This window comes from Orcinus orca, chromosome 10 (assembly GCF_937001465.1).
Source record: "Orcinus orca chromosome 10, mOrcOrc1.1, whole genome shotgun sequence".
Lineage (NCBI taxonomy): Eukaryota > Metazoa > Chordata > Mammalia > Artiodactyla > Delphinidae > Orcinus > Orcinus orca.
Window position 1 is genome coordinate 105,450,111 of NC_064568.1, and position 288,358 is coordinate 105,738,468.

Consider the following 288,358-nt stretch of genomic DNA (forward strand, 5'->3'; position numbering starts at 1 on the left):
CGTCTGGAGCCTGTGCTCCGCCACGGGAGAGGCCACAGCAGTGAGAGGCCCGCGTACCGCCAAAAAAAAAAAAAAAAAAAAAAAAGGGCTAAGGCATAAAAGGAACGAAAATGGGTCATCTGTAGAGACGTGGATGGATCTAGAGACTATCATACAGAGTGAAGTAAGTCAGAAAGAGAAAAACAAATATTGTATATTAACGCATATATGTGGAACCTAGAAAAAACCTGTTTGCAGGGCAGAAATAGAGACACAGATGTAGAGAACAAACGTATGGACACCAAGGGGGGAAAGCGGCAGGGGTGTGGGGTGGTGTGTGATGAATTGGGAGATTGGGATTGACTTGTATACACTGATGTGTATAAAATGGATGACTAATAAGTACCTGCTTATAAAAAAATTTAAAAAATTCAAAAATAAATAAATAAATACATAAATGGGCTAAGGACTTGAATAGACATGTCTTAAAAGAAAACGTACAAATGGCCAACAGGTATATGAAAAATGCTGCATGTCACTAAACGTCAAGGAAATGCAAAGGAGATACCAGATATCAGAACCACAAGGAGATACTGTCTCTCACACCTTCAAGATGGTTATTATCAAAAAAACAAAAGCCAACAAGCTTTGGCGAGGACGCGGAGAAACTGAAACCCTCGTGCACTGTTGGTGGGAATGCAAAATGGTGCAGCCACTGTGGAATACAGTATGGAGGTTCCTCAATAATTAAGAGTAGAACAATCATATGGTCCAGCAGTCCCACTTCCAGGTATTTATCCAAAAGAGTTGAAATCAGGATCTTAAACAGATATTGGTACCCCATGTTCATTGAAGCACTTCACAATAGCCAAGATGCGGGAGCAACCTAAGTGTCCATCAAGAGATGATGGATAAATAAAAGTGGTCCATACACACAATGAAATACTATTCATTAAAAGGAAGACAATCCTGACACAGGCTACAACACGGATGGACCTTGAGAGCGTCACACTCAATGAGAAAACCAGTCACAAAGACAAATATGCATGATTCCACTTATATGGTGTATCTAATATAGTCAAATTCATAGAATCAAATTACGGGATGGTGGTTTCCAGGACTGGGGAAAGGGAAATGGAGCACAGTTTCAGTTCAGCCAATGAATGAACTGTAGAGAGACGCCTACAGTCAACAACGTTGTGTGCATTCTGAACTCTGCTGAAAGGGCAGATCTCGTGTTAAGTGTTCTTACCACAGTAAAATGTACTTTTAATTGGGTAACGGTGATACCCCAGTGTGTACATTTACCGTGCCTCAGAAGAAGGACTAGGGCCTACATTTTCTGACAAAGACCACCCAGCTCTTCGGCAGAGCCCCCCCTCCTCCCAACCAACATTTCACTGCCAGGTCCTCACGAAGAGAAGTTAGAGTAGCCTTATGGAAGGAGAGTGGTAACAGTTACCTTCATACAGAAGAGTGACCAAAATGTCAGGACAGAGCTACCAAATGTCACAGCAACTATGTAACATATATCAGAAAAAGTGAATTTATTTTTAAAAAGAAAGACTTTACCAACCAAAAGATAAAAATTCCAAACAGACACACACGCACATGCCAAGTAAACAAGAAAATTACGCACAACTGCTTATATAAGGCAAAGTAATCAGGTGACTGACTCAATAAAACAATGTAAAAATCAGGAGATAAGATTGAATGAATAGCACTGTGCTTGGTCCTTAGTAAATAAATAAATATTTGTTGACTAAATGTTTGCATTTCAGATCTGATGAAACATATTAAGAGCTAAAAGAATCCCTTGTATAATGAGAATATATACGAGAAACACCAGTGTGTAAATTAGACATCACTGAAAGCTGAATTACGTACACATAGAGGAAATGCTCAAAGCGATACCAGTGAATGGGTATGACCATCACAAAGTGAGGCCTCACTTTCCCAGAAATGACTCTCTGTGCCATTAGTACTTTTCCATATTTTAATTAAATATACACGTCAAAGAAATTCATGAAGGAATACCATTGAAATAAAAAGTAAGAAAAAATACTGAGTAGATATTGAAAAGAATCAGAAAGAGTCTCTGCAGCTAGATTAAATAGTAGCCTATGTGTAGCTGGAATTAGAAGATAAATCAGAGCGCCTGTTCCAGGGTGTACTGTAGTTATGAGATGAGGAATACAAATTAGAAATTGAGAGGTATATGGAAAAAGAAACTCCTTTCCAGAAGGATTTCCATGGGGACAGAATAGAGAGAAGGGCAGAGAAGCAACACTCAGAGGTAGCGGGTGAGAACGTGAAAGAATGAGGGAAGAAACCCTGTCCAGGACCGCAGAGATGATTTCCTTTAAATCCACGTGCAGACACAACCCAGTGGAGCTGAAGACATCACGGTAAAGAGAAAATTATTAGAGCTTCGGAGAGAAAAGACAGACAACACACAGAGGAGCCACAGTAGGACGGCAGCAGTCGCTTAGCGTCAAAGAGGCCAGAAAACCATGGACGGGAATCCTCAAATCTCCGGCAGGAACTACTATGGGTACAAAGTACCCAAACTCACCTATGAGCTGGGAGAAAGAACCCTCTTTCGGGCTACATGGCAAACACAGAAAACCCTCATTACAAAAAGAAGGGGAAAATACACGAAGCACTGTTTCTGATGTATGAATAAGCTGTGAAGAGAGTAAGGAAACTTCCTGCAGCCAGAAATGAAGTGGGAACGGGAATGGGAAGCACAGCTCTGGAGTCGCTGGCTCCTGGGGGGTCGGGGGGAGGGGATCCACTATTGCGGGTGGTCTTGACCTTGACGGGCTCGGCAGGAGGGAGGTGGGGACTCACGTTAAGAAACCAGCAGAAAGCCTGACTCCCCAGAGGCCGGCCCTGGGGGAGGAGCCCAGGCCCAGCAGGAGGCCAGCAGCTTCCTCAGCTCATCCTGGGCTCCAGGGAGAGACAGGAGCCTCCCTGGGAGTTCAGGCCACAGACCGGCCCTTCCAGGCCTTGGCCTCCTGCAGTCAGAGCTCCAGAGAGAGCAGAAGTGTTAAAAGTTCATCGGAGAACACTCCTAACAAGTTTTGTCAATACATTTGAAATGTATTATACTTTTCCCAGGGGAAAAATGACAAAACTGACTTAGGAAGAAATTAAAACATTGATTTTCTGAGAATAATGAAATAAAATGGATCTGTAATTCAAAGTATTCCACACAGAAAACGTGAGAGCCAGGTGTTTTTATGGGTAGCGTCTGTCGCCCGTCACAGTGAGGACGGCATTACCAGGGTCACAGACAGGAAGGGAACCACCGGAAAACCTTGACGTTGTAAATGTGCTAATGCGGCTACCGAAGGCTGGCAGCTGAAGGCGGGGCTCTGAGCAGCCCTGCTGGGCTAATTGTCTCCTGTTTCAAAGTGGCTCCCGGCTCCCAGCGAACAGGGTCCAGGAAGGAAAGAAAGGGGGACAGGGCAGTAAGTAGCGTGTGTGTATAACGGCACGTGCGTGCATGTAAGAGAAAAAGCGAAGTGCTGGGCGAGAGGCAGAGCCCAAGCCCATTGCTGTAAAAACAGAACTGGACTTTGCACGTGGCCAGGAATGAGGCCGCAAAACTATACACAAACTGTTGCACGCGACCAGCAGCCGCTGCTTCTGCAAGCTGAATTCGGCCAGAAACCGGAAGCTGGGATCGAACAGGACGCGGCACATCTGCCTCGGGCCCAGACGCCAAGCGGGCACGTGTGCTTTGCGTTTTCAGCTGAAGTTTCGGGGCACTGAGTGCCGTGAGCTCGGGATGCGTGGTCATCACTGACCAGCCCATTTCTCAAATGTCTCCTTCTGCCCAATAAAATGAAAACTTTCTCCAATGAATCACAACTTGAGAATGAGAACATGTTTCTCCTCCACGGGTTGTCCGTCTCCTGGCGGGGACGTGTCGGGCCGGCCACCCTCTGTCCCCAGGGCCCGTGATGCCCTGGGCCCTGGAACCACGGAGGCTTCTCGTCTAGAACCCGTTTGGGGAGCTGTGTGCAGACGGGTCCCAATTTGTTCACAGGGTAAAAGCTCAGATATCAGACGGCCTCGTTTAAAACTGGACATCTGGCAACTCTAAAAACAAATTCAGTTGTCTTTCCTCAGAGAAAATTGTGCATATCATATAATTTCTGAAATTGGGTTAAATTACAGCAAATTGTAGCGTGTAGAATTGGTAAATAAATACAACAGACGACACCCCACCGTCTGAGTGCAGCTGGGGGGGGAACATTAGGCATGATTAGATGTGGTTAAAAGTTATCATTGTTTTGCGATTTGCAACATAAACATACTGTGTAAATATCCCGTGAGAAAAGTTACTTCTGTAGCTCTAGTTCACGGATTGATTTTCGTGTTAACTTCAAAAGCGACTACAAATATTTACATAAAATTGTTTGCATAGTTAGATCACCTCTACTTCTCCAAGATACCCCTAGTCCCGACTCTAACGGGTCGGTCGGGGTGCCCGTCCTTCACCTGCTGAGTGCAGATTCTCTGTGACACCAGACGTGTCCCTGCCAGGGACGTCCAGGGGACCCCGAGAAACCTCAGCAGGTGGACCCGACGCCTCCACGACTTGGCTTTTCCTCGTCGCTTTCAACATCGCCTGCGTGGCTGGCTTCATCTGCATCAGAACCCAGGAACTGTGCGTGGGGAAGGGGGGCGTCTGTGTGTGCACGCGTGTGCGCGCGTGTTGAGTGCGTGCGTGTCCACCCGCGTGCACACAGGCCTTCTCCTTCATTCGTCACTCAGAGATGCATTCAGTTCACGCTTAGGCTCCGTCCCCTTCAAAGCGTCTGGAGGGCAGACTAGAAAGCGGACAGGATGTGAGGCTTAATGTCACGAAGACGACCTTACATCGACGTCTAATAAGGCACAGCTCTGACCTTTTGTTTTGCCATCTCTGCATCATTGCAGTGTGGTTCCAAGTCTTCTGACTGTATAAACCATCCTCGACCAGAGGACAGAACGCAAATCAAGCAGTGTTCTCTGTTTCAACCACAGAGCAGCACCGAGCCTGTAACTGCTCAGGAAGCACCTTTTGATTATGAAGAAGAAATGTTAAGTCAATTGTTCCTGACAAAAGTACACGGATGCATTTGTGCTCCTAATCCCAAAGTCAGAAGGCATAGTCAGCAGCAGGGTTACTATCGTATATTACACTAGAATACAAATTATGTGAGTAAGTGGGGGCCACTGCTCAGGGAGCACAGGTTTGTACCTGGACGGTGAGGGTCCTCCCTGGTGACCTTACCTTGGGTCTAAGACGACACAGCCCGGCTCTGAGATGGTGACCCTCTTTCTGCTTCAGGGGGCAGTTCGATGGCCTGAGTGTGACAGACAGCCATGGACAAGGGGAGAGGCCCCCTGTGTGACAAGAAAGGTCACGCTGTGTCACCATGAGAGCCGTCCATTAGCCTAAGCAGGTAGAGGCCGCCTGTTCCCAGAAAAAATAGGACCATATCCTCCACACAGAATGAGTTTCATGAAAGCACTTGTCGTATGGGGTGGGAGATGGACCTCACAGCCTCAGACCACTCTGCCAGTTCTAAGATGCTAAGATTCTCCCCGTAAATGGGAGACGCTCTGCACATTCCGAGAGGTGACATGTTCAACACAGAGAAATAAGCCTCAAGACAGACGGGGCGGACATGGCCACCGCAGTCAGACTGTGAGGACTGGAGATCAGCAAAGACACACATGTAAACACGTCATCACGGAAGGCTGCTTCCGCCAGGCTCCTGCAGCTCTTCTACTTCAATACTTTGGGGGGTTTCAACCTTCTTTTTGCATATTTGGCTGCTGGCGGTGGGCAGTAAGATGAGAAAAGGAAAGGACTGGGGAGCTCGGTAAACCTGCAAAGTGAAAACTGTCAAGGAAAATGTCACCGCTCGGTGGTTTGTGACCACCTAGAGGGGTGCGAGGGAGGGAGACGCAAGAGATATGGAAACATATGTATATGTATAACTGATTCACTTTGTTATAAAGCAGAAACTAACACACCATTGTAAAGCAATTATACTCCAATAAAGATGTTAAAGAAAAAAAAAAGTCATCGCTTTGTCATCTCATCTCCAGGACGCCATGGGGGCTGGACATCTCTGTGAGACAGACCACCGTTTGGGAGAACCAGACGGGTGACTTTTTGTTTTGATGTCTTTAAAGTGTGTTTATCCTGAAGAAGAAAAGAAAACAAATAAGCTAGTATGTTCCAATTACTGGCTGTATAGAGATCCAGTGAAATGAAAGAATTCAAGCGTGAGCACAAAAGATCTTTCTTCATAAAGAAAAGAGTACAGAGTATAAAGTTAATCAACTTGGAATTTTCCTTTCTGTGATTCAAACCACATTTCTCCAGAAATGGTCCTATGTCTGAAAAATACATATCCCCACTTTGCAAAGTTTAAAAATGCTGAGTTAAAAAGTCAGGAGGTATAGTTAGACATATATTTATTAAATATATATGAATCTGACTGCCTGCTCTATCATTTATTACACATAAAATCTCAATTTTGGAAATTCTTACAATTTTAATTAAATATTTTAAATAAAAAACTAATTTTATTAAAACTTTAAAATATAAGTAATGTTTTATTCAGACGTCCAAACCCGAGCAATTTAACAAAAGGTTCAAACATCTGCTTCCAAAGCGGGCTTAGCAAATGTTCGACAATAAAATCGTTTCTCCCCCCTCACTCAAATGTGCAAAGGTTGTACAGAAGTTGCTGGAAATGAACGGAAGGTCTTCTCACTTTCCACTCAGTCACAAGTGAGCAGAGGCAAGAGGAAGTGCTGTGATGGCAGAGTTAAAACCACAGCTGAGGGGTAAAGGCCTCGGTCCGTCCACAGAGGGGAAAGGGGGGCCCCGGAGGGGAGCAGAGGACCACCAGGGAGCTCTGCCCGCAGACCTGCTCTCTCCTGGGGCTCCTGAGAAACTGCCTGGGTTCACCTGAAATGATATAAATTAATCTACATCTGCTTGAAATGAAACTGCTGACAGAAATTTCAGTCACTAGGGCAATTATAATTTATTATCCAGAAACACATTAATACTCGTTAGAAATAAATTTGGAGATTTCTAAAGTGCCGTAAGTTTAAAGCAACAGTTTTGTCGAGATGCAATCCTTACACCACATAACTCTTTCATTTACAGTGTACAATTCAACGGCTGTTAGTATTTCACAGAGTTCTGAACTTACCTCCACGACTTTAAGTGGTGCCTACGCCACGGAAACCCTCCTCCCCTCGGCACCCCCCAGACGTCCCAGCCCCAGGCGACCACCTGCGTTGTCTGTAGACTTGCCCGTTGAGGACATTTCATGTAAATGGTACCAAACCATATGGAGTTTTTAAACTAATGAAAGCCATTTTTTAAAGTCCTAACAAAATTCACGATCAGAAACACTTCTTCAAATCTCTCCTCTTCTCTCTTTCTCAGTAATGCAGGAGACCTTCAAAGCAAGTTCAGCTTCGTTTTTCCGGCCGTGACCCGTGGTTTCAGTCTTACCCTCGGGTTTCTGCCGGCGGCTCTGCTCCCCACCGCCCCCTGCTGGCGCTGCCCCCGCACGTTCCCAAGTCACTCCTCGCCCTTCTAGGTCTTAAAATACTGAACAGAGCACCGGACTATTAACCGGTGTAAAACGTCAGTGTGGTCGCTCCGATGTAAGTATCCTATTCTTCTCCTAGAAATTTGAAAGCTTTGAGTCAGTCCTAAAATTCTTATCAAAACCTCGTCCAAAAATGTCGCCTTCTTAACACTTTTCATTTTTCACAAGGAAAATGCTGAACCTTAAAGAATCTTATTTCAATCCTAACAAAAACATAAACTTGGAAAGCTCTTTCTTTACTGTTTAAATGAATACAACTCATGAGAGATAAAGATTTTACTAAAACCATGTGTGAAGATTACTAATAAAAATGGAAGAAAGAAATATAAAAATTCGAAACATGCATAAATAACAGTACGTTCCCCTAAGGCTTAGAACCGTGTGAAAGTTATTTTTAGTTATTTAACGTATCTATTGCTCTTTGAGTATTTCTCAATTTTTAAGTGGTTTTAAAATGGAAACTTTACTATTTACTGAATATTTTTCCTAACCTTAAGAGTTGGGTTTTTTTTGAAATTTAAATAGACAGTAAAAGAAAATAAAATTTACAAACCACTTTCTATGGTCTTCATAATGTAATAGTCTAGTGCTTCATCTTTGTATACAGTAAAATTATTTCTGATTTGTTACTAAAACTCCATAATCCTAGGACTAGTGCTTCGACATCTATGCTTAGCAGCCTCAGTAGGCACTTAGCCATTTTAAAAACATTATCTCCAACCTCGCAGAAAGTTTAAGAATTTTTCAGAAGTGAAGGTTTGATTTAGCATGTTACTCTGAATTTCTCTCCTGGTTTTAAAACAAAGAAGAAGTAACATCAAAAATTCCTTTGGGGGCAGATGAATGAGTACATTTGTTAGACTTTCAGTTATTTTACCATTACTTGTGTGCCCCAGGTAAGAGTACTCCCCAGGGAGTACTTTATTCTATTTTACGGAGATTTTAAAACATATCCGTGTACCACCTAAGGCAAAGAAATTTTTAATCAGTTTATGTGTAAATAAATAAACTTTTGAGTTGAAGGATGCAAATTGGGTTTACCGTACTTTTTTTTTAAATAAAATGTTTAATGTATAAATAAGATATGGATAATAAATTATGTCCTTTGAAAAATAGAGTTTTTATGTATAGGTAAAGTACAATGAAGAGAGGAATTTTGCATTAAATCTGCATTTAGACAAAAAGCTTTGGTTTCTGAAGGTTGACAAACATGACGAGGCTCAGGAAACCCATCCCAGCGCTTTGAACACAGGGACCTCAGCATCCGTCACCGCAGAGGAGGACGTGTCATTTCAGGGTTACACGTCCTGTGTGTAAAGGAAAAGCTGGAGGTGAAGAACGTGTTCACACTGATTATTGTTATTATTATTATTTATTTTTTTTGCGGTACGCGGGCCTCTCACTGTTGTGGCCTCTCCCGTTGCGGAGCACAGGCTCCGGACGCGCAGGCTCAGCGGCCATGGCTCACGGGCCCAGCCGCTCCGCGGCATGTGGGATCTTCCCGGACCGGGGCACGAACCCGTGTCCCCTGCATCAGCAGGCGGACTCTCAACCACTGCGCCACCAGGGAAGCCCCACACTGATTATTTTTACCATATTTAAAGCATGTTTCTCTACTCACTACTGTTGGTTCCTCTTGAGCATGGCAAAACTCACACATTTTAATATAGAAAATAATGCTGGATGGGTCCCCTTGCCTTCTTTATTATGTATCACTGCCCAAAAGACTGATCCAACCCATCGCCTCTTAAATAAAGCAGCCTTCATTTCTCCTATATTTCAAGCCTACAAAGAATATTAGCTTCCCTCATTTCTTGTGGGTGTTTTAAAACAAACATCTCTGTGCTGTTGGGTCCTTTACTCGGCCCATCCCTCCTACGAAAAGAAAAGAACTAACAATTAGAGGATGCTGTCTTCTCTTGGCCGGTGATACTAGGTGCTTGCTCTAGTCGTGAGGGGCTACCGAGGATGGGGGGCCTGTCTTGCAGGAACTACCTTTCCTTAGAAAACAACCGGTAACGCTTTGCGGTTCCAGCAGGCTTTGATACCCATCGGTGAGTCTGTCTCTGGCCTCAGATACACCGTTGTTTACGCCAGGGAGTAGTCCACATTTCAGTGCAGGGAAACACATGTTCTGCTGAAACCTGACCCTTCCCATCGGCTGCTGAGATGCAGAGGTTGAGGACAAAAGACAAAGATGGCTGGTGACAGAAGCAGCCAAGTTCGGAGCCGTCTCCAAGGACGTTTCTTAAAGCGAGGGAGAAGTTCGAAACCTGGCTGGAGGGTGTGGGTAAAGTGAGTTTCCAGGACACAGGCCAGGGTGGGGACACCTGGCCTCTTGTGGCCCCCGCCAAGCCCCCCAACGTAATTCACTGCGGCAGGAAACCCGGTGCCGCCTCCCAATGACCCTGCCAAGGTCACGGGCACGCACGGCCAGACGTGGCCAGAGGCTCCTGTTTCTGTGCTGGGGTTTCCTGCTTGTAGCTCTCATCTCTTACCAGCCTGGATTTGTTCCTGCTTCTGTGTCTTGGGCAGGAATCCATCACTGGACGCGTCCAAGTGGGGACATTGAAACAGACGGCAGTGACAGGAGCGTCTCCAGCCTGGGGCAGAGGCCCAGGGGAAACGGGGAGATTTCCGAGTGACCACAATCACAGCTCCTTCTATACGATAGACACTTGCATCTGCTTGTGAACCAGTGACGTGTGTGAACATGATGTTCCCTGAAAACCTTCTGTGAATATTTTAAATGTGTCTTATATGTACATGGACACAAAGCCCTAGGTGCCATTATATCTATGAACCTTTTTTTTAACTTCCCAACAACATGTAAAAGTATAACGTCAAAGCTTCACCCTCTTGCTCTTTGCTCTCTGCACCTGAGGACTGGGGCCTGACAAGATCCAGGGCTCCGGGACGGCACTAACCCCTCCCCGCCCCTCAACAGATACATAAACGGGAAGGGAGCAGAAAGGGCTCAGCCTGGAGCGGCTGCTCCCGTTAAACCGACCTTCTCCAGCAGAGCCACGCGCCGTCTCCCAAGAGTGGATGTCAAGGTCACCCGGGCTACCCCGAGCCTGGCCCGCACCGCCCCACAACAGAGCGGCCAAGTCAGGGAACAGGGGTGAAGCCACCATCACAGAAATCACGCGGGAACGTCCAGCGTTAAGGAGGCACCTGACCACAGCGGCTGCTAATTTGTGGAAAAAGCCCAGTTACTGGATTTAAACTTGAAACTTACCACTGCACCCTGGGACACATTCCAGATCAGGGTGCACATCACAAACCCATGCTGATCTAGAACACATAGTGCCTCCTACAAATACAATAAAAAGTTACATGGATACATGTATTTATATACGCATATAAAAAAACAATATAATTAATTCCTTTAACTTTGCTAAAAGTATGAAAACGGTTTATAAATACCATTTTTAAAAGAAAATCATTTTTCCTATGCAGAATATAACTAGGGTCTAGGGTCTTGAAATACTCTACAGAAAACTCTGGTAAAAACACTGAATAACATTTCTATTAAAAAATTTAAGTGTATGAATGAAAAGTAAAATATTTTAGTGACTATTACCCACAGAAGTCTTTCAAATTGCATTTTAATTCCTAGATTCTATGATCTAAGAAAATCTCATTTTCCGTGGTAGAGCTTACAAATGAAATACAAAAAACTGAGGTTAGAAAGAGATTGCATTAGTTACATTTAATGCCATTTAAAAAGCTGAGTCAGAATTGAATGCCAGAGAGCAGCGTTTACTGTACACGTGCTGGGGCTCGTTGATGGTGCTGGAAAACTGCAGTGTGAGGTCGGGGGGTCGGGGGAGCCGGTGATCACGGAGGGGCGGGATCACAAAGGCAGGTTTCCAGTGACCAGTGGACCTGACCCTCCACCACGTGGACTCCTGGACCGGGGGCGAGTCTCATGTGAAGACTTCCTCACAGCCCCATCTCGGCTATGCTGGTCTCGCATCGCAGGGTTTGCCCTTCCTCTCTCCTGGGGGGTGGGGGCAGAGGTGTGTCTGGGGGGCAGGGAGGGCAGTTCTGGGGGCCCTCAGAGCTGGCCAGGGTGGAGGGCGGGCTGTGGCAGAAGGTGGACAGCATCTTGGCTTCTCCTGTTCTTCCCCAGCTTTATGGGGAGGGGGGTGTCTTTATTTGGTAAAAGGCAAAATTTCAGACAGAACTTCAGGCGCACGTTCACATGTACCTACAAAAGCAAAACCCAAAGCCAGATACGCATAATTTTTGGATGGCCATTATTCTGGATTGCTCCTGTGATTTTTTTTTCTTAGCTAAGAGATAAAGAGAGAAACTTGCTGCAGTGCATGAGAATGGGCAGATTTTCATATCATTTATTTTCCTCCAAGGAGATAAGAGGGCACATTGAACAAGCTGGCCACCCCTGTCCTTCCCGAGATGAAGACACCCATCCTCCCCAAGCCGGTCTGGTACCAAGCCTCTGTGCAGAGTTTTGAGGATTCGTCTTATTTTTCCAGAAAGCCTGCCGGTTACACCAGTGTTTGAAGTCCCGCAGGATTTCCGGTCGCCTCACGGGAGGCAGTGACTGACCCCAGCAAAGCCACCGGCCCGGAAGCTGCAGCATCCCCCACGTCCTCTCTGAGAAGCACCATTGGCAACGGTGCCGTTTCCATGGAGACAACTGCAGACCCAGAGGAGAATCTCGTCCCAGCAGCAGGTGCCATCAGTAGGACCCCTGAGCAGAAAATGCAGAATTGGGAGAAAACAGTGCCCTTTTGTGGAGAATCAGGCCCAGATTAGAGTCTAACCTGGGTCTCCTCCTGGCACACACTCATGCATCTTTCCACGAGGCCCACTTTGTGTTAATATTTGCATAACAACAACAACAGCTCCTGCTCTGATTTTCATGGTAATCAAGATGCCCTGGGCCCATTTTACAGATGAGAAGGTACAGAACAAACTGCAGCTCACCCAGCTTGTAACTGTGCCAGTCGTGTCATATTCTGAGCCTGTCTACTGTAACCATGTCACATCACCAGGTGGTAGAATTGGAAGAGGTCCCCAGATTGATCACTGGCATAAACTATTTCCAAATCTATACCACAGAAACCAAACTTACAGAGGGTATAGGGTACGCACAGCTGTGACCCCATCGTGGGTGAGTAGGAGGCATTCTTAAGGAAGGAACTCTCTCCTGAGGCTGTTGTCTGTAAAATGCTTATAATCTGATGAATAACACACACTTGGAGGCTCCCATACGATTAAATGGGCAGGTGAGTACACCTCTCCTCCCACAAGGACCAGGATTTAAGGCTACATTAATGATAAGCAAAGTTGATGAAAAACGCACGAAGACGACGCACAGGATTCTCTCAGAAGATCTACATAAACGACCCCTCCGTGGGCACAGAGACCTTCTAGAATCAGCAAACAGCACTAACTGTTTTTCTAGCATTGGGTATGCAGCCAACGCTATTTCATCCCCAGGAGCATTTTGAAGGCCGTCCACGACCTCTGGGAAGTTTGGACCTGTTAACCATTTAATCATGTGACACTTACTTGGAAAAAGAAGCCCTTTCTGCTGTTTCTTACAGCTTCTCCTTTTAGCACTCAAGCCCCATTAGGTAGTAGGCAGAATAATACATTTCTTCGGTTTCCCCTCCATTCTAAGCCCAGTATAAGAAATATGGTCCAGAAACCTATTGAATGTTAAAATTGCTGGCGCTGGTTCAGATCGATTAGGGAAGAGCTGACTTCACAGGAGGGTGCTGAGAAGGGGAGGATGGAGTCAGCCTCACACTGTCACCTTCACGGTGCGTCCCAAAGAGCTTGCTCTACCCCGGCCACACTGTCCTCACCTGTGAAGTGGGGGAGGTTTAACCCAGGCATAACCCAGGCCCGATTTCCAAACCCCTGACCTCACGAGCAGCATTTCGAGCCCAGGGCTCTGAGCGCCTGGGCCTTTGCGGCTCCTGAACAAACCTGCCCGGGGCGAGTGAGCAGCAAAGCGGCCTGGATCCAAAATACTTGCCCCAAAGTCTAAGCACCTCGGGCTTTTACGTCCTCGAGGCCTCACCCGTCCTTTTGGTTGTTATTGTGTTTTTTCCCAACAGCCTGCAAAGTTTAAGGGCAGGAGGCCTGAGTGAGAGCTTCGGACGGTACCGAATTCTGTGGCGCCGCCAGTGGCTCCGTTTGGAGAAGGAAAAGCCCACGGCAGGGGCTCCCTCTGTCCTCTTCTGCTCCAGCTGTAGCAGGTCAGTAGCAAAGCGACACAGAGACTCTGCTGTTACCTACACACTTTGTTTACCTTGTACACAGATTGGACTGAAGCAAATATTTTAACACACAGCATTTGTTCATCTTGAAAGGTGAGAACCTGAGTTTTTGTCATATTATTTTCAGTATTTGTATGTTTTGTTTTTGCGATAGAAAAGTCAGCAAAAGATAATAAACACAAAATATTAAAACAAGAAATTTAAGATTTCCTGAGAGGTTTTTAACTTAGAAAATTTAAAATCAGATGTGTATTTTATTTTTCTATGCCTAAATTTGTTAATAACTTGAATATTTCCTCCCTGGAAAAAAGAAGAAAGAATTCAGAAATCACAAAGTAGTGTTTGCTACTTATTATTTTGGTTTTCTACGTCAGCTATAATAGATACAAAATGTCCATAGTTCCTCAAATTCTCTATTGCCAATCGCTTCATTGTCAAACCAACTACATCAAGATGAAAATCACATTAAGATAAATACAATTCAGTATATTTATGCTTTTGCATTAATGAGACAATTTCAGGTCACAGGGAAATTGATACTCAGATTTTTAATTATTTGCTATAAACATCATGTTTACTTCACACAAAATGTACAAAATGTACCCTAATTTTGTAAGAAAATATTTTGAAAAAATGTAACTTGTATTGAGAACAATTTTAAAGTTCTGGGAATGCAACCTAATCCATTAACTCTGAAAGGAAAATATCACATCACAACGCTGAAGAAACTGTGTCTCATGGTCAATACGGACATATACTAGGTAACAAACAGAGCGTATTTGCTGGGAAATTGTCTCACACTAGCCACGGCCATCGCAAGGGCAAATAGCGTTACTGTATCTAGTGAATATTAGGAACTAAAAAGCCACGTTATAAAATCACTTTGACTGACGTTTAACAGAACACATGAGAGGCAAACATAGCAATAAAAATTTATTCAGAAAGGCAGCAAAATAAAACTTTGAATGAATTCCTAAACAGGTAGTTAGAGTGTATGTAGACAAAATTGTTTGTTATGAAGAATACAGAAAAAAAAATTTTGGAGGAAATATAATGTCATGCTGCACAGCACTGAAATAGGAAGAGGAAATAAAAACTAACACATTTCAAGACAAACTGGTATTTCAGAATTAGCATTTGTAAATACGTCATGAGCAGAATAAGCGTGAAAAAAGAGCATCAAAATTTCAATCTTCATCCTCAAAGACTAGAAAACTCTCATCTTCAAAAGCAGAGGCCCAGCCTCGAGGAAACCCAGGTGAGCCTCTCATCATCGCCAGCTCTGGCTGTTGGACGCCCAGCCATCACTGCTGTCAGGCGATAAATCACCCTCCACAGAGTGGAAGGCACCGCTAATGCCACGTGTTTAAGGGATTAGACCACTGCCCCTTGATATTCAGCCTTGCATGAAGCCTCAACTCCCACGCTGGTCCCCGGGGCCACTTCCTTCCCCTCCAGGTCACTTCAGAAGCCCAGTCTTGCGCCCACCTGTTCCTCTCCTCCTTCCTGAGTCCTCCAAGTCACACACTGAGTTCCATCTGCAGCTCACAGCTGGCCGTAGCCCGTCCGGAATTACGGCTAAATCAGTGTGTCCTCCAGACACTTGGCACTGAGGAATTCAGCCGGGCTTTTGAAAGCCGACAGGACTGGCTGCCCACACCTCCCTTTGTCTGCGGACGGCCCCACGCCATCCGCATTCATCTGCCCTTTTCATGGACACAAATATAAACTTCACTTGAGATGCCTTCTTCTGGTACAACGTTTCTTCTGGTCATCGACACATCGGCCATTCATGACAGCGTGCTCACACAGCTCTGTCTTCTCTCTCGTGTCAGAAAGTTATGACCCGTTAAAAGAGGAGGCCACCTTTTTTTTTTTTTTCCTTTTGGGAAGCACAATAAATATCAAAAGACTTGGCCATACTTGCTGTCTATAAAAGGCAAAAATTAGCTCTCCTGCGAGCATCCAAATTTATGTAAACTAATCTGTAGCTGGCATATTTACGCTCGAAATAACTCAATTTTCCCGTTAATCTGAACACATGAGAATTGATCCATCTGTATACTGTTACCAGTTGTTGTTACTAAACTCTTCAATTTTCCTTTATCTAATACTCAAGTTTCTCAAATGCTGTGATTGTGGCCCCTGTGGAGATCATTTTGTTTGTTCTTATTATGTTGATAGATCCACTAGCTTCTTGCTTCTCGTTCTGATTTCTAGAATCCTTATTAGTCATTCAGGTTTCAGTGGGCAAAATGCCCCTCAGAATACTTTGTTCCCAATTCATTTTACTAAATCATTAATATGGAGTATCTACCTAATATTGCAGCAATGCCTCTGTTAATTTTGAGCCATGGCTTATGATACCAATTAAATAAAAAACTAGAATGTGAAGGGAATAACTAAAATTCTACCTTAAAAAAAAAAAGTAGCAATTGGTTTGACACTGCAGTCTTGGCCAAGTTACTGAGGTCACCCCACCACCAGGAAGTCCTAGAGGGACCTTGGCCTGCATCACCCTTTGCAAAGGCTCGAGACCCCCCTCTCCCCACCCCTGGGACTCAGAGGGCCCCCAGGCGGACAACTGTCAGGCCTCCAGCACCCTGCCTTGGGGACGAAGGTCCCAGCCTTGGAAGGGACATACAACCTGAGGGCCCTGAAACCAAGGTTGGTTAGTGTCATGGCCTCAGCAGTTGAGGGGAGAAGGGAAACAGTCGTGGGAAGAGAGGATCCACAAAGCCGTGTGTGTGGGGTGACCCAGGGGCCTGGGTTCTCATGGAACAATGTGAGTGGGATGAAGAGCCTGGTGGTCTGAGGCAAACCCGGAGGTAGAATTTGGCCATGGGGGCTGGAGGACCCTGAGTCCCACACCCCTTCACCCCACAGGGTGATATGGGGCCGGAAGAGGAGGGGTTTCAGCTACGGGCTGTTAGGGCTCCGTTCCAAACCCCAAAGCCCCGATCCCTATGGCCGAGGGAGGGGAGACGGCTGAGGAAGACGGTGGTCTCGCCCTGCAGCCCGCGGAGCTCTTGGTCCTCACCGTGGATGCTGGGGATGGTCAAGAAGCGAGAATCCAGAATGTTCCGCTGGGATGGGGGGTGGAGACGGCCTCAGATGGCTGCAGGTGCGGTGCGGAGTCTGCGCTTGCCCTGCCTTCTGCGTTCAAGCCCCATCAAGGGATGGAATCAGCCGGGAGCCACGTGCTGGGACTGACCTGGGGCCAAGAGGTGAAGCTTAGAGCAAAGCCCTTTCTGATCGAGAATGAGGAAAATCGCTGACAGGGCAGGCAGAATGGACTGCACCCCTAGGTCGTGGGTTTCAACACTGAAAATATTTTAGCCAAGACTGTAGGGTCACTGGTAAGAAAAGATGTAGAGAGGATGTGTCCACAGAATAGGAGTTTGGAGGACAATTTCTAAGTTTCCTCACAATGATAATTTTAGAATTCTTCCAGCCTTCTATGAACTTCTATTACTTTTACAGTCTCTTCCTTTCCACACTGGTTTCGGGTAAGTTACCAGGCCTCTCCACCCAGAATTCAGGGGGTGGCTGCCACACTTCATTTTCCTTCTGTGTCCTCAGAACGTTGAGCACAAAATTGGAACCAAGTACTGACCGGCTGATTGATGATTTGGTAGGTTTATGTTGTTAGTGGACTTTCCTAGTATGACATTACTGTACCCTCTTCTTTCCATAAGGCCACAATTTACAGTACTCCGACAATTAGGGCAAAAATGTTAGGAAATGGTGAACCTGGTTTTAGGCTTATGGGAGTTGAATCGTGCTGTTTCTGCTTCTTTTTTCAAAGTAGAAAAGTTTTAAAGACCTTAAAAGAGCTAGGTGGGTGCTGCGTGTTGGCCGTATTGGCTGCACTCGTCAAGGTGTTTCAGGAAAGAACTGGTCTCAGGAAAAGCTGGTACAGAACACAGCAAGCAGATATGAAAGTGGATGGAGAAAGTGCAAAATGTGGGGCCTTAAGGAAAGGAAAAACGAAGCGACTCCAGATCCGAGCAGGAACAGAGGCAACCAGGAGGGGCTTCGAGAGCAAAAGGCGCAAACCCTGCCCATTTGGTAACATGACTAAGAGCACGCGGAGGTGTGGCCTCCACGGTTATTTCCGGGATGAAACTGGCCGGGGGCTGGGCGGGGGGTGGGGAGTGGAGGAAGCCCAGCTAGAATGGGGGGGGAGGGGCCGGGGTCCCGAGGGCAGGAAAGCGGAGAAAGTAAGCAACTTTGAGAATTATTCTTGAAATATCCTCTGGGTGTGGCTAGTGGCGTATGGAAGTGACCAGAAGCACGTAGGTCAGAAACCTACTAAGTTTTTAACAGCCTTACTGAGATATACTTCCCGGACGACAAGAGGCACCCATGTAGTGTATACAGTTCAGTGGCTTTCAGTGCAGTCCCAGAGTGGCGCAGTCCTCACCACAGTTGATTTTGGGCACTTTACTCACTGCAGAAAGAAACCCCGTGCCCGCTGGGGGTTACTCCCACTTCCTCCCCTGCCCCCAGCCCTCTCCCAGGCCATCCCTGATCTATTTAACGTCTCTGTAGATCTGCCCGTTCCGGAAGCTTCACACGTGAGGAATCATATACAACATGGGGTCTTCTGCGTTTGGCTGCAATCACGTGGCACGTTTCCAAGTCTCATCCATGTTGCAACCTTCCTTTCTATGTAGTCTTCCTTTTTAAGGCTGAATAACTTTTTGTACTGCTACACCACATCTTGTTAATCCGTTTATCAGGTCATAGTCATTTGGGTTTTTCCCACTTCTTGCCTTTTGTGTATAATGCTGCTATGAAGATCCATGTACGCAAGGTTTTGTGTACACATGGCTTTTCAGTTTGGGGGGTATATACCTAGGAGTGGAATCGCGGGGTCACGTGGTAACTCAGCTTAGCTTTGAGCAGCTGCCAGACTGTTTTATAAAGTGGCCGCACCGCCTTGCCCTCCCACCAGCACTGTATCAGGTTCCAACATCTCCCGCCCTCTGCAACACCAGCTATTGTTCACCTTTTCATCGTGGCCGTCCAAGTGGCTGTGAAGTGATATCTCATTGTGCTTTTGACTTGCATTTGTTGAGTATGTTGAGTATCTTTTCCTGTAAACCTTCTTTGCATCCCTTCTTTGAAAAAATGTCTATTCAAATCATTTGCCCATTTTTAAAGTGGGTTGCCTTTTTATTGTTGAATTGTAAGAGTTCTTTATATATTATGGACATTAAACCCTTATCATATTGTGATTTACAAATATTTCTTGCATTCTGTGGTTTGTCTCTACACTTTCATGATAATGTCCTTTGAAACACAAAAGTTTTTAACTTTGGTCAAGTCCAATCTATCTGTTTATTTCTTTTGTTGCTAGTGCTTTTGGTGTCATATCTGAGAAAACAATGCCAGCCTATGAGAATATCCCACTCTAAACACCTCTAGCAACTTTTAATAGCCATGAAGGGCTAGGTCTAGCCACATAAGAATTGTTGAGTTGTGTTTTAAAAAATCAGAGATACAACACAAAAATTATTCTGAAATGAGTGAAGTACTGAATCTGCAGATGAAAACAGCATATCTTTGTTCAGAAAAAAAAAAAATAGAGGTCAGTCACTGAGACACATCCTGGTTAGGTTATTGAATTTCTATCAAATTGCAAGGATCATGAACATTTTTTCCCAACATACAAGCAGAAAAAGGAAGTCATCTACCAGGGGGAAAATTCCTTTTAGGCTCCGTTTTCCAACAAGCAATGCCAAAGACCAAGGGAAAAAAGGCCACAAAACTCAGTAGGAAAGGAAGTGTGACTGTGGACTAATGCACGCAGTCAGCTTGTGATTGGAGTTTAAAAACTAGCCTCTGAATGTCACCCACGTCACCAGAAAACCATCCAAGTCTGCGATTATTTCCATGTTAGTCTGTCCTGTTACTGATGTCCAATTGCTCTGCATGTTTCCCAGGACGGACTGCAAATCCCTGGAGGGCAAGCATGTTTCTCTTTTGCTCTTCGTAGACCTGGCTCATAGGAGGCACTCCACCCTGTGTGTAAGTATATGTGCCCCGTGACAGCTCTGCACCAGCCTCTCCCTGTCTGACTCTTGGAGTTGACGTTAGTGCAGGTCAGAACCCCCAGACGGCTCGGTGACACTGATTCCACAGGTCTGGGTGGGACGGCACCTCTGCAGTCCCAGGGGCTACTGCTGCTGGACCGAGGCCACACTTGGAGGGACACTGCTCTACGCGGCAGTCCCAGCTCTGGCTGCACCTGGACATCACCTGGGGAGACTACTACTGGTGCCTGGGGCTCCCCGAGACGTAATGATTCAATCCACTGGGGAGAGGGCTGAGCACTCGCGTGACTCCCTCGGGCACCCCGTGCCTGCCACACATCCTATGTATGGGCACGGGATACAGGTATCTGTCTGGGAATAATGACAGGTGAAGGCAGAGATCTTGGAAGGTTTGTGGGCTACTTTCCTCCCCAGCATCTGTCTCTCATAGTGACAACAATGAGTGACCAAAAGGTTGTTTGAATAAAGGAAGGAGTGAAAGGAAGAGTTGGGACAAGTCACAAAGAGGAATTAAAGTGCAGTCCTTGGTGGGAGCCCCCCTCCCTCGCATCCTCCCATAAAGCCCAGCTTTGCATGGGCGACAGCATCTCCGTCCCCCAGAAGGACCCACCTGCCCCACATTACTTTCATCTGTGTCACCTCATCTCCGAGACATCTCAGAGTTTGGACCCGGGGTTTGGGATGCTCTGTAATGGCCACGGCCCCCCTGGGCCGGAGGGCGGGAATTCGGACCAGAGATCCTGTCCCGGAGGTGGGGGGGGCTTGGAGGTCACATCGGATTTTTTCCTAAATTTGTCATCATTGCAAACAACGCACGTGCCTATTTCTTGAATAACTGAATGGAATTGACAGAAGTCACTCCTGTCCAGCTCAGCAGGGGCCTCCTTGCAGTCTGCTGGTTTCGCCTGAGCCCGTTCTCAGCAGCCTGGGCCCAGCGCCTCTAGCATGCTCTGTCTCCAGGTGGGGCCCACCTCTGCGCCGCCTTCTGCCTTCCCGGTTGCTGCCTTAGGCACCTGTGCCAGTTCAGCTCCACCTCCGAGGGCCGGAAGGTCCCGGGTTCTTTCCTGAAGCTGCTCCTCGCCTGTGATCTTACCCAGAGCTCTCGGGCGGACCTGGGGGAGGGCAGGGGAGGGAGAGAGGATGGGCAGTTCTCCCCATTACGTGGTGTGTGTGTGTGACACACAGCAGAGAATTCACAGCTAACAATCCTCGCTGTTGTAAGGACAACTTCTGAATCACCAACAACTTTATTTATTCAAAATACATGGAAACAAGGAAGACTTCTCTTTCAGAGTCTCCCAGAATTTCCTGACAGATTCGGCTGGAAACGGGACAAGTGCGTCACTCCTCGGAACTTCCACTTCGCTCGGGGGGAGCCTGCTCTGGGGGTGCTCTCTTTTTGGTCTCAACATCTACAGCTAATCAAAAGCCCGACTGGGTTAGGATGAAAGAACCCTGTCCCACTGCATTCCCACATTCTTCCTTCTCCTTTCAGTGTCTTCCAAGATCTACTTTGAACTGGAGTGTTGTATACTGTTCAGGGGCCCTTTGACCTCTTCCCATTAAATCAAAAGGAAACTGGGTCTCAGCCTTCACCCAACAGCCAGCCCACTAACGTCCGTGTCCAGCACCCCTGCCAAGGAGGTGGTCATTTCTAGGAGCTTCCCTGCCAGTCTGTCTACACAGCTGACTGCTAATCCAGTCCAGATTAGTGGGTAATTCTGGAATTAGCCTCTTTGAGGGAAAGTGTGTAAAGGATGGAAGTTTACAGGGAATTTTACCGACCTTGGAAGACAACACAGAAGTTCCCAGCGGGCGGCAGAGGAAAGGAGAGGAACTAGCACGGCCCCCGACCCCTGCACGCCCCACCCTGTGTGTGGGCAGCCCACGTGGCACCTTTTGACTTTTCCAAATATTGGGAGAAAAAGCAGCCACGGTTTTATGTGAGAACAAAAGCCCTGAAGCTCCAATTTCCGGTGGTTAAACAAAAGAGGACACACACCAAGAAAAGCCAGTCCAAATGCGTGTGAAAAGCTGGACAAAAGAGAATCTGCATTTAAACAGAGAAAAAAAAGGAAAAAGAGAAATGATCCATTTTTGGATGTAGCGTAACTGCCTGGTAGGTGTTTTCATAAATTCCTTGGGCGTCCAGGGACGGGATAGTGTTATAAGGTCCACATCCCTCGGAAAGAGAACTGACCTGACCCTGCATCTTCTCCGAGGGATATTCATCACAGGGCACAGTTAGCACACAGATAAAGCTGTTCTCACCACAAACACGGGTGTTGTGGGCCTGAGTTCAGCATTGCTGGGCCTGGAGCCCAGAGACACCCAGATTTCTCGGCAGGCGCACAGCCCCCCGGGAGCAGGGCCTGCGGCAGAGCAGGGCAAGTATTCCGTAAAACTGCCCATCAAAGAAGTCAGTCAGAGTGGAGTCAGGGAAAAGCTGCAAATTGATTCCAGACCCTGCTTCTCTCAGGCCGTCCTGGAGAGAGTGGCTGAATTCATTGAAACCTTCCCGCCAGGGTGACTCCTCCAATCACTGCACCCTGGTCTCCTGGGAACGGGGTGGGGGGCCCGGGACCTCACCTGAGCCCCAGGGGCACCGGCGGGGCAGGTGAGATGCAGGGTGCAACCTGAGGGCCGCAATGGCCAGCCACCTCCTTCGTGTCCTGGAAATCCCTCCCTGGGCACGTTTTATCGCGCATCTGGATATAATCCTCTTCCGGAAATCTTAAATTGACCACGTTTAGTCACATCTGAGGAATCACGCTGAACAAAGAGAGGTGCATGAATACTGGAGAACGACAAAAGCGCCAACTTTGTGTAAGAAAGAACTAGACGCATCTCAGGTTCTCAACTGGCACATGGGACTCAGATACAGAAGAGCTCTAATGGAATAGTCAGTTTATTGATAGCTTGACTGCACTTGAAGAGGAATAAACAACGCATCCAACCACGTGAAGCGACTGAAGACTTGGTTATCACACGTGTCTGTAATTGAGGGGCTCCCGTGACCCACGGGTGTGGACCCTCAGGTGACAGTGGCCTGGAGGAGAGCCTTGTAAGGCCGGCTTGTGCAGATGGCTGACGCGCCAGGTGACGGAATCTACACCAGAACGATCTTCAGGCCTTGAGCGAGGAGCGAAAAACAAACAGATCAATTTATTAGAGATAAAAGTTGAAAAAATATAAAATTCTGATTTCAGAGGCTCACAAATGATTACACAGTTCCAGTGCAGGTAGCAGCCAGCTTGGGAGGAAGGCTTGAGGATGAGTTACAACTGCTTCAAAGAGATAAACAGAGGCAGCCGTGGCTAGAAGCACAGAGTCCCCGTCACGGGTCCCTAGAAGCCCTGGCACACGTGTCAGACAGGCCGTCCCGGGCCCCGCCTGCCACCTGCCCCACGCCTGCCGCTTCCCCTCGTCCTTCCCCGCTGCCCAGACGCTGGACACACCGACAAGCACTGCTTCCCCGTAACGAGGTCTCGCCCGCATTCCAGCTTTAAGAACATGACAACCTACTCATTTCAAGGCCAAGTTCAAATCCCGCCTTCCCTGCCTGGCTCTCCTCTTCTCGCAAGGAGATGATCCTGCTGCCTCTGGCCATGGATCCCGCGGCTCGGGGTCCTGGGGACTCTCAGCTGCGTCGTCAGAGAGGGTCTTGTCTGAGACCCTTTATTACGCTTTATGGCTTCTGAACAGCTCTGTAGGCAGCTGAGGCTATAACTGTATTTTTACGTAGAGTTTGCATTTGTCATATAAGCCTATTCCTATTATGGGGAAGGAGGGAGGGAAGGAGGACCCAGTGGCCAGAATGGGGCCCCCAACTCCGCAACTCCCAGGAGGAGGGGTTTCAGACAGTCGGTCACATGTCACACAGTCCATGATGCTGGCATCAGTTATCAGATTATAACGCTCTGCACCAACGTGACAGTTAATCCCACCCGCCTTGAGAGAGTCAGGCTTGGGCTTGTCGACTGACAGGTCTCAGTCTACACGGATGTGCCCCTTAAAATACCAAGCACCACTGTGGTCGTGGCCCCTCCACCCGCGTGGGAGGTGGGTGTCGGACACGCTGGCAAAGAAAATCTCTGCACCTAGTTTTCCTGGAAACTTTTCACAGGAAAATCTCAATCCACAGGGCAGGAAAACGAGGTGCAGAGAAAAACGTGTCTCTAAACCCAGCAGTAATTTATTAAAAGGTCAGGGGGATATATAAGCATTTTCCCCCTGAGGCATATGTAGACAAAACTAGAGGAAAATGCAAGTATAAAATATATTACATTTCAAGCCAGTAAGCGCTGGTTCAAAAAGATTTAAAGAGGTGCGGCTGCACAAGTGAGCTTGGGAGCGAGTCTGCCCAGCTCTGCCCCCGAAGCCGGGGAGGACTCGGGAAGGGTCAAATCCGCGAGCAGCGTTTAGATTAACAAACCCAGTTTGTTTTGGAAGCAAATTTCTTCCAGAATGTCTTAATGGGTTATTACTATTCTACTGATTTTCTCTAATCCCTACTTTTTGCTGGGACTTCAAATTTGCCAACCGTGGCAGTTTTCGGGTCTGTGGTTGATGACCATGAACCCAGCGGGGGGAGCCCCGCTCGGTCTGGCTCCCTGGGACGGGTTTACACACAAAGACAAACTTATCCGAAGCGGCTCCTGGACACAGGTCTAGCCCGAGCCACCGTCGCTGTGCAGAGAGCGCGGCAGAGCTTCTCCCAGAATCCTTGGACTTGGACATAAATACATCAAAGGTTGGATGAGACCCTGATAAGCTGTGGGAACAAAACTGGGATTTGTTTACGACACCACCCAACCCAGGGATCTGAGGGGTCTCCTGACCCCCGCTGATGGTGAAATGTGCCCCAATCTGCAAACAAGATGGTTTCACTCAGTGAAGGGCATTGGCCTGTGAACACTGCATCAGTTTAAAACAATCTCATCTCACCCCCCTGCGGGCCCCAGGCATGAAGTCCTCGTAAAGGTTTACAGAGCATGTGGAGCTCTATCGCAAAGACAGGTCGTTGATGGAGACTGTCAGGCGCTTCTCCCTATTTCCTACTTCGAATTTATTATTTTCTCCTTTTGAAATATCTTTTGCAGAGTGTAAAGTTTGGGTCAAGCCAAAACCTCAATCTTTATGTTTTATTTCTGAACGTATTATGAGTAGACAGTTGAAAATAAATGTCGAAGCACTTGGTCTCTTTTAACCAAACCAATAACAAAGAATTTAAAATAAACTTTCCGAGACGCTTATCAATTACACGATGTACAAAAATTCCACAAACACATGAAAATCTTACTTTTAAACATGTTATTTACATTATAAAAAAAAACCTTCAATATGTTTTTTCTCAACCTCCAGACAGCTTTTCAGATGAAGTACCTCTAAATTTAAAATTAAAAATGATCCTATTGTTAATCTGAAACAAAATCGCAATAAGTACACTCCAAATATTCTGGAAACATGGGGAAAATAGTATATTTATTGTATTTTTTCAGGCTAACGATCAGACTTCTTGTTTTAAATTGAGTTACTTTACCTAAAAAGGTGTCTGAAGGTTGAGGGGAAACATATTAAGTATATCCTTTGAAAATGTAACTAATAAACTATTGAAATAAGTTTATCCTCTGTTGCCAGACTTTTCAGACAGGCTGCATATTATTTCGGCTCAAATAGCAGAGCATTTTACATACTAATGAAGTACATATGGGTCGCAAAATTACCGCCCAATAAAAGTTAAAGACATGAACGTACGTATTGATCTATAGAAAGAGGCTGATTAGGCAAGGGACAGGTCACAGAGTCTCTCTGAACCCTCAACAGAGAAAAGAAGCTTGAACAAAAGCTGGGGTGTACACTCCCCCACCCACCCAAGGAACAGAGGTTCTAGCAAGCACACATTTCCTGAAGGCCTGGGTTGCTCACATCCATCACACAGGCCCTGACGGCCCACCAAGCCTGTGGTCCATCCATGGGCTGACTTATTCCACACATCTCCTGAGTCTCTACCCTGTGCCAGCATCACGATCCCTGGGAAGCTCTTTTTGGGGTTTAGGCACAAAGTTCCCAAAGGCACAAGACTTGACACAAGGTAGCTCAACTCACAGCACTGAGGCCCCTGCTCTGAATGCTCCAGGGACGTGTGCCCACGTGGGGCACCTGAAGGAGGAGACTCAGCTCCCAGGTCTTCAGAGGGTGCCTTCCGGGCACTGCTCACTGCCTGGGACCGTCCCTAGGATGCAGGCAGAGGATGCTGTTTTGATGCCTCTGGCCAAGAGGCGAGGCCTAAGCACAGCCGCCCGCTCTTCAATTCTAATCTCACATTAGCGTCAGCATCACAAAGCCACTGAGAGTAAAGGCACGTGCGATCTTCATCTCTGATGTGCTGTGTTACACAAATCTGGGCTATTTTATTCGATTAGATTATAAATGGGCAATATTACAATTTGTTAATTGCCAAATGTCAGCTTAATTCGTTTAAGATGATTGCTACTGCAGAGCCTCCCAAGGCACCCCGACCCCAGCCATTTTCTCAGCCAGATGCCCCTCCTTCACAGACGTCCCCACGCACGCACAGACATACGTGGGCCCAGCGGGCTGAGGGTCCTGTCCCACTGGCTCTTCGCCTTCAGCATTTCCCAGGACGTGGTCTTCAGCGTCTTCTCTCCCTCAGGCCATCTCCCGAGACCCTCCGTGAACCTCCTGGACTCTCCTCTCCATCAGTCTCTCAGTCCTGACCCCCCTTCCAATAGTTTAGGGACTCTTGTCACCATAATGTCAGTTTGCAAATATGCAAATTGAGGTCTAAAAGGAGTGACAATCGAAGATTTAAGCATCAGAACCATATGCAAAAGCTCAGCGTAACAGATACACCAGCCGCAGAAGCAGGACTGCTGAGAAGCACGCGTGGCCCTCCTGCCTCCCTCCCTCCCAGGCTTGCTCTGAGTATTCCTGCTGGGCTCACCACCCTAACTTCTGAACACAGGTGTAGCCTGGCTGACGGGTGCTTGTGCTCCATAAGGTTTCCAGGCGCTCAGGGTCCCCCTGCCCTGATTCTCTGCTCTACCCAAAGTGCCACCTTCATCCGCCTGATGCTCCCCCACCAAGCGCACACTCCAGCCACGAGGGAGGAGGGGAGAGGAAGGGGGGAGCTGTCCAGCAGGGGCACGGGGCTTCCACGCCTTCCATTCACCCCCCCTCCCCCCGACACACCTCGGCCAGAACTTAGGCATCTGGCCACACCTGGCGGCCAGAGAGGCTGGGATGACGTCTGCACGTGTCCAGTCAGCTATGGACCCAGCTGAAAACCCTACTGCTCTGGGCGGTGAGAAGGTGGATACTGGGAGACAAGCAGGAGGGTCGCCACACCCAAGCTCTTCTTCACGTGTCTCTGCTCAAATTTCACGCTGAATATCTGCGGTCCTGCAACACGGTCCATGATCGGCCAGCCGGGTGCCCCACAGGGCACCCCTGAGCAGATGCACCTCAGTCAAACTTCCGCCATCAGCTCAGGCTTTCGGGAGCCCCTGAGAACCCCCCACCTCCCTGACTCTCTGCGCCCTCCATCCCCACCCTGTCCGTAAAGGGCCCCCTTGCCACATCCCATGACGCGCTCCCTCCTGTGAACTCCTGCACCTGTCGGGCACCCTTCACCCCATGCTCGGCCCTCAGCACCTGCCGAGCAGCCCCCGGCTCCCGCCCCGCCTGCTCGGGAAAGCTGGACCTCCAGGCCGGTGGTGCTCCCGAAGCAGCCATGGCGGGTGCGCTGCCCCGTCTCCCTCGCTCTGGGTGGACCAGCCTCAGGCTGCATCCCGTTGGAATCCCGGTGGAACTAGCAGGCGCCCACGATGCAGCTGGTCTCATGTGTTCCACGCTTCTGCCCGTGCTTCCTGGGATCACACTAAATACACCCGTGGTCCTCGAATCCTCATGTCAGCATCTGCTTCTGCGGCCCAAACTGAGACAAGCAGGCCCCGCCTTCCCGCTCTCCCTGGAGTCCCGGTGGCTCACCTGCTTCCTGCACACAGTAGGCACTTAACAGAGGCTGGGCTTTGTCAGAACTGACTGTATCTACCTTTTCCTTCTCTGTCCTAAAGCCAGTGTAGTAACTTGTTAGTTCAAGACCCAGGTTGCTAAGGAGCGGCTGCTGCACACTCAGAAGCCTGTGGTCCCGCCAGGTACCCACCTGTCACTGCCCACGGGGATTCAGCCCAGAAGTACGTTCCCCGGGCTTACAGGGCACAAAGCTATTTGTTTGGGCTTCATCAGCACCACTTCACTGAGCAGCACAAAGGGAGGCTCTACAACGAACCAGCTCTGCACTAAGCCTTGCTTACTTTCTGCCGAATGAACATGCTAATTCGCTGTCACAAAATCCACAGCTGACACGAAGATCCGTTGTCCACTATCTTCCAAACGTGAGCGAATAAAATGTGTAGCAGATGGCCCCGCAGGACTGAGATCAGCCAGGTCGGCGGTGCATGGGGCTGCTTCTCCCCCTCCGCCCCGGCTCTCTCGGTGCCCCTCACCCTCTGAGGAGGGGGTCCCAGGAGAGATAACCATTTCCATCCGGCACGGCCGCCCACAAGCTGCTTGGATTTGCACCCATCACTTTTGCTACCTCCCCAGGTCGTTGATAAAGTCTTTGCGGTTGTGTTTGGGCGTATGTGTAGAAATTTTTCAAGCATTTTGAATTCTGTAAAATCCAGAAGAAGCTGCCCAATCTATTCCCTTCTTGTGTTTTAAACCCATGTACATTTAAAGGGATATTCAATACTTTTGTTTTTGAACTGGTTACCCATATCCCATTAAAGCGTTGTCTTTTAAAAGCTATTTGCTATTCAAGGAGCCTTGGGAGCCCATTAAAAATCCTTTTTAAATCCTTTTTCTCTGAAACAGGAAGTTGCATTTTGCCGAGTAAACACTCTGGCCTGAGTGTGGGGTGCCGGCCCCGCGAGCGGCTGCCCACACTTCACGTGTGTGAATCCCCAGAGGAAATCTCGGTCAAGGCAATTAGCATTAGAAAGCAACAAAATGAAAATCAGAAGCTTAAATACCAGCAAAGAACTCGTTCTTCTTCTGGGGCCAAAACCAGTGATGACCAGAGCAGACGTGTTTCTCGGAACCTCGGGAGCTCCTGGGATGGGGGTGCCGCGTTTCCTCCCCGGGCTGCTTTGGCTGCACAAATCAGCGCACGAGTCGGGCGGCGTGTGGCTACGATGGCCATCTGGACGGTCTCACCCTCAACACTCCACTTCACCTTTAACTGGCCCTGCTGGGGAACACGCGCCCCGGGCTAGAGAAAGCAAGGTGAGCCCCCCTTCCTCCTACTGCTTCCTGTTGTGGACGTAAGGAAATGCATGACCACTCTGGGTCAGCTCCCTACAGCTGCCAGAACAAACCGTCACGCACTGGGTAACTTCGAACAGCAGCAGTGTGTTCACTCTCCCCCGTGACTCTGGAAGCTGGACGCTCCACCTCTGCGGTCACCCGGGGTCCTCTCTGACGCCAGACGTTTAGGACTTAGGGTCCACCCTACTCAAGTGTGACCACACCTTACCTTAACCACTGACACCTGCAAAGACCCTATTTCCAAATAGGATCACCTTCTGAGATCCCAGGTGGACATGACTTTTGGAGGGATGCCCTTCGACCCTGGAGAGGCCCCCTGCTGGCGCCAAAATGTACGTTCATCCCACGTGTAAATTACATTCACCCCATCCCAACTTCCCCAAAAGTCTTATCTCAGCATCACCTCTAAGTCCAAAATTTCAAATAAATACCATCTGCTCAAAAAGTCCCAGTCTCACTGTCTAAACCAGATATGGATGAGGCCCTGGGTATGAGCCTTCCTGGGACAAAATGCCTCTCCCTCTGGGGACCCGTGAAACTAGAAAACAAGTTAACTGCTTCCAAAATGCGAAGGTGGGACAGGCAGGGGATAGGCTTCCTAGTCCTAGATGGGGGACAAGGGGGCCACTTGTCTCAAGCAAGTTCAGAACACAGCAGGGCAAATTCCGCCAGGTTTCAAGGCCTGGGAATAATCCCATGGGTCTCCACGCTTTGACCTCCAGGCCCACGGAGGCCCCAGGAAAAGTCCGATCAGCCCTGCTCTCTGGGCGATGCGTTCCCACCCGTGGAGCCCAGAAGCCTGACACGCTTCCCTCATCTCATTCTGTGTCTGTCCACTCCAGTCCAAGCTGGCAGTGTTCCTGCTGGAATGACGTTCTCATAAATCCGGTTGGTCTTCCATGGATATCACAGGTTCCAATGTCGCCAGACACAAGGGTCCTCCGTGGGTTTTTCCTGGACCAACCGATCCCTGTCCCTTACTCCTGCTGCAATGGTTCAGGGACCCACAAGGGTTAAACCTAATCTCTCCACCAAAGCTTGTCCAGCCTCACCCTCAGCCCTTTCTCCAGAGCACACCTTGGCACCTTCGGCCATATGGACAGGTTGAGAATTTTCCAAATCATCAAATGCTTGTTCTTTTTGTTTTCCAGTCCCCTCTGCAGTTTATCTCCTTCCTCACGCATTTTACTGTAAACAGCAAGGAGTAACCGGGCCACTCCCTCCGTCACACCTTGCTTGGAAACCTCCCCAGCTAAATATCCAGGTTCATCACTTTCCACCCAACATAGAACTTAATTCAGCCAAATTCCCTACCATCATATAACAAGGCTCACCTCCAGTGTCCAATAACATTTTTCTCACTTCCTTCTCAAGTCTCACCGGAGGTACCTTTAAGGTTCACATCTCTAGCAACGTTCTGATCATGACAATCTATATTCCCTAAGACAGCAGGAACTTCCACAGTTTTAGATGTTTGTTACAGTAGAACCCCTCTTCCCAGTACCAAAATCTGTATCAGTGAGGGTTCTCTAGAGAAATGGAATCATTCAATAGGAGAGATAGATGGATGACAGATAGATGGGTAGATAGATACATAGATGATAGATAAGATACATAGATTAGATAGATAGATAGATAGATAGATGATAGATACCTAGATTAGTTATAGATAGGTAGGTAGATAGGTAGATAGTAGGTAGATGATAGATAGACAGATAGAAAAGTAGGAGAGAAAGAGATTGACTGCTTTGAAGGAACTCGGCTGGTCCAACATGTGTGCGGCTGTCAGGCAGGAGTCAGCACCATAGTCTTGTGCATAAATTCTCCGGGACACCTCAGTTTTGCTCTTAACAGCCTTTGCCTGATAGCGTGATGCCTACCTACGTTTTCCATTTTACTTTTTAAAGTAAACTGATGGTAGATGTTAACCACATCTACAAAATCTCTTCATGGCATTTAATTAGGTAACTGGGTACGAGCCAAACTGACACATGAAATTAAACATTGCACATTCCCAATGTAATGAGACCCCAAGATTTAAAATCGTTTGTCCATATTTGAGTGGTCGCTATTTCACTTACTTTAAGGTTCAGTTGGGCCTAAGATGAAATTATTATGTGACTTTTAGGGGCAACAGCATCATTTTTTCCAATCAAAGTTCAGAGATAAAGGAAAACCAGCTGACTTGTCTCAGTTCTTACAGCTTAAAGATGTAAATGGATTGAAAATGTGGGAGATAAAGGTATTCCTACCCAACGTGCAAATGTATAACGTTTGTACCGCATCAAAAAAAAGCATGTACATATATCATAGGAAAGCACACTTGATTTTTTTTTTTACTTTTAAAAAGAATCTTTATTTCTCCTGGTTACAAAAATAATACGTGTTCACTCTAGATAATTTGTAAAATGCAAAGAAGTAAAGAAAAGAAGAAAAATCATATAAAATTCCACTTCAGAGGTATCCTCTCAACATTTTAGCGTATTTCCTCAAACATGCTTTGCCATATACACCTACATACATTAACATACACATGTATAATCCAGCAATGTGTGTACACACACACACACACACGCACACACACACACACACGGAGATACATATACACACATATATATACATATGAAATTCAAAACATCATGACACTTTATATTTTCACATTTCTGGTTTATAAGTCCCCTTTTCCTCCCCAGTAATTATCTCTATTAATTTGTGGCCAAATTAGACCCTTCAAAAACGTCCAGTGTGTATCAAAACTTACAGCCTAGAACAGATGTTTAGAGACTATGCAATGATAACCTACTTTCCACCCAAAGTGGCAGGATGTCACAGTCTGACCAGCAGATCTAGACACAACTGCAGCAGGTAGTAACCTGAGTATAATGTGGGCACACTTCCTGCACTTCCGACAGCACAAGTTTGATACCAGGATTAAAACACATGCAGGGAGGCTTCCCTAGTAGCGCAGTGGTTGAGAGTCCGCCTGCCGATGCAGGGGACGCGGGTTCGTGCCCCGGTCCGGGAGGATCCCACATGCCGCGGAGCGGCTGGACCCGTGAGCCATGGCTGCTGAGCCTGCACGTCCGGGGCAACGGGAGAGGCCACAACAGTGAGAGGCCCGCGTACCGCAAAAAAAAAAAAAAAAAAAGAATCTCTTGAGCATCCAAACCAAATGAAGGAGAGACACACATTAGGTGGATCATCTCTAAGAAGAAACGGTCAGGCCGGCCTCAGCTTCTCTCACAGTCACATGTGACATCAGGAGACAGGTGCCAGTACCTGTGATGGCCTCAGTGACGTAAGAGGAGGTCTGAGAATGTAACTGAAGGAGGTCAACTGAGCTCTTACTCACATAAAAAGGCAACAGCAAAAGTTCACAATAGGCAAGAACTCAGCTCCCATGACCCTTTACTAAAGAAATCATTAAAGGATGGACTCTGGCCAAAAACTAGCAGTGAACACTGAATCCATCAAACTGCAGGATTAGGATTAAAGGAAATACGGGCTGAATACAGTAAATTTTATAAATCTTCTCAATGTAGAAATAATACCACAAAAGGTGTGAGAAGAAAAAAAGATGAAGGTGCAGAAAAGAATAAATACGCTGATTTCATCCTTGTCTTTTATGCTGGATAGACAGTTATGCCACTTGAAGCTGATGAGTCAAGTAATAAAGGTATATTTAAAGATATAAAATAACACTAAGAAGAATAAAATAAATAAAACTGCATGATGGAGGGGAACGAAAAAAGATGAGAAAGGAAAGTATATTAATTATAATAATGTTCACAGAAGCAAGTCAAAGGATATTGTCTAAAGAAATGTAAAGTAAATTTATAAAGTTAACCATCAGAACAAAAATTCAAACCATCCAAGTTATCAGAAGAAATAGTGAAAAAGGAATAAAGAAAATACAAACCATATTATGAAAAAAATTTAAATTTAAATAGAAGGTATAATGTTAAATATTGTGGCACATAGGAATTGGTATAAGGGTCAGGTCAGAAAATGCAAATGGGCAAAACATTCTTAATAACAGAAGCAGATTTAAAGGTTGTACCACATTATGCCATTTGTAATCTAAACATTAAAATAAATGATGGTAAAAGTATATTAGGCAAATACAAACCCCCCCCAAAGTTGTTGATTTAATATGATTTAAAAGCAAAAGTTTTTTTTTTTTTTGGTTTTTTTTTTTTTTGGCTGTGTTGGGTCTTTGTTTCTGTGCGCGGGCTTTCTCTAGTTGCCGCGCGCGGGGGCTACTCTTCGTTGCGGTGCGTGGGCTTCTTATTGCGGTGGCTTCTCTTGTTGTGGAGCACAGGCTCTAGGTGCGCAGGTTTCAGTAGTTGCAGCACGCAGGCTCAGTAGTTGTGGCACGTGGGCCGTAGAGCACGCGGGCTTCAGTACTTGCAGTGCGCGGGCCCTAGGGCGCACGCGCTTCAGTAGTTGTGGCTCACAGGCTCTAGAGCGCAGTCTCAGTAGTTGTGGCGCACAGGCTTAGTTGCTCCACGGCATGTGGGATCTCCCTGGACCAGGGATCAAACCGTGTCCCCTGCATTGGCAAGCGGATTCTTAACCACTGTGCCACTACGGAAGTCCCAGAGCAAAAGTATTAAGTCAAGTAAAGAAGGTAAATTTATTAAATTCTATAAACCAAATAATACAGTACCTACATTCATAAATCAAATTATATAATTAATATAAGAAGAAATATACAGAGGTACATTACTTTCAGGAAACTTTATTTCACATTGTGTCAACCCAGGACAGATCAAGTGATCAAAAAAGATCTAATTAATATAATGAGATACATATATATGGATGTACATTGAACTCTGTGCCCTAAAGAAAAAAATATATCTTATTTTCACATAAACATGGAACATTCATAAAATTGACCACATAGTAGGTCATAAAAATCGCTCAATAAATTTAAAAAGTATAACACAGGCTCCATTCTCAGAACAAAAGGAAATAAAACTATACATTAATAATAATACAGGAAACAAAAAATCCGTCACTTGAAAATTTTAGAACTCTCATTTAAACAAAGAATAGCTATAAACTTTTCATGAAACTATAGAAATTACTGTAAGTTTTCATGGAAACACTAAATATCAGACCTTATAAGATACAAGAAAGTACTGCTCAGAGGAAAATATATAGCCCTAAATATATATACCAGAATAAGAAGGATGAAAATCTATAAATTAAGCATCCAATCCAAATATTTAGAAAAAGAACATTATAATAAACTTAAGGAAAGCAAAGAAAAATTAAAATAAAGGCATTAATGAATAAATTATAAAATTTTCAAACGTTTTTATTTCTTGAAAAATAAATAAGTAAACTGACAGTGGTAAACACTTGGCATGGCTCGTTTAACCCTCTTTGACCCCCTTTCTGTTTGGACAGGATACAAAATAAAGAACAACATTTCCCGTACTCCCCTGAACATGGGAATCTGGTGTATGTAGCAGAGTCCACCAATGAGACACATTTGCATGAGATTTAGAAAGTCTCAGAGGGAACCATAGGTGGAGCCTGTAGGGGGAAAATATCAGGAGTTCAATTTTAGACTGGTTGAGTTTCAATTGTCTTTTAAATGTCAACTGGATGCACTGAATAGGCAACTGGATTTACAAATGTGAATTTGGAAGGGTGCTCAGAGACAGAGGTATAAGTTTGGGAGCTGTCAGCACGTAGCTGGTCTTCAAAGTCGAGAGATTAGATGAGATCCCAAGGGAATACATGTGGATAAACAGAGGAAAGAACTGAAGTCTGAGCCCTGTGGTCTCCAACATTCATTCACTCAGTGATAATAGGTGGAACCAGCAAGGGAGATAGAAAAAGAGTGACCAGTGTGATAGAAGAAAAACTGAGTAAGCGCGACTTCTTGGAAACCAAGTGTAAGTGCACATCGTAGAGGAAGGAGGGATCACCAGCTGATGGATCAAAAAGACGAGGACTGGATTTAGCAAGTGCGGAGGCCATAGCTGACAGTGGAAGGAGTAGTTTCAGTTGAACAGAGACTAGTTAACTTTGCTGTCTGCTCATTACCCATAAAATAAGAATAATAATAGCATCTACTTCAAAGGCAGTGTTGTGAAGATTGCATGAGTGAGTATGTGTGGAATGGTGCCTAGTACATAATGGCCAGACAACAGATGTTCTTGCCACATAGCATGATTCCATACATGAGAAGGAAAACCAAGCAATAACTCCAAACTGCCGAGCACATATAAATGTGTGTGCACAGAAAATTATGTGGAGTAATATACATAAACCTACTAACATCACCTCTGAGAATGTAAGTATGACTGGGAATGGAGACCAGGGATGACGAAAGAGTAAAATAAATGTTTTATCATATATGGTTCTTTACTAAGTTCTTTGCACTGAGAATGTGTTCATGTATATTATTTGTATGATATTTTCTAATTAAAAATTTATAGAGGGGAGTAGGCTCAACTTGATAAAGATCATCTATAAAAAAATCCACAGCTAGCATCATACATAATGATGAGAAACTAGATGCTTTGCTCCTAAGATTAGGAACAAGCAAGGATTTGCCCTTTTACCACTCTTGTTGGACATTGTATTAGAAGTCCTAGCTAATGCAATAAAATAAGAAAAGGAAATAAAAAGTTTACAAGTTTAGAAGGAAGAAATAAACTATCTTTTTTTGCAGATAATATCATTGTCTATGTAGACAATCCCAAACTAATAAGCATGTATATTAAGGTTGCAGGATACAAGGTTAATACACAAAATCCAATTGCTTTCTCAGATATCAGCAGTAAATAACTGAAATTTGATATTAAAAACACATCATTTAACACCAAAGAATTAAAACTTAGGTATAAACCTAACAAAATATGTACAAAATCTATATAAGGAAAACAACAAAACTGATTAAAGAAATCCAAGATCTAAATAAGTGGAGAGATAGTATCTTCATGGACAGGAAGACATACAATTAAGATGTCAGTTCTTCCTAACTTGACCCATAGGTTCAACGCAATCCCAATGTAAATCTCGGCAAGTTATTTTATGGATATTGACGATCTGATTCTAAAGTTTATATGGAGAGACAAAAGGCCCAGAACAGTCAACAAAAGACTAAAGAAGAACAAAGTTGGAGAAGTGGCATTACCCGACTTCAAGACTTTCTACAAAGCTACAGTGATCAGGACAGTGTGGCACTAGTGGAAAAGTAAGACGCATAGATCCGTGGAGCAGCATGGCGAGCCCAGAGACAGACCAGCACAGACACAGTGAACTGACCTTTGGCGAAGGGGTGAAGGCGACTCAATAAAGGAAGGGCAGTCTTTCTAAAACGTGGTGCTGGAGAAACTGGGACCCACAGGCAAAACACTGAATCCAGACACAGACCTCACACCCTTCATAATAATTAACTCAAAATGGGTCACAGACCTGATGAAAATGCAAAACTATAAAGCTCCCAGTAGATAACATAGGAGAAAATCTAGGAGACTTTGAGTTTGGGTTTGGTGATAACTTTTTAGGTACAACACCAAAAGCAGGATCATGAAAGAAAAAGTTGGTAAGTGGAACTTCATTAAAACTAATAACTTCTGCTTAAGACAGTCAGGAGATTGAGAAGACAAAGCATAGACTGGGAGAAAATATTTGTAAAACTCATATCTGATAAAGGACTGGTATACAAAATATACAAATTTCTCTTAAAACTCAATAATAAGAAAACAGGGACTTCCTTGGTGGTCCAGTGGTAGAGAATCCACCTTCCAATACAGGGGACGCAGGTTCAATCCCTGGCCAGGGAACTAAGATCCCACTAGCCGCAGGACAGCTAAGCCCGTGCACCATAACTCCTGAGCCCGTGAGCCTCAACTAGAGAGCCCAAGCACCACAAACTACAGAGCCCACGCATCCTGGAGCATGTGCACCGCAACAAAAGATCCCGCATGCCTCTGTGAAGATCCCGCGTGTCACAACTAAAACCTGACACAGCCAAACAAACAAACAAATAAATAAATAAAAGGCTGTGGGTGGCAAGAAAAGAGCTCACATTTTGTCTTGTCGGGGTGAGGTTTCAAAAGGTTGCTTTCTAAATAAACCTCAAAGTAGAAATAGAGATAGAAAATAAAAGATGCACTATTAAAAAAAAAAATAAGAAGAAAACAAACATCAAACTCATAGAAGCAGAGAGTAGAAGGTGGTTACCATGGGCTGGCTCGCAGGGTGGGCAGGGGGCAGACACTGGTCAAAGGGCACGAAGTTACGGTATGTAGAACAAGTCTAGAGACCAAGTGAACGGCATGATGGCTAAATAATACTGCAGAGAATGCTAGAAATATGCTAAGAGAGTAGATGTTAGGTGCACTCATCACACCAAAGCCATGGGCCATGTGAGGAGGTAATATGTTACTAGCTGGGCTATAAGAATCATTTCACTCTGTGTACATGTATCAGTCGTGTTGTGCACCTTAAATATATACAATTTTGTCAAAAACTATGTAAATAAATGACAAAAGTAATAGGACAAAAGGAAACAAACACCCCAATTACAAAATGGGGTCTGAACAGACACCTCACCAAACAAGATGTACAGATAGCAAATAAGCACATGAAAAGATACTCAGCATCACAGGGATTAGGGAATCACACGTTAAAATAACTGAGATTCCTCCACACAACTATGAGAGTGTCACACAATTAGAATAGTAACACAGAGATTTCTATCATTTACCTGTGGAGTAAACATAGATTTGCACTTTGATTACGTTGTTGCCAGCCAGGGGAGTGAATCTTTTGTCTCCTGTGATAGAATCTGAACCAAACTAGAAAACAGACAAACCAACCAGACCACTGACAAGAAGCCAAAGACCCGCGTGAGTACTGATCAGAGGAATAAAATACTTAACACCCCAAACTAACTGTAACTGTCATATTTCCTGTAAATATTATCAGTGCCCCATCCCTCAACCAGCACTACCATAGTGAAAACATTGTACAAGTAGAGCTGTTTCCATCTCTTAGAGATTTTTTCTCTCTTCCCCCTCTCACTGAAAGAATTCAGCTATGGGTCTATTGAAGGCAGTGGTTCTCAACTTTGCGCATTCTCTCACCTGGGAGCTCTAAAAATGTCCAGGCCAATGAAATCAGAATCCTTGGACAATTCTGAGTTTAGTTTAAGAGGTAATTCTCTCTAACTGGGAGATGTGTTTCTCCTATTTCATATTTTTGACAGGTAGCCTTTGGCATAATAATAATAAAGGCTAACAATTGTACTGCTCTTACTGTGTAACAGAAGTTACAGTAAAACGTCAACCCCTTCGTCTGTAACTGTGTCCTCAGCTCCTTCGTGCAGAGCCACTTTCTCTTCTGTTTAAGAAAAGTCCACGCACTTGGTTAGACTTAAACTGGAGACAAAATCAAAGCATCACATTTGTCCACGCTCTACAAGAGGACAAATCTGCATGACTGTTTCTTTTGGTCCCTGTTCACGAAGCCTAAATTATGAAGAACTTAAATGCATGATGCAAATATTTTAAAAATCACCTTTCCTTCTGCCGCAGTGATGGGACACATTTTACAGCTAATCTGCAGGTTTCTGGTCAGATGTTCCTTCCTCCCTGACAAATTTGCCTCCTGGGTGTAAGCAAGCCCCCGGGGGCAACCTCCCCGGAAACCCCACGTGCCAGCCCCTCTCCTCAGCTTCATGGCAGTCCGGCCAGACCCATGTGGCTGACACCGGGTTGTCCACTCAGGACCCGGGCACGTGGATGAAGCCTCAAGCTGCACACCCCCCAAAGGAGGTAAATAAAGTTCCCGTGAAGCAGCTTTGCTCTTTCCCTCAGCTCCCTTCCCTAAGGACGACCTCAGTTCTCGCCGCCTCTTTCCCTAGAAGACCTATGACAATTGCTTCCCCCAAATCCACACATGGTGAGCCTACCCTCGCTTTGCAGAACCCACTCAGAGCCTCCTGGTGACAATCCACCCTTCCCCGAGGGATCTCGCCTCCCAGGACAGGCAGCTGCCACAGCGTACCTCCGGAAAGACAAGACCCAGGTTTGCTCTCTTAGAAGACATTTTCCCACACAGTGTCTAAATTGTACTTTTTTCAAAAGGGTTTTTATAGAAATCATGTAGCTAGCTACCCATTGCCACTCTGAATCTATAGTTCTGAAGATACAAAAATGAACTGAACTTACCTCCGCTCAGAGATGGAGAAGGCAGGGCAGTGGAAGAACAGGTGGCCTGTCCAATTTCTCAAAGCTTATGGCAAACTGTGGAAGGTCACACTAACCCCTTTGACTTACAGCCCAACTTTCTTACCGCTAAAGAGCGCCTCCCAGTAAGGACAAACTTTCTGCTTGAAGTGGGTCCTTCATCTTTATTTTCTCATCCATAAACTGAAGCTACGCCTTATCCTTGAAAATTCAAGTGGCTTCTGTGAGGACGCATAATATGAATGTGAACATACTGTGTGTTTCTTAGAAGAAAGAGACCTAATCAATACAAGGTGTTGCTCTAACCAAGATCAAGTTTTGGCCTCGGTTACATGTCAGTGGCTGATGTCATGCATTTCGAAGCAAAATGTAGCCCGATATTGTCTGGGTAAACCAGGCATGTAAATTAACTCAGCCGTAAAACTTCCTAAAAATTTTAAAAGAGACGGGCTTTGTCAAGTCATTAAACTACAGAACAATATAAGTATTTCAGGATGTTGGTGCTACCCACTGCCATCCTGTCCATTACTGTTGCGGCATTGACAGCCTGGCACAGACCACTGGCTCTTGTGAGAGGTAGATTTGTCCTAATCTGTTCATGAGATCGTTCACACTAACCCCTCTCACAGGGAAAAGAGGGCATGGGAGGTACCAGCTGAGGTGAGGCAGGTGATCCGGCGCCACTTCTGCCCACCCCGCTCCTGGGCGTGGCCTGTCTGGAGGATGCAGCAAATTGAAGGGATCGCCCTTCACCCTTTTTCTGTACGACACGCCTGATTTTACTACCAAAGCCATGAAGGCATCGTAACCCATGGAGGGCACTTAGTAAACTGAACGGCATTGAATCATACCCAGAAATCTGCAATTGCTTTCTGTTTTGTTTTGGTTTTTAATACAGAAACACATTTGAAATGTATTTGTCTGGTAGGGATGAGATTGGCATAAAGGTAAACAGCTGGCAGGCTGTTCATAGCAATTAATTTGTGCCGTGGCTTTTCATTCCCAAACTTCAGAAATTAGACACTGACTGTTCACCAGATGTTGTTAAAAAAAAGATTTTTTTTTTTTTACTAATTAACTACTAAATTACTAAAAGGTACACTCTTGTAAGTCCCCTTTTAGCTGAAAATGTCTGTGTCTTGTTAACTGTTTATTGAATTGAGTAATTATATTGCTTTTGCTGTTAAATGATATTGACATTTTTGAATGAAGGTTTTCAGTCAGGAGAAATGAACATGCCTTCTGGCAGTAACCTAACGTGTGCAGTTGAAACAAACAAACAAAAAGCTCGACTATTTGTGTTATTTCTCCCTTTTCCTTTTCCCCAAGTTCTCTGGGTGTGACTCATATCAGAATATACTTAAAGATGAGGACTTTGTCACTTACCATTGAAACGTTCAAAGTAAATCCCTAGGGAGCTGCTGGAGTTGGGGTTGATTTAGCCCTGAAACAGCTGCTTCTCAAACCGTGGGGCAGCTGCTTGATTCATTTCAAATTATTGTGATAGAAAAAGGAAAAAAGGATTTTTAAAATAGACATAATATAATCATCGTTCATTATAACATTGCCAGAAGCTTAATGTTTTGTAAAACATGTTTATTAGGACTCAAGACACCACAGCAAATGACAAAACTAATTTCCAGATGGAATTGTCAGTTTGCTGCAGACTTTTTTCTCTACGCAGAATCTTCTAGTGTAAAAATCTCTCAATTTTGTCTGTTATATGATTGGCCCTCCACAAAGCAGCTGTAATTAGGCCACAGGAAGAGGATCAGTGGCAAGGTCGGCCCGCTGTGTTCCGACACATTCCTTTCTTCTCTGTCCCGCTTCCCACTGTGTAACAGAGGGTGACCTTAGAACTCCTTATTCATTTAAAGGCACCATTCTGATCTGTGTGGAAGAAAGAAGTTGAATATAGCCCTGAATGTTTCACAAAGAATCTCCAAGGCAGATTTTTTTTCTTTTAGGTCTCCCTGTCAAAAAATAGATTTAGACATCAGAGTAAGTCAAATGTAATCAAATGCGAATGTCTAGCACCAGCTGTGTCCACACAGTAAGGCAGCAGTCGACAAACCGACTCCCTTAATCCAAGCCCAAGTCTGAAGGCATTTATTCGTCTTAAATATCCAGAATGACTATCAGGAAAGTCTCCAGTTGGCCAGTTGCTCAGCATCCTGTTTGCTTTACTTTACTTTAAAGCACATTCCTGCAGAGCCAAGGCATAACAATGTGACCAAAGATCTGGTCCCCACTCTTCTGCTCATCGGCAGGGCTGCTTATATCAGGTGCTAGGATGGCCCGAACCAAACGGGCGATCCCGATCCTTCAGTCCCAGAACAGGTTCTTGAGCGTCTTGAATATGGTAGGCCTGGAAATGTGAGGAGAACTGCTAAAGGCATTTGAGTCCATCACAAGCAGAGGCGCTGAAAACCATAGGGCCTATCTGGTGAAAAGTGAGTGGGCTGAACTATTCAGAGTAGGAGGTTACTTTCAGTCTTGAAAGATGTGTAGGTGGATGGTGGTGGGTGGATGGTGAGAACATTAAAGAGAACAGGCAGGACAGTTAAATTAGCCCAGCAGGTGAAGTAATTTCCAGAGGTCTGGCCAGCCGGAACGTAAGTTCTGGGTGTGGGTGGGGACCGGTTCACACCAGCAGGAGTCAGGTAATCGAGTCCCCAGGCATGCTGAGGGCTTTGAATTTAATCCAAGAGGCATCGGTATTTTTGGTGAGTTTGTGTTTCAGAATGATCACCCCCATGACTTAGAGGGTGGGCTGGAGGGACAGTAATATAGGAAAGAAGACATGAAGTGGGAGGAGAAATTCTAAAAGGTGGAGCAGGCAGGCCTCCTTGTTAGGTGGCACGAGAAAGGTGAGGAAGATGGTTTGGGTCACTGTCTCCATGAAGGTGCTCCTCTTAGATACGAGGGAGAAGTAGGAGTTTGGTTTGAGACAGGGTAGTCTAGAGAGGTGCTTGTTAAACATTGAAGCTGAGGGAATTCCCTGGCAGTCCTGTGGTTAGGACTCTGCACTTTCACTGTGGAGGACCCGGGTTCAATCCCTGGTCGGGAACTAAGATCCTGGAAGCGGCTCACCGCTGCCAAAAACAAAAAACAAACACATTGTATAGGGCTTCCCTGGAGGCACAGTGGTTAAGAATCCACCTGCCAGTGCAGGGGACACGGGTTCGAGCCCTGGTCCGGGAAGATCCCACATGCCGCGGAGCAACTAAGCCTGTGCGCCACAACTACTGAGCCTGTGCTCTAGAGCCCGTGAGCCACAGCTACTGAATCCTGCACACCTAGAGCCCGTGCTCCGCAACAAGAGAAGCCACCGCAATGAGAAGCCCACGCACCGCAACTAGAGAAAGCCGGAGTGCAGCAATGAAGACCCAACGCAGACAAAAATAAATAAATAAAATAAATAAATTTATAAAACAAACAAAAAAATATTGTAGCTGAATCCCCAGTAGATGGGTATGGAATTTGGGAAGGATCACTGGAGCAAATATGTATATATGTGTGTATATGTGTATATATATATATATATATATATATATATATATATATACACACACACATATACACACACATATACACACAATAACTAAAATATATAAATATGTATTATATATAGAATTATTCTTCTGATTTAAAAGTAACAGAAGCTTATTTCAGAAAATTTAGGAAAATCAGCAAAGTGTAAAACATAAGATCTGAAATGGGGCTGGATGTATAGACTCAATAGTCAAACGTCCTGAATGACAATTGCCGTCTAGTTCACACGTGAAGCATACATTTTCAAAGGTTTATCATATAATAAAATGCACTTAAAAGTAAAACTAAACTGTATACAGGATGTAGTTTGACTGTCATGAACAGAAAATGACCTTTAGAAACTGAGCTACCACGAGAAGGAAAAGCTCAGTGTTCACGGCACTAGAATCGAAATAACATTCATATCAAACAAATCCAGTCTTCAGGTCCACGGGAATATCTCTGCAGCTCGCCTGTCTCAGCAGGCCCATTAGAAAACAGTACCCGGAGCCTCATAGCCTTGGGCTCATCCACTGTTAACACAACTACCTGTAAACACCTGCCCCTTTAATTTTCTGTTGCCTATGTATGGAATTCTACGATCTCAAGTAATAATCGCCCCATACATGAGCAAATCCAAACTTCCTTTGAGAAGAAGTTGCCTCTGTCTTTGGTCAACTCTACAGCTAACTTCCGCAACAAGGTGGAACCTCTTTGAGGCAAGAATGAAAGTCAGCGTCTACCATTTCCACAGGCACCTCTCACCTACGTAGAACGTACGCACTCCAGGCTCTTTCCAAACCAGCCCGAATTTTTCTTTTGTGTAGAGGTGTGCCTCACATGAAGTGCACAACTAGATGACTTCTCACATGTACTGTAATAGACCTATGTAATCACCACCAAGATCTCGATAGAGAACCTGTGCACTCAAATGCCCTTCGTTCCCTATTACTGAGGGCTGGGGAGGTAGGATAGGCCAGGAGGTGCTGGAGGGGGGCCAGGGGAACATGGTCTAAGAGACTGTGGGGCCGTGTCTGTGGGGCGACGTGCAGGTGACGTCTGGGGCTTAGAAGGCTGAGAAATGGGGCTGAGTCTCAGCAGCAGGGAGTGAACCGGAGCAGGACCCTCAGGACCCTCTTGGGTGTAAGAGCCCCACCCTCATGTCTCTGTCTCATGAACTCAATGGACTTGCATCAGGCCTCCCCTGAGTCTCAAAAGTCTGGCTCAGAAGTTAATGATGAGGAAAATGTGAATGTGTAGAAACAAAGAAGAGCTGCTGGGCTGGAAACTGGTGACAATTTTAATGACAGATCAGCAGAGTCCTACGACCCTTAGCTCCTCCCTGAAGCGCACAGGTAACAATGTCTGATGCTCACCCCTAACTTGTTTTACAGAAACCAGACTCCCACCAGATGGGAACTGCTGACCATAAGCCCGTAGACCCCAGATGGGTTGGGACGAGAAGGTTGACGATGCTGACTTCTGAAATACCACCCTGTCATCTCAGCACCAGCCAAGCAGAATAAGGTCCACGAGCTGGTCCCACTCCCCGAAACCCGCTCCCTCACCCTGCCTTTAAAAATCCTTTCTCTGACAGCCCTCAGGAAGTTCTGGTCTTTTGAGCACGAGCTGCCCATTCTCCTTGCTGGCAACCCTGCAATTAATGCTGGGCTTGCCTTCTCCACAACCCCGTGTCTGTAGAGCAGCTTTGCCAGGTGAGAAGACCCAAGTTCAGCTCAGTAACAAGAGGTCAGGGAGGAAGACAAGTTGCCTAGCTGTCGGGAGGGTGCCCAGGGCGTCAGTTCTGACAGCGTGAAAGTTGGAGAAGTGAACAACGCACCTATGGAAGGAGAGATGCCAGGACAGTCCCCTGAAATGAAAACAGGAGAGATGTAGATAAAGAAAGAGCCTGGGAAAAGAGAAGGGCCAGCCCCCTTTTGGGAGGGTTTGCGGGGGAAGCACGGAGGGAAAGCCAGGCTTCAGATGAAGAAGTAGGAAAAACGTTGAAAAAATATTCAGGATATAGAGGAGTTCACTAAAAATTAAATGAGGAATTCACAAGAATAGTCCAACTTATATTTAGATAAGGAATTAATTAGTGAAAACAAAAGCCCCATGAGCCGTGTTCCAGAAACCAAGCATTTCCCTGCTTCCACATACTCATGGCGGTTCCTACGCTTTTCTCCTCACCTGGTTTCTACATGCTGATGTGGGGTAAATACTTTGTTAGGTCATTTCTTTGCAAATTACAATTTTAAATCAAGAACTTAGCTTGACTGCCCTACATCTTGTCAAACGAAGTCTAATTGAAGGCAGCATTAAATGCCCTTCTGCCAGAACTTCGAACACAGTGATGGAATTATGTGAATTGACTCACTTTCCCAGGTTTAAGTCTCCTCCCGTGTAAGAAGCATGTTCTCCAACAGCGAAGCTTTGTAAGCTGGTGACACATTTGAAAACTGCTAGAGTTCTAACATGAAGTGAGTACAGGACTTTCCACTAGAGACTTTCCTAGACTCTAATTTGATGCCTCAGGAAAACCAAATGATTAGGTATCTTGCTTTGATGCTGTCACTACGTCAGTCCTAGAAAGAAACGTATTACTTCTGAAATTATTTGACCTTGGTGGCACTGAAATTCTACTTGCTCTTATTCCCCTTGCCACATTCTAGGATTTTTCTTTACAAACCACTGTTTTCCCTTGTTACAGAATGTTCAGCTGATGTCAGTGCCCTGAAGCTTGCTTTTCCTCCATCATGAAATTATTGGAGTCACGTAATCCAAAAAGTGTACATCGAATAAAAAGAAGCCAAAGTTATTGCAAGATCATCTTTCAGAACTAGCTATTATTCTTAAAGTGTAAGTCTAATATAAGACCCGGTCGACTGGATGTCTGCAGAAACCAGTCCTAAGGGAGCAGGCGGTATCACGGAAGTGGGAGGGTCTCGGGGGATGCACGCCTGCCTGCTTGGCAGAGGGCAGGGCCCCTTATCCGTGGACAGAAGCAGGCTCTGAAGCCCGGGGGGCCTTTGGGTCTGCACTCAGTCCTGGTGCCTCGATTCTGGGTCTCAGTGGACTGTACCCTGGGGGAGAGAGAGAAAGCCAGGACCTGCACAGCTGGAAGTTTCGCTGAGAGACTAGAAGAGCGCTGGAGGAGGGGGGTTGCTCTGGTCAGGAGGTTGGGGAGGGGAGAAACACAGGAACAGAGGAGACCCCACTGCATGTGGACACTTGACTCTTACCTTAGTGGTGGGTACCCAGGGACTCACTTTCTTTTTATTCCCCAAATTATACACGCATTCTTTCCATCAGGTTGTTTTAGTTTGATGTGAAAAAACTTTGCTAAAGTCAAATCCATGTCAAAATATCAAGGGCAATTTCAATTTAGAAAATGACCTTTGTTGCCCACAAAAAGCACAGCTAATACGTTAAAATACCTGTGAATATACAGTCACCCCAGAGGACATGCTTTTATAACAGTTTTGCAATAACCCACCTCCTCTGCTTTATCCTGCATTTGGCGAATCAGAGGAATACCAAACCTTGGTTTGTCCAATTAGCTGAAGCTCAACTCTGTCACCAAATCCACTATACTCCTCATTTTGCTGTCAGATTGTAACAGATGACCCTCTGTAATCACCAGGGTTGCTGAGGATGACTTGCAAGTTTTCAAAAATCAAATTCATACACCCCAAACAAAGAATGACCAAAAATAAGGTTTTATTTTAATTTTCCAATATTTGAAAACAGTCCTAAATAGGAAATGCAAAGCATTTTGAGGACTGGCCACTCACCAGAATATGTGTCCAGCTTCCCAAACGACAACCCTGAAGAGGCCAACATTCACTCAAAAGTCAAAAACTTTGTGTTATGTTTTTAAAGAATCAATTTCCTTAATTCATATTATACCCAAATAATGCTTTATTAATGGAGAGATGTTTCTGACAGCCCACAAACCACTTATAGAAAATACCAGCTGTTGAAATATTAAAGTTAATATTTTCTCTGTTAAGTACTTGAAGAAATCAAGAGATGTTGCGATTTGCAATTTTAATTAGATTCACTTGAAATGTGGCCCTAGGCTTCAGACCTGGCATCCTGAGGACAGCTGTAGGCCAAGAGTAAATGCCCCTCTCTCCAGGCACTGCCTTTAGAGGCAGGACTCCAGGCCGGTCACGTCAGCTGCCTGGTTACACCCCACACGCACAGGGCATTCCTGCCTCAGCACCTCTGCACCTGCTGTTCCTTCCGCAGAAGCATCTCCAGCCAGAAGCCCACGTGGCTTCTGTTCAGGTCTCTGGGTCTTTCCTCAAATGTCATCTTTTTCTGTGAGCCCCCTCCCCCAGCATTCCCTGCCCCCATTCCTTCTTTCTCTTCCTTTTCTTCTTCTTAATTTCAGCTTTATGGACTCAGCTGACAAATAAAATTGTAAGACCTTTAAAGCACTCATCATAGTGATTTAATATATATACGTTGTGAACGGATTTGCCCCGTTGAGTTAATTAACATGTCCGTCACCTCACATACTTACACTCATCTTTTTTTCTTTTCTTCTCCTTCTCCTTCTTCTCCTTCTCCTTCTCCTCCTTCTTCTTTTTCTTGGTGAGACTATTTAGGTGCTACTCTCTCAGCAAATTTCAACTATACATTACGGTTTTGTCACCATGTTTTAACATGAGATCCTCAGACCTTCTCATCTTATGGCTGAAGGGCTGTGCCCTTGTACCCACCCCTCCCTAGCAGTCTCTCCTCAGGGCTGTTAACACTTGCTTTACCTATCTAGGTGCTGCTATGTTGGGTGCATGAATATTTACAAATGTTACATCCTCTTGTTGGATTGACCCTTTATTGTCATATAATAACTTTTTTGTCTCTTCTTACAGTCTTTGGCTTAAAGTCCTCACCCCTTTATTCCTCCACAGTCTTTGTCACATCTATCGTCTTACACACTTTTTAAGTGTTTTTATTGTCTGCGTTCCCCGCTAGAGTGTAAGCCCTGTGGGTGCAGGGATTTTTGTCCTTTTGTTCCTGCTGTGTCCCCAGCACCAGGGGGAGGGCTGAGTACTTAGCAGACGGGCAGGAAATATTCCTGAGTGAATGAATGGAAGGCAGCCACCCACATTCACTTGTTTCAAATAACGACGAGAGGAAGACTCCCACCTACGGACCTTCGGGAGAGGCCGGGTCTTCAGTCACCGAGGTCGGCAGAGTCTCCCGGGGCAGAAATCCTCTGGACTCTGAGCCTCACGGCCAAATCAGGATTGCAGAGCAGGGCACACGCACCAGAGATTTTTCTCTCTTTGCCCACTTTTCGAACCCAATGAACATTATAGAAACATCCTTTATTTCCAGTAGGTTTTGCCATAACTCTCCAAACAATGTTCCAACGCCAGCTCCCCCGGCAGGAGCGCCGTGTGGGGAATGAGCCTGCGGTCAGTCAGCCGCTGCCTTTCTCGGGGACTTTCCACGCCGTGTTTTTCTCCTCATTCTTAAACCTTCCGGATCTGCTCATTTCTCCTGGTGAGAGATTTAATTACTGGTATTTTCAGTGGTGCATGTTCACTACAGGAACGATGAAAGCGGCTAGGATCGGGGCTGAGAGGGCTGAGTCCTGCCACGGTGACCACGAGCCCTGAGTGACGGCGACAGACCCACCAGGGCCGGAGCCCCCACCCCGGGCAGCTCATGCTTGCAAAGCAGCTCAAAGCCCGACAGAGTCAGTCCTTTCCTCACACGCTCAATTGTAAAATCCTAGAGCAACGTCAGCGTGAGAACTAAATCGTAATTTGCATGGGTCTCCTCCATGTACTCCTTCTGGAGAAATAGAGCCGTGTGGGGTGTTTCAGGCTGAAAAGCCTTTCCCTGCGCTCTGGCTTCAGTCCACTTTCCATGGCTGGCTCAACAGGAAAATGAGTAGGAATAGGATAATCAGCACACTGGTTTCTAACTGGTTCCATCTATCTATTAATTCAGCACAATTGACCTAATCTGTAGAGTGAAGTCAGGTGGCATTTGTCCACAGTGGAAACAGAAATATGTCACCAAGTAGCCACTGCTCCGTCTTTAAGGCAGACGGAAATTTATTTATTCATCTGCCAGTCTTTTATCGTCACCTGTCCTGGGGAATTCTGAAGGGAGTATAACACGATTTCTCCACCGATTTAATAACGCTGGTCAGTCACTCGAAGTCCAGATGCAAACCTGGCCTTCTACAGAAATCTAGTCATCTACATAGGCAGGTGCAGGTCTTTAACTGGTGGGGATAATTTTATATATGAATCTTATTCATTACTTAGAGTTTACAGAAAATGGAAGAACCTCGTTTTTAGCTAATAATGTGGAATACAGCATACCCAGTGTTGTCCAAACTTTAGGCATTCTCATTCTGCTTTCAGAACTTTTGTCATCTCCAATGTACTTCATTTCTATGACACTCTTTAAATTTCCTGAATAATCTTCTTTACAAACCCACCTTTACCTTCATTCCAAGTAACAGTAGCTACCAAAGCATTGGTTTGGTTCATGCTTTCATCTAACAAATATTTATTGAGCGTGTACCTTGTGACACATTTTTGGGAGCTGGAAATATAGCTGTGATGACGGGGGACCAAGACCCCCTCTCGGGGAGGTTACATTCTGAAGGAGGAGAGAGTCAGTAAACAAGTACTTACAGGGTGTTCCAGAAACACCATGTCAGCTGCGTGAGAAAAAGAAAACTAAAGGAAGGTGAGGGGAAAAGAGAAGTGGAGTGAGTGAGCCTCTGACGGGGGGACATCTCAGCGGAGACCTGAGTGCGAGCCCAGGCGGCCTCCGAGTGGGAGACGAGGGAAGATGCTCCCAGGGGACAGCGGAGGTGGGGTCTGGGACAGAGTCGGGGGCAGAGCCTGGGGACCGGGATCAGGGGCCAGGCGGGGGCCTCACAGGCCCCGGGGAGGAGCTCGGGTTTCCTTTGTGGGTAACTGGGGGGGTTCTGTCATCGTCATCACTGGGGCTCCTGCGGGAAGAACAGACCTTGGGGAGCAGTTCTGGGCACCACTCAGGGTTCCCACGGGGATGGGGGCGGGGAAGCGGGTGGATGAGCCAGCTAGCTTTATTCTTCTCTCTGAGACACACCAAAATGAACACACGACTACTAGGGGAGGTTTGCGGTCCCTCCACGTTCTGTGTGGATGCATGTCGCAGGGTTCCTGGGTCCGGCCGTCGGGAGGCCGCACCACAGGCTGGGAAGGCGGGCTGCCTGGGGTCCGGCCCGCTGCCCGAGTTCCTGCCTGACACATCTTTTGCAGGTTTCTCCTTCTTTGTCTGGATACCAAGGATGCCGAGAGCTGTCTCACGGGGTCCCCGGCGGTATCAGCGAGATGGGTATGGCCCTGCTCAGCGCATTCCTGCCGGATAATAAGCAAGGGCTGCCCCAGTGTCCGTGAGCAACACGGGACCCAGCCCTGCCCTTCCCACGGCAAACGATAACCAGCCCCATGCGGACTGCACGCTCAGTTTTACTTGCTGCTCTTATTACCCTTAAGAAGAGCCACGTTTTGTTTTTAATTGGGCATTTAATAAACAGCAGTAATACTTTCCAAATATAGGGGGTGTTTTCCAAATAATTTCAGGGCTTCAAAGTCCCAGGAGGCTTTTGCTCCTGTGCTCCCGCAGGTGAAATCACAGCTGGGACGACCAGAATTCTCTCCGCCTCCAAGAGTCTGAGTGCGGTGGGTAAAGCTGACCCAAGTGCCCCAGCCGCCCCCGAAGAATGAACAGAAGCACGTGTTCTGAAAGGGACGTAACCCTCGGTTCTCAGAACACACATCGGCTGACACCTGCCGGGCCACCTGGCTTCCCTTATCGCGTTTATTATTATTAACTATTTCAAAAGCACCTTGGAGATTTTCAAGAAAGGGATAGATTGTGATCTCTGCTTTGAGTGTGGTCCTGCCAAGAGACCCAATGACTCTTTAAAGGTCCCTTTACTGACGCGGTATGTCTTAACTGATACTTTCCTTTTAAAAACAACAGTCCTTTTGGGGAGTGTGCAGAAAGGATATTGGGGATTATGTTTGAATAAAAACACTGGAACTTGCTTTCCTGTGCCCCCTTTTTTTTCAGGGAAGAAATCCTCTTGGAATGTGGAAAAGAAATGAGTTTGAGCAACTAAATCCAAACATCCCTACGCTGATCTGCTCCTCCCAGGTCAGCACCAGAGCAGAAGCCCCACGATGTTCCCCTCCCTCCTGGAAGATGGGACCACGACGTGCTTGCCTGCTTGAGACGGGCGGGTGGTCTGCAAGATGATTCTCCTGTGAGAACAAAGGCCTGCACACACACACACACACACACACACACATGCTTAAAAGACCCCTTGAGGAGGCCTTCTGCGAATCTCTGTGCTGTCCCCAATTCTTCCGACTCAAATTGAAGAGCCCTCTGACTTTTCAAACTTTCCCTAAGTAACACCAAGTGCTGGGCTTCGCTGTGCTTTCCTAACTGGATATTTACTTGACCGGCCTAATCAACCCCCATCTGAGAATAACCTCCCAGCTTCATGCTTGATTTTCTTCTAACCGTAAACTGTGGCGGCCTCTCCTCACCAGCCTCCAAAATGAGCGTGATTGGGTGAATCTCAGGACAGCCAAGCCCAGACTCACTGAAACACGGGAACGTGTGACCAAGGTGACCAACAACACTTTTCGGTTCAGCCCAAACTTACCTGAGTGCTCTTGCAAAGTGCTCACGTAGTTTGACAACCTGTCGATCTGCGGAGCCGGGCCACAGGCAACCTCAACTGTGGTAGAAAGATACAGTAGGGAGTTACGAGGGGCAGCACCTTCCAACACTGCCTTCCCCCGAGTCTGTTAGCAATTCTCTTGGGAGTTGGTGGAAAGCCCATTTCTCTACCTGGGGTAAGTGTTTCTTCTTCTGGATTCCGTACTAACTGAATCATCCCACATATTAAAAAATGTAATTCGTGCCCCCACTTATGGAGAATTTTACAGCTAAAATGTAGAAATACCGTAGTCAGAATATTTTATGAAAGACCCAAAACACGTGGTTGTTGATTTGCATGAAATTTCACAGATACCCAGATGATAATATAAAAAGGAAACAAACTCTGTTTGAACCATGTAGCTGTTCTATTAGATTATCCCCTGTCGGTCCCAATTCCTGCTTCTGATCTAACACCTATAAATGGCCATGGAAATTGTGTATAAAACATGCATTTCATATTGCAAAGGTAGAAAGTTCAAGTTGTACGAGAGTCAGAATTTTATTAGAATTTCTTTGACTCATGCCTTTTCCTAGCCTTGAAAATGTGGGCAATTCATTTCGATCACTCTTTGTAACTCGGAGAGTTTGGTGGCAGCCGACAAACTGGTCAGCGAGCTGGGAGACATTGCTGGGCTGTGAAACATGGCGAAGAGGTGAACCAGATGAGTTTGAACTTAATAGTCTTCTAATCCACTTTTACATTAATTTCTTGAACAAACGGGCAAACTGGAGGAATCCCCGGTGGCTCCACTGACCCTGACCCTGGACGAGGGCAGGAAGGCGGTCTGGCTCCTAAGCCCCCAGCTTGCATCACTCCATCACTTGCTTTCCTCTTTCCACAGGTGGGACCTGATCCACTGCTGCAAGCCTCCCAAAGCGAAGGCATCAAGCAGAGAAACTCCTTCCGAGGCGCACTTCTGTGCCAGTCCTTCCAGAACGTGGCCTCTGCTGGAGATTTCTAGCCAGAAAGCTGCGTTGCGCTTGTCCTTGCCAATGCTCCTATGTCTCTTCTAGCTTCTTGCCTGGCACCCCTCTCTCTCCATCTCTCTCTGTCTCTCTGTCTTTGTGTCTCTCTGTCTCTGACTCTCCATCTCCATCTCTCTTGATAGCCGAGGGCCAAAAGATTGGCGTCCAGTTCCCACGACGTACAGCCTGTGTCCGGGAGGAATGTAAGGCAGCGCAAAGACCTCGCCGGGAGCCGCAGGCGGGAAGGGGTTTCTGTCTGCCTGCTCCTTGGTCCTCATGCCTCGGGCTCAATCACGCACGGAGCACCGCCTGAGAACCTCCCCGGCCAGACTCCTGGACACGCTGCTCTTGTTTTTATAAATGCAAGAAATTCCCCATGATTTTAAATCAGGACCACAGTGAGAGAGCTTCTCCCAAGCACGTGTGCCCAGTAGACAGCAGACCCAGGACTCCCACCTCAGCTCCAAACCCTGGCTCCCGCCCCGGTCAGTGTCCCTGGGCTGCATTAGCTCACAGACGGTTACTTCACAGTAATGTCAAGGGCCATTGGAACTATTATTAGCAAAGTCCCTGTAGCAAAATTTTCAGTATCTGTTTTCCAGATAGACTGTGATTCTACCGCTGAACTAGAGCTAGACTCTAGACTTCCTGAAAAACTCCATTTGCCCACTTGCAGCGTCTTCATAAGCTCCCTTTGGTGTGAGAGCACTTAAACCTTCTGTTCTCCTGGGGCCCCTGGGCAGTGGGCAGGTGCACCCTAACCGCGACAGGCAGGTGGGAGTCAAAGACTAGGGACAGGGTGACACCAGATGGTTAAAGCTGTATAACTCTTCCTCCCCCATAAATGTGAACTTCCCATTCTTTCTTTCTTAATTAAAAAAATTATTCTTTATCTAAACAGCAAAACTTAAAGTTTAACCATTATTTATAGATGACGTTTTAAAATCCCTCAAAGAAATGAAAGAGGAAATTCTAACCAATTGCTACCTTTCCCCCATTTTCTACCATATGAATCTACACCTTCAGTTTCAAAGCTCTTTCATCCTGGCAGTCTGTGGCAACTGTTTGGGCTGCCCAGTTCCACCGCTCAGGGCACTGGGCAAACGTTACTGTGGCTTCAGCTCTTGGCTGGGAAGTTCTCAGGTACCTGGGCAGTGACTTACATCCTCAGGAGATCCTGATGAAGGACCCTCCATCCCCAGGTAGAAAGTGGCCATTTTCACTCCTTTTGTTTTGAGTTTCCACCACCTGTTAGTTACTTAGCTTCACTAATAGCCCTTATTTGCATATTATACTGTTTATTGTGCTTTATTTTTGGCAACAACCGGACTCACAAACTGCTTAACTAAGAAAAGTCTGAACAAAATGTGAACGACTCTTAGGACAGGTCCTCACACGAACTGGATCATTTCACATCCACTCACTGGAGCTGCCCCTGCGACTGTCACCGGAACCTGCAGGCTGGGCTCCGGTTAGTAGCACAGCAGAGCCGAGCGTAACTGCAGGACGAAAAATCCCAGTAGATCACAGAGATCCACTTATAAATTATAATTTTCCTCTGTGTGGAAGAAAATATTCCAGACCTGTATCATTCACATACTTAGAAATGAAAACAACTTATTTTTGCCCTACTTTCTCGAATTGCTTGGGGGTGAAAAATGTTAAACGGATAATATCTTTCAACGCTGAATTGATTTCTCAGCTTAATTTAAGCATGGAAATTATGTGCCAGATGGCATAATCAACATGTTCTGTTGAAAGACTGCAATTTTATTCCTACAAGAAAAAATAAAAGAAGCGTTTTTCCACGTGGTCTACTCAGCGGGAAGGAAAGTTTATACATGCTCCCTCCAACAATGCCACCTTTGATGAGGAAAATGACAACAGCTTTGAATGTATTGACTGAGCCCTTTGGAAAGCAGGAATAGTGCTTTGTTTCATTCTGCCATGCGGTTCACATGGGAAGAGAAAGAGTGAAAGGAATAATCATGAATACAGTAAAACTCATCTCAGCGCCACTGGACGTTTAAAGTCTTTCTGAAATGCATTTCATTTTCAATCATGTCATAACTATTTCATTAGATATCCTGAGCCTCATGCTATAAAATCGGAATATGCCCTTGGTTCTCTCCTCCCGGGAGGTTGTTCAGAGATTTGCGTGTCTTGGGAGAGATGGGAACTGCCTGTTTTCACAACCCAATCTGTTTTATGTGACATTCCCACTCCCTGCCTGACGCCCATAAAGCTCTTGGCGGAGGAACTCAGTTATGAGCTAAAGAGAAAAGCGTGATGTTTATGAAGAGGGACGAGCACAGTTCACCGGCGCAAACATCTGAGCGTGAAGAAGAGGTGGGGGCGGAGGAGAGGAGAGCAGACGCAGGCAGGGTGACTGATGCGTGACCTTGTTTCTGTGCGATGAAGATGCCCTTCCTACGACAGATCAGTTATTGCTGGAGAAGACAGGATGTTTCTACTAACTTTGAACAAAAATTTTAAATGATTATTAAAACAGATCCTTGGAATAAGATATGTTCCAATGAAGCAATAACCCCTCAGTCTGCACTTTTTGGGTCTCGTCAGCACTTTTATGGTCATGGGCGCAAGTTCTTTTTTTCATCTCCGGGTTGAGACTCTTCCCTCTTATCTTTAAAACACCCATATTTTGATGCCTCGTCAACTCTAGGCATCCCTGGCCCGAAAATGACAGCCTGCTTGGCAGTATTATGCTAAAACACATTTTTCAATCTTCTCACATAAAAATAACTCTATTGAAGATGCATTTGCTTATCATAGCAGATACATTTCAGAAGAACCACATTATGTTTATTCAGACATCTAAATCTTATTTCTTGAGTGTCAATTTTTTTCCATCATTATTCTCATGATTAAATACACGTCACCACAGTCTCTTACACAGGATGACATGATACAATCAGCTTCTATGAAGTTTACTATGTGTCTAACAGATCACTATTTACACACAGTTCAAAGATGACAAATCACACCAGTTGACACGTTAATCACTCTGCACCTGGGCTGTTGCAAGTTCCGCATGTCTGGGGTCAAGTATGAATTTTCACGTTGTTCCAACCCTATTTCTATCCCGATACCAATGAAAACAATATGAATCAAGGAAAGTTGTTTTTAAATGGTTTGCTTTTTAGTTTACATTCGAGAATAAACAGCCCAAATAAGTGGAACATGGGGTGGGGGGAGAGCAGCTTTTATTTACCAGACAAAGTGACAGAAAAGCCATACTTGAGAAACGTGAGCAACACAAGGAAGAACGAGGTGCAGAGACCACAGAGCCCGTGTCCAGAACAGGGGGAGCGAGTTTCCAGAAGGAGACGGCGGCATCGCTGTCAAAGGCAGCGGCTCATCAGAAGTCACTGATTAGGAGCTTCGGCCACGAGGTGGGTCTGAGGCAAAGTGCAGGGTTTGAGGTGTGAATGTGCAGCAGGAAAAGGGACAGCAGAGAATCTTATGCAGAATTTAGAGCAACCGTTCTCCATTTTTTTTCCCTGTGAAAGGAAAAGTGAATGCCTGCTACATCGTTACGGCTCCTCCCTCAATCTTTAAGTGCTATTGTGGACCGCAAGTTGTTGCGTCAATTTTGCACTCTACTTATTTTGCAGTTGAGTGATGTTGAGTAGTCTGTGTTCTAGTTTTGAATCTTCCGCAGTGCAGAGACCGAGAAAAGATTTGGGTGCAGCGAGAGAGCAGAGGGAGAGACAGGGAAGGAGGGAAGGTGGGCAGGGGTAGCTGAGCGGGCTGCCCCTCTGGGGACGGAGCCAGTTCCAGTGGGATCTGCCGAGGAACCACTGCAGACCCTCCTCTCCAAGACCTGGGGCCGGGGGAGTGTGCACTAGTGCCCCCAGCACACACACCGGGCGTTGCCCCTGGGGCCTTACCCCTCCTGCACTTCCCGGGGTCCGACTGTGTTGGAGGGACCCGGGCAGAGGAGCCAGAGGAGAAGGGGCTCGGTGGGGAGGGAGTTTGGGGCGCCCCCCCAGGGGAGTCAGACAGCCTCCTGGCTCCGCCAAGGGTCCTGCTCGGTCGGGGCGGTGCCATGCTTTCTCATCGCCCGGCCTGGGAGGGACCACTTACACCTGCTGGAGGAGCGTGGCCTTGGATGCTGTGAATCTAGGTGCCTTGAAACGAACAGATAAGCAGGTTGAAAGGACCCCAGGCCGTTAGTAGAGTCTGATATGGGGATGAGGGCCGAGCGGCCTCCACGCAGAGCCCAGGAGCCCGGGCTGCGGCCCAGACAGATACGGGTGATGCGGCCATTCTCCCGTCTCCTGTGCCGGCGGCTCCAATGCCAAACCCGCCCCTCACAGAGATGGATTGGGAGGTCGAGCAAACACTTCTGTGTCAAACAGCACAAGTAGCTAATAGCGCATGCAGTGTTAATAGCACAAGGGACCACCCAACTCCAGACTGACCGTCTGACGGCTCCATGCCCCCTCCCCACGCCTGACACGGGCCCTGACACACAGGTGGCTCTTGTCCTATCAGTGCGGGGCTCCACCCCAAGGTGTCACAGCGATGCCAGCGCTTTCAGGGGGAATGGAGGAACCCACAACGTGTGCATTTCTGCCTCCCCAAGGAGCTCACAATGTCTCAGACCCGCGAGGCTCCTACGGGGTTCCCGAGCCCAGAGCATCCGCATCACCTAGAACAAGTTCTCCCCCGTGACCGTGACGGAGAACGAGACTCTCTCCTGGACCAGCTTTGGCCTCCGAGCCCTCTTCTCAGCTGGGCCCTCATTTCGGCTCCTGTGTTCTCCGCGCTGTCCAGTTCTAGCAAGAAGCCTGTCAGGTGGGCTTAGCCAAAGCCCTACCACCCACATCTGCTCACAGCCGCCATCTGATTGGTCTCCTCACCCCTGGAGCCCCCAGGCTGTCCGATGGCCCTCAGTGGCGATCCCGTGGGGTCAGTTCAGCCAGTGCGCCCCGCCGCCCCGCCGCGAGGTTTCCTCCGAGTAACCCTCCTTTCCCAGCCCCCTGCTCCTTGGCTGTGAACCCGCACTCTCCTTGTGGCGCTCTGAGTGAGGCCCACCTCTCCTCCCAGCTACAGGGCCTATGGAAGTACCCCTTTGAGTGACGTCTTCCTTACCGTCCTTAAGAAGCAGCAGAATCGCTATTTTCTCTAACAACTTCCCTAGACCTAGTGAAGCGGAAACTCTGAGAGTGGGGTGCGGCACCCGGGTTTTATCCAGCCCTCGGTGGGTTCTGGGGTGATGACACACGTTTGAGACCCACTGCTCAGATGGAGACCCTACACAGGGCACTTTCCTGCTGCAAAGACGAGGCCCTGGGTGACCAGGTAGGTGCCGGAGTGCTCGGAGGAGGTGGAATCTTCATTCCCGTGGGTCTCCTGTCTGAGAGAGCTCCAGCTGGAGAGGGGCACCCACCAATGTGCAACAAAATTGAGAAAGGCTGACCCAGGCCCCCTGGAGGAATCGTGATTATTTCAGGCATCAGATGGTAGTCATTTAAGATCTGGATTTAAGTATGGAGACAGTTGTGGCTCTAAAAACCCCACAGGACAGTGGCTAAAATTCTAATTGCCAGGATCAGTTCTGTGGTTCTGGACTGACCTGTGGTTTCACATGGGAAAGACCCACAGCTGTAGAGGAAACCACAAAGGTCTGGAAACGGCGGGCAGAGGTAAACAGAACCACAGTACATTCTGCAAAGGATAATAAGGAACCACAGAAAAGCAGCAAAAGGGGGAAAAGTGCATTCCTTGGCTGAGACCCTATTGAATGTTTAAAGTCAGGGAACAGACGGCTAAGAAGGGAAGGGGACCTCCTAGGCTTGAATTCCACAAAGAAACAGCAGTTCAAGCCTATATTTTTACTTCTTATTAAGGCTGGTTAAGAACATAATACAACAGAGGAGTTATTTCAGAATATGTCATTGTTTCACTTCGTATTTTGGTTGCATTTTAAAATCTCTACAGACGTTAGGAATGTATATGTCTCTGCAAATGTTGAAAAATACAGAAACTTCTATAACAGACATGCTTTTACAAGAGGAATATTTAAATAAGGAGAAAACTTCACTTCTCCAACTTCAGCATTTGACCATTACTATCAAATCAGCCACCTAGGAGACAGGTGAGCGAGTGGTAACTGTTAGGGGGCAGATTTCTTCAGATTTCGCTCCACGTTTGTCCTGGAGGAGCCCTTAGACTCCCTCTGGTGGCAGCTCCTTTGGAGCTGGAGAGAACAGGCATCTCAGAACTCTGCACAGTAGAATTTCATGTGAAATTTCAAATCCAAAGCTGCCCCATTGCTAATGCCCACCTGCCTCCCAAACAAAAGTACCTTTTCCTTAATTCACTAGAAATACCGGGAGAGGGTTTTACTTTGTGGCAAACTCTAGTGCAATATTTGAATAGTCATTAAATTCTTTAAATTATTCCTTAAAATTATAACGTTGATGTTAATACTTATAAGTCATTTATATACGTCCCTATCAGAGACAGTGTTTAACATTCACGATGCAGAAAGACAAAAGCTATTTCTTTAATTATGAATTGTCTGTTCTACAAAAATTAATAAGACAGAAACTTTATATCTTTGCAAAGGTTTAAAACATTTAAAATTGGGAGAAAACTTCAATTCTCCGACGTCAGCTTCTTGGGCGCAAGTACTTATGCTCCAAGTCCCTCGAGGTCCAACCCACTTGGGGCGAGCAGGCCCATCCTGCTCATCGCAAACGTCCTCTCCTGCGCCCCGTCCCCGCCGCTGCCCTGCCCGCGTTCCCCTCTTCCTCCATCCTCACCCTCCCCTGCTGTCTTTAACACATGCTAGTTTAGGGCAGCTTCCATCCCATGATCGGCCGGACCGGCACTGGTCAAACGCACCCACCGTTTTCCTCTGCCCACATCCAGTGGTCCCTCGGGTTTCCTTCCTACTTCCTGAGGGGAACTGGACTCCTCTGGCCTCCCAGCTCATGACCCTCCAGCGGCCGCCCGCTCCAATCAGAAGGAAATACAGCTCCCCGCCATGGCCAACAAGGTACTGCACCATCCAGTCTCGCCAGACCTCCACACCTGTGTCCCCACGCCCACCCTTGTGCCCCTGCACCGTCTGCTCCCCCTGCATGCACGTGGTCCGCTGCATGCCTCTCCTCCTCTGACCACCCCGTCAAAGCAGCCCCCACCTCATCCATCACCTTTCTCAGCGTGCACGGCACCTTCCCCGTCTAGAATCGTCTCGTCGGTTCCTGTGTGTGGTGTCTCCACCACGAGAACGTAAGCACGGCCGAGTCAGGGATCTCCTCTTGTTCAGCCACCACTGGGTTTGCGCGCCAAGTACTCAGGACGCGGCCTACTTAGTGAACAAATCAACGAACGCGTCAGTGGTGCTGTGAGTTGCCCCTTCCTGGGCGTGTTCCGGGCTGTGCTGGTTTCCTCCCCGCTAGACCACTTGTGTTCAGGGCCTGGGCCTGGTGAGCATCCCGCTCCCACGTCCTCCATTCCCCAAGACCAGGAGAGCCTCGAAGGGAGACTCCTCAAAGGGAGACCTCAAAGGGAGACCATTCCTGGCTCTGGTCCCCGAGACAGACGAAGGATGAGTGGATCACGGCAGACACGAGACCAACACGGAGGCGATTTCAATGGTCCAGGAAAGAGATTAAGTGCCTGAACCGAGGCCCCCGCAGGGGCAGGCGAAGAGTGAATAAGCTCGAGAGATGCTGTAGCAGTAGAATCGAGTCTCTAGGTAAGTGGGTTGGGAGTGGTCTCGTCTGCTGGGGCTGCAACAAAATTCCACAGATGGGGCACAGCTTAAACAACCGACGCTTATTTCTCCCAGTTCTGCAGGCTGGAAGCCTGAGACCAGGGTGTCAGCAGGGCTGCTTCCTTCTGAGGCCTCCCTCTCTCCTTGACTTGCTGGTGGCTATGTCCTTACAGTGCGTGTGTCTCTCTTCCTATAAGGACACCAGTCCTAGGGGATTAGGGCCCCACCCTATGACCTCATTTAACCTTAATTACCTCCTTAAAGGCCCGTCTCCAAATACAGTCACATTGGGAATTAAGCTCCAACATGTTAATTTGTGGGGAACAAGATTCAGTCCATAAGGAGGCCTGTGGAGGTTAGGGAGCATCTAGAATGACTTCCAGAATTATGTGAATTGCTTGGCTGTTCTTCGTTGCTATTACTTATGTCTTATTTATTTTCTATATTAAGCATATTATGATCATTTTAAAGGGCAGGAAAACCTTCTGTTGCTTGCAGAGCACAATCTATAGATTGGTTTTAGGACACAGGATCCCTCAACTTCCAAATTCCACCCCAAAATCCCTGAGCCAATTTCTGCATCATTTTGATGAGTGTGTCAGGGGGCTTCATTCGTTTTCAGCACCTGAACCATCACTGCTGCTTCTCAATTCTCCTTGAAAAGATTGGGAAGGAGCTGAGGACACTGTGGTCCCTACAGAAGTGCCCACTGAAGGCTGAGGGTTTGAAGAGTGAAGCTTGCATACCCCAGGTGGGAGGGCATGCAGGACGGAGCCGGGGTGCTGTCCCAGCTGGGCCACCTGCAACTCGTCACCTCCTGCTCTGCACACACGCCACATGGGCTTCCGACCTTGCAGGAGCCCCTCTTGTCCCAGTGCCAGGACTGCCACGCACCACACTCCACGGTCAAGCCTCGAGCCCACTTCACCGACTGCTGAAGGAGAAGCAACACAGCTGAACATGCCTCTGGCTCAAAGCACCATTTCCCTCAGAAAATGTGCGATCTCCCTCCAGCACACGGGGCCCTCCTTCTGGCTCCTTCTCCCTTCCCCAGCCTCTCGATGCCCATGATCTCCTTTAGGACCCCTCCTTTAAAGATCACATCCGTGTCTCTAGCTCTGCCCTTGCCCAGCTCGACCGTCTTCCACGCAACACCTCCGAAGCGGAATTCCCGATGTTTCCCTCCACCTTCTCATCGCAGCCATGGGCACCGAAGCCACTGAGCTGCTGAACTCACTAATAATAATGAGAATAATACTTGCTAACACATGTGTGTCTACTGGAGGCCAAATTCTGTTCTCAGCAGGAAACCTGCTCATTTTTAAGGCTTCCCATTTTCTACACTGAGCATCCTTGGAAAGTTTCTTGGAAGGTTTCTTCTGTACACGGTAGGAGCACAGCCACAGGGCAAGATCAGAGCTCCCCTCCCGCCGCAGCCCTCACCCACCCATGCTGGACCACGGATGCTGCAAGTCTGCACCTGAGCAACCCCGCCCCGCCCCCGGAATGCCGTGCTCCCCTTCCTAGGGAGGGTTAGCTGATGGTAACAACTACCACGCTCTTTTACACCCAGGGAACAGAGAGCTCACAGAAGACACTGCCTCTCGAAACTGCAGCAGGAGACACTATTAAAAACACAACCGCAAGGAAAAGCTTTAGCTGCAGGTCGAGACCCGCAGGCAAGCCCAGGGCAGCCGGGCTTTGCGGCCAGGCCACCCTCCCGGCTGTTCCTCCCCCTCGAGCCATGGAAAGGGACCACATCCGTGAGCCAGTGGGCACCAGGTGGTGGCTGGGGACACATGTGTCCCTGTGTCCCGGCCGCAGTGGCGTCTCCATTGAAGGGCTCGGGCGAGCGGCTCAGCTTCACAGCCGTCAGGACTCCGGGTAAACACGCTTGACTGATTAATGATAACAGCTCTAAAACCCCACAGACGTTTCCAGCACCCAGAAATGTTTATTTTTTATACTAAATTAAATTCATTTTCTCCCTCATTCCCTCTAAGGGAAACGGTGACAAATTTAAATTCAGAGTGGCCTTCTCTCTTGGAGGTGGCCCTGTGCCATGACCTCTAGACAGGCTCTGGTTTGGGTTTGTCTTTCAGTGGGGGCGGGGAGGGGGAGATTGAAGGGCAGGAAAAGAAAAAGCACTGAGTACAGTGCCCTGAGCCAAGCGCCTCGCGCAAGAAGGAACTTGCTAAGGATTTCGTATTTACCAGGCTCACGGTGGGTGCTTACGTATGATGGAAAAAGAGAAGGAGACAAATCCTTAGGAGCATCTGCTTTGTGCCAGACACCACGATGCTGGGAAACAGAAGACGTGGTCTCTGTGCGGCTCCTCAGAAAACTGAAGCTTGGAGGGGTTCCGTTGCCCAGAGCAACACCGGGCAGAACCAGGGCTTCAGCTCAAGTCTCTTGCATTCCAAAGCCCATTTTCCATCTCTGTATGTTTATCCACACAGCCGTCAATGAGGAGAGCAGCAATGGACTCTGATTTCTGCAGTGCCTATTTTGTTTACGTAAATCATTCTGGCCATTTTTATGCTAGTAAATTTGTGACCTCTTGAAAATCTGTATTAGACTACATAGTCTTTGTGCTTCTTTCCATGTTACCCTGGCAATTCCCACCAGCTGCGCACTGGCCAGCAGACAGATGTTCTCAGATGAGCAATCCCTCCAAGGACTAGCTTTCCCTGGATGCTAAGGCTCTACCTCTGGACTCAGGGACGTACACAGATCCTCTAGGAGCTGAGACAGGATGAGAAATTCAGATTGTTGAGAATATCGTTTTAAAACACTGAGCTGAAATAAAGCCATGGTTTGTCAGTCAGTTCCAAAGGACAATCAGACATTGCTTTTTCCAGTTTTGTTTTCTTTTTTAAATTTTAGTCACCAATGAATTTGTAAAGGCGCATGCAGTTACGTATAAAATAAGAAGATGTGTGGCTTAGCTGTGACCTTCAAGGAAAGAAGACACTTGACTTGCTGTTCAGGAAAAGTCATCATAAATGTTGGGAGAATGCTTGACGATGATTCTGATGTTTCTTCTACATGCTAAAGATGGGCCTGGATTTCCCTCACTTCATAAAGTGTAATGTAGAAGTGAGGGAGGCCAACAGCGTGGATTGGGTTGCGCTTCACTAAGGGCCTGTACCAAGAGCTGTACTCGGTTTCAGGGTCGCAGCTCGGCCAGACGCTGCCCTGTACTGATGCCCAGTGGTGGGTGGGACGCAGAAGTGAGAGCAAACAGCCAAGTGCAGGACTTGAGCCAAACTATCAGCGAAAAAAACGCTGGGAGAGATCACGTTTCAGAACCTCCTCTCCCATCAAAACAAAAACGAAACAAGCAAACGCTTGCCCCAATGTAGTAACTACTAACTCTCTGAGTCAAAGATTCGTTCCGGAAGGTGCAACACACTTTATGAAGCTCTCCAGGCCTTCCTCCATGGCTCCACATCACAGAGGACTCATGGGGCCAGTGGCCATTTCCTGCTCTCTGAATGCTGAGCTCCTGCGCATTCCTCAAAGCCCAGCAGAAGAGCCGCCTCCTCCAAAAGGACCTTCTGGATATCCTGAGTACACTCTGTGGCCGGCTCTACTGCTGTCTTAGAAACAGATAATTCTCTAGCCCGCCATGGCGACTGTTTCTGCCTTTTGCCTGTGGGAACACGTGGCCCAGGCAGAGGCCACCTGAAGTTATCAAAGAGAGAAAGCTCTCCTGCGAGACCGTCCTGTCATGGCAGCCCAGCTGATGCTTCGACATTTGGTCAAAGGAGAGCACCCCATGGTGCAGGGGGCCCCTGCTGCTGCTGGGCCCCTGTGGGCCCGTCCACGGAGCCCTGGAGCCGAGCACATGGGTGTCTGCCTTCCACGAGCCCACTTTTTGAGCTTAGTGCAAACAATCAGGATGGTGATGTACAGAAGGGCCCCCGACCACGGTGAAGCTGTGCTGAAGGCGGGGAACCACGCTGCCTTCGTAGCAGCACCACGTCGGCTGAGCTGTGCTTTGCTGTCAAAACAAACAACCCTGAACCCTCAGGAGTGACGACAACAGCACTTCTCTCTCACTCCCGTGACCCCGTCCTGGCTGCGGCTCTGCCCCACCCAGTCTTTCTCCCAGGACCTTGGCTGAAGAAGCAGACATGATGCAGACATTCTCCAGGAGGGAAAGAAGGTGACAGGTCCCAGGACTGCTTTTCAGGCTTCCCCTGTTGCTGCTCCACCATGGAAAGAAGCCCGGGGCCGAGGTGGACCCCAGGGGGACGGGAAGCCTGTAGGAGGGGCAGGGACTGTCCTAAACAGTAATGTCACCCGCCACAACCTGTGAGAAAGATGTGCTATTGAAGCAATCCAGAAAGAACGCTAGACGAGCAGGTTCCTACTGAGTTGTACTGGAAATACAGTCCCTCCAATTGTCTGGTTCTAGGCTTTAACATTTTCACCTATAAAATCAGAGGTTTGGGCCACGTGGTGTCAAGGTCTCTTCCGACTCTGCGTTGAGCCCGAAGCCTTGCCTCACGGTTATCTGTTTTGCTCTCTTATCCAAAGGACAAGCGCCTGTGTCCTTTCTCTCTTTCTCACCAAGTGCGGTGCGTGAGAACACGGGCTGAATAAATAAGTTAAACCTAATGAATAGCTTACGCGTTAGTGGGAATTCAATAGATGATTTCCTGGAAGCAGGTTCATGGCCCCCGTCTCGGTGGAGAAGGAGGAAAAGAAGGAGAAGAAACAAAAACGCAGCACAAGAGGGCCTGGGGGTGGGGGGCAGGCCCTACAACGCAGCCTGGGGATTCCCGGCTCCTGGGACGTCCCCTTGAGGGCAGCTGCGTCACCACGGGACTCAGCCCTGGATCTCCCCATGGCTGAAAACTGCTTAACTTACTAAATCTAAAGGCATATGTATTTTGAAACTATTGCAAATGGAAAGAGGTTTCTTTCTTTTTTTCCCTGTTCCGTGTTTTGTGTAGGGAAAGTAGGTAAAGAGCACACTCCCAAATCATTAGAATTCAATTATAGGAAATGCTGCAGTATTATGCAAAAATGAAATTCCTGATTTTACTGTGAAAAGGAAATGATAGCCTTTCGAACCTAACAAAATAGCTGATTTGCCAAGAAAATGCTCTCAGCTAGAAGGAATCCGCCAGGAAGAAAAATAGTCAGTGCTTGGGTCCCATTTACTCTGTTTTTGTAAGGTGATGAATAATCATTTTTTAAAGCTCTCCTAAATTTAATGACAAATACACAGCATTCTTATTTCAATAATTACAAAGCATGATTTGGGTTTCACATTTTGTCTTCAGCTGGAGTGAGTGATGGGCACTGTCTTCCGCTCAGCTCTGCCGGTCCCGCCCCGAGGTGCAGCTTGGCAAGGTCACCTGCGAGTCTAACTCCTTGTTCTAAGGATTGTAGCCCACAGTAACTCCTCAGTCATTGCACTCCTTGGTTGTAAGCGTAAATCGGATGTGTAGATTCACTTTGCGTCAAGCCTTTGTGTGGTTTGAAATTAAATACAAGTAGACCCACAACACAGATAAAATCCATCCGAATAATAGGGGCTGTTTTGTAAGCTCAACCAACATCATGCAGCTGGAAAACCAACCCTTTTTCCTTAACTAACTCCAACATGATGAGCTGTAAAACTCCACATGCTGTAGTGAAATCTGAGAAGTGAAACAGAAAGCAAGTGAAGGAACAACGCAGGAGTCGGGGTACGAACGCACAAACCTTGAAGGGTCCTTTGTTTTCCAGCTTTCCTTTTGTGGCTTTCAAGTATTACCTTCAAATCAGTGATTTGAGCATTTCAGAGAAACACATTTAAGGAAAGGCACTTCTACAGCATAACTTTTTACCTCCCTCAGAAATCTGTACTCAGGAGACACTGGCCCTTGCTCTGGGGAGGGAAGGCGCCCCGTCTCCCTACCTCATGACACACCCACTGGCTACAAGCCGTACCACCAAGTGGGAGACAACCCACCCTTAAGCCTGACACTTCTAACTCATGAGCATTTTATACTTTTCACCAACTGTCTGGAGTATTTCTGCTTCCAGCGGCTAAAACTCTGTATGTGGGCGATACTGAGAACGTTCGGGAAGCTTAGGCTTTAAATATATAACGTTCGAAGAACTTTCAAGTGCTACTTTACCACTAAACCCCCGAATCACAGAGCCTGGCAGCTCCGCGGGCAGGACGTGATGCCCGCCGCCTGCCTCTGGCGTCACATCCCCCCGTTGGTCTGCAGTTTTCCTTGGAGACGGGCCATCTTCACACTGTGCCTGCATCCCCTTCCAGCCCTCCTGCCACTGCTCTGTGTGCACGACCCTGCCTGGGGCGCCTGGGACGGATCTCCTGCCATTTCCTGCACTCTGCACAAGCACTAATTGAAAATTTGGGTGGCCTTGCTTATTTATTTTCCTGGAATGCAGTGGGTTATATTTTCATGGCATTTTCTCAGCAGTGCAGCATTTCAATTTCAAACTAGGACAATGAGAAGAAAAGCCAGTTCCCATCAGCAAAAGACGACTGCACCCAGTTTGGATTTGCAGGATGGCGTGTATAAATTGTGACTAAACATAAACCATCAGAAATGCCTGTTTTTTTCAGGAAACTAAAGAGACAAGTTGACTTTCTCCCTAAAAAGAAAAAAAACAACAACATGGTGATGGGCTCAGTTACCACAAAAAATGAAAGATAAATAGAAGGTAACATTCAAAACTATTTGGTAAAATTCAGCAATTCACTGTCCATGTCTAAATCTTCATAAGATGCACTGGCTCGAATTTTCTGTTGGATTCATGCATGTCAGAAAGCTTCACAGCAGCACTGGAGTCTTGTACAAATCACATCCTGGTTTGCATGGGCATTTCTCTTTAGCAATATGAAGGCTAACAGTGGAACTTTTAATTTTATCAAGATGTTATCCCATGTTATTCTAATAATCTACCACTGCTGTAAGTTTTGTATTGCTTAATATTTAAAGAGGAATCTATTTCAATGAAGTTGTGTAAAAACACAATTTTGGCAAAAATTGAATTTATACACATGGCTTAGAGAGTTTACACCTTAAAACTGCCTTTCGATTTCATCCTGAATGTGTGCATCTTTCATTTCTGAAATAACAGTATATATAGAGTGAATTTTTAATATCTGATACATTTTGCATGAAATATTTTAAAAGAAAACTTTAGAATGGTTGAAAATATATGCACATGTTAAATAAACTTATTTACCAAAGACAATTACTTTAATAAAACTCCCTGAAAAAGTGCCAGTTGAGGGGCAAATACATTTCCAATTTCGTGTCTTAAATAGGGCTGAGTCTAGGTCATTTTCTTAATCTTGAGAGCTACCTTCCCTTGGTCTGTATGCATTTCTGCCATTGGTGTAATTGACGGGCACACTAACTGTACATCAGTTCACCTCAGAATGGGACATTGATGAGACCTTTTCATGGAGCAAAGTTGCCACGCTATGATCTGAAAGTAAAATGTTCAAAAACGTCTGAACTAGTTTGGGCAGATGATTTGGGAAATAAAGAAATTTCATCTGTTCATTTTAATCAAACAATTAATAATATTAAGTTGCTATTCTGAGTTACTTTTTAAAAATTGGAAATAGTGCTAAATTGCCAAAGAATAAATGACAATGGCACATATCTTCCCATAAAAATAAGTACTAAAGGTATCTGGCTTCTCAGGTGAACAAACTTATTAAAGCTTCACTATAATTCATGAATAGGATTTCTCTTCCACACACGTTTTGTCTTAAAATTAAGGGTGTTAAAGAGGAGAACAAAATCTGTTGGACTATGTAAATATTGCTGAAGTACTGATTTTGAATATACAGATGTGAGCTGAATAACATAATTATAGTTTTTCATGTGCTACTGATTATGTATTTGAAACTCACTCTATAAGAAATGCTGTGCATGTAATAATGGTAACACTTCATGTTTACATAGGTCTTCATAAACTTCAAAAGTATTTTTCAACACATGTAATTGAGGTTCATAATAATTCTTTGAGGCTCACTTGCTTAAAAAGCACATTAAATTTTGTGTTTTAAGAAAAGGTATTAAAGGAAAGTAAGTGTATGTTTATTAAAAACATAGACATAGTCATAGAACCAAGCATGAAAAACACAAAAATTTTACAGTTTAAATAAAGAAGATACTTGGCCTTGGATGGCCGTGTCAAATGTTTGCTCCAGTGCAGCTCTTCTGACCTTCTGAACAGCTTAGAAAACAAGCTAGCAGAACTTCACTAGCTTGGTAAATTCAAATATATTTTATGTAGTATTTTTCCTTTCATTTCACTGACTTTAATAAAACGATAAAAGGAAATATTGCATTATTCACACTCACATCATTTTTTCCAGCAGTGGGCCTCTTCTTATGTCTGTCTTGTTAAGTTAAATTACACCTTAGGAAAATATATGCCACCTGAGATGCAGTCCATTAGGAGACTTGCCGTTTGTAGTTGAGTCAGAACAGATATGGGGAAAGATATACTTGCACAAAGTGTCAAAAATAAAAATTACATATTTCTAATATTTCCCAGTATCATTTCCACTTTGCTGGAATTAACAGTACATTTTAGTATGGCTGATGATTTCTTCCCTAGATGTGAAATAGCAAAATATTTTTTAAAAGAAACGTACGTCACAGAACAAACAAGAACCAAACCACTTCTGGTGACCAGCCCTTCCCTGCGTCTGGCGGAGCTGCCGCTTCCTTAGGTAGGGATGTAGGATGACTCCAGAGTATATTTTACAACTTGTGCGTAGACATAATTCACAGCCGAATTTAGGAATTGCCCAACAGAAATTAATTCCTAAAATGTCGAAACTACTCCTAATAAAACCGCCAAGTCTGGGCTGGAGGATTATTTCCATGACAGGGGTGGGCCGTTACCTGCAGGGGAACAGGCTGCTGCGGGGACTGCACAGAACAGAAAACCGAAAGCCTGAGTACGAACATCTTCTCATCTGTGCTTTCTCTGGAAACTTAACGACCTGGACAGCAAATGAGGTACATGGACAGTGTTGGAGAACAGACTCGTTGGATCTATGTATCGGTTTTCTGCATCTGACATCCAACTGTATACAACTGACAACTTACCTGATTTGGATTAGTTTATCCAAAGCACAGGCAAAATAAACCAGGTCCTGATTTCTTTTTCTTGAGAAAATAAGCTGGTTCTTCTGCACACTTTCTTGTAGTAGAGGCAAAAAGCGGTGCATAACTAAGAGAACAAGGCACCTAACAGACTTCCAGGCCAAGGATCTGCCAGTGTAGACCGTCCACTCCCTTCAAGTCGGGGAGTGGAGCCCAGACCCTCCCAAACACGATTCTCCAGTTACACGGCCTCAGACAATCTCAAGAGCCATTGAAAGCAAAGCACAGTTTACAACCTTCCTGTGATGAGGAGGCCAGCCGCAAAAGAGAAGTGTGTCAATCGGAGAATGTTTTAAACATTAGAATGCTGCTGTCAGCATTCCTTTCACAGAGAATTCTGCCGAAGGCCTCAATTTACAGAAAAGATGAAAGAGCTGCGAGGAAAACAAGTATTTGAACTGTGACTGAGGGACAGGATGAGGCAGGTGGGCTGAAGCGGGTTAGGACAAGCGGAGTCTGAACATCAGAAGCCTGCAGCCCCCGTGGTGGCCCCCCGGTCCTCACACCCGCCGTCCGTGGGACTGCGACCCCCAGGGGCCACCCTCACCCCTGCAGCCCTTCCCAGCGGCTGATACCTCCAAGCTCGGTTTAAGTTTTCATTCGTTTCTTAGAGGGTGTGGGTGCGTGTGCATGTGTGCGTGCACGTATGCGTGGGTGTGCGCGGCGGGCAGTGACCCACGGTGCACACCACCGGCCTAAGCTCAGCAAGCCCCTGGCCTACCTGCCAGGTGAGTCTTTGCCCGCAGACGAGGTGGGGCCCCTGCGCAGGGCACAGCCCTGCCCTTGGGTTGGCTGCCTCCACCCGCCACCTCCCGTGGCTTTTATAAGGTGAAAGCCGAAGCATCAGTAAGTCCGTGCAGTCACTTGCTACTCTTCCTTCCACTTCTCTCAGAGGCATTTGTTCTGTTGGGAAGTGGAAATGGAAGGAGGGAAGGGAGGGGGATGGCAGGAGAGAAGGGGCCCTGGCCTGTGCGCTCGCGTCCCCGTCCCCTCCTACTCAGTTCTCCCCCAGGCACCATGACTTGTCAGCTGAGGGGCCTCGCCTGCCTGCGGCTGCCTCTTCTGGTTTTCTAACCATTTTTCTCTTCACTATGAAAGTGTGATTTTCAGTAATAAAAAGCCACAGGATATAATCAACCCCTGTGAATCTAAGACAAATTATTTATGCAAAAGGGATAAGAAGTTGACACCTGCTGCTACCGTCTCTGGCAGGTCCAAGCGCTTGCTTCAGTCTTCTGGACCAGTGGCCACCACCTCCTGCCCCCCAGGGTGCGGTGCCCCCTGGACTGGCCGTGAGGCTCTCCATATGATTATGTTCACGATGGCCTGAAAAGAGCTCCAAAACTGGATGGAGATGTTTACACCTCAGACTCCCACAGATTTTGTACATGAAAGAAGGTTTTTGTCTCTAAGTGTTTCTCAGCGACTGCAGACTACTATTAATTGTAAATATTGTTAGCAATATTAATTTTATTATAACTATTACAGATATGCTGAAAAGATAAGTCAGCCTAAATTCATATACCAGAGTTGCTAACATTTTTAATTTTTTCACCTTTAAATAAGCTGCTTGCTTAGTCTTCTTAGAAGTGCAGTTCATTAAGTGCTTCTACAATGAGAACTATTCTGATTCCCCCTTTAAAAAATGTAAGGTCTCTCAAGTTTGTAAAAGTTAATTTGCGGTTGCTGTTGATACGCTAAGACAACATGAAATCTCATTGGATGAAGGAGAAAGCTTTGATTCCATAAAAGAGCTACCTGCATCCTCTAATTATATTTTATAAGCAAGGTCAGTATTCTAAGTTAGTTATTTAGGTTCATTAAACGTCATGAAATATATAACATTTATGGTAATTTAAAAATGTTTAACATGCAGTTATTAGATTCCTAATAAGGATGGGCACATACTTTCAAAGTGCATTTGATTTGTTATTGTCCTTTTACAAAGAAAAAGGTGGTGATAATGTGTATTTAATTGTATTCTCGTATGAAGCTTACAAATGGCCTATATTTCTGTATCTCCGAGATCACAATAATGTGAATGTGTGTGCATATAATGTGAATTATAACATATAGACTTCTTCCTACACGACTAAGTTCACATTAAAAAATTCAAAGATTAATAGTGTACAGGTCGCTCACTTTTAAAGCAGTGTTTATCTGGGCTAGCATTGTAACAAGATTAGTTGTGTCAATAGCCTTGTACCTGGGATTATTTCCACCCCTAACTCTGCTTACATAATTGTGTTAACTCAAACCTAACCAATACCCCAGTCCTTTACATGGTTCTGCTCAAAACTTGCTGGTTTAAATATGTTAGAGTGGGGCTTCCCTGGTGGTGCAGTGGTTGAGAGTCCGCCTGCCGATGCAGGGGACACGGGTTCGTGCCCCGGTCCGGGAAGATCTCACATGCCGCGGAGCGGCTGGGCCCGTGAGCCACGGCCGCTGAGCCTGTGCATCCGGAGCCTGTGCTCCGCAATGGGAGAGGCCACGACAATGAGAGGCCCGCGTACTGCAAAAATAAATAAATATGTTAGAGTATGCTTGAAAAACAAGCAGGAAAGACAGATTCTTCAGAATTCTAGCTCTTATTTTCTTATTTGTTAAAATCTTCCCCCCAAAGATTCTCTCAGACAATGAATTTGCTTCAGTCCTAATTGTAAATATTTATGAAACAAGACCTGCATGCAAAAAATAAAAAGACAAAACAGGATGTTTTATTTATCATCATCACCTTCCACAGTCCAAAATATGTTGTTCTTATTTTACTTTTGGAAAATAAATATTGCGAACAAATAATTAGAATGTCTTTAATGGCAGATAAGCTTAATTTATAGAAACAGAGAGAGGACGTGTAGGGAAAGAGCAATGCCCAGACTATGAGGCACTGTGTCTATACTTGTTGATCTGCAAAGCAAGCTCGGATTGCTGCAAAATGCATGTACAGAGGACCTCTCTGAATTAGTGGCTAGATGATTAGTTTTGTGCAGAAAACAAACCTTTTTTTGAAAGTGCCTGTTAGAATTCAACTGCCTCTAGCACCAGTTAAACAGATATCTTAGACGTTAAAAAATTACTACCAGCTCTATTGAGGTAGACTTGAATACAAAAATTGCACACATTTAATGTATACAACTTAGTGAGTCTGGAAGTTACACATCTTGAAAGGAAAGAATTACGGTGTGCAAACCAAGAAAGGAAAGCACTGTGAAAATCCTGTACGTATAGGAGACCAACTAAGAATGCAAAAAGCTTGCCTCTCTGTTTGATGTGGGAAGCCGCCTGGCCTTGTTCAGGAAGAACATTCTCAATTCTCTGAGAATTAATTTAACTCTTATTTCTCTTAAAGCATGCCAAAACCCATGGGTCGGAGGCGGCCAGGGCTGTACAGCAATGCATTGCTTCTCCTTTATTTGGACGATGCTCTACTTTACACTACAGTTTCTGGTCTGAAATTATATTTACTAGAAAAATTGCTGCCACATTTAGAGTCAGTGGTTAGCAGCATGTTTATGCAAAAACTATTAAACTGGATGGTGTTTAATTTTTTTCCTGGCTATTAACCCATGTTGTGTCTTGTCACACCATGGCTGGTCGCTCTTCCATTAGACAGTGGAAGAGAACTGGCGCTTCAGAGCAAGCCAGCACTGTAACCAAGGAAAATATGGTCTGTAAATTCTGGTTCAAAACTGATTTTCATAAAGAATGAAAACCTCCTTCTAAATGTGTTCTGACAAATACAAGCTTACAAAGAGAAGGCCAGTTCACAGCAGTGACAATGACATTTAAACACATCTGAAACACAAATGGCACAAAAGGGCTAACAGCAGTCACTGAAGTTTTCTTCCACAATTTGAAATCAGCAAGCAGAGCATATAAATTTCTGGGATAAAATTATAATTACAGCATTAGAGAGATAGTCTCCACTAGTTCTCAAACAAAGCTTTGTTAGGGAGCCTCAAAAGTCTACAGTTCGAAAAGCTGTTGTTTATTGGAAAGAAAGCATGCGCACAGGCGAAAATCCGTCATTCATATCTGTGCATTCGAGGGTCTCTGTTAGCGGGATGGATATGCCGCATGATAAATGTATGTAAAGCATAATGATGCAAATCAACACAGCCTCACACATCTGGGCTCTGAAAAATGTGGCCAAGCTTGGAAGGAATTACTTTATGGAAAAGTAGGAATTCAATAAAAACACAACGTTGAAAATCAACCCACATGTTTACATTGTATTGTTTTCCTCTTCATTGCTTTACTTCACAGCTAACCTCCTACAGTTTGACTTTCCACTCCAGCTCCACTCCAGTGCCACCGCCAGGGACAAAGAGGCAAAGATACTAGTTCACGGGGGCTGGGGGCTGTGGAGGTGTGGACGCGATTCAGGACAGGGGGCAAAAGTTACAGAAACAGAAAAGGATCAACAATCTGCTTCAAGTTCAGAGAAGGCAACCAAGAAGTTCTGTTTTAAAATGGATTGCATTATAGGTGACAAATTCAAAGAACAAAAAGATCCCTTTAATTGAATACCAAGAAAAATTAGTGTGACCTGCTACCACTGGCATATAGTTATTCCGAAAATCCCCACTAACAGCCCCACCTGTCTTGCCCTATGCACAGAGGAAGGCCCAAATTCACTGCAGAACAGTCGCTTGCTGGAAAACAGAGCCATGAGTTCAGGGCTTACAGGGGCTTTACGGTGGCTCCTACCCACCACCTTATTTCAAAAATGAGATCACCGGACCTCTCAAGGGGTCAAAGAATGCACCTGATCAGGGTCCATATAAGGTTGGCCCAGAATGTGGGTTTCTGGACTCTCAGTGTAATCTCTCTCTATACCTACCCACCTACCCATCCATCATCCACCATCCATCCATCTGCTTACCTATCACCCACCTATCTATCTATGTGTATTTCAACCAACAGCAGTATAGCCAACTCCTGATTTTTCAGGGACCATTGATATTTGTCTATTTTTAGTATGTCACTGCTCAACTCCACCAGGAGCACAAAAGTAAGTTCTTACTCAAATCAATTGGCTATACTTTGTTATCACTTCTTTTTTTTTCAAATTCAGGTACTTATTTAATTCAGGTACTTATTCAGGACCTGCATAGGTTTAAAAAAAAAACCACATACAGTAAACAAATCATAAATGAAAAACTGGATGAACTGTCACAAAGTGAACACACCTGTATTATCACACAGGTTAAAACGTAAATTCAATTATTGCCAGCACCCCAAAGTCTCCTTTTTGTCCAGTCCCAGTCTCATCTCCACCCCTACATTACTGTTTGCCCGTATAATTGAAATCATACAGTATTTATTCTTTTGTGTCTGTCTTCTTTTGTGCAGTATTATCTGTGAGTAGATTTTCATTGCTCTGCTGTACTTCATGACATAAATATGCCACTATTTATGTGTTTATTTTCACACACACCGATGTGAATGTCCTCTTACACATCTTTTGTGCCAATATAGACACAGTTCTCTTTGGTAGATGGCTGGGGACAGAACTGTATGTTATCACTTTTGTTATAAGGGTCCAGTCAGAAAGGAAAAAGGTTCAGACTGTTGTCTAAAGTGTGGGCTGGATATTTTCTTTGGCTTTTAATTTTCTGTGTACTCCTTGTCCCTCTGTACCACGGAAAGTGTATAGGGAGCTCTGCCTTCCTGGGGGATGGCCCGGGATACTGGGCGGTGGGAGAGTACCAGCAGCTGCTGGCAGCGGAGCTCACAGGGGGCGGGGGGCAGGACCAACCTCCGGGATGCACAGGCCTGAGAGCTGGGACACGGGTGTGGTGAGCAGGTCCTGCACACTGACGCTTGCTGTTGCTGTCGGGAACACATTCACTACCCCAAGCTGGGTATAGCTTAGTTCACAATGTAGGCGAAATCTACTGAAAACAGAGGGTGAGAAAACTGCCTTCAGGGAGTTTAAAATCTTTTATCAGCTTGGTGGGAAACCAAGGAGTTAGTCGAGCAATGAAAGGACTCATAAGTATCGTGTCACATTAGAATAAAAAAGAATGAGATTTGAGGCCAGGCAGATTACACGTATTCAAGGCATTCCTAAAACTCCTGGGGAGCGGGAAGCCTTCATAAAGAAGTGCCCAGAGGACTGAAATCCTACGCAACAGACGGGAGGCCGACAACATGTCTCCCTGCCTGAGCAGAGCCGGAGCTGGCGACATCTGCCTTTACAGCAGGGCACAGAGAGCAGCAGGCCAAGGCAGCCGGCTGCGCCAAGCCCCGTGCGTTAGGACAAGCATCGCGTCAGTGGAGTAAACTGGGAACATGGTACCATTTCCTACGGCTACTGATAAATGCAAAGCACATAGGACCTTAAAGTGGAAAGTCGGAAAAGACAAAACACACACACTCAAAAACCCAAGACAAACAAAAAAGCTCCCAACCCCCTAATGCTGCCTAGCAATTTAAAACAAATTAATGCTACCTTTCATTCAGCGATAAGTCCTTCATTTAGAACATAAAGAGGTCTAAATTCCTAGTCACAGAACCTCAGCAGCAGCAGGGCCTAGCAGGGCAGGGAGGCCTCACTCCAACCCTGTTCCCTCTCTCCAGGTGCCACACCTCTCATGTCTCTGGCAGCCAGTGACTGTCCTCAATCTGTCCTCTTCCAGACCACCTACAGACAGCCGGGAGAGACCCCGGAATAAACACAGCTGCGTCTTTGTGCTGGTGGCAGCAACGGGGTAACGCTGTGGAAACACGGCATCCTTGCGCAGACCCAGCTTTATTTACAGGGTGCTTAACAAAATATGCAAAGAGAAGGTAAGCAGAAAAACACAAGGGCTCTGCTTTGCTGTAGAATTGGAGACATTTATTCTGAGGCCTTTGCAGATACAGCGCTTTGAAGCTGACAAGAAACACAGCTGCTGAAGTCCACACAAAGGCATCTGCTAGGAGTACAGGGTAGCCAGATTCCTCAACCAACAGGCCCAATCTGCGAATTGCTAAAACAACGTCATAACTGTCACAACCTTGGAGGATTTCAAATTGTCCTTGTGATCTTAAATCATAAAAGACTCCAGCAAAGAATGACAAAGCTGGGTGGTATTCGATGAAACCTCTCAGCAATTCATACATTGTCAAGATGGACACAGTAAACTGGGCTCACGTTTGCCTCTAAGTGACCATAAAGCACGTTCTGAAATTGACTGCTAGAAACAGCCGTCTCCCCCAACTCTGCCACTATCATGATGTATCGTTATGATTGTTAACTTTTCGTTTTCCACTCAACACTGACTTAGGTTGTGGTTAGTGCTATTACTGAGTGGCTGGCCTGATGTATTGAATACCTGCTGTGCAAGGCCCTGTGGTATCTACAATGGAGACAGGAATTTGCCATCAAGGGGCTTTGTTAAGCTGTGCGTTAACACATCAAACCATCCTCAGTCTTTGGTAAAAAGGATCACTAGATATGGCAAAATATAGTTGTTTCGAGGATTAGAATCTGTACTAACTATGGTCCATTCCAGACTGATATACCATGTAGCATGAAACACTTCAGGTGTTCACTTAATGTAAAAAACATCTACAGAATGGGGAGCTGTGCCATCACAGTGTTTGCTAAGACTGAAACCAAAGGAATTCCATGTTTCAAAGTGATTTTTTCCTCTCTAGAACAAACGAAATCTGATGCAGAATTGCAAACACAAGCTCTACAGTGATATTTCATTGCCTCAGCAGCTACTACAGCAATTTTGGGTTTAATGATTTAATTTCCGGCCAGCTTCTGCACGTATTGCACTAACATTTGCCAGCTGGCTTCAGAATGTGGACCAGAAGTTTAAGAAAAAAGAAACACTACCAGTAATTTTTATATTAGCAAAAGACTCTCTTTCTTCTTCTAGTGTTTCTGTCTCAGGGATACAGTATTATTTATCATTTTTTTGATCCAGGAAAGACCTGTGAGTCCTCAAGAGTCATTCATACCAGCTTAATGGCAGGATCGCCTGACTTGGGAAACGATGCATCGCCGAGAGCAAAGGAGAGACGAGAAACAGGTTCAGTTTCACTGTGAGGCAGGGTACCACTGCCGACCTGTGCTTCAGGCCACTGACTCGTGCTTCCTGTGTTTAAAGTGAATGATCCTGGGAAAGCTGAGTTACTGCACACGGAAGCACTCCTTCCGAGGTAAAGGGGAGAAAAACGAAGTCACGCCAAGTCCCACAACTGCGAACGTTTGTCCAAAATGTTACCTTCTTTTTCTCAGGATGTATTTCTCTAATATAGGTGTGCAATTCAACACGTAAAGGTATTCAAATTATAATAAAAATAGGCTACTTATTTTTCTGTGATAACGCCTGTCTTGGCTGGACTCCCCCGGAAGCTGACCCTGCGATATGGTTTCCAGGCTCGAATTTAACTTGGGAGGTGATACCAGGAAACATCAGGAGGGGATGGGGAAGCCAGGTGGGAAAGGGGAGGAAGCAAGTGGAGGTGTGGGTGAAGGTGGTCCTGAGGGTACTGGGGCCCAGCCTCGAGGGCAGCTCTGGGCACGCTGCATACCGTGCCTCCCAGCTGCCCCGGGAGCTCCACACCAACTCCTCGCCCGTCTTTGGCTGAAGCCTGCTTCCGGGCCAGGAAACTCTCCAGTGCTTCCAGCCTACCACGTGTCCAGGAAGAAAGACCCAAGGCACAGCGGCAGGTGCCAGAGAGCAGAGGGGCAGCAGAGGGGGTATGGGTGGGCTCTGGTGGGCACTGCTACACCCTGTTGTGTTCACCTGGTCCTGTCACTGGTGCCTCACGGAGTTACACCCGCACCAGGAGTGCTGATAGGCTGAGCTGTGGGCTCCTGCTGCAGTTAGTCCTGGGGCCACAGAGGTTCTCAGCATCTTCCTCCTTTATCACTCGTTCCGGATGTCCCTCACTCTCCAGCAGCACTTCTGCTGGCCTAGGTTGCCTGCTTGATGATGTTGCTTGTTTCGTCCCTGTGGGGTCTGAGCCCCTGGTTGCCATACCCCTGTCAGGCCAGGGGTGCTGCGTTATCCATTTGCTGCTATCACCAGGCACGGAAAAGATGCTCAGCGAGTGCCCTGAGTCCAGAAGTAATCCTCCCTGCCCCTATTTCCTACTGATCATAAAGGTCATTTTTTTTTTTTTTGTCCCCTGTATGAGGAGCCCAGGGGAGGAGAGGTCTTTAGATTGAGTGGAACCTTGTGTCCCCTGGAGGAGCATCCTTCCCTGCCGCAGGAGCCAGGGCTCTACTGGGGACGCAGCACCGTACGCTGGTATGAGGTTCACAATACACCTTGCATCCCATAGCACAGCATCCCACCCCCGCAAAACGTTATCCCCGGCCAGAGCTACAGTTGTGCCCCTGAGGCCGTTCTAATGTTCTACGAGGGTGGCACCTTCTGGGTGTGTGAAGTAGGGCAGACCCAGTGCATCTTGCGGTACTGGCCCCTCTGTCATACCTCTTTCACTCTCAAACGGGTCCCTGTCCCAGGTGATATCACGGGAAGCCCCCTGATGATAAATCAGACACAGTGAGCAACTGCACAGTGATGACTGCCAGAGCCCTGCAGGCAGGGAGGACTAACCCGAACCCGGATCTGCATCTGGGTCTGAGAAAATCCGCTTGCCACCCAGTGGCTGCCTGGCCTCCGGGAGGGAAGGCCCCGTTCCCCGGCTGGACCTCGGCCTCCGCGTCCGGAAGGGCGGACGCAGCGCGCAGTTCCATAGCCGTCACCACGGATACACACTCCCAGGCCCCGGAGCAAACAGGCCGGCCCGTCGGCTGGAGTAACCCGCACAGGCGAGCGGAGAGGAGGGGCGGGGAAGCAGAAGCGCAGCCAGCCCTCACCCCTGGTACACACAACGCGCGACTCCTTCCGCACTAAACCGAGGGGCCGGAAGAGCGCGTTCTCTTCCGTCCCGCAGCGCTCGGGGCTGCGCGTCACTTCCGGCCGGCCCGCGGCGGCCGCTCCCTGTCAGGCAGCCGGTTCCTCCTGGCCGGGCCCGGGTGGGCCGCCTTTCTATGTCGGAGGCCGGCTCCCGGCAGCGCCCGCCCACCGAACCCGAGCACTGTCCACGCTCAGGGGTCCCGGCCGCGAGCACCATGGCATTCCGGCCTGCGCGTCGCCTGCCGCCCAGACGCGGAGGTTCAGCCTGAGGCTCCTGAGGAACCGGGGTCGCGGACGGGTACTCCGCTCCCATCCGTCTCCCAACTCCCGCCCCCACCCCGCCCCTGGGGCTCGGCCGTCGGGCGCTCGACGCTCGACTGCGCGGCGGATCGACGCCCTCGGCGCTCCGGTGGCGGAAGTGAGGGCGTTGGCGGCGGGGCGGCAGCGGCCAGGGAGCCCTTGGTCGAGCGCGGGGCCCTGTCCGTGCGGGCCTGCAGGTAGGTGTGCGGGGGGTGAGGCCTTGGCTGAGGCCGGCCGGGGCCGCCGTCAGCCCCGCGCCGCCCTGCAGCCGCGACCGTGCGGAGGGGCCCTGCGCGGGTCCCGGAGCCCCGCCCCCTCCCCGCCGTCCGGGGCGCCTGCTGGGGACTCGGAGCCCCGCCCCGGCTCCCGGCGTGCGCCTTCGGAGCGCCGAGCCGCGGGGGCGGGTGGCCGCTGGCCTCCACTGCTCCCTGGAGCGCCTGCTTACCTGTCCCAGCGTAGGGTTGCGGGGTTCACTGGCGGGGAGCGAAGTCAAGAGGCCGGTGTTGCTTGTTCTCCTCGGTCGCGTCACTGGAGAGCTGCGCCGAGCGTTTACCAGCGCCCGTCGCCTTGCCTCCGGATCGATTGCGTTATCCCCACTTTGACGGCCGGCTAGACGGAGCTCATCGTGGCGGCGCGCGTAGCCGTCAGTCTCAGCGCGGGCTGCCTGGCGGCCGCGCCCGCACGCCGGCGCTCCCCCAGTGAAGCCGGGGCGTGCTCAGGCGGGCGGGAAACCGCGCGCAGGCGCTTCCCCTCCGACAGCGAGTCTGAGAAACGTGTGCCTTTCTTTTCATTTTTTTTCTTTCTTTTAATGAATCTGAGTAAACTTGCAAGGAAAGCTTTAACAAAGTGTTTTAGAACGCTTAAGTAAGTCACCTGGATGCGCTGTATTGAAAAGCTCCTTCTCGCTGAGGGTGTGCGCACCGCTCCTCGAATGCCTGACGATGCTCTGCTTACGTTCTGGGCAGGCTTGGTGTAACGACAGGAACTGACAGCCGGAAGCTTCCCGGGGAGCCTGTGTGTCCGACGTGGTGGATCCACAGGGGTGATGGAAAGAGGGCGATGCGTGCTTGGTACTTAGATGCTCTCTTCTGTCTGGTTCAGTAGAAGTCTAGTAGTTTTAAACAGAGGGCCCCCCAGCGCAACTTGGAACAATTCTTGGAAGTTTCAGAAAATGATTTTTTCTTCTTGTCAGGCATTTAATTTCCCGAGCTGAATATCGTGTTGAAAGTTACCTCTCTAAAAGACGGTTTACCAGCATGCTAAGTCGAATTTTCATTCATCCCACAAATACTGGAGAGCCCGTGCTGTGTGACTCTAATGGGAAGGGGGACTAGTACTTAAAATTTTTGCACAGGCAGCCTTTTAATAAAGCACTGCGGCCAGTTTCCAGTGCTGGGCCCGGCAACCTGAGGCCATGTAGGAAATGCTGGTTGTACAGTTAGCCTCTGCATTACTGTTCACCCGTTCTCCACCTTACTCCTGTCGTCTCGCCAGGGTTCCTAGTTCAGCGCCTGCCACAGAGGAGAGCTTACATGTTTTCCGAGTGCGTGGGTTTTAGGCCCGTGTTGGGTAGAGAGGATTGTAAATTGACTGGGGTGGGAAGTAACGTCCGTCACTCTGCTGAGCAGAATGCTAGGGCCTTGATTGTTCTCAGACGCTGGGGAAGGTGTTCCTGGATCCCCGGGAGTGCCTGGTGAGACCGCAAGGTGGAAGTGTTAGTTACACTCTCATGATTCTGTGCATGTTTATGCCGATTGGAAAGAATTGTTGATACAAACACAAGCTTACAGTAATTGTAGAGAAATGATGCATCTCTGTGGACACACCTGTAGGTATCCTTAGACCTCAGTTTGAAAATTATGGAGTCGAAGCACCATTTACTGGTCCGTGTGCTACCACCACCTGCTCTGTAGCATGGGCTGAGCTACTTAGCAGCCTTTTTGGGCTTCCGTTTCCTTGTACCTGAGGATATATAAAACTAGATTATCTCAGAGTTCTTCCTGCTTTGAAATTTTCCAACTCAGTGAATCCTATAACCACTTAGCGCTTGTCCTGTCCTGTGGTATCTTAGGGGTTGTAGCTATTGTTGGTATTTACACGTCTGTCAACAGACTAAGCTCTTGCCAGACAGGGATTAGCCTTAGTCATTTTTGTATCCCAATTTTAGCATATGCCTGACACATGTTAGAAATAAAATTAGTCTGTATTCAGAAAGGGGATATTTTTGCCCTCTCCATTAAATAGCCAAGAACTAAGCTGCAGTATTCAGTGTAAGTACAGCAGGAATTCAGAGGGGGGAAGGATCTTTTGGGGTTGGAGCAATTGGGAAGGCTTCATGGAGATCAGAACTTGATGGGGGAGGATTTGGCCCTTCCGAGAGAAGGCATGTGAACGTCTGGGTGGCTTATGAGAGACAGAGGCCCATAGGCTGGGAAGTGAGTGCATTTTGGATTATGGAGTTCCTTGAACTTCAGGCAGAGGAGTTTGGAACTGACTTACGAGGCTTTTTTTTCCTGGAAAATTGTATTAGGTTTGCTCAAAAGCTTCATTAACATCCTTTAATACTGTTGGTAGCAGTTAAGACTGGGGTGGACTATACAGTTTGCTTAATTTTCGGTTTGGGTTTGAGTAATTCCTTCTACTTACTAGTTGCCACTTACAGTCAGTCTTGGTGCCAGGATGGAAAGAGCAGTGGACACTGGGACTTAGGAAACCTGGATCTTAGTTAGGATGTGAGCTGTGCAAGGCGGGTCCTCGCCACGACCTGTGGTGCTGTCTGGCACCAGTTCGCTTTCAGAAGTCCTTGTGCAGCGCTGACTGAGCTCTGCCTCTGCTACTTGCTAGCTGTGCCACTTTCGACAGGCTCGACCTTTAGTTTCATCTGTAAGCTTTGGTGCATTTTTTACGGCCATATCCGCTTGTAAAGTGCGGGGTATATGATTTTAACTTTTGTTGTATTATAATTTTACTGAAAGACAAAACAAGGTAAAAAGCAAGGAATATTTGGTTTTAGTTTAATTTTAATGAAAGCCCCATGTGATTGACATATCTGGGTGTCAGGAATCAGAATTCATGCCAGATGGTTCAAATAATGAGATTTAAATAAAGAAACTACTTGCAGAGGTGTGGGCAGAGTGAGGGAACAAACGGGATAGTGAGGCCCAAAGGGCTACTAAACAGCTGGAGGGGGCAAAGGAGAAAGCAGAGCTGCCCCAGCTGGAGCCTCGGCGGAGGGGTGGCTGCTGCCAGAGGTGTGGTGCTGGGGGCTGGGGGAGCAGGACAGAGGTGCCCCAACCTGAGACTGGTTCACCTCTGAAATCCGAGCTCAGACCACCCACTCTTTGCTGGCAGTCTCTTGTCCTTTTGACCCTCACTCAGTTACCTCCCTCTGCTCCTTTACCCGATATTCCGTCGCCCTTCTACCAGGATGCTCAGTTGTGTCCTCCCTCATCTTTCTGTGGCATCTGGCCGACAGATTATCAGTCCTGGACCATCTCAACTCTTTGCCTTGTTTAAATGCTTGAGCTGAGGTCCTGAGCCGTCTAAGTCTGCACCCCTATAAATCTGTGGTCGCCGCTTGCAAGTGGCCATCAAAGGGTGTTTTAGAGTTTTCTTTGTTAGCCACTTGCTGCTTCTCTGCAGAATCTATTTTAAGCATTTTCTACTCTTGTCAAACCTCTCATCCTTACACATAATCAGTCTCTACTAAGCAGACAATCTTGCCACCTGAGAACTATGAGAGCTCTCAGAGGAGAACCCTGGGCTCTCTTCCAGAACTTTTCCTCCTCCCAGTTACATTGAAAGTGGTTGCCTTTACCCCAGGACGGATCCCTGTACCCCTGCACTCCTGCCTTTGGGAGCACTTCACTCAGTGTTCCTCTCTTGCTAAAGGCTCCTTCCAGTCAGCCTTTAAACGTGCTTAGACAGACAGCAGCAAAGCAAAATAGAAAAACAACAATAAAAAGGTAGCGTCCTCCTTTGATTTCACATTCACCTGTTAAAGTTTCTCTCTCCTTCCCTTCCAGCCAGATTTCTTAAATAGTTGTTCATACGCTGCATCAGTCACCCCACTGCTGTCTGGTTAGGTGCCCACCACTCTGCTGAAGGCCAAGGTCACCTGGGACCCCCTTGTCACTAGGTCTTGTTCCTGTCATTTCCCTAGTGTAGTGCCAGAGACCCAACCAATGCTTAATAGATACTTGTTTTGACTGAACAATCTGAGGGTACTCCCTCGTTTCAGATCCCGGTTTATCTGCATCTTTTTTGTTTTTCTCTTTCTTTTTTATTAAAGATTTTTTTGATGTGGACCATTTTTAAAGTCTTTATCGAATTTGTTACAGATATTGCTCCTGTTTTTGTATTTTGTTTTGGCGCGAGGCATGTGGGATCTTAGCTCCCCCACCAGGGATAGAACCCGCACCCCCTGCATTGGAAGGCGAAGTCTTAACCACTGGATCGCCAGGGAAGTCCCCTCTTTGTTTTTCTTAGGGATGGGAATCTGACACTGTCATCTTTTGAGGTGCTGGGTAACTAGTCTCTCTATATATCTCAAATCTTCTGGGTCCACTAAACAAATAGAAATCTGTTTTATTTGATAATGACCTTTTCAGTATTGTCCAGGTGACCTGTCTTTCCAGGGGGACCTGGACATTTTTTTCCCTAAAAAATTACATTTCCTAAAATATCAAGAAGTTATGTTGTGTCCACCCCATGTGGATCTAGTAAAGAGGAAGTGGTAGGGACATGGGGACAGCTGGCAATAGACTTGACGAACGAATAATGCCGTGCTTTGACATGAAGCACTCTCCTTCTTCCTTCCAATAAGTAGTGTATCTTCTTGGACGTTTTTGCTCTTACGTTTCTTTTTTGAAGGGTGGTGGTAGAGGGGATGGATTTGCACTGTTCTGTTTCATTTTTGATATGTCATCAGTGTCCAGTGGCATGAGTTAGAGGACCAGTCACCTTTGGACCCACAGCTTTTTGCTTTGAAATGTAGTGAAGGTAATTGTCCCCTAGGAGGAGACTTAGCCTGCTGAGGCAGAGAGTTTATAGTTTCTGGGAAATAAAGGAGTGTTTTAATAAACTCTTCTAATTAAGATGGAATCCAGTGCTTGTTTTAAGGGAATAGCTGGGTAATCAAGTATTTATGTGACAGATGAGGTGTGTGGGAGCTCTGGAGGGTGGAATTGTCAGGCTTTCCCTATGGACTGTCTGGCTTCCAGCATTCCCGGCTAGTCGCCTTGTGTACCTTCTCTCCCTTTAATACCGTACCTCCAAACATTATTATTATTATTATTATTTTTGGCACGCGGGCCTCCCACTGCTGTGGCCTCTCCCGTTGTGGAGCACAGGCTCCGGACGCACAGGCTCAGCGGCCATGGCTTACGGGCCCAGCCACTCCGCGGCATGTGGGATCTCCCCGGACCCGGGCACGAACCTGTGTCCCCTGCATCGGCAGGTGGACTCTCAACCACTGCGCCAGCAGCCCTATCAGTTATATTTTTTAAATCATTGGATTTTTTCTCCCCAAATGAGTTGAAACTTATACATTCATTAAAAAACCCAGTATACCTCAGTTATACTTTCTTTATGGGAGTAATAAGGGAAAGAGGTATAAGGAGAGCTGGGAAAGCAAGGATGCTTTATCTCTTGTCTGTCCAGGTCTTCTGCTGACATCCCTTCTGAGACCTCAGGAGCCTTCTTAGTACAGTTGGTACCCCACGGATTCTTTCAGATTTGTGCATGACTCTGTTTTTGTTAACCATGGTTTTGAGACGGAGCAGGAGGGAGATGATTAACTTAGGACACTGGACAGGAGTTCAGGACCTTGTGTCTGAGACTTGTCCCACCCTGAGCTTGAGATGGTGGAGGGTGTGGCAGTGTGATAGAACTTGACCTTGCTCAGGAACAGAGTTTACAGAGGACAGAAGGAGGTAAATCACCATTCTCAGAGACTTTTCCCCAGGTCTCTGGGAGATCCCTCTGGGGCCACCTGCCCCTGCCGTGCCTTGCCATGGGGGGCAGGTCTATCCTAGGATAGGTTGAAGTGGCTCCAGGAAGATGTGAATTCTGCAGTTTGGGTCTGTTGGTGGGTGGCCCAAGAGTCTAGTTGGGTATGATTTTATTTTTCAGACTCATTAGGCAGCTCTGCAACCAGATTTTTCTGGGGGTCCTTTGGATCCAGGGCGGCTCTGGGCAGGATAGGTCTACCGAGTGCTTCTCAGACACTCCTGTGCACAGAATGGCTTAGATGTGTATTAGTGGGTCGGGCTGGGCTGCTGAGAGTCCCCCTTCCTGATTTGCTCCCTGGTGATGCTCATTTGAGTAGCATGGGGGTGGAGGCGGGGGGGGGGGGGGGCGGGGGGGGTGGCGGCGGAGGGAGTTTGGGAGTTTATTATTACTATGATTTGGTGGTTTGCGGGGGAAACTCACTTTTCTACGGCCTGACCTCAGAAAATAGTGCTTCAGCATCAGGAGGCTTTCCTTGGCCTATTTGCTGAAGGTTCTCCAAGTCTTCAGTGAGTCAGAACTTCTGTTTTTCCAACTTCTGGCCTAATCCCTTCAGCTGAGCTGGGCCTCTGGGTACCTGACAGTGAAAGAACACCTGATCACTCGTTTTGTTCAGATTTCTTGTCTGCTATTCCAATCAAAATTCTTCCTTACTAAATAGTAAAAAATTTTGGTTTAATCCTTTTAAAGCTACTTTGGTGGTTACGTTTTCTGTTTTTTCCCCCCAAATGCTGCTACTTGTTATTTTTTTCTATGTACATTTAGCCTGAAATTATGTAAAAAATAATTTACTGTGTTTTTTTGTATCAATAAGTCTTTTGGAAAATTAAAGATTGTGCCACAGTGAAATATGGGAAAATTATAAAATTAAAATTTTCTGACCTCTGTTGCAGAAACACTTGATATTCATGTTATGGGCTTCATTAGAGGAAAAGAGGCAGGCGGGTTAAAACCAACGTAATATAAATCTAAAAGAAAATGCATTATTTAAGTATATATTATAGATTATAAGAAAATACGTTTGTCTTTATTTTAATGAAATGCTTTTATAATGGTAATTTTCTCTTTTGACCTGTGATGGATAGGAGGTTAATTGATGTTAAATGGATGCTTTGTTAATCCTTCATCAGCTACTAAATTGGTTGGGGGAGTACAGGTCAAGGCCACACAAGGCCGGGACTGGCTTGTTTTCTCAGGGAAACCACTCTTCGCTGTCCTGACTCTCTCCCTTTCTGGCTCTCCATCCCCTCCTCCCTCCCCATCCCCTCCTCCCTCCCCATCCCCTCCTCCCTCCCCATCCCCTCCTCCCTCCCCATCCCCTCCTCCCTCCCCATCCCCTCCTCCCTCCCCATCCCCTCCTCCCTCCCCATCCCCTCCTCCCTCCCCATCCCCTCCTCCCTCCCCCCCACTCCCCCCCCTCCCATCTCTCTCCTCTCCCCTCCCCTCTCCTTCCCTCCCTGCTTCCCCCTCTGCTCCGGGCCCCGAGTGACAGCTGTTGGACGTTGCGTGCGAGTTGAGCCGGCGCTGTGTGGTCCGAGTGTGTGGTCTCCCTCAGCCGAGAGGCTGCTAACAGGGTGGATGGGAGAGAGCACGACTGTTTACTTTACTTTCTTTCGGATGCCGGGATTGTGCCCAGAGTTTCTCCTAAGCACGAGCAGCTTCGATCCCTCCCAGCTGGGCTGCAGCCTCCGCCTGCGCTGTCTCCCTGTTTGATCCCTGAGGCTCATGGCACTGCTGAGTGCTGGGGTGATTTTGCTTTCGCTGTGCCAAGATATGTGGCCTTGGAGAAGTTTCTTTTGAGATAGAGCTAGGGAAGTAAAGCAGAAATTTCAAGATAAGTGACAAAGTTGATGCATTTTTAGAAATTGGGAAAGCTATTATACAAAATTTGGGTCAAATTAATCCAGCTCTGCTTATGTAAAGGAATCTGGGAGTTAAGTGACATCCTGTCATGTATAACAATTTTAATAAAAGTAACCAATTTAAGCTGACAGTTGATTCCTTGACCTTTTGTGAAAATCTACATTGATTTTGGCATGCCTGTTTACTGTAGTTATTATATTGTCAGCAGTCATATTGGCTTATTTCATGGTAAAGATTTGACAAGTCGAGACTATTAAAAAAAGAGACAACAGGCCCCAAATGGAAGCACTTGTGCTAAAACCCATGTCACCAAACTGAGACTTTAATACCTAATTTAATTGCAGTTTCAGTCTTTCCCAGGAAGATAGTCTTAACCAGTCAGTCTGAAATTGCCTGGTCAGGACAGTGAGGTAATCCCTGCTGTTCCCCGGAGGAAGGTGACCTTGCCTGAAACAGCTCTATGCTGGTAACTTCTTTATCCAGCCCCTTCTGCCTGCAGAAGTCTTACACTGGGTACAGCTCTGAGGAGGACCGCCTTTCTATTTGCTAGATGGGGTATTGCCCAATTCATGAATTGCTGAATAAAGCCAATTGGATCTTTAAATTTACTCAGTTAATTTTTTAAAAATGAGACAAATGAAACTTTGTTTTCATGCAATAATATATATTTAGGATAATATCTTTTTTTCCTAATTCTTTTTTTTTTTCTTTTTTGCTGTACTCGGGCCTCTCACTGTTGTGGCCTCTCCCGTTGCGGAGCACAGGCTCCGGACGCGCAGGCTCAGCAGCCATGGCTCACGGGCCCAGCCACTCCGCGGCATGTGGGATCTCCCCGGACCAGGGCACGAACCTGTGTCCCCTGCATCGGCAGGTGGACTCTCAACCATTGCACCACCAGGGAAGCCCCTTTTTTTCCTAATTCTTTCATTATAATTAGCTTAGTTTCTTGATTTTATTCCTCTCTCATTCCTGAACATTCTCATAGAGATGGTTAAATATCTTGTGACTTAAAGTGAGCACATGTGGACTGTTGATGTCATTGGGATTTTCCATTGTTTACTTCTTCCTCTCCCTGTCTTCCCAACAGTCTTGCTGAAATGGAGTTGGTGTTGCTGATGCCTGTTCAGGACTGGAAAGGCTAGGCCACTGACGCTTTCCAGAGGGGCTAATATAGGTGGCTTATTGTTGTTTGCTTTTCCCGCTGATTTTAACCCTGGGTTTCAGTAAATGAGCTGGGAGGGTAAAGCCTTCCTCCTCTCCCTTGCTCCCTTTCAGTCCTGGCCTTGGCCTTCCTTAATCTCATTTGATCTTGTATCAGAAGATTTTAGAACTTAGTAGTGTCAAATGCTTTAAAAAAAAAAAAATACTGCCATCCTGTATTTCCTCTTGTGTCCATTTTTGGGAGGTTCTGTGTTTGTGGTGATAATGATAATCTAATGCTCCTAGGAATTCTGAAGCAAAATTAGTATAGTCACAAAATCGTGTACACATCACCACAATCGAATTCTTTAACATTTTCATCACTCCACTATCAATCCTTTCCCGTTCCCCTCCTCTAGCCACCACTAATCTACTTACTGTCTCTTCGGGTTTACTTGTTCTGAATTTTCATATAAATGGAATCATAAAATATGTAACCTTGTGTGTTGATTATGGCAAAATGTGTGTAGTGTTAGTAATTTCATTATGTCTTTTACGTAACAAATGAAAATTATGTAGAGAGAGAAAACACTGATAAATAGATGCTACAGTCAAGTAATCATTAAAAATAAAATTGAACTTATGTTTTGGAAACAAATATTTAACAGGAGCTGTGAAATGTTCTAGGCTTATCTTTGATAGAAGTGCTACTTGTGTACCGCCTGTCACCCAGCCCTCTGCCGCAGCAGCCCTGCAGGGTCCTGAGTTGCACAGTGTCATTGCTAACCGGTTGTTTGAACTCTCAGTGGATAAATCCTGATTGGACTGAGTCCCGCCATTTCTTGCTTCGAATTTACTGGGCTGAGTCCTCCAGGAATGAGCCCTGAGCAGGGAAGCAGGAAAAGGGGCCACTGGAGTGGAAACTGCCCTCAAGAGCAGCGAGTCCTTTGCAGGGCAGAGGAAAGCATCTGTAGAGCCACAATACCGTGGCAGCGTTTTTAAAAATAGCATCTCCAAATGCTTCTCTGTTGGAGACAAATTCGTCTTTAAGTCTAAGGGAAAAATTACTGTCTTTGTTTGGACTTTACATTATTTAGACCTGAAGAGTTGGAATCTCTTGTGGGGGTTTTTTGGAATTCTTTTTATATTCTCAGTACTGCTCCTTTTTTTATGTGTGGAGTTTTTAAACTGAAAAATCAAACTTAAATCAGTTTTGGCTTGGTTTTTGTAGAAATAAAAGATGGTGAAAAATAAATATTTTTCTAATCAGAGATTTATGAGGGGTAAAACTCATTTTGGTTTAAACATTTTAAGTACTTTTGGGGAAAAGGGGACTCAGTATTAAAGATCTGACCGTACACATTAGATTTCTGATCTTCAGGTAATTCTTTGTGGAAGTGGTAATAGAATAGGAAACTTTTCACCTCTTGGGCATTACAATTGGAGACCACCCCTCCCAGAGGCAGCCCAAGAAGAGGAGTTCTTCTGAGCGGGTCTTGGTAGTTAATTTGGATTCACCTCTGATTCCTTCCTGTGGTGTGAACTATAACCTGCCTGTAAAGTGAGCGCCACTGGGCTGGGTGGCCAGAGGAGCTGTCATAGGGTGATGGAGTAAACTTTTAGGATACAGTTAGAGGACTCAGTTTCTATAGTAGTTTTTGGTGATTGCTATTGTGGCACAGATTTATTGGTTTAAAAAAACAATGGGAGGGCTTCCCTGGTGGCGCAGTGGTTGAGAGTCCACCTGCCGATGCAGGGGACGTGGGTTTGTGCCCTGGTCCTGGAAGATCCCACATGCCGCGGAGCGGCTGGGCCCGTGAGCCGTGGCTGCTGAGCCTGCGCGTCCGGAGCCTGTGCTCTGCAACGGGAGAGGCCACAACAGTGAGAGGCCTGCGTACCACAAAAAACAAACAAACAAAAAAAAAACAATGGGATACAGCACAGAATCAAGGAATGGCATCTGTCCTGCAGTGGGACAAATCAGGTCGACATCCCTCTCAAAGGCCACCTCTTGGTGGTGTCTTATAGCTGGAATCCCACATGGCCTGAGGTTTGCTGCTGTCCTTGAAGAGCCTCAAGAAGAGAGCGCCAGTGAGCCCATGCGTTCCCTGGTCTCTTTTCCCAGCCACTATCTGCCAAGTGTCCACGTTGTTCTGGCCCTGGGCTGGGTGCTGGGAGTACAGAAAAGAATACGATGCAGTCGTAACCAAACCCATTGAGGACTGTTCTTTATCAGGGACCTTGGTACAATAATTCTTTTTTTCTCCTTTTTTTTTTTTTTTAAATGTAGGGGATGCTATTGTTATCCCTTTCCTATGCAAATGGATTTGCAGGAGTAGTGAGCAGGTCCAGAACTACCAAGAGGAAACTGTGGTCACTGTTCCTAAGGAAGTGGTAGACTGCCTGGGTCCCCATCCATGAGGGCTGCTCTGTACTGTGCTCCAGAATTGGCCTTTCTGCACAGCCCAAGGCTGACTGCACCTCAGAAGTTTACATATGTGCTCATTGCCACAGGGAAAGCCATATAAAAATGTATTAAAAGCATGATTTCTCTGACCTTCTACCCTCTCCCAAGAATGTTGACCTCTGCAATCTGTCCTCAGCCTTTGTCCATATTCATCAAATAGATGTACAAAGGTAGCATTGGTTTTGGTTTTTTTCCCTCCCTCCTTCCCTTTCTTAGGAACATTGGTTGGATCCCCATTCTACCACATCCACTGTAACAAATACTTTTTTTTTAATATTTATTTATTTTTATATGGTTGCACCGGGTCTTAGTTGTGGCAGGCGGGCTCCTTAGTTGCAGCATGTGGACTCCTTAGTTGCGGCAGGTGGGCTCCTTAATTGCGGCTCGTGGGCTCCTTAGTTGCGGCACGTGGGCTCCATAGCTGTGGCATGTGCACTCTTAGTTGTGGCATGCATGTGGGATCTAGTTTCCTGACCAGGGATTGAACCCGGGCCCCCTGCATTGGGAGTACAGAGTCTCATCCACTGCACCACCAGGGGAGGCCCTGTCACAAATAATTTTTGAGACAATATAGAACAGTTGGACTTGGGCTGAGTACAAAGTCCTTTATAGAGACACAAACTGAAATATTTATGGATGACATGGTATGATATCTGGGATTTGCTTTAAAATACTCCCTCAAAAACAACATAAAAGTGTGTTGAGGAGGAGATGTAGTTGAAAAAGAGACAAAATGGGAACATGGAGGTTCATTATGCTGGTCTCTCTTCTTTTATGTGTGTTTAAAATTTCCATAATAAAAAGTAAAAAAAAAAAGAAAAGAAAAACCACATGGAGAATCAGAATAACATGGCTCTGAGGACTGGTTTTGAATCCCAACTCTGCCACTCACTAGCTGTGACTTTGGACAAGCTGTTTAATCTCTGATAATCTTACCATTATTAATAAAACTACTTAGTATTTTAGAAAACTAAACTTTTTCTATACATTCTAAAATCATAATATATATAAAAATTATATAGTAACACAGTTGTAAATATATAGATTATATAATTAGTATTTTTTTTTTTTTTTTTTTTGCAATACGTGGGCCTCTTACTGTTGTGGCCTCCCCCGTTGCGGAGCACAGGCTCCGGACGCGCAGGCTCAGCGGCCATGGCTCACGGGCCCAGCCGCTCCGCGGCATGTGGGATCTTCCTGGACCGGGGCACGAACTCGTGTCCCCTTCGTCGGCAGGCAGACTTTCAACCACTGCGCCACCAGGGAAGCCCATAATTATTAATTTTTAAAGAAAGAAATTAGATTTTTTTATTGGCAAAAATTGAAAATGCTCATATAAATTACTAGCCCAGAGCTTGAATTTCCATTGGATCCATCGCAGGAAACAAGAGTCTGTCATTTCTTGCCAGGTTTGGGGGCCCTTTCTAGGCCTTGAGGGTGTTTTTGAGGAAGCTGATACTCTTCAAGCACAGCTGGCTGAGGTGGTCGACCTGTTTCCCTGCATCTGGACCTGCAGGCTGTCCTTGGCTCTGGGGGCAGGAGGGACAGTAGTGTTGGCCTGGCGTTGCTGCTGGAGGATGGCAGCCCCCCAGTGTGGCCCAGATTGTAGGCCTCCAAGGTCAGAACCAGGCTTACCTGTTTACTAGAAGCTTTCTGTGCTAGGCTTGTGTCAGTTGGGTAGGTTTTTCTCTCGCTTCACAATAGAGTCTTGTCCAGGAAATGTCACTTGATATGCAGGCTGTAGCTCTTCTAAACATCTGGTCAGGAAACTGTCCCATGGAAGCTTTATATATTGTGTTACATATGTATTTGTGTGTGTATGTGTGTGTTATATGTACATATTTATACATAAATTATATAAATATGCATAATATGTATACATATACAAATGTATATATAAAAAATGATTTAAATTTATAGAAAAAGTTCCTGGCAGTAAGTATTCTAAAATGGCAAATAGTTAGCTAAATATATATATGTGTGTATATATATGCCCCCACATGTCATTATTTTTAACCAATTTGTTTAAGTGTTCTCTTGGTCTTGCATACTTTTCAGAACATTTTTTTAGAGGATCATCCTGCCAGTTAAGCCGTGGCATCACTTTGAGACCAATCATTTAGAGCTTGAAGAAAAAGGAGTTGAATGGTTTTACGTGTAGACATTACGAGCTTCTTAAAGGCAAAAATTACTGCAGCTTTTCACGCTAGAAATAAAAAAGCCACTGAAGCATCCTGTAGGTTTTAATTTCTAATAAAGTAACTATTAATTGCTGTCACTTATATAAACAAAAAGCCCTTTGGGGTCCCCCCTCTCCTTTTTCTTTTTTTTTTTTTTTTTGCGGTACGCGGGCCTCTCACTGTTGTGGCCTCTCCCGCTGCGGAGCACAGGCTCCGGACGCGCAGGCTCAGCGGCCATGGCTCACGGGCCCAGCCGCTGCGCGGCATGTAGGATCTTCCCGGACCGGGGCACGAACCCGAGTCCCCTGCATCGGCAGGTGGACCCCCAACCACTGCGCCACCAGGGAAGCTGCCCCCTCTCTTTTTTTTTTAAAAAAGTAAAGGGTTCTTGTGACCAAAAAGTGAGAAAATCACTGCGGATTATCTCCAGCCACCATTGGCTCATTGCTTGCTTAAGGATCCACCGTTAGGGAGCTCCAGGCTCCTGTGTGAGAGTCTTGGCTCTTTTACCTAGGGAGCTGATGCTTGGTGAGAGGGACTTGGACCACAGGTGGCTTCTTTCCTTTTTGTGATTTTTTTCTCTTTATTTTCTCTATAAAATTTCTTTTTTCTTTTTTCTTATTCAGTGTACAGTTTAGGGGGCAAGGTGGAGGACAGGGTGGGGGCATGATCATGGGGTGTCAGGGGGGACTCTGGGGGACAGGGTGGGTGAGTCTCCATTTGCCCCCTCTCTGTGCAAATGATGTGAAGCAGTAATGACTGAGAATTTCCTAATGTTAATACTAGACAACAAACGGCAGATCCAGGAAGCTCGGAGAATTTCAAGTAGGATCAGTACTAGAAAATCTGCCTCTAATCGTATTATATTCAAACTGCAGAAAATCAAAAAGAGGAAATCTTGAAGTAAGCTAGAGGAAAAAAGCCTTACCCTTGGGGGGGACCAAGAGTAAGAATTATATTGGATTAGAACAAATGAACTAAGTGTTCAGTCCAGACAGATAGAAAAAGAAAAGCAAAATAAAATGCAAGGAAGAGGAATTAATACATGTTGAAGCTGTCAGTAATGAATTAGTAACAGTGCTCCTGAAAAAGAAGGTAGAATTTATAGCTTACATCAAGGACTGTTATTATAAAAGGTCATTAAAACAAAATATTGACCAGTCTAACCATGAAAAAGATATTTACAGATACTCAAGACAATGAAAAAGTAATAAAATGATAGCTGTGGAAGAAAATAGTATGATATTAAACTTGAAAATCAGAGCAAAATACCTGACTTTCTGAAAAATACAATAAAATTGTCTGAAGATTTATAAAATACATACCCATAATCATTAAGCAAATTCCCAAATAATCATACCCAGCGTGGTACTAGAATGAGATGGTTTTATAGGCCAGTAATAGGAAACCTACAAGGAAAAATATTCCTGTACTATTTATAAGATGACAAGTATCGAAAACTTCAGATTCTTTCTATAAGGTAGCAATAGCACTCTGGATACAGTAAATGCTTAATAATATTTGTAAACTGCTGAGTGCTTCCTGCTACTACAGCAAACAGGCAATGGAGTAAAAGAGAAGATAATTTCTGACTAATTGTAAATAAGATTAAAGACGTAGAACTCCTAAATAAAGTATTAGCAAATCAAATCCAGGAATACCTAAAGGACTAGTAAAATGGAACCAAGTAATGTTTATTCCTAGAATGCCCACTAATTCATTAATAGGAAAATTATTTCAATTCACTGTATTAATAAGTAAAAAAAATTATCTTGAAAGATGCTGAAAAATATTTGATAAAATTAAAACTTCATTTCTGATTTAAAAAATAGACTTTCAGTAAATAAGGATAAAGACATTTTCTGTAAGATAACTACATAATATCAATAGCAGACATCTTAGTGGTGAAATGCTAGAGCATGTATTCTCAACAGGAGCAATAACTGAAAATTAGCTCTTGAGGGGACAGGAACATCTTAACCTTTATGTATAAAGTGCAGATAGACATACAGTACCTAATACAGGTTTTACATTATGATACTGAAACTTCTTGGGAGTGACTGAGAAAAAGACCTAAACAGAAATGCTTCTCCTGGGGTAGGAAGGCAAACAGGTGGAGAAGCGTTGCTCTAGAGGCTTGCCTGCTACGGTCACACCTGTGCTTGCGAATACCACAGTTCGCACTGGTTGGGATGTTACAGCAAATGCAATAAGGCAACTGAAATAAGTGACACAAATATTGAAGAGTAAGAGCCAAGGCTGTTACAGTATTTGAAGGTGATGAAATTTTCTGCAGAGAAAACATAGAAGGTCTTTTGGGAAATTATTTCAGTTGAGAGAGGCTCAATAAGTTGTTTTCAGATAAATTACATGAACGCTCCCTGTGAACAGAGCTGAATGCTTTATTGACAGTCATAAAAAGTGAGTAAGTGGGAAGATTCAATGTTGTAGCTATTTTAAATGCCCTGAAATTATCCAGAAATTCTGTGTAATTTATACATTTGTTCATTTAACGAATATGCGTTAAGCATCAGTTGTATGACATACTGTTCTAAATTCTGGGTGTACAGCAGTGTGTGGACAGACAAAAACCCCTTCCCTACTGGAACTTATACTCTAGTCAGTAGAGATAGACAAAAAAGTATAAATAGAGTATGTCAGGGTGGTGATAATTCCCATCAGAATTCTAGTAGGATTAGTTTTAGAATCAAATAAAGTATTTTAGAGTTCATCTGGACCAATATCTCTGAGAGATGGCTAAGATAACTTGTTAAAGATTAATTGTCCTGGGCTTCCCTGGTGGCGCAGTGGTTGAGAGTCCGCCTGCTGATGCAGGGGACACGGGTTCGTGCCCCGGTCCGGGAAGATCCCACATGCCGCGGAGCAGCTGGGCCCGTGAGCCATGGCAGCTGAGCCTGCGCGTCCGGAGCCTGTGCTCCGCAACGGGAGAGGCCGCGGCGGTGAGAGGCCCGTATACCGCAAAAAAAAAAAAAAAAAAAAAAAAAAGATTAATTGTCCTATCAGATAATTGATTATAATATAAAATTGAGTTATGCCATAGGTGCAAAATAAATCAGTGGGGTGAAATATAGAGGGTCCAGAAACAGACTCAAAATGAGAATTTTTGTCAGAGATAAAAGTGGCATTTCAGATCAGTGGAGAGAACAGTGGGTCATTCGGTGAGATGGTATTGTGGTCGACCAGCTATTCTCAGTACTCCAAAATAGATTCCAAAGGAGTTAAATTCCAAAATAGATTCCAGAGGAGGTAAATAATCATAAAGATTAAACCAGCATTAAAGTACCAGGAACATGACTTTGAATGCGTGACTCTAGAGTGGCGAAGAAAAGGTCAATGGGTTTGATGTTAAAAGACTCAAGATTTCCCGAGGCCCAAGAGCACCGTAACCAATGTGAAAAGACAGTGATAACTGGGAAGATTTGGACAGTGGACACAGGGTGAACATTCCCATTAGAGATCTTACAGTTAAGGAAATTAAGCCTAATAAAAAGATGCAAAGGTGATGAAAATGGAATTTACACACAGTGCAAGTTGAAACCATTTATTTTGTTTTGCCTGTCAGATCACTGCAGATTAAAGAGGTTCTGACACCCACTGTTGCTTGTGGGAGATGTGCTGATAGCACTGCAGGCCAGTTTAGTTTTTACGTTAGGCTCTTAAATGTACATCCTTTGGCCAGTGATCCCTCTTTGAATGTAATGAAAGGAAATAATTGGGTAAATGTGCAACAATCTTTTGCAGTCAAGTGTCCATTGTCGTGGTCCAATAGGAAAAAATTGGAAGCCATCTCAGTGCCGCTTTAATTATACATCCATACAGTGGAATACTAAGGAGCCTGAAACTGGTGTAGATTTGTATTTACAAACACAGTAAGGTGTCCCTTGTGTCATTTACGTGTTAGATGACACTGCAGAGCACATGGCACCTGTGACACCTGTAGACGAGGCTGCAGAGCACACAGCTAGGTGCCCTGGTACACGGAGGACCTGTGGCCTCAGCGCCACGGGCATCCTGACTGAGGCGGCTGTGTGTGGACGCCTGCTCTGAAAGGTGAAGGTGGCTCCTTGCCCTGAGGGATGGTTTTTAATCCCTTCGTGTAGTTGGACTGTTCACGGGTTTCTGCGATGGACGTGCCTGTCCTTTTCTCAATCCAGGCGGGAACCCTGAAGCCCCTCTCAAGGGAGGAGGAGGAGCAGGGAAGGTGAGGATTGAGGCTGAGGGGTCCAAGTTGTCTCAGAGCTGGTGGTGCCCTGCTGCTGGGCACGAACAAGGCCCAGGAGGTGCTGGGGCTAGTGCCAGCTCACTGGTAGGCAGAGCCAGGTTCCTGAGTGTCTTCTGCAGGGTCCTGGGGGGTCCTTGAGCTGATGTCCCCTCAGCAGTGGGTGGGACCAGTTACTGACATGGCTATCTGCAGGGTCCAGGGTATTCCAAAGTTGGTGTTGGCCTGCAGTGGGCAGGGCTGGCGCCCAGGGGGTTCTGGGGCTGGTGCTGGCCTGCTAGTGGGTGGGCTGGGTCCTGACATGGCAGGCTGGTGGTCCTGGAGCTTGTGTTCCCTAGTGGCTGGAGTTGGGGCCCATGGGGTCCCAGGGCTGGTGCCCGTCCACTGGTGGGTCAGGCTGGGTCCTGGACTCTGGTGAACAGGGCTGGGTCCTGGGATGGCTGGGGGGTCAGGGGGTATTAAGGCAGCAGGCCTGCTGGTGGGCGGGATTGTGTCCCTGCTCAGCTAGTTGCTTGGCCTGAGGCCACTCCATACTGGTGCCCATAGGCTGGTGGGCAGTGCCAGGTCCACACTAATGAGCTAGAGGACGGGTTCCAAAATGGCCCTTGCCAGCACCAGTGTCCTCCTGACAGAACGAGCTCCCCAACGTGGCTGCCGCCCGTGTCTGTGGTCCCAGGGTCTATGGCCCCAGGGTCTGTGGCCCCAGGGTCTGTGGTCCCAGGGTCTGTGGTCCCAGGGTCTGTGGTCCCAGGGTGAGCTCCAGCTGCCTCCTCTCTCTCTGGGAGTTTCTCCAAGATCAGTAGGCAGGTCTGATCCAGGGTTCTTGTGAGATGCTGTGTGCGCCCTTTGAGAGTGGAGTCTATTTCCCACAGCCCTCTGGCACTCCCAAAAGTAACCCCCATGATCATAAAGCCAAACGACCTGGGGGCTATGGCGTCTTCCTGGTGTAGCACCGCCAGTCTGGGAGCCCGACCTGGGGCTTGAACCACACTCTCCTTGGGGAGAACCTCTGAAGTTGTGATTACCCTCCTGTTTGTGGGTCGCCCACCTGGGGACCCCATTCTGTGGGTCTTAACTGCACCACATCTGCACTCCTCCTACCTGTCTTGTGTGGTTCCTTCTTTATGTTTTTGGTTACAGAAGATCTTTTCTGTAGGCTTCCGGTTTTCTCATCAATAGTTTCTCTGTATGTAGTTGCAGTTTCTTGAGACCTTTGGAGGTGAGGTCAGGGTCTTCCTACTCTGCCATCTTGGCCTGGTTTTGTTTTTCATAAAGCTTACGGGCTTTTCAAAACGGACACAGACCCTGAGCTAATTGGGTTGAAAGTCTGGACCCTTACTGTCTTATACAGGTGTACCTTTTGTTGAGCCTCTTCCTTTGTAAAACTTTCATGAAAAATCATTGGTGAAGAGAGTTGGATAGTTGATTCTTATGTTCACTGTCAGTTTTTTCTTGCTTTTTAAGGTGCCAACAAGAAAAAGCTTTTCTAACTCAACTCTGTTTTTTTTGGGGGGGGGGGGAAGGATTGTAACAAAATAAAAATAATTTTGAATCCTGAAACAATTTGGTCAGTATTTTATTATAAAATGCTCCTGTGTAAAATGGGAACTTCTCTTTTTAAAAAAAGAAATATAAACATTTTCTGAGGGATTTTTCTTAATTTAGAGAGCTCAATATGATACCTGAAACATAGAAGATGTTTAGCATTTCGTGTGTTACATAGTCCTTGTCAAGCTGTGTGTGTTTCGTCAAAGTATGTTAGTATATACTCATGGGTTTAGATTTATCATCTACAAAGTTTGAATTGGTTATTCGTGAGGCTTGATAATAAGGCTTCTTATTCACACAAGGATTCGAAGAATAGTCAAGTTGATGTGGACCAAGATAACTTTTATATAAACCAAGTTTCCTTTTTTTTTTGCGGTATGCAGGCCTCTCTCACTGTTGTGTCCTCTCCCGTTTCGGAGCACAGGCTCCGGATGCGCAGGCTCAGCAGCCATGGCTCACGGGCCTAGCCGCTCCACGGCATGTGAGATCTTCCCGGACCGGGGCACGAACCGTGTCCCCTGCATCGGCAGGCAGACTCTCAACCACTGCGCAACCAGGGAAGCCCCAAGTTTCCATTTTTTTCCCGTAGTATTCCAGTATTCCATTTAGAAAATAATTCTTACTGCTTCATTATTTTGAGAAGAGGAAGAAGGGGTTTTTAAAGGGCTACTACAGTGAGTTAAAGTCTCATGAAGAAGGGACGTTCATATTCTTTCACGTTGAATTTTCGTTCTTTAATGGCTCATGCAATAAGATAAACCACTAACTTGGCAGCCTTTATTTTTGCCGACTCAGTAAATTCCCATGACTGTATTTCCATCAGTAATGAATAATTTCCTACTAGATTTGGTGATAAAAATACTTTGTTAATTTATTTTGTTTTGCTGATTTCTGAATTCCATTCATGGTGTTGTGGAAAGAACACAGAAACAAAAGACCTAGGCAAGTCTCTTTCGGTTTTGAATAGATTGTGATTCAGTAGTACTCTAAGGGTTATAATACGGACAGTTAAACAGTTGTTTTCAGAAGTATTTCAAAAATAGTGTCTTAAAATTAATAATACATAACCATTTCAGAGTTATAGTTTAAGCTTTGTGAAGCTGTTTACTTTCTGACTTCTGAGTTATACAAAAGTGCTTGGTGAATATTTTCAAAGCTGTTTGTGAAGATTTTTACAAAAATCTGCTTTTAACATTTTAAAATCCTTGACCTCATGGGCATTTTTGTAGACTTTAAATGCAAGATAAAAATGCAAAACAATTTATTACGATTGTATTTTTCTCCATATACAAACCCTACTTATGACATAATGCCTTGTGATGTAAGGTTAGTAGATAGTCAATAAATTTTTATTGTTTAAAAAAAAGAAAATAAATGCAAAACAAATCTTTAACACAGAAACTTGTAAGATATGCAGATTTTTTTTTTAGTTGTGCCGTCACACAGAAATGACTTACCAGGCTTGTTTCTAGTATCTTTTCCATATTTTTCTTTGGTTTATTTAATGAGAATTTCTAAGCCATAGTAAAAGTCTCTCTTTTTACCTAAATGTTGCATTCCCTCTCCCCTCCTTCCTTCCCTCAGTCTGTCTGTTCATCTCTCTCTTTCTCTGTTTCTCCTTTAATAAAATGGGGGAAATGAAAAAAAACCTGTGGTTTGTTTTTTAAAATAAATAATTGTGTATTTTAATCTGGTAACTATAATGGTTTACTTTTAATAATTTATTTTTAAAAAGTATCTGTAAAAGCTTTGTAGCCTAGTCTTTGCAATATAACTTTCGAAAATGAAAGGGATAATTAGGCTATCTAATACCCTAATATTCAAATATAAGATTTTAAAAATTCAGATTCTTCTAATGATATATCAAAAATATTTTATAATAAATACAAGAATTTTTAAATGAATAACAACATGCTTTTATCATAATTTAGTTTAATTGTGAAAAGCTAGGGAGGCCAGTTTCTATAGTCTTAACATTGGTAACTGAATTTAAAAGCTTTGTCCTATAAGACTCTCATAGAATCGAGAACTAAAAAGCGGTCTTAGGAATAATCTCATCCAGCCACCTTATATACAGATGAGAAAACTGTTTCAGAGCACATAAGAGTAACCAAGGGCTTTTAGTTGTTAATGCCAGAGCCCAGCTTAGAACCTAGATCTCCAGACTATTCACAAATGTTAAGTTTTTGAGGTTGTTCTATCAAGGCTTCATTCAGCGACTTACAGCTTGGATATACTTCTGTTTATTAAAATATATCTAGATTACCATGTGAAACTGTTACTTATCTAAAAAGATAAAATTCAAATGAAATTCTGAAACCTTTTTGAAGGGAATTGTTGTCCTTGAGTGAAGATGTCCTTTGTTCGTATAGATAGGAAGGAATGTATTTGCCACAAAATGATAATTCCATGGTAAAGCAAAACCTCACATTAAAAAAATCAACGCATCAAGTTGAGAAATTATTTCAGCTTCTTCCAGTTCTTTCTTTTAGAGAAACACTGCTGAGAAGCAAGAAAACACTTACGCTTTTATTTTCATTGTGTCTACAGAATATAAATCATTGACAAAATGTCGTATTAAAGTGCTTCCTTACTGAGGTGCTAAGCAAGTGAAGCTCCAGCCAAAACATTAGCCTTGCTTATTAGTACCTCAGTGAAACAAAACAAAATATCTCACCTGGTCCTATTTCCACGAGTACAGACGCTCTAGGAGGTAGCACAAAATCAGGTCAAGAGTGGGCACGTTGGAGTCAGGCAGTGCATCCAGCTCCGCCCCTCACGTGCTGTCTGAGCTAGAACAAGTCTGTTTACTTCTCTGAGCCTCGGCTTCCTCTTGGAGGCAGGAGAGCTGATAAGACTTACCTTGTCTGGCTGCTTAAAGGAAGATGCGAAATGTGGTACCTGGACGTCAGGCAATGGGATATGACTGAGTCATTCAACTGGTATTATTGTGTCCTTTAAAATTTAACATTAGATATTGCAGTGGTAGATATGTGTCATTATACCTTTGTGAAAACCTACAGAATGTACAACACCAAGAATGAACCCTAATGTAAACCATGGACTTTGGGTGACACTGATGTGTAATGTAGGTTCATGAATTGTGGTAGATATACCAGTGTGTATACCAGTGGTAGATATACCACTGGAGTAGGGTGTCCATCATAAGGGAGGTTGTGTGTGTGTGGTGTGGGGGAGGGTTGTGCAGTGGGAATCTGGGGACTCTGTACTCTTGGCTTAATTTTGCTGTGAACCTAAGGCTGCTTTAAAAATAAAGCTTATTAATTTAAAAAATAACATGAATAAATGTTAGTTGGGTCACCTGTCCATCACACATTGGGTAGAGAGCCCAGCATCCCTCCAGATATCTGGCAAGTTTTGGAGAATTCTCTTAGACTTGGGCTCTTCTAGCTTTAACTTCAGGTTCTGCTGCATTGCCAACCTCAGCTCTGCCTTCTCCAGCTACCTGCTCTGTTCCTTATTAAAAGGCACTGGCCTGTATACGTGCAGTGTGAGCAGGAGAATGTATTAAAAGTTTGGGAGTATGAGTGGGAGAGGGAAAAAAAGCACAGCCAATCAAAAGTGTTAGTGCTCCCATTCTAAAAGTCTCTGGGTTGTACCTGCCATTGGGACAGTTCATTGGTCCCTTCACATAAAGCTTTATTCTCTTGTCATGATTTACTGACCCTTGCACCTACCACTCTCTTCTCCCTCTCTCTCTCTCTTTTTTTCAGTCTACCTAGAGAAACTGAAAAAACTTACTTTCTTAATGCAGATCCATTTTCTTTCCTTGGTTCTGTTAAGAATTATTATTTTTTTAAGGGTAAAATCACGACTGTATAAATAAATTTTAAAAGTAACACATTGAAAAGAAAAAGTGCTTCCTTAAATCCAGAAATGTTTCAGTGTAGTTTTTATTGTCCCACTAAATATAATTTGCTATAAACTAGACCTGCAATTCATATGATAACGGTGATATATTTTTATTCCGTTAACTAAAAAAGGAAAAAAAAATCACTCTTACGTGTATGTTTATTCACTGTAACTATATCAACACCATACCAACATCAAAAGAAATCAGACAAGTGTCTATTACCTGGTTAATTCCTAAAAGGGTCCTCTTAGTCCCGTTTATTCCCATTCAGGTCCAGGTAGTTGAAATGTTCTTGACATATTAACATGAGTCTGGAGACATGTCAGAATTATGATTACTTTTTAAATTTTTTTTTATTTTTTAGGTTAAAGTATAATTGTCTTACAGTATTATTTTTAGGTGTACAACATATTGATTCGATATTTATAGATTGTACTCCATGTAAAGTTATTATAAAATACTCCTATATTTTCTGTTCTGTACATTACATCCTTGTGACTTATTTCTCTTATACCTAGTAGTTTGTACCTCTTAATCCCCATCCCCTGTTTGACCCATCCCCTCCCCCGCTCCCTGCTGGTAACCACTGGTTTGTTCTCTGTATCTGTGAATCTGTTTCTGTTTTATTTGTTCATTTGCTTTGTTAGCTCCCACATATAAGTGAAAACATACAGTATTTGTCTTTCTTTGTTTGACTGTTTTCACTAAGCATAATACCCTTCGGGTCTATCCATATTGTTGCAAATGGCAAAATTTTATTCTTTTTAATGGCTGAGTGGTATTCCATTGTATATATGTACCACATCTTGTTTATCTGTTCATCTTTTGATGTACACTTGGGTTGCTTCCATATCTTGGCTATTGTAAATACAGTTCCATGAACATTGGGGTGCATGTATCTTTTTGAATTACCGTTTTTGTTTCCTTCAGATATATACCCAGGGGTGGAATTGCTAGATCATATGGTAGTTCTATTTTTAAATTTTTTGAGGAACCTCTATACTGTTTTCCATAGTGTCTGCACCAATTTACATTCCCACCAACCGTGCATGAGGGTTCCCTTTTCTCCACATCCTTGCCAACACTTACTTCTTGTCTTTCTGAGGATCGACATTTTGACAGGTGTGAGGTGATGTCCATTGTGGTTTTGATTTGCATTTCTCCAGTGATTAGTGATGTTGAGCATCTTTTCATGTGCCTGTTGGCCATCTGCATGTTTTCTTTGGGAAGATGCCTATTCAGGTCTTCTGCCCAGTTTTTATTCAGGTTGTTTGTTTGATATTGAGTTGTACGAATATATTTTGGATATTAATCCCTTAGTAGACATATTATTTGCAAATGTCTTTTCCTATTCAGTAGATTATCTTTTCGTTTTGATGATGGTTTCCTTTGCTGTGCAAGAGCTTCTCAGTTTGATGTAGTCCATTTGTTTATTTTTGCTTTTGTTTCCCTTGCCTGAGAAGACAGATCCAAAAAAATATTGCTAAGACCAATGTGAAAGAGTGCACTTCCTATGTTTTCATACATTTATTTAGGTCTTTAATCCATTTTGAGTTTTTGTTTATGGTGTGAGAAAATGTTGTAATTTCATTCATTTGCACGTAGCTGTCCAGTTTTCCCAATACCATTTATTGAAGAGGCTGTCTTTCCCCCATCTTATAGTCTTGCCTCCTTTATCATAAATAACCGTGGGTATATTTCTGCCTCTCTATTCTGTTCCATTGATATGTGTGTCTGTTTTTATGCCAGTACCATGCTATTTTGATTACTGTAGCTTTGTAGTATAGTTTCAAGTCAGGGAGCATGATTCCTCCATCTCTGGTCTTCTTTCTCAAGATTGTTTTGGCTGTTCGGGGTCTTTTGTGGTTCCATACAAATTTTAGGATTGTTCTAGTTCTGTGAAAAATGTCATGGATAATTTGATAGGAATGGCATTAAAGCTGTAGATTGCTGTGGGTAGTACAGACGTTTTAACAATATGAATTCTTTCTGAACATATCCATGAACACGGGATATCTTTCCATTTCTTTGTATCATGTTCAGTTTCCTTCATGAATGCTTTATAGTGTTCAGAGTATTGGTCTTTCACCTCCTTGGTTAAGTTTCTTCCTAGGTATTTTATTCTTTCGGATGTGGTTTTTTTTTTTTTTTTTTTTTTTTTTTTTTTTTTTTTTTGGCGGTACGCGGGCCTCCCACTGCTGTGGCCTCTCCCACTGCGGAGCACAGGTTCCGGACGTGCAGGCTCAGCAGCCATGGCTCACGGGCCCAGCCGCTCCACGGCATGTGGGATCCTCCCAGACCAGGGCACGAACCCGTGTCCCCTGCATCAGCAGGCAGACTCTCAAACACTGCGCCACCAGGGAAGCCCTCTCGGATGTGGTTTTTAAATGGGACTATTTTCTTTCTTTCTCTTATAGTTCATTATTAGTGTTTAGCAACACAACAGATTTCTGTATGATTCCTTTTTAGCAAATCTATAACCCTGTTTGGTACCTAACAGGTTTTAAGCATGGAGTATGTTCTTAGGCTAAGAGCCAGTGTGTAACAATTTGCAGCTCATCTAAGTGTACCTATGTATATATGTAAAATTCCCAATACAGTACTCTGCTGCTGTCAGCCTTTATTATTTGTCCATTTGTATAATTTAATCCTTTATTATTAGTGTGCTTGGGTGAGGATATTGCCTTTAAAAATGGCTTATTCTGTGTCTGCAACAATTTTCCTTACATGAGTAAGTAATAGCTACTTTACCTCCTGTCTCTGTCATTCCACTTTCAAAAGATAAAATTAGCTTGTGGTGTGTAATTTTAGGGTAGGTTCTTTCACTTTTTATTCCTTACCTCTTTCATTATCTTATATGGCTGTATAATGTAAACGCTGGATATTGTTTTAATTAAAAAATGAGGCTTATGACAGGAAAGTCAGACTTTTGTTAACCTCTGTTCAGTGTATTTATATAAGAAAGATCTTATGACAGAATTTCAAAGACTGTTGCGTTATTGCATTTGGAAAATGCTTGTGAGGAAAATGTATAGGCACTTAATGACAACTCTAGATGAAAGTTTCCCTTTAAAATATCCTTGTTGATTCGGCATGAGTTGTGAAACTGAACATGTTCAGAAACTAAATTCTCTTTTCTTAAGGCTTAGACTTTTTCCTGAGAGTGATGATAATGTATTTCATTTATTTGTGATTTTAAATATAAGAACGTTACCTATAATGCAGAATGTTTCTAAGTGGAGGTGGGTTGAAAAGAGACATCTCTTTCCAGAATTCATTCCACAGATAATTATTGAGTGCATATTTTGTGGGTAGGTACTGTTGTGTGTGTTGTGGACATTGTAGTGTAAAAAGTACATATTCTTATATTTGTAAGTTACATGGCTCACTGATCTTCCTGAGATAAGGGTTTGTCCATGCTTGGGGATGTGTAGGTGATGCTTCATGGTAAGGAAATGCCATTTAATTTTTGTATATGAACCAACATAATGAACACTGGATTTTCAGCTGCCTTTGATGTGTATATCTGGAACAGAGCTGTACTTTTCAATCATAAATAAGAAAATAGATCATAGTTTTTGATTCATGACTCTCCATAGTGGCCCAGACATTACCTGTTATTACGAGACCTACTTTGTTTTACGTGGACAAACTTTGAGGATAACATAGGTAAGATTTATGATCCTCTGTAAACACCTTCAAAATGGATTTGGGAAATTGGGAGTAGGTTGAAAGTGTCTTGTCCTAATTGTGTGTGTGTGTGTGTGTGTGTGCGTGCATGCCCTTTTATTTTTTTTGAGACCAGAGGTATTCTAATTTCAACTCTATTTCGCAGCAGGATGAGCCAGTGCCCCCAGTCATGTAAGAAACAACTAAGGTTCTTAGAATGTGACTATCATACACAGATGACCTAGTAAGATGCAGGATGCTCTAAAGGAAAGAGTGGTATCAGACTCCTGTGAGTCAGGAAACCAAGGGTCTGGTCTGTTTTACAACGAATTGGGTGTGTGACCTTGAAAATGGTCTAACCCTAACTCTGGGTAGTATTGCCATCTTAACAATATTAAGTCTTCCTGTCCACATCTTTCAATTTATTTAGGTCTTTAATTTCTTTCAACATTTTAAAATAATATTCAAAGTACAAGTTTTGCACTTTTGTAAAATTCATTCCTGAGTATTTTATTCTTTTTGATGCTATTGTATACAAGTATCTTTTAAACTTTTTTTTGTTTTTTCATGTGTATACCTAATACCTCTCCCCATCCCTATTCTCTACCCCTTGTACCTCTTCATCCTATTTTAATTCCAGTATTCCACTGATACCATGAACATTCAGAAAACATTTATTCAACTTCTGTCAGCAGTCATCTGGCATGTTTATTTTGTGTCAGGTACTGTATGACAGGTATTAGAAAAGTAGAGTTGATTGAATATTATGTGTTTTCAATGAGGAGATACAGACTTGGTATCTAAGATGTAACACTTATGTAACAGAAGTGTTATAGAAGGAGGAGGGATCAGGGAGACTTTTTAGAGAAGGTAACATTTAAGCTTGACTTTGAAATATTGGTAAGGATTTAACAAACTTGGAAAGTCTTTCTATTTAGTCGAAATAAGGTAAATGAAATCCAGAAGGCATAAAAAGTACCTGGTGGTTCTTAAGAGGTGAGTGGGCTTGTGTGGTTAGTGTCAGATGGGTGAGGGAAATGACTGAGGATGACCTAGGAGTGTAGAAGAGTCTGATGGTGACAGGTTTTAATAAGATGCTAAGGATGTCATGGGGACTGGAGACCACTGAGCAGTGGGGGAGATGTTTTTTTTGAATCAGGAATGATGATTAGATCTGTAGTTTGGAGAACTGACTCCAGTGTTTGCTGAGGGGGGATTGCAGCGAAGGGATAACAGGGGCAGAGTGACCAGTTAGGAGCTGGCTGGCTTCAGTATCCAGGGAGAGAAGCAGTGGACCTTGGACTCTGCCAGGGGATTCTGTTTGATTCAGGGGGTGTGATGGGGAGGGAGGGGAGTTCAAGATAATTTTGGGTTGCCTCATTTGGCTTATTAGGTGAATGGTAACCTCCTGTGGTTCTTCGCTTTTTGCTGCTGTTGTTTTGCTGTTTTAATTGTTAAAGGAGTTTACATAGGCATGATTGAACTCAGTCTCCAGCCCCCTCCCCTTTCTCAGAGGAAGCCAAGCTGATGGCACCTGGCTCAGAACCCCAGCCCTCTAATCACAGGGTTGCTGTCTCTGGTTTGGCAGTCCTGGTACTGGGCTGCCATGAGCACTACGTACGAGCAGTACGAGGGTTCATGAAGAGCCAAGACACTCCTTGGATTTTGAGTCTCTCTCTCCCAGAAACCAGGGACAAAGGTCTGTCACCTCTGTATTATCCAGCACAGCCCAGACTTGTTTAGCTCACTCTGCCAGCACCCACTTCCATGTTTCCAGATTCTGTGGCTAATCTGCCAGTATATGGATAGTCACTTCTGGATAAAATTTAAAACTCCCTCCCCCTCTTCCCAGATACACATCTGCCTATTTGCAGCCTTATTACCACTTCTGTTAAACCAACGGTCAGTTCTTACATTAACAGGACAATATAAATCTCTTTTCTTTTGCCTCTTTTGAAAGTTTCAAGAGCTGTTATTCTTGGATTGATTCCTTTTCATGGCATCCTGTTCTTTTAGGCATAAAAGTTTTCTCCTTCTGCAGATATTTATTTGGGGGTCAAAGTTTACAGTACTTTTGAAGTGTGTGTGTGTGTGTGTGTTTCCTGTTATCCACTGTGTTAATTTGCTGGGGCTGCCATAACAAAGTACCATAGGCTGAAACAACAGACATGTGTTTTCTCATGATCTGGGGGCTAGAAGTCCAAGATCAAGGTGTTGGCAGGGCTGGTTTCTCCCGAGGCCTCCCTACTTGGCTTGGAGATGCCACCTTCTCCCTGTGTCCTCACGTGGTTGTCCCTCTGTGTGTGTCTGTGTCCTCATCTCCTCTTCGTATAAGGACACTGGTCCTGTGGGATCAGCGCCCATCCTAGTGACCTCATTTTACCTTAACCACCTCTTTAAAGTCGCGATCTCTAAATACAGTCACATTCTGAGGTCCTGGATTAGTACTTCAATGTAATTTGCAGGGAAGCACTGTAGCCTGTAGCCTTATCTCTGTTTCCTCTGGATCTTTTAATTTTTTTAAAATTTATTTGTTTTTTTATTTTTGGCTGTGTTGGGTCTTCGTTGCTGTGTGCAGGGCTTTCTCTAGTTGTGAGCGGGGGCTACTCTTCGTTGTGGTGTGTGGGCTCCTCATTGTCGTGGCTTCTCTTGTTGCAGAGCACAGGCTCTAGGCGCGCGGGCTTCAGTAGTTGTGGCGCGTGGGCTCAGTAGCTGTGGCTCGCGGGCTCTAGAGCTCAGACTCAGTAGTTGTGGCGCGCGGGCTTAGTTGCTCCACGGCATGTGGGATCTTCCCGGGCCAGGGCTTGAACCCGTGTCCCTTGCATTGGCAGGCAGATTCTTAACCACTGCGCCACCAGGGAAGCCCTGGATCTTTTTTTTTAATCTGACTATCATCTCTCGCTCACGTATTTTCCTTGACCACCTTACAGTCTTTGTCCTTGTGCCTTTTAGGATGAGGCTGTGACAGCTGCTTGTTTAGTCTATGCATGGGCAGAGTTGGTCTGTATATGCTTTTCCTTGGGTGATGTGGCTGCAAGTAGTCCTTTCTGGGAGGACCCTTCCATGTTAGAGTCTTCGGTTCTGTCTTTCCAGGGCTCCTTAGTTTCTCCAGAGTGATTCTTGTTACCCGGACAGAGCGGAGTTGGGTGAGAGGGTTGGCGCCCTCCTCTCTGTGCCTGGTGTCTGTCCCTCAGTCCTGGTCCCTTCTGTTTGGTTTCGTGAGAGATTGAACTGATCTGGCTAACGGTGGGGTGAAGGCAGGGGCCACTGTCTAACTTCGCTCTGTGAAAAGACAGACAACCAGCAGCTGTTTTTCTCTGAACCCACCCTTCCCTTGTCTTCTGGAGCATCTGAAGCCTCGAGCACTTGAGGAGTTCTGTGGGTTTATTAGTGAGGTTTTCTCATTTCCTGGTTGCCTGCTGTGCACTAGGTGCTCTGCCCTGCTGGGATTATGTACCTGATCTTTGTTGTAGCCTTATGGAAGGTTCTGTTACTGGCCGCAGTGTCCGTATATGAAAACAGAGGTTTGGAGCGGAATTAGAGCGCCAGGACTAGAGCTCAGGGCATCTGAACTCAGAAGCTGCACTTCTGCCGGCTCCGCACTGGGACAGTTAGCAAGTCTCTGCTTCTGTCTCAGTGTCGAAGATGTCAGTGTATTGATTTGAGCACATTTAAAAGAGTTGCTACACTAAGTCTAACACAAAAATAAAATGAAATTCAGTATACCTCTGAGAATGGAGATGTTCTTTAATTTTATGAATCTGATTAGTTCAGAATGTGCTCCTTCAGGAGCTTCCAGCATATACTTTGGGTGCAGCAGGTGGTGGCATGGAGCTCAGGGGGACCTTAGGTTCTGTCTGTCCTTGCATCAGAAGTTTATGTTCTTGATGTCTCCCTCCCAGTACTAGCTAGTGTCCTTAGTCACCTTCATGTGCAGGAATTGTTGGCAGACAGGCTAACTGACAGCTAAAAAACCTGGCGCTGTATGTTTGCAGAATACTGCTGTGTTTTGGTACTGAATGTCTAGTTCTGGTGTTTCTAGTTGCTGCTCATCTCAGTTGGCACTAACCCTTTTTTCCTTTCTCTTCTACAGATTACTTCTGTAGCTTGACCTCTACTTTCCTCAACAAGCAGAATGTCTCGAACACGACAACCCCCGCTTGTGACAGGCATCTCTCCAAATGAAGGAATCCCATGGACAAAGGTCACGATTAGGGGAGAAAACCTGGGGACTGGGCCAGCTGACCTCATAGGTAAGGGCAGGGACGATGCTGTGTGTTCATGGTGAATGCATTTTTATGTTGGGCAACTGAGGCAAGATATACTATTTTGAAATAGTGAAGGTGATAGAAAAACACCCCTGAGGTCTGTACAGGATGATCTGAATAGAAATGAAAGAATTATTTGGTTTTCTGATTTTTCTGTTAAAATCATTATTTTGTCAGATCTTGCCTGTATTGTCTTTCGCCTGGTCATTGAGAAAGCCCCCCACAGCCGAGGTTTGCCTCCTTTCCTCGGGGTCGGCCTCTCCTGCCAAGACTGCCAAAACAGCCGCCCAGCTCTTCTGGCCTCCCCTCATACAGCTGTCTGTTCTTCTCAGGTGCCGGGTGAGCTAGGCCTCTTCTGTTCCTTATTGCTCTCGGAACCAAATCTAAACTCCCTCCACCCAGAGGAGCCTGTGCGCTCTGCCGGGCCGCACCGTGGGACCTGTGGGCATTTGTCTACACCCGATGCCCATTGGGGCGGGAGCACTGAGCCTCCAAACTTAACAGCCACAGGCTCTCTGCAAACTCATGCCCGCCCACGGTTTGCATTAGGCTCCCCTAATGTTTACATATTTAGAGCAAGCTACGTTTTAGTTTTTAGGATCAGTTTATGCTGTTTATCTTTATAAGCCCAAGGACGCGAGCAATAGAACACTGCATCCACTTGGCACTGCACGAGTTTTTTTGATTTTGGTTTGCAGTGTGCCCCCTTCTTCTGGGGGAGACCCTTTCCTGCTGGTTATTTCATTATTCTGGTCTGTCAGTGGTTCTCACCTGGCTTGTCTTCATCTTCTCTAGAACTTAAAAAAATGCTCTTGCCTTAGCTGCTAAGTCTCAGTCTCTAAAGATGGAGCCTTATCATTGCTTTTTTTAAAACACAGATGAGTGTAAAGCACTGCCAGGATAGAGAGCAAACCATAAATATCAGTGTGTGGTCAGTTTGGGTTATTTTCATGTGAACTCTGCATGAGGGTGTGCAGATACATTCAGAATAAGAGAGCGGGGAGGCAACTCAATATGTGCTGCTGAATGAGTATTCTGATTTCCCACATGTTAATTTATTTGGATTCAGACATTCATTTGACTCATTTCTTAATTCATGAAGGACCCCTTGGTAAATACTAGAGATTATGAGTTAGAGCTTGTTTTTCTTGCATTATAGCTGCTGGTTGACACATTGTTTTTTGGCCATCCAGAAATCCCTTGGAAAAGAGAAGGTTGATTAGAGCTGGGCACCATGTTTAATTACTGAGTCTTGCCCTCCCCAGCTCGTTCTTTTCACTAGTGTTACTTAACTGTGTCTCATTTTATACTGTTTTCTCTAGCCACAGTTTTTGATTCTTCAGTAAATAAAACTTAAGTTTATTATCCTTATGAAGGTAGTCTGTCTTATCCTATGTCTTGGTTCTTGACAAAGCTCATTCCAGGTTGTTCTTTATCCAAAGTGGAAAAATCCCTAGAATTCATGGAAATAGACCATCTAGATGGAGGTTCAGTTTAACTGGCAGTCACTGAGCCCTCACACGTGACTGCTGCCCGTCTGTGTGGATGCTGATCTCTCTTTAGCTTCAGGCAGCGCGATTCCTGTTTGACTGAGTGCGCACGACTTTTATAAACCTGCTAGTTCAGCTTTCAGCCTGCCCATGTATTGCCAAGAAACCACTTTTTAAAAAAGCAAACTTAACCTACTAAATAATTTAAGCATTTTTATAACTCCGGTGACATCTACACTAGCCAAGTAAAATACTACAAAAACACTTTATTTGGAATTCTACAAGTTACTTAAAAAAAAAAAAAAGATGTTATATTTCATGAAGCAGATTTCTTGGCAAAACATGTTTAAGAAATAGATCGTATGATCTTATTTAATTTCCATGCATTTAAAATGATCTGTTTAAATCTGTGTTTTAAATTATATGGTGATTATTAACTTTTTTAGTTAAAATGCAGAACAGATATTAAATCTGAGGAACCTCGATAGCAGCTACAACGAGATGAATAAACTGTTATTCCGGGTGCTTTTTCCCAAAGTTCCATCATCATGGATATCATACATGTTTGCTCATCTGAACATGTTTTTAAGACTTTATGTCTGTATATCTGAAATCTCCCATTTCTCAGTTTTAATCGTAAGATAGCTCCCCAGCAGGGGACTTATATTAGGAACTTTAATACATTAAGTCCTGACATTGGGTTGCGTTATTTCCTTTCTAAAGTTAGTATTTAAATCACAAAAATGTTTTTGATATTGTAAAATTTAAAAATATCAAGTTATGTATTGACCTGGAGTGATATTGAAATATATACCATCTATAACTAAACAGTTCATAAATTAAAACATTTCCCATTTATATAAAAAAATACATAGACTGATTTATGTGTACATAAAAATTATTAGAGCACTGTATGTATTGAAGTGTTTCACAGGCTTACCTTGGAGATGGAGAGGAGTTTCAGGGGGTGCTTTCAACCTCTTAAAAGGCTTAAATTTTTCATAATAAAAGTTGAGTATCAAGAAAACTAACAAACACTCCCATTTTGAAAAATAATTTTGAATTATGAATGCATTTAAAAATGTGTAAATGTCATTACACATTTAAAAAGCCAATGGAAAACTTAGTCCTAAAGGAACTTTAAAGTGCTGTCATTAGAAAAACTCAATTCCTTACATGAATAAATAGTAATGTCTTAGGGAAACCTCTGAAATTAATTATTTCAATAAACATCTTTAAAATGGAGTTGTTTTTATTCCTTTATGGTTAGTATAACATTCTTACTAAATAGTGCTTTAAGTTGTAACAAAAGATGACTTGAATCCCTCCCTACATTTTTTCAACCGAATTTGGCATAAGTTGAGGTGTTCCTGGTATCTGATTGAAAAAAACAAAACAAAAAGCTTGCATTTGCTAAACTTGACTGCCGAGCAGTATCAAAAGTTAAATGGTGAGAAAAGAAAGTGCGAGTGTCTGGGTGTTTGCTGAATACACTTCGGTCTATTTTCTCCATGAATGTTTATTACATTGGTCTCTGTTTAGCAGAAATGCACGTGGTGGGATGGTGGTTCTCTGCCTGGGGCCACGTCTTCCCTGTCTGCATCGCAGTTTACGTGGGTCTGGGCAGAGATGCCAGGCGTGGGCTGAGATTTTGGGAGCAGAGTGTAGTACAGCGACAGGACCATGAGGGAAACATTTAGGCAGCGTGGACTGCTGTTGCAGGAGTGATGTACAGACATGAAAAATGCACTAGTAATCCAGTAATGCCTGAGAACATTTACTGATTTAACAGACTTCAGGCTGTGCTTAACATAAACTACAAACTTTAGTTCATTCTGTAGTATCATGTATAATTGAACACTAGGAAAAGTATGTGTGGATTATTTTCAGGAAGATGATAAATATTTTTTTTAGGGAATGATGTACACATTTATTAATACGCTTTAGAGCTTTATAGCACGAACTTGGACTTCTAAAAATAACAATAATTTCCTTTCTAATACGTATGAAAGCAATCTAAGATTCTCATAGTTAAGTAATCTGGAGTGCCTAGACATTATTATGGTTATTATTTTCTAATTCCAATGATGTTTGAAGACACTTAAATATAATCTAAAAGAAGTATTAAATATTAGAGAAAAAATAGGCAAATTCAGTAGAGACAGTCGTTTATTTGCAAATGATATTGGGTATATTCAAGAATAGAAATAACTAACTGATGAACCAGGAAATGCTATTTCTAGTTCTGTTTTTCAGTTCAGGAAAAAGGCCTGGCGATACTGACAGAAGAATTGTCTTTTCATGAAATAGCTGTTCTTTGGACTTTGTTATGTGCATGCATGTTTTTACTTTCAGGTCTGACAATTTGTGGGCATAATTGCCTTCTGACAGCAGAGTGGATGTCTGCGAGTAAAATTGTATGTCGCGTGGGACAGGCCAAGAACGACAAAGGAGACATTATTGTCACAACCAAGTCAGGTGGCAAAGGAACCTCCACAGTCTCCTTCAAGCTGCTCAGACCTGAGAAAATAGGTATCATCTCCCATGACTTTACTCTAAAGAAGAAAATAAAAGTGGGTTTTGTTTTTAAAACTGACAACTGGTAAATTAGTATAAAATTTACTTACTCTCATATGTCATTAACTTAGATTCAGTTTATGTTTATTTTTTCAGGAATGGGATATTGGTTAAAGTCTGCATTACTTTTGAAAAGGCAGTTAGCTGAGCTGACGGTAAACCCTAAGGATGCTAACTAATCATTAGAACTGCTGTTCTGTCCTGTATAAAAGCTGTTCATGTAACACGTCCGAAATGCCGATTTTAGTTTCTTGATCTTGAGTACAATAATTGCATTTCCTGCTGTGATACAGATAAGATTTGAGGTGAAATACATACCTGGTTTGGCCAAATTAGCCAGTAATGCCTAAATAATGTTCCGTGTTCCTTCACTTTCTGCGTCCTTTGAGGCCCCGACAAGATGTTGCCCACCTAGGTGTGCCTCTGGCCTCCAAACTAGAAATCACACTCTTCTTGTGCCCTAGAGCCCCTCCTGTGTTCCCTTTGTGCCCTTAACCCGTGCTTCCTCACCTTGGGGCACAGAGCTTGGTCTGAGAAGCTGGGACTCTGATCACACGAGCAGCCAGCTGTGGGTGGAGTGGAGTCACAGAATCACCTACCTCAGAGGATTGAATGAGTTAGAACATTGGAGAAAGTGCTTAGCATAGGTCCTCACACAAACTAAGGGCTCCATAAATTAGTGTTTTTAATTATTCGTCTCCTAGCTCTTTATGTATATGGCATCTCCTCTGCTAAAGTAAGAATACTGTTAGATTCATCTTTGTGGTCCTGTAATGACTTGCACATGGTCAGTACTTAATAAATATTTGTGTAATATAGGACTATCACAGGCATAATTAAACCCAGGCCTTCTCTCATATAGAAAAGCAAAGAGTTTTGCAAATTTTGTTTTCTGTCTTAGAGCATAAAGCCTTTCTTCAGCATTATATCCTTAAATTCCTTGATTCTTTTTAATAAAAATTTGAGGAACTTAAGGGAAAACCAAAAATGGAATTTACATTTATGTACATGTGTGTATGTAAACGTATGTACATATATATACATACAATATTTTTGTTTTTGTTTACTCACTTTTATTTAATGTCTTTGAAAACCGAACTGTGAAATTAAAGCAGGAACTTGTTTCCAGTTTTCTGGAGGAACTTAAAAACATTTTGACAGAATCTAGCATCATCTTGTATCATGTTTGTACAGCAGGTGAAGAAAACTTATTTGAAAGTATTGATTTTATGCTAAAACGCTCTGCCCAGGACTTAGCACAGCACAGGCTCAGGAAAGGCCTATAGACCTGAACCTGGGAGTGTCTGGGCCTGAGCTTACCCTCTGACAGAGCTTCCTTGTGTCATCCTGGTAGACCTGTGGGTGCCCATAGAGTTAGAAGGCTCACGAGGAGCCCTCTGGTCCCCCGGCCCTGCGCTCTACTCTGCTCCCTCGCACACTGCCCAGCCTCTGTTTCAGCCCAGTCCGAGCCACAGGAAAGAGGGTACTGTTTTCAGAGATTATATTTTGTTTTTCCTGAATATCCTAGTCATTTCCATCACACAAGCCGTGCATTCCGTGGAAGGTGTTTGATTTCTTTATATTGATATAAGGATTGTTGGGTGTTCTGTTGATGTACCAAATTAATTGTACTGCTTATTATTTGTAAAATACATTTGTTTTAGAGAACTTTTTCTCAGAGGCTTAACTTGTCTTCTGTATTGAATAATGTACAGTGCAATCAAGAGGTGTTATTTTTGCCTTTCTATAGATTTTTAGTGGTTTTAATTAAGCTACCAGCCATTACAAAAAAAAAATATCTGGAGCTTTTGTGCCTTCAAATCTTTAAAAAATTACTGTAGCATGCATTCTGTATTAGGTGTTTCAACAGTAAAGCAGTATGGTAAGACTTAGTGCCTGGGGAGTGTGTATCTTATTAAGGCTGTGCTCCTCATTTGGTAGGTATTTTGGATCAGTCTGCTGTGTGGGTTGATGAGATGAATTACTATGACATGCGCACTGACAGGAATAAAGGGATTCCTCCCTTGTCCCTGCGTCCTGCTAATCCACTCGGCATCGAGATTGAAAAGTGAGTACCGCCTTGCCTCCGTTGTCTTTATTTCTAGCTGCTGAAAAGTTCTGTGCACTCAGTGAAGAGAGTCGGGCTCCAGGAACATCCAGGGAAGCACAGTTGAAGACACTCTGTTGTTGGGAGTCGGGCATCATCTCTAGGAGCTTGGTCAGCTTTGCTAGAGCGAACCTTCCAACTGGTTAGAACTGTTGGCGAAAGCTACTTACCTCTTCAGTTTTTGAGTTTACATTTTGTGAAGAGGAAAAGTATCTTGAAATTTTGAATAACTAATACTTTTAATGATATGAGAATTAACGGGCTGTCTGGAGTTGGTGAGTTTAAATATTTAGATGGTACTTGAGATTAAAACAGAATTTTCCATGTGCTTGGTTTTTCAGGATATATTTGGCAGTAGGTAGAAGCAAGGTAGTCTTGTCATTTTGTTTACCACCCCTACCTGTAATTCATACTTAACTCAGACTTACTTTACCAGAATTGTGGCAGGTAAACCTTACAAGATGTCTTGGACCAAATCTAGAATTCCCTGTTCTCATTCCCTAGTACAGTGTTTTCGTAGATTTTATAATCAGTGCCTTTATCCTTGCAGCTTCCTTAGTCAGTTCACCTAACACGTTAGTTGTTTCTGACTTGTCTCTCGGCCTTAGTGACTCTGCTGGTGAAGTTACTACTGAGCGTTTCTCCATAAGCATTTCTGCAGGCGACAGATTAGTTCTGCTAATGCTTTAGCCATAGTTTATTTTAGGTTTTTCTAGGAATGGAGAAAGTTGTCCACTGAGCTTTATATATTTAACCTTCAAGCCTACACTTGAAGACCATTAGTAAATCAAAAGTAAGCTTCTTTTTCACCTGCTGGGGTTTGCCCTGGCTGAGAGGGAGGGAGCACGTGTTTGTCTTGGGAAGTTGTCTTGTGTTGAAAAAGGCCTGGGGTTTGGCAGCTTTTAGTGAGCGAGGACTGTCCTGGGTCACAGCTGGGAAGCTCTTTGGCCAGCGTGGGTCATTCTGGAGCTGTTTTAAGGGTTTCAGTACCCGATAAATTAAGAGTTTAAGGATCAAGAAGGTCCAGGAAAGAAAAGTAATTGCTGGGTCTTTATTTGAGCATAGTTTCCTGCATGAATGGACTTTGTGGTTGAGAGTAAACCTCTCAGTGGCCTGCTTCAGTGGCCTGGATTCGGCTTCTTTCCAAGGCCCACCACAAAGGAAGTGTGGAGCAGAAGCGTTCTTTGGATTGTTCTTTTGTAAGGAAGATAACAGTTTTGCACCCTTGTACCGGGATTATAGGAATATGGTGTGACTTTTGTCTGAGCCTTAGATGGAACTATCAAAGTTAGGATTAAATTGGTTATTTACTATCATAAAATGGATTTCCTTAATTTTTAGTTTAGCATGTAACTCACCCCTCGTTTGATCTCTTTACCTTTTCATGTCCTCTTACTTTTTGATTGTCTTGATTGTTCCTGTTACTGCCGCTGCTCACACAGGGGTTCAGCTTGAACTCTCTCTTACAGCTCTTTTTCTTAATACATTTCGGGATAATCCCGAGGTAACGTTGGTAACCAGCCAGAAGCACTAAAAGTGCCTGGCTCTTTAGAAGTTGTTTTTCTTCTTCTCTGAGGCAGTCTAGTTGGGTCTGAGCCCCTCTCTCAGTTTAACTCTTGGCCCTCCCGTTACTTGCAGGGTGACTTGGAGTCTGCTCAGCTTCCTCAAGGTGCAGACTGGGCGGCCTGGGTCACGCGGCGTGTGCGTTTCAGCTGTGGGGACGCTTACTCGCAGTGGGCGCTGGTTGGATGTTCGTCGTCGTCACCGTGATCCCCTGCTCTTCTTACATGTGCGCTACTCAGTGCTGTGCCCCCAGGGAAAGAATCTTCTTATGACTTAAGATTTCAGGGTGATGAATTGTATTCAGATCTTAAAATAGTATTATGTACATTCAAGAAGTGCTTAAATGGTGATAAAATTTACAGTAATATTTCTTTGAAGTTGTTACTTGAAAGTTTCAGAAATAATCTGCTTAGCCATGGAATAACTAAAGGATAGTTTTTGAAAAGGTAAAAGCTTGACTCGCATACAAATACAAAATGCGCACGTGTCCAAGCTTTTATTTAATTCATTAATTAATGGGAAAACCAGTGAAATGTTAAAACCAGTTCAGGGGGAATTCCAGAGGACAGACATAATGGGCAGTGAGGAATGCTGAAAGGTGCAACACCGGCCACTTCTCCTCAGTAACCAGTTGCATCTTCACCTGACACGTATTTCTGTGCCAGGCATCCCTGGTCACCATCAACCCTCCACTTCTGCTTCTGTAACAGAGCTGCAGAGCAGCGACAAGGCATGGATGGGGGAAGATCAGGGGACCCTGGGCAGGCCCTCCAGACAGTGAAAGGATGGCCAGGAATCTTTTTGCCCATTTAAAGTCTTTCGCAAGTTTTCTGGTCAAAAGGAAGAGTGGATAGACGGCTTCCTTGGTGGCGCAATGGTTAAGAATCCGCCTGCCAATGCAGGAGACACGGGTTCGAGCCCTGGTCCGGGAAGATCCCCCATGCCACAGAGCAACTAAGCCCGTGCGCCACGACTACTGAGCCTGCGTGCTAGAGCCCGTGAGCCACAACAAGAGAAGCCACCGCGATGAGAAGCACGCGCACCGCAATGAACAGTAGCCCCCACTCGCCGCAACTAGAGAAAAGCCTGTGCGCAGCAATGAAGACCCAGTGCAGCCAAAAATAAAATAAATAAATTTAAAAAACAACAACAGCGTTCACTTAAAAAAAAAAAAAAAAGAGTGCATAGAGATACTAGGAAGCAAGAAAATGGAAGGTGAAGGTAGGAAAAGGTATAGAAACCAAGAAGAAGAGTATATAGTTTGGCCAGAAAAATGCTTTTCCAGGTTCCTTTTCACCTTTTAAAGATACTGTCAGGAAAACTGCATTTGTTTTATTGAAGTCTGACTTCAGATAGAGAAGCCTTATTTTAGAAAAAGAGAGTAGGAAAGGAAAAGCAGATGTTAAAATATTGGTGTGGGTTTTATTTCCCTGACTCTCTTAATATCTTTTAGATAAAAGCTTTGGTCCCTGTAGAGAATGGTGTTAACATTGAGGTTAGAATCCCTGAGAGCATTTCCTTTTACTATGTCTTTTATTTCTGTTTCTTAATGTCATTTGGGGTTTCTTTTATAATTAAAAGACGGGAGAGGACCTATTTTAAATTTTTAAAAAAATGTCATCAGAGAAGGAATAACAGGATTTAATTACTTGCTTGTTGAAATATACTAATTGAGAAGGTTTGAAGAATTATGACTGCTTGTTATAAAGTACCATGGTCCTGATGAATTACCAGACTAAAGTAGTGAGGTCGCCTTTGGAAGAGGAATCAGCTCCTGGTAATTACAATGCTGAGTGTTCATGGCAATTCTCAGCCCACAGTCAAATGCACAAGGTGGAGCCAGGAGGAGCCTTGCAGTGTCGTGGCCACTTCATGTGACCATGAGTAGCAAGCACGAGTAGCCGAATACAGTGTTGTTCTTTGGTGTGAGGCAGAGTTTAATAAATGTTTCATTGGTGTGCTCGGTGTGCGCGCTGCCGTCTTTCAGCGCACAGGCTTAACACCTGGCGTTTATGGGCCTCCTTCGGCTGCTGAAGTTCTGCATATCCCTAGAGTTTTAACTGATGTTCTGCACACATGGTGCCTTGATACTTATAAAAATGTTACTAATTGCTCAGAAAAAAATAACTTCACTTTGAACTGAGACTAGGATTTGCTTGTAAAAAGTCTGTATTTCTGATTTACTATACTGTCACAAATACGCATTCTTTGCACTGCTTAAAATTATGATGGAGACAAACTTAACTGAAAAAGAAGGTAAAAACAGGTTCATATTAATAAGTAAAAGCCTTCACTCTGTTTTATTTCTTAAAAGTACTCTTTGCCTACTAGGAGAATATCTATAAGTAATGTTTTTGGAGACAGTACATACATGGGAGTTAGGGCCTTAAAATGGAGCTTTGCCCCTCCTGTTTTTATGGGATCTGCAACCTTTTTGTGAAATTACTACCTGGGAAGAGCTGTCTAGAGTAGTCAGTTGATGCACCACTAGTATCTTTATTTCCACAGAGGCTTCATGAACAATGCAGGTCTGACTTGCTCCTCATCAGTTTACTTTCCAGTACAAAGAAAAGGTGGCCAGTTTTCCTGCTCCATTTAGAAGACAAGGAAAGGTGACAAAATAATTCTTAGTATGAGTGTGGAAGGGAAAAAAGCCTTGGGTAAATTTTCAGAAATGTTATGAAAACAGATTTGTGGGCTGTGATGTAGTGCCTAGGTCCATAAACTGGACCAAAAAAGGAAAAAAAACACACAACGTAAAACAAGCTCATAATATTTAAGGTGCAGAGTAACACTGGTGCTGGAGTGAAAGCTATGAGAATTGAGTGTGACACACACTTGGAAGAGCCCCCTTTCCTCCTATCTTTCTACCTGCAGGTCAGGAGAGCGTGTTCCCCTTGGTGTGAGCACAGTGATGCAGCCGTACCCAGGCTCCTCTGCGCGGGTAGTTAGACTTTCTCTCAGAAGGGTTTTTGTTGTTTTGCTGGCTCGCGGGTCATCACTGCCAGTCGTTCTCGTACTTGAAAGTGAATGCTGCTGTGTTGAGAGCATTCCTGTTTTGCATCTGACCACTGGGTCAGTCAGGTCCGTGTACCTGGGGCTTCATGGCTAATCCTTTTTGGAAGGTGTAATCTGAGCTCACACTGCCATCTAATGGGGAGCTTGCGCTGTAGGGGCATGAAGCTTGTCAGCTACTGAAACTGTTGGTTCCTTAATGAAAACACTTCCCATGTTTACATGGTAGACTCTGTGTTGCTTTCATCCTCCAGTTAGTGGGTTTAGTTTGAATCACTCAGAATATACCTTGCTGTTACTGACTTGCTAAGCCATCACTTCACTTGGAGGGTCAGAGCCTAAGATCCAGTTATTGTGGACAGAGGTTTAAGTTTTAACTCTCCAGACTTCGTGCTCCATTGACACAGTGTTTCTGCCCTTCCTCATGCTGTTACCAAGACCATTAGCAATTTTCTGCATTCTGAATCACTGTCTCCCTCAGTTTCTATCTTTCTGGATTTGTAGTTGTGGGGTTTTTTTCATGCCTGAGATTCTCTGGTTCTTTAATTGGCAATAGAAGTGTGGGGTCCTGCTCTTGACTGTTTACATGCAACCTCTCCGGGGCTGTTGCCTGACTGTAAAATGGGAATACATAACTCATGTTGTTACGAGAATCAAACAAAATGGTTCTTACGAAGAGTCTGTTAAATATAGAGAACCAAGTGGAGAGAATAAAAGTAACAGCAAGTAACATTTTTGAGCATTTATCACATGTCAGAAACTGCTAAGCCTTCCACACTGCATTACCTACTTTAATCCTCAAAATATTCCTAAGAGGAAGATACTATGATCCCATTATCCTCATGAATAAATGGAACCTTAGAGAGGTTAAATATCTTCCTCAAGGTTATTCCAACAACGCTAGCCAACTTGTAACTACTGCCGTGGGCCGTCTCTGCTTTTGTGGGTACACTCCCCACAGAGCATCATTGCTTCCCGTGTTGTCGTTCGTTGTCTCTTTTTTCTGGATCTTCTGTTTCACATTCATTTTGAGGTGTTTGCAAAGAAGATCTTATTTTGGGATAGACTCTTGACTCAGGATGCCTTCAGCTGTGAGTAGCAGAAACAAAAATTCATTCTGGTTTAAGCAAAAAAGATATTTATTTTCTCATAATATACAAAGTCCAGAGATGGTGGACTCCACGATTGGCTGAGTCTGTGGCTCAGAAGTGTCACTGAGATGTAAGGAGCCTGGGTTTGCTGTTCTGCTGCTCTTTGAGTGGCACTGATCTCCTTCATAACTGTAGAGTGGCGTTAGAGGTTTCTAGTGTCGCGACGACAGTAATACACAGGAAATAATAGTGTTAAAATAAAGATCCAGTATTGCAGAAACTGTAATAACACACAGGAGATAACGAAGCTCGGTAAAGTCTGAGGGCAGAAAGACACCGTCTTTTCTTAGTTCTCCTTAGAAGTGTGGAGGCCTTTCCCAGAAATGCTCCAGCAGCTCTTTCCTCAGACATTGTGGTCAAAATCCAATCACTCGCTCAATAGCAAGGGGAGCACGATAAGCACAACTGCTGAGGATTATTCGTGTTCGTACTCAGTGAGGCGTGGACACCCCACTCTCTCTGCAGGTGGTTCTGTCCGCGAAAGGGGAGGGGACGTCGGGTCTTGGGCTGACGGCGGGCCACTTGTGTGGTTTGGATCGAACTGTCTGACTCCGTGACAGAGTGTTGTCATCTTTAGTGTAACTTGTCTTATTCTTGTACGGCTGATTCCTAATCACTCTTTTTCTAATTTAAATGTATAGTAAGATTGGTAAGAGTTGAATGTCTTCAGGAAGAAATCACTCTAAAATAAACTCATTCTTAGGGGTGATTATGAGGGTTTGAGAACTAGGACTTAGTGTTCTGACCAAGAGAGATCCAGTACCTTTCAAAGTCTTGACCCGTTCAGGTGCGTGAAGGAGCTGTGTGTACAAGAAGTGCAGTGGGTGGGGTGGATTAATGCTTCAGATCTCAGTGGACAGCTCTCACGTGGCCCCTTCCAAATGTCGCCACTCACACTAATGCCAGCACTCAGGGTCAGCCCCTGCCCCCCGGCTGCGCTTGAAGGGACGCACAGGGGTGCAGAGCCCATGGAGTCCTGCGGAGGACGGTGTGGGGAGGGGCTCCCGGGGCAGCAGAGTCCTCTCGTAGAGCCCACACTAGACTTCAGGCCTTTATCCTGTGATGAAGCAGACCCTGTACATGTGTAAAAACAACAACATAGGGCATTACAGGTGAGGTGTTACTAAGGTTTAGGGATCAGATCAGTTTTAAGTGTGGGAAGTTCTAGATGGTTGGGATTTGTTATCTTTCAATACCACCAGTTTAAGCATCCTAACAGTATAGGATATAACCTTTTGTTTTTTAACTTTTTTTTATAGCTTTATTGAGAAATAATTGACAAATTTGTAAGATGTTTAAAGTGTACGTCTTAGTGATTTGATTTACGTGTACATTGTAAAAGGAGTCCCACCATCTAGGTAACTAACACATTCATCACCTCACATATTTACTTTCTTGGTGGGAACATATAAGTTCTATTCTCTCTATGGTGTTATCACCTATAGTCACATATTACACATTAGATCCTCAGACCATATTCATCTCGTGAGTGAAAGTTTCTACCTCTCCCTATTCCCCCATCTCCAGGCAACCGCTCTCCTACTCTATTTCTATAGTTTGACTTTTTAAAAAATATTTCACATATTTTGCACATCTGATAAGGGGCTTATATTTGCACATCTGACAAGTGGTTAATATCCAAAATATATAAAGAAGCCTACAACTCAATAGCAAAAAAAAAAAAAAAAAAAGCCAATCTGATTAAAAAATGGGCAGAGGATCCGGACGTTTTTCCGAAGAAGACACACGAATGCCAACACGCACATGAAGAGGTGCTGAGCATCACTAACCATCAGGGAAATGCAAAGCAAAGCCACAGTGAGATCCCCTCGCACCTGGCAGAATGGCTCACAACAAATAACAAGTGTTGGAAGAGGTGTGGAGGAAAGGGAACCCTCCTGCGCTATTGGTGGGAACGTAAATTGGTGCAGCCACTGTGCAGAACAGCAGGGAGGGCCTCAAAAAGTTAAATATAGAGCTACCATATGACCCAGCAGTCCCACTTCTGGGTATTTATCCAAAGAAAATGAAAACAGGATCTCAAAGTTATCTGCACCCCGTGTTCACTTGCAGCATTAATTACAGTTGCCAAGATATGGGAACAACCTTTATTCACAATAGCCAAGATATGGAAACAATGTAAGTGTGCATCCACGGACAGGGGGTTAAAGGAGTTGTACGTGTGGGTGCCCAGGCTCGCATTGTTACTCAGGAACACAGGAACGTTACTCAGCCGTGAGAAGGAGGACAGTCCTGTCATCTGCAACAACGTGGGTGGACCTTGATCTCAGTATGCCAGACAGGAAGACAAAGTTTTTTTCTTTTTTTAAAACTAAACCCATTGAGTAGTACTTGCTGTCAGACCTGTGGGAACTGCGTGGCCTTAGCCATCTCACTGTGGCATACAGCTTCTGTATTTTTTAGTTTCGTGTCTGCGTTTGGTGCCTCTTTGCTTTATTTGCTGTCACTGTCTCAGAGCCTTTTTTGTCCTGTCATACTTAACTCCAGCTACTCTTCTCACGTTGTGCTTTGATGATGGGTAGGAACCACCCAACGAGAGTAAAGCTGCAGGGCCCGAGCGAGGGAGAGAAGCTCAGTTTGGCTCCCAGAGGCCCTTTCTGCTGCTCTTTTGTCAGTTGTATCTTCAGTGTCTTGAGTGTGGACCTGACCCTTGTTAGGTGAGAATTTCATGGAGTTGAATAATTTATAAAGACTGTTAATAGCAGGGATTTAGTTGGTATCAGGTGATTCTGTGGTACTTTTGATTCTGTTAAGACTATTTAACTTCAGGACTACATGGAGCGCCACGTTGACGAAAAAGCAGTAGGTGGACCGCCATGCCCTTCTTCGCACTGATGAGGCCCCACTGGTGCACCAGGCTGTCCTTTCCAGCTTAGACAGCTCCTGGGCAGATACCTCCCGGTGGTGAAGGTAGAACTGTGGCTCGTGACCCTTGCCTTTCAGAGCGAGCGGAAGGCTCCTGGGTGCCTCCCTGGGGCTCAGCTAAGTCTCCACTCAGCCATATATTCCCCCAGAGTTCCAACGTGGAGGCATGAAGTATAAATAAATAAAATGATAAAAACTTCCAAAGGTGACAGGATTTTATTACTAAGTAAGGTATCAAACCAGCATGAAGAATCTAAACCAAAATAAACTTCAAAAAATGCAGTTCTCCAACTCCCTCTCAAAGACTCTGGTGACAGTGACCAGCGTGCCTATGGAGCACACACTCAGAGGCACACCTGCTCACACACATCCCCCAAGAAGATTGAGGCTACAGTTATTCTTCACTCTTGAAGCCAGTGAGGAAAGATTAAGGTTGACTTGGTCTCCAAGTTACTAAGACTCAGGTGATGCCAGCTTGGTATCCACGGCTCCCTTAGTCTCATCTCACCTTGTCTGTTACTCCCATGTTAAACCTTTTCTTCCCCTAATTAAGGAAAACTCCGTGGTGAGAGAGGTTAAGTGTAACAGGAGGGAACATGGGACCTCCTGGCCGAGGTGCCAGCCTCCGTGTCCAGATGCAGGGTTTCCAGGGGAGATCGTGGAGAGCTGTGTTTTGGACTTGTGTCCCTTGCCCTCTGGGGGAGAATGGGGACAAAGGAGCCAGTAGAGAAGAGGAGGGTGGGCGAGAGCTGCTGGAGGGTGTGACGGGCTTCCCGGCCACCCGGTCAGGGCCCCCGAGCCCAGGTGAGCACCTCCCTCTCCCTGGAGAGAGTGGGCTCCAGGCCTTTGCCAGTTGTGCCCAAGGGGACTGGTCACCTGCAAGGTGAAGGGCTCCAGCGGGCAGTGCTCGTGGGTGGAGGTGGGATGTTGCCCTTGGACAAGGCTGCCTAACTTCTTAAATGAGGCTGTGTCTGTGATAATGTGGCATTGGGACTCTCAGAGAAGTCATCAGACCTGCACACCTTTTCTTCCAGGCTGGGGATAATTTCTCCCACTGAATAAATTTTAGAGACAAAATAATTGTGTGTCCCGTATGGGGGTGGGGAACAATTTCAGTCAGAGGGGAACGAGGTAAAAACGACCAGGATGTTTGCAGGAAACTGTGATCCCTTTGAAGTTGCTGGAGCTTCAGCTTCGAGGATTAGGGTAGCAGAAATGAGTCCTGAGAGAGAAGCAGGTTTGGGAAGTGGAGGGACTTGACCGCAGAGCTTGGACTTCATTCTGCAGGCGGAGCGTGGGCACTGTAAGGGCTGCTCGCTCACAAGCCCTCAGTGGGCCGGGTCCTGCCCAGTTCTGTTTGCTCTCAGACACAACTTGCTCACCTCCAGTGTGGAGCCTGACACCTGTGGTAGGTACTTAATTCGTGTTTGAATGAATAGATAAATGGACTGATCGAGAAGTTGACCTTAAAAATGTGGGCAAGAAAGTGAGCTACAGATAAGGGAGTGTCAGGTAGTGTAAGCTTTTCTTGATCTAGACGTGGGCATAGAAACATGGATACTATATAGATCTGATTTTATCAGTAGGGGTCATCAGGCATCAGTGTGTCTTAAAACAGCTTTCATATAGGTCTTGAACAAAAACCATTGTAACAAGTTGATTTACTGTTTTTAATTTCAGTGTACCCAAATTTTGATTTTTATCTACTGAGTAGGAAATGATTTCATGTTTGGATAGATTTCATGAAGTATCAACTCAGCCTCTTTAAATCTTATATTCGGGCTTCTCTGGTGGCGCAGTGGTTGAGAGTCCGCCTGCCGATGCAGGGGACACGGGTTCGTGCCCCGGTCCGGGAAGATCCCACATGCCGCAGAGCGGCTGGGCCCGTGAGCCATGGCAGCTGAGCCTGCGCTCCACAACGGGAGAGGCCACAACAGTGAGAGGCCCGCGTACCGCAAAAAAAAAAAAAAAGAAAAAAAAAATCTTATATTCTTTTTTTGATGTAATTTCTGTATTTTAACTAATTTCCTATCTTACATATACAGTCAAAGTTTATATGTTAAGTTAGCTGAGGTGTAGGAAGTATATTTTTTTACACATGCAAACGTAGGCTCCATGATGTATCGTGTATCATTGTAATGGTTTGTATTCACGTTTATTACTGTTGGTTACATCTTTGTAGTAATAGCACTCAAAATATATCTTAAACCTTTTCCTCCCTCAGAGGTAAATTTCCCCAGAAGGACTTAGAAATGCTGTTCCCTGGAATGAGTGCTGATTTTACAAGTGAGAACTTTTCGGCTGCCTGGTACCTCATAGAGAACCACTCCAACACCAGGTTAGTGGGTGCTGGGCTGTGTTGTGTGGTTTCACGGGGTGCAGCTCATCAGACTTCAGGTAACGCGGGTTTCCCTCTGGCTTTGCTGCTTAGCAGCCCTTTGACCTTGGGTGAGCTTGTGAACATCTCAGAGTATCTGTTTCCTTATTTATAAAATGGGATCATTAATCAAGAGGACCCCTATTTCCTACTATCATGTTCTTTCTATATGTTTCGTTATTTATGCCACCCATTAAAACTTTGGAGTCTCAGCTGTGTCCTGTGTCTGAATGTGATCCCCCTCCCTACTCAAGTAACAGAATTCTCGAGTGCTGCTTTAAAACGAGGAACACACCTCCTTCCCTGACCAGAGAGCAAAGGAAGATGAGTTATTTATCATTTTGCAAAGACTTGGCTTAAAATTAGCCAAAAAATAAACAAGGGTCATATATCCAATTAAAGTCCTCCTTTGTATCTGCTACGTATAGTTTACCCACCCTCTGTACAAGAGCAGATCTGTAACTTTTTCGCAAGACTGGCTTAAAACAGTTATATTTAGTAAAAATGTTGTAATAAATCAGTGGCTTAGTGTTTAAAATTTGTATTCTTGAAAAGCCAACTTGTTAAAATATACCTTAGGCGAAATCCTTCCCTCACCTATTGGGATGAAAACCATTATAGAAAACAGGAAAAGTTGGTATATACCTAGAGTAAATTTGGCCTGATAAATTTTTAGAGCAAATGCCTGTCACTTTCTTTGTGGAAGATGGTTCTGAGTTCACATTATAGATGTGCTTTTCTGTCACCATGTCAGGATTGATCTCTGTTCTCTGTGTAGGGCCATCTTGGCATTCAAGAATATAGTTAACATTTTATATAGCCAGATTTTCTTAGCTCAGGTGGAAATAAAACTTCTAAAATACAGAGATCTGACTGTTTTTTCTCTGCCTGAGATATAAAGATGAAATAGTGTGATCTGTTTAGTTATTTAAATTTTGAGTTGACCCCCAGGTTTTCTGTAATTTCACTGTTAATGGCGGGGCCTGGTCATGATGGGCTGAAGAGGACAGCGTGCGCAGCTTGTGTCCAGAGCATAGCAGTGGACGTCCAGGGGGTCCTTCTTAGTCCTGTCACCCAGCACTGCATGGTCCAGGTCTCCACATCTGGGAGACGCTCTTCAAAACTCCTTACCTGGCAAATCCTGTGTGTGATTTGGGTCGATTATAAGAATGTCTCCATGTGTATTTACTTCCCAGGGTTCTGACATATGAGGGCTACAGATCTCCTTGTATAGCTGCTGTAACTTTGGTGTTCATAACATGTAAAGGTTTAGATCTAGGTAAGCATTTGAAAGCTTGGTTTCATCTGATTACATACTGTATCAGTCTGTATCCTTCCAGGGTAGGCTTCAGTATTTCACACTTGATGCATCATCTTCTTGTGGCTTCTTCATTTCACTTCAGTTTTGAACAGCTCAAAATGGCCGTCACCCACCTGAAGAGACAGGCTAACAAGAAGAGTGAGGGCAGCCTGGCGTGCGTGAAAGGGGGACTCAGTACTTTCTTTGAGGCACAGGACGCCCTCTCAGGTAAGGTGACCCCCAGCCATCTGCTGGGGCTTCCCCGCAGACACCAGGCCCTGCACGTACGGAGTGTTTGCAGGCTGTGATGCTGAGGCTGTGTCCCTGGGAGCGGAGCTCTGCAGTGGCCACCAGTCAGTCTTTGCGGCCGGGCTGGAATCTCTTTGAAGGCTTGGTACCTTAAGTATTTGTCCCTGAGGCTTTGCTCACCCATCAGACACGTGTGAAGTAGGAGACCACTTTGCCTCCCCGCAGTGTCTGGTGTCCAGGGACGATAAGGAGTTAAATCCCAAGGGTAGAATTCTAGAATTTTAAAAATCCTTGTACAGCCATCAGTATCTTGCACATGGGACTAATTCTGTAGATGTGACCCATTGTGTGTTTGGTCTGGGAAGAACTGGTGATAACGTGTCCTTTCTTTGTAGCCATCGCCCCACCAGCCCCGCACGGTAGCTAACTCCCTCACCCACATACTCATCCTTACATGTGAAGGAAATGGTATTTAATAGAAATGGTATGGCTTTAGACATTTCAAGGGAAGATGTTGGATAGGTTATTTTATTTTTTTCTTTTTAACTACCTTTAATTAATAAAAATCAAATTATTGTTTATCTAGTAAAAAGTAAGATATATTAAAAAAAAAAGTTAGCCCAATTCTTTTTAAAAACAAAGACACCTATAACTGAGTACCTGTATAGCTAAATACCTATAACCCAAACTGTAGACTAAGAGGCCACACCTTCCTCAATTCAGAAAGACTTAGTTTTTTAAATTAATTTGTATTGTTAAAGTTCGGACGTCCTATTAGCTTTTTTAAAACGCTTCTCCTCCTGGGCCAGACACGCTTGGTTGCCTTTTGACAAGTTAAATGTGCATCTGGTACAGCTCTCTGCACGTAGAAGTTAGGTCTTTGAAGGAGTGAGTTGTGAATGCCTGGGAGGGAGCTGAGAAGTCAGGTAAACTTTGATAAAGTCTCTGTGCCCTGCGTTTTTTGATGGTGTGCTGTGCTGCTTTCTTTGTGCTTATTGATATTCTAAGTTGTCAGTGGTGCTATGTCAGCAGCAGAAACTTGAGCATAAATGAACTGAGTTTAGTGTTCTCGAGTTGAACGAAGTTATCGATATGCCTGGTAGCTGTGCACATGATAATTTGCCATATGTGATTAGCAATTCTCATAACTATTGTAATTACAATATTTCCTTAGCAAAAACATGCTTGACTTTTCTCTCCATCCTTTTTTTTCTTTTTTTTTTTTGCGGTACGTGGGCCTCTCACTGTTGTGGCCTCTCCCATTGCGGAGCACAGGTTCCGGACGCGCAGGCTCAGCGGCCATGGCTCACGGGCCCAGCCGCTCCGCGGCATGTGGGATCTTCCCGGACTGGGGCACGAACCCGAGTCCCCTGCATCGGCAGGCGGACTCTCAACCACTAGTGCCACCAGGGAAGCCCTCCACCCTTTTTTTTTAACATATGTATTTGTAAACACATGTATACTTGTATTCATTTATTTATGGTTTTACTTATGTAAATGGCTTCACTCCTGGCAGATTTCAAGAGATTTTATTTGGTGCATTAAATTTAGTCTCACTTATTAGACATTTGTCCTAGAAGTATACTGGTAATTTAAAGTTTAGCAAAGATGATAATGCTGACCAACTACCAATAAGCGAGTGACTCTGTGGCATATAGAAAATGATTTTAATGGTAAATTAGAAAATTTTAAACATACATATATCTAGCTTTTCTATTTTTTGATGTAAATGTACATTACAAAAAATATTAAACAGACAAATAATCAAGAATGACTTACAACTCTACTGTAGGGATAATCACAGTAACATTTTGATGTATTTCCTTTTGGTCTTTTTTCCCCTCAGCTTATATGAGTGCCTATTAAAAAATTGGAATTATATTGTGTATATAGTTGTGTGTGCTAGAAATCTTTTATACGTTAGGTGGCTCCTCTGAGTAATTATTTTACTGTACTTTAGCATTTGATTTGTTTTATTAGTAGCTCTTTAAAAATTTTTTCAACTGTAGTCTTAATTGAAATTGAACTGTAGTTTTAAAAAATGCTTTTTCGGTCAGGTTTTGGTGCTACTGTTATACAGAATCATGTGGATCTGTACGAGTATATGTTCGTACTGTGAAGTGGGTTATGTAGATTAGGAATTATTTGAAATTTGAGAGCATTGATACATTGAAAGAGCTAATAAACTGTCTGCTCAGGTAATTAGCTTTACTTTCCTATTATGAAAAATTTCAAGCATGCTAAGAGTAGAGAGAATAGTACCATCACTTCCGTATATACCTATCACCTAGATTTAACAGGTCATATTTTTCCATACTTGCCTCATCGCAGGTTTTGAGGTTGGCTGGTTTGTGTTTTGCTGATCTCAGGCAGCACGACCTTTCTCTCCTGTGCACTTCAGTGTGAGTCCCCTGATAAGGATGTTACGTACTCGACCACAGCCGCGTGACCACAGCTCAGAAAGTTCCAGTAATCCTTCAGTATCATTCAAGGCCCCAAATTCAAATTTCCCCAGTTACACTTACTTGGTTTGTCCAAACCAAGATCCACATAAGACCCAGACAGTTCATTTGTTTGTTTGTTTGTTTGTTTTCAGTCTCTTAAGGCTCTTTTAAACTAGAACAGTCCTTTCACCTTCGCTACCCGTCTTCGTTTTTCTCATGCTATTGATTTGTTGAAGACATGAGGCTGTTTGTCCTGTAGGATATCCCATATTCTGGATTTGACTCATTACTTCCTCATGGTGCCATTAGCTTATTTTACTCTCCATTGTATTGCTGGGACTTACCTGATTGGATACCAGTTAGGATTCAGTTTTGACCCTTGTGGCTACATGTGGTAGTGTGTGCTTCCGATCTTATCCCATCAGGAGACGTTAGTGTCTATTCTTCCTGGAGAGAGACCCTGGGGTGTATATATAGACACTGGCAGTGTGTATATAGATACACTTTGGAAATCTCTGCTTTTTGTGTTTTGTGGATTTTGGTTTGGCTTTCTCCTGAAGTTCTCTATTTCATTAAGATTTTCATGCCTTTTAGAATTACATTATAATTGAAAAGTCATTAAAAATTCATTGTAATAGGCCCTTGTCGCCAGTTTCATTCACGCGTGTGTCCTACTTCTTTGTTTACGTTGATTCTTCAGTTATGCCTTTTCTGTGTTTTTAAAATTTGAAATTTTCCTCTTTGATCTAGTAGTTTGTAGTGGATTTTTGTTTTTTAAAGTTAGTTTCTAGTCTAACTATATTATGAAAAGAAAATGTGTTTCTTGATAGATACCAGTTTTCTGCAACTGCCTGTTCTCTTCAGGGCACACTGATTGGTGTATTATTATCAGTGCCTGATTAATTACTTATGTTATTTAAGTCTAGGTTATTTATAATAAACATGCCAGACAAATCTCCCTCTTTAATTTTGATTCTGTCAGTTTTTCTTTGTATGTAAAACATGTTTCCTTTGTAACTTTTGATGCTTGGATTCTCTTGATACTATATTACACTGTAAGGTAATAATAATAGCTGCAAAATTGGGGCACTTCCCAGGACTACCGCAGGTTTGGTGATCAGCGGGGAGAACTCAACAGTTGTGTACTCACAGTTGTGGTTTATTATAGCGAAGGGAGACAACTTAGCTCAGCCTGGGGAAGGGCACCTGGGGTGGGGCCAGGCAGTCCCACCCACAGGGAGCCCTGGTTGTCCTCTCGGGTGGAGTCGTGTGGCACCGACCCTCCTGATAGTGATGTGAGATGGTGGCGTGGAGTGTTGCACCCAAGCCTGGGTCTGGAGTTTTTATCGGGACTCTGTCACATAGACACGAGCTGACTCCCAACAGCTGACCTCCATCTCCAGTCCCTCTGCAGATCGAGCCAATGCCAAGTGACCAAAGCCCTTACCATAAACCACGTTGTCAGACTGTGCGGTGCAGCCCCATCACAGAAGATGCTTGAAGAGCTTAGAGGTGACCTTCCAGCAGCCGAGGGCAAAGGCCAACCCCCTCTTTGGGCAAGATTAAATTCTTTACTGTACAGGATTAACATTCCATACCCTTCTTTTTGTATGCATTTGCTTGATGATATTATGCATTAAGTTCCTTTTAACCTTGAGAAATTTTGATTTTGTTTCTCTCTTATAAGCAAGAAATGGTAGGATTTATATTCTTTTATGCCGTTCTGAGAGGTTCTGCCTTTTCATAGAAGAATTTAAGCCATGTACATTTATCATAAGTGAAACTTCTGTCCTTTTGTTCTATAATTTTTTTTTTCATTTTTACCTCTGCTATATGGACCATATTGTTTGCAGATTTGGAAGAAATGGTCTTACATTTTGTTACAGGTTGTCTCTGACTCCTGATGTGCATGACAACAGTTTGTCACATCTGCATTCCTCATGTGCTTTCCTTTTTTCTGGTCTTAATTTAATCTGAAGTCATAGACCTAGCTGCTTTTTTTTTTGCCTTTTCTATTTTATGATTCTGTTTCTAGATTTATTCTTGTCTTTTGCATTTAATTTCATATTTACCACAGTTACTTAAAATTTACCATTTATACACATACATTGCATTGGCTTTACTGTTTGTTGCCAGTTGTGTATGTGTCATCTTTCCTCTTCGGATTTTTTGTTTTGTAACTCTTGTGCGTTATCTGTTGAATTCCTGCATGCAGAAGTGTCTCTTGCTTTCATACATGAACAACCTCTTGGCCATAAGAGAATGACTTTTAAAACATTGATTCAGGGTCTTTTAGTGTCACAGAGAGGAAATCCTGAGCCAGAGTAATTCTTTATTACTTGTAGGTGACTTGTTTATTTTTCTCTCTGCCTAAATGCTTAAGATATATTTGTTTAGCCTTAAATTATTTTAAAAAAAAACCCAAAACACCTTTTCAGGGTATATTGGAATGTAGGTCTTGTTTTTATTCATTTTACCCAACACTTGATGAGCTTTTAGAGCCTATAGACTCACACCTGCAGGCTCTTGACACTTTTCTTTCGCTCGGTCAGCTGTCACTCCCTGGGGTGTCTCTGAGAGGCTTCTTCCCCTGCTGCTTCCCTGCACGGTGCCCAGGGGAGGAGCCCTCTGCTAATTTCCCTCCCTCTCCTGCGTGCTGGGTGCTGGGAAATGGTGTTCTTAAACAGTCCTTTCCTTAAAGGGGTGTTGGAGGTGAGAACAGTAGGGGAGACTCTGTAGTCTTGAAGACTTGGGAAAAAGTCTGCAGGTGTGTCATGTCTGGGCCACCCTGTGTTACAGAGTTAGCTGGATAAATACCTTTCTTTGCCCTTTTGATATCAGCCGTGTTCTTCTCTTGACTGTAGTGGACTTCTTTCGTACACAGTCCAAGGATTCTTTTCAGTGCATCCCAGTCAGTGTACAGTTGGCAGCAATTACCTTCTCGTATGGCTTTTATTTACCTTTAAGGTTTTATGCTGTTTTCTTTATTCCTTTGTGTACCATGAGTATTTTAATTAGAATTTGGCAAGAAGTGTGTCTGGCATAACTAATCTGCCAATGTTAACCTCGGTGTGTTCATTATTATAGTTTTTTCTTTACCATATCCTGCAAAAATATTCCCAGTAGCGTACTTCCCTTTCCCGTGGCTGTCACCCTGCTGTTCCCTTCCAGGCCTCAAAGCCTTGAAGCCCAGGTTCTCCCCCGTTGCGGTGGTGCCTGTGGGGCCTCCTTACAGGAAAGGCCGGCTGTTCCTCAGTCCCTCTGACCCTCACCTGGCCAATCATTTGTTTTAGTGGCAGGTCCAGCCCCATCAGCTGCTCCTTGTGAGAACAGCTGTGGGCCTGGCCTTCTTTACCATATACGCTAGGTGAGGGGTCGCCGAGGGAGGAGGCCCAGGCAGAGTGGCAGCGCGTACTGCTCAGAACACGCGTGGCCCTCCCTCTGTCCGTGCGTTGCTGCTGCTCCAGGAGCGGGTGCCACTCTGTTGAGGGGTGCAGATAACCTTGGCATGCGCTTATCCAGGACCCACTTTTCTAAGTGGGCTCCTTTGTACCTGCTAGTCTTCGAAGGAGTAGTGGGAATTATGTTGTTATTGTTTTCAGTATAACTGAGGAAGGAAAGAATTCATAGAGTACCCAACCAATTTAGATGTAATTTATGTATGATTTAGCCACTCTGATAAAAATTTGGTAGAGTAAGAAGTAGAGAACTAAATGTTTGAAAAGTTCTATATAAATCTGAGTTATTAATACACCTCAACCTAACCCTGCCTACTGTCCTATCTTAGTATTATCCTCAGAGGTCGGCAACTCGACCAAGTTGGGCCACACCTGTCTTTGTACACGTCAGGAGCTGAACATGCCTGTTTTTCAAGAAAACAAGGGAGAAGAGTGTGTGCTAGAGGCCCCCTGAGGCCCCCAAAGCCCTCAATATTTGCAGTGTGCTTCTTACAAAAGTAGTTTGCCAGTCTCTGGTGTAGCCTGAAATGCCTGCCGCACCCAGGCCAGCCACAGCATTCAGTGGTTAGAGCCTGCAGCTAGCTTGTGGATGGCCGTGTGCCTGACACTCCTGAGGGACTCCACCTGCACTCATGCCTTTCCTTAGTGCTCACCTAATAATGGCGTTATATAAATGCTTACATAAATATTATGAATTCTTAAATTGAAATTAGAAAATTCGATGTCTACATTCTTCTGTCAGAGTTCAATAAAACAAATCATTTCTTTGAATCAGCAGGCAATCTTTCAGTCACTGATTTTTCTTTGAGTAGAACTTGCACATACACTTTTTTGTTTCCCAAATATAGATTTATGGTGTTCAGCTGCTTCACATATTTAAGTTTTAATACATGAGAAACTGTAACAAGCCTGTGACTGTGGACTGAGTTTTTTTTTTTTTTTCTTGAGGTTTTCCTGCTTATCAAGGTCACAATTTTTTTAAATTAATTACTTTATTTTTGGCTGCGTTGGGTCTTTGTTGCGGAGTGCGGGCTTTCTCGTTGTGGTGAGCGGGAGCTACTCTTCTTTGCGGTGCACGGGCATTTCATCGCGGTGGCTTCTCTTGTTGCGGAGCACAGGCTCTAGGCACACGGACTTCAGTAGTTGTGGCGTGAGGGCTCAGTAGTTGTGGCTCGCGGGCTCTAGAGCGCAGGCTCAGTAGTTGTGGCGCAAGGGCTTAGTTGCTCCGTGGCATGTGGGATCTTCCCGGACCAGGGCTCGAACCCGTGTCCCCTGCATTGGCAGGTGGATTCTTAACCACTGCGCCACCAGGGAAGCCCCCAAGTTGCTTATTGAGTTATACTATTTAAAAATGTTTTCAGAGAAAATAAAAGGTCAAGTGACCCAGACCTTGGGTTATTTGCATTAGTTTTCTGGAAAATAGGATTGCCTTTATCAGATCCTAGTGTCTCTGGGTCCTCATGCTGGCTGACAGCCTGACGGGTCTGCTGTGTGGAGATGGGCCCAGGAAGCCGCTTTGTGGCAGAACAGGGCTGTGAGCCATGCAGCAGCCTGGACCTGTGGAGTGGCGAGGGGCCTGTCAGTAGCAGAGAATGTGGCTGGGGACTCATTTAGCGCAGACTCTGACTTAGAAGCAGCATTCGAGCAGAAGCTCTCAGGTGTAACCTCTTAACTGCCACCGATAGACCGGGAGCGGTGACCACCTAATAACATGCCACGTGGCCACTGGCTCCCTTCCAGCCAGGACTGTCAGAAACACAGCAGCCTTTGCTCAGGAGCAGTGCGAACAGATGTGCTTGTTTGAAACATAGGCGTCCTTCTAGTTTCGCTTTTTAATATTTGGGCTTTTTTATCTCCATTCCTTAAAGATAGGAAAGTTCTTTTCCATTTAACTTAATCAGTTCAAGGTATGTGGAAATGTTTTATGTCATCACATAATCCAAATTTAAAATATTAGATGAATAACTCTTTTCATTCCTGAATCAACCAAGACAATTAAAAATGCAGTAGTTGGTTTTCCCCCCAAATATATATATTTTTCTTCCTATGAATGTGTTTTTTTCAACAGAGAAGTAATATATTTTTAGAGTTTCATGCAAAATTTGAGGTTGTTTTACAAAAAAGTATAAAAAAGGACAAGATTAAGAGTAGAAACTAATTAAAAGAAGTCTTCGATGTTCAAAGCTCATTTGACCCAGAATTCCCTAACCAGTGAGTCAAGGGAAACCAACTAAATTGTAATTGATTAAAGAAACACACATCAGGTTTTTTTTTTTTTTTTTTTTCCCATCAGTTTTGCTTAGACAGACTTTTTTCCCCTGTAAATCTGCCACTCCTGACTGGTGGATTGAGGCAGAACCTGTCAGTTCCTTCTAAGGAGGAGTTTGAATGTTAGAGAAGAGCTCATGTCCTGGAGTGCTGCTGCCCTGGAGTCCTGCCGGGATGCTGGGGAGTGAGCTGTCCTGCAGCGGAGTGTGTGCTGGAGCATGTCCGAGAAAGGCATAGAATCCTGGCTGTCTCAGCAGCTGTTATTTTGGAAAGAAGTCTTGTATTTGCAACTGAATGCAGTTCCCCACTGACATAGTAGTTCTGTTGTTCCCAGTTTACAGATGTGGAAACAAAGGCTGAGGGGGTTTGGGTCACCTGTCCATGCAGTGTGGGCAGGATGTGGTGAAGCTTCTTGTCCTGGGATCATACCGCTTGAGCTCAAATTTGGGGTTTGGCTTTGTGACCTTGGTCAACTTATTTAATTTTACTGAGCTGTGGTTTTCCCATCTATGAAATAGAAATAACATTAGAAGCTCATCATTGGCTTCTTACCAGATGTGCGTCGTGCGTTAGAAACTTATCATGGTGCTCTGCTTATGGTCATGTCTTGATAATATTTGCCTTGCTATTTTTATTACTTTTACTGTGTCACAGTTTTGCATTTGCAATTGTATTTGGAGATTTGTTTTGAAATTTTTCTTAATGAGTCACCTGAGCAAGCCTGATCTGCTGTTTAAAGCCTCCTCTTCAGTAGGTAAAAGTTTTTAAATATAAATTAACGCTTTCCTAATACTCTTTATCAGAGTCATTCAGATGTGCGTCAGTGTTAGCAAACAACTCCAGTGTAATTCGTACATCCACAAATTGACGTATTGGTAGATGTTACTAGATATTTCTTGAGAACCTCCAGGGAAATAATTACAGACTAAATAGAATATGTATAATATGTATTTTGCCATGTTAAATCCCAAGGCTGAAATTAAATATTTTGAGGTTGATAGATATCAAATAGTAGTATTTCTATTTTGTAGTTGGTGAAACTGAGAAATAGAATGACTTTCTTATGGCCAGATATCAAAGATATTAGTTATTTAAGCCTCACTTTTCGTTTTTAATTCAACCGTCTTTACCACTCAGCCTTGGTGATCAGATGATTAAGTATGTGTATTATGTACTATTTTAATAGCATTAAACTACCATGACTTAATACTGGTGTCTGCTGGTTACTTTGCAGAGTTTGTGCAGAGTTTTTGTGTTTGTGCTTCTTTCTAGCACTGAAAATATGACCATTTTTTATGCTGTTTAAAAATGTCATTTTGATGTAATGTTTTCCCACCCATTAAAATAGCCTATATTTTAACTAGATCCTTTTTTCTAGCCATCCATCAGAAACTAGAAGCGGATGGAACAGAAAAAGTTGAAGGATCCATGACGCAGAAACTGGAGAATGTTCTGAACAGTAAGTTTTGTCCTACTACCCAAAACTATTTATGGACTTCATAACACGCTTTGATACAGTTCTTGGACCTGGTTTCACAGAACAAGGCAGTAAGTTGTATTTTAGTATTTATTTCTAAATAGTAGTGATTTAATGAACATAAAGGGAAATAAAAACATTGAAAATGAATGTTCTCTTTCTGTTTGCATTTTATTTATGAGAACTCATCATTTGAAAGCAAGCCAGTGTACTTCTTAAAAAGTAAAATTTGTTACCATAAAGGAGGCCAGAATATAAATAGCATCATCAAAGATAGAAAAATGCTGCAGCAGTAACCAAGATTGTCATTGACCAAAACCTGAAAAAGCATCTTCAAGTACGTGCCATCGTCAATGCAGATAACATCAGCTACTAGAGTGACAGATACCGAGCTGCTGTCTATTTATTTGTGCCTTACCTTTTTCCAAAACAACTTTAAGGCAGCTGCATACTTGAGTGTTTCCAACTCTGAGACATTTTGTAGGAATTGTAGGCCAAGAGAAACTGATACATGCAATTTGAGGCCCTGTCCACCTCCCCTTCTTTTTTCTGACATCTGTACTTGCAGCTACTTATCCTACTGATTTAGAAGAAACTCATCAGATAAATCAATCCCTATGATAATATTAGTGGCTTAAAAGTAAATTATTCTCTTCCACGTATGTAGTAAAAACATTTGACAAGGAGCAGTAACGCCCAGGGGACTCTCCTAGTCTTCAAGTATAAGCATATATAGCATATGATTTCTCCAGGAAGTAGAGTAGGCTCGAGAATAACGGAAACATTTAAGAACCCCGGCATCGGCTCTTTAGTGATTCTATAAATGCAGGACTGTGATAGCAAGTCAGTTTTGCACGTCTAGCTTAATTTAGTCCCATCAGCAAAAGTTTCTGAGCTTTTTTGTAAATATCTATTTGTCATTGACCAAAACCTGAAAAAGGTTTTGGTCAATGACAAATATCTAAACCTGGGGATAGCTCTAATAATAAAAGTGTTTCCTAGAAAGAAGCTTTAATTTGATACAGGCTTTCCTTGGTAGTAGAATTTGAGTACTTGGATTTCATCCCAAAATTTATGAGTTTAACAGCACTTTAAATTTTTTGGTCTCTGGTTGTTGGTATTATTATCATCATCATCACCATTTTGCCTTGGGATTTTACCTCGTTCCTCGTTCTCATCTGAGAACCAAGTCACCAGCTTTGTTCAAATGGCTATATTCTGAATTCAGCCCAAGTAAGCATTTACTAAAGCTATTTCTATATTAACATAGACATTTTAAGGTCTTGGATGGATATTTTCTGTTTAGGGATGTTATTTTCCCTGGAGAAGTTGCCATCAAACCATGATATCTGTTTAAAAAAAAGATTATGTCAGTAACTTTTAAAAGGTGGCTTGTGAGAACAATCTGGCTTAGTAAGTATCTCATTGTATCAGTAGAAGAAAATGGATATTTGCTCAGGTTTGGAAAAAATCATGATCCGTTTCATGGGTGAGCCCTGGCATAGTACGTTAATGTAATTTTTTTCTTTTCAGTAGTTTAGGTAATTCTCCTTTGGGACTTGTGGTATAAAATTTGTAAGGGAAATGGTTTTACTTCTGTTCCTTTATAAGCACAAACTTTTTCTAGAAATGTGTCCTTTTACCTTTCTACTGAAATTTGCTCTTTTTTGGGTAAAGTTGGCTTAACGTGAGTGTCACTTCTTTGAGACTCAGGACTTTTCTGGGATAAAAATTTCCTGTAGATTATATTCCTTTGTAACAATCCGTTTTTCCTAGAAACATTTTTATGTCAACTGGATGTTGATGTTTGCTATCTTAGGGTAAGTCGTGTTAGTTTAGGTCAGCTTGGCGAACATTTGTAAGACTGGTTGTGTCAAGTGCCGTGCTGGGTCCAGCGTCGAGCTTGGAGCTGGGAGGGATGTGGCTGCCGCCCAACAAGCAGGTCCCCTGCCCCGACGGCGTGCCCAGGTCACCGATTCACCGATCTTCAGGAGCTGTACCGCTGGGGAACTGAAACAGAAATTTTGCAGGAGTGCAAATGTAGTCTGGTTTGCTTAAATTATATATTTTTTCTTTTTTTTGAATTTCTATTTCTCCATTTATTTATTTATTAGCATCTTTATTGGAGTATAATTGCTTTACAGTGGTGTGTTAGTTTCTGCTGTGTAACAAAGTGAATCAGCTATACGTACACATATATCCCCATGTCTCCTCCCTCTAGCATCTCCCTCCCACCCTCCCTATCCCACCCCTCTAGGTGGTCACAGAGCACCGAGCTGATCTCCCTGTGCTATGCGGCTGCTTCCCACTAGCATTTGGTCGTGTATATATGTCCATGCCACTCTCTCACTTCGTCCCAGCTTCCCCTTCCCCCTCCCTGTGTCCTCAAGTCCATTCTCTACATCTGCTTAGATTATATTAATGCTTTAATCTTGTGTATAATTACATACTAACTTATGTGCATTTTCCCTGAGTTATTTTAAATGAAAGTTTTTTAAATTTGGGCAACCTTTTCCACTTTGTTTCTAAAGGGTGATGTTGACTAAGAAATTCAGTCCCTTTTGTTCAGAATTTATCAATGTTGAAGGCTTTCATTGAAATTCTTTTTTGTTTTCACTGATACATGTTTCTCATATTTGCCTTGGTATTTAATAATTCCTTCTTGATTTCAAGCCAGTGATGAAGTGATGACTGTTAATTTCTATCAGATCCACATATCTCACTCTGTGTTGTTACCTGTTCCAAGAGCATAGAACAGCGCCGTCCTTCTGCCATGATGGAAATGTAGCTCTTGAGCACTTAAAATGGAACTAGTATTGCTGAGGAATTTAATTTTTATTCAATCTTAATAATTTGGCTTTTAAGTCGAAGTAGCCCCGTGTGGCTGGTGCGGCTGGGCTAGGCAGGCAGGTGCGGGGAGGGACCCTGTGGTCTAGGTGTGTGTCGCCAGAGCTGGGACAGCTAGACCTCTGTGCCCCTCACTGGTGTCAGGGCTTGCTCCCACAGTCCACAGATGCTCAGCCCCTGCGGTAACCCCGGGAGGCTTGTGCTGTAACCCGCATTTTATTGACGAAAAACTGAGGCTCAGAAGGATTGAACGCGTTACCTAAAGTCACATCAGCAGTAAGTGGCAGAGCTGGGATCTGTGTCTGTGCATCTGGCTCTGAGCCTGCGCTTTAAACTACAGACTGCCTTGCTGGTTTGGGATGCATGGGTTTCAGTGACCAGTATTCTTGCCACGTTGCATCAAGCACACACCTGGTTGCTAGCTCTGCGGTCCACTGAACGTTCGGCAGTAACATGCCCAGCTGCTCTTCCTGCAGAGTCGGGGGGACCCACTGCAGACGCTTGCCAGGTCCTGCTCAGACAGCAGAGTGTGCCTGTGGGCAGCCTCCTCGTCTCCCAGAGAGAAGCTTGCAGACATTTCGCAGACATGGAGACTCAGAAGGGGAAGTTGGCCCACAGAGATGAAAGTGCATCAGAAAAGGGAAAGTGATGACAGTGTGAGTGGAATTCAAATCCAGCACGACTTGGGTTGTAGAAGTGGCTGTGGTGGGGTGTGGACACTGGGAGGCCCGAGGAGCTCAGTGAGGGTGGACTTCCCCACCGAAGCCAGGAAGGTGTGACGAGGAGGTAAGGCTGTCCCAGAGGGAGTGAGGCCGACGGAGCGCTCAGAGCTGACCAGTGAAGCTGGAAGTACAGCAGACAGACGTGGAAACGAGCGTCATTGTTTGTCAGAGCGCAGAAAAGATGCTTGATACGTGCTGTAAACTTTATGACAAGAAGAGGCGGGCTATCTTGATGATAAATTTTACAAAGAAATTAAACATTGAATTTTCAGTTTCTAATGTTTTTTATTATAGTGTGCTAAATAAAAATTAGTTTTACTGTTTTTTCATTTTCTTATTGATCTATAACCAACAGTAAGCAAGTTTTTAATGTTTCAGCAAAAATTTTCTAAGTCACAGAACAAGCGTCGTTTTCGCATTGATTATTAGGATTGCTTGCTCTGCTCGGTTCAGCTGCCCGATCACTGACGTGGTCCTGCACATGGGCCCTGTGCTGTCCCTCCCTCAGGGGACAGAGTCCTGGGCACTGGTTCTGAGGCTGGTTTCTGGCACTTGCCCTGTAAGCGTTTATTGAGCGCTCTTATTCCTCTTCAGGGACAGGAGGATGAAACTTTGTGCTTTGCTTCCGAGAGTTTATAATCCAGTGAAAAAGTAGGACCAGATAGGTAGGGGATTAAATTGTGGTGTGACAGTGCTCTGCTGGTAGGGGTCCCGGAGCCCCGATGGAGAGAGGACGGGGGAGGACTGCGAGCCTCAGGAGAGGAGGGGGACAGGCCAGGCAGGCTGACATTGGCCGGTGGGCACTAAGTGGGCCCAGGTGCATCCTGGGCGGGGCAGGCCGCGCGAGGAGGAAGGCGCTGACCTCAGGGGAGATGGCTGTGGGCCATGAAGCAGGACCGAGTACCCTGGGGTGCAGACGTGAGGGCTGAGGCTGCCGGGTAGAGGGGTCTGCTCATGACAAGCTCTCTGTGCGGCGTTGTGGAGTTTGTCTTTATCTTGAGAATACTGGTGAGCCGTGGGAGGATTTTACATAAGGAATTCACATGGTGAACTTTTAAAAAAACATTCTGTCATCTGTCCAGAGAATGCACTGGAGGGAGCTGGATAGAGACCAGAAGAGAAACCAGTAGAAGTGTGCACTGGTGACGTGACAGCGGTTTGTAGGACCCCAGCGTCAGGCCTGGCTGGGAACAAGCACTAGGTGACTCAGGTAGTGACCTTGTTCATGTAATGTCGCTCTGTAATGTCAGATAGCTGCCTGTCTGGCCGTTTTCTGGAGTCTGTTAAGAGAAACGAGACATACAGTAGGTTGTTCAGTCTCTTTGTGTCCTGGTTTTGCTATGAATTTAAGTATACGTTGAAAAGTTACCTTAAATTTCATTCAGCTTCATTGTTCCTGGGGTAAATTGTGTCGTGAGTGTGTAGGGGGAAGCCTCCTCCCATCCCCCCCCCCCCAGCTCCCATCAAGCAGAGACGCAGGTTGTACATCACCCGTACTGTCCTCTGTGCTGGGTGCCAGTGCCATGAAAAGGGGCCAGAGAGAGCTTCGTGTTTACTTTAATAAACATGCTTGAAATGACCAGGCGCCATCAGAAGTACATGACTAGCTTTTGTGGATGACGGGTTCCTGGCACAGTTACAGTGTTTTTCCATCTTTGAGGGCAGGTATGAGTTTGATTGGTCAGTGGGCAGTACTGCAGTGACTTGTCTTCCCATCTTATTCTCCAGCTCTGCTGAGATATAGTTGACACAGGACATTGTGCAAGTTTAAGGTACGGAGTGTGATGGTTAGATACCTGTCTGTGATGCCGCGTGTTCACCCCACCCCCACCCCCGCCAGCGCTGTCACCACACGTAATTCCATTTGTTTGTGATGAGAATGTTTGAGATTTCCTCTTGAAGCCACTTTCAGGCTACAGTACAGCATTGTTAGCTCTGTTTCCGATGCTGTGCATCACATCCTCAGAGCGCATCCATCTCCCCGAGGCCCCAGCCCGGCCTGCTTACAAGAGCTCGGCTTTTCAGGCTCCACGTGTAAGTGGAGCCACTCAGGGTCTGTCTTCCTGTGACTGCACGTGGCGTGGAGCCCTCCGGGTCCATCCGCATCTCCCTGTCTCATGCTGAGGAAAATATCACTGCCCTGCCAGCCCAGCTGAGGCCAGTGTCATTGCTGTCAGTGCAGGGGGGGCATCCATCCCCCAGACCATGATGCAGTGTCCCTGCGGGGGGAAGGGGAGAGCCTTCAGCCTGCACGTGCCCAGGGCTGCTCGTGGGCTGGCACAGGTGGCCTTCAGGGCGGCCCTGCCTCCGCTCGTGGGGCCAGCGCGCCCTTCTCCTCTCAGCTGCCCTCAGGTGTGGCTGGTGAGCTGCTGCTGCTTTTTTATCCGCTTGCACAAATCTCGGTTTCCCTGCTTTCGTTTCGTTTCTTACTGTCTATAATCATCCAGTTATCAGAGCTATGAACTCCCAGAATTTTATTGTGAATGCAGTAAAGTTTGCAACAGAATAATTTATGGACAGAAATTATCTATAAATTAAAATCATAATTTCATGACTTAAAATTTGTACGTAAATTAGAATTCTCTATATGTATACATTTTTGTGTAACTAAATTAAATTTTAATTTTATAGTTTATAATTTCTGCCTATAAGTTTTTCTGTATTAAATATTTATATTTTATTTAATTTTAAGCAAATTTTCTACCTGTGCTTGTTATAACTTTTAGGGGAGTTTGAAATTATTAGTTTGTATTTTTTTATTGTCTTTAAAATAAGATGAAAAAAAATCTAGTTTTGATATCTTGTACTCCTTCATTGTAGAGAAAGTGCTTGGGGATTTAACATCCGCAGCGCACACATAAGTAATCAACCTTTAAAAATATTCAGTCCCCATTCACGTATCTAATTCATTCATGAAGCCTCAATTCGTGAAGTTTATTTCTAAATGATAAACAAATGCTTAATATTAATTTTCTTCCAAGAAAAATACTTTTAACCTTAATCACATTTCCAGTATTCATTTAGTCATCATTATATGGTTTGGTGGCAAGAAAGGAATATTTTTTTTTCCTCAGAGTAGAAATTTAGTATTCTACATTAAATAGCAGGTGGTGAAAATAGCTGTCCTGACAAAACAAAGTTTTTATACCAGGCCTTTAAAATTTCAACAGAATTTAAACATTATTTAGATAAAACAATTATGTTACAAAGATGACTTTTAACACACTCAGGCCACCCACAGTGTGGACCAGAGAATGCGGCATGCCAGCCACCCAGCGAGACTGAGGTCGTTTTTTTTCATCTTTGCTTAAAGTATAGTCACTAGACCAGATAATGTAGAAACTTTTTATGAGCAGTGGTCAAACAGCCAAAAAAAGTTTATCCTTTTTCTTCCCTTTCCTTGTGACTAATTAAAAATAATTCACAAGTTGAAAAAGCTTAACTGTTTTTGTACACGGTAAATTTTGTTTTAGATAAAGAAACTCTTTCATACAGTGATTCATAGAGTTTGAGGTCTTTAAGGTAAAAAAAATACATATATATAGAATGTCCAGTCTGTGTATCATTTTAAGAAATATTAAGCTGATTTAAGAAATATTCATTAATAGTGGTGTGTTAAAGTTTGACACTTTAAATTGCTTATATCATTTTTTGTGCCTGCTACATAATTAGATAATTTTATGTAGAAGTAGGATTAGGTCTAAAATATTTCTTTTGAACAACTTTTCTGAAAAATTTTTTCCGTTTTTTTTTTATTACTATGGATCTGTAAATATTGAATCCAGAGAATTTAACTAGTGTACTTGTGTGTGCACGCGTGTATGTGTGTGGGTTTTAACCTGTTGTCTGAATTAATGAAATAACCTAAGGTTCCATAATGCTGTAAAACTTAAAAGAAGCTAAAATAAACGTAGATTGACATTAGACAATTTATTTGGGCCCGGTAAGTGTGGTTATTCTTAATTGGATACCATTAACTGGTATGCACATATGAAAAGACTTCAGAGGCAAAAAGGAAATTGTATTTTAGCAAATCGTAAAAAAAAAACTCCAATATAGCTGACTTTTAGAGAAGTTTACTGAGTTTTAATATTAAGTGCAATAGCAGTCTAACATTTTATTTCTTTTGTCCAGTGACACATTTTCTGATTAAAATTAGTTTTTATCTAAGTTTCTTTTTGTCCTTTTAAAATAGGAGCAAGTAACACTGCAGACACATTATTTCAAGAAGTCTTGGGTCGTAAGGACAAGGCGGATTCCACTAGAAATGCGCTCAATGTGCTGCAGCGATTTAAGTTTCTCTTCAACCTTCCTCTAAGTATTGAAAGGAATATCCAGAAGGTAGAGTGCATATTTGTGTACCTATGGTCGTAGATGTCATAAATTTTAAAGAGTTGTTAAGATGTTTTTTATCTTAACCAAATGTCTTCATTAAACTTTACTGACAGTCTCCAAAATGTTTCTTTATTTTAAAGGGTGATTATGATGTGGTTATTAATGATTATGAAAAGGCCAAGTCACTTTTTGGGAAAACGGAGGTGCAAGTTTTCAAGAAATGTAAGATTTGTTTATTACTTTTAGATTTTCTACTTTGCTTTTACAGGAAGAATGTGGAATGTAGTCTGCAAAGAATGTTACATTCGTTTTAGTTTTTGTTTATATGGTGCCCTTTCTCAGGTGTAAGACAGTTACTTCAGAAGTAACAGGATGGCTTTTCTTACTAAGATGGAGTGAAAACTGTAGGATAGGTTAGTCTTGGACATTCTTTGCTGCTTGTTAATCATGTTGCTATTTAAAGTCTTTTCTACTGGAAAGAATCAATTATAGATATTTTACAGAAACATAAATCTACATTTTAATCTTCCCTCTTCAGAAAGACCAATATATTTATGAATTCTAACCCTACTTTAAAGTAAACTAAACAACTTTTGAAATTATCTCTAAGGCTAGAGTTACAGAAAATAAGAAAAGCCTAAAATGCCTTATGGTCATGCCTTATTAACTAGGAGAAATATCACAGGGCTTGATTAAATTTGTAAATAATTTTATTTTTATTGTGATAAATTTACATGCAGTGATATGCACAGGCTTACATGTTGCAGCTCAGTGAGTTTGACAAATACCCACGCCCATGGAACCCACACCCTGGAGAGAGCGTTTTCATCACTCCGGAAATTTCCCTCTTGCCTCTTCTCAGTCGCCCCTCTACCCCAAGGCAGCCACTGTTCTGCTTTCCGTAATTGGATTTTAAATTTTCATTCTGTAAGTCGTGTAATTCTTTCCTTTTTAAACAGATTATGCTGAAGTAGAAACACGGATTGAAGCTTTGAGAGAATTACTTCTGGATAAGTTGCTTGAGACACCATCGACCTTACATGACCAAAAACGTTATATAAGGTAAACCTTCTGCAAGAATTTTGACAAATCACATGTGTCTGGAGAGTGCTGCATACATCATGTAACTCTTAAAGCTGATTTGGGGGAAATTGGGAGACTGATGAAACGGTAAAAGGGAAGACAAGTAGCAGAAATTTAGGGATACCTAGTGTAGGACACCAAAATTCTTCTGTGTACTCAAAAATTTGGGAGCACTCACTCTTTAAAGGCAAGGAAATCCTGCCGGTTTGGAGAAAGGAAAAGTAGCCTCATTGCACCTCTCCTCCCGTCCACAGCACCTTCCCCAGCCTGGGGTTGCGGGGCCCTCCCCGTGGGCCCCCGCAGGTGGGGACTCCCTGACTGGCTTCGAGGGTGGCACTGTCCCACAGGCGGGAGGGTGTCTGGTGCCCCGAGAGTGGCCAGGGCTCAGCAGCAGAGAAAATTCTGAAAGCTTTCAGTCTTGAAAAGGAAGTGGGAGGGCTTACGTGAAAAAGACAGCAGTAACAGCAAAAGCCATGGACACCACAGCATAGAGGGAACCATGTTGCCCGAGAGGGAGGGGCTTCAGCAGGCGCAGGGGCGCTGGAACTGCTGACTGCCCCCCCCAAACAAGCCTGCGCAGCTGTGTCTGAGCCTCACAGCCGCCATGCGGTGTCTGCATCACACCTGGCGCGCAGGTGAGGACCTGGGACTCAGAGCGGTCGCTGCTCAGCATGCACCGCCACAGGCCTCCCTGTCTGTCTGGCTTCACAGCCTGTGTTTGCTTTTCTCTAAGTGCCCCCAGAGGAAAGAATGCATTTGGGAGATTTTTCTGGCCTGTAGAATCATAGAACTCTAATGCTGCGAATAAACTGCACGTTAGTTATCCAACCGCCTTTTTTTTTTTTTTTTTTTTTTAAACATGTAAAGTAACAGAGTTCCAGGAAGGTTAATCTCTCATGTAGGAAACATAGCTGGTTAGCATCTTGTCTGTGTTCTGCTGTGTTGCTTCACTAATTGGGCTTTGTGTCTATTTACCTGTTTACACTTACTCTTTTTCATTTGCTGATAGTCATACGTTAAACCTTATTGAGTGCAGGATTTCTTTGTGTAGCGAATTACCATTTATGTAGATTACTCATGTACAGTTCCTGTGACTGGTTAACCTACTGGATACCGTTGAAAAGATGGTGGGTGTTAAAAAAGATTCTTTAAAATGGCCTATTTAATGTTTTATTCCCTGTCATTTTAAAGGGAAAAGAACAAGAATGTCACTGAGAATGTCAAGTCATTTACTTATTTTTTAATCATTATTTTATTTTTGATACTTTGCGAAGATACTGAGCAATTTTATCATCCTTCTTAAATTACGGGTTTCATTATTAATGAATAGGAAAAACAACATCACAACCAGGCCAAATATCTGTTGGACTTTGGAATCTATGGTGCGCAGTCCTTTGAGCACCAAGTGGGGGTGAGACTCTCAACTTTATCATCAGCAAAACTCCATCTCTTAGCTCTCACGTAACCAGGTTGCGCAGGGAATGAGCGAGTCAGATTACCCCTGTGTTGTTGTGCTGTTGTTCACTGCTGTATCTACCTAAAGACATCCTGATTCTTTTCACTCTCCTTACTCTGGTGAGGCTAGTAGCTCAAGTAAGAAGCAAAGTACCACATACTTCTTCTATGCCAGTGTGATTCTGTCCTTGGTAATTGTTAAAAATCATGTTCGAGTATGGCTAACTACTTTAATTCTTAAATTTAAAAATTTTGAGCCTATGCTCATCATAATTAACATTCCTTACCTTCTGCCCTTTAAAAATGTTTTTTAAAAAGTGTTCTCGGATAACACGTATTTAAAAGAAATAGCAATAACCTGTATCATATGCTAAGCCAAGATCTTTGAAATGAAACTACAAACTAAAAGAAAAGAAGACGCTCATTGCATTAAGTCATTTAACCAAGGAAGAGCCTAGCACAAGTTGTGCTTTTGAACTGAGACACTGCAGAGTTTCTGAGACAAGAAATTTATCTTTCTTTATAAAACTCTTTTATGTAATACCCATTAGCAAGATGATAGAAAGAGGATTATTATTAAATTTTGGGAGGACCTAGTCAGCATACTAAAAAGACATAATCTGAGAAGATGCTGAGCAGAAAGGCATGTTGATCTTGCTGTACTGCTCGAGAGCGAGCCCTGTGACGGCCCCTCTGTGTGCTGCTGGTGGTGTGTGCACACAGAGGGAGGGAAGCCGCCCTCCGACAGGGACGGTGCCATATTTACTGCTGCTGCCGATCTGAGGTTGCTGTTGAGTGCCAGCGTCAGGAGGTGCAGCAGGACCTGTCTGAGGGCACCTCCGGCAGACAGTCCCGCCCTGGCAGGAAGGGTGGAAGCTCACGTTTTGGGGAAAGAAATGACACAATGTACTATTTGTCATATTTACATTCCAGAGGATAGAAGAGGAAAGCCTGTGTGAGGGGAAGACTCAGATTAGGTTTTGAAGGCTTTGCTGAACGTCACCTGTTAGATCCTCCTGGGGATGCTGGTAATTGATTTGCCAGACTCTCAGCACAGCCAGCCTCCTGGCCCCTATAAATAAAGGGTCATGGCTCGGGTAGGAGAGGAGCCCGCACGGGACACCCCGCTGTCCTCGGAAACCGTTCTTCCCCGTTAGCCCGTGGAGGTCAGGGGAGGTGGGTCGTTCCCGAATGTGATGTCAGGTTTCTTCTCCGTGTTTTATTTGCCACTAACTTGTTTCTCCTCTAATTAGCTGCTAAGTAAGGAAATACTCAGTATTGCAGAAGCTGGGGAGAAGCCCACGTGTGTCCCTGCGTGTTTAGAGGTCACAGCTTGTCACCATTAATTAAAATTTATTCTTGAACAAAACTTTTAACCCCAAGACAACAGACAGCTTAGGGTTTACGAGTTATTTTAAGACAATAAGTCCAGCTTTTGAGACTGATTTAATTGGATTTAACTTGTTACATTTATATATTTCATGAGGGCCAAGTTTTTAATGATATTTGGCAGAAATTTTTCAAGTTGTCTATCTGGGTTTGGAATTTTTACAGAGAAAGAAGACTTTAAATATTTTAAGAACTATTTAAAAACTAAGAAAAATGCCCATCTATACTGTATTTTCTAGAGAAATATCTTCTCATGAATTAGAGTTTAGACTTAGAAGTCAGTGCTTGCTGTCACCAAATCTCTTTGTGTAATAAAGTGTTTCCCTGTTTGGATCCTGCAGAAAAAAGGGTCACACTGCCACCTCGTGGCCGTATTTCAGACCAGAAAGGAATGAAGAAATATTCACGCTGAGGCCTCTGCTGGCTCTCACGTGTTTTCTGTGTGACTGAGAACTAAGTAGAAACAGTCTGTGAACAAAATGTAACCATAAAGATACGCTCTTACTGGGCGTTATAGGGGCATTGCAAGTTGTCTTTGTCTCCTTGGTTGTATTTTTATAAAGTCCTAACTTCTTAAAGTGTAGGTTTATTGTTTGTTAATTGCCTGAAAAGAAATCTGAATATATTTCATTTAGAACTGAATATTAAAGACTAGTATTGACGAATGCTTTACTAATTGACAAAGTTTTAGGTTTTCTTAAAAGTGATGACTTTAAGATATGCTAGCTTTCCTCTTGTCCTCATTATGGCTGTGCAGCAGAAGCTGACTGGGTCAGCCTTGGCCTTGCTGTTTCAGGTACCTGTCTGACCTCCACGCGCCAGGCGACCCTGCGTGGCAGTGCATCGGAGCCCAGCACCGATGGATCCTCCAGCTCATGCACAGCTGCCAGGAGGGCTGCGTGCGGGACCTCAAAGGCAAGACCCTTTCTCCCTGCCTGAGTCCTCCCCCTCGTCACTCGACACACTCTGGGGACGCTCTAGATTGAGGGATGAGTCGTTCCCTTTGTAACTATACCTGCCCCCCACCCCGGTTAGCGTCCTCCCTGGGCGAGTAAGAGAGCAGGGGAGGGAGAAAGCCCTCTCAGCATGCCTGTCTCATGGCTGACTGGCAGTGTTGACAGAGGTTCGGCTTACAGAACAGTTACCTCTTGTGGAAGTGACATGATGTTGTAGAAATGATACTAGTCTTGATCAACAGGAACAGTACACTCACTATTCCATCAAGTGCATGTTGAGCCCTGCTGCGCACCAGGCACCATGCCAAGTCCAGGTGCACGGACGCAGTCCCAGCCCTCATGGAGCTCAACTAACCAAGTACCAGGTTGTGACTGGTAGATGGCAGGTTTGGGGACGTGTCTTAGACAGGACTCTGTGTTAGCAGAGAACCTAGAGGATGAGGAATGCCTGCCGGGCCACCTCCAGCACAGGCCCTGAGGAGAGTGGAGGAAGAGTCACAGCTGGTTCACAGCCAGCACAGTGGCAGGACTTGAGGCCGGGTGAGGAGGCCCCTGGCCTCCTTCGTCCAGGGGTTTGAAGCCTGGGAAAGACCCGATGAGATGGGGACAGTGGAGCCGGTTAGGAGGCTGCTGTGGTGATTCAGGCATCTCGCCGGCACGGGGGCTGTGGGTGTGGAGGAGGAGGGGATTCAAGAGCTGTGCGGAACCTGCGATCGCCAGGACCTGGTGAGGGAAGGAGGGGTAGGAGGGGCTCGGTGATGCCCAGAGGTCTGGCCTTGGCAGCTGGTTGGGATGGGGCGCCGTGGGGCTGGGGCGAGGAGGAGAAGATGGTCTTCCCTTCTCTTTGGACCGGTTGGTGTGCGGCTGTCTGACGAACAAGTGGACGCGTCCAATAGGTAACTGAATTTAAAGAGCGAGAGGTTTGGGTGTGGTCTGCACGTAGATGGTCCCTGGGAGTTGACATATTCACCCAAGAAGGAGAAAAAGGAAGAAAATGTAGGAATGTAGGACAGAGTCCTAGGGAGTGCTCTTTACAGCACTGGTGGAGGAGAAACCTGCAGGGTGGCCAGGGAGCCGGGAGGGAAAGGAGGGTCAGCAAGGGTTTTAAGGTGAAGAGTCCGATAAAGGGGTGTCCTTTAGATTTTGTGCTGAGGCTGTTGATGACCTTGGCAAATGCAGTTTCAGTGGCCTGAGACACCAAATAGATTGTATAAATAAGGCGCAGCGATTCTTACAAGGTTTCCGGACGAGAAAGTGAAGTAACATGAGAGCAGTCCTGGCACAGAAGGAGGTGCCACAGAGAGGCCATGATTATTTATTTATAGTTTAGTTTTGTCGTGAATTAGGTGGCTTGGAGTTGAGTATTTTCCAGCTATGAGTCTGTTCTTTTCTATTGTTGATGTTTAGGAAAACCCAAATATCTCTTCACTGATGCCATGTCTAAATTTCTGGTATGTCATTAATTATTTTATAGTTTTAGCAAGTGAAAATGACATCAAACAACATATGCACAGTCTGAGGTCATTGGGGGATATTGAGAGGTCCTCAGGTTCTTGTGTACTGAGTCTGCTCTGTTGGGCAGGACTCTCAACGTGGCTGCCCGTCACAACCCCCTGGGTTTTTTTAAAGATTGTCACTTCCCAGCGTCCTCCCCATTCCTGACCTGATTAGACTCTCTAGCAGTGGAGTCCACGCAGCAGTATTTTTTAAAGCTCCCAGGAGACTGTGGTGCAGCCGGGGCTGGTAATCAGTGTGGTGGATGTGCTCTCGGGACCGAAGAGCCGTGATGAGCAAGACCCAGAGGTCTCTGGCCTCTTGGAGCTTGTAGTCTAGTGAGAGAGACCTATGTCTTTAAACAATTCACATGTTGTTTATTACATAAGTGTACTTGTGAAAGGTATTGCAAAGTGGGGAGTGCAGAACTCTGCCTCAGTCTCGTTAGCGGGAGGCCCAAGGAAGTTTCCTAGAGGAGGTGTTGTTGCCACTGAACCTAAATGAGGGATGTGAGTTTTCCAGGGAATGAGCCACGGGGAAGTAGTCCAGAGACCCAGTAGGTGCTCAGTAAGTACCACCCTTCCCCTCTCCAGTGAAGAGGCTGTAAATACAGTGATACAAACAGGATCACGGTCTGACAAACGTTTTCCCTACTCAGGCTTATAAGAAACAATCCAACTGTATGATTTAGTTCTGAAAATACTTGAATTTCTGGAAAGCATGTGTCATTTATGAAGACAGCATATAGACCATTTGAAATTGGAGAAGTGCCAGGAAAATTCATATGCCTTATTGTCGCACCCATACCTGAAGGATCTGATAACCGATATTCCATCACTAAAGGTCTGAATCTTTCTTGAAGATCAATAGAGACACACCCTTACCTAATGGATTCCTGCCCTGCCATCTTGTTGTTATGTATTGCTATATGTATTTATCCAAAACTGCTGAAAATCAGCATTTCTGGAAGAAAAAAAAAAAGACACGAGCTTCCGTGTAACTGGAGACCTGCCTTTTTATTCACTCTGACCAAGCCTGTTGTAGACGTTGCCGCTCGCATATGAAGTGCTTGGAGGAATGTGCATTACGTGGATCCTTTTGTTAGTGATGAGGTTTACCTAAAGTTATTTTCATAAGTTGGTCTTTAAAATTAGGAAGTGAAACATAACAGTTTACGACTCTTTGAACTTACTCCACAGATTTCGTGACAATACAATGTAAATTTCCTAAATTCATTAGCCAGATGTTTATAGGTTAGGATTTAATCGTCCTTGACATTCAGAGGAACATCCTGAGCCGTGCCCACCTGTTGTCAGCAAACACGACTAATATGAACAGTATAGACAGTCCCAACAGATAACTGTCTTTCAGTTGGAAAGTTGGTGTGTTCTTTTGAGCTCACCATCAGGAGTTCTTATTATTTTATTTTGGAGAATTCCAAACATACTTAAGAGCACCAAAGGTGATACCACAACCTCCCGTGTACCTGCCCAGTTTCGACAGTTATCCCCTCACAGCCAGTCTCGTTTTATCTACACCGCCTCCCTCACCCTGAATTATTTTGGAAGCAGGTCACATCATTTCATCCATAATTATTTCAGTATGTAATTTTCAAAGGTAAAGATGCTTTGTGAAAACTGTAACTAAAATACTATTATCATTACCTGAAATGTGGTTTCTTAATATCAAGTATTCAGTTAATTGTCAAATTCAAAAGCAGTTTAATACCTCCAGTATCTTTTTAAGTACACGGATACTATGTACTTAATGTGGCTTTTTAATCGATAGCCAGTGCAAAGGCAGATGATACGAGAACTGACACAGATGGAGACAGAACTTGTGTTTCCTAGAAGAATTAGCCGTGGTGACATAGTGTCCACTTTGGCCACTTGGCACCTAGATGCCTTCCTGGTTGTTGTCATCAGAGTGTGCATATGTCACTGGACACGTCAGCTCTTTACTGTGCACCTGCCTACCCGTGTACAGGTAATGTCATTATATAGCATAGGCATGTGCATGTGTGGGTGTGTTTATGTAAGATATTGGCCTTAATTATACGTTTGCTGGGAATAAGTACAATTTTTCTTTCATGTAATCTACACCGGATTGTTCCCGATAGACTCCTAATTGATATTTATGAGCGTCCTAGTTAGGTGTAATAGAAGTGCAGTCAGTATGAGGGCAAGTCTCCTAAATATCATTTGGACTTTCTGTTGGCCATCCTCTCGTAATCACAACATTTGGGGTCTGGAAGAAACCTGGGAAGTTGTCTGGTTTGGTACATGACTTGGATCTGTTTTGCACGTGAGGAAGCTGCCTCAGAGAAGCCAGGTGACAGACAGCTCAGCTTCTCCGTGTCCTGCACGGTGGTTCCACAGACCTCTCTGTGTTCTGTGGTTGAAGATAGTATTTCATCAAGTGTGTTTCTGAACATGGTGAACGGATGGCACGATGGCAGTGCCTTTTTGTGAAGCTGCATTGCTTTCATTCAGGTCTTCTCCAGAACCTATTTTCAGAATGAAAGCTTGCTGCATTCTAAATCTAAAGAATGCATTGTAAGTTCTTCTATTTGTAACACCTGTACTTGGACTTTTAACACCAGAGAAATGCTTGTAACTGATGGATAACCCAGTCTTGTGAGGTGAGATACAATTTTAAAAAGACAGACTGTAAATATTTTAGACAGGAAAAGACTTCTTTGTGTCTTTGTAAGTAAAGCTGGTTTTTATGCATGAATTTAAGAAACCTAATTAACATACAAGTTTTTTTTTTTTAAGTCTTTACATGATGCTTTGGGTTAAAATGTTAATTGTATTTAGTCTTGTGGTCTTCAAGAAAAGTTCATGAGCCAAGATGGTGATAGATTTTCAGAGACAGCAGTCCTACATAAAAAAGCCACATTTGTCCAGGTTACATTCTTCTGTATGTGAAGCATTCATTGCTCAGCAGAGGTAGGTCATAGGGTTGATATTTTTATAAACACTGCATTAGAGCCTTCTCTGGATTCCAATTTTTATAATAATAACGCATACGAACCTGGTAGATGGTGCCCCTAGATGTCGCACACCAGGACACAGACAGGAGATGGGCATTACGCCTCAACACACCCTGCCAGGTATCCAGGAATTCCTCACTCCGCTTCTGCGGCCGCCTCTGTAGCCCAAATGTGATCTTTCCGTTTTTCTAAGGGGAGACAAATAGGAGGAAAAAAACAAGAATAAAGATCAACATTAAAAAAAAAAATTCATCTTGAAAGCATAAACACCTATGGAAGGGCCTGTTTTCTTCCATCTTGAGCTAGTCAACTCTACAGCTTCTCTTCCAAAACTTTTACTGCCTTATAAGAAGTGTCATTTGTCTCTTAAAATTTCTGTGAAATAGGGCCAAAATTAGACTAAATCTTCAGGTTTCCTGTCAGGAAAAGCCTTTGGTTTAACCCCCTACGGACATTCTCAAACAGGATTTTGAAAGGTAGCCTTCAAAGGTGTGTTTTTTCCTTTGTTCTGAAAATGAGTTTAACTCTAAACTCATTTAAAATACGTGCTGACTACATGTGGTGACTCCAGGGAGAAGCATCTAGAGCAGTTATCTCTGCTTTCTGCTGTCTGCACCGCTAGGGCTTCCCAGAGGACATATTAGAGCAGAGGCAAGTGACGCGTTTAGAATGGAAGCCATAGATTCTTTCAGACAGTCACACAGCAGATGGGAACACATTTCCATGTGGCTCAGGTTCTCTTTGAAAACTTAGAGATACGTCACACCTGAAAGGTTTATTCTGAACCATCACAGTACGGATCTATTATAGAGGAAAAATGTTAAGAATAGAGGCTAATGATCTACTCTTTTAATTATTTCAAACAGAGCAGATTATTAATGACTTGCTGAAATAAAAAGACTATATTTTCAATTCAAGCTCATCAAATACATGCATAAAGTACATTTTAAATTTTTGTACAGTTTCATGAATTTAGTATAACTAAACTATATTTTTTCTTGATATTTAAAAAATAAAGATGTGACCTTTATGTAGATAATCACTGGGGTTAAAAAAATATAATTCTAGTATTTCCACAATTTGGCATCAGGTAGCTCCTGGGCACCAGATTAGGTTGCAAGCCTCCATTAAGAAATTGGCAGCAGATTTGTCAGATCTTCTACGTAACTACAAAAATGTTTCTATGTTTAAAAAGACAGTAAACGTTTATACATAGATTTCTAATAAAATTTCTAATTTTTTATTTTAAAGTTGTTATCATGAGGTTGTACATTAGGAAGTTTCTTTTATGAAGTTTCATTTTTGGAGATTTAAAAAGTAGTTTCTCTCCTGAATGTTTATTATACCAACGTGAACCCAGAATGATAGACGTTGATTTAAAAAGAAGAAAAGGCACAGCTCCTGCAAGTACAGGTAGGCGACACTGGTTTGGTCTCCACCTTCCCGTCCCTGTGACTGAGTCCTCCCGATGTGAATTGTGCTTTACCTGCTCACTGTTGCTTCAGTTGGCTTTAGAAGAGGCAGTGCTTCTAAATACTTGTAGTGGGATTTTATTCACTTACTTTGAGATTCGTAAGCCATAAAGGATTACAGAAGAAGGTAGATTCAGGAGAGAGGAATAGAAGAAAAGTACCAGTTTATGACTGTAATAGCAAAAATCTTCTCTCCAGCAAAGTGGTGGTCTGGTTTTCCTTTCCCTTTTGTCCTTTTTCTCAGAAAGAGAAGAAACCTAGGTGATACTCAGTGTGCCATGAATTAGATTCACAGTGCATCCTGTTAGAAATTGTTGCTGTTGTTTGTAAACAGTATAAGTTTACATAAGCAGTTTTAATTACCTGACAGCTTAGCAGGATTTTACGTGATTGTAAATTTGTTTTTTAATCTAATTTGAAAAGACAAATTTAGCTTCCAAATTAAAATGAGGACTAGCAGTTAATACTAGTAACTTAAACAGTTTTTTAGAAGTCAGTAAACTAGCACTTGAGCATTTGATTTACTGTTCAAATAGTACAGCGTTCATTCGCAGGTCCTGTCAGTGCTTCCCCAGCTGTTGGGTATGGTCGGAGGAGTGAGACTTGCCTCGTTTTGTGCTCGGTTCTGGTCACCTGGTGGCAGCGTCTGTCTGTGTCAGGTCAGACAGGGCAGCAGGGCTTCCGTCAGGAGGACCTCTCCGCGTGACGTCCCAGCGCTGGGTCTTTTCTGCTTGGCTCACTGTCTGTCTGGGGGGAGACACACCTCCAGCCTTCAGAGAAAACGGTTTTGACAGTAAATGCCCCGCACACCTTGAATTGCTAGCATTGCCTGGTAATTTTAGAATATTCAGGGGTACAGATATTTTATGTCTCCTGTTGTCATTTTTGTAATAATTCTATTGCTTATACAGTCTAAGTAGGTGCTCTCTACTTAAATCTGTATATAACTGCAGAAAAGGGTCGTACTTAAATAAAAGCATAAATAATTTGGTTTTGGTTATTCACCTAACCAGCTTGTTACAATGTATGGTTCTTGCTTATATAGCCAATGTTAGCTGAGAAGTGCTTCTTCAAGGTTCACACCTGTAGTCTTGCTTTTAAAATACGTCTCTTCCTTTCAGCTTTTTTCCGAATGATGTTGGAATACAGTTCAGAATTTGGCCCGCAGCCCTAAGAAGTGGAGTGAGGTTATGCGGCCTGTTAAATACGCCTTCCTTGGTTTAATTTGGATTAAACGATCCCCTTTAAATTGAAGAAGTACCCCGTAGGAACTTCAAATGTATGTATAGAAGCATCAGATCAAAAAGAACATTCTTATCTGTGGACACAGTCTCATTCCTGGAGGTTGGTAGCTGCCTTGCTGCACCCACCCCATCCCAGTCACCGACCTTTGTGTGTGCTGTGCTTGACAGGAGTCCAGCAGGCCTGGGTCTGCAGAGGCTCCTGGCCCCGAGCACGGTCAACAAGCGGCAGGGGGTGGTCCGGCTGCTGCTCAGGACAGGGGCCTGCTGTGCGCAGGAAAGTGTGTTTGGAGGTGTTTCGGGCTGAGGAAGTGGGCCACCTGGAGAGTTGGCTATAGACCAGGGCTCCCCGTACCCCGTGGGCTGGGAGAAAGCTGGGCGGGAGGCCGGGGGCCGAGTACACATGGCTGATGTATCACCTGGCCCACATCTGCAGGCCTCCCCCTCCACAGAAAAGCCTCTCCTGCCCTTTGTGTCTCAGGGAGTCTGGTAAACACATACTGACCACTGCATTTAAAGAAGGGAGAGCGCACCCAGATAGCTGGAGTTGAAAGGATTTGGCTGATGTGTGATATGGAATCCTTGGTATAACAAGCATTTCTTACAAATCTTCCTAAAGCCATTATCAGTTTTTTGTCGTACTCAGAGTTTTAAGGTAAACTCTTAAGTTTTTGAGCTTTGCAGAAAATCTTGCCATATCTCTGAAGTTCGCATAAAGCTGAAGACTTTTTATCTGGTAAAAATCTCATAGTTGGAAAAAAATAGCAAATCTTTCAACTCGTTCATAGCAAATTGTGAAAGATAAATAGTTTTTCTTTTAGAAAAGTAATACACTTTAAACTTGATTTCTGTACTGCCACTTTTACTCTTGGTGAAGCAGCTAGGATTGTTAGTGTTCTGAAGACAGTTACTTCTGCAACTTCTGAAGACAGATTTTCTGTTTTTCTCTTATTAAAAGTAAATTTCTGTTTTGTTTATATAGTATTCCAAAGGTGATTTTTCTAATTTTATATTTATTTGTAATCTGTTAAATTTCTCCTGCATACTCACAATTAGAAAAATAGTTCCCTTTGAGAATGCTGGTAGCATGTTTTAGAAGCTTTATTTAAACCGGAGAAACAGAATGTTGACTCAAGTGTGTCAACGAAAATAAATGATCTGTAATGGGAAAAGAATTTTATTTGATAGAAAAGAGTTTTATTTGAGCCAAACTGAGGACTGTAGCCCAGAAGACAGCCTCTCAGATAACTCTGAGGAACTGTTCCAGAGAAGCATGGTTTTCAGCACAGTTTTATATCTTGTCAGAACAAAGAACATCAAACATGTCAGGGATACAGACCAGCATGTACACAGCGAGTCAGTGTGGCCTTGGCACCTGGGAAGGGAATCTCACCATTCAAGAAGGACCAGCATTGGTGGCCCAGGGAGACAGGCATTTCGTCTTTACTTTTAGCGTGGACAGTCTTTACTTCTGGCCACTGTGCCCTCTTCTGTAATAATTAAAGCAGACGCACAATGTGTGTTTGATGGAACAGCCACAAACAGGCTGTTCCAGTTAGTATAAAATTCAGGTTGACGCGTGTATAAGCCAGAATGTCTTCCCCAGACCGCAACACGTGAACGTTTCTTCTATCAAGGGTCAGTAATTAAGAAGCTTAGTCATTTTTTTTTAATTTTAAGTGTTTAAAAGAGTTTTTCTTCCAAGATGCTTCCTCCAAGCATATGTAGATAAGATATATATGTTTTCTTTGATGTATTGGTAAAAACCCAAATATTAGTTCATGGAATTTAGAAGATACAGCTATACCCTAGGATTATTTAGTTCTAGAATTTTTTTAGTATCCTTTTTTTTTTTTTTTTCCCCCTACAAACACCATATAGAATTTTAGGACTGGAAATACTGTACTGATGGAAGTGTTGCTGTGTGAAGTTTTGTCAGGAGAGCAATCTTTCCCCATAGTTATTCCTCAGATAACTTGGACAGATTGCGGCCAAGTAATCTTGATCTTATCAGCACACTGTCATTTGAGGGTATTTATTGGTTACTCTGCTTGGTGCCTCTAAAATAGCCAAGCTGTAAGGTCCACAATAACAAGTATGAAATCCTAGTGACGTTTTCCCTGTTACTGTTTTTGTCGCCTTTAATATTTTCTTGATGAAATTTCCTTTTACGACTTAACGCTCACGTGTGCTCTCTGTGTAGAGGCAGAGACTGTTTATACATTTAAACAGCACTGCTACTCATCACCCTCAGTTGTCTCAAACTATTCCAGGGAGCGGAATAAGCGGTGGTTCAAAGTTTCAAATTCAGATTTTGTATCATAGAATCAGAATTTTAGAGCTGAAAAAGACACTAAGGCTTGTGTAGTTCAAGCCCTGATTTTTACAGGTGAAGAAGCATATGCCGCCTGTGACTCCTTCTGCCACAGAGCGGGGGCCCCTGGGATAGGGAGCAGTTGTCAGCGTGAGCACAGATGAGGGAAAGCTGGGCTGTGATCCTATTTGAGAAAAACTTTCGTCAGGGATAAAATCTTAGGAACAGTTCATTTCTAGAGAAAATCTACTCTCAAGAAAACAAATGACCTCCCATAACTCATTAATGCAGTTTTAGGTTTGAAAAAGACAAAGTCAAACACAGTTTTACAAAAACTTTAGGCTCTGTCACCTGCAGAACAGCTTAGTGCAAACTGAGCTGCTAATGAAAAACCCAAGTCCTGTGTATATATGTATTGAACACCATCCTTAGGTGGATATCAGGGCAGATAATTTAGTGTTTTCGGGGAAAATATACGAAGTAACATAATTTTCATTTGTGTATGGTCTGCACATAAATAAGAGCATGATATTATGAAACTTCCTAGTTACTCTCATTTATAACAGTATATTTTATATAACATTTCTCTTAAACATATCAAGAGGTACTGCTATCGTATTGTGAGGTAAAACAGTCAAGAGCAAATGAACGGATTTCTTATATTTTAAAACCTTTTGCTGATTTTATGTTACAGAAACTTTTTTTCATCTTTTTCTTTCTTTTATAATAATGTTTGTTTATCATCAGAAGCACTTCATATTTGTAATAATTTTGTGGGGTATAAATATCGTCATGTAATTTAAGTTTAAAAGGAGTGTCAGAATCCTCAAGTTTTTTTTTTTTTGACACTTGATAGTAAATAATTTCTGACAACTGAGATTTTAAATGTTTTCATTAATTTTCTCCTCAAAGGACAATCCTCCTAATTCCCCATAAGATTACTCATTGCAAGACTTTTTCTGACCAGAGAAAGGAGCAGTCTGTTAGAGGAGAGCGAGTTCTGGGCTCAGGCCCGGGCTCCCACTGCACGGCTGGTCCCCGGGCTGTGCAGGGCACCACCTGCCGGACCCTTGGCCCAGCACGCCCACGGACGCATCTGTCCCCAGGGTCTGGGGGCCGTCCTCTCCCTGCTACTGTGCTGTCCTTGCTGCTATTCGACAGACACTTCCAAATAAGAAGTTAGTTCTTGGTAAGCTTTCTTTTCCTGATATCGTAGAAAATGATGATACGGTTTCTAATAGAAGGAACGCATGTTCTTAATAGTTTCTGCCATTAAAGGGAAAAATAAATCAGTCTTTTAACAGTTTCAAAATTCAAGTTTATTTAAATTAAACTATACAGGACTTAATATCATGCATTTAAATTAATGTTACGGGGAAAAACTTTTTCTGAGGATCTACTTGATGATCATTGTATATTTTTGTAGGAATGGTATACAGTGTGTATTTAGGAACGAGGAGGTTTTCCTTCTAATCAAAACTTTGTAGTCCTGAACCTTCAAGGGTAGTAACTTCCAACGTCTTGAATTAAAGCATTCTCTTCTTGCATCTCTCAGTATGCATGTTTACACAATTACACATTTTATACAAACATTTAATGTGGTGCCAAGTTTGGGCTTTTTTACATTTCCTTTTTTATATAAATTTATCTATTTGTGTTTGGCTGCGTTGGGTCTTTGTCGCTGCGCGCGGGCTTTCTCTGGTTGTGGCGAGTGGGGGCTCCTCTTCATTGCGGTGCGCGGGCTTCTCTTGTGGAGCACTGGGTCTAGGTGCATGGGCTTCAGTAGTTGTGGCATGCGGGCTCAGTAGCTGTGGCCACAGGCTTAGTTGCTCCGTGGCATGTGGGATCCTCCCAGACCAGGGCTGGAACTCGTGTCCCCTGCATTGGCAGGCAGATTCCCAACCACTGTGCTACCAGGGAAGTCCCTACATTTCCTTTTAAAATATGTCAGAAAATTGATATTTTGATATTAATTTCTTGAATTCTACAATTAATAGCAGTGGTGACTCTGTAAACTTCAGAGGAAAATGTCATAAATCTTCAAAGCTTCCACACAAATCCCTCTTTGAGATGGGGAAAAAATCAATTATAAAAAATATTATTTCTTCATCTATGTGTTTTCTTAACTCTCATTTTTCTTGCTATTTTAAAATATTGAATTCTACAAGTCTTATCCTAGATTTAATGTGTTCCGAAGTAGAAGTCCATGTAAATAAAGCATTTAGCATAGTAGGTGAAACATCGTGGGTATTTAATAAAATGCCGTTCCACTGAAACTATCTGTTCAAATGACTTGGTTTCTATTTCTGTAAAACCTGCCTGGTAGAATCTGTGAGGAGGCGGGGAGATAGCTCATACTGTATCATGCTGAGTGGCTCATGATGGGAGGAGCCATGAAAGCAGACTCTTTGCTTATATTGTATTCACTTATGTCTTGATTTTCTGCCTCCACTGCCAGGATGTAAACACCTTGAGGACAGGCCTTTACCTGTTAACCCACTGCCATATCCCAGGGGCCTGCAATTCCTGGCACGTGGGAGGGCTCAGTAAAGACTTGTTTGATGCTACTGAATAACTGACACTATCACTGGCATAAAATCATTATTTTATAAATGGGTTTCATCTTTTGCCCTTGGAAACAAATCTATAAGCTTTTCATATTCTGTTAAGTTATAAAACAAAGGAAGAGCATTCTTATTGAATAATTTAGTATCAGTCACTCAGTGTATATTGAAGGAATTATATGCAGAAGATCCAGCTGTGGACAGAGACTTAATATTGATCCTTATCCCCGAGAAGTTCTGACTGGAACTGTTAATGAACAGCAGAAGGCAGAATGTTGAGTCAATGAGACGGTGTTCATTCGGAGGGCAGGGAAAGTAGACAGCACTTTGAGCTGGAACAGCAGGAGGCGACTTGTGTTTATTAACAGGATGGGGAGGATGATGAAAAGGGTAGGAAGTGAGGCAGGAAAATGAAAGATGCATTTTCATAGTGTCCTCTGCACCGTAAGCACCCTGTAAATGTTTATTGAATTCAGCTTGTTTTGGAGGTCTTTGAATGCTCGGCCGCAGAGCTCAGAGTGCTGGTTATAGCACCTCTGCAGGCTGACAAGGTGAATTCTACCCATAATGCCAGCCTCTCACTAACAGGATTAGCAACACGGGATTCCATTCCTGGTGACTCTGGAGAACCATCTTAGAAAAAGTGTTTCCTGGTTCTTAGATAATTTGGGTTGGAATTCTGAGGGTTTTCTGGAAGACTTCTGAGAAGAGAATCAAGATAGCAGTATTTTGGTGGTATTAATCCAGGACAATAAAGAGAATGTCTTGACATTCTCTAGTGAAGTGTTAGGCTTCTAGAATATTAACAGTGTGGGGTGAAAGGGTCCCAACTAGGTGGCTGGCAGTGGGAATAGAAATAAGAAATCACATCCCACATTGCAAAGAAAGAAGTTGTGGTATTTGGAGATTTAAATTTTAAGGGGGAAGTCAAAGATTTATGCTGTTAAGTCTGCTCCACTAAACCCTGTACCTTCCTTTCCAAGTGCCAAGTTGCTTTTCAAAAAAGAATTTTTCATCCTGATTTTTATGTTTATGGAACCCCCTCCCCTCCGTTTTGCTGAACATTCATTCTGAAATGATATGTAAGTTACATGTCTGTATTAAGCCAGAGTAATAGATTTAATCCTCCAAATCTGTATGGTGGGAGTGACTTTTAAAAGCTATTTAGAGAAAATATTTCTGGTTTTACTTTAGTAGATGTCTTCTTTAAAAAAAAGAATGGAACGGTTGAACAAGAAATCTCTCAGAGAAGAGGTCCATTAAATCACTTAGTAAGCTCTGTGAGTCCATGGAAACGCTGCCTCTCTCTTCCAGGGCCACCGGGCCTTCACAGCGCCACGCTGGACCTGGACGGCGATGTGCGTGCCTCCATGCCGGGTCATCTAGGCCAGACGGCGTCTCTGAAGAGGGGTAGCAGCTTTCAGCCTGGTCGAGATGACGGTGAGTGTCTCCCTCCCACCTGTATCTTTTAAATTTGTACTCGTGTAATAGCCAGCGTTTTTCTCTTGGAAAATTCCGTAATTACCTGTGTTACTGCTGCTGAGTATTACCAGCCATCATCCCTTCTACTTAAGCAACTACACAGTAATTAAATTTAGATAATTAAAATGAATTTTACATTGTACATTAAAGAAATGCCATTTGATTTTTTAGTAAGTCATTTCATTGGGCACAGGTCAGTGTTATTCAACACATTTCTGTGGTTGAATTTTTAAAAATATGCCACAGAAAAAATTATCTGAGAACGTCTTTAGGATGAAGGTTGCAACAAAAGTGAATCTCTGTAGTCAGTACAGAAAAATAGTAGACACCTTTTTAATGAATTTTAAAATTTGGTTTGAAAAGAGTTGTTTGTTTATTACCCATAAATTAGTTGCTAATCATTTTTTCTACGCTAAGGCATCTCAAGTTGTAACTGTGTTACATTTCTTCCTGAGGTTGACATTTATCTTTTGATTGTTTACCTATATGAGATACAAAACATGTTGGTTATAATGCCTTTGTGTACCAATTAGATGCTGTTAGTCACTGGTTACTTACAACCTCAATAATAGATATAAGAAATGCAAATAAGGTAATAGAAATACCTTACTTCTTATTAAGTTCAAATACCTCTAAAGATTATTTCAAAGTATTTCATATTATTCTTCTGAGTACTGGAGTAGAGATTTTTTTTCTAAAGTTCTATTAATAATATGAATGAATGTCCATCATAAGCACTAAAATCAAATGATACATTTGCACTAAATGAAGGGATTCCATAACTGTCAGTGTGGCTTCTTCTTGTCCTGTTCCATTCTCCACCCAGCCCACCAAACTCTAGAATAAACACTGGAAAGAGCAGAACTGTTTGATTCTGTACATTGTGGTACCGTGTAGCCCTCTAAGCAGATATAGCCAGGGCCTGACCCTGAAGTGCAGCCCACCTGAGTTTCAAAAAAATACTTCCTTTCTTTAATGAGTAGGATGACACATGATCTGTGAAAACCCTTTCCACACCCCTTCCTTGCCCTTATGTGATTCACTACCACCCGTGGACATGCTGACAGGCTTAAAACAGTTAGAAATTATACTTGAGGCTGACTGTAATGAATTACATCATCTTGAACAGTTCAAATTTATCCTGCCTGGGGTTTGTCAAGCTTCTTGCATCAATTTTATCTAATTCTGGAAATTTCCATCAAATTTGCAAAATTTTTGGCTATCATTTTGTCAGATATCTTTCTGCTCTGCTTCCTTTTCTGGAATCCCAACTGCATGTATGTTAAGCCAATGGATTATCCCGTAGATCACTGAGGATCTGTTCCCCACCCCCAGTTTCTCCACTCTGTGCTCCACTGTAGAGTTAATTGTTATGCCTTCTCTGATCTTTTATCTTCAGCATCTAAGCTGAAGTTTCATGTAAAAGTTTCATGTACTTTTTCATCTCTAGAAGTTCCATTTGGTTCTTTTAAATATCTTCCCTTTCTTTCCTCATTATTTCACGTTTTCCTTTACTTGAACATTGTCCTTACAGGTTAATTCTCTCTCTGTCATTTGTGGCTCTATTACTCTTGACTAGTTTTCTCCCTGGTTTCTGGTTCTGATTCTCCTTCCCCTTTTAGCCTGGTTAATCATGTTTCATTGTTTCTCAGACACTGGGAATGTTCAGTGTTGAGTGTCGGGGTTTTGTTCTCTTCCTTTAAAGAGTGTGAGACTTTGTTTTACCGGTTACTTGCAAATAAGTTTGATTCATCCAAGGCCTGTGGTTAGTTGCTGGAGCAGTAGCCTACCTTCCAGGGAGACTTGAGGCCACTCCTGAATGGCCTGGGGTCACTCAGGAGGACTGCTCCCCTCCCGTATGATTCCTGGGAACCCTTGGCCTTACTACTCCCTGGCTGCTCTTTGCCTGGCTGTGAAGTTCACTGGACATGAGCATGACTTAGGAAGACTCTTATGTGGATTCTGGGAGCTTTTTTCCCATGTAGTTCCTCCCTCCTTTCCAGAACTCTTCCATGTATCATCCACTCACCCCCGCTGCCCTGAACTCCATCTTTCCAACTCCGAAAGCCCACTGAGCTTTGCTTCAGTTCCTCCTCCCTTGACCTCTCTTGTCTAGAAATGGCAGGCAGAAATCCAGAGCAGCTGTGGGCTCCCCACCTGTTCACTTCCCCTTCCCTTAGGGATCACAGTCTTGTGCTGCCTATGAAATGCTTGTTTAGATATTCCCCCACCCCCACCCCCGCCCCACAGTTTTCTAGTTGTTCACCACCAGAGGTTAAATCCAGCCCTTGTTACTCCAGCATGGCTAGAAGTGAAAGCAAAGTAAGTCAGCTTTAATTTCTCCAGAGTTATTACTTGAAATTGGAACATTATGAGGGATTGCTTGCAGTAAACAATAGCTGTGAATAAAGTTGAGGAAGCTCATTCTTGATCTTGTGATCAAAAAAAGCGTACGTTATGACTTCTATTGAGACAAATTAGATACTCCTGCCATATTCCCTTAGTTCTTTTCATCAGTCTTAGGAGATAACTCTTAAAGTTATTCTTTCGGTGATAGAGCATGTGGGAATTTATCAATAAGAAAAGAAAATCCAAAATCATTTTTTAGTTATAATGATCAGAATTTGGATGTAGTAGGCTTAGAAGGAACAAGGAGAAAGGGCTCTCAGTACACACATACACACGTGGGTGTAAAGAATCTGCTGGTGATAAAAAGATCAAAAACACATGACCCTCAGAATTGTTCCCTGTCACCGGGCAGGAGGCTGCAGGAGCCCGTGTGTTTTCCGAGAGCCCTGGTGCCTGAGTGCCAGCCCCTCGGTAACACGGCCCTGCAGCCAGTGTGCACCTCTGGCGGGGACGCTCCATCCCAAGGGGAATTCAGACGAAATCATTTTATCAGTTTATCTGCTATAGAAAGATTCAGCCAATGGAATCCAGAATCTTTTTGGAAGCCTTTTGGAATTGGTTTGTTTTTATTTATACTTGTCCAGATACTTTTCCCATCATAAAATCGTTTCACATAGAATACTTGTTAATTTTTTTTCTTTTTTTATATACATTTATTTATTTGTTTTTGTCCGCCTTGGGTCTTCATTGCTGCACGCCGGCTTTCTCTAGTTGTGGCGAGCGGGGGCTACTCTTCGTTGCGGTGCACGGGCTTCTCATTGCAGTGGCTTCTCTTGTTGCAGAGCATGGGTTCTAGGCTCACGGGCTTCAGTAGCTGTGGCTCGCGGGCTCAGCAGTTGTGGCTTACAGGCTCTAGAGCACAGGGTCAGTAGCTGTGGTGCATGGGCTTAGTTGCTCCGCGGCATGTGGGATCTTCCCAGACCAGGGCTCAAACCTGTGTCCCCTGCACTGGCAGGCAGATTCTTAACCACTGCGCCACCAGGGAAGCCCAGAATACTTACTAATTAGTGGATTCAACAAGAGAGAAGCTGAGTTTACTTCCTATTTGTTTATTTTGTGGTTTTTAAAAAGATTTCTTTTTAAGTGGTGAGAAGGCAGTGTTCCCTCTTTCCCTTGGGGTGGAGGCATCCTCTGTGCCGACTGCTCTTGGGAGCAGACGGTGTGTGTGCAGGACGTGTGCGCACACAGAGCCACCTGGGTGTCGCAACTTCAGACCAAGGGGGACTCGTCAGCTTGGGTCACTTTCACGTGTTCCCCGCAGACGTGGCCGAGGATCTGTGAGCTCGGGAGCCCGATGAGCTCTCCCAGCAGGGGATGCAAACCGGAGATCAGTTCGGCTGCAGGAGCATGGATCTTTTGAAACTAATTTTCAAAAAATTAGTCTTTCGAAATTAATTTTGGGGACTATCCTGTGTAAGAGTCTGCTTGCACCCTTATGAGGTGGGTCTTCTAAAGCTTCAGGTTTTAGATCTTGTCCTGTCTCCTGCCTTGTCCTTGGCCTGTGATACTGGAGCTGTGGCCACGCCAGGTCTGCTACTGCCACCGTTGGAAAGCAGCTCGTGTCAGTCCATGTTGAGTTGGTCTGTAGGTGATAAAGGGTGGGGGGATTGGGAAATAGTTGGTGCTCGCAGACCTAATACTTTCACCTTTATTCCCTCGAACTTACTCTTCCCACAAGAAATCTGTCAGACCTTGTTTCCCACTTTCTACAATAACTGCGTTAAATGATGTGTTATCCAAGAGGCTTCAGTGTTTTTACTTTCTGTTAAATGTATTTGTTATGGGAGGAGTTTTTAATTACATGACTGTGCTTGAATATGTCCCTTTATGATAATTTGATTCCTTACTGAGTTTCCACCACTGAGTTACAACCTGAAGACAGCAGGATTGGAAAGCCGAAGCCCCTCCTCTGTGAAGGTCTCCTGTCCTGCCTCCGCTCCCCACTTGCCCCGCCAGGCCCCTCTGCTCACTGTGCCGCCACAGGCGTTGGTAGTTGGTGGGAAAAGGAAATACTGGTCTATCAGCAGATAAAAGCTCTGCAGCCCAAGTGGGACAGCACGGGGCACGTTTTTAGGTGGGGGAGCAGCAGTATGTTCAAACGCATTTTTAGTCTTGATTCAAAAGGATATTAATAGTATTTTATTCTTTTCCTCTTTAGCGTGGAGATACCAAACTCCCCACCGGGTGGCATTTGTTGAAAAATTGACCAAGCTTGTTTTAAGTCAGCTGCCCAACTTCTGGAAACTCTGGATTTCATATGTTAACGGAAGCCTTTTCAGTGAGGTATGTGTACAGATTTGACTATGGTTGTAGCTAAGTCGTGGATTTCTAGTCTTAAAAATTTTAGATTTTGAAGTGACTTTTTTAAAGCCGCAGAAGCCCAAAGCCTCTAAGTATTGTCAGATGTTTTAAGGTCAGTAGAAAATGCTGGACAGCCCTCACACTTCATAGCTGTGTGGCCGTGAACACGTTACTCAGCTCTTCCGGGAGTCACTGTCCTTGATTGTAAGGAGAACAGTGAGCGTCTCTCTCAGAAGGCAGGGGTGAGTGCTCAGGGAAACAGTGGCTTAAAGAATAAAAGAATCTGAATTGAGTATAATGCCAGCCAGCCATGTGGTGGATGAAACTGTCGTGCAATTGATGGTGAACAGGTGATACAACAGGGATCAAATGTTTGCATCTTGCACGTGGGTCTCAAGTGAGAGGGAACTTCCTAGTTGGAAAGAACTTAAAGATCCTGTTTTCTGGCCCCTATGTGATCAGCCTGGAGAAGTTGTTTAAGGCTTTACACTCTCACAAGTTGCACGTGTACTTAGTGTCCTAATCATGTATAATTGGAGCACAGAAATTACGAGCGTAAAGTAACGACTCTTGACTTTTGTGCGTAGCACACAGATTCGGACTCGTCACTCAGTTGTCTCACGTCAAGTGCCCATGATAGGCCTCCAGGTCCCAGAATATAGACTCTGAGGCCCTTTGCCTGGAGCTGTGGTGGCTCAGGAGAAGACAGCTCTGGTTTCGTATCTCCGAGGAGACTCTTCACAGCCCTGGGGAAGCTGGGAGAGGCGGGGTCTTCCTGGGGCTAGTGCACTTGCCAGCACAAAACCGCTTTTGCTCTTTTACACCAAGGACACCTCTGCAGTTTGACAGAAGGTGGTGGGTGTCTTGGTTCTCCAGGATCCATCCAGTCTCCTTTGACCATGGATACATGCTCATGCTGCTATTAAAGAAGTTTGCCACTATCTCTTTTCCTTTTAACGTGGTAGATCCCTAGATGTTTGTTTAAATGAAAGGTTAGTTATCTAAGCCATAAAATTTACTTAGTACATGAAAAACAGAAAAACAATAGTGCATGCAAAACAACAGACTCCTTCATGCAGAAAAACCTACCTCTTAAGCATGAGTTATCCCTCTTTTTTTCTTACATTAATTTCAGCAGTGTATCAGTTACTGACACATTCAAATATTATAGCAATAAATAACATACCTCACAACTCTTTCATGTCCATTTTGTATTACCTGGTTATTTTACAAAAGCTCTGTTAAAAAGTTCACTGTGCAGAGAAAGTCAGTCTTCCATAAGATATGTGTAGAGTTTGGCTGGCCTTCATTGCTGCCTGAAGAAGAGAGTGCCTTTAGGTGTCCTGAAAAGAGTTTTCTCAGCGTTGTGCTTTCAGACGTGCCCGATCAGCCCGCATTTTTGTTCATGGCAGCTGGATGAGAGTGGCGGCCTCTGTGGTGGGGAAGGTTTGGGTTTCTTGCCTTTTGCTGCAGTGGGGGACAGCCACCCGCTCCTGCCGTGTTGTACCCTCCTCCTCTTACCTGCTCCCTCTAAAGCAGAGCTCTTGTGAGACTGGAAAGGGGAGGTGCTTCCATGCCAGTGCCTGGACAGCTGTGTTCACAGCGTCTCTTGCAGAGCGCCAGGGTTAGAGTAGAACACCCAGTGTGTGTCGCTTACTAGCTGTGACCTTGGGCAGATACCGTTACTTCTCAGCCTACTTCCAGGGGGATGGTTTGGGAATTAGATGAGTTAATATTAAGTGAAGTGCTTATAACCGTGTCGGGGAGATAAAAAAGAATTTGCTCTTATTATTTGGAGTAAATATTTATTCCAGTATTTGAAGTGTCATTGGCCTGGCACACAGTAGGTGTTTCACGAACAAAGCTTAGTAGTGGTGAGAAGTGTGGGGCTGATGTAGAACAGAGACGTGCTGAACGTTGCCAAGGCGGGTTCTCACGTGTGAAGGAGCAGAACCCAAGAAACGTCTGGAAACCTAGTTCTGTTTCCAGCCGAGTGTCTTCCTTCCAACTGGAGCGGTGTCTGGAGGTGGCCCCCACGCATGGACAGTAGTTGCCTCATCTTGCATCTTTCTAGGGTTTTTTGATCTGAGATGATTTAGTGAAAAGGGACGGTATTCTCCTTCTCACAGGTTATATACCTAGTTGTCTAAACGTCTAGATGAAGTGTTCGGTTGCAGATGAGGAATAAATGAGCTCAGGAGTCACAGCACTGGAAAATCATTGTGATCAGTTGTGCTGAGTTGGGTGTGCCTGTGGAATTTCCAACAGTTTATACTCATAAACTTTTCTTAAAAGTTTATGGTAATAATTATTAAGTGTAATTCACTGTACAGATTTGGGCATGTTTTTAAACTAAGTGACTCTCTATTGAAAAGCCAGAAAGACACCAGAGGACAGTGGAAGGAATGGAGGAGTTAGGAAAGGGTGCCAATCATGTCATGAGTGAGATCCAGAGACTTAATTAAATTAATATTGGGAAGAGTTCCAGGGTTTCAATCTCATACAAGAAAGCTCTCTTAATATTTAAACACAATTTACTTGGAATTTCTTATTTTTTCTTGTTGTAAAACTGTTTTGTTTTATTTCGAGTTCATCTGTTAAAAGATTTAGATGGAGTTTCCAACAGTTTAACAAATAGTTCTTCAGACCAGTCAAGGCCATGTGAGGTAACATATGTGAATCAAAACAGTGCGATCTAGCCGTTGGTCTTACCACAAAGTAGTTTTGGTCTGTGTGTGCAGGAAAGAGTTAAGGTTTTTAGCTAGCAAAATGGTTAATAGTAGGTTAAGATTTTACCTTTAGATATATTTTAAATGTAGTGTATTTTGAGGTGAAAACTTTTAAAGTATCCAAATAATTTTTAAACTTTAGGAATCAGCATTTTAAAAAATTGCATAACTCATAGTATGTAAATCACAGTGTCCTTTCTGTTCCAAAATTAAATTTTCTTTTAAAAGTAGGGCAAAGTGTACATAATTCAGCATGTTGGAGATGTTCAACTCTTCATCAGATTAAAACAATAAGTAACGATTTTTTTAACAATTGCAAGAGGTATGCCTTACAGGTAGTTCCCCTACCCTCTCCACTTCTTTTGTGTTTGGAGACAGGCCCTCGATGTTTAAATAGTTATTCTGTCCAGTAGGTGTCATCATGCGTGCATTAGCACCTGTTTGGTGGGCAGAATTGTTCTGGCAAAGTTTAACCTAAATTTTGGTATGATGTTTTTCAAACAATTGATTTTCACTCTTTTGATTCAAAAATATTTCACAGAACAAAGAAAGGACTGTGAAATAATCTTCCCCTTGAACAAGCCCATTGTATAAAAAATTCAGCGTTAGGTGCTACGGCAGATAAAACCAGAAAAGACCCCATCTGACGGGACACTTGCAGGTTTGTGTGGGCTTGACCCTTCCCGGGGACAGATGACACCTTCTTCCAGAGGCCCTTCCCATCCGTCCTCCACAGCACAGTGAGCCAGGGCTCAGAAGAACAACCAATAGGGTGTTGGCTCTGTTTCCAACCGTGTATATAAAGAGAATGAGCTTTACTCTAAGGAGTTGGCTCGTGTGACTGTGGAGGGTAGCAAGCCCCAAAGTCCGCAGTCAGCACGCTGGAGACCCTGCAGTTCCCAGCTGGAGGCCAGCAAGCTCCAGACCCAGAAGCACCACCGTTTCACCTTGTTCTGCCCAGGCCTTCTGCGGACACCAAGTAGGCAACCTGAAATTCAAATTTGGACCTCAGAGGAAAGATTTGGGCTGGAGATGTAAATTTGGAACGGTGATCTTGAGATTTATAATAAGAAATACATATTTGATCTTGCTCACCCTTGATATTGTGACTTCCTAAGTGAGGAGTGGTAAAAGATGCCTTTTGTTGTGATAATGAGTGTCTCCCACCTGAGGATGGGGGCTAGTTGTCTGGAGGACCAACCCTGTGTTTAGAGGGTAGGAGCTTTCAGTCCCACCCCCAGACCTCTGGGAGAAGGGCTGGAGGCTGAGTTCAGTGACCAGTGGCCAGTGATCTAATCAATTGTGTCTACTTAATGAAGCCTTCATAAAACCCCCAAAGGACACGTGGAGGTTGGGGAGAGTGTCCCACCTGCAGAGGGCAGGGGACTCCACCCCTTTCCCCACACCTTGCCCTGTGTCTCTTGTCTTTGTAGCTGGTCAAACTCCGACATGAGCCCCTCTGGTCATGCCTCACTGCAGCTCTAAAACGCTTCAGTTACTTCTCATTTGTCCTAAAAAGAATCAATTTCTGTAAATCCTGATATACAAAGGATTTTGATGGTTGTTGGCCAATGAACTTAGAAATTTGCTTATTGAATTATTATTGTGAATTTGGGGTTTAGTTTTTTTAAAAACTAAACTTAAATTCTTTTAAAAGCGCATCTCTACAAAGAAAAAAATGATAAAAGCTGCACGATAAGTGTAAATTAGCTCCGGAAGAGGTGTGTGTGTCTGTGTGTGCTGGCCTCTTCTGTCAGGGTGTCTGATACTTTGTTGAAGACGTCAGCAATCCTTATCCTTGTCTTACTCCTTCCCATCAATGGTGTTGATCCTGTAGACCAACTCTCCACACTGTTTCTCTAGCTTATACCTTAAATAGAAATAGCATACCTTGAAGTATTTTAAAATTACCTTGGCATCAATGTCATAATTATTTATAATGCAGTTGTTCCTAAGTAAAAAGTTCTCTAACCAAATACACCAGTATTTTACCTTTAAAGGGTAACTTTTACATTATGTTGGTGAAGTATCTGAATTTTCTTTTACATTGTACCATTTTGTGATTACTTCTTCCTTTGGAAAGTTCCCTAAGTTTGCTCTGCTAGGACATTCTGTATAATAATATTTAGTTGTTAGAAAATTTGGTAATAAAAAGTTAACTGAAATCCAGTGGAACAGATTTCTCATTTAATCAGCGTAAAGTGGTCTTCTACACATTAAGGAGAAAGAAATCAGAGGAAAACATGGCTATCAGTAAACAGATAACAACCAATTCTAGAATACATTCCCTCCTAAATTAGACTGTGAGGCCCCTGGAAGAAGAGCAGTGATGTGGAATTTTTTAAAGTAAAATGCCAGCGCTAATGCTCATGTTCACGAGAACTGTCGGGAGGAGTGGAGCGGGGTGTCCAAAGGCGTCCGGACACTTGTCCAGAGCTTCTGCTCCTCTCGTTTCTGCACCCACTGCCCGGGAAGTGGTGCTGGAGCGGCATTGTGGACTGAATGCCCGTAGGCTTAACTGTAGAAAACTGTGGATGAAAACAGCATGTGAAATTCACCTACAGAAAGTTTCAGTTTAATACTTAGGTTTATTTATGAGAATTGTACTTAAAGGTTTTAGGAAGATGAATAGCTTCTTGTTGGAATAAGAAGGGTTTTCTAATTGGTCATCCTTTAATCAGAAACTTAGATTACTTCTTATACATTCCTTTTAATCAAGTTATAACTATATTTCATGCTTTCTTTATATACAACTGCTAAAGCATTTCTTTTTTTTATAAATTATTTCTAAAGACAACTAATTTTTTTTTTTTTTTAATTTTTAAGACTGCTGAGAAGTCAGGCCACATTGAAAGATCAAAGAATGTAAGGCAAAGACAAAATGATTTTAAGGTGAGTTAAGGATAGGTATGTAGACTTTTTCTTGGGGTAGGGTTTTCTCAAGCAAAGTGACTAGAGACCTTGATGTACATTGAAGACATTTGTCTTGTGCAGGCCGACTCTTCCAGTTGATTTAATCAAGTTGATACCTTTTAATGTAGTTTTGTTTGTTCATCATTGTCTAGAAAATGATCCAGGAAGTAATGCACTGTCTCGTGAAGCTGCTCCGGGGGGCCCTGCTCCCGCTCAGCGTCACGGAGGGCGGAGGGCGGCAGTGCAGAGGCTGGGAAGTGAAGGCCGAGCTCTCTGGGCAGGGGCTCGCTCACGCCATCCAGACTCTGAGGTAAATGTGGGCGCGTTCTCCGGAAAAGGAGGAAACACCACACACTCAGTGTGGGATATGATTTTTAATACACTCAACACAGAATTTTACTGTCTCCTTTTGTGTCCGCTGTTTCCCGTGTGTCACCTGATAACTAAGCTCTTAAACCTTGCTGGTGCTTTTGTCTGATGAGAATGTCACCTTTTTCATTGTTTAGTTCAGTGTCACTGTGATATCCCTGTGAATGGGCTTACTTTCCCCATCTTTTCAACATAACGCTGTAGCTTATAAGCACCATTGTGAATCGTTGTGGGATGGCCAAAATGATGTCTGGAATTGCTTCCAGATCCTGCTCTGCTGACATTTGTTTTGCTGTGTTTGTTCTACAGGCTTACTTATGAATCCTTGACTGCCCTTGAGATTCCTAATGACCTGTTACAGACGATCCAGGACCTCGTCTTGGACCTTCGAGTGCGTTGTGTGGTGGTCACACTGCAGCACACAGCGGAAGGTATGTTGAGAAAAACTGATGACATTGGCTAGACAACAGTTATTTGCACATGCCACCTCTTTCCAGCTTCCAAATCCTTAAAAACATTAAAGATGCTCTGATAGAAATCTGAGTATTTCAGACTGTCTTTAGCTGCTCAATATAACTTTTTTCCTTTTTTGAAACTATTCAAATCTATTTACTTTGAGATGCCAGACCATATATAAATTAAGATGGGTATACTTGAAAAATATTTAAGGATATAAGAACATCCTTATGGAAAATGCTAAGTGGAAAAAGTCGAATATAAAATGTGTATAAAAGTATGATCCCAATTTTGAAAATATATATATGTATATTTAAAATTTTTAATTTAGAAATGTCAGCATAAAATCAGAAGAAAGACTGTTAACAGTTTCTCTTTGCCGCAGAAGTTATAGGTGTTCATTTTCTTTATACTTTTATAGAGTTTTCAGGATTTCTGCATATAGTCATAAACAATGAAGGTTATCTTTACAAAGCAGCCTTTTGGGTTATTAAACATTTTCAAAAACAATCAAGAATATTGTTGTGAAAGGCACAAGCCGTTGGTATCTGTCCCAAGGACTTTGCTGTAGGAAGGCTGTGTCTGCACAGCACCGGCCCCTGGCCCGGGTCGGGGCTGAGCCCTCAGGTGTGCACTGGTCGTGTTCTTCCCTCCGTGGGAATCACGTTGTCATCATCGGGAGCATACAGGACTGAGAGAGAGTCCACTTTGGTCATCAGAAATCTTAGGGGGAAATGCCGTGTGTCTTGTATTGTACCTGTTTAATATTATCAGGAGTGCTGAGTAACTACTAAGTTGTTGTCTGAAGCTGTCACTGAACCTAGCCCAGCATTCTCCAGATTGGGCTACACAGTAGACAATTTTATTTACATTAATGTTGTATTAGAAAAATCCAGTGAGTGATACACATTTAAATCCTTGAGTCTACCAGAATTATATTCTCTCCCTACTTTCACTGATTTTTTACAAACTTATATAAAACAATTAAAAACCATAACCTTTATGCATTTTTATCTCTCTGAAGTTCAGTGAGATAATTATAATAAGACGCGCTCGTGTACTTGTGTTCCCTCTAGAAGTAAAGAGATTGGCTGAAAAGGAAGACTGGGTTGTCGACAGTGAAGGCCTGACGTCCCTAGTAAGTTTAAATTCTTTTTGGTGATTAATCATTAGTGTCTGTTATATTCAAAATAATTGATTTATTTTGATAATGAGCATATGCTCTCTATTGCAACTCTAAAACGTTTCTGGAAATGCAGAAGCAAACTTATTAAAGTTTTCCTTCTCAGAGTCATTTTTGCTTAACACTAACCACAGGTATTTAAAACTGAGTAAAAACAGTGGATCCCCCTTTAGAGTGATCTTTCTTCATCCTGTGACTCTTAACTATTTTTTGTCGTGTTACATTTTTTAATGTAATTCTAAGTTACCCAGCAATTTGAATTTTTCAGAAAAGCACGATAGGAAACCAGTGCTGTTGCTGGGCCCTAAGGCAAAACAGGCAACAGTGAACTTCTCCAGACGCATGCAGGGGGTCAGGTGGGCAGTTAAAACCATGGTCTGTTCGCTCTGGAATAATCATCTTTTCAGATGGGGCTTTGAGATTTTCAGAATCCCCTTGAAAATAGTATTAGTGTTAGAGTTTGTGAGTTCTTGTGTTTTTGAGTCTGTCCCATGGATCCCACAGCAACCTGTATGTGGGTGTCAGGCAAGGTTAAAACATTCAGTGGCTTAAAGAAGAGGGCATTTCCTTTTTCTCCCCCACTAAAGAGGTTGGGACTGGTGTGGCAGCTTTGTCATGTAGTACGGGCAGTGTCCAGGGCTCCTCCGACTCCTGCTTTGTGACCCTTAGTGTGGCTCCTCTCTCAGGATGGCCTCATGACACGGGATGGCCACTGCAGTTCCAGCCACCACAGCCTTATTCCTGTCAGCAGGGAAGTCCAGCATTTTCCCAGGAGCCACAACTGACAACTCTGCTTACATCTAATTGGCCATAATTTATCCACGTGCCTACTACCCCTGTCTGCAACGGAGGCTGGAAAAAATGTAGTTTTTCAGCAGAGCACAATCCTGGCCCCAACAGTTTCTGCCTTACCTTAGTAGACAGGTACAGTGGAATAAAACGGTCTGACTTGCTCACATTTACAAAGTAGTGGGGCTCAGGTTGTTGAGGAGCAACCACCCCCTGTAACATTTCTTCATGTCCTTGAATTTGTGTGCTTGTCCACAGCCTTCCTCTGACAATTGGGGATTTTTTTTGAATTTTATTTATTTTTTTATACAGCAGGTTCTTATTAGTTATCCATTTTATACGTATTAGTGTATATATGTCAGTCCCAATCTCAGTTGGGGAATTTTTGACAAGTTGAAATTCTTCTTTTCCTCCAAAGTTCAAAGTTCTTTCTTAAGTTAATACAAAGCTGTACAAGTGTGTGTTTGGAACAGCAGTGCTTACTTCCAAATTTTTGTAAATTAAATCATGCTTGAAATTAGGGGAATTTATTTTTAATAAGTCTTATAATTATATATGTATATTTTAAAATCTTATTATTATTTTTGGCTGCATTGGGTCTTCAGTGCTGCACATGGGCTTTCTCTAGTTGTGGCGAGCAGGGGCTGCTCTTCATTGCGGTGGGAATACTTCTCATTGTGGTGGCTTCTCTTGCTGCAGAGCACGGGCTCTAGGGGCGCGGGCTTCAGTAGTCGCAGCACACGGGCTCAGTAGTTGTGGCTCGCAGGCTCTAGAGCGCAGGCTCAGTAGTTGTGGCACACGGGCTTAGTTGCTCTGCGGCATGTGGGATCTTCCTGGACCAGGGCTCGAACCCATGTCCTCTGCATTGGCAGTCGGATTCTTAACCACTGCACCACCAGGGAGGTCCCTGTAATTATATTTTAAAGGATTTAATTTTAATAAAAATTTGTTTTATTTGGTTTATTTTTCAGAAGTATTTATGTTTAAATACAAACTATCCTATAACTAAATATTGGGTTGGCCATAAGGTTCGTTCGGTTTTTTCCGTAAGATGCTCTAGTAGCACTTAGTTGTGTTTAACTTCATTTGAAACAATTTTGTTAGATTGTATGTGACACCTGTCATATCAGCATGCATTTAAAAAAAAGACTTATCTAAATTGGTGAATTTTTGTGTAACTATTTTAATATTGAAGATGGAAGAAGAAGAGCAACATTTTCAGCGTATTATGCTTTATTATTTCAAGAAAGATAAAAACACAACCAAAATGCAGAAAAAGATTTGTGCAGCATATGGAGAAGGTGCTGTGACTGATAGAACATGTCTAAAGTGGTTTGCGAAGTTACGTGCTGGAGATTTCTCACTGGACAGTGCTCCACAGTTGGGTAGACCAGTTGAAGTTGACAGTGATCAAATGGAGACATTAATTGAGAACAATCAGTGTTATACCACGCAGGAGATAGCCGACATATCTCAAAATATCCAAATCAAAATATCCAAATCAAGTGTTGGAAAATCATTTGCACCAGCTTGGTTATGTGGATTGCTTTGATGTCTGGGTTCCACATAAGTTAAGCGAGAAAAACGTTCTTGACCGTATTTCCGCATGCGAGTCTCTACTTAAACGTAATGAAAACGTTCAGTTTTTAAAACAAATTGTGATGGGCGATGAAAAGTGGATACTGTACAATAATGTGGAGCGGAAGAAATCATGGGGCAAGTGAAATGAAGCACCACCTACCACACCAAAGGCCGGTCTTCATCCAAAGAAGGTAATGTGTGTGTGGTGGGATTGGAAGGGAGTCCTCTATTATGAGCTCCTTCCAGAAAACCAAACGATTAATTCCAACAAGTACTGCTCCCGGTTAGACCAACTGGAAGCAGCACTCCATGAAAAGCATCCAGAATTAGTCAGCAGAAAACGCATAATCTTCTATCAGGATGATGCAAGACCACGTGTTTCTTTGATGACCAGGCAAAAACCGTTACAGCTCGGCTGGGAAGTTCTGATTCATCTGCCATATTCACCAGACATTGCACCTTCAGATTTTCATTTATCGGTCTTTACATAATTCTCTTAATGGAAAAGAATTCAATTCCCTGGAAGACTGTGAAAGGCACCTGGAACAGTTCTTTGCTCAAAAAGATAAAAAGTTTTGGGAAGATGGAATTATGAAGTTGCCTGAAAATGGCAGAAGGTAGTGGAACAAAAGGGCGAATACATTGTTAAGTAAAGTTCTTGGTGAAAATGAAAAATGTGTCTTTTATTTTTACTTAAAAATCAAAGGCACTTTTTGGCCCACCCAGTATTTAGAGGAAGGAGGTGTAGAGCAGACGGTACCACCCAGCACAGCAGCCACTTGGCACAGCTTCAGACTCCAAAGAAAGAAGATCTCAACTGTCTGTATTGACTACATGTTGAAATAATTTTTGATATATTACACGTTATAAACTAAAATTTAGGTTTTTCTTCTACTTTTCTTATTGTGGTTCCTGGAAAATCTAAGATGACGTACATGACGTGTGTTTGTGGCTCACACTGCACTTGTGTTGGGCGGCACTGGTGTGGAGGGAAGGCCCTGTGCTGCTTCAGTGTCTGGTCTGGTTACGTCCTCAGTTCTGTCTCAGTAGCCATGCCATCTTCAGAAGCCACTTAACCTCTCTGCCTCTAGTTAAAGAAGCAGAATGCTTGTTCACAGTGGTGTTGGTTACGATTAAATGAGATGCTGTAGAAAAAAGCTGTAGTACAAAGCTTTATACACATACAGAGAATTTTAATTTATTAAACTAATACTTGTAATACTGGGACCACTATGATAAAAATACCTAAGTGTACGTAAAGCCTTACTATTATCAAAGCTCTATCCTATGCCCCTGTCATCCCTAATTATCACAGCAGGCCTGGATGGCAGGCCAGAGACATCGCTGGACCAGCACTGCTGAATTACTGCCCCAAATGAAACAAGCCAGGCAGAGCAGACAGCACAGCCCTGACCCTGGGTTCTTAGTACCAGCTTCAGGTCATCTTGTGCAAAGAAAAAGATGTGTGTTCAATTTGAGAAAACGGAGCATCTGTTTTCAAGGATTTATGTTCATTTAAAAAAAAAAAAAGGACAAAATATGAACAACTTAGTCATAAAATAGGTATTGGCTTCAGGTTAGTGTTTTTTGTACACGCAGTCTAGTGTGCGTGTGTGATGGCTGCAAATCTGGGTCCCCAGTGTGTGCGTGTGAGATAACAGCCACATCTAAGGTTGTTTGTTTGTTTGTAGTAGATAAGCCCCCATGAAAGTCCTTCGAAGTGGTTACTGTAGAGGCTTGTTTCTAATAAATTTAAAGTTTGTAACATGGTAAGATACTGTATCCATAGTGTAGCTGGTCTCGTGTTTGGTGACACACAAGCCAGAGATCTAAAGCCACTTATTGGTGATTTGGTGCCAGCCAGTGTGTCTTATTGGACGTTGTTGAAGAAATGTGCTAATAATCCCATAGGCCTCTGGGAGCTGAGCCTGCTGTCAGCTGTGGGCACAGACTTCCCGTGAGAGGGAAGGTACATCCAGGCTTAGAGCAATGTCCAGGGTCCAGCTTTGAGTGTTTACCTAACATCTGAAATTCTCAGGTTTTGAACAGAGAGTCAGTTGTCTCAAAGGCTATTACATACACTACTTTACATTTTCTTAGCATTTACATAGTACTGATCCCATTTGTTTGAAATAAGGATGTTTTTCTTTCCCTGTGAGTCCTTATCAAGTTAAAGAAATGCACATGAGCTTTGCCCCCATGACTGTGCTTTCAGCTGAGTGTCTGAAACAGCTCGTTGGAGAGCATCCTGTTTTCTACTCTTGTTGAAAATGTTTTCTGCCTTTTTTCAGTTTGGATAATTCTGAGAATTTTCTCCTTTCAGAATAACTGGAATGATATGTGATGTTTATAATCAGCAGCTTGGGTGATTCACTGACAAAATGCAGAGATAGTGCCTGTTCTTTCTTTTCAGAAAAAAGAAATCGCAGCTGTGTAGACTCATGTGCTCCCTTTCCCACTGGCAGTGCTCTCCGGGCTCTCTGTTCACATTCTAAGGCAAGACAGTTAGGAAACAGCACAGGAACACTGAACTGCCTGCCATTGGATTTGGGGTTGAATTCCCAGTGTTATTATTGTAACATCTTAGATTTTCCTACCTTCTGGGGCAGGTAGGTGGGTTCGTAAGGCCGGTGTCTACCAGGACTTTACTTTCTGTAGGCGGTATTTTCTGTCACATCCATCCCTGCCCCTGCCCCCGCCCCCGCCCCCGACCTTCTTTCTCTGCACTTAAAGACTTTTGCATGTTCTTTATGGTGCCCTCTGGTGGCTCCAAAGTGCAGTATTAAAATGACATTAAGTTGAGGTGCTATTAGTTTTCCTTAAGCCTGGATTCCTTTTTGTGAGAGAGTAAACTTGTCTTTCTTTGGTTTGTATACAGGTGTGTCTTTTTTTCTGTTCGATTTTTCCCTGAGTTCTTTTAGTAATTGAAGCAGATTTTGCCCAGAGCTGGTTCAGCTGAACTGAGCCTTGCCCTGCCCCGTGCAGGCTCTACCAGGCTCTGGCCCGTGGTGGTGACTCGGCACGTCCAGGCCCCTCCTGTCTCTGTCCGGGGGCGGCCCCTCTTGCCCTTGGTCTCAGCTTGGATGTTGTCACTGGCTCAGGGGCTTCTCCTGCTTAGGGCAGAACCCCTCCATCAGTTTTCCTCTGAGTGCCCGCTTGTTCTCTTCATGGCCCTTACTCTACTTTGCAGTCCACTTATTTTATTTCTGTACCTTTTTTTTGTAGAAGTGACAGTTTTGTCGACTCCATCCCAGAATGTACACGTAACGAGAACACGTGTCACCGTCCTCTGGAGTGGGCCTGGCACGAGGAGGTGTAGTTAGGGCTCATTCAGACTCATCCTGAAGCCCATTTGTTGGACATATTTTCAGGTTTCATTTCTGACTTGATGGGCATAGAAGGTGACCGTAGAGATGGTTGGAATGAAAGGTCGGCCTTCCTCTGGGTCATCATACTAACGTCCCCTGGGAGATGAGGAAGGCCCGGGAGATGGAGCTCGTCCCAGAGTATGTTACGTCTGCGCTTCATCCCGGCATCTGCCTCTCAGGAGAGTAGAATTTTGAAGAAAAATTCTCATTCTACCCAACTTCTATTCTAATTGAATTAGATGTGCTTCCAACTGTCAGGGTTCATGGTCTTTAAATATCAAGTGCAGAACATGCCAGGTCTAGGTCCGGGTGGCGGGGAGGCTGTGTGTGTCTCCATCCCTTTCCTCACGTCTGGAAATCTGGGCATCAGGGCCGAGTTTGCTTCTGCTCGGGGTCTGCATGCCCAGGTCCTGTTGCTTTTGTCTTCTGCAGCCATGCCACTTTGAGCGCTGCGTGGTGCACTCCCTGCAGTCGCTGCGAGAAGTCCTGGAGTGCAAGCCCGGAGAAGCCAGCGTGAGTGTCTGAGAGCAGCCGTCTGCGGTGGGGGCCGGGCAGCCGGGGACTCCCCTTGCAGGTTTGGGTCATTGCGATGCCAGAGCTGCTGCCCTGTCACTCAGGCCACAGTCACTCGGCCCGAGGCCAGCTCTCCATTCCTGTCCCCTTTCAGAGTCAGGTGACCCACGCTGGACACACTTTCCCACGTGTTAACTTCTTATATCGAACTTCATAAACAAAAAGTTTTCTTAGCCAAGTACAACAATTCTCATTCTTCCTTACAGGTCTTTCAGCAACCGAAAACCCAGGAAGAGGTTTGCCAACTAAGCATCAACATCATGCAGGTACTTTGTAAAAGCACTGATGCCCTGAAGCCTGAAATAATGCGAATTATTAGTCTTCCCTCCTACTCATAATCAGTGTATAGCAGATATTAAATATGTATTCTTTTTTCCTTCTTGTCTGAGAACATAATAGTTTATGGTAAATAAGTTCAAGGTAAGATTAGTTCCACCTTGCTTAGCAGTACCCCAATAACTCATTTTTATTATGCTCCCCTTTTTTGTGTTCTCACAGTACTTTGTGTGTATATATCTGTTAGAGCACAGATTAAATGACATGACAGTTGTTTACATTGTACCTAGAGCACCAAGTTCTTTGGGACCAGTGCCTTGTGGGCACATAAACCCAGTTGAACGCATGAGTGAATGAGTGAGAGGAAGGAAATAAAATACATTCAAGAACTTAACAATGGGATCAGAACATAGGTGCTTTAAATTTTTTTATCACTTAGCATTATACGTTGGGATGTGTGTTCCCAGTGCTTACATACTTTTATGTGTGTGTGAATATATACTCTATATATGGGACATATGGTCTATCCACTTACAGAAGGTATATATGCATACATACCACTTAATAGAGATACACTGTATTTCTGGTTATTTATGTAAAATTATCTTTAATGTCCAAATAGATTAATATCTAAGCGTTCATACCACTGAAACGTCTTATTTTTGACTTAGGTTTTTATATGCTGTCTGGAACAGTTGAGCACCAAGCCTGATGCCGATGTAGATACTGCACAGTAAGTAGAGCTGAGAGTAGCCTCACCGATGCATTTACCAGGATTGAAAATACAGGCTTCTGTTCTGTATTTGGTCTTATACCCTGGGACTTCCAATAAGAGAGAGCAAGTAGTCATATGAATTATATTTTTATATATTTGGCCTGTATTCTTTCCACAATTTCTTCATCTTCTGAACTTGTCTCACCTTTACTAGGGGCACATTGAACAAACTGAGCACACAATTAGCTTACTGATTATCCAGAGGAACAGGGTTTATAAATAATAAAATAGGGAGTTAAAATGCGTGACTCCTCGTTGATAGCTGTTGTGGTTCTGGTGCAGGGGGTTACCCTGGCACTCCTGTTAAAGGGACACTGTCTGGGCCATTCTAGGTTAGTTGAACTCCAGAGGACACATCTCTATTCCTGATATTTCCAAATCCATGTGATAATTTTTTATAATGCTGCTCTCTGGGATTTTTTTTAAACCTACTTTTTCTGACTGTTTGGCATGTGTAACTTCTGTGTACCTAAGGTTTATGCTCTCTGACACAGATGATACTGAAATAAATGCCTCTTAAATCTATAACTGACAACTGGAATTTTTTCCATGTTTGTCTATTTCCATGTTTACATGGTTTTTGCCTCTCAGTATATAAGACACTTCTCTCTCTGAGACCTAATAAAGATTTAGTTATTCTAGTTTTTCTTTGATTTTTATATGTTTATTAGCACATTAATTTACCAGGAATTTGTATTGTTAATCAGTTTACTGATGTTTTGAATTAAATAAGTCTTGTCTTCTTGTTTTGTTACAATTTCTGTGCCTTACATCATTGAATTCTAATATGTAGTGAAGGTATTTCTGAACTTTATCTTCGGTTCTATTCGTTCACAAATGTTTCCTATCAGTGTTTGTTGTTTTAATTATCAGTAGTTTTGTTTTTTTGTTTTTGTTTTTTTTTGAGAGGGCTTCTCACTGCTCTGGCCTCTCCTGTTGCGGAGCAGGGCTCTGGACAGCGGCCATGGCTCACGGGCCTAGCAGCTCCGCGGCATGTGGGATCTTCCCGGACCGGGGCACGGACCCGCGTCCCCTGCATTGGCAGGTGGACTCTCAACCACTGCACCACCAGGGAAGCCCAGTAGTTTTTTTTTTAAATGTTTTTCAGATTGTTATCCTTTTATTGCTTCTTTATTTTAAACTTATTTTATATTTTTATCTATTTAGTCTTCCATATGAATTCTAAAATCAGTTGGTTAGATTTAAAGAAAAGGAATCCTGCTAAGGTGTTACTTGTGATTCTGCTGTATCTGTAATTAATCAGTGGATCTTTGGTGTTTCCTCCCCTGCAGCTTTCTGTGTCTGGTCACTTGTTAGGAAATTAACTAATTTCCTAACTCAGCTCACCTCAAGTCATTTACTATGAACGTGAGCTTGAAAAAATCCCCTCTAGATTCTGATGGGCAAAAACATTTCAGTTATGAGAGTCTATACCTAGAAATTAAATTATTGGGAAGACCCCAAAAGCACATTTTATGTGGCCCATGTTAATAGATAGTCCACAGTGTCTACTTTGAGCTGTTAGGTGTTAAATATTAAAAAACAGAAAGTTATATGATTTTTGACGAAGAGGTTTTAAAGTCAAGTTTACATAGGTTTCATTGCATTTTTTATTGAGGTATAATTGACATATAACATTATGTTACCATTTTTAATTTTAGTGCTTTAACTTGTTCTCTTACTTTTCTATTCAGTCTCTCCGTTGATGTTTCTTCTCCTGATTTGTTTGGAAGTATCCATGAAGACTTTAGTTTGACTTCTGTAAGTAAGATCATAGATAATGAAGATGATAAATAGAAAGTAAAATGTCATTTGTTATAAAACATGTCATTATGACTGTTTCACAACTCAGTCTAAATTATTAATACTTTGTTACCACATTACTGCTGTAGCATGCTACTCTTACTTTGGAGCTGTGTTTTATTTTGTGAAAGTTTTAGTAAAAATATAATTTTGTAAATATTCCACACTTAAAAATCTTTTAGCTGAAGTTGCAGCTTAAGTAGCTCCGTCTCCTCTCTGCATTGTGTGGAGATCCTGAGTGTGGTACCCTGGTGCTTGAAAGCTGGAGAGCAGGCAAAGGACAGGCACCGTTTCTCCCCATTTTCCCTCTTTAAACAGAGAAGCTCTGCTTTTCTCTATTTTTTTTTTTTTGTTGTTGTTGTTGTTAAGTTCCCTAATAGCATTTTATTTGAACAAAATTCCATGGCAAAACCAAAACCAAATCACCTTTTCTATAAACACACATATATTTTAAACATATGCATGTGTTTAGCAATGATTCACACATATACTTTATCCTGTATGTGAATTTAGCTGTTGAAATTCAAACTCCAGCTATCCTAAAAAACAAACAGACAAAAAAAACAACCCTTTCTGGTTTGTCATTAGCTTGAATGATGTGTGTGTATGTGTATGTACCTGTCAAGAAAGAAAACATGTGAACTAAATTTCCTGCCATATATAATTTCTACAGTTATTATAAGTTTGAATTCCTAAATAAGGATTTGTTATATTAGGAAAAATAGGGTTTAATCAAAGTAATTTTTTTTAAAAGCTATTGTAGGCTTAATTACTTGGGTGACTAGGTAGATAACAGTACTGTTCATGAAGAGAATTCAGGAAGGAAATGGTTTCTAAAGAAAGATTAAAAATTCAGTTTGGGACCAGATGTGTTGAATGAGAGATGTTCAGGTGGGATGTCTAGTGGGTGATTGGACCCCAGGAGAGAGATCTAGGTACAGATTTGTGAGTCAGCAGTGTAAGGCCTGGGAGTGGATGAGAATACTAGGGAAAACAGTAGGAGGAGAGGAGGGCCAAATATATAAAAATAATATTGAGGGTGCCAGTATTTAAGGGAAGGCCTGAGGCAGAGAGCCTGGAAGTTCCCTGAGAAGGAAGAATCAGAGAAGGAAATCCAGGGACAGGTGGGAGAGCGCGTTTAAGCAAAGGAATATTTAACGGTATCACAGACTGACAGAGCATCAGGCCAGGTCAGACAGAAGCCAGGCCTCGTGGGAGGGCGTGTGGATGGCCGAGGGGCAGCTGCCTGCGCTGGGTCAGGGATGAGTGGCAGCTGAGGAGGGCGATGTGGTGAGTTCAAACTGTTCTCCCGCTGTGAATGGGAGAGGACATGCGAGGAAGGATCCTTCTCAGTGGAGAAAGGCCTTGCTGCCTGTCTGGCCAACCACGTTTCTTCTGGGTCTTTTGGGACAAGCCTAATTTCTACGTGACTATCTTTCCAGTGTTTGGAGCAGCTGCCGTGTGCTCACATGTTCCCTTCTTGAGCAAACACGGCTTGCTCTGAGCCCAGGACTTCCCCCAGAGCCATGCCTTCGCCTCCTCTCCTCTGTCACCCAGAGCCCTGCATGCTTCGCACTTGCTTCTGCTGGTCACTGGACCTTCTCTGTCCCATTTCACTCTCCTGAAATTGTTCCAGATTTGGAACCAAATTCAGTTCCTGTGTTTTTCCCCATTGGATGATACCGTGTTAGATTTGGTCCAGGTAATTGAGATCTTCTTAGGGTCTTGTCCTGTTATCCAGCAGAGAGGCACCTTGTGGGAAGAAAGAGGGCTAGGTTTCTGGTTCGCTTGCTGGTCTGCTGCTTACTGACAGAAGAACCTCGGGCATGCCACGGAGGGTGGCCTGATGGCCGCATCACAGAGATGCTGTGGGGTAGCCAGAACAGTACACAAGGCCGTGCAGTCCTCAGTCTGCAGGTGCTGCCATGGATAGGTTGAGTTGTTATTTTCAAACATGTGTATTCATCTGAGTTGTTTGTCAGCTTTTGATGAGTCATTCAATTTTAAGAATTTGATTATTTGTCAGGTTTTCTTCCCACTTTTGTTTCCTGTGATTGGTTATATTTGAGGAAAAAATACACTTACTAAGAGTAAGAATTCAAATCACTCAAATAGTTTTTCCATTCTGGGGGAAGAACCATTCAGATTACAAGGGTAAAAATCAACCAGAGTTAATTAATGAAGAGGGCAGAGAAGGTGTGGCAGGCTGGGGTGGGCAGCTGGGAGGCGGTGCCTGGAGGGTAGTTAAGGATTGATCCTGGGGCTGAGAGACCAGTTGAGATATTTGGGATGCCACTGCTCAGAGTGGCTGATGAAGCGTCACGGTGACTTTATGTCACACGCTTTACAAGGGCCACATAACAGTGATAGTTAGCTGTGGGCAGGGGTCTGGGCCTCCCCCAGCCTCACGTGTCACCTCCTGGTGCCCACCTCACGCGGTTTGAACACAGAACGTGGACGAGGAGTAGACGCACAGCACATTTGTTTTAGGCTTTTTTTTGCCGCCACTTCCTGTCCATAGAGTCATTCGGGCCACTGACAAACTTTCATTGCTTTGAAAGCACTGTAATAATTCCTGGGCCTTTTAATTATATATGTTGATGACCACAAAAGGCAGCAAATCGGCCACACTCTGCCAGAACTAAACAGTAAAATTTTAAATAAAGACATGGAAAGTTTTACACATTTTGGGGGAGCTGAATGGAATTCTTGGGTGATCCAGGCTCAGTGAGCCTAGCCCTGTGGTCTGTGCACCTGCCAGGGCCTGGTTATTCCCATCTGCCTTCCTGACATTAACCTAAGCTACCCTGATTAGTACACAGCAGTGATCAAAGTATGGGTGAGAGCTTCTCCTAGGAAGGAGTTCTGCCTTAGTTTTTAGTCAAGGATCTAAACCAAGGCCCTAAGTTAGTCACAGTGGTTCCAGAGAAGCCCTCACGCCTGAGGGAGCAGGGACAGTGCTCAGACAGCCCCAAGAACAGTGACGGTGCCATTCCTAGAACTGTATTTAGAAAGCCAGTTCTTCTGAACTCTGAGAGGATGATTGATTCATCAGCCTGGGGGGTCTGGTAATTTTGATAAGAAGTCACCTTAAATAGCGGGAAGCCTGGGGAGTGTAGACTGGCGCCCTGCATGGCTGACCGGGGGAGAGTCCCCGTAAGAGGGAGACTCTTCTACATAAGAAATTCTGTGAAGGCCTGGTGTTTGAAGGAGCCCATCTATGGATGGCATTACAATTCTCTTCCAAGTTATAAGAAATTTAGAAATTATTTTCTGAGAGTTTCTCCATTTTTTGGTAGTTATTTTTAAATATCCATTTTTATAGCTTTTTTGGGGTGCAAAACGTATGAAGTGGAATAACCAATAAAGTAGAATCCCTTTCCTAAGAAAGCAGCTATCCTGTTTTACTAGTTTACTGTGTTGCATCAATCTGTTTTTCCATACAGCTGATAAATTTCAAAAGGAATTTGAGTCAAACATTGTTTGGCTCTATAGTGTGTTATGTCATAGTGAGCAATTAGTAGAATTATAGAAGTGTATTGTGTTTCTCCCTGTTACTGGAAAGAAGGAACCAAGAAAACAAAGCACTGAATATTGATATTAAACACCAAGAGATTTTAATTAAATTTAACAAGTGATAAATGTTATCTGTTAGACTTTCAATTTGTTACTATAAATATTTTTCTAAAAATTTGTATTGGTTTTAGGAACAGAGACTGTTAATAGTCCTGAGTAATTGCTGCTACCTAGAACGTCACACCTTCCGAAATATCGCAGAACATTTTGAAAAGCACAACTTCCAGGGAATAGAAAAAATAACACAGGTAAATGGATCGCGTTAAATGGACAAGTGGTGGTGTCATCCGCTTCGTTCCCAGCTGTTTCCTCAGCCCCCCACCCCCGCTCCTCCCCGCGCCCGGGCCCTCCTCCTCACAGCTCACTGGAGTCACTGAGGTAATGCTCTCCTCTTTCTCTAGAGCAAAGCCCTCTCAAGGTTAGAGCTTTTCAAAACTGAGGGAGGAGAAGGAAAGAAAGGCTTCAAAGCCAGATCTTTAGGAGTCATCTCTGATTTGGCTTCTTTTAGGTTAAAGCTTTTACTTCCAGCCGACAGCAAACCCTGAGCTTGGAGAGCCACCTCTTCTTCCTCCCTCCCGCTCCAGGGGGCCACAGCATTGCTTCTGCTTGCCTGCCAGAGGACACGCACACACGCGTGCGTGCACACACACTCCTGCACGCGGGCACAGCTCTAGGTTGCTTTGTCTTACCTGAAAAGTACATACCCTCCACTCTTCAGTCCTGCCTGTAGAAAGGTGGACAAAAATGAGCCCTGTATAAATCAATGGAGTAGTTTTTTTTAGTGTTACACTTTGTTGATTCTACTTTTCAAGTAAGCAGAAAAGGAAAAAATGAAGTAATCATGTTATTATTAAAGGCTGCTTGGTTCCTGGACAAAAGTTTATCAGATTTCTAAGTAAAACTAAGCTAGAACCACTTTTCTAATGTCAGTACAGTTTTCTCAGTGCAAAGAATAAGAAAGATAGTGATCTTGTTAATCTTATAACCAAAAAGTGCTCTTGATGGATTGCATACTTTTTACAAATGATGGTTCCAGTTCATGAACTAGATTGGGATTTTTTTTTCAAAGATTGAAAATGTCAGAGTGGGTGGCTGTGTCTTGTTTTCTTGCCTTTTCGTAAAGATTAATCATCCTGATGAGAAATGTTGTGACTTAAGACTTTAGGGCCAAATGTCGAGTTTATTTCCAGAAATTTTTGTGTTGAGAACTGCAAGGTGCTCTCTTGCAGTAGAAAGTTAGTATTTGTAGAAAGTGGGCATTTTATTTTTATGCAGTAACAGTAATGACACTAACATTATTATTGAAGAAATCTTTTATCATTTTAGAAATATATGAAGTGATTAGGAACTGCATATAACAAGCAGGGAGATTTTTAGGTTTTTACAAAGTTATGAGTGGGAATTATCTGTTAGGTTCAGTTTGTATCATTAGGAAGAAGAATGAAATTGACATGCAGATGGGCTTTGATGTCCTTCCCAGCCTTTGTCCAGATTGTTCTGAGACAAGGTGATATGCAGGATCGGGGGTGGGCTATTTTGGGCACTCAGAATTTGGAATTGAATATTTTGAAATCATTCAGTTGAGTATTAAAGGAATAGACAGTAAACTAGATTTATAGTGTTTGTGCCGATTCTGTTTTTTATGAGTGAATTCATTAATTTCATGATGACAATCAAGTAAAATATATTTCTTGAATTAAGGTATAAAAGTTGCCAACTGCCACTTTTTTTCACGGTTCCTTTCTCAAATGACAGATAGCTCGGGAGGCCCAGATCCTAGAACAATCCCAGGGCACGTGGGTCCCATGAACATTGGTTATCTGTTCTCTGGTTCTGCTCTGCTCTCAGAGGGAAGTGCTCACCGAGGGCTTCTGCCTGGTGTGCTTCTACCAGATGGGCCCCACCTCTCTCAGGTCTCCTTCAGGCTGCAGGTGGGGACTTTGCCAAGGGTCCTCCAGGCATAGTTCCTTCTGCTTTCTTGCTCCGCCAGGAGCTCTACCAGGAGCGGCACAGAAATGGCCAGCCTCTTCAGTCCCCTTTGTCTCAGTCTCCATCTTCAAGAGTAGAATTAATTTTTACATAGGAACAGTACGTGCATAATCACGCTTGTTAGGCGTTTATTAAAATTTAACCATCACTCATCCTTTAAAGCTAGAATGATTTTTATACACAGTTTTATTTGATGAAAATAGCTCTGTGAAGTAATCAAGGAAAGTATTATTAACTCCATTTTTTTCATGCAGAAAAATGCTCGGAGAGGTTAATGCCTTGACCTGTAAACAGCAGAGCAAAGCAGGACTCAAAATTAAGTTTTCTCGTGCTAAATCCAGAATGCTTTCTGGCCAAGCACCATACATATATTAAGATAAAGAACAAAGTTGTTTCCATGGAAGCACACCAAAGGAATAGGACATGAAGCCGGTTGACTAATGTATATCATTTCGGACTTGATGAAACAACATTAAATAATAAACATTAAATTTATCAGATCAGAGTATCAACTCCTCTTTCCCTACAAGTTACGTCCTTTAAAATAGGCCCCATTGTAGGCCTTCAGTGGATGTGCTGTTTGGAGCCCGTACAGCAGGTGCCAGCCCTTGAGTACTCTGTGTGTTTCCACGTGCAGGGCCAGTGCCTTTGAGTTTTCCTCAAGTCTTGGAAGTGTTTTTCCAGTCACGCATTTTTTTTCTTTATTATAAAAGTAAGACCTAATTATCATTTTTTAAAAAGAGAAATACTGAAAATCTGAAAAAATTTTTAAATCATCTATAATGCGCCAAAGATGAACACTGTCTTATTTTAGTATATATAATAATTTAGTGTCTTATATATACCGTATACCTATGTGTATATATGTTATAAAAAAAATATGAAACATTTTTCCCAATTCTGTTTACCTTGAATGTATCTTTTTCTATCGGCTCTTCTGTTGTGAGCACTTTTCCATTTTTATTAACTATTTTTGTAAAGATGAGTTTTATGGCTTTATATTTGTTAGTGCAGATGTACCATTTTCTAATTTTTATTATTTTAACTTTTTTCCTGCTGGTTATTTTCACTGTTGTTACTGAGAGGGGAAGATAGTCTTTGGTCACATTTCTTACTTCCTCACAGTGGATTCTTACAACTGGGAGTACAACTCCAAAGACTCCTGGTGGGGTTTGCCAGATTGCTTTCCAGAAGCCGGTCTCACCACATTTGGCCATCATCGCTGATTATAGTTTCTAATTTGATAGGTAAACATACTCTTTCATGGTATTTTCATCTGCATGCCTTTCTCTGCTTGGTAGGTTAACACTTTTTCATATGCTCATTGACTGTTTACAGAGTTTTGCGTTCTAAGTGTGCACCCCAGGTTAACCACAAATCCTTAACTCTTTGAGACCTTTGAGAAAGGAAAACCAGAGCTATATGCTTAATAAACCTTAGCTTGTAATTTTATTGCGGTAGCTGTAATTACATAATTCCAAGGAATTTTTTTTTTACATATATTTTAACCTGTGCCAGTCTTTTAAAAGGAATTATCTAATTTAGAGTTTGGATAATTGCAGATTTTTGACCGACTCAGGAATGTAGTCATAATGGCCATTAAAGTCTGGCATGAAATGCTTGATTGAGGTTTTATTTGAAGCCCCTAAATCTCTTTCAGGTATTCCAACATGGAGGTGGAGAAAGGACAGGTGTTTTGTTTTTGTTTTTTTTAAATATGTCCAGGGAAGGTCCTTTACAGCAATCAGTTTTAAAGGTTTTTGAGTCACTTGAACCATGGGTACCATATTTTACATATTTGATTATTTTTAGCTTAACTGTATATAATTCTCTTTTTTTGCTGCTGTTTTTATTTATTCTAGTTAAAACTTTGTTTTTTAATACAACTTTTAAAAGTCAAACTCCATTTACAGTTATTACAAAATATTGGCTCTGTTCCCCATGTTGGACAGTATATACTTGAGGCTATCTTACACCCAGTAGTTTGTACCTCCCCTCTACCACTGGTAACCACTAGTTTGTTCTCTATATCTGTGAGTCTGTTTCTTTTTGGCTTCAGTCACTAGTTTGTTGTCTTTTTTTAGATTCCACATATAAGTGAGATCATCCGGTATTTGTCTGACTTATTTCACTAAGCATAATGCCCTCCAGGTCCATCTGTGTTGCTGCAAATGGCAGAATTTCATTCTTCTTATGGCTGAGTAGTATTCCATTGTATACAGAGACCACATCTTTCTCCATTCATCTTTCAGTGGGCACTTGGATGCTTTCAAGTCTTGGCCGTTATACGTAGTGCTGCTGTTTTTTCACATAGATGTTGTTTCAGAGATGAGAGAGAAGCTCAAAGTCTGTTTGGAAAGTTGGGGATGTGCAGGGCATAAGTGAGTAAAACCATTGATTCACCACTTGGGCGCAGGATGTGGGTTCCGAAGTCAAAACCTTGAACCCTGGCAGATAAAATTCAACCACTGGAGTTGTCTTTTACCCCACCCCTCTTCCCATTTCCGTCCTCATGCGGGCACTCCGGGCCCTCCTCAGTCTCTTCTCGTCTACTCCCTCCGTCCCTTTGTCAGTGGTGCCCGTGATCTTTAACCTGCAGGCCGTTTCTAGGCTTCGGATCTGTTTCCTACGAGACGTCTTCGCTGGAAGTTCCCCTGGTATATCAGGTCATTGTGTCCAAACCAAAATGGCCCTCCGCCTTCATGCCAGCCCCTTTCTGTGCGTCCTTGTCTCAGGCGGCCAGCTGGGCCCTGGGGGTGTTCTGGCCTCCATCTCTCGGGACGGCTGATGAGCGTCCTCTGAACCTGTCTCCACCTGGTTGGCTCTTCCTGCTCAGGCACGGCCCTTCATCAGCCGACCACTGTGCTTTCGCAGGAGCCTTGCTCCCTGACGCTCTGTGCCCTAAGTCCCTTCACTCTGCACCATCCTGCAACTGCCGTCTCAGATGCAGGTGTCTCGTCCCACAGAGAGCCTCCTGTGGCATGGCCCTGTCCTGTTCCCCCAAAGCGCGCACGGGCGAGGTCCTCTGCTCTTCTTGTGGTGCTTCCTTCAGATGCTGGAGTCGCATTTGACACCTCACATTGTGACCACTTTAATGTTGGTTTGCTTCTTTTCTCGACTAAGTTCTTTTCAAATATTTCTATATGAAATGTTTTATCCCTACAGAGGAATAGCTCTTGTGTAGATGTGAATTAGAAGAAATTGCAGCTGAAGAAATGCAGTGTCGTGATCAGGACCCTCGGTGCACATTTGCATCACCTCCCTCCCCTTGTAGAGTCACTTGTGCATTTTGTGGTTCCTGATTAACACGTTGTTTACTGTTACCTGTTTCTGAGTTTTAAATAGCATCAGTGGGATCACAGGCGTGCATTTTTCTGTGACGACTCTTTCTACTCAGTACTGTTTTTGAGGTTTATCCATGTTGCTGCATGTAGGTTATGCTAATTTGTAAAATAAGTTAGAGTGTCTCCTTTTTTCTTCTTCTGAGAGTTTATATAGAGTTGGAATTACAGTATTCGTTATCTGAATACTTAGAAGAATTCTGGTAAAACTTTCTGGGGCTGTATTTTCTTTGTGAGACAGTTTTTAATGACTGGTTCATTTTCTTTAATGGTTAAAGAACCATTCAGGCTTTCCGTTTCTTCTTGTTAATTTGGGTCATCTGTGTTTTTCTTGGACTTTGTCCATTTTGCCTAAATTTTCAAATGTATTGGCATAAAATCGTTTTATAATAGTTCCATATTCTTGCAATCTCAACTGCATCTACAGTTATGACCCCCTTTTATACTTAATGTTGCATGCTTAATATTTTAGTCTTTTTTTCGATCAGCTTTGCCAGAATCTTTTCAAGAGCCAACCTCTGTCTTCACTGATCTCTCTTCGCATCCTTGTTTTCTGAGGCAGTAACTTGGGTGCTGAGCTTACTTGTTTTGTCTACACAGCTCACTGATTCCAAACCTTTCTCCTTTTTCATATGAACATTTAAGGCTATGAATTTCCCTCTCTCTAGTGGCGTGCCGCATGCTAACACATGGTGTTCTGATTGTTCAGTTTATATGTTCCAATTTTAATTGTGTGTTTTCCTTTGACACATCAGTATGTAGAGGTGTGATTTTAAATTTCCAAATTGAGGGAGCAGCTAGTTTCCATATTGGGAGTTAGTTTTTTCTTTGTTAGAGATTTCTGACTTAAGTGTTCTGATGTCAGAATATCATATTTTTAACTTTGTTGAAACTTGCTTTGCAGATGATACATGGTGAGTTTTCTTAAATATTCTACCTTGCTTGAAAAGACTGTCCTTCAGTTTTGAATACCAGGTTCCGTTTGCGTCTGTTAGACCCAAGGTGTGAATTGTTCATATCTGTTCCTTTTGTTTGTTTGTGTGGTCTTTAATCTGTCCATTACTGAGAAAGATGTAGTACAGTCTCTCTTTGGCTACTTTTTAGATATTTTCTTCACCTCTAGCATTCTGTAGTTCAACTATGATGTGTCTCTTGGTATGACTTTTTTTTTTTTTTTGCCTTTTTGCCTTTTTGCCTTGACTCTGATTGATACTTTTAAGCAGTCCTGGAAAATTCTCAGCCATCACCTCATCAAAAATTCTCCCCTTGGGCTTCCCTGGTGGCGCAGTGGTTGAGAGTCTGCCTGCCGATGCAGGGGACATGGGTTCGTGCCCCGGTCTGGGAACATCCCACATGGCGTGGAGTGGCTGGGCTGAGCCTGCGCGTCTGGAGCCTGTGCTGCTCCGCAATGGGAGAGGCCACAACAATCAGAGGCCCGCGTACCGCAAAAAAAAAAAAAAAAATTCTCCCCTGTTCACTCTTTTCTCCCTTCAAGAATTCCTGTTGGATCATATCAGACCTTATATTCTCCATGTCTCTTACCTTCTTCTTTCATGTTTTTTCCCTCATCTTTAAATACTCTGTAATGGTTAGGAATATTTCTTCAGATCTCTCTCCTCATCCACTGCTGCTTCTGTTATGTCTAATCTTGCTGAAATTTGCTGTCTGTTGACATTTTATTAAAGTTGTTTTTCATTCCCAGAAACTCTTTTTGGTTTTTGTTACTAAGTCAGGGAAAACAATTAACTTACTCTGGAATAGTACACTTTGAAACATTATACCAGTGTAGGAGATGGTGGCGGTAAAGTGCTTTCCAGTGGCCCTCAGATGGTTCTGCGTAGGTGGCCAAGTCAGCTGCAGGCTATAGTCAAGTAAATGGAGAGGGATTTTTGCAGTCAGGTGAAGCCTGATTAATGGGATGTGAGCTGGTTAACTTGATTATAAAAAATTCACAGAAAACCAACAGTTGGGGAATATATAGATCATAATCAGTCACAGGTTAGAACCACGGCAGAAGGAAGATGAGGAGAAGTGGCTCCCGGCAGCAAGTCCTAGGTGGTCCTTCTGTGTCAGAGTGACAGGATGTCCTGCTTTATCACAGTTTGCTCTTTTGATTTAATAGTGCCACCTCTACTAGGGATTAAAGGTTTATTTTTTAAAATTAACTATTTACTTGGCATTTATTTTGTCCACATTTGACAAGTTACGGTTCAGTAACATGAAGGAATGTCAGTTCACTGTCCAGCCATCTGTTTGTAAAGAATTAAAAATATATTAATTTGACTGAAAGTAGTAATCCAGATTCACTTGCATAGAGATTCTGATTATAGTTTGACGAGTTTATTTCTGTAGAGCTGGCTCAGTTAAATGCACTCTTTCTGTCATCTTTGAAATGAAAATAACAGGGCTTTTTTCCTACTGTGTTTTTCTTTCTCAGAAACTTATTTGTTTTAGAAGTATTCCTTCCAAAAAGTTTTTAAAATAGTAAACCAGAAAATTTAAGTTGGAAACATTAAATCACAACAATGAGATGATTTTACGTTTCGTTAACTATTTGAGTGGGCTACAGACCCTTGTGTAGACACCGGGGAAGCAGGGCATCTGCCATCTGCGTTTTGTTCCTGGACGTGCCCCCCGTGACCACGTGTGACATCAGAGCACCTTGACCTGCACGTTGCTGCCGAAGAGAGAGCTGGTAGATCATCACAAGCCTCTAAAATGCTGCCTCCTAACACGCTCTGTATTTCTCCATGTTATTACTGGTTGTTGAACTACAGTTGGCCTTGAACTACGTATGCACTGGGGTTAGGGTGCTGACCCTCCACCCAGTCGTGTAACTTAGAGTCAGCCCTCCGTATCCACCCTCCCCGTCTGTGGGTTCGTACAGTACGGTAGTATTTACTACCGAAAAAAATCCACATATCCGTGGACCTGCACAGCTCAAACCTGTGTGAGAAAACCTATTTCTAATTACATAACTGTTGAATTAGCACCCTTTTTTCCCCTTTTCCATTAGAGACGGCTGGCCTGGAAGCCGTCAGGCCCCACCTTCCCTGAGAAGCTTTTCAGCCCCTTAGCAGTGCCCTGGTCACTCTTGCTCTCTCTGCTTCCTTATCAGCCACATTCCGTGAACATTGTCTTTCGTATGTTTTCTTGTCTGTCTGCCCTACTGGACTGTGGTTTCCTTCCTAACAGAGTTTTTTTTCACGTAACTTTCATCCATCACTCTCAGGTGGTGGGTTCGTGATAGACCCCATCCTTGCATAATAGGGTCAGGTGAACTCAGCTGACATCTGTGCTTCTCAGATGGTATGAACAGGGCATTTGAAAAATGATAATCATAGCTGCTAGCATTTATTATGTATTTTAGATGTGCTACACAAGGCTCATAAATTATCATTTCTAATCGTCACAAAAAAATTTATGAGGTGAGTATCGTTGATTCTCATTGTTTCATTTGTCTGGTACCTATCTGTGCGTACATTTATTTTCAACCTTTTTTCTTAAATTGAGATATACCTTATATACAGTAAAACATATAAATCTTTAGTGTATTAGATTGGTGACTTTTTGCATAGTACCCACCACCCAGATCAAAATATAAAATGTTCTCCTTGTGCCAAGTCCCATGCAGTGGGACAGCTGCATGGGCACCCCTCTCACCGCTGTCTGACTTCTGTCTGCACAGGTTAGTTTCTCCTTTTCTTGAACTTCACGTGAAGTGGAGCCGTACAGTTTGTAGCCTCCCGTGTCTGGCTGCTTTTGCTCAGACCTAATCATTTCTGAGATTCAGCCACATTGTGTGTCTGTTACTAATCTCTTTCTTTTATTGCAGAGTTTAGGTAACATATTTTGCTTACTCATTCTTGGTAATGGGCTTTGGGTTGTTTCCAGTTTCAGGTCTTTATGAATAAAGTTGCTGTGGGCACTGCTGTAAAAGCCTTTCTGTGGACATTTGTACTCTCTTATTTTACATATATACCTAGAAGTGGAATTGCTGGTCATGGAATAAGTTGATAGAACCTCTGACTATTCCCAAGTGGGGATATCCTTTACACTCAGCCAGCAACGTGTGAGTGTCCAGGTGCCCCACTTGCTCACTACCACTTCACATTCTGTTTTATTTTAGCCCGTCTCCTGGCTTTTGTTGGCATTCCCTGATAAACAGTGATGTTAAGCATCTTTCTTACGCATTTAGCTGTTCATATTCAGGTACCGTCTTTAGAAGTGCCTGTTCATTTCACTTGTTCATTTGTTAATTGGGTTGTTTACCTTTCTATTAGTGATGTTAGAAATCTGTGTATATCTTTGTCAGATATATATTCTTTGAGTAGAAATTTTAAATTTTGATGAGGTTTATCTACTTTTGAAAATGTTTAGTGTCTTTCATATCCTGTCAAAATCTTTACCTGCTCCAATGTCCTGAATTTCTTTTTCCCAGAGGCTTTGTAGTTTTAACTGTTATCTTCAGGGAGATGATCTGTCTCTTACTGAGTATTACATTGTGTTCATTATTACTATAATTATACGTATACTATGATAGCTTTATAGTATGCATTGAAAGGACAGTTGTGCTCTTTTTTCCTGGTATCTTTTCATGCTGTATTGTATGGTCTACAACCTCTAGTACAGTCTAGTGCCAGCCCCGACCCTGCACTCCCCAGATTCTCACTCCTCCCATGTTGAGGGCTCAGCCCACCCCCTCTGCAAGTCCTTGGCCCCTGGGTGGTGGTGAGACCAGGCAGGGACGCACGGGGCTGACACTGACCTGCTCTTCCAGCAAGAACTAGTTCATGTGGGCTGACCTTCTTGTGAAGATGGCCCCTGGTCTATACAGAGGACTAATTCTTACCTTGTTACACAGCTGCACTAGAGTGGTCTTTATTACTGAAAGTAAAATAAAAATCTTGCCTTTTTGTAAGAAGTTGGTAAAAACTGTTAAAATCTACTGAAGTATTTATTTACATTGTTTTACTTTTTTCTTCACCCTCAAGCAGACAGCTCATAATTACTCTTCTTTGTGTTTATAGGTTAGCATGGCCTCACTGAAAGAGTTGGACCAAAGACTCTTTGAAAACTACATTGAATTGAAGGCAGACCCCATCGTTGGCTCCTTAGAACCTGGAATTTACGCAGGCTACTTCGACTGGAAGGACTGCCTGCCCCCGACAGGTGGGTGGTTTGAAGTTACTGAAGTCTCCAGATGCATCCAGAGGGGCAAATACGGATTTCCTTTTCTCAATACAGGCTGAAGATGCTTTTCTGTTTATTCCCTTTTTTTTTTCATGTTTACTGAGGGGTTGATTTAAATTTTTATTAGCTTACCCACTTTTTGGTAGCCTGGGGTTATTAGTACTTAAAATGGTTAAAGATATTCTTAAATTCCAGAGAATAATTAATTACACCTCATAATGTGTGATCATCTCAGTAACGTACACTTGCTTCCTATGATATTTCTTTACTTCATAGAAATAATAGACTGTGAGTGACAGTTTTATGCAATGACCTTGCAACCTTCATCAAAAAATTTACTTAAGACGTTTGGTCACTTCTATGGAAGACCCAGTTACTGATGCCAAAAAGGTGAAAGATACAAGGAAAACGTATGGGAGTAAGATTATTATAATAATTTAACAAAGAACATGAAACTGGAGAAAGATGACTGACAGTTCCAGTATTATCGTTTTGACATCAAATGAAAGTCGCTTAAATCACTTCATAATACATATTTTAGAACTAACTATTGCTTGTTGAATGAAATAAACTTTTTGATTGATCAAATAGTTGTTTCTTTGTATGAAGTACTGTAGACTACATAAAGCCAAGCAACCTACTAACATCGTTATGTCGATGTAGCGTGATGTGGAAATGGTTCTGTTCATATTAGACATCGGTTCTTCGAGGTGAGTGTGGCTGTACCAGTGACCTGCTTGCAGGTTGTTACCTTCGTTCTTTCAACTAACTGTTGTGATCACCTGTCATTTTTGTTGTGTGATGCTTTTACTAGATGGTGATAACATTGTTTACTCTTTAATACCTTTGGTTTTTATTGTTATTTTTCATATTAGGGGTAACGATACAGTGATGCCAAAATTCTAAGCTAAGAGCCAGAATCATTAAATCAGTAATATTTTATGTGACTGCAGGTATTTAATTCCTGAAATCACCATCATTATAGACATACGAGCCTTCTGCTTACAGCTGACCATAATTGATCTTTTTCCTGTAATGCCAGGACTCTTGTGTACCCATGTTTTTCTGTGTCCAAACTGGATTACAGTTCACATCCCAAATATATCCTTTTACAGTTTAAGTCAGAGCCTGTCAGTAACTTGCTTAAAATTTTTGCAGCATCTTCCTGCTCACTCGCGGTAAAATCCACAGAGCGGGCAGCACTGAGTCCGGCACCCGCCCCCTGCGGCCCCTCCAGCTGCTTCCAGCACACTGGGCCTCTTGTGGCCCAGACTTCCCACATCCTCCCCCAGGTCCTTCCCTTTGCTTAGACGGTAATCCTCCCTCATGTGTACTTTTGTCCTCAGGCCTCTACTTAAATATCAGGACACCAGCCATCCACCCTGCAGAGGTGACACGGCCAGTGGAGAGTAGGCATGGCGTTTTAGATTAAACCTGTGGGAATTACGTGTATTTTATGTGTAAGATAATTATCTACAAGGGAGAAGGCTGTACATGTGGTTCCAGCACCTGCCTTTATGTTGGTTGAGCTTCTTAAAGCCAAATCCGTGAGGTTGTGGGTCGTGGTCAGTTATCCAAGGTGGGTGATGAAATGCACCTTCTGTGTAAGCCGGGTTCCTGACTCCACGTGAACAGACCTCTGGAACTTTTGAACTCAACAGCCTCTGGAACTTTTGATCTACCATCCTTTTCAAAACTCTTGGGCTAGATGACTGGGAGTTTCAGTATCTTTGGACTTTAGGAAGGTAACAGTGCACATACCACATATTATGTTATATCCCCGGTAGAGATCCCTGCAGAGAAATAGGTGAATATTAGATTAGGAGTGATAACAAGATCCTTATCGGTTCAGGTGAGACATGCCACCACAAAAGTTCATCACGAATTTGCAAGTTCACAAACAGAGGCTCTTGCCTCCCGGGTTCTATGTCTCCCTTGTCTAGACTCCAGCATGGCGTGTGGTGCCTGCTCGTGAAGATTTGTTCAGTGACTGGGGTCCCCTTGCAGCTCCCACGGAGCCATGCCCGTGTCCTCGCTGCCCCCCCCCCCCAACCACCTCACTCCCGCCGGGTCCGCGCCTGCTCCGCTCGGGGGTTGTTTTCGGGTCCTTTTAATCTCTCTTGTAACTCTTCAGTACACGAACGTAATAGATGTATTTCTGTATCTGTTTTTTATTTCCCTGTTTTGGAGAAATTTTTAAACAAAGATGTGAGGAGATTCCTTTCACATTCCCAGACTTCTCATCATTTAAGTTTTTTATAGAGCAGTGACTGAAAGGTTCAGAATTCCAAGGGTCAGATCGCAGAATGTTTTTCAATAAAATCTCTCCATTTTCTCCTCAAGGGAACAATACCCAGTAATCAGCTGTGCTCTGTGCTTGGCCCCTAGCCTCTGCAGACCAGCCTGGCTATTGCTTCCCCTTGGGGGCCTCTCTCCTTCCCCTGAGACATGTATGAATTACCTCACATGGGCCCTGCTGCACCAAGCTCTTGTGCAGTTAACCAATCCCCAGTTCACAAATGAAGGATACAGCAGGCCCTGCACACGTGCACACACGTGTGCACACACTTACACATACGTATGTACATATGCACACACATGCACATCCTAAATGTGTTAACTCCTTGCAAACAGTTTCAGTCATTTGCGTGCCTATAACACCTGTGCCTCGCCTATGATTATCACTTAATACTTACTACCATCTTCTAAATTTCAACTATCCTAAGACACAAATTACTTATGACCTCCTGAGGGTCGGGGAGGGGTGGCTAGGACATCAGGCACTGAACCCTAAGCTCTGGTCCCCCTAACTGTACTCACAGCCCCGTCACACTCCTCTTTACAGCCCAGCTTCAGAAAGTCGGCTGGGTGGTTCCTCAGAGATTCCATGTGAGGCCCCGTGTCCTCTCGTGTCCTCCCGACATCTCCGGCACCCCTGCGACTCCACCTCTGTGCCATGGCTGGGTCCGTGGACACGCTCGCTCTTGTGCTCCGTGACCGGAGTGCTCCCGGGCTGCTCCCTCTCCCTGGGAGAGATGGCCCTCCTGCGGGCCCTGCGGTCCCACTGCTGGTGGCCGGCCCTCAGTCTCCTTCCCCTGCCTAGCCTTGCACCCTGGCGTCCCCGGGACGCTGGCTTCCTCTGGGCTTGCTAGTCTTTCCTCGGACTCTGCCCTTCCCACGCCTCCTCCGGGAGCTTCCCTGCCCCCCCCCCCCCCCCCGCTCCCCGGCCTGCCCTTGAGTCCTGCACGTGGGCGGTCACTGTGCCCCCGGCTCCTGTGCTGCGAGCTGAGGGTGGGAGTTCACAGGTTACAGCCTCAGTGACGTGTGGGTCATGCCTCAGTATATCTTCTGAGTACTTGCTCTGTGGTTCACAGTGATTTTTCTCAGTTGTTTTTCCGATAGGAAAGTAAATCGTGATGTTCTCGTTTCCATTAAGCTTCTTGTTCACTTTTTAATAAATACAACACGGTGGGTGTTCATATTTGTTTAACCGAAGTGAGCATGTTAGCACTTGCTTCCTGTGGAAGCTTTGTGCATCCCTAAATCTTGAGCAATTGCATTTGAATTAAAACGTGCATGTCAGGGATACCTGACATGTGAGCAGTTCTGTGCAGCATCGCTGTGCTCTTCAGGGACAGTTGAGGTGTGTCTGGCTCAATCCCTGTGAGGACGAGGGTGTGGGAAGGGCAGTGCCAGGCTCTTAGGGTCTTGGGTCCCACTGCCTCCAGATGGGTGACTGACTCAGACTGTCCAGATCCTGCCTTGAAGGGACCTGGGGTCCTTTCTCTGCCACTTCCCATCTTCCCAGCCCTCAGCGTGAGTGATGATGGATAGAAAATGATGTCATCATTATCGGGGCCACTTTTTATACAAAATTAAGCTTCTGCTGGCCTTGTGGCATTGAGGCCTGTGGCTCTGTCTTTCAGATAAACTTCCAGAGCAGACGCACACACCACTGCTTTGTCAGCCATTCATTTACCATTTCTCTGGTTCCAAAGCCTCTTAGAAATTGTTGGTTTTAGTTTCACTTTTATAAACTGTATTTAGTTCTGTTCTTGGTGTAGCTTTGACTTCGTGATCCCCAACTGAACTTCAGTCTCGCATAGTCATATAGTGATTTTTAGTTTCTTTAAAGATGACTGAAGTTTTGAGACCTCGTGTAAGGTGAACAGCCAAAATAGTTTGACTTCAGTCTTCCAAAATAATTTCAATTAACAACTTTAGTATTATCTTTAGAATTTTCATCTCCAAAATTTCATCCAAAACTGAATTTTACAAATCACGTAGGTAACCGATTGTTTATTGCAGTAGTTAGCAATAAATTTAGTTTCTGATACTGTTTGTGGTGATTTTTAAAAAAAATTCAGGTGATTAATTTCACGATTCAAGAAGAGATATTCGTTAAAGCTTTTTTTTTATTATTTTTTTTTTTAGCGGTACGCGGGCCTCTCACCGCTGTGGCCTCTCCCGTTGCGGAGCACAGGCTCCGGACGCGCAGGCTCAGCGGCCATGGCTCACGGGCCCAGCTGCTCCGTGGCATGTGGGATCTTCCCAGACCGGGGCACGAACCCGTGTCCCCTGCATCGGCAGGCGGACTCTCAACCACTGCGCCACCAGGGAAGCCCCATAGCTGTGCTTTTTTAACCTGACAGTTGGATATTTAAATTCTCACCTCTTTATTTGTATATGTGTCAGGAAAGATTATTCTGGTTACTTCTGAGTCACTTAACTGACTGTGTCGTTATTCTTATCTGCAGTTATTAAGAGCTCTGAGTATTTGCATTTGATAGGTTTTAGCTAAATTGAGAATGGTCTTAGTCTTCATTTATGAATACACATGGAAGTTCATATCTTTAAAACATATTGAATAAGAAAAATAATCTTTCTTAAAATTTTCTCTTAAATATTGGTGTTCTGTCTAAAAGGCATTCAAGTTTACATATATTCCTAAAGATACTTAATAAATGAATTTAAAATTAACCATTTTTATAAAGGTAAAGTACTTAACCGATTTTTAACTCAAAAGGCCTTTTTATTAATTGTAGTCATTGACATTATCAGGAGGAGGGAAGACATTTATGTCATCGGTGATGTGAGTGAGTGGAGTGCCGGGTGTTAGCGTGGTCAGCCGACTACTTGTGTGGGATGCATGGAACCCGGAGCAGAACGATTTCAACATCAATCATATGTCAGATCCAGTATTTGGAATACTGAGACTACTCAAAATCTGTAAGAAAATATTCCTCTCATGGACAGATAATTTCCTTTCATTCACAAATTCAGCCAGTATTATCAAGTCTGTTAACATCCGAGGCACTCTACACATTTCCCAAGTTGTTCCTGCTTCCAAGGTTAGAAGGTGGTAGAGAAGCTGAGGGTGGTGCTGCGTGTGAGGTGAGATGGTGGCTCTGACCCGGGGGAGTTGGGATGCACCCGTGCCCCCCTCAAGTCATGTGGCCTGCTCCCAGTGGCACCAAGGAGAGCAGGGCGGGACTCAGGAGGGACCAGCGCTGCTCCCCGCCCTGTGGGGGAGCCCTGGCACCAGCACCCCCAGGGCAGCTCCCGAGACCACGTCGTAACCTTGGCGTCTGTACCTGTGGTGCGTGGTTCTGTGTTTGTTATGGGGTGGTTGGCGGTATGTGTGAGGGCAGCTGTTTTGGTGAAAAAGATCACACAGCATGAGGTGGCAAAAAAACTAAAATAGATCCGTTGTTCTCTTGTGATTTTTATATCCATTTATTTTTTTAAATTATATCATCTTGGAGCCCTTGAGGTATTTTTTTTATCCTTTAAAGTTAAAATCCAGTGCATTATTGGGGGAGGAGGGAATGTGAAAAATAGCTTCTGTGCTGTTCATTGACTGTCTAATCATCTCATTTTTTTTAAGTTATCATCGTTTCTGCAGTTACCTAAAGAAAATATATTTCCACTGCCATGCGAAGAGTATCTTGATTGGTTATTGTATGTTTTCTTCCCCCAACACTTTTCTCCTAATACTCTTGTGATTTTAATTGGATCCTTGTATTTCAGCGAGCTAGTTGCACTTACCTCTAACTAATCGCACTTAGTTAGCATGAAGAACTCTGAGGTAGTGGCCAGGCTGCCTGCCGTTTATCTCGTCAAATCAGCACCTCCATTTAAACATTCATCTCAATAGTTGTTAAACTGTAACCACACGTAGGGAAAATCTTTTTCTGAAAGTTCTCGGGGAGTTTACTAAATGCTGGAACAGTGCTGTTGCGATCCTGCTTTCTGGATCCTCCTGATAGATGAGTCGTCGTGTCCAGTATCAGGGAGGAGGGGAAAGAAGGGACTCTGGCCCCATCGCTACCTCCGCCTGCACAGAGGGAAAGAAAGAAAAACACCGTCTGAATCTTGGGGCCTGGGGAATCCCGATGAATAACAGTCTTCTTCTCTGTCCACATTTCGAACCGACTGAAGAATAAGACGCAAGAGTCAGTAGGTGAGAAGGCCGGTGCCGGTGGGTCAGAGTGAGAGCCCAGACCCCTCGCCCAGCCCCTCCGAGAAGCAGCCCCTCTGCCTGCTCCCCACCTCCCGCAGGCAGGGGTAGCGAAGAAACAGGGGACAAACCCCCATGTGCTGCTGACCCTGCTAGAGGTGGACAAAGGCTGTCCCTCCCTCTGGGAAGCCCCACTCAAACCAGAAGGGCGGGGAGACGCCGTTCTCCTTTAAAGCACCAGACGTGAACTTCCAGCAAGAGGTGGCTGGCTCTGGTTGTGCGGACAAGAGATAGGAGCTGATTTCAGCAAACAAAAAACTTGTTTTGTCCCATTAATAAACAAGGAAGCAGAATTACTTCAGAATCTAAATATTAATTCCTATTGCAAATAAAATACCGCGGCCAGCAGTGCAAGGGTCAGTTACAGAGACGGTCTGTAGAAAAGGAGGGGACTCAAAGACGTCTTTCCCTCCGCAGCCCACAGCCTGCCTCTGGTTTCGGGGGTGGGGGGCAGCCCTCAGGCCCTCGCTCCCTCCCACGCTCCCCTTCAGCCCCACCCCACTGTCTCCAGGCCCCCAGGCCACCCCCCCTCCATGCCTGCAGCCCTTGGTGGTACCCAGCACAGGGAGATCCTTCCCTGACAGACTTGGTCCATCAGTTGGCTGGTGAATGAGAAACACCTCGGCAGAAATTACTCAAGCAAGTAAAATACTAATTTACAGTTTAGTTTTTACGCTGGTAGGTGCGTTGAATTGTCTCTTAATTCAGCTAATGTTAAAGAAGAGAACGTAGGTTGATGACATAAGAAAACGGTTACCAAAAACAACACGTGGACTACCCGCTCAGAAATAATTAGAATATTACAAAATTTTATATCTATGTGTGAAATGAAAAAATCCTCACACCAAAGGTCTCCGAATGTCATGTCACCTTTCCGGAATTACTCTGAAGACTGCGGCTTGCAGAATTCTGAGGGCGCCTTTACGAGCGTCACATTCTTGGTGCTGTTTGTTGGACACTCTAGAAATCTCTTCTCTTCTCGAATGTGGAACACAGGTGGTAACGCCCAGTGACACGGCTGTCCTCTCGTGCCTGTCTTCCACAGGTTTCCTGCGCCCTGGTCATGGGGTACTTTGGCACACTATCGCATCTGCTTCTGATCGAAACAGATGCCAGTCGCGTGAACTCCACCTTTGAAGAGAGACATCCAAGTCAGTAGTCTTTCCCGGTACTGAACTTCTCAGAAGGAGTAGTTTTATCAATTCCTTGGACTGTTTTTCTTAATTTCATTTAAAACATACTGTCAGGTAGATATTAATAAACTTACATTTCATCTATTTATGAGAGAAAGGCAATGTTACATTTTTCAAAGGAGGATGGTCCTAGTCAGTCATCTTTTTTTAAACACACTTTCATCATTTAACTTCACTTTTTTTCCCAGCCATTTTCTCCTTTTTTATAAGCAGTTTCATGCATCAGTGTCAGTGCTGTGAAACCGTTTATACAATGCTTCGGACATTTGGTTACAGTTTGTCTGCCAAGCATTTTTCAGTAAAGCTAAATGTTGGCTCTGATGGTGTTCAGTGTGAAACGTATTAACCTTGAGAGGACCTGTGGCCCTACATACTTTCTTCATTGCATGTTTTATCTGTTGAAGTATTTATTTTATTGTGTCTGGAACTGATAGCTGTTTGGCACCAGGGTAAACTAACGTGCTGTTTTGCAAAGGCCATTGTTTAAACTTATTTTGGACATTCCTAGACATTTATCACAATAGAGCAGGGAAGCGCAGCTCCTGACCTCGTGGCAGCTTCAGCAGGGCCAGTCTTCTGCCCCCTCCTCCAGATGAAGGATCATTTCATCTACACACAGATCAGATAAGGACTGATTTCTTTAAAAACATAACCTCAGTACCATTATCAGATCTGGAAACAAATAATAATTCATTAATTTTAGCAAATATCCAGTCAGTGTCCAGAATTCTCAGAAGAGCTTTATTTTAGATCGTTTGCTCAGATCAGGATTCTGTCAAGGTCTATGTGTTGCTTTTACTTGCTGTGTCTCTGAAGTTTTTTTCTTTTTTCTTTCTCTAGGGCCCCCTGTTCAGCTTATTTGTTGACTAAATCAGGTGGTTCTTATATTCTCACTTTCTGAATTTTTCTTATTGTTTCCTCATGGTGTCATTTCACATGTTCCTCTGTCCCTTGTGTTTCCTATGAACTTGTGGTTAATAAAGAAGCCTTATCAGTTTCAGGTTCAATTTTGTTTTAATTTGTTTTCTGCCACCAGCAGGTCCATCACGTTTGATTGTCTCCATGTTTGTGATATTAAGATTGAAAACTGGATTCAAGTGTTACCAGCTTGCTCCACCCTTTAAAATTTTGTCATAAACTTGTCATCTAATGGTTTTAGCACCATGGGTAATTGTTGCCATGATCTGTTGTTTCCTTAGAGATTGCAAACTAATGATTGGTAGCTGGAGCACGAAATTAAAAAGTAAAAAATTTCATCAACTATTTAGTTACTCTGAAGTACAGTTCATGTAGGAAAGGCAGGATAAATGTTTGATTTTTCCCTTTATTTAGAGTTTTCAGAGTAAGTTGGTTCCCTTTTGTTTCTTTTATTAAAGGTGATGAACAAGGTGTTTTTTAATTATCTTCGTTAATTCATACCTTGAGCATATTACATGAGTTTCAGTTCATTGTCATAGTCAGTGTTTTTTAGTAATCAAGCTGTCCCCTCTCTGGCTGGGAATGCCCCCCCCCCCATGGGCCCTGGGTCTTCCCTGCTTTCTGTGGTCCAGTTGTCCCACCCAGTGTGTGCCTTCTCCTCCCAGATGTGGGACCAGCCATTGGATGGGAATGAAATGATATGAAATACGGAAAAACTTCCTCTCTCTTAACTTTCTTCTGCTCTTTCCACACTATGTCTCTGTCCTTCCTAGGGGTCCCCTGGCTTTTTTGTCATCCCTCTCACTCTTGTTAAGTCGCACCCAAAAGTCCGTTGCTTGTCCATGATTAGACAAGCACCACATTACCTGGTGGTCCTGTGTCCTGGTGGCCCTGTGTCCCAGTGGTGCCGCCGCTTCCCTTCAGGTCGCACCAGCTGGCCTGTTGCTTAACATCACATTCCTGCCCATCGGCTCGTGGCGGGCTGTGTCCCCTCTGGCTAGTGAGGCCTTAGGAAGGCTGCGTGGATGTTCTGTAATTACGAGTTATGTCCTACGGACAGTGTTAGGGATTTTTTTTCCTCACTTCACCTGATTTTGTCTAATTATGACCTAGGAGTCTTCTTCTAAAACTCGTTTACACACTTCACAGCTGTGTGTGCTGCGGGAAACAGCACAGTAATGGATACTCATGTGTATCCTGCCATTTTGGCGTTGCCTTCTTCATCGCAGCTATTTTATTCCCTGTGACCTTGGCTACCTTTGAGGTTAATGCTCACTCTGAACTTACAAGTATTTGTCTTCAGACAGTTCTGTGTGAGGAGTTTGAAAGGGCGCTGGAGGGTCTGCCTTTGTTCTGGTCTCCGACTCTGGGCACGACCTGAGAGCCAGTGGAGGCCCGGTGCCCTGGCACAGTGAGCTGACAGCTGTGCCCGGCCCCTCCATTTGGCCACAGCCCAGCCAGCAAGCACACCGGCCCCCCACTGGGGACACTGACAGCTCGACCGACAGGGCATTGGGCCATCATTTTCGTGAGTTTAGCCTAGATGTTGTAGCTACGTTAGTCTCCACCCTGATTCCTCCTCAGAACCAAAGCCATGGTTCATATTCCCCTAGTTCTAGTAAAGAAGATGGCTGCAGAACACTGATTAACTTGAATGCCTCTGCTCTCGGCGTTAGCTGCGGGTTTTAGTGGTGTACTGTAGTGGTCTCAGTGTGTGGATAGATGGGGTGCATTGGTAGCACAGTGAGCAGACAACTCCAAATTGTTGCTTTAACCTGAAAATGGTGGCAAGTGTTCACTTTCCCAGTTACTTAAAACATTATTTATCACAATAGAAAGCTGAGGTTCATATGATTCCAAATGTTGTATTTCGACTTCTTAACAAAAAAGTGCTTTGGTATATTAGTCAGTGGTTAATAGAATCTAAGGGATTCCTCCGCCAGACAGACCCTCACGGCCTGGCCCAGGCCCTGTGTGCCGGGGAGCGTCACGGCCTGACCGTACCGCGCACCCAGAACCTGCCAGGCTTGCTCTCGTCCAAGAGAGGAGGATGCACACCTTTTGGGCTCCGTGAGAAAACTAAACCATAGAGCAGCCTCGGGACGCTTCACTTCCTCTAGCCTGTCCAGCCGGGGCTAGAAATGCTGTCCCTGTCTGTGTCTCTCCCAACACCAGGCAAAAACGTCCGTAACCATCTTCCCTTAATAACAAGCAGCAAAGGCCAACCACCCCTAACCACTTGGAGTACAGCTTAACAACAGCCACTTTGGTGGCTGTTTATTCTGCACATTCCGGTGGGAAACTTGTGAGTGTGTGTTTTTAAAACAATAATGTCTCAAATGTTTCTTGGGAGTCCACAGTAGAAAGGAGACCCACAGGCCTGGAGGGGCTCAGAGACCTGCTTCCCTCCCCTAAAGCCGAGGACGCTTGGTTGACAAAACTGGGACCTGTCTCTCTGTCTCGTTTATCAGTGAGGGGATTAATCGGGCAAACCCCCCATCTCTCCACCGTGTAAACAGGCCAGTGGTGGGACGGTTTGAGGCTAGGTGTTAGGTGACGGGAGGAAGACGTCAGCAGAGCAGTTCCGGTCCCTAGGAGCAAATGAAAGGTGATGCGAATAAAATCTTCACGTTGTGCAGGAAGTTTACTTGGGATGTGAGTTTTCTTTTGGATCAGTTTACTTCAATTTTCTGTTAATATCTCATACTAATAATCAAACTGTTTGAGTGACAACCAAGGTAGATTCATGAACATGATGTATTTGAAAACGCGTTTTTCATTTTTGCAGTTGCTGTCATTTCTGATTGCAGATGGTGTGACAGCCTCTGATTGCGGTAGTAAGGACTTCAGGATGACAGTGGAACGCGTGTCGGTCTGAGCAGGTCTGTGTACTGAAGGAGTGTGATGATAGGCCTTATGAAATCACAAAGACACCTTGAGAGGCTTTAGACGTGATGGGAGGCAAAGGAGTGAGCACGCCTGTGCTGCACGGTCCGGTTGTATTAATGAAAGGAAAAATTGGTGTATATTCTTGGACTTTTCTCTCTTTTTTTCCTTTGTGCTGTGGCTTTTTCATCTTATGCTAAGGAAAATAGGCGTGGAAACCCTTTCTTTAAACTAGAGCACGTGCTGCTTTGGGATACGTGGGCCACCGTCCAGCAAGACGGCACGTAAACTGCTGTGGACGACGGGGTGTGTGGTGGCGCTCAGGGCCCTGCTCTGCTCTCCGCGGGAGAAGACTGGCGGGAAGACTGGTGGAGCCGCGGGGGCAACCAAGCCCCTTGGCAGGGACCCAGCCCCACCCCAGGGCGCCGTGGTGGGTGTTTCTGCAGACAGCAGCCTCCACTGCAGCTCTGCCTGAGGTAGCCGAAGGCTGGAAGTGGCTCCAGAGCCCGCCCGCCCGCCAGCCAGTGGGGTGGGTGCGTGAGCGTGATATCCTCGTCCAGTCAAGGTCTGTGTGGCAGGGAGACCCTCCCACACAAAACCAGGCCGTAACCTTGAGGGGAGCCGCAAACTGTGCTCCTCCTGTGGGAGTTCATCCCTCTGCCTGTGTGAAAGCCAGCACCTTGCCCAGGGGAGGTGGAGGTCAGGTAGTGGCGAGCTGCCGGGTATGGGCGCGACAGGGGCGGGGCGCAGGAGGGCCTGCTGCATCTCCCTCGGGATGCTGGTTACCTGTGTGTGCGGGGCACGCGCAGCATCACGTCGTACACAGGAGTTACATGCTTCCCTACGTGTGAGTTCTACTTACTTTGAAAAGAGGAGAAAACTCCTGTTTGCAGACTTAAAAACCTCGACAGCAAAACGTCATGATTAGCAAGTATGGCCACTTGACACCTCTTCCAAACTCACATCTTTGTGCGGCGCTTTGTACTTTCTCAGCTCTGAAAGCCAGCTCAGACTCAGACCTTTAACTCGTTGATTTCAATTCAGAAATGCTTTTTGTGTGGTTAAATGTAAAGCTTAAAAAAATTGACTGTGATGCACTGTTCATCAGAGTCCCCTTTTCCTCACCAGGAGGGGTGGTCCTGCACTGCCCGCGGAGGACAGGCATGCCCTGTGGAGGCCGGGGCCCGAGGGCCGCATGGTTTCTGCTGTCTCTGCCCTGTGCTGAGGGGGGCCTCTGAGAGCTGAGACGCCTGAGTGACCCACCTCCCCACAACCCCATTGGCCTAAGACAATATTTTCCCTATTGGGCAGATTTTTTAAACTTGGAGAGTAAGAAAAGTCTGTGGCTTGTTCAGAGCAGTACAACTGTGTCTTCAGCCCAGTTCTGTCTCCAGAGTCTTTGTCTTCTGAGTGGAGAGGTGCGGGGGGTGAGGAAATGGGTCAGACCAGAGGGGCAACAGTACCGTGTAACTTTGTATGTCCTACCGTTTGTAAATAGTTAGATTAGAAAGCGCTTTCCGCCTTCCTCTGTCTGAGGTGCGTCTTCCTCTCTCCCGCGCACGGCCCACCCACCCCAGCCTCCCAGGCTCCCCGGCTGCAGAGACGGGCAGAGGCTGGCAAGAGGCCGGGGCATGTCAGGCCTGCCTTTCCCTGGACCAGCAGTGGCTGATTCGGGATCATCTCAAAGCATGGCAGACTTGTGAGATTTATAGTCATGAATGATAAAGACACTGGGAAGAATAAAGGGTTGCATTCATTTTAGGATAAGGAATCTGCACAAACCTGTTACGGGGCCCTGAGCAACGAATTCAGTAGAGTGGTAACAGCAGCTTTGGCGGTGAAGATGGAAGAGCAGCTAAGTAATTGTCAGTAAAATTTTCAAGAGAAAAAATTATGTGGATCTGAGATGTTGGAGTGAAGATTTTGCTCTGGGATCAGAGAAGCAACATCCTGTCAACGAAGGGAGCCCCCTGTGGCTTTGCAGGTATCCCTGCGGGAGTCTGGGAGCCGGGCTCGCCCAGGGGTGGAAGCTGACGTCTCCTGATGTCTCCGGCCTCCCGCAGGTGCAGGCCAGGCCTGTGGGTCCCTCCCTCACAATTAGGCTTCTCCAAATGCTGACTTAAAACACCCATTATTGTGTAAATGAAGACTAAAATCCAAGTTAACTCTTGGCTTTCATGTTTTTTTCTGCCTTCCACTTTATTCCAACTCCACTGTTTTTGACTCCAAGGTCTTTTCTTTGGTTCAATGGCAGAAACTTACCCTAATTGGATTTCACTTCTCACACTGTGGGTGGAGCCCTGTACTGAGACCAGGACTCGGTGCTCGGCTCCACCGTCAGAGGCAGGGCCGCTCGGGCCGAGCCACCTGCGGTGGCCACGCGTGTGTCCATCCACGGCCACGGGCTAAGTAGTGGGTCCGCAGTCCTGAACCAAGCCGTCGGGCTCCAGAGCCACGTTCTTCGGCCTGGCTTCTCTCATAAGCATTTATTAAGTTTGATTCCACTGAAGTCATTCTTGGGGGAAAAAAAGTACTCCTAGAGATTTTGAAATTTGAAGCTATCAGTACCACAGACCTTTATGAAGTATTATATACAACTGTAACACCTCACAGTGTGAAACACATTTGCATACGTAGAATGAGTTCTTTCTTGTCACTTTCACTTTTCTAACTGAAGTTGCCTTCTAATGAAAACAATTTTTCTCTGCCAAAAGAAGAAATTGAAACAAAGGAATTTTGATTTATGCTAAATCAAATTTTTATACCTTTAAGTCTAAAATTCAGTGTATCAGTGTTGAAACTGATATTTCATGCTAAATGTATAAAGTGTTCTGTAATATTTTAGGTTAGTATAATTCATAGACTACATAATTCATGTAGTTTTACACATCAGACTTTAACTTTGAAGTGGGAGAGGTTGTGATTCCCTTACCCATATTGGACTCTTCAAAGCTCCTTGTCTCTGAAATTTATGAAGGCTAAACTCTTACGAATATAAATCCTTTCTTACAAATGGAAAAAATAAGCTATGAAATAATTTTACTGTTATTTTCACTGCTGGTGATATTTTGTTTTATCTTCATAGGGAAAAGTTTTCTTATTCATATTTAAAAGCTAGGAGATATATTAATTAAAGCAAAAAAAAAGGATTCTGAGAAAGAAAACAGAAAACTGTACAGGCCATGTCATTCATTCATATACTACACGTGAAAGGTGTCCTTTCCACCCCAGGTATTCATTTAAAAATCCTCTACATTTCAGAAGACATTTATCAGTTTAGAAAAGGTCATTAATTTAAGAAAGCACGAACTAAAACATAAAGACTTGGACCTAAAAGCCCGTTCTCTGTTCCAACAAAAGCTGATTTTGTTGCAGAATGTTCAGGCCTTTTTAATCTGTCCAACAGTATTGATACCGTTCTGGTTGCCTTTTTTTTTAATAGGCAGTAATTTCAATAATGTATTTTCACACTGTAATTGAATAGATAATTTACTTGAAAAAAACAATACCCCAAAGTTCTTTCATGTAGTGTTTCAGTTTGACCAAAAAAAAAGTACACTGTGGGATATTTATAGTATTTTTCAATCTATTTTTATCTGTAGACTAGGACTGGTAGCTGATTTAGGGCATAAGGGTTAAAAACAGGAAGTGTGGTTTATAAACTAGGTAGCATCTCCAGAGTTTCCAGAGTTAGATTGCTTTCGTTACTGACTGTCGTGTTTCGAAACAACATGAGGCAGGGCACCTAGAGACCAGTCTGTGTTTGGAGGATGTGACAGGAAATGCTTCAGAGGAAAGCTTGTGTTCCTGGTACAGGTCAGGGGGGTACCGGTGTTTTCTGTACATGCGCCGTCTTTCTGTCCAGCTCTTTCTCAGATACTCTTTATACAGTCAGATTGAGTATAAGTCTTGTGCAACACAGTAAATTTCCTTTGACCTTTGCATTTCGCTTGAATTTTTCTTCTAGTGTTTTAATGGAAAGTTTTGTCATCATCATAGTTGAGGAGCATGTATTATGGTTATTGTTAATTATAGTAATTAGAGAATCCAAGTTAAAGTAAAAAGGCATGAAGAAACAGGAGTTTAATCTTGAATAGCCTTTTCAATGACAGGTTGACAGAACCAGTCAAAACCCAAAACCTTTGACTCAGCAGTTCCACTTCTACGAGGTGTCTTAAGTCAGTTATTCTACGAGAATACAAGGTCTGATATGGTTGTGTCGTTATTTATGACGGTCAATACTGAAAGGCAACAGGACTGTCGAGTAGTAGGAGAGTAAGTTATGAATAAATAAAGTGAAAAATAAAACAAATAAGTCAGATAAATAAGAAGATAAATACCTTATGGCAGATCTGTGCTGTACAATACCAGGCAGCCACTGAAAACTGTAAGGTCAGTGTGTGCACACTGGCATGGAAGAGTGTGTGTGGTACATCATGGAAGGAAGCAAGTAAGTTTCAAGAAAAGAGTGTGTACTGTAATGTCATTTTTTAGGGAAAAAATTTATATTCGTTGGAAAACATCTGGAAGAATACACACCAAACTAGGGAGAAGGATAAAGGGAAAGCTCATTGGACTTGTATTTGTTATTAGGAAACTTACACTTCTGTATCTTAATTCCTTACGAGCAATTAATTTTTTCAAATTAAATTAAGAATGTAGGCTTGATCAATTCAAAATTGTTCACTGTTCTGTTCTTTAATGTGGCCGTTCTCTAGAGAGGTCTGCCTAGTGGTTTGCCAAACTTATAAGAAGACTCAAATCTGCCTGTGTAACACTTTTTAATTGAATGAGCATTTTCCCATACTTCAAGGAAAACCTGAAGTTTCAGTGAATTAACTGGTTTTCCAGCCAGGGTTTAAATCCACGTCATTCCGTGCCCCCGTGTGCATCACCTGTTACAGGCTGTAGCTGGGACTGGCCATAGGAGCGCTGCTTCCTTTCCACCTGTCGGGGAGCATTTCTCCACAAACAGTGCTGAGGGTTCTCATCAGACAGAAGCCCTCTGTTCTATTGCTGCCAGACAGTTTTGTTTCAGCCACTTGCCTTCTTGGGGGCTATTTCAGAGATGAGGTGAGGCTGTCTCCTGTGGAAGGTGGCCATGTTTTCCAATCTGGGTGTGTCCCCGGTGGTGTGTAAGCCCTGTGAGGAGGGGGCCTTTGTGTTTTGTGGGTTTGTTCTTGAGGTCACTCCGTGTCCCCAGCACATGGAATAGAGTCTGGCATGTAATATTAATAGGCACTCAATAAAAACTTTACTAGTTATTCCAAAATTAAGTGTCCTCCCTATTTGATTAAAACAAGTAACTGACAAATAGAGTTTTATGAAAAACAAGACCATTGCTGGCAAAGATGTTCTGAGGTCCAGGCCCCCTTACGAGAAGCCCACCCTGCGAGGGGCCCAGAGGCTCTTGCCCAGAAGGTCTGGGCTCTGCCTTCTCCGTGGAGAATTCCCACCTGGGCCACTGGGTGAACTGCTCAGTGACGGCCTGGACTGAGGCTGCGTGGTTAGGGGCACTTTTTGGTCAAATATCATAACACATTCTAATTTCACGTTCAGAGCGTCAAGGAGATAATATTGTAAATACTTAGAAGCTGCTCTCATTCTGTGTCTAAATAACATGGGAAGCTGTGCGGGAGGAACCTTTCTAAAAACACTTAACTACTGCATCACAGTAAAGTAGCTCTTGTCCGTTTGCTTTATTCTTCCTGTGCACATGCTCACGTTGCCAGCTAGTCCCGTCAAGTCAGCATTTATGACCCGTTGCTGTTGAAGCCGAAGCTGAAGCCAGCACATTTGCCGAGTGTTCATACGTTCTAATAAGCCAAGCGTCTTCCTAGGTATCTGGCACAGTGAGCGTTTAGTAAGTGTTGAGTGTTGTATTATTTGGAGCAAGCTTTTGCTTTAGGACGCAGCTAGAAAAATCGTATTTTAAAAACAAATGTATTTAGCCTCAGCAATATTCTGTCCTGCTATACCTTCTTTATTTAAGTTGTATTTTTCAAATGGATCCTGAAAAATTGTTTCAGAAAGAAACAATTTTTTGTTTTCTTCAAGGTGAGACCAGATGCATTGTCCAGATTCTGCACGGTGTGTTTCAGAAAGAGAAATCAGTGTATATTTTCTAGTGGTCATGGCTTCTAGCTGACTTTTTGTTTATGTCTTAAGAAATGGTACCTGAAATAGGCAGGCTTCTCTGGAGTCCTGACCCCAGGGTGCGTGCGTGCTCTTCAGTGGGGAGGGAGGGTCTCGCCTGTTCGGCTCATGGGGGTGCACCCCACTGGCCGTGCCCAGCAGATGTTTGAAGGAGAAGGGAATAAACACACATCACATTTTCATCACAGCTTTGTTAGCAAAGCAGATGTTGTCATCTCTGCCTTGTGCAAAGTAGGCAGTTGTCTAGAGGGTGAACTGACTTTTATTTACGGCCGCACCATTTGTATGCAGGTGAGCCAGAACTTAGACCCCGAGTCTTCTGACTTTACACTGAGTGTCCCTTCTGTCACCTTGATGAACTTGAAAGTCGTCATTAGCCATTAATGTTGTAATAGTAAAAGCATACAGATAAATGCAGTAGAGAGAGAGCATGTATCACTGAAGTTCACTAAGGATGGTCCCTTCGTCAGTGTCGTGGAGCCTTTGAAAACTGTAACCAAAATCCTCTCCTGATCCCACTCCGGGCGTCTGACCACAGCCCCTGCGGACGCATCCCCAGCTTCCCCGGCTGCCCCCTGAGGCCTCAGCCACGCGGATGACAAAATGTGCCTGCAGCTCCTCTTGGAGCTTCCCCCAGGCCGGGGGTGCCCTCTGGTGCCTCCACTGTGCCAGGCCTCTTGTGCTGCAGGTTTGAAAGAGCCTACATCCTCCTACAGTTGGATTTGGAGCAACATTTCAAAGCAGGAAACTCAACAGGCAGTTAAACCCAAGGAGCAAATCTGCATTCAGGCTTTAGAAACACACCTGAAAGCGTCAGTGTGGTCCCTGTGAGGTTCAGAGCAGGGCCTGGGGAGCAGGGCCACGAGCAGGGTGACCTGGCCTTGTGTCTCTCCTTAGAGGGAGGAATTGCGATTCCAACCTCAGAAGACCTCAGTGGTCTCATCTGTTGCACGCTTGTGGCCTTCAGACCTCAGTCCCTGGACACGAGGCGTCTAGGCCCCAGCCCAGGGCCCCTGATGGCCTCCACCTCCCCACCCCCGCACACCACCCCTCACCTTTCAGGAACGTCACAGAACAGGGACAGCAAGGAAATGGTTCACAGGTTAGCGTCCGTCGGAGAACAGCGATCGTTTCTACAGCACACAACCCTTCCATGTGGGCACCTGGCATTACTTCTCCCTGCCCCTTGGACACAAATATGAGCACCCAGCACCTTGGGGTGAAACTCGGGAACTAGCACTTTGGGGATTTACGCACATTCTGCCTGGAGGACCCAGTGCCCAAGCACCTCCGACGTGTGCCTGGCATGTAGTCGAACCAGCAGATTCACGCTGGGTGAATGAATCCATTCCCTTAGCGCTAACCAGTTTCAGCACAACGATTAGCTGTTTGGAGGGAGGCTGTCAATGATTGATTTTTGTGTTTTTAAGTTTTTCTTGTTACCACACCAGCACGTGTGTTGCTCCAGAGTTTGCGATCATGTCTCGCGAGCTCCCTGGGGCCGCCTGCTCTTTCAGACCTGCTGCTGCCCCCTGCCCACTCCTCATGGGACTGTGGGCCCCCTGCCCCCCCTCCTGATGTGACGTGTGATGGTCCAGGAGCAGCTGTATGTCCTCTCATCCCAGGACCACAGCTTTTCCCTTCTCTGTTTCCGTTACCCCCCTTTTTTTTCCCTAATATTTATTTATTTGCACCGAGTCTTAGTTGCGGCAGGCGGGCTCCTTAGTTGTGGCTTGCAGGTTCCTTAGTTGTGGCATGCATGTGGGATCTAGTTCCCTGACCAGGGATCGAACGCGGGACCCCTGCATTGGGAGCACAGAGTCTTAACCACTGCACCACCAGGGAAGTCCCTCCAGTGTTACTCCTTGAAAGAGTTATTTGGGAGGAGGGTAATTATTTCATTCTTTCTATTCATCAAAGGAAAGTCTCCAGGAAAGATAAAGTGTTCTTACTTGTGCAAGGCTGAGGCGCTATGCTCCTCCCAGCGTGTTACCCTGTAGCCACATAAAACGGGAAGCTCGATTGCTTTTTCAAATTTTCTTTCAACGCAAACATGGTCCTGACTCTTAGAAGCGCCTGCACTCTTATTCTTACCTCCACAGCTGTGTGTTTGGAGTTGGATTAGTGAGTTAGATTTACCTCTTCCTTGGGGGGCTTAATGGCTGCGCCTAGACCCGTGCTCTTGCCAGGAGCCGCCTTCTCTGGGGCAGCGTGGGCATCGGGCCCAGGGCGAGCGGTCGCCCACACATGACCTCAGCTTGCTTCGTCCTAAGTCCGATTTTCTGCTTCTCAGGCAGCTCTCTGGCCCCACTCGTCTCTGTTCCCTTGAAGAACCTGAGGAGCTCACAGCTGCCCTCATGTTCCAGGCACGTGGCTGGGCCCAACTCCTGGTGCTGGTCCCAGCAGCACTGACAGGACCCCGGTTTCATGGAGACAGAGGCCGTGGGAGCCCCTCCTCTGGCTTAGACCCTCACTGGCCCAGTGTCGGGCCGAACTTCTAGTAACCGCGTTTTCTCTCTGTACATGCGTGAGCCAGCCCTCCACACTGTTGCAGTTTAAAGACTCGAGACCTGAGTCCAGTGGTCACGGAGTTGACCCGAGCACAGCGGCTGAGGCCTGTGGGCCCCGTGCTCGTGGCCTGCCTCACGCCCAGCCTGGGGCCCTGGGGGACAGCCCTCCTCTTGCGGGCAGAAAGCTTTCCTGGTCGTCAGCACAAGTCACGTGTTCCGCCTTCGCTGATATGAAGACTTGTTACTCTGCAGCTGTCCTTTTCTCTCAGGAAGAATCGACCTGTTTCTGGATTGTATTTAATTATTCTTCAACCAGTTTTCTCAGTTACTCCGTCAGCAAAATAGAATTAAAAACGCCTGCACCTCCATATCCCCAAGAAATATTTATGAGGTTGGCTCCTCAGAAGAAAAGCCGTGTGCCTCCTTACACACCAGGATACATGGCAGAACCAGAAGCTGGCTGTGTATTGAGAATCTGCAAATGCCACGTCAACAAGGTGATTGCAGTTCAACTTCCATGAATAATCAGTAGCTTGGACGACATTATGGGAGAAGATCCTCCTCAACATCATCATGATTTTGCAATACAGTAGAATTTTCTGTTTTGTAGAGAAGGAATTGTCAGTTTGTGCAATTAATTCTAGAAGGAATCCTGAGATATTAATTCCACTCCAAGTGAAAGCCATTGTTTTAGAGTTACAATAAAGCAGCATTTTGTTTTTATATTTTTTTTCTTGCAAAATAGCGAAGGAGCTCTTAAGGAGCCATGTGAATGCCAGGACCCCCTCACTGCAGCCCCACACGGGTGCGTTCTCACACTCTTGTCGATAGAAGGCGAAGCTGGGTCCCTGTCTTCCTGCCACAGGTCACTGCTTGTAGAGAGGAGGCTGGACTGAACCCATGCCCGCTGCCTGCAGACTGCGCTCTGCCCTCTCGTGTGTGCCTGCCCTGGAGGGCAGCCATGCCATCCTGAAGTCATGGGTTTGTCCAGTCTCTAACTTGCTTTACAGAATCAGGTTGGAGTGTGTCTTTTTCAGAAGTTTCACCCAGAACTAATTCTTTTAAGATCAAAATAGTCATTCTGCATAATAATTCGACTTTTATTTGGAAGTAAGATGCTATAGTAGATGTTTAGCATATGTTTCATAAACTTTGGTAAATATCCTCCTTCTGTCCTCTGGGTTTTGTCTGGCGGGGGTGGTTGTGTGTGTGTGTGTGTGTGTGTGTGTGTGTGTGTGTGTGTACATATGAAGAATGTGTGTATGAAGAAACTGAAGGGCAGTTTTAAATTTCACTTTTGACAGGCGGATCAGCAATTACAGAGAACAGAACAATGACAGAAATGGAAAAACAATGAAAGAAAACTCCTAATTAATTTAACCTTTTTTTAAAATAACTTGACCGAACGTAGCCCTCGGGCCATTTGGCTCTCAGGCGCCCTGGGCCAGTGCTGCCCCTCTGTCTCTCCTGGAAGGTGCGGGGCAGGGGCAGCCACAGCAGCACCCACACTGGTGTCTCCACTAAATGCCTTTCCCTCCCCCATCTGATTTCAGGTGTCAGAAACTACTTAAAAGAAGCATTGGTGAATATAATTGCTGTGCATGCAGAGGTAAGCCGTCCTTAGCTATTCCTAAGGGACGTGGGTAACTGGAGGAAAGAAGAGGCCAGTTCAATGGGTTTTATGGAGGTCTTTTTCCCTTCAGAATGTATTTTTGGTGTAAATAAAATACAACTCTGGTTTCAGCGCACGCACATGTGTGTTTTAACTGTGAGAGAGTCTTTTTCTGAAATTGGGTATGTTCTTTTCTCATAATTAAAACTAAACTCATGAATATTTGAAAGGTAAAGAGAAGAGAAATTGAAAGGATGTCTTTCCCTAACTTGGAAAATTCCTTGCCCCGTTTTTAACCAGTGTACAAATGAGCGCTGACATCTTACTCTCGCAGCTGTGGGGCGTGTTGGGAAGAAGTTAGGTGGTGGCCTCCCCTCAGCATCTCACAGAGGTGCCCCTGGACGTTGGTGCTGCTGGTCACACCCAGCCTGCCCTCCCGTGGCACTTTGTGCTTAGTGTCCCGCCGTTGTCCCTGCTGTGACTGCCTTCGTAATTCCGCAGTCGTGGACTTCCAGGTTGGCTGTGGCCAGTGAACTGTTGTCCACCAGATGAAATGGGCCCAGCAAAGAAGTTCTCAGTAGAAGATTTCAGGCGCAGTTGACCGCTGCTCGAGAACCTTCTGAGTATCTGCGTCTGGTGCAGGTGCATCGGGGGGTGTCAGGTTTACGTCACCCTCCACATGCACACGTGCTGCCTGGGTTACCAAGGTGAACTGGAGAAATGTGGATCATTAAGGCTGAAACAGAAGAGCGAGCAAAGGACACAGATTGCAGCCTCCACCTGGCTCTGAGTCTGAAGCAGCCAGAGCAGAAAGCGGAGTGGGGTGTCTTGTAATTTTCATTTCCTAGTGAGGCAGAGCATACATGTTTCTCCATAAAGTAAAGTTTTTATGTGATCTGACTCAGGCAGGAATTTGCCATGTACATCTTTTTATGAAGAGTGATATACTTTCAACCCTGATTTTATCAAAGACATATAAAAGCGCTTTTTTGTTAGGTTAGCTTCCGATAAAGTTAGAGTGTAACATTAAATCATCAGGCAGTGGAGACATTTCAGTCGTAGGTGGGCAGGTGGTAATCAGAGGAGCTGCAGAATATGTGGGCATTTTAGTGATGATGGTGATTCCCACTGAGGCAACTTTGATTAACGTCCACTGTCGGTCGATAACCATGACGTTGTTTGTATTAGGCTTTTCAAGGCCCTCTTTAATATATCCCAGTGGCTGAAAACAGAATTTTGTACTTAACATTTACTATTCCCACATGATCTTAACTTGCCCCAAATTTTCTTCAGTACTCAGGTTATGTTTGGGTTGACCCAAAGGTTTAATACTAGTGATTGAATCTGAAAAAAGGAAAAGCTAAAAAGAAAATACGATTTAGTCTAACTTAGAAATCAGGATAGTAATATGTTTCTCCAAATGTCCAAACTGTTAGTTTGCAAATATCAAAATTCAAAGCTTGAAAACAATGTTTTTGTCAAATGAAAGGAAATATATATTTAATTCAGCAAAGAGTAAAATCGGGAACTCTGTTGGCCAATACAGAATAACGTATCCAGTATGAAGTAGCATTTGTTTTGACCCAAGGAGAGTCTGACCCAGTATGTTTTTATTTCTGTAATTTCCTCTTTAGAAATCGTATTTCTTCTTGTGAAAAGGGTAGAGGAGGAAGAAATCTTTAAAACTATTTCAGTTTGTCCCCATCAACAATACCTTTCAAAACTACATTTGCCAATATTTTTTAAGAGGAATGTTTTTTGTAACGAATCAGTGAATACAGCTTGTGTGCAAGCCCGTGTCTGCCTTTCCTTCGTCAATTCTGATTCTGCAGAAATACAGCTTAGGAGACCTGGGGGGTGTTTTGCTACGTGCATCCCTTTGTTTTTAACAAGTTCTGGTCAAGGCAAGTCCTCATAATGCATCATTTCTTCTTATTTTCAACGTTCTATCAGGTGTTCACTATTTCCAAAGACCTGGTGCCTCGGGTGCTGTCTAGGGTGGTGGAAGCAGTTTCTGAAGAGCTGAGTAGGCTGATGCAGTGCGTCTCATCCTTCAGCAAAAACGGAGCATTGCAGGTACAACAGCCGCTCAGTTCTGTGTTTAACTTAGTTGTTTGAAAACACAGAGATGTGTTTTCAGTCATCAGCCTCAGGAGGTCCAGACAGGCTTCGTATTTTTCTGTGGATCTGCTGGTTGGAGAGCTACATGGTCTCCTGTGTGAGCCATATCCATGACGTCGAAAGGTCCAGAGTTCCTGTCCCTTTAGAGTACAGTGACTCTTGTGAAACTATCTGAATGCAGATTCCTTCTGAAGTTCTGTGAGTTTTTCTGTTTTACAGTTGTCTTCACCACGTTCAATTTAACAGGAAATTTTTAGAAACTTCTTGTAAATAGTCTTTCCAGAGCATTCAAATGCAGTTTGCATAGAAACAACAAATAACTGTTTTTCTACTCATATTCCATTGGTTTATGTTGTATTTACTTAAACTACGTAATTACAATAGCAAACGTAACTTCTGTAAGTCAGATGAGCCTTGGTTTGCCTGTAGCCAGATCAGTAGGAACCAGGGTGTGCAGGCCTGTGGGGGTGTGAGCCCCCCTGTACGCCCTCATGCCCAAGGGCATTGTGAGGGTATCTTCTTAAAGTACCAGAAGTTTTGCATCTAGTAATGCCTGAGGACCTCCTATCAGGCCAAGCCCCTGCAGATAACAACTCTAATCCTGAATAATATATAAAAATAAAAAATGTAAAAACAAAAACCTGAAGACTCTAGAGAGTGAACATGAGTGGCTGATTCTGGAAGAAATGGCACTTGGGTGAATTCCTCACTTTTTATGGATTTTGGCCTGAATGCAGGCCCAGGGGAAACTAAAACTACATAAAACCTGTTGTCTTTTCAGTTTAGAAGAATAGGCTTCAGGGCAGCCACAACTACAGGAAAGCAAGGGAGGTATCCCAGGGAGCAGAAAGCAGGAGCCGTAAGTTCTGTGTATACACTGCCTGGGTCTCTGGTTGGCCCCTAAACCACACGCCTGGTCAAACTCCACTGCAGCCCACATAAGGCAAGAACCGAAGTAAGAACTGAAAAGCTGCCCCAGAGCCGAGGGTTTTCAGTCTGAGTCCAGATACATTTATTGCTTGTTAAAATAAACAAAAATCAGCTCTTCAGAAGCATATTCTAGAACCCAGAGTCTTCTCAAGATAACATTCACAATGTCCAGGATACAATCCAAATTTAGTTGAAATGCACAAGCAGAACAAAACAGGAAAACATGACCCATTCTCAATAGAAAAGACAATCAGCTGAGACCAGCCCTGAGATGACCCAGTTGTTAGAAATCAGACAAGGATTTTAAAGCAGCTGTGTTCAGTGATGTAAAGGAGACTATGCTCCTAATGAATGAACAGACAGGGAATCTCAGCAGAAAAATGGGAGCCCTAAAATAGGAACTAAGTAGAAATTCTGGAGTAGAAAAGTATAATACATTAATATTTTAAAATATACTTGATGGTAATAACAGCAGGATGGAGAGGACAAAAGAAAAACAATCAGTGAATGTATAGACCAAACATCAGTTATCCAATATGAAGAAGAGAGAGAAGAAGAATTGAGAAAAAGTAAACAGAGCTCTAGGGACCCTGGGACATGTGATTCCACGTCCAATCAGCAGGTGAAGGATGGTCCACATCGTTAGTTATTTGAGACGTGAAAACTGACACAACAGTGAGTTCCCATCCAGCAGGAAGAAGAAAATTAAAGACTGAAAGCACCCAGTTTTGGCAAGACTGTAGAGAAGCGAGTTCTCACGCGTTGGCAGGAGTGTGAAATAGTACCGCTGCTTCGGGAAAAGTTCTTGCAGTTTCTTTGAAAACTAAGTATACACTTATCCATCCAAACACTGGAAACAGCCCAGGTGTCCATCAGTAGGGTAAACAAACAAATGGTGGATCCATAAAACAATTACCGTTCAGCGTCAGGGAAGCCGCGTGAAGGGGGCCTTGTACTGGATGGATATCATTTTCGTGGAGAAAACCCCAGGACGATGCTGTCCCCTGGGTGGTTGACACCAGTTGGGGAGCTGAGGGGGCTCTGCAGGCGGTGGTCCTACACCTCGGGATGGTTCCCGCACACAGTGTGTGCAGCAGCCCGAACTCACCAGATGTGCACTCGAAGATTTGTCCATTGTGCAGTGTGTAAGTTTTAACTCAAAGAATCAAAAAAGTTGCAACAGCCTACTCCAGGCAGTGACGCCTGTGGCAGATGCGTGTGCTGTGGAGAACATTGGCGGCGGAGTCTGTGCTGCACAGGTGCTCGCCGTAAAGTTCTCCCAGAGTCTCTGCACTTGAAAAAGTTCACACAGAAACGCAGGGTGAAAGGGATTGAGCATGTGTATTGACCTGGCAAGCTGGCGAGGGGAAAATCCATCACAGAAACTTCATAATATTTCCATGATCATGGCTGTTCTAATAGTTGTGCAGGAGGAGATCAGTAACAGGACTTGTGTATGTGAAGATGAATTGAAAGGAAGTTGCAGTAGCTGCTTTGGGCCTAGGCGGTCCTGGAATTACAACAAAAAGCTCCCCTCCCTGCAGATTTTTTCTGCAGCCCATTTAGCTGATGACTGAGTTCCTCTCGCAGGAGGGTCAGCAGGAAGGGGCAGAAAGAGACATCGGAACCGGCTGGCAGCCCGGCCTCCTGAGCTCTGTGCCTCCTGGAGACTGGCGTCAGTTGTGTTGTGAAACGTTGGCCACTGCCGTTCGGGATGCCTGTGTGTGACCTCCTCCTGATCAGATGGCTCTGCGAGGCCCGCGTGAAGGGTTGGCCTGGCCATCAGCCTCAGACCTTCCCGAGAGCCGCCGGCAGGGGCGTTTTCTGGCAAACGGTCCATGTATTTTGTATAAATAATCACAGCTTTTACAATTGGCATAATTCATAGGTTAATTCCTTATCACTTTGTTTGAATAAAATTTCTAGCAGATACTAGTTTTACAGTGATTTAATCCTTCTCCTAAAATATTCAGCCGAAAGTTCTACCTTGTTTTTTCTCTTTGATGTTTTCCTTGTAGGTTCGTTTTTATATACACTAGAATGCAAACAAGAGAGACAAATTGTCATATCTACGCTTTGTCATTACAAACTGTTTCAGGCTTCTAAACCCCTGAAAAATGAAACCAAACAATTGCTTTCCAAACTGAACATTTCACTGAATGTACTGTGTCTTATGTAAGTCAGCTTTTATCTTGATTGGTTAATTTAAAAACTAGCCATGTCTTTCATTGTTGTTTGTGTTTTGTGCACGCCTAGAGGTGAGGGCTGTGTCTTTAAAACAGTCTCCTGGGCAGCACGCACACTGCGGTACCTGAGGTGAAGGAGGGTGTCCTCGCTGGGGGCCCTAGGGCTCCGAGGGCAGCAAGCTGTGTGCAGAGCACACCCTCTCCACCCTTGCCAAGAGGTAGAAGCGTTAGGTTAGCTTGTTTTTTCTTAAAAGTCTTACGCAGATGAAATTCATATGCCGTACAGTGCGTCTGCAAGATAAAAAGAATACAGTTCAGTGGATTTTCTTCTGCTGTGTTCACAGAGTTGTGCAGTCCGTCACCACAATCCACTGTGGAACGCTGCATCACCCCAGAGAGAAACCCCAGCCCCGTTAGCGGTCACCGTCCACGTCCCTCCCAGCCCCCACCCCAGCCACTGACAAGCACCTGTCTGCTTTCTTTCTCTGGTTTGCCTCTTCTGAAAATTTCATAAAAGTGGGATCATAGAATATGGCTTTTTGTGACGGGCTTCTTTCACTGAGCGTAATGCTTGCAAGGTTCGTCCCTATTGCAGCCTGTGTCATGCCTTGTTGTGGCTGAATAGCGTCCCATTGTATAGATATGCCACATTTTATTTGTTCACTCATCATTTGATGGACATTTGGGTTTGCACTTTTTGGCTGATACAAAGAAAGGTTCTGTGAACGATTGTGTACAAGTTTTCTGTGGACACATGTTCTCATTTCTCTTGGGGATACCCCCGGGACTGGAATCGCTAGGTTATGTGGCTACTCTGTGTTTAGTCTTTTGATGAGCTGCCAGACTGTTTTCCAAGTAGCTATACCATGTGCTTTCCTACCAGCAGTGTATGAGGTTTCCAAATTCTCCACATCCTCGTCGGCACGTGTGACTGTCTGGTTGGTCGTAGCCATCCCCGTGTGTGTGAAACAGTATCTCATTCTGTGGGGTCGTCACTTTTGTGATGGTGTCCTTTGTAGCACAGAATGTTTTGATTTTGATGAAGCCCAAATTATCTAATTTTTCTTTTGTCACTTGTACTTCTATTGTCATTCCTAAGAAGGCAGGCCTGGCCTAATGTCACAGAGGTTTACTCCTGTTTTCTTCTAAGGGTTTTATAGTTTTTTCACTTACATTTAGGTCTGTGATCCATTCTGAGTCAGTTTTTAAGGAAGGGACCCACCTTCTGTCCTTTTGAGTGTGGACGTCCAGTTATCCAGCTGTCCCTAGCACCATGTGTTGGAGAGACCACCTCTCCCACCAAATGGTCTCGGCACCTTGTTGAAAGTCAGCTGATCGTAAATGTAAGGGTTTGTTTCTGGGCACGCAGCCATGTTCCTGTTGATCTACATGTCTGTCCGTGTGCCAGTGCCACACTGTTTGGATTATGGTAGCTTTGCAGTAAGTTTTGAAATGAGAAGGTCTGAGTTTCTCCAACTGTGCTATTCCATTTCCATATTGTTGTGTCTAGGATCAACTTGTCAAGTTTTGTTTTTAAAAAGAAAAAAGAAAGAGAAAAGCCAGCTGTGACTTTCATAGCGCTGCACTGAGTCTGCAGAGCTTAGCTCTGAGGTTAGCATCGTGGAGCCTGGAAGGGCAGGGCAGGAGGCAGTGTGGCAGCCCGCGTCCTTCCACCTCCTGTCAGTCTCAGGACAGGACAGTCCTGGTCTCCCCAGGGAGACCAGGGGAGGCACTGGTTGGAGGGTGACATCTGGTGGCTGGACGGCCCTGGCACAGTCCCTACCTTTCAGAGCAGGACACCTGCCTCCACACAGTCAGACTTGACTCTCAGACAGTTTTCAGTGAAAGGGAACTTTGTTGTGGCCGGTTTCTTTGGGCTGATTTAGAAGGTCTGCTCACTCGTAACGAGCTGCCACTGTGGCCACGGGGGTCTGCCCTGCATGGAGCAGGCTGGGGGCCGACCCTCGCGTTGTTTCTGTTTGACAGACAACATAGTTCCCATGGTCACCTGTCCCTTTCTCACCTCCAGGCAAGGCTTGAAATCTGCACCCTGAGGGACACCGTGGCTGCTCACCTGACGCCAGAGAGCAGGTGAGATGCTCCGTGGCCGTGCTGTGAGTGCTCCGAAAGCCCCTGTAGTAAAGCTCGTCGTACAGGCGTGAGGTCCCAGGTGAAGGTGACTGATCACAGCGAGCGCTTGTGACTGTGGTCTCATAGTTCATGTGCGATCAGTTGTTTTGTTAAAAGCACAAACCTACAGTGAGCCAAGGATTCCAGAGACTGCTCCTTTGTAGCACAGAAGGAAAAAAGGTTTAATGTAATTTCATGTTTCTCATTCACTGAGGTAAGTCTTAGTCTCATAAGCGGTGTAGCAGAGCATTGCATACTTCTTTTGAAAAGGAGAAAATAAGAATTGAGTCAGTCTATTCATCACAGACTCTGAAGGACAGTTCAAGCATCATGAGTATCAGCATAAGAGGAAGACCTTGTGGTTTCTCTGCAGAATTTTGTAGTGGAAATTTGGTGATAATTCTTAGCTGTTTTGAATGAAAGTCAGGATTTCCTATCATTGAAACAACAGTAGGTGAACTGAAACAGCACTACCTACAGAAGATTGTTTACCCCATTGGCAGTATTGCCTGGGAAGTGTTGGGTCCACAGGGGAACTGCTTAAACACAATGTGCGATGTACTTACCGTTCGTTTCCAGCTTTAGACGGTGTGCTCGTGCCGTCATCCTGACTGTCATTGCTACAGCTGAAAACTTTTCCATTTTTTCCTAACACATGAGGTTATTAGCCTCTTACTTCTGTTCTGGCGGCTGACCGGGAGCCTTTCTGGTTCGTTCCCACCACTGCTGCTCTGCGCAAGTGCTGAGTGATAGACACCAGAAAGCACCCGCCCAGGACCCATGGGTGAGGTGCTCTGCATGAGGACAGACCTGTGTGTTCTTTCCCACTGACTTGACCTTTCGTAGCCCAGCTTCCTCATCTGTGACAGGAAGATAATAATACTTTCTAGGCAAAGTTTTGGGGGAATTAAATGAGAAACTATGTCAAACCACCCAGTAAACTCTTGGTGGGGTCACCTTCATCCTCTTCTTCTTGGTCGTGATGTAAAAATAGAGAGCAGTGGCCTCACATTGCTCTTCATCGAATGAGAAGAGGTTTACAGGAAATCAGGTGACAGTGGAGGCGGCGGTAGAGACTTCTCTCCACGTCAGGGAAGAGGACTGAGTGCCCACAAGTTGTGACCTGTCCCCATCCCCCCATACCTGACCCACCAGGAACAGCTGGGCACCCTGCCAATTTCTGGGGCCCTGTTGGTACTTTGCTGTCTCTCTGTGTGTTGCTCTGATACCTGCCCCTAGTTTGAGAAACATTGCTCAGAAGTTTATTTCCTGGTCCACTGATGCAGACGTTTTTACAAAAAGAAAAAAATCAAAGGCCACTTTGAAGTCAAAATAATTACATTTATTTCTTTACTTTAGTCAATAGTCATAAAACAAAAAGAGATGAGAACTGTTCCTTAGTGAACAATACAAGTTATTACCAAATAATCTCCCCTGAAATGCTTTTCATTTGATTTAGTAACTTTTCTGGTACTTTCTACTTTAAAAAGTTAAACATACCAAATTGGTGGTTTTTAAATCCACTCCCTTTTCCGTATTTCATGAAATGAAATGATGTTGAATTACACATACACACACACACACACACACACACACACACACACGCCCCTCTCCATTATCGTACAAATTTTAAATATGATAACAGCTAAATCCTCTTAAGACATGTTGTTATTATAAGAGGTTGGCTGGAAATCAGGCCCTGCACAGGTCAATTCTAGAAGTACCCCCTTTGTATACTGTTGCACAAGATCATCCCTGTTTCTACTTAGCCCTCTTCCTCCCTTACCAGCTGTTTCATCTGTGTACTTCAGCTTTGTTTTGAAAGTAAAGACCTCCTTAAAGTTAATGACTCCACACGAAGCTCTCACCTACCACGGTGAGTAGCACCCTTGTGTAAAAATCAGCTTCTCCTTTGCTTTTCAAGTTGTGTTTTATTTGCTGGTTGAATTCTTCTGGCCCAGCTCCTACAAACCCTCACTTTCACTTTCACTTTTCCCCCTGCTTCTACTGGGCTGTATGTTTCTCTGTATGTAAGATGCGCTTTTTCTGATGTTCCTCTTCCTGGTGGGGCCGGCGTGTCCCTGCCTGGGATGCTGTCTGTGTTCCAGATCCAGTTTCAAGCAGGCTCTGGAAGCCCTACCGCAGCTCTCGAGCGGAGCGGACAGAAAGTAAGTCTGGGTGCTGGTCTCAGGGACCTAAACTCCTCCTCTTCAGGTGGAGACTTGGCCTTGAGGAAGGTGGTACTCGGTGGCCCTCAGGTATGCGTTGTTAGCTTGTCTCCCACGCGGCAGAAGGAGGTAAAACCTGGGTTTCATGACGATTCAGAAATTGGTTCTTTTACTGTTTTAAGTGACCGTACCAGTCCCTTAAACGTCCATAAGAAAGTTTATTTTGACTCACTCAGTAAACTATATTCTTATCTGAAATTTTTAAGAAAATACTTCGAGAACCGTAAAAGAGAGGACAGCATAGTAAAATGCAGGACTCAATGATTTTTCCTTCCAGTAGGTCAGCAGTGTACATTTTGTGCTCTATAATATGAAGTGTTAAGACTAAATTTGTAGACATGACATAATAAAGTTATATACGTTTCGCTAATATTGTATTAATGGTCTCAGCCTGACCTCAAACTTTGCTACTCACGTAACAGGAAATTCTGACCCGAGACAAAGTCTAGGCCAGGCAAAGGTCACGAGTGCCCGGGCTCCCCTCACCTGAGACAGCGGAAACACCGCCGGCCTGGGCCCCTTCCCCAGCCCGGCCGAGGTCCGCCCACCCTTGCAACTGGCTGACAAGGCAGACAGTTACGGAGCCCTGACTGCGTGACACCCTCGGTGTGGCCTGGGGCAGCACAGAGGATGTTGTGGACACTCAGAGGGCAGAGGGAGCCTGTAGGGTGTGGACGGGGCTGGGAGGACGGGCGGCAGAGACCTTCCTAGTCTCCTGCTCCTCTCGCTGACTGCGTGGTTCAAATGCTGTCCATTCCTCTAGCATGAACATCATGAAAGATTGAAGCAGCCACGTATCGTTAACATGTGCAGCTAGTGCTCGCTAGGCTCAAAAGACCAGTGCTTTTGAGGGAGTCAGGAGCAGCAGACACCACAGTGAAGGCCAGGACGGGGGCTGTTTCAGATCTGCGGGGAGCGCCGTGAAACCAGGAAGTAGTCTCTTGACCCCAGTAAGCTCGTTTCTTGGCTGCTTCCTCTGAGCCAGATGAGCTGTAAGGTCCCTTGTGGCCCCAGAATGATGCGGCTCTGTCTGGCCAGCACAGGGACCAGGCAGGTTATTGCTGGGGTTGGGACTGACCCTGGGTGTTCCTGTGCTGCATTCACCCCTTCAGTCCCCTTCTCCAGTGTTTGCAAAAGGCAGAAATGCAAAATAAGAGCAACAGAAAAGAGACCAGTAGTTGCCACGGGGTGGGGTGAGGGCAAAGGTGACGACAGGCGGGCAGCACAGGAGGATTTGGAGGTGACGGGACTGCTCTGTCCCGACGGCGGGGGTCTTGAGGCTGCTGCGGTGCGTTTAGCAACGGGCACAGAGCTGATGCCAAAAAGAGTACATTTCAGTGTATGTGAAGTGTTTAAAATTAGAGGCTCAAATACCCAAACATCAGTCTGTTTGGGGGAGCATCTAACTAATCTAGGGGAAGGGGACAGAGGGCGATTTTATGTGTAAGGTGAAGACGTCTGCACGTGTATGTCCTTGCAGCTAGCTTCTTTGGTCGGCTTATTTCTGTCATTGAGTCCAGAATCCACAGATGAGTGACTTTCCTGGCCCAGGGAGGCACCGTGGGGCAGGGCGTGTGGGGGACCGGACCGGACCGGGCGAGCGTGTCTGGGTCCCGCCCGCCACCCGCCCGTGGCTGTCAGCGCCTCTCCCCACAGGCTGCTGGAGTTGCTGCTGAGCCGGGTCAGGAGCGGCGTGCACCTGCAGCTCGCCTGCTTCCAGGCCGCCCCTCCACCTGCCGTGAAGACGCAGGTGCCTTCCAGATGACGCGCTCCCCCGAACACCCACAGGTATATCTGGGCGGAAAGCTCCGGTTAGGCTTGCGATCTCTCTCTCTTTCCATTCCCTTGAATTGGTAGCTTAGGAAGATGTTGGTATGTGTTATATTTCAACCAAAATGACCTGATATAAAACGTCCAAGCAGCATTTGCTTTGTCGCTTTTATTACGTTAGGCCCCATATGACTTTCAAATGCCTTTTTAAAACACAGCGTTTTCTCTCGTAGCTGCATGCTGCATGGTGAAGGCTGCGGAAGACGGGGCGGCTCAGGCCTACACCGAAGCATCTTCCGGGGCCTCCTGCAGCTTCCAGGGCACCTGGGGCGGCGACGAGAGATTCATCGGGAAGTTACATGCGAGCATCTGGAGCTTCAGCTGTCCTAAATTGTGCAGCTGTGCTTAAAACCTTTATTTCATACAGATGGCTCCCGATTCAAGTAGACTTTTAGAAAAACGTGTGGTCTGAATAAAAAGGTGTGACATTTGGGCTGTGCTTTCTGTGGCCCTCCATCCGTGAGTTAACTGCTGCCGGTTTCTATGTTCACAGCGCTCGTGACATTGAGCCTCTTTTGTGTGACTCGCCCTGAACCTGACGTGAGCCTTGCGGCATCATGCCTCCTGCCCCAGGACCCCCTTGCACGCGTGGGGAACGGTGGGCCCAGGCGCCTCGTCCGCACTGTCCCTCTGGCACCTTCCGCGCCACTTCTGGCCCCTCGAGTGGCCTGCTTGGTGGCCGCGGGGGGTCTGCTCTGGTGGCATCTGTGTCACCAGGCGTGGGAGCTGCCGCTTACACCGTTACCAGAGCAGGTCAGGCTGCCGCGACCTCCTTCAGAGTCAGCTTCCCTGACCTGACTTTGTCACACCGTTTGCTTCAGAAAACTGAGTCAGGGTTTTAGATTTTTCCAGGGATGTCACAGAATCCCCTTTTCAACACTGGCATTAAGGTCTGTATTAATACGGGGAGCTCTGCGGTCCATCATGGCCATGTGCAGTGTCCATCGTTTGAAGTGAGTCCCTGTTGTGTTTGTGCATTTGTTGCTGTTGGGGGATGGGGCGTGGCAACTAGAAGGGAACGTTTCACCTTGTACAGATGTGCTGGATAAGCTTATTAAGAAATATACGGACTGTCGTCTGTCCTAAGCATGTTAACCATTGTATCTGCCACGGCTGAGAACTAAATTACAAAACTGCAATCCTGAGTGTTTGTGTTATTTTAAATATCTGATGCAGAGCCTTCAGCCAATAAAGAGTGTGTCTTTAATACGAGATGTAAGTTAGTTGACGTTTTTTCCCTAAGCATCTTCATTTCAGCATTTTCATTAGCTGTGTAACTTTTTATATGTCTAGTTATAACCCTCACAATAAATACTGGGTTGGCCAAAAAGTTTGTTCGGAACTTTTGGGCCAACCCAGTGCTTAAATCCCGGTTTACCTTGTGTTTGTCTGATCGTTGTTGGAAAGCATTACCAGGGGTCCCGCTGATTCGCCTCTTGTTGGGGGCCCCGCCCTGTCAGGCCCATAGGAGCCAAGACGAGGACTTCATGGCTCAGGGAAGCACAATAACACTTAAGCAGAAGAGGACCAGGGAAGCACTTCTGTGGCTCGGAATGGAGCGTCGGAGCATGAGAACCTCAAACCCAAAGGAGGGGGTTCACGGAGGACTTGCTGGAAGAACAGCTGCTTGGGCTACAGAAGACGGTTTAGTGGTTAAGAGGAGATTGCTGGCTGTGGTGAAGTTAGAAGAAAGCCGAGAGGCGAAAACAGGCGCCGAGAAGACACGAGGCGCCCAGAGGCCCTTGGGTCCAGCACAGCCACGTCGGCCTGGCCTTCAGCACCAGGAAGGTACTGGCAGTGGTCTGGGCTTGCCGAGACTCCCCGTGTCTGTGTCCCGTGAAAGTGCATGTTCCAGAAATGATTCCCTCGTCACAGACAAGCATCCTGCGGTGGGCGCGGCACCCAAGTCACTGTCCTGTCCCCGTCCTTCATCCAGTTTTCTTGAAGGAGGAGAACTAAAGAGCTTGCACTTGCAACTCTGATTTGGTTCAAGACGGTGCTGGGTCTCTGTCCTGATCACGTGCTGTCAGGCGTGCAGCTGGGGTTGTGTGAGAGCCACAGTGTGTTTGAACCAGCTTTTACATCAAGATGAGGGTTCTAAAGTAAGAGTCAACTAGGTTTTATTTAATACATGGTTAAAGTAATTGTCATAAAACTACCTACCAGTACTGTCGTGAGGTGAATACGCTCTGCAATCTAAAACATGGATTGAATGTCCGATATGCATAATACAGAACATCAATTTCAATGACTAGCTTTGCTTTAAATGCAGGTTGCATATTTGTTGTATATGAGATTCATCGTGCTCTTTGTGCACTGATGTCACCTCAGTTTCTGTTCACCCACACTTTTCATTCAGTTTCGGTGTATGTATCACTGGAAAGGCTTTTTGTGCCTGGCCAGGTGATAAATACATAACAAAAATGTTTTCCAAACAGGAGCTGGGTCTGCAGGTGTGCCTGTTGGTGAAAGCCAGGAGCGCCCCTCGACCAGCTGGCCCTGGAGCTGGCCGCACTGTCCTCCTCATTGTGGAACCATGACTGTCCCGGCTTGTGACTGTGGCCACTGTTGACCATTGTGCTGGTTTTCGTTGTTTCTGTCACGTTTTTCTCGAATTTCCCTTCCCGCCCTCCCTGCCTACAGACCTCCAGCTGGGCACCAGCAGCCCCTGAGAGCAGAGACCACTGCTGACTCTGATTGCCCGGGAGGCCCAGGGACTTGAGTGGGGCTGAGCCACAGCGGTCACGGAGCGACGGGATCATGGGAAGAACAGAGGCCGTCGGCAGGCGGGGCGGGGGTCCAGGGGATGAGTGCGGAGAGGTGGTGGCTGCGCTTGGCAGCTTCCTGGTTTCCTGAGTGACCAGAGAGCAACAGGGAAGGAGTCGGAGGAACTGGAGACTTGGCACCGACTGCCCACTGGCCACTGGGTCAGCCTGCAGGCCCCTCCTGGGCTCCAGGTGTCCGGTCAGTTCCGTCGGGTCGCCGCCTTTGCTGCTGCCCTTGCTGCGTTTTCTACGTAGTCTTCCCTCACCCCAGAGCCCCTCCACCCCAGCTCCACGGAGGGCCTTGCAGACGGGCTCAGGTTCGCCTGGAGTAAGTAAGGTCGCCCAGCCTGTGCCCAGCCTGTGCCCTCAGGTCCCTGCCTCGGCCGCTGCTGGAGCAGCCACCGCTCCATCCCTCCTTGGTCTGGCAGCTCCCTGAGAAGGGTGGGCGGAGGAGAGTGTCTGAGACCGTGATAGCCGCGTGAGGATTCTGGCTTGGAGGCCTCCTTCCCAGCTCTCGAGCCTTTGCACCGTCGACCTCAGTGCCTGGCTCCGTCGCTCTCTGCTTGAAGGATTGTCTCCTTTTCCCAGTTCTCAGTTCCTGACGTTGCTCTGGGTTGTGATGCCTTTTGGTTCCTAGTGCTGAATCGAATGTCTTTAGATTCTGGGAAGTTGTCTTGAATCGTTTCTTTGAATCTCCTCTGCCCCTGGTGTGTGTGGTTTTGTTGTTTTTTTCTCTTTGTTTTTAGTATTAGGATCTCCTATCCTGGACCTTTTTAAAATTTTAAAAATCTTTTCCCTCTTGTTTTCTCTTTGCCTTTATCCTACTTCCTGGGAAACTTTGACATTTACTGTCCAGCCTTCCTGTTGGGTTTTCCATTTCTGCTATGTTGTTTTTAATGTATGAGTTTTTTGTCCCCTGAATATTCTTTTTTGTAGAGTCCTGTTTATTTCTTATTTCTCTGGGAATAATAATACACTTCTAGAAGTTTTTTTCTTTTTTCTTTTTTCATAGTCTCCAGTTTGCTGTATTCTTCTGTCTTATGCATTAGAATAAACATCATAAGCTTTCTTCAGCTCTATAGCAAGCTTGGATATCTACTTATATTTAGCAGTAGAGCACTATAAAGCTGGATTGGATCGTGAGCTCCCTGCGGTGGAAGGGGCTTATCAACTGTGGGCTTCAACCAGGGTGGTCTGGATGGGCCTTTTCATTGGGGAATCCCCTAAATTGATACATTTAGGTCACTTCTCTGGGGCTGATCAGATTTCCCAGAGGGGGTTCTTCTGATCTCATGCCAAGTGGGTATGAGGTGCCTTCAGCGTCTGGAAGCAAGAGCAGGAAGAAGGCTGGGAGGTCACGTTTTCAGGGCAGCACCCCTGCTCTCACCTGGACCTGGTATCGCACAAGCTCCTGCATTTACCATCGCGGAGAAGGAAGCCCTGGCTCTGCTGAGGGGGACAGGTGAGGAGCCCTGGGAACATCTGCCTCTTTTTTATCAGCCTTTGAGCCGACCATTCAGTTTTAGCCCAACTTTATCCCCACTTTCAGGAGCTGCCACACCACAAGTTCTTGAGCCTTTGGGGCTCAGTTTTGCCATGTAGACTAGGCTGCATCCTTGCTTTTTATGCTGCCAGTTTAGGGTCTGACTTTTAGGTCAGCTACATCAGTTTCCACTCACTCATATCCTCGGCAGCTTTTAAACTCCTGTGGCTGTTTCGTCTCCTGTTCTCCTTTTTCTTTGCAGATATACATATATATTTATTTAATTGTATTACTAACTATCTCTGTATAACTACATCTGTACTGTTGTGTGCAGTAGATGGACTGTGTGCATGTACTGGGCATGCATGCTGTATGTACACACATACACACACACACACACACACACACACAAATGCACTGTCATTTTCGTAGGGTTTTGGTTAGAGCTAAGGTTAATGTGCGGTTTTAGTCTGCCATCTGTAACTGAAAGTTCAGGTTAACTTTTTGTTTCTTTGTTTTGTTTGATCATAACACCAAACTCCTTACATGTGCATGGTCTTCAGGTTTGTTGCTCACAAGACATGATCATTTACTGCAACTTTCAAAAATTGAAAGGCATATTAGGGGAGAGGAGCCATGGCCTCCTGTTCTGATGACACCACTCCCCACCCCCAGGGGTGACAGTACCAAATCAGCCTTAGTGTGCAGAAAACATCTTTTATCCCATAATTAGAAATAAGTCTCACAATACAACAACGACAAAGTCTTACCAGAAAGTCAAACTTGAACACCTAGATCTATCTACTTAATCCACAGGAAGCACAGGGGCTAGAAGAGCATATCCATGGACAGCCAGCAGAGTCACTGCAGGCAGGCCGCGGGGACGTTACGGGCTCAGTTTCAGACACTGCAGTAAAAGGGAGAGTCATACAGATTGTTTGGTTTCCCAGTGCATATAACAGTTGTGTTTATACCATTACTGTAAGTGTGCAATAGCATTATACCTAAAAAAAAAAGTACATGCCTTAATTAAAAAATACTTTATTGCTAAAAATCACTAGCCATCATCTGAGCCTTCAGCGAGTCATAATCTTTTTGCTGGTGGAGGGTCTTGCCTTGCTTGGTGGTGGCTGCAGGCTGATCAGGGTGGCGGTCTCTGAAGGCTGGGGTGGCCGCGGCCATTTCTTAAAATAAGACAATGAAGTTTGCCACATGGACTGACTCTTCCTTTCACGGACGATTTCTCTGTAGCCTGCAATGTTGTTTGATAGCATTTTACCCACAGTAGAACTTCTTTCGAAATTGGAGTCCTCTCAAAATCTGCCACTGTTTTAGCAGCTAACTTTAGGCAGTATTCTAAATCCTTTCTTAGAGTTTCAACAATCTTCACAGCATCTTTACCAGGAGTAAATTCTATCTCAAGAAACCACTTTCTTTGCTCATCCATAAGAAGCAACTCCTCATCTGTTCGAATTTTATCCTGAAATTACAGCAGTTCAGTCACATCTTAGACCCCACTTCTAATTCTGGTTCTCTTGCTGTTTCCACCACATCTGCAGTTCCTTCCTCCACTGAAGTCTTGAGCCCCTCAAGGTCATCCATGAGGGTTGGAATCCACTTCTTCCAAACTCCTGTTCATGTTGACATTTTGACCTCTTCCCATGAATCACAGATCCTTAATGGCATCTAGATTGCTGAATCCGTCCCAGAAGCTTTTCAGTTTCCTTTGCCCTGATCTATGAGAGGAATCACTATCTACTGCAGCTGTAGCCTTGCGAAATGTATTTCTTAAATGGTAAGACTTGAAAGTCAGGATGGCTCCTTGATCCAGGGGCTACAGGATGGATGTGTTAGCAGACATGAAAACAGCATGAACCTCATTGTACATCATAGCTCTTGGGTGATCAGGTACCTTGTCAGTGAGCAGTAATATTTGGAAAGGAATCTTACTTTCTGAGCGGTAGGTCTCAACGGTGGGCTTAAAATAGTCAGTAAACCATGCGGTAAACAGATGTGCTGTCATCCAGGCTTTGTTGTTCCATTTATAGAGCACAGGCAGAGTAGATTTAACATAGTTCTTAAGGGCGCTAGGATTTTCAGATGGTAAATGAGCATTGGTTTCACTTAAAAGTCACCAGCTGCAAGAGCCCCTAACGAGAGTCAGCCCGTCCTTTGAAGCTTTGAAGCCAGGCATTGACTTCTCTTAAGGTTTGAAAGTCCTGGATGGCATCTTCTTCCAGTAGAAGGCTGTTTCTTCTGCGTTGAAGACTGTTGTTCAGTGGAGCTTCATGAATTATATCAGCTCGATCTTCTGGACAACTTGCTGCAGCTTCTCCATCAGCACTTCCTGCTTCACCTGGCACTTTTCTGTTATGGAGACGGCTTCTCTCCTTCAACCTCGGAACCAGCCTCTGCTGGCTTCACGCTTTTCTCCTGCAGCTTCCTCACCTTTCTCGGCCTTCATAGAATTGAGGAGAGTTGGGGCCTTGCTCTGGATTAGACTTGGCTTAAGGGAATGTTGTGGCCGGTTTGATCTTCTATCCAGACACTAAAACTTTCTCCATATCAGTAGTAAGGCTGTCTCACTTTCTTACCATTCATGTGTTCACTGGAGGAGCACTTTTCATTTCCTTTAAGAACTTTTCCTTTGCCTTCACAACTTGGCTAACTGGCACAGGGGCCTTATCTCACCTTTCGACATGCCTTCCTCACTAAGCTTAATAATTTAAAGTGAGAGACATACATCATTCTCTTCTCTTTGGATATATTTGAAATTTTCCGTAGTAAAAATTTTTAAGGAGGACGGACATAGAAAGATAGCCACTGAATAACCCAGCTCATTTATACTAAAGTGTCATCAACTGAACAAGTACAGGTAATTGATATCGAACCCTTTCATGACCGGAAAGAGATGACTGGAGAGTGAGTGGGCATCAGACACCTGCAGGGGCCGAGAGGCACCGTGAGGACCACTGTGTGCCTGCACGTCCTGCTGAACAGGAAGGTGCGGGCTGAGCTCTGCTAAGGCAGGTTTTCATGGGTCGCGTCATGAGGAATCAGAGCTGCAGTCTTGTCTTAGCATAAGTAGGGCGGTGGTGGCTGCTGCTTAGGGCGACAGGCATAGGTTCCAGCATATCGTTGTGGGTATACTTTCAAAGTAAGTCTCAGAAAAAGGATGATCTCTATAAAAGGAGGTGATTTTACGTAGAAAAATGAAAGTATTTCCCTTTCATTATGCACACTAGGAGTATTAGTATTTTAGGGGATAATGATTATAGTCAGAGTAAAGCTTAATGTTTCAAAAGGTACTGAGTTCTAATTCTTCTCCTTGCTGGATAAAATCCTATCAGATGACACTCTTGCAGATAACAACCATAAACTACAGCCATAATTCATAAAGCAACAACCTGAAGGCACTAAGGAGTGAACAGAGCAGGCAGAATCCACACTCATACTATCAGAGGTACATGGAGTGATTTCCCATTTTTGTGGCTTTTAGCTGGGAACCAGGTGTAGTTGGCACACCCGGTGTGAAGAGGGTGACAAGGGGCGCCGGTGGGAAAACTGATGTGTTTCTGCTCTTAGAAGATTGTATCCAGAAAAGTGCAGCTACTGGAGAGAGAGGGAGAATTTTAGAAAAGAAGGAACCAGAGAAGAGACCCCCAAATTCTGTTTGTCTAACTCTCTGGCCGACACCCCTGAACAGCAGCTGAATGAAGCAGAACAGTTCAGCTAAAGATGAAGACGCAGCCTGAGATGAAAGCTACCGGTCAAGAAACATGCAAAGACTGAGTTTGCAATTCAAGTCAAATCAACTGCATTTGGTTGCTGATCCAGATTATTAGCAGCTTATCTCCTAATGTCTAGAATTAACACCCAAAATCACCTGACACATGAAGAACACGGAAAATGGAGGACATTTTCAAGAGAACAGGAAAATCAACTGAGACCAACCTCAGTAGACCAATGGGTATCATCTAAAATGTAGAATAGAGAGGAGAATGTTTAGGATAAAGTGTTAGATGTAACCAGATAGTGTGACGTATGTTTAATCAGAGTTCTAGAAGGAGAACAAGTAAGAGGCAAAAAAGATAAAGAGCAACTCCAGTAGCGGCAGTAGAAAAACAAGCTGTCACAGGTGGGGCAGGTTTTGAATTCATTCTGACCTCACATCAGAAACTACGGACCCAGGAGAGAGTGAAATAGCCACGTCTGAAGTGACAGAAGGAAGAAACTGTCAACCAGACTTCTATGTCGAGTGAAAATATTCTTCCAGAATGAAAGCAAAATAAAGACATTTTCAGATAAAACTAAGAACGTGTTGCCAGCAGACCTGCACCATAAGAAATGATGAAGTTCTTCAAACTGAGAGGAGGTGACATCTGATGGAGCCTCACGTCTTCAGAAATTGACAGAGAGCATCTGAGATGGTACATACACCTCAGTATTTGTACAGACACCTATGTGCATGATATAAATACATCTCAGAGCTGAGGAAATACAAAACTTTCTTTGCTTCTTTCTTCTCTAAAGATTTTTATGATATATGTGACATACTCGTAATATGTCTGATGTGGGTTTATAGCACCTACAGGTGTAACGTGAGAGAAGGGGGTATGGACATGTGATTGTAAGATTTCTACATGTTACATGAAATAATAATTGACTGCAAATGGACTGTGCAAAGGGGATAAATTATTATCCCACAACAATCAATAAGACAGTTACATAGAGAAGTATAGCTTAAAAAGCAATAGGAAAATTGTAACGGAAAAATTCAGTTACAATTTGAAGTATTTCATATTCAAATAATATTTAAAAGGCATGAAAGGAAGAACAGAAAACAGAACAGTAGAAAACAAACAACAGGATGGTTTACCCAAACAAAACCATAGCAACAGTTTCATCAAACATTAATGCACTAAACATTTCAATTAAAAGGCAGAGGATGTCAGAATGGATTGTAAACAGCATAAACCAACTATGCTATATACAAGAGATGCACTTTATATTTAAAGGCACAGTTAGGTTGAAAGTAACTGGATGGAAAAAATACACCATGCACACAGTTAAGCATAAGGAAGGCTGGCGTGGCTATATTAATATGAGATAAAGTAGGTGTTTCAAGACGAAAAGTGTCAGATGAAGAATTTTTCATAATTATAAAATGGTCAGAAAGATATAATTCTACATGTGTCTGGCCTAATAATAGAGCATTAAAATACATGAAGCAGAGATTGACAGAATTAAAGGGAGAAATGTGCGATTCCGTTATTCTCCTATTTGGAGAGTTTTAAACTCCTAGGCAATTGACACAACTAGACAAAAAAATCAGGAAAGACATAGGTTCTGAGTAATACTACTAGCTACCTTGATCTGAGCGACATTTATGGAACACTACACGGCAGCTGTAGGGTACACACTATTTCTTAAGTTCCATGGAACATTTGCCGGGATAGACTGACCATGGGGCTGTAAGACAAATCTAAAAATAATAGCATATAATCATACAGAGAATTAAATTGGAAGTCAACAAAATATTTAGAAAAGCTAAATATTTGGAAGTTAAACTAACACACTTCTAAATAACCTGAGTCGAGGAGGAAATCACCAGAGAATTTAGAAAATATTTTGAACTGAATGGAAAGTAAATAAATGGAATGAAACATTAAACATGAAAATTTGGGGGATGCAGCTAAAGGAACGCTTAGGGGAGAGTTACGGACTTCACATGCTTGTGTTAGATAAGAAAACAGATGTCAACTGACGACCTAAGCTCCCGTGGTAAGAAGGGAAAAGGAAGCCCCACGTGGTGGGATGAAGGACAGTAAGGGAGGGTTCTGAGCTGGCCGCTCCATGCAGCCTCCGGCTTCAGCTCTGCAGATGCTGGGAAAGCTCTTCACCCTTCGATGCATCTGTTTACTCATCTGTGTAGCAAGTGTTCGGGCTCAGATGACACACACACTGCTCTAGATTTCTAGGTGCTTCCGAGGCTGAAAAGGAACAGAAGTGGGATGTTAACCATAGGTATGTACTGGCAGTTGCTCAGTAAAGATGCTGAATAAACGAAGCCTCAAAACGCGATCACGTCTCCAAGCGTGAGATTGACTGGTTTGTGTTCTCTCAGCGCTCAGGAATGTATTCCAGGGACGTAGATGGGACACAAACATTGGCTCTGCCTCGTGCACAAGACCGTTGACTTATCTGCTGGTAACTTTGTGCTCGCAGTCACTGCAAACCAGGGGTAGGAGGTCCAAGTTGATTTCTGTTTGACTTGCTCCTGAGGCCCTTGGAAAATCATTGTCTTTGTTCTTTGGGTCTATTTCCCCTTATGAGTTGTCTGCATTATTTTTAAGATTTAATCAGACACTCGGCAAAGTGAAATGTTTTCTGCCTCAAAATAAATTCTGGTAAGACAGGCACAAGGAGCATCTCTAATATGCCCCCAGCTCTCTTTAAATAAGGTTCTTTCTTAAAGTTACTGGATTCCTAAAATAACAATTTAGAATATGGCTCTGATGTCCAGGAGGAAGCACATCACTGAAATCTCAGACTTTAATAGATCGCCATCCTTCTGAGTAGTACTGGACCGTCTCAAGTTAAGTTCTCCAGACCGGCTCCCAAGAGGCCGCCCCGTCAGACACCCCAGGCAGCTACGCGGGGCAGTTCTGGACATGTGGGGTTCAGCGGGCTGCCTGGGCCTGCGCTCCTCCAGATGCCAGTTCGGGGGTGTGGCCAGAACAGGACGTGATGAGCAGAGTATCTGGAGGAGAACGCACACTGGAGTGAAACACCTCCAGTTTGCCAACTGGCAGCATTAACATATTTTTTGGCAAAAATGCCAGAGAAGCAATGCTCATAACTTGAATTTAATCACAAGGAAACACGAAACAAGCACAAGTAAGGGACATTACACAAAATCCCAAACTAATCGTCTCCAGAGGGTCGAGTCACAGAAGACGACCAGGCACTGTCCCAGGTTAGAGACCTGACAGTTACCTGTGATGCATGGTCCTGGATGGGATCCTGAACCGGGAAAAGGACATCAGCGGACACTTGGTGACGTTTGAATAAGATCTGCAGATGCGTTAATAATTAATCCTATCAGTGTGAATTTCCTGGTTTGGGTCATTGTGCAGTGATTAATATTTGGAGAAGTTGGGTGAAGAGAAGGAATACGCAAATTCTTTATACTATTTTTGAAACTTTTTTGTAAGTCTTAAATTATTTTAAAATGAAAAATTGTGTTTTAATTTTTTAAAAAGAAAAATACAGAAAACTTTCAAATCAGTGTATATTGGTGAGGAATTACAAAAACAGTAGAAACAATTAATTTGGGGGGAGGTGAAGCACAAAAAAGAGAAAATGGAAAATGTGAACACGAAGGTAAGTATATTTTTAAATGAATTGACACAATGTCACAAACTAATGTTTTCAGATAAAATAGAACCTCAGATTAGAACAACAATAATTGCGTCTGTATGGTATTTCTGGGTCCTAAAGGATAAAGATTCATAAAGGTTGAAAGCAAAAGAATGCCAGGCCAAAAAAAAATGCCATGAAAATACTGATGAAAAAGAAAGCTAGTAGTGCTAATTTGTTATCAAATGACACTCTAAGGCAAAATGTGCTCAGGAATAAAAATAACTACTACATAGTGATAAAAGTAATAGTTTGCCAGGAAGATAAAATAGTTCTAAATTTAGGTCCACTTAATAATATAACCTCAAGGTATATAATTTTTAAATTGCTGAAATCCAAAATCAGATTGGTAGATTTTTAACACATTTTTTCCAGTATTAATGGATTAAGTAGGCAAAATAATTATCAAATTTAAAGAAAATTTGAAAAGCACAATTAGAAGACAATCTGGCAGAAATGTATAGAAGCTTACATTCATTAATTAGAGGATTGACCACATAGTAGCCACAGGGCCTCAAGAAATAGAGAGCCAGCGCCAAGCTCCCTAACCACAACAAAAGTTTATTACAGAAATCGGTAATGAGAAGATAACTTTTAAAACCCCATACATGTGTGAGAATTCTAGAACAGATTTCTGAAGAACATATTGGTCAAAGAAGAAGCCATCACAAAATTAGAAAAAAATCGAGAGCTGAATACTAATGAAAAATTTTACACCGAAGTGTGAGATGCAGCTGAAGAAAAACTTTAGGAGGAAGACATACCGAACATGAGCTAAGCGTCAAACTCAGAAGGTAAAAGGAAGAAGTTAATGATCCCAAAGAAAACAGAAACAGATACAACGGGGACGGCCAGGTCCAAAGGCAGGACAGAGACAGGCCAGGTGGACGGCGTGAGAAGCAGAGAGCCTGGAAAGAAGGAGGAAACAGGAAACATAAACCGCTTTTTAAAACGAGGCGATTCTGTGATCAAACTGAGCCCCTGGCCCTGGATTTGATGGTCAATGGGGAGGGCGGACATCCAAGCCAGCAAGATCCTAACGGCCCCTCCGACCGGTCCTGTCACTTCACACAGAACCTCCATCCTCGTCAGAAGAGAGACCGTTGTGAGGAGAAGGCGGCTGGGGGGTCTTTGAGGCCCATCACCTCAGCGTCACAGCGCCAGGGCACAGCAGGAAACCCTCCACGGTGGGGAGGGGGGGAGTGCATGGTGTGTTACCTGCACTGACCGTGTGAATGACACTTGCAGGCTCCTCATCAGAACCTCTGAAAACTGCCTGTGTGTCTCCGGACATATGGAGACACAGGTGAGGTGTGCTTCCCACACTGGCTTCTCCAGCTCCCTCCCGCTGGTTAAAAGGATGTGGGCACCAACGCCCAGCCACTCGCCTACCTTCTGACGTCAGTATGCGCAGCGTCCACGGGCCGGGGGCCCAGGCACTGGGTGACCCTGGTCACACGGTCTGAGCATCTGCCCTCCCAGACTCGGCGCCCTGACCTCGGGCACCTTGATCGCTTGGAGCACTTACCCTTTGTCAGTCTTGTTCTGAGTTCACACATAAGCATTTATTCTCTTCTTCCCCAACTCCCTGACATTTCTGTTTGGGTTTGAAGAAATCATATGTACTACTCAGGACCCCCAGGGCTGTGAGCAAGAAAGCCACGGAGGGATGGGATCATGTCAGACAGGAAGACGGGCAGGTCCAGGACAGGACTCCTGGGTCATGGGTTGGGGCAAGTGCAGGACACAGGGGACCCAGCAGGCGCAGGGGCTCCGGGGCCAAGGCGACAGGAAGGGATTGCACCGAAGTCTACTTTTTAGAAAACGTGTTCAAACTTAGTCATTTAGCTGCTCCGTGTCCTAGAATTTCTGGGGTCCCTGACCCGACCCGAGCGTTGCTCTGAGCACCTGTGCTGTTTCCACACACTTATCCCCAGAACGGACTCCCCTCTACTTTGCCTTCCTCCCTGCAGGGATCTTGTTTCATTAAATCCACGTCCATGGACCCAAAAGGCTCCAGCCAGGCTTCCGGTGTAAATTCCCGGATTCTGAGCCTCTCCTCCAACCTCAACCTGGTCGGGTGGGGCCCGGCCAGCCTTTGAGACGGCTTCTCACCTGGATACACGATTCTGCCTGCGAGGCTGGGGCGTCCCCAGGAGCAGGGGGCCAAAGCCCCGGAATCAGCCTCACCAGCCGGGCCCCTCCCCCCGTGTCCACCTCCGCGTTTTACAACAGGGGCTGGGGGAGGGGCTTGGCCAAGAGAAGACCCTGGTTTTCCCTTCCCCGCTTTCAAGGAGACCCTAGAGAAGAGCGGCGTCTGCGGAAGAGGGGGTGCGGGGGGCAGCCGGCTGAGCGGGGGTGAAGATCGCCCTTCAGCCCAGACCGTCTAACGGCCTCTGGTGTGTGGTTCCCTCCAGCTGAGCCCGAGGCGAGGGCTGAGGCCCCGCTCATCCACCCTGGCGGACCTCATTCCTTCATTTCGGGGAGCCTCTGTGTCACTTCACTTGTGAGAAGATCCCAACGCAACTTCATTCAGAAAATGAAAAGTTTCTTTACAAAAATAGATGATACGTTTGCTCCTTCACGTACAGGTGAGACTCAAGTGCTTCGGGATATCTTTAAAACATCAAGATGCAGCACGGTCGTTAGCGGGAAGGTTCCCCTGGAAGTCAGGGGCTTCGGGAACCAGGAATCAAGGGTCCGCATCTGGGCCCAGAGCCCGGAGCATCCCTGCCCTGGGCCTGGGTGGCAGCGGGTCCCGCACCCGCTCGGTCCCGCACCTCAGATGCCAAGACGCCCAGAAGACCCGGTCACATCAGCTCTGTTCTCGTCGATGTGAGTTTTCCCACCTGAGCCGGGAAATACGGAGAAGAACAGAAATGGGCTTGGAAACTTGGAGCAGCTGCTTCCCTGGGCTGTGACCCCGCAGGAGCCCCGGCCTCCAGCTGCCCTTCCTGCCACCAGAGGTGAGCCTGCCCCTTCAGTCATTTTTGCACCTCTGGGCAGCCCGTCTCTCCCCAGCCACTGGTGGGGAGGCGCCGTCCAGGGTGGAAGCTACCGGCTTCTTCCCCGAGGGCCACATCAAGGGGGCTTGTTCTCGCTCCATCCCTGAGGCTTGTTCTCTTGGGATGGGTGTGCGCAAGCTCCTCCGGCTGCCAGACCTGCATAGAAAGCCGCGTTTCTACAGGCCTGGGGCCTCGTTCTGGTCACTGATGACACGTGTGTAAGATCCTGACATCAGGGGAACCGGGCGCCGGCTGTGGACTCCCCGAACCGTCTTTGCCATCTTCCTGAAGCCTAAAATTATTTCAGAAGAAGTAGTTCGGGGGCAATTTGAGGACCATGTTCTCAACATGCCAGGAGTTCGAGTCCCCCACCCCCGCCCCCCACCACCACCTAAAGGGGCTCAGAGGGTGCCCGGAGAGCGAAGGACGGGGGTGGGGAAGGTGGTGGAGTGCTGAGAGCTTCAGGAACAGGACGGCACCTGCCCGGTTCACCGCCCCGCTACCCAGCCCCACTGTGGCTCCGGAGGTGGAGGGCACCGGGAGGCCTGGCGGGAGCTGCGGTGAGGGCGACCTTGCCCTTGACCTGAGCCACGTTCCTCCAGCCTCGCTGCTGAGTCTGTTCTGCACCCTCCTCCTTCCAGGCTCCCACGAGGTGGGCTTGCTGCGGCCCGCACCCCCAGGAGCCCACAGCCCTGTCTCCCCGAGGCCTCCATGGTAGCAGTTACCCTGGTGTGTGCGGCGTGTGGGCCCCGCTGGACGCCCAGCTGGTGCCCAGGCCGACCACCAGTCCTGTCCTGCCCCCTCCTGTCCACGTCCCGGATGCTGCCTCAGCCGTCACCTCTGCCCCAGGCCACGCGCTCAGCCTTCTCTGTGCCAGGCATCCCTGCCTTCTCTGTATTGGTCCTCAGGCACGGCTTCCCCTCACCCTCTAAGCTTTAACTAAAAATGACCGTCTTCCTCCCTCCCAGCCTCAGGTCTACCCGTAGCTGTGCCCCAAGCCCGACCTCGCCTGCTCCCGGGGGCTTCCCAAGACGGCTGCCCGCACCTGGGTCTCTGTCCAATGGCGCTTGTCTCTGCATCCCAGGCCCCGGCCCAGCCCACTGAATGCCGTCTCCGGGCGTCCCCCACGCTGTTCTGCCTGTGAAACCCTGTTCGGAGTCATGCGTGTAGAGATTCTCTTTCTAAGGAGCGGACTTAGCCCTGAGAGCACAGCCGGGAACAGCGCCCTTCTGCTTCTGCACTCGGAAACACCGTCACAGGTGTGTCTGTCCCAGTGTCTAGGCTGCCCCACTGCCCAGACGTGTGAGCGGCTCTCGCCGCACGAGGGAGACGGCAGCGCCCCGCGATGTGGTCCAGGCCCGCTCCCCCGCCCTCACCCCACACGTGAGCTGTGTCGCAGCGTCCGCGCCCAGGGCCCCCCACCCCCTGCCCCAGGCCCAGCGAGCTCCTGCTTCCCTCCCAGGCGCCTGTTCCTCACACTCTTGGTCCCTCCAGCCGGGTATCCTTTCTCTGCGCTCCCCAATTCTCTGTGGAAGTTCACCTACCATGTTGCAATAGTTTTCTGTCTTTGCTAGACCTCGAGGTCCCAGAAAGCAAGAATTCTACTGTTTTCGTCTCTGACTCTAGTTTCTGTTACTCTCGTATCTGGCACATTGGCACTAAGTCTTTAAATTAATATACTGATGAATGATGTTTGTCTTCAAGTATGTGAAGGGCTATCACGTACAAGATGTATTGAACTTATTTTTAGCCTAAACGGGTAGGTTTAATGAGCGGAAACTAGAGGAGGACCAATCCTGCCAAAGACAGTGGGTAAACATCTTTAGTACTGAAGCCAATTGCCTATCCAGCATTTCTTACCAAATCAAAGTCTCCCTCCAGAATGAGGGGCAAAATTAAAATATAGGCGTTTCCAGATAAACGGCAGCTGAGGCGATTCTTCCAGCAAACAGAAGCCGAGAGAACGCACAGCAGACCTACATTACAAGAAATGCTAGAGGAAATTCTTCAATCAAAAGGAAGATGCCAGGTGGAAATTATCTACACACACACACACACACACACACACACACACACACACTTTTGAGAATATACATCAAAGACATTTTTCTTATTTTTGATTGCTTTAAAAGACTGTCTAAACCAAAAGTAGGAAAAGGTAATACGGGGTTTTGTAACATGTAGAAGAAGATTTATGACGGGAGCACCAGATGGGAAGGAGGAAACGGTAACGTACCTTCTTACACTGAGGGATGGCCGTGTGTTGTGACCCAGAATCCACGTCTGGGTGGGAGGGACGCAGCAGGCACTCAGCCCCTGAGTCTCGGCCTCTGCTGCGTCCTGGCCACGGCCTGGCCCTGTGGCTCCCCTCAGCTTCGCCCGAGCCCCTGGCCCATCTGGGACCTTGGTGACCTTGTCCGAGCCAAGGACCTCAGGTCTCTGCGCTCCAGCCAAACCCTTGGCATCATTCTTGGCTGTTCTTTTCTCTCTTGCACCCACATCTGCTCTACTGGTAAATACCGTTAAGTCTACCTTTAAAATATGTCCACAACCTGCCCCCACTGGCACCCTCCCTTCCACCCTGTCCACCCTCGCCTGGACCCTGCGGGGGCCTCCTGGCCACTCTGTACAGTAGGGAGCCTGTCGGTTTGCTCAGTGGTTGTGGGTTCAGTCACCGAGATTTGGGGCCTCCCTCATTTTCCTCATCTGTAAAGTGAGGGGGCTCGCTGACCTCCAAGCTTCCTTTTTTAATAAAAACAGTCTCTAGGAAGATGGCACGGGTCTGCTAGGGCCGCCGCCAATAACTAAGTTCCATAGTCGGGGAGGCTTAAACACACAGGAAGGTTGTTTCCACTCAGTCCTGGAGGCTGGACGGCCGGGACCAAGGTGTTGGCCGGGTGATCCCTCCCGAGGCCTCTCTCCTGGGCCTGTGGATGCCACCTCCTCCCCATGACTGCGGGTGGTGTCATCCTGTGTGTGTCCTGTTGTCTGTGTCCTCATCGCCTCTTTGAGGACACCAGTCCTGTGGGATTAGGGCCTCACCCTAGTGACCCCATCTTACCTAAACACCTCCTTACAGGCCCCGTCTCCAAACACAGCACCTCCTGAGGTAGTGCAGCGTACGAATTTTGGGGGGACAAGTTCATCCCCTGACGGGTGATATCGGTGCAGCCTGGGGTGCAGCCGTGTGACCGCCGGACCACCAGAGGTGGCCGAGGAGAGGGGCGATTTTGAAAACAACATTTCAACGATGAGAAGGTGGTTTCGAGATTGCTGTGCTGCGCTTCTGACTCTGTTTGTTAGAAGATTTTCCACTAAACCTCCCTGTGAAAATGTGGGGATTTTTTCCTCCCATTGTTTTGCTGCCAGATCACAACCCGAACAGGTGAGTGGAACGTGGGCGTCGCCCAGACGGCGTGGCTGGCAGGTGTCGCTGCTCCCCGAGGTGGCTGTTTTTAGTGAACTCTTTCATCTGGTTTATTTTCTTTCACTCCAGTTTAAATATAGACACGAACCCGAGATGTCACTTCAAAGGCAGCTTAGTCTTTGGGGCTGCTTGGACTGGGAGATTCCAGTGGAGTCTGCCTTCCAGGGAGAGGAGGCCAGCCTCCAGCCCCCGGTCCCCAGCCCTGCCGCCCCCAGCCCCCTGGCTCCCAGACACCCCTCCCCCAGCCCCCGGCCCCCAGCCCGGGCCTGTGTCTGGGCCTCCGCTGGCGCTGCATTCTGGGAATGTGGCCCGGCCTCCCCAAGGATGCAGAAACCGTCCACCCATCTCTGGGGCAGTTCACTCGCGTCAACCCTCATCAATGCAGTCCTGTCCCCGCAGAGTGGGAACTGGGACCTCTGGACCGTGGATCTGGTTCCTGGGGAATCGGCCGACCTCAGCAAGAGTCCCCAGGACACAGGGGTCACTGCGCCCCGCACGCCTGCTGCGTGCTGACCCGTCTTCCAAGGCACCGCTGGCTGCACGCCATCCCCGGACGCCTGCTGCTTGCACGGCCCAGCCCGAGAAGGCGGCCCAGGTTTCCACCCTGAAATGGGGCCCCTCCCCGCGGGCACCCTCGGGTTTCCCCAGCGTCTCCCGGGCCGCACAGCCCCCCGCCAGTGTTCCACTAGGGGCTTCTTATTTCTTGTAAAAGACGAGATTAGAGTAACCACGAGGCCTATTCCCACCTCGTCTCATAAACACAACAGGGAAATGCCAGTGACACACAAGCCGTCCTCAAACCACTTGTTTTGAGCTGAGTGGAAACACTACTTCCTTCCCCTGAGTCAGGCCGGGTGCTGGCGCTCGCTGCCGAGCCGGCCAAACGCGGCTCCATCACTGTTTCCACTGAGACGCTCGCCTTCCCAGGGCCATCAGGGGGCGGGGTTGTTTTGCGTGTGTCTGTCCTGTGCGTTTGTGTAGACCGCGTCAGTCACAAAGTAGAGGCTGGAAGAGGTGAGCTCCACCTCTTCAGCCACCGTCCCCGTCCCCGGCACCGCCGCTCAGGACAGGCTGGTGGTGATGCCGTGTCCACGCCCGCACAAGCCACGGAAGGCCAGGGACCCGGGCAGGCAGCCGCCAGGGGACAAAAGTGGAGCCTTCCTCTTGTCACTCAAATCTGCGTGCCCTCACGCCCCACGGCTAACTTGTATCTGCTCTAGAATTTTCTAGGTGCCGCAGCTAAAACAATCCCTCCCCTGCCTGGGCCCCTCCCCCAGCCCCACGGAGGGCATCCAGCTCTCCGTCCTGCTGAGTGGCATGGGGGCTGGGCTGGGGGGAGGAGCTGCAGCTCTGGAGGGCAGGCAGGTGCCAGGTCCTGGGAATCAGGTGGAGAGGGATTGGAAGCCCAGGCCCAGAGCCGGAACGGGCCGGCCCACACAAGATCGGAACCTGGGGCAGGAGTTAAGGGACAGGTTCCAAATATTTCCATTAAAACTGTGCCTTGGTGCTGAGCCCGTGGAGACCTCTGGATGCCCACGTGACCCCAGTGTCCATGGCCCCCGCCCGCTGTCCCGTCCATGAAGGGCTAGACCTGCTGTAGACCACCGCCCCAGCTTCCTGATGCGCGGGACCCCGGTGGGGGCCCGTCCGCTCCCAGAGGATCAGGGCGTCTCTATTCCTGGCTCCCTGAGGGGCCCATGGCCCTTGTGGCTTCCCAACTGGAATCTCTAATTTTAATACAAGATGGACTTTATTGAGGAAAGATGCGTTTGTCTTTGCCAATCCACTTTTTGCCATTTTCTTTGATCAGTTCCCATGACGGCTTCTGGAAAGGCCCAGACCTGGGCTCCTGGGTGTAGCTCTCCACCCCTACCCGTGTTTGTTCCAGACTCTGTGTCATAACAATGGCGCAGAGACCGCGGAAACCAGTGGCCACCAGCAGGTCGTGAAGATGTGCCCAGGCTGTTTATTTACCATGATTCTTATGAACCCCCTAATGGATCACTTCAAAGTCTGAAAAAGAAGAAAACAATCACCGCCGTCATCTGAAAAGTAAAAACCAAAGCCTCACACAGTCTGGGCCTCTGAACCGCCCCCCACCCCCGCCCCGCCCTGCCCTACACCCCACCCTCCGGCCCGGCTTTTCCATCCTTTCTGAGCTGTGTATGCAGCCTCACTCTCTCTAGAACCATCCTCATTTCCTCTCACGGGCTGTGGTTTCGTCTTTGATTTCAAGTTCATTCAACACTCATTCAGCACATTGTCACATGGACTCCCCACGTACCCGCTTCTGTGCCTCAGCAGGCTGCCGCCTTCCCACACTGTCCCCCAGGCCGCCCCTCCAGGCTGCCCCCTCCCCACGCCATTCTACCCCCAGGCTGTCCCTCCCCAGGCTCCCCCCTGCCAACTGTCCCCCTCAGGATCCTCCCACCAGGCAGGGCCGAGAGGGCAGGCTGGCGGTGGGCCCAGCTGTGTCCCAGCGAGCGTCTAGTGGTGGGAGAGGCTGGGGTCCACTGTCAGGCAGATTAATGGACAGCAGAGCCCCAGCAGGGTCGCCCCAGTGGGTCAGCAGCAGAGCTCGGATGACACAAAGGCACACAGGCCTGACCACGAAGCTGGGGCCACCTCGAAAAGCCAAATAAGTCCCCTGGTGGGATTCCGGTGCAGGAGCAGAGCTGGGCCTTGGTTTCTAAGGGAGCATCAGATCAGATCAGATGAGGTTAGATTAGGGGCTGAGTAACTAGGGAGCCTTTCACGGCGGAGGGAGGATCAACTCCAGTCCGATGGATTGACAGTGGAGGAAAAAGACAGCTTCAGCTGAAGGGAAGGAAACCACCTGAGAGTCAGGACTGTGCGTGGTGGGGTCCCCAGCGGAGAGCGTTCTGAGTTCCAGAAGAGGGTCCAGGCCCACCCGCCTCTTTCCCCGCAGCTCCTGCCCCACAAGGGTCCCTGAGCCCGGGACCTCCCACCCACCGGCGCCCGCCGCCCCTTAGCTCGCGCATCCGCGCTACGGCTTGCGGGCTGGGTTCCTCGTCTGACCCCATCCTGTCTGTGTGGTCGTTCTTCAACATTTTATTTTGAAACCATTTAGACTTACACGTGAGCTGCTACCATAGTATAAAGAATTCCCATGTTCCCTCCACCCAGTTTCTGAGTTGGTGTCTTATACTTGCTTCCCATTACCTCTCCCCACCCACCTCTTTCTCTGCACGTTTTTTTTTCCTGAACCATTTGGGAGCTCAGACATCATACTCCTTCACCACTAACTTCTTGTGTGTTCCCTAAAATTAAAGACAAAGGCATCCCGCACAGCCCGGCACCGTTTGTTACCCACGTCGAGAATCATCACCTCGGTCCTGCAATCTGCTCTCCAGGCAATATTCTGACTTCACCAATCATCTCACTAACATTCTCGATAGAAAAGAAGACCATGGTTGTTTCTGGTCCAGGGTGGGATCAAGGGCCTCACAGGGCGTTGAGGGGTCACCCCTTCAGCCTCCAGGAAGCCCTGTCATTTCAAGTGCATTTCAAGTGTCATTTCAAGTGCAAGTCATTTCTTTCAGTGAATCGTCCTTTTTTCCGTGACCCCCATCTGCGTGCCTTTCCTGGCCATAGCTGTGTCCTCCGGGCTCGCTCGCCTCCAGGGCTGGAGACCCCAGGGGTGCCCTCGTGCCCTCTGGCTCCGAGGAGGCCCTCGCTGGTCTCTGCTGAGCCTGGGGATGAAACGAAGACCAGCGTTTCCTGGTCCTGTTTCCCACCGTGTCCCACCTTGGGCCCAAGTAGTCCATCAGGGACCCTGCGAGAGCCCATGGCCCAGGGGAGCAGGGCTGCTGTGTCAGCCCCCCAGGCACAGGGCTGGCGGAGCATTACATCCGCGTCCTCAGGGCCAGTTTGCTGATGGAGGGAATGTGTGGGCACTGGGGCCACCATGCAGCTCACAGAGGAGGCCAGGGTCTCCAGGCTCCGCCAGATGGGGGCATGGTTCTGAGTCTCAGAGACAGGCAGCCAAAGCTCCAGCAGCTGTGGCCCCCAGGCCGGAGCGCAGGAACTCGCTTAAAATCCATGCCCTGGGGAAGGGCGGTGGGAAACGACGGGGTTCAGGGGCGTCCGCCAGGAGCTGGTCAGAGAACACGGGGCCGGCGGGGACGAGGTGCGGCCCGTGTGGCTTCCACCGCAGCCGCGCGGCATCCTTCGGTCTCTACCACGTGTGCCCGTCACCTTGATGATTATCTTTAAAGACCGACCGGAGAACTAAGAATCAGAGGAACCGGACTCTCGGTTCGCCAGTTAGCAGCAGGCGGTATCACCCGGGCGATGGCTTCCTGGGTGACCAGTCCTGCCTCGCCTCCCTCCCGGGGTCATTTAGAGAGTCAGAGAGCAGCGCGTGCTTTGGTGTTTTATGAGCTGCGTGTTTCCAGCACCAAGAGGAGGAGGAGGACAAACGTAAACAACAGTCCAAAACTAAAGATACACGAAGGAAGACATCGGAGAGCCATTCAAACGGCGGGAGAAGGTTGATGAGGTGAGGAGACGCCTGCCCTGCAGAGCCCCGGGCCTCCCGGGAATCGTTCGCGCCACGTGACCATCTGGGAATAATCGCGGACATACAGGAATGCGGGTGATGGAGGAAACTGCATGCTAACAGCAGAGAACTAACGCCACACAGTTCGAGTTCTCTGCAGCAACACGGAAAATGCTGATTGTATTACGAGTCACTTGTACCGCAATTTATTCTACAGTGACCGCCACGCAGACAGGCATGACTATGGGCAAACACTGGAGAGGAATGAGGAAAAGCAAAAGGGTGCGCGTGCCCCCTTCAACAGTGCCTGGGCCCAACGTTCCAGGTGGGACCAAAGCACCAGCCCGCCTCGGCCATCGGGAGGCATGACTGGAAGAAGGAGGAAGCGTGCGATGACAGAGGGACGCTTGTAAGAGGGACACCTCTGCCATGGGACGAACGTGTCCCCCCAGAATCATATGCTGAAGGCTGAACCCAAGGTGTGCAGCTAGGAGGGGCCTTTGTGGGTGATCAGGCCGCGTGGTGGGTCCCCCGAGATAGGATTAGTGTCCTTATGCGAAGCCATTCCGAGGGGACCTGTGAGGGCACAGCGAGAGGATGGCAGCTACAAGCAGGACGAGCGACGGGACACCAGCCCGGGTGGCACCCTGACCTGGGCTCAGCCTCCAGAAACGTGGGAAAGAAATGTCTGCCGTTCAAGCCGCCCCCGTCCGTGGTGCTTTGCTACAGCGGCCGGATGGACCGAGCCGGTCTGTGGCCAGAAAATGTGAAGACGGAGAAGGGCCAGCCCCTCAAGGAGGGAACCCGGGGCGGGGCGGGGCGGTGGTGAAGGGTCGGGGGACCGGCTGAGGAAGGAGTGCTTCACAGGCCGAGCAGGGCCGCCCGGAGCCTCATGGGCCTGGGAGTTCGGCGACACGAGTACACAGACGGGTTCCCAGGGCTCTAAGTGCTCTGACCAGTGACGGGCCCCCATGATGACTGAGGGAAGGTCTGTGGGGTACGGAGTGGTGAGTGGGCACCGCGGGGCACAAGGGACGGCACGGAGCCAGGAGCGGGGGAGGGCAAAGAGCCTGGGGTCCCTGCAGGTGGGTGCAGCTGGGGGCGGGGGCGGAAGAGCTGCCTCCCTGTGCGTCTCTGAGCGGGGACGGGGTCGGGGACGTGGACGGCGCAGGCGGTGCTTCTCAGCCCCGGGAGCAGCCCGACCTTGGCCCTGAGGCGTCGAGTGGGAGGTGCGCGCCGCAGGCAGGACCCCTGCTCACAGGTGGTGTCCAGCTGCTGGCCGGGCAGGGAACAGAGCTTCCCGGGAGGCTCTGCTACCTGCTTCCGTGCCTTGACCTTCTCGTGAGATGGGCACCCACCCCCCGTGAGGTGCCAGGCGAGCTCCCGCTGCCCTGCTTCTCCGTCTGTCCTGAACCCATCTGCGCCCCACATGTCCACAGACAGGATCGACGATGGGCCGGTCTTGCCACGGGGCCAGCGATGCAAGCCGTGAAGAGCCGGTGTCCCTGCACCTGGACGCGCAGAAAGCCTCCGTGCGGGGCCAGCCTGCGTCCCGGGAGCCCCGCGGGCTCGGGCCGGGGGCTGGTTGGTCACCCTGCACGTTCGTGGTGTGTCCAGCACGGACACGGTACAGACAGATGGCGAGAGGGCCCATGCCGCCCCGGCGCGAAGGTGGAACTGGGAGCTTTGAGAAACGTCCCCCCACACCAAAGGCAGCGCTCCCCCGACCGTTCACCTGCGAGAAAGCTCTAGAGCAGGGTCACCCGGCCCGGAGCTTCCCTGGTCCCGTGCTGCAGGGGGGCACTTAGCCACCTTCTTTCCGTTTTCTGGGGACACAGTCTGGGAGCAGACGGAACGGGGGGAGACTTGCAGCCTGCACTGCCCCTCCGCTTATCCTCAGGGCCACTGTGGCCAGTGGACTCCAGGGACCAGGGGCGTCACGCGCATCCTTGGGCTCCGGGACACACAGAGGGGTCTGGATCTTCGTGAGCTGGCGGGGTCCCAGCCCCGCGCTTCCTGAGGCACAGGCACTGCTCCTCGCCGTGCACGTGGCTCTTCATTCTGAGGAAGAAAACAAAGGGAACGGCGTACTGTAGGAGGAGGAAAAGAATATGCCTGGGTTGAAAAGTGTTACCCCTCCCCCTCTGAGAGGGTTAACTATGCCCGGGGGGAGCAGGCAGTGCAGGGAAGGGTCCCCAGACATGTGGCGGTGCCCAACTTGTCCAGACGGGCCCAGGACCGTCCCATTCTTAAGACAGATTTCCTGGGTCCGGGAACGCCCCTCAGTATGTACGGGGCAGCGGGATGGCCGTCGCCGCACGTCTACAAGGTGTCCCGGTGGCCGCGTGCCCCGTTGTGGAGCATGCAGACCAGCGCCCCTCGCGCGGGTCCCGCAGGGCAGGACGCACCGAGCCCGCAGCCCCACAGCGCCCCACTGCTAAACCACCCTTTCCAACTCGACCTTCGTCCGCAGGTGGAAAAGTGCGTCTGGAGCTGAAGCGGGCGTTCCCCGCGGAGCCCGAGGCTGCGGAGCTCGGCCACTGCAGCCTCCGACGGAGGAGGCCCCACACTGAGCCGGGACGCGGGGCAGAGCGAAGCCCATCTCTTCGGGCGGAGGAGGCCCCACACTGAGCCGGGGCGTGGGGCAGAGCGAAGCCCGTCTCTTCGGGCGGAGGAGGCCCCACACTGAGCCCGGACGCGGGGCAGAGCGAAGCCCGTCTCTTTGCGCGGCCACTGCGGGTGGCTCGTGGCAGTTCCTCTCACATCTCATCCGTTGCAAGGAAGAAGGTGAGGAGCCCTGAGGAGTCCGCGACGGTGACTGGGTTTTGCCTGTGACGCTGGGACAGGCTCGCAGGTGCAGCCTCAACCATAGGCAACGGGGTGTCCGAGGCCCTGACTGGCCACTGTGGAGGGACCGGAACCTGCCCCCCATCCCCCGGGCGGGCAGGGACACTGCCGCCCGGGGACACTGCCGGCTGGTCCTCTCCAGGACACGTGGCCGCCCTGCCCCAGCCCCGTCCCCCGAGGTCGGAGGCCTCTTTCTGGCCAGGCTGTTGAGGACAAATGTAGTTCAGCAGAAAGATGTGACCAGAAGGGGCCTTCCCAGCGGAGGGAGAGGCTGTGTCCAGATGCGGCGGTTTACAGGGACAGGCTGTGATCCAAGCTCTCCTGATTCTGAACAAGGTTCCTAGAGGCACAAGTGAAATGACGTGGGAGAGAAAGTGCCCTGCTGGCTGAAAGGTGCTGGATGAATGTTGGATACTCCATCGTGACCCAGGCCACAGGTTACAGGTCACAGAGTGCTGGTTCTTAGGGACGATTTTGGTCCGAGCTGCATGTGTGTCAGCCCATCTTTCTCAGAGGAGCGGCTGCAAACATCCCGTCCTTGGGCCTCCTCTGGATTACACACCAGCTCCGGCAGGAGTGGCTTCGTTATACCCCCGCCCGCAGGTCAGCAGGGCTCTCCGAGGAAATTAAACCTTCCTGTGTTTTCTAATATTGCGTGATGTTCTCTTTGGCCTTGGCTTTTTTTTTTTTTTAAATGAATGTGCCCTGGAATCTGATTTCAGTTCAACTAGATTAGTGAGATGTCTTTGGTGCATTTATATCAGGAAATATTGAGGATTTTTCTGGTAAACTCAGATGAATCTAAAGCAATACAAATTCATGGACATTTACTATAACCCTTAATTGATTTGCTTGATATATTTATGTTAAATAAAAAGTTTTCTAAGGCATATGTGTTTTTAAAACCAATTTATTTCTTGGTGTGATGCCTGGGATTTATTTTGCAATAATCCTGGCGGAGGGGGTAGCAGGAGGGTCACAGATGGAGCAAGAGTCCCCTCTTGAACCTCAGGAACTGTTGGAGCTGCCCTGAGCACATGCCCCAGGCTGTGTGCTTGGCATGTGGTATAGTTGGTTTAAAAGTCACTTTATTTACACTTTGGGTCGACAAGGTCATTTAAGGCAACCAGAGCAACTCCTGGTGCTGCTGTAGATAATGGAAATTGTTCAGTGAGGTCAAATACGGTGGAACTAAGAAGTGGGACTGGACCCATGGACTGTGGTTTGCAGACCCTCCTATAGTATCAGGTAGAGACGCATCTAAGACAAAAATGAAGGTGCGAGTCCCCTCGCCCCCGTTCTGGGGGCCCAAGCCCATCAGGCATGCAATGTCAGTTTCCATAAACGGACTTGAATTGGAGCCACGGTCACGGGACTCTCGGCTGTGTCGTCTGATGCCATCTCGACCCAGTGGGGCCACCGAGTAGCTGCCACGGAGACGGACTGAACACCCTCGGCTTTTCCTTTTGGCCTGTAGAGCCAAAAATATTTACGTTTGAGCCCCCCGTGCTATGTATCTTGTTTGTTTGTTCGTTCGTTTCTGTCTCCCCGCCTGCATCGCCCTCACCTCGAGGGCAGGCGTCTGGGTTTTCAAGGCGCTTTTTTCTGCAGAGAAGACAGAGCAGTGCGCAGAGGCCTGGGCTCTGAAGCCAGACAGCCTGGAGTTGAATCCGGGTTCCTCCCCGTAAGCCACGTGACCTTGGGTGACTCACTTCACCTCTGTAAAGTGGCGGTGTATAGTTCCTCCTGCGTGGAGCTGTGTTAGGGAATCAGTAAGTTAACACCTGCGAATCGTGGCTATTTGCATGTGTACTGTGGTCATTATCCTCAAAGCGTCTGAATTCACATCAGCGGGTCCCTGCAGTTGATTCTCCTAGATCTACCCTCCTTGCCAAAAAAACCCCAAAACCCGAAAACCCAATCTGTCCCCAGGTGCACTGAGCCCCCCAGCTCTTGCCAGGTTCAGGCTGCTGCACTTTACCCGCTGGGCTTTCCCCGCAGTCCACATTGAGGACGTGGAGGGCCCTACTCCGCCGGGGACTCTGAATGGGCACTGCACAGCACCTCTGCGTCCCTCCCTGCCTCCTGACAAAGTGCCTTCCTTCAAAACTCCACCAAGGACACATCTTTTGAAGAGGCCCCTGAAAATGCCGGATGGCTGGTGGTGGGTTGATCCGGGGTTCCTGCTCCCCAGCCCCCAGTTACCCACCAACTCCATTCGCTTAAAACTGCACCTGTATGTCTCTAACTTAAAGAAAATTCAGTCCTGGGGTGCTGTGGTCTGAATGCCTGTGTTCCCCTGAGTGTATATGCTGAAATCCTAACCCCAAAGTAATGGGGTCAGGGTTAGGGTCAGGGTCAGGGCTAGGGCTAGGGTTAGGGTCAGGGTCAGGGTTAGGCTTAGGGAATGAGTACGTGGGGGCTTTGGGAGGTGACCGGGTCCTGAGGCTTCACCTCCTGGGATTAGTGGCCTTGTAAAAGAGACCCCAGGAAGCTCCCATGCCCTTTCCATCCATCATGTGAGGACACGGCCAGAAGATGACTGTCTGTGAACCCGGAAGGGTCCTCCCCAGGCACCAAGCCTGCCTGCATCACCCTTTGGCCTTCAACCTCCAGAACCGTGAGAAGTAAATCCTTCTTGTTTATAAAAACCCAGTAGTTGGTTGCAGCAGCCCACACTGACCAAGGCAGGATGGGAGTGAGACACGGGGCAGCCACTGTGGAAAACCAGTATGAGCCTCCTCAAAAAATCAAACATGGAACTACCACGTGGTCCAGCAATTCCACATCTGGCTGTGTACCCAGAAGACACGAAAGCAGGGTCTCAAAGAGATATTCGTACCCCCATATTCACGGCAGCATTGTTCACAATAGCTAGGAGGTGGAAGCAACCCCGTGTTCATCCGTAGAAGGATGACGGATAAACACAATGTGGTCCATCCAAACAATGGAATATTCTGCAGCCTTAGAAAGGAAGGAAATCCTGACACCTGGTGCAACATGGATGAAATTTGAGAACGAGATGCCTAGTGGAATAAACCAGTCACAAAAAGACAAGTACTGTGTGATTCTACTCACACGAGGTCCCTGGAGGAATCAGATGCACAGAGACAGACAGCAGGAGGGTAGGTGCCAGGGGCTGGAGGAGGGGGTGGGGAGTCAGAGTTTAACGGGGACAGAGGTTCAGTCTCAGAGAGTCCGGCGGTGATGGTTGCACTAGTGTGAATGTACTTAAGGCCACTGAGCTCTCAGTTGAAAGTGGTCAAGATGGTCAATTTTACGTTCTGTGTATAAAAACCTCAGAGCCACAGCCAGTGTCCTCCTTCTGGAACTCTTTCCAGAGCAGAACATAATGCATTACTTTGAGTATTCACAATAGTTGCCGGAGAGATTAATTTGGGGAAACCACCAAACATTACTCAGGTTCCCGTCAACGACAGTGTTTAGCTCTGAGGCCCACACGTGGGGCCACCACAGAGTGTCTCAAGACCTGGAGCCTGGGCCAGGCCACAGGGCCCAGAGGCTGGGAGGCCAAGCCGGGCTGGCAGGTGCCCGTCCCTCGGGGCAACGGCTCCAAGGTTTCTCCTGCAGCCTGTGGAGCAGGAGAGCCTCTGGGCCAGAACTCCTGCCTCTGCAGGTCCCAAGCCCACACTCCGGCCCGAAGACCTCAGAAAGACTTGTTTCTTTTCCCTTTCTAACACAAAGTTCATCTTAATCAGAAACAAATGAGGCCAGCTTCCAGGCAGACCTCCTCTTGCACTTCAGCTCATGCCAGTGACTAAGGCCAAGGATTTGGGGAACCACATGGCAATTCTAATAACTGAAGAACCGAGTTTAACCTGGGCGTTTTCCCTGTGAAAGCGAACGTTGATCAGTCCTGCAGCGAGTGAGATGAGTCACTGCTCTGACCACTTGTCTTGGCCGCGGCTCTTCCTTGTTGTGTCTCTGCTGCCCCGCACGACCAGTGGTCTCATCGGCAAGGCCCCCGGCATAGAGGAGAGACAGCACATCACACAGGAGCCCCTGTGTGTTCTAGCTGGGCCAAAGGGAACTGAACGCACTCTCTTTAGAAATCACTTGGCTGGTTCTGCAATTAAGGTAATTCTCATTTCAGTTATGAAATATTCATTCTGAGTGTGTGTGGTCTGAGGTGCTGTGCAAATAACCCATCGAAGATCAGTTAGCTTTCCCCCAGAAGATCTGCTCTTTTGTCTCAGGAGTTTCCCCCTTCCTGGGAGAGGCAAAGCCAGAGGCAGGAGCCCGAGCCCAGGTGCCCTGCTCTTTCTTTCTTTCTGCACATCTTCACAAATCAATGATACCCGGAACGATCTGTCGGTCTCTGGGGATGTGGGATGAATGAGACACAGCCCATAGCACTAGCAGCCCCAGGACTATAGTGAAGGGAGATTGCCGACCGCCCAGGGACCCCACCGCATCTTCAAACCGCGGGCTCCCACAGAGTCTTGGGGAAGCCAGCAGGTGGGCAGGCCAAGAAAGGAGTGACCATGGGATTCTGACTTTTCTATGCTCGGGGGACCTGGCTGGGGCTGCTGAAGATTTCTTGGATCCTGGCATTTTGAAACTTTGTCCAGCAAGAGAGAAATGCCAAGGGAAGGGAAGGGGCCATGGGAGTTTGGTGACAGACAGAGGAGGAGCACCAGGTTCACGCCTCAGGGCACCTGCCCTGCTGTCCACTCTCCCCGCTCCGTCCTCAGCCCACACTGAGCGCACGGGGCCTCAGCTTCCACACTGACGGAGAAACAAACTGCGATCTCAGAAATGCTTCCGACTTAACCTCCTGTGGCTTTCAGGGGCTCGCCGTGGCCCTCTGGAGGCTGGCCTCTCTTTTCCAACCGTTTCTTGACCCTCCATGTTGGGACCCACAGAAGGTGTCAGTGACGTCAGCTTCTTTCCTGCTTTTCTTTCTGAAATTTAAGTCGGCACTTCGATGAATGTTACCTATTAGGAAAACAGAATTCTATGACATTCAGAAGGGAAAATGATTTTCCTGAGATCTGAAGCCACTAGGTAAACCTACTTTAGATGCAGATTTTTTTCCCTTCATGTACATGCAGTAAAATTCTCTTTTTGATGTGCAGTTCTCGTTTTGACAAATGCACAGAGTTGGGTGACCACCGCCAGTCAGCCTTCCCCAAACTCCCACACCTGCACCCCTGGTGTCCACCGATCTTTTCTCTGTCCTGATCGTTTCTTGACGTTTCCAGAGTGTCATGTAAGTGGAATCACACAGTAGGTAGCTTCTGAGTCTGGCTCCTTTCACTTAAAAAATGCATTTAAGAAATAATTTATGTGAACATAAGTTTTCATTTTTCTTGGTTAAATACCTGGTAGTGGGATACTTTGGTCATATGGTAAGTGTATGTTTATAAGAAACCACCAAACTGTTTTTCAAACTGGTTTTCACATTTGCCTTTTTACCAACAATCTATGAGAGTTTTGTTTGCCCTGCATCCTTGTCAACCCTTGCTCTTGTCAGGTTTTTTCTTTCTTATTTTAGCCATTCCAGTAGGCATATGAACTTGTTAAATTTGAATTTCTTTAATGACTAATGAATGATACTGAACATCTATCCATGTGCTTACTTGCCATCCGTATAGCTTCTTTGGTGGAGGTTTATTTGTTAATGAAATATTTCAAACACGCAGATACTAATACAACAGAAGCCCATCTGCCTACCCCCCACTAACGTCTAGAAGATTTAGTTTCTGGCCTGAAGTTGATGAGTGTAATTTCTATGACTGTTTCTGTTCATTCACTCCTTACATGTAAATATACACAAACAACATAGCTAGAGAGTCAGAGTGAAAACGGAATATTTCTGGAAAAACACAATGGACGTGGAGAGTGCCACTAATTTTAAAGATCTACCTCTTCGAGCCCACGTCTCCCCAGCCTCCGTGGTGAGGACAGCTCGTGTGTTCTGTGCTCCGGCAGCTCTGGCCTTTCTCCTGCAGCCTCTCCCTCGACAGGGCGGCTGGGATGCCAGGCGAGTGCAGGTTGATGGGACACCCCCACCCTGTTTCTGCCCAGGGCTCTGCCCGGCCGTGGCTGCCCCGCTCCCACGTGGGCTGGATCCCACCCTGGCTGGCTGCCCTGCAGGACACCATGCGGGGGCTCCAGGGGTGCCTCTGCCCCCACTGGGCGTGAGCTTTGGTAGCTCATTCGGACACGGACCCGGGGCAGCTCTCCGTGGAGCCAGGCTGGTTTAGCGTGTTTATCTCGTGAACGAGGGCAGGGAGGCTAAAGCCATGACCCGGAAACCAGTGGGCGCCAACCGGGGCTCAGCCGTCTCCAAATATGTTTCCGTGGGCATCTGGGCAAAGGCGAGCGCAGGAGCCGAGGCTCCACCACGAGACAGTTCCGCGCACGCCCTGTGCTGCGGTCACGGCCTCAGCCCTGCGGGGCAGAGTGAGTTTCAAGGCTGCTTTGGGGGCTGTGACAGCCAGAGTGAAGAGGACAGCCCCTTCCTGGTGTGTCGCCCAGGAGAGTTGTGAGGCCACTCAGTGTCTCATGTTTGCGTGGCCTCGAGGTTTGCACAGACCCTCGCCCTTAGAGCCAGGCCAGGAGCCCGTCAGCAGACCCTCTGCTTGCCCGAACAGTGACCGCAGACGGCGAGGGTTCAGTCCATTCAGCGGCCCCACTTCTTTTCTTGCCTCTGACACTTGTCTTCCCGGCCGTGCAGTTCCCTTCATCCTCTGCCTTCCCGTGGTTTTGTTTTCCGCTCGTTACTGGACTTGGCTCATCCTGCCTTTCTGTCAAGTAACTAATTTGTGTGTCTGCTTCCCCCGTGGACTGATGGAGAAGCAGGGCCTCCGTGCACTGTCGTGCAGGTCTTACACTGCGCGGCCCTCAGTCTTGTGTCCATATTTATAAACACAGACGTATACAACATTTATATATTTACCAGCACAACTCCCTGGTTGCTGGCAATAAAATGCCTTAAGAAAGAAATGTGTGTCTAATTTGCACAAAGGTCCCAGCAGGCTAAGCATGGCGCTGACTGTAATCACCTAGACGACAGTGATACCATCTTCTTGTTAATCCACAGGCTTTATCTTTTAGAACAGGTTTAGGTTTGACAGGAAACGTAGGCACAGGGAGTCCAGCATTCCCACCCCATCCCCTCACAGGAGCCGCGTCTTTGTAAACATCAAGTCCCGCACCCAAGCCGGTCTGGAACGAAACAGAAAGACAACCCGCAGAATGGGAGCATATGTTCGCAAACGAAGCGACCAGCAAGGGATTAATCTCCACAATGTGCAAACAGCTCATGCAACGCTATGTCAAAACAACAAACAAGCCAATCAAAAAATGGGCCAAAGATCTAGAGACATTTCTCCCAAGAAGACATACAGAGGACCAAAAAGCACATGAAAAGATGCTCCACATCACTAATTATCAGAGAAATGAAACATGGGAGCTTTCTGATACACACTTTTAACAACTCGAAGTACCTGACTGGTCCTCTGAGGAAGGGGCGTCCTTCCCAGAACCCTGGAGGGAGGTCACCCTGGGAGGACCCCGCCCCAGGGAGAGTGTGGCTACGGCAGCGGAGGGGACCAGGCCGTCCTTGCTCTGCACCTGGGGAGATCTGAGCCCAAGGATGTCAGAAGACTGTCAAGGTTACCCCTGCAGAAGTGGCACTGGGGCTCGAGACCCCGCGTCCAGGGGTCTCTGTCTTCACAGCCTCCCCGCCCTGCACCTCCGTCTCTGGGTCCAGAAGAGTGGAAGGACCTCCGCCGCGAGTTTGCACGTAGAAGCCAAAGGGACATATTGCTTCTCGTCCCCCTAAACACAGTCACCTGCCCTGGTGGGTTGTGGTCGAGGACTTTCTTGGGACGTAGAGGATCGTCACAGTCGCTGTTCCTTGAACCACGAAGGGCGCACGGCCATGTGACTTGGACAACACTTGTGGGCAAAGGGACCTTCAGATGCAAGAAAGCCAACGAGCTTCGGTTCTCAGCGACTCATACACATTATTTCTTTCTCGTGGTTTATTTATTTCACCAACAGAGGACCTTGATGTAATCATTTCCCTGTAATTTGGAGATAACATCTCTTTCACTAAAAATAGAACACTGCCTCTGTCAATGCATTTTACAGGCAAGCCCTATCTTGCATGCAAATTAAACAAGAAGTTGGGATTACTAATAATGACATAACGGCGGTATGGGTACGCAGCTGAATTTAAGGTGTCCAAATTAGGAGAATAACATTGGAATAAAGATGTGGAAAACAGACCCCAGATGCACACCCTCTGAAAGGGGCCCCTCTGTCTACACGACAGTTCGAACATTATTTCAGCCACTTGGCAGAAACCTGGCCTGTAGAAACAGCAACGCGATAGTCTCCCCTTGTTCCATGCGGCCCTGTTTGCATCTGGAGAATCAGCCTTGACCTTCAGTGTTTCAGGAACAGGCTATGGCAGACAGAACAGAACGCAGGTCACCCGTGCGGTGCACACGACCCACTCGAAGGTGTGAAGCCTGTCTCGGGGTCAAGGGCTGGGGTCTGAGGCAGTCCTCACCCCAGAAAGCCACGCCACTCACCTGGGTGCCTCATCACCACGTGCCTTCCTGGCCTGGGTGACAAGCATGGGACAGAACCAATGGTGCCATGGAAACAGCTGGGAGATGGGCTGAGCCTGCCATCTGGGCCACTCTCCCTTGTATATTTTTGCCCTCTTGTATAGCCCTCTTCCCACCCCTAGTTAAACCGTTAGGTCTGGGAAGAGCAGGGTGTGACCTGCTCTGTTGGGCCCAAGGGACTCCCCTCTAACCAGGCCATCGTGGTGCATCTCTCCTGCTGGCTGACCCCACCTGGGGCCCTGGACCTTTCCGAGAGAGTCCACAGGTGGAGGATAGCCTCTCGGGGCTGCTGGGCCTGTGTCCTGGAGAGCCCGCCCTGGTGACTCCTCCCACCACAAGGGGCTGCGAAGGCGACAGCCCTCTCACCAGGCCTCCCTGCAGGGGCACCTCCTCTTAGGGGGCAGGTTTGCTGCGCTGCAGGCAGTGATGAGCCTGGAGGAGTGGGTGGTCCCTGCTGAACCCTCCCCCCCAAAACACGCACACAAACACCAAGGGACAGAGCTCCTCAGCATGTGTGCCCACTGAGGCACTGCACAAACGTGGCCGTGGCCCCGCCCTTGGAGGTCCCTTTTCTGATGGCAAATACGGCTATGATGAAGGACACTCACCACGTGCGGGCCACGGGCAGAGGCGTCGTGCTTGCTCTCCAGGGTGAGCCCGCGCAAGCCTGTGCCGGGCGCTCTGCAGCTGCCCCACCCCACGGAGGAGGGATGCTTAGGGTCCATCCAAGCCCATCCTCCCCGGAAGCACACGCGTTACACCCCGTCTCTCCCGAGCTCTTCTCTTATTTGTGGGGCACCGGGCTGGTGAAGCAGCCAGTGACCAGAGACGAGCAGAAGCCCGCTTAGGAAAGAAATGGGGAAGTGATCTGGGGGTTACCCTGCCCAGGTCCCTACCGCCTCTCCTGCCTCATAGAGGGTTAGGGTGACAGACTGCACGTTAGGCAACGCCTGTGTGTCCCTTGCCCCGGGGCGGGGGGTGTGGGCTGCCTCTCCTGTGCCCTGGCCCAGGGAGGGGCTCCAGGAAACACACGGCTGGGAGGACTGGAGAGTCCGCACCGGGGAGAGGTCCGTGGCGCATTTCCATGGCCAAGAGAAGGAACGGGGACCACAGAGAGAGGGCCAGCGAGCCACAGTGTGGGGCGGCCGCCGTCGGATGTGGAAGAGCAGGCCCCGCAGAAGGAGGTGGCCGGCGGCGTTGAGGGGGGGCAGCCTCAAGTCTGGGAGCAGCACGCATTCTCCCGTTCTCCCCTCGCCCCTATAAACCTCCCCTGGGCCCGCTCGGGAGGCCCCGGGTCCTTCCCACCTGCACCTGCCTCTCCGCGGGCCCGGCTGGAGGAGGTGCCACGGCCCCCGAGTGCCGTGGGGCGAACGCTCCCACCGTGGTCACAGGGGCGCAGTCGGGAGAGCCGGGCGGCGGCTCAGGGCCGTGTAGTGCTTCCGCAGCACGGACACGGTTATGCACATAGCCCCCAGGGCAGAGACGACAGTAAACGGCAGCCAAATGATTTGGAAATGCTGAGTGTTTGGAGGACCTGCTGTCTTTCCTTTAATATGGTGTATTACACGCTTATATAATTTAATTTTCCGCAGTGGCTCTGTGGAGCGGCCACTGGACCCAGCAGACCCGGCGCCGGGGTCAGGAGGCAGAGGCTGGACCAGCGATGCCGGCGCGTCCTCCCCCGAGGGTGTCGCCGCGGCCTTCCCCGTCCTGTGCTCTCGCGCCCACCACCCAGAGCAGCGCGCACACCAGCTTCTGACTCACAGGAAACCCCGCGCGGCACTCATTTTCCCCTCCCGGCGAGGAGGCGGCACTGACCCCAGGAGACATGCAAAGAGGCACCGGAGAAGGCAGCGGCGGAGTTTCCTGCCTTCTGTGCAGCGCACGCGCCGCCCGAGCTGTACGGCGGCTCCCGCGGGCTCGGCCGCCGGCCCCTCTTTCCGGCCTCAGGCTCCGCCCCTCCGCGGCCCTCCCGCACCGACGCAGCCCCGCTGACGCCGCAGCCCCGCAGCGCGAAGGCGGTCGCTGCCTGCCGAGCCCCACGGGGGCCCTCGCAGCTTGAGGAAGCCTGCGGGCGCCCTGGTCCGAGGGCTCCAGACCCTGGAGGAGACCCAGGCGGGAGGCCGCAGGGGAAAGGCAGACCCTCGCACGGGGGAGGGTGGCTCCGCCCCAGGCCCCCAGGGACGCAGAGCCCCGAGGGGGCCCACGCTGCTGGCACCGGGGGGGCCCGAGGCCTGGGCTGCCGGATGAGCAGAGGGCCGTTTTTCCCCCGACCTGAGGTTTTACTTTCGTTGCTGCTGCTGCTTTCTAATTGCGAGGCAGTCATTCAACGCCCCGGGCTGCAGGGGGGTTCCGCTGGGCTTCCAGGAACAGGCTGGCCGGGGGTTCTCGCTCGCGCCCCGGCCTCGGCAGGCGGGGGTGAGGGAACCTCCAGGAGCCCGGGAAGAGTGAACGACCGGCGGGCGCCTTGACGCCGACTGCGCCCCACCCTGGGCTCCCGCGGGTCCCCGGTGGGCGCCTGCTGGGGCGGGGCGGGGCGGGGGGAGGAGCCTGCCAGGGCCTTAACCCCACCCTCTCCGACTCTGTCAGCGGAAGAGGCCGAAAGTTCCTTGGAGCTCACTGGGCAACGTCCTGGGAAGGACCGGGTTTGCTCCCCCAACCTTGCCCCCGACGCCCCCCTCCGAACCCCTCTCTCCTCCCCTTTGGTCCATCCTTCAAGGGGCCATATTCCTCTCCAACGTCCCCAGAAGGAAGCTTTGACCAGGATGCTTAGGGCCCACCCTATTCTCACTCAAATATTCTGGTCCCACAAATCTCGCTGTTGTCCAAATAACTGTGCTAAATAGCTGGATGTTTTGCCGGCATCTCCAGTGGGACTTCTGAGGGCCCTTCTGCCTTCAGAGTCGTCGGGGCAGAAGAAGGCATGTGGGATGAGTGGAAGTGTGCCGACCCCTGCCTCTCCCCCCTCCCCCACCCCCCCAGACCCTCAAGTCGGAGAGCGCCCTCCGCAGAACCTTCTCTTCTGTAACCCATCCTGGTCATCATGGTGATGGGAGCCCTGGCTCCAGCTGGACCCCAGGGCCGCCCGCGGGTCACAGATGAGGGAGGAGGAAAGTGGCCCGAGGGGCGGGCACCTCTCACGGGCAGAGAATTAATTGCCCGTCGCCAGCCCTCACACTTGCTTCAAAAGTAGAAGAGGAAGAGACACTTTTATCCAAACTTAAGCGGTTCTCTTTTTCCTTCAGAGTTTAATGTCCCACACGGTGACTGGGACCCTAAGTGTCAGAAGACCTTGAATTTGCTGCAGCTGTTTGTTGCCATGGAAAGCAGCCGCTGAGCTGCATCCCGGGAGCCATCCAGGCCCCGGGCAGCAGGGATGTGAGACCAGAATCACAGAGAGAGTCCGCGGGGTGAGGTCGCTCCTGGAGCGGGGTGGGGGTGGGGGGTCAGAGGGGCCTGCCTGTCCCAGCCTGTCCCGCCTGAGTGCTAGAGAGCCCCATGGGCCCTGGAGAGGCCAGTGGGCAGACGGCGCGTGGTCCCCGGGGGAGGCGTGTCTTTAGGACCTGCCATGTCCCATTTCTGCAAACTGAACCCTTGAACCTTCTTTAAAAAAAGAAACAAGTGTATTACAGCATTTTCATTAATAGGAGATGTCACTGCTTGTGAAAGTGACCAGGTTAGGAATAGAATGTATTTCCCATGAAGTCAATAGTCAATCAAGAAATTAATTCTTTCTAATTGATTAAATACTCCATTCATTTGATAAACACTGACACAAAGACCATGCTGGGTGCTGTGGGAAGATGGGGGCCTGAGGAACTTGGTGTGTCCCCGGGAGGGGTGTTTCAGATGGTTCAGGGGTGGACCTTTTTATTTCAGTCGTTATTATTTATTTTAAATGGATATTGGAAAATAGATATATAACAAGCACATCCACTTTGTGTATTTACAAGTTTTCATTGCTTACAATGATGCTAAAACAGACATTTAAACTTGAAAAGTGAGTCAACCTAAAGATTGTTTTAAAAATAATAGGACTGGCTTCCCTGGTGGCGCAGTGGTTGAAGAGTCTGCCTGCTGATCCAGGGGACGCGGGTTCGTGCCCCAGTCCGGGAAGATCCCACATGCCGCGGAGCGGCTGGGCCCGTGAGCCATGGCCGCTGAGCCTGCGTGTCCGGAGCCTGTGCTCCGCAAGGGGAGAGGCCACAACAGTGAGAGGCCCGCGTACCGCAAAAAAAAAAAAAAATAACAGGACTTTTAAATGTATTTTGAGAAGTCACATTTTACATAGATAATAGCATATTGAATAAATAATATTTGTCATCATAAATGTTAATTCGATAATATTTACATAATTATAAACAAAATTTTGAAGGCAGAATATATGTGACTAAAATTTAGGAAACACTGAAATAAGATACCTTCCCTCCCCTCAAAGGAGCTCATGATAAGTACCAAGCTTAACCTAACAACCACCAACATCTCCACGTCACTAACTCTCAGCATCTAGCACAATGATGCTCAAGAAACTCAAAAACAGGATTTCCCTGGTGGCGCAGTGGTTGAGAATCCACCTGCCAATGCAGGGGACACGGGTTCGAGCCCTGGTCCGGGAAGGTCCCACATGCCGCGGAGCAACTAAGCCTGTGCACCACAACTACTGAGCCCACGTGCTGCAACTACTGAAGCCCGCGTGCCTAGAGCCCGAGCTCCGCAACAAGAGAAGCCAATGAGAAGCCCGCGCAGCACAATGAAGAGTAGCCCCCGCTCGCGGCAACTAGAGAAAGCCCGCGCGCAGCAACGAAGACCCAACGCAGCCAAAAAAAAAAATTAAAATTAAAAAAAAAAAAAAGAAACTCAAAACCAGAGCATTTCACAGCAGGAAGATGGGGCCACGGTGCAGGACGACCTGGGGTCAGGTTCCTTCCCGGGGACTTGCTGGCCACACAACTGTAACAAGGTACCTACTTTCACGGCTCTCAGTTTCCCCAACAACAGGCGAGAAATAACAATATTGTCCGCTAGGATTCCGTCAAGGATCACAGGAACTTAGCACCCGGGAAACAGTAAAGAGAACCCGAGAGAGGGTTGCCGTACCTCAGCGCGTGCTCCCGCATCCTTGGTTCTCCTCCCTTTAGGGAGGTCTCTGCTTCTGGTCACTTTCCCATCTAAAGGGATCGGCCCCCACCTGTGGGTGTTGTCTTGGTGAAAAAGGCCAAACGTCTCAGAAAGCCTGGGTTTGATGGCTGCGGATGGGCGCTCTCAGCCTCTCTGCCCCTCGACTACAGCTTGAAGTTAGAGCTACGTTAGAGTCCTGGCTTTGCCTCTTAGTAGTTGTCCAACACTGGGCAGTGACTTCAGGATTTCTGAGCCTCAGTTTCTGCAGCTTAAAAATGAAGGATGAAAATGCATCCTTCTTGGAAGCCACACTGCCGCCCAGCCAGTGGAGACGCCTGCCCACAACGCCTGTTCAGTCCACGCCCCTCCTTCGACAGCCTGGGTGTTGCCCTGTGGAGGCTGTGCAGGCCAGCAGAGGGCCGGGAACACAGTGGATCTTCAGGAAGTGTTTGTTAATGAACAGAGTTTAAAAAAAAAATGCTCCTCAGAAAATAACAAGTGTCGGTAAGGATGTGGAAAAATTGGAACGCTCGTGCACTGGTGGAGGGAGTGTGCAGCTGCTGTGGAAAACGGTGTGGAGGAGCCTCAGAAATTAAAAGTGAGTTACCAGGCAACTTGGCAATTCCACATACATCCCAAAGAATTGGAAGAAGGGTCCCGAACAGGTATTGTACCCCCATATTGACAGCAGCATTAGCCACAGTAGCTGAAAGGTGAAGGAAACCCACATGTCCATCCGTAGAAGGGTGAATGAATAATCAACATGTGGTCCATCCACACAATGGAACATTATTCAGCCTTAAAAAGGAGGGAAGTCCTGACACAGGCTACAACACGGGCGGGCCTCGAGGACATTATGTTCGTGAAATCAACCGGTTACAAAGAACAAGTACCGAATGACTTTACTTACACGAGGCCCCTGGAGTCTGATTCATAGACAGAAAGTAGATGGTGGTTTCTAGGGGCTGAGGGAGAGGGAGGGGGAGTTAGTGTCATTGGGGACAGAGTTTCAGTTGGAGACATGAAAAGAGTTCTGGGGATGATGGTGGTGAAGGCTGCACAGCGTTAAGTGAACGTACATGATGCCGCTGAGCCATGGGCTTAAAGATCATACATTTTACCACAATTAAAAATATACATCAAGGCTTTTTTCTTTCCTGTTTTCAAGCAACCCTACCTTTTGCCATTCACATGAAGTAAGGCAAAGAGTGAGGCTGCAGGAGCAAATAGGGTTGGTGGCGGGGGGAGGGAGGGATGCAGGTCCCCCAGGGAGCGTGGAGGTGATGGAGGCTTAGGGAGGACCTCAGAGGGACCAGAGAGGGCCTCAAGCATAATATGGAGCGTCCATGGTGGAGAACAGATGGTTCTGAGGAGATCGTCTTTCCAGGGGAAATAGCAGGAAGACAGGGACCCAAGGAAGGTGGGAGACTGGCAGCCCCTGGGGCCAGGGGAGGGCTGAGCACCAGGGGTCCCTTGCTTCCCGGCAGGAAGGCCAGCCACCCTGTGCTCTGTGTCTCCTGGAAACGGGACCACTGGGGACCCCATATAGCGACTTAAGAAAGAAAACCCACACACACACATTGAAAAGGATATACCAACCTAGAAGGACTACACTTTGTGCTTTTTTGTTTTTCCCTTCTGGTACTAAATATATGATCATAGGAGAAACTTTGGAAAATACAGAAAAGTGGACAAGAAAAATAAAAATCTCCATCACTCCAACACTCAGAGTTACAATTTACACTTTTGACTATTCAAAAAAATTTCACACGTGGATTTCATAAAAATTTTCAACATTTATCACATTGTTGTAAAACCTGCTTTCTTTTCACCTAACCACGTTAACAAACATTTCTCCACTGCACATGTTGAAATGGGACATGGTGTCCCATTCTATATGTGGCCTTCATTTAGCTCACAAGCCCTGGACACTGCTGGATGTAGTGGACAGATCCTTCCGAGTCATGTGTGTGGTGCCCTGCAGGTACCAGGTACAGTAAGTCCCCTATATATGAACGAGTTACGTTCCAAGAGCGCGTTCGTAAGTCTAATTTGTTTGTAAGTCCAACAAAGCTAGCCTAGGTGCCCAACTAACACAACTGGCTATGTAGTACTGTACTGTAATGGGGTTATAATATTTTTCACACAGATAATACATAAAAAACAAACACGAAAATAAAGAAAACATTTTGAATCTTCCAGTACAGGACTCTGGAAAGTACAGTAGTACCAGCTACAGCTTTTACACTTGCTTCTGGACATCCTGGGCTTGAAATAAAGATACTGTACTACTATACTCTGTATAGTAAAGTACACAAAAGTACAACCACTTGTCAAGGATGCAGGCACCTGACAATGTATGCCAGACACGTGAACTAACTTACGTGACTGTGCATGTGAACGCACGTTCACATCTTTGAAAGTTTGCAACTTGCAGGTTCGTATGTAGGGGATTTACTGTACATGGTGAGGCCCAACGCCCGTCTTCAAGCAGTTTATTTAGGGAAGAAAATTAATGAATAGGCGACTACAACAAAGAATGGCCAGTGTCATACTACAGACGCAGCAGGTACAACTGGAAGCCTTGGCTAATGTTTTCAAGCAATATAATTCATGTTTTCTTTAACAGTGTAATTTTCATTTTAGCTCTTACTCCCCCAGGGAATTTCAATCTCAATTCACTTTGGATCGCTCCCCTTTCCTTGAGTTGGCACTACATTTGGTGCTGCGTCTGTGATGCCAGGTGGTTGGGCAGGGGAGAAAGTGTGCGGCACTGGTCCTCAGCTTGATCTCCACTCAGACACACCCGAGTGTCCACCGCTCAGCCCGCACAGAGTGCGTGGAGCTCTCCTCCTGTCCAGCCCCCCACCCTCTGAACCTGCGCGAACTGCTCCTCCAACAAGCTATTTTCAGGTCCACTCCCTAGAGCCTCCTTCCAGGAGACAGAGGACAGCTCTCCTTCACCTGGGAGCCACTGACAACTGCACCCTCACTTCTTCTCATTCTGTCTTCTGTCCTTGGCTCTGGGCATCTGAGTCCAGAAGGGCTGAAAGGGTTGATCTTTCTTAAACTCCAGTCTCCTTGAGTCCACTCCTTTCTCAACAAGAGCCAGTGTCTTTGGAGGACAAGAGCCACAGTGTCCTCTTTCTGCCCTGCGAGTGAGCAAGGTGGGTATACATGGAAGGAGCGTTTCTCCAGTATTTCAACATTACCCTTCATTGAGCCAAACAGCGGGTGCAACCAGGAAAGGCTCCCTGGGGGTGAAGAAATGCCTCCAGAAAGGGACGCCGTCAGAGCTGGGACCTGGTGGAGGAAAGGGGTGGCCATGTGGCAGCAGGAGAGGTCTTCCAGGAGAGAGGAGGGGCCTGGGGCCCTGCGGCCGCTCAGCAGGACCGAGGAGATGGTGAGAAATGAGGACCGAGGTGTTGGATGACCTGCTGATTCTCCTCCAGAGGAAGGTTGCTGTGGAAACCTGACCCAGAAAGAGAGGACAAAAGAGGCAAAGATGTTTTATTTGCTGGGATGATTTTGTACGAAGCCACCATCATGCCCGCCAGATGGGAAAGGGGGGAAACTGAGAATGGTAATTTTTAAAGAAGCAAAGTAACAGCTTTCAAGGATCATAAAGTGGCCGCAGATTCCAAACTTCTGACCATTCGCTCAAGGACTGGGGTAAATGGACTTTATGATACATTGTGGCAGATGCCTGCTGACGGCATCAAGGCCTCTGCCCTCCAGGAAGTCTCCAAGGACAGCATGGGACACACACTGTCCCCTGGGGGACAGGGGTCGCTGAAAGAGTTCCCAGTTCTCCAGGTGCCCGTAACAGCCTTGAATTCATAACTCTCCTCTAAGTCAGAAGATGTTGATCCAGCTGCCAGGGTTTAATTTAGGTATAGCTTCTCCTAGAAGAAAATGACCTAGTATGACCCCTGGAGTTTCCTTCCAGAGAGATGATGTGAAAGGTGATGATTTTCTCTGGCAGAGGCGTGCTTTGCTCATGCACTCCACACAAAAGGGTTTACTTGTCAAGGAAACTGAATCCAATGCAGCCAAACGTGCCCCGTGTGTGAAGAAATCTTACAAATGTGGTACTTGACAGAGGTGTGGAATTACTTGAGAACAAGTTCAAGGGCACAGAATCCCTTTAAACCCTCTTTCAGATGTAATGAGTTGATAGATCATGTGAAAAAGCTTGCTATGACACTGACTCACATCCTTCCACACTTTCTGAGCAGACAGAGCCCCCGAAAGCAGTGTCGTAGTTTATTTCCCCATTATTTCTGTTTGGTTACCACTTAGCACATCCAAAACTGTTCTTAGCTAACATTCTGGGCTCCTGGCTGCAAAGTGCAGTCACTGCTGACAGCTCCACTCCATCTTCGCTGCAAGGATTTTAACACTGTGACCGCGAACAGGAGCTGGCGGGCTGAAGGGCGGGTCACAGCGGCCAGAGCCGGGGGAGGAGGGCGCACGGCCTCATCTGTGCTCCCCACACACGGCTTTATGTCATTTTCCACGTTCAAGATGCTACAGCCCCTGCCCTTTAGCAACAGCGACAGAATCGAAGGAAATGTTGACACAGTGTCCTCGGCTCTGCGGGAACTTGTGAGACGCAGCCAGGGGGCAAGGGTCGTTCCTGTCCTGCTTAGCGGGCATCGGAGGGTGGGCGCGGGGGCAGGTGTTTATGAACAAGCTGCGCACTCTGAGATCTGATTTTAGCGAGGCTCACGGGAACCAGGAAGGAAACAGGCTGCCGAACGCAGCAGAAGGAGGAAGTATTAAAAAGCTATCCAGATAAGGGATTAATAACACGCACGGGCCCGTAACAGATCACTTTTTTACAAAGTCTTTATTTATCAAGTATCTAAAACGCCACGTTATCACAAATATCAGTCTGCTTTGAAAAGCGATTTACAGCAGAATTCGTGACACGATGATGTACGCTTGTCCAAGGAATGCTCAGCCTGGCGCCCGGGCGGCTGCACAGCGCAGCATCGGGGTGAGGGAGCCACGCGGCCCTCTCCGCCTGCAGAGCGGGACGCAGGGGGCACCCGCGACCTGTCAGGCCCCTCCCGTCTCCAAGGGTCCAAGGCAAGATGCGAGCTGACCCTGGAGGAGGTTGGCCCGTCTCTCCTGCGCTTCAGCCATACTCCACGCACATGTCCTCCTGAAAGCCGGGAAGAGAAATACCAGCAGAGCCGATCTTCACTGCATTCACGTGACGGCTCTCCCACTGCAGTGAGCACACTGACGGGGGTCCAGCTCTGAGACGGGCCGTGGAAAAGGCAAGCTGCACACGGATGCCTGTGGCAGGGCGGCCCGAAAGCGGCATTGAGATCGGCGCCAGCCAGCTACAAGCCGTTCAGGGGGCGCGTGTTAAAATACAGAGCTTGGGGAAGTGCGCCACCGTCAGAGAGGCATTCGCCCGTGGAGAAAGGGGAGAAACGTGACCAAAGAGGAACGGAAGGGGCTTTGAACTGTGTCTGGATTTTTACTGAAAAAATGACTCATGCAAAAAAAAAAAAAACAAAAAAACAACCTTCCCTGGTGCAGCCTTCCCTGTGGATGCAACCCCATCACCAGCCTCGTGGAGATCGGCCCACGGCAGACCTGCACCAAGGCTTGCACGCAGTGACACAGGAAGAAGATCTTGTTCACACCTGAGCCTCACGGATGCCGCTCTGCTCACGGCCGGTGTAGGTGATTCCCACACCGTGGTGCGCTCTCTCCCAGGGGAGCAGTCTCAAACAGGGCCGTCTTTCTGGGTGCTCTGTACCGTGACCGAGCGGCTTCCAAAGCCTTGGTTTCAACGAGCTCTCCGTAGTGTTCCGGAAGACGCCGGTTACTGCCCATGGTGTTCCTAAGTCTCAAGAACGAGAAATAAGCCAGGAACGTCCCTGTGGCCTGCACTTTCCCCTCCTGCGAACCTCAAAGCGCCTTCGGATAACAAGGGCCTAAACTCTGCAGCACCTAAACTCTGCGAGCAAACTCAACTCTGGTTTGCTGAGGCCACTGTCAGGGAAGGAGGCCCCTTCTCAAATGTCCTGAGACAGCTGTCAGGATCCTTCATCGGGACCGTTTCATAATTAGTCCATTTACCCCTCATGCTCTGGATCCCTCAGAACGCCAACACACCTGAGTGTGGAGGTGGGAAGGGGGCCTGGCCCAGGCCAACAGCATTTTCCAGAAAATGTAACTCCAGAGTCAAAGCAGCTTAATGTTTGAAAAGGGAGGAAAAGGAAAGGGCCCATAACAACAACTGAAAGTAAGCGTCTCCTTGAAGAGCCGGGAGGGCGGCTCAGCCGGGACACACCTACCGCTCTGGGCGCTAGTGGCTCATCTGTCTCCCCCTTGGGGTAATATACCCCCAGGACTCGCATCTATAAGATGCATAAGTCACTGCAGACCACAGAATACCATCTACTGTCCCAATGTGTGTATTCCGAGTGGCTGATGCACCTTAAACTGTGCTGATGACCACGAGGGGGCTGCTGAAGCCCCACCTCTGGGCAGAACGAGGTGAACCTGTGTCGTGGGATTGACAGAACACTGCATGCGAGTGAGTGCACGGAAGACCCCCGAGGTGTTTTAAGTTTATGTATATTTATAGAAAAGCAAAACGTGCTGGAAGAATCAAACTCTTCTGGCGGACAGCTCTAGGGGGGAGGATTGGGCCTGGAACAAAGGAGGATTCACTTGGTCTTTGCCCTTTTACACAGTTTATATTTTGCAGTTGATATGTATTATTTTATCCCTAAAAACTTCTTCAAAAGAAAAAACAGAAAGAAACGACATTCTCAGGCTTCATTGCTTACTAAGCTGGATAAAAGCTCCAATCTGTCTAATGCAAGTTTGTTGAATGAATTAAAAATATAGACTAGAATAAGAGAACTATCGAGTCCTGTGCTGAGCCTAAAGTAACAGCAGTTATTTCCCGGTATGACAGAAATACAGCTGCTACGTCACAGTCTAAATATCTCTACTTTCCCAGAAGGAACAACAAGTAAGCGATCAGGTTTAAGTACGCAAGTGGAGATCTTAGTAATTCTATGAAGAGCTGTATTTGGAAAAAGCCCAGCATTTTTAAGGCCCTGTCAAACCGTTACTGGCATGAGGAAGCATATAATATACCAATAAGCAAAAGCAGCTCACAGAGCCTGCAATTACTCAATCTGTGAAGCCCTGTCCTCCCTTCCCTACAGGACTCGCCACCGGGACAAGTAGGGGCTCCTCCTCTTAGTGTTGCCATGGTAACTGGTCGCCTAACAAACAAGCAGGACCAGAGGGGAAATGTCGACCACGTTTCAAAAATACACCTTTAGTACTCGGATTGCTGAGCTGTCTTTTTTTGTTGTTGTCTTTAAGAAAAAAAATTTTAGCAATAATTTCTATAGAACGAGAGGCAGAAAGACAACTATCTTAACCAGTCATTGGTAGAAAAAATGCTCTATTCAGGGCGGCCCTAATGCTTTTGGCTCAAGAAAACACAGCGGAGTCTCGCCTACTAGCTTCTGGGGCCATAGGGAGTGTGGATGGGAGGTGGGCGGGGCCATCCTGGGGAGGGACCCCCAGGGCTGAGTCTGTGTCCTTCTATCAGCAAGCATTTCCTACAGAGCAGCCGTCCACAGGTGTCGGTACACTTCTCCTGTGGGCAGAGCAGACTCAAACTTAGGCTTTCCTTCCCTGAGAAGCAGAACGGCTCTTGGGCGCCTTCATGCCGTCCTTAGTGGTAAGCACTGAAACACAGGTTTCTCAGTCTTCACGCAAGAGAGAGTCCACATCAAACTGGACATGGCATTTCAGTAAATGTAAACACATTTCAGTCAGTTTTCACATTATCGTCAGGGTCTACAGAAGACCCTGAATACCATTCTTCCTTTTGGAAAAAGCTCATCTGTCAATTCAATGTTTTCCTCAGGTGTGGGACTGAAGCCCCAGTTCCCACATTCCTCAAAAGAAAAAGTAGGGGCTCAGTCAGCTGTTCTCTTCATTTACAATGAAGCAACGTCTCTGGTCTTGGCGTCCTCACTCTTGGATGGAGGAGTGGCGGATGGGCCTGTGGAAATCCTCGGGGCTGCTGACGTGCTCGGGTAAGTCGTAGCCTCTCAGGAAATGTCCACTGTTTTGCTGAGCAAAATAATACAGCTGCCTGGCCAGCAGAGGCTCGACCTTTAGTGAAAGATTGAAAAGAGATGTTACTGAGCTCTTCTATCTAACGTCCTGCAATAACCCTCCATACCTAAGGATACAGTCAGGTCTAAAGTGAGGTGCTATGACTCATCGAAACACGTCACACTGGGAGCCTTCTGGAGAACTGCCTTTGTGTGAGTCCTCGCATACACCAGCCTATAAACAGAATATACTTAATTCTGGGTTTCCCTTGAAGGGGAAGGGAAAGCTGGTACCTGTAAACCAGCCGCGCTTGAAACTTACGTTAAACTAGGACTGAATGAAGCTAATCGGATAAAACGACCAAGTTAAATTTAAGGTAATCGGATAATTTAGGCCAATGGATTTATTGTTCCACATCTGCAGTTTGACAGGGATGAGGGGCTCAGTGATTTACAATTCATGGATGACCTGGTAATCTGTGTATTTCTAAACCAAAGATAAAAGAAAGAAAGAAGCAAAACCAAACAACAGCAAAACTGCTACTGTGGAAAAAGAGAAGTTAACTGACCCAAGATTCCTCTAGTTTGGCTATTAGTGTGGACCACATTCACCAGAAAGTATCCAACAGTCAGCTTTTCCTGAACTTGCAGCATCTAAGAGATCCGAATGCTTTCAGCCAATCGATTGTGCTAGTCACGTGAGCCTTTATGTTATTTGACATAAAATGACTTAAGCGTAACTCATCTGAGGTAACTGAAGTAAATTAAATCCATAATAAAAGGAGCAGGACTCCTGGGTGCACACGCATCCGTCCTCCATCACCTCGGGCTCATGGTCCCAGCTGGGGCTACGTCCTCACCAAGCCAGGCCGGTGTGTCCAAGCCCTGAGACTCAGACGCAGGGGCTCACCACCGCTTTCAGAGATGTTACTCACCAGGACCGAGACTATTTAGTCCTTTGACAGTTGTTAACAAGAATCAGTTATTATATCAATAAATCTATCGATCGCTGGAGAGAATCCATGAGAAAACTCTAAAGTTTGTGGGGACTATATTTCTGTTTATTGGTTGGTTGTTTTTTGATTTTATAATCAAGAAGCAGGGGATGTGTGTTTAAGATTAGTGTTTTATTTCAGATTTCAATAAGGAACATTATTAGATGTACCACAATGTTCATTGCAGCTCTATTTACAATAGCCAGGACATGGAAGCAACCTAAATGTCCATCACCAGATGAATGGATAAGGAAGATGTGGCACATGTATACAATGGAATATTACTCAGCCATAAAAAGAAACGAAATTGAGCTATTTGTAATGAGGTGGATGGACCTAGAGTCTGTCATGCAGAGGGAAGTCAGTCAGAAAGAGAAAAACAAATACCATATGCTAACACATATATATGGAATCTAAAATAAAAATGGTGCTGATGCACCTAGGGGCAGGATGGGAATAAAGATGCAGACCTACTAGAGAATGGACTTGAGGACATGGGGAGGGGGAAGGGTAAGTGGGACGAAGTGAGAGAGTGGCATGGACATATATACACTACCAAATGTAAAATAGATAGCTAGTGGGAAGCAGCCGCATAGCACAGGGAGATCAGCTCGGTGCTTTGTGACCGCCTGGAGGGGTGGGATAGGGAGGGTGGGAGGGAGACGCAAGAGGGAGGGGATATGGAGATATATGTATATGTATAGCTGATTCACTTTGTTATACAGCAGAAACTAACACACCATTGTAAAGCAATTATACTCCAATAAAGGTGTTTAAAAAAAATAAAATAAAATCTGACTTGAATTCTGTTATTATTTGATGTAACTTTTTACCTGTTGCTGCCCATTACCTGGGCCCATTAATAACCCTTGCAGGTATGTAGCAATACAGAGTCTTCAAATTCAAAAATCTTAAGTATTCAAAACTCTGTTTTCTGTGGCAAATTAATGCTACATGTTATCTATCTAACCCTTTTTCTTTCCTTTTCTGTGAAAGATGTTTACTTTGCACAGGTGAATGCATCTTAAGCTCTGCTGGAGAACATGACTGTGGCCTGAGCGACTTGACGTCCTTGAGAGATTTCACGCCTCCAAATAGCACATGGCCCTTGGTTTCCAAAAATTAAATAGTTTCTAAAAATGCAGAGATAAAAGAGGATTTGGGGGGACATTAGGAGGGGGCCTACAAAATACTCAAGTCAGTGGACAGCTTCCCACTTGGGAAAAACTTTCCCTTCAAGTGAAGATCAGCTGGTTGGCATTTTAAAAGCAATATTAAACGTGAAGAATTTTAAAGGGCAACTTTTAGCATCATCCTTTTAAAACCCTGTAAAATGGGAATATGACAATTTCCTTGAAAAATAAAAAAGATGGGATGGGTGCCGCCCAGGGCTGGAGGTTACCCCCAGCGGTGATGAGCAGATGTCCAGGGCTGGGAGGCACATGGTCCTTGGGCTGCACCCCTGCACCACTCACTGGACACCTTCCCTCCCTCCATCCCCTCTGCCCAGGTCCCTGGACACTTACTTCTCATCTGAACTCCTCTAAATGGGGCCCTGTCCCTGACGAGGGTCAGGGAAACTCAAACACCCGAAGGTGACTGGACACTCACGTGAGCAGTGATGAGCTTCCGTTGCCTCTGGGGATCTGGAAACTCTTCCCCGAAGCACAGCGTCACCTGGAACCTTGGCAGAGGCCGGCCATGGTGAGCAAAGGCTTGGAGCTCTGCAGAGAGCACAAGAGAAACCGCTCAGAAAGCCAGCCGAGCGCTGGACGCAGGCTGGGGAGGGAGCCCACGCTGACCTGGAGGCCAGAGCAGGGGGGACAGTGGGAGCAGACGCAGGAGTGCGCACTCCCGTTCACGCGGGTCTCTCCCGCGGCCCCGCCTTCACTTCAAGGGGGCCACGTACCTTGCTCTGCAGCCTTGGACCCAGAGGAGGCGAGGGCAGCAGGAAGGGGTGAAGGAGGAAAAGGAAATGGAGCCGAAAGAGTCCCTCACACACGGAGAAAATGTGCTTTAAAATCAGACTTTTCTGACTTGAGCCAGGATGACTTAGAAACCTCATCTCAGAGCTGCCGAGCCCTCAAACCCGCGGTCCACGTGACTCGGGCACCGCAGAATCTGGGAGGCTGAGCCCATCAGGGGCAGCCGTGGGTTTGAGAAGGGAGGGCGGCGCTGGATGAAGCGCCGGGCCCACCTTTGTGGATGCGTGTCCCGAAGGCGCCTGCGTTCACCCTGACGGGACGCTGTCCCTGCCCACCCTCAGGCCTCCGGCTGTCCTGCTTGTCCTCTAGGGTCTCCTGCTTGTCCTCAGGTCCCCAGAAGAAGTGCGCTCACGCAGGCGCTAGCCCGTCTGCAGAGCTGCGGCTGCCGCCTTATCAGACGTGAGCCGCTGCACGGCGGGGCTGTCCCCAGCAGCCTGCGGGGCCTGAATGGGTGGTTCTCAAAGATTTCCACTGTTCTCTTCAACCGAAGAAAAGTTTCTAGCTCACTCACTGGACCATTTGACTTCCTGCTTTTTTCTCTTCCAGAATTCAAATCAAACCTAACCGACTTCGGCAGAACGTGTGCAAAGCTTCCACAGTGCGAGGTGGGAGGTGACACCCACGCCTGTCGCGTTGGCACAGTTCTCTGAAAAAGTCGGCCGAGTTGCCTGGTAGCTCGAGAATGTTCGCGGGAATCCGCGACTGTGGGGCTGGTCTGCACAGCTGCAGCTCTTTAGTTCACAGTTTCCTCCTTGAGCCTCAGTAAACACTTCAAGATAAGAGGTTGCCCTGGGCACAGAGGAAGCCGCCAAGCCAGAGCAGCTCCTGGTCGCAAGCATGAGCGAGCACACCGCCCCCGGAGGCCGATTGCCGGCGTCCCGCCTGCCAGAGAAGCGGGCCCCTTCCCTGGATGAAGCCCCCGGCCCAGCATGTCTTCTGCTTCCAAGACCCATGGCCTCGGAGGAGATCCAAAGGCAGGGCTCTTTCAGACCCCAGAGGTGCGGCCCTCGGCCCCTCCTCGGAGCCCCCCTCGGTCCACATGCTGGGCCCCAGGATGGACAGAACAGTCCGCTCGGAGGCAGCTCGCGGCTTGGGTCGGGGGTGGGGGGGGGCTGCCTGGAGACCAGAGCCTCGGCTCTCCCTCTTCCTCCCGTTTTGCCTCTGGGGGAGGGTGAGTCATCCAGGGACATGTTTGTTTGGGGCAGCAAGAGAATTTGGAGGAGCCTGAGCAAATGTGGGCCACTTGAGCCCCAAAGGCTGAGCGAGTGTCTGGTGGTGGAGCTCACAGGCGCTCTGTGCTTCACGTGAACTGAATCACGAAGCAGCTTCAGGGAAAGGAGGGGCCCGTGACAGCCCAAAGACACAGGGTGTTTCTGAGGCCGCGCCTGTATGAGAAGAGTTAAGAATGAGGCTGAGGAAGGACGGGCAGTAGCCAGCAGGGCAACCGCTTCTCCGTCCAGAAGCAGCACTGTGAATGGGGACAGCTAAGTGGAAACTCCGGACCACCTTCCACCAGAAGGTGGCCGAAGGCCTCACAAAAGCCGGCCCAGGGCTGACTGAATTGTCATGAAATCAAAACTGGGAAAACAAAACCCACTGGTTCTGGAAAATGTGATTTGAAACCTAGAAACAACTCAAAGCCGTCTCATAATTTCCCCTCTGCAAAATCAGTTCAACACGCTCGCCGTGGTCCCAGCTGCTGGAAAGCATCTGCTCGGGGTTGATACGTCTCAGAACCACGGACGCTCACAGTGTACTTATAACCCTATGATTTTTCTAGGACCCTTAAAAGAGCCGGAACACCAACAGGTGTGCTTGCTGAGAACACACTGGCCGGTGAAGTATGAAGCTTGTTAGTTGGTGAGTATTGGATGAATCCCGGCGTTTCAAGACCTCAGCCTGAACCACAGCCCCCGACGATCCCCCTCCACAGCCCTTCTGATGGGGTGGCAGGCGGACCAACAGGAGACCTACTCTGGCATCGGGCCCCGTGGGCTCAGGGCCTCACAGAAGGAAGACCTGCTGGGAGTGGCCTGTGGCCTTCGCCCCCTGTGGCAGGCGTGCCGTCGCCAGCTCCGTCCTCCCCAAGCCTCACAGGTAGGGCCCATTCCGGCACACACGCGCCCGCTCACCTGATAAGAACTGCTGCGTGTCAAAGAGCTTGCAGGCCTGGTCCCTCTCCAGCTTGTTGGGCCGGTCGCTGCACAGCGCCAGGGGCCCGTCCCAGTAGACCCTGCTCTGACACAGCCTCCTGGCGTAAAGCCCGTCGGGGGCCATCCAGAGCACCACGCCCCTTTCCAGGTGGCTCAGCAGCTTCTCGATGTTCTTCCTCTGGCCGTTGTCCTCCGGGTAGGGAAAGAGGACCTGGTCCAGGCTGCTGGCGTCATAGGTGTGGGCGTGGGAGAGCCGGCAGCCTTCGGGGCTGGATGTGGTCAGCTCTTTCACCAGGACTTCCCGGTAGTACAGGCAGATGTGGAGCCGGCAGTCTGCAAACACAGGCCCGTCGGGGTCAGTGCTAAGGAGTCAAGGTGCTGGTGCCCCCCAGGATGCCAAATGACTGCCCAGAGCAAAGTGTCCTTGGTGGGACGCTCGTAAGAAGGGGCCTGGGGGACGGACGTTGCAAGGCCTTACGTCCCTCCCGGAGACTCACCCCGTGGTGGAGAAGCTCTGTACGAGTCTGGGTAATGTCCTCTAGCTCAGCATTTTCCAAATGTATGGGACATGGATTTTTTTGGGGGGCAGAGCATAGGGGTGGTGATGGCAACACTTAGGTCTAATACAGCGAGTCGTGTGCCGCCGAACAGAAGTTCATTTTAAGCACAGCGATCGGTTTGGAGTTTGGAAGAAGTAAACCCTAAGTTTAAATAATTTCTACCAGCAAAAAGAGTACAATGGTGTTTCAGGAAAAAAAAGCAAATATGTCCACATATCCAAAACTACCCTAAAATATCAATATGATACCGGTTACATTAAAAAAATTATACACATCCAAGTACGCATTGAAGTTCTGGGAAGCATAAGCCTTGACAGTGGTGATCTCTGGGTGGTGGGACTATGACGTTTCTATTTTCCATTTTTTGCTTTTCTGATTTCTAAATTATTTTTCCACTGTATACGTACCACTTGTATAATAAAATTACCTCGTGAGGGAAACGTCCCAAGCGTAAAGTCCGCTGAGACCCACTTCGCTTTGTGTTTGAGTCTGAGGCTGGCTCTAGAACTGTGCTTCTCAAACACTAAACGAGATGAACTCATTTTTGAAACTTTGCTGATTTTAGAACCTTCTTTAAAATGCGACCCATGGGCTGAAAGGACCAGGCCAGGTTTGCCAAGGGCCACTGACCTGGAGTGCCAAAGGGCTTCCCGAGAGGCAACAG

The 288,358-nt window shown here is 45.7% G+C and overlaps 2 protein-coding genes and 1 long non-coding RNA gene across 12 annotated transcripts in view; 1 reads left to right on the top strand and 2 right to left on the bottom strand.

Moving 5' to 3' along the window:
- Positions 1-65,757: 65,757 nt before the first annotated feature.
- Positions 65,758-80,620, bottom strand: LOC125965522 (uncharacterized). Its single transcript, XR_007479504.1, has 2 exons — positions 80,322-80,620; positions 65,758-66,191 (listed from the first exon to the last, which is right to left on the bottom strand). It is a non-coding gene; the product is annotated as an uncharacterized LOC125965522 (long non-coding RNA).
- Positions 79,631-235,901, top strand: EXOC2 (exocyst complex component 2). Of its 8 annotated transcripts, none has more exons than XM_004281077.4 (29): positions 79,631-80,073; positions 110,960-111,119; positions 114,980-115,156; positions 117,143-117,269; positions 128,148-128,261; positions 129,704-129,828; positions 139,398-139,478; positions 147,261-147,406; positions 147,541-147,622; positions 148,360-148,462; positions 152,124-152,242; positions 165,678-165,803; positions 170,413-170,537; positions 176,111-176,176; positions 176,350-176,507; positions 176,876-176,997; positions 178,099-178,160; positions 184,376-184,456; positions 184,723-184,782; positions 185,464-185,525; positions 187,262-187,328; positions 191,078-191,194; positions 201,307-201,448; positions 223,206-223,261; positions 225,218-225,340; positions 230,531-230,592; positions 232,740-232,799; positions 234,516-234,647; positions 234,863-235,901. In XM_004281077.4, the coding sequence occupies exons 2-28, from the start codon at positions 111,002-111,004 to the stop codon at positions 234,622-234,624; spliced, it is 2,790 nt and encodes a 929-aa protein (XP_004281125.1). In that variant the 5' UTR covers positions 79,631-80,073; positions 110,960-111,001; the 3' UTR covers positions 234,625-234,647; positions 234,863-235,901. The 8 variants fall into 8 exon arrangements, 7 of the variants coding, with proteins under 7 accessions (XP_004281125.1, XP_033263903.1, XP_033263905.1 ...); XM_033408012.2 differs by having other exon boundaries at positions 79,631-79,874; XM_049715414.1 differs by lacking the exon at positions 79,631-80,073 and adding an exon at positions 92,700-92,973.
- Positions 235,902-280,599: 44,698 nt separating this feature from the next.
- The window catches only part of IRF4 (interferon regulatory factor 4), a 15,809-nt gene continuing 8,050 nt past the window's right edge, over positions 280,600-288,358 (bottom strand). For all 3 annotated transcript variants that reach the window (XM_012537185.3, XM_033408017.2, XM_004281078.4), the window contains 3 exons: positions 287,114-287,467; positions 284,608-284,720; positions 280,600-282,059 (listed from right to left, as the gene is read on the bottom strand). In XM_012537185.3, the coding sequence (XP_012392639.1) occupies positions 281,916-282,059; positions 284,608-284,720; positions 287,114-287,467 (611 nt within the window). In that variant the 3' untranslated portion in view covers positions 280,600-281,915. The remainder of the gene's footprint in view (positions 282,060-284,607; positions 284,721-287,113; positions 287,468-288,358) is intronic.

What these genes read in the sequence shown, in the direction of transcription:
- EXOC2 (XM_004281077.4), top strand. Translation starts at nt 111,002, where the DNA reads ATGTCTCGAACACGACAACCCCCGCTTGTGACAGGCATCTCTCCAAAT. An exon ending in AAAGACAAAATGATTTTAAG is followed by an intron (nt 176,177 to 176,349) that starts GTGAGTTAAGGA and finishes ATCATTGTCTAG; the next exon opens with AAAATGATCCAGGAAGTAAT. An exon ending in CACCTGACGCCAGAGAGCAG is followed by an intron (nt 230,593 to 232,739) that starts GTGAGATGCTCC and finishes TCTGTGTTCCAG; the next exon opens with ATCCAGTTTCAAGCAGGCTC.